The sequence below is a fragment of the Hyaena hyaena genome, unplaced genomic scaffold (assembly GCF_003009895.1).
Source record: "Hyaena hyaena isolate Hyena2069 unplaced genomic scaffold, ASM300989v1 scaffold_180, whole genome shotgun sequence".
Taxonomy (NCBI): domain Eukaryota; kingdom Metazoa; phylum Chordata; class Mammalia; order Carnivora; family Hyaenidae; genus Hyaena; species Hyaena hyaena.
In genome coordinates, this window is record NW_024080811.1 from 1684425 (window position 1) to 1945913 (window position 261489).

General features: G+C 48.1%; 2 protein-coding genes across 3 annotated transcripts in view; one reads left to right on the forward strand and one right to left on the reverse strand.

The window, feature by feature from the left end:
• Window positions 1–23455: 23455 nt before the first annotated feature.
• Window positions 23456–144544, reverse strand: SEMA5B (semaphorin 5B). 2 transcript variants are annotated; one of them, XM_039240663.1, is made up of 22 exons: window positions 144282–144544; window positions 64397–64597; window positions 58949–59048; window positions 53794–53839; window positions 42541–42603; window positions 42073–42171; window positions 41346–41559; window positions 40380–40665; window positions 37906–38041; window positions 36496–36703; window positions 36191–36398; window positions 29172–29289; window positions 28849–29030; window positions 27801–27944; window positions 27433–27580; window positions 27087–27312; window positions 26682–26900; window positions 26061–26231; window positions 25807–25956; window positions 25442–25486; window positions 24788–24993; window positions 23456–24583 (listed from the first exon to the last, which is right to left on the reverse strand). In XM_039240663.1, the coding sequence occupies exons 2-22, from the start codon at window positions 64548–64550 to the stop codon at window positions 24425–24427; spliced, it is 3282 nt and encodes a 1093-aa protein (XP_039096594.1). In that variant the 5' UTR covers window positions 64551–64597; window positions 144282–144544; the 3' UTR covers window positions 23456–24424. The 2 variants fall into 2 exon arrangements, with proteins under 2 accessions (XP_039096594.1, XP_039096596.1); XM_039240665.1 differs by lacking the exon at window positions 24788–24993 and having other exon boundaries at window positions 24466–24583; window positions 144282–144360.
• Window positions 144545–185478: 40934 nt separating this feature from the next.
• PDIA5 (protein disulfide isomerase family A member 5) overlaps window positions 185479–261489 on the forward strand; it is a 95104-nt gene continuing 19093 nt past the window's right edge. Inside the window, exons 1-11 of the mRNA XM_039240599.1 lie at window positions 185479–185638; window positions 206002–206128; window positions 209199–209286; window positions 219738–219821; window positions 220078–220123; window positions 224376–224468; window positions 228840–228900; window positions 237129–237196; window positions 244173–244264; window positions 244372–244443; window positions 250855–250991. Of these exons, the coding sequence (XP_039096530.1) occupies window positions 185591–185638; window positions 206002–206128; window positions 209199–209286; window positions 219738–219821; window positions 220078–220123; window positions 224376–224468; window positions 228840–228900; window positions 237129–237196; window positions 244173–244264; window positions 244372–244443; window positions 250855–250991 (916 nt within the window). The 5' untranslated portion in view covers window positions 185479–185590. The remainder of the gene's footprint in view (window positions 185639–206001; window positions 206129–209198; window positions 209287–219737; window positions 219822–220077; window positions 220124–224375; window positions 224469–228839; window positions 228901–237128; window positions 237197–244172; window positions 244265–244371; window positions 244444–250854; window positions 250992–261489) is intronic.

A 261489-nucleotide genomic window follows, 5' to 3' on the forward strand; every position in this document is an offset into this window, starting at 1 on the left:
AAAAAAAAAAAAAAGTTAAAAAAAAAATCCATGCATGTCCCTAATCAACATATGGCTCTGTATAACCTTAGTATAAAATACTCCTGGATAGCTTTTGAAGGGAAAGGCAGAGAAACTGTTTTGATGACTTGAAAAAGGGGAAAGGTTTTAGGGAAAGCTTCCAAAGATTTCTGATATGTTAGTGCTTATTTAGACATGGGATTAGGCAGAGAGACGAGCCTTCTAGCAAGGAGGAGACAAGGCCGTGTAAGGAGGCCCGGGAGACCTCTGTGGAAGAGTTAGTGAGACATAAGCCAGGCCTATAGGCATTTGTTAACATATCTGCCGAGCAAAAGTGGAGAAGGAGGTTTGGAGGCAGAACTATAGTAGAAGTAGATTCTGGAAAATAGTCCCGAATCTGGCTTCTCACTGAGTCATCTGGCCCAGCCTCCTGCCTCCAAGTACATCCTGCCTGCAGCATGTCTGGCCAACTGCCTTCTCAGCTCAAGAGGGATGGAGATTCTACAACCTCCCTGTCATCTGTACCAGAGCCACTCCCCATTTGCACTGAGAAGTTCTTGCTTTCAGAGGATGGAGGCCAGAGAGGAGCAGTCAAGAAATAGAGTAGCAGAGGGGAGATCGCAGAACAAATCAAGGCAGAGGACCCCCAAGTGAGGAGGAATTGCAGCGGTGGGCAAAGAGCTCCCACATTTCCCACTTCATGCTCTCAAGCCTGGGGGAGCGCTAGAAGGTAGCGGCAGCCATCTGGGAGCCCCGCCCTTACAGATGCCCTGTCTGGCAGAGTGGGGTTTCCTGTTCTGTTCTGAGAAAGCAGTGACAATGTAGACATCCACTGCCTCCCAAGAGGAACTGTGTTTTACTCCAAAGTCTGTAACTTTAACAACCTCCCCTCCCTTCCAAACTCCAGGGAATGTTCTGTAATTGAAGGCATACTTTCAATACCCTATTGTGTTTCATGCACTCTGCCAGTGTAGTTACTTCTTATGCCAATTGTTGGGTGCACAGAAATCTTGAGTAGTCCAAGTGAACTCAGATCCAAGTCAAGTTCCCATCCCTTACTCCATTCAGATTTTTCCATCTACCTCCACCCTCTCAGTCACACTCCTGGAAGCAAGCGAGAAAGCCTGTCCAACCAGAATCGCTATCCCAAAGCCAAACCACTTTGTTGTTCTCCTTCTGTTCCTAAGCCATGTATTTGGTCTAATTTTATACTGTTCGTAGTTCTCTGGCATACATGCCTCTGCACTCCCCGGCAGGGTAGGAAGGCCAGCAGAGAGAGGCCCAGGCAGCAGGTGGTAGGTAGGATGCCTGCAGGGCCTCATGTAGGAGGCTGCCTCAGCCCAAGGCCACCACCATCCATGCTGGGGACACCAGGGGGGGAAGGGGGGGGGCTAGCATGCCAGTCAGGCTCCTCCACTCCCATTCCCGGGTTTCCTGTAGGTGACCCTGCCTTCAGCCTTGAGCCTGGCTCTTGGCCTTGAATCTCATTCCTGTTCATGCCTCCCACCCTCTCCTGTCAGTCTCAGGCTGCAGTGAAGCCCCTGACTCCTTTCATTCAGTCTATGGAAAAACAAAGTCCTTTCCTGCTGGGATCCAGGTGCACCCTGGGAATGGTTTTTGGCTGAAACTGCTGCAGTTAAACCCAAGAAGCTCTGGTTGCCAGAGTGAAATAGTGTCCAGCAGGCTGCAGCAGACTCCCTGCTTCTGAAGCTCTAAGAGGATGGGTCAGGGCTATGCCAGGGGACTGAGGATGGACCAGATGATCTCTTGAGGTTCCTCCCAGCTCCAGGACCTGACTTTTAAAATGGCAACACTAAGATCTAGGCAACATAAAGATGCAGACTCTGACAGCAGGTGCCCTGCTTCCTATGACACCCCATGTGACCAGCAAACTTTCTTTTCCCAGCACAAGACATGGTGTAAATGGGAACAGGTGCGGGGGGACAGGGAGAGCTTAAAATCTGGCTCCCCTGAGACTTGACACTGAGGGTGTTGTGTGCGTATCTACTGGCCTGGCTCTGTGATGCCGTGGGTCTGTGCAACTGTCAAAACATAAGTGCGTGTGATAAATTCCCCTCTGACACTCGTCACAATTTAGGAAGCGTTCAGTGCGTTTTTAAACAGTTCTTACCATGTAAAGATTGTATTACATTTTAATAAAAAAATTTTTTTTGCGTTTTACTTTTTTAATATTTGGGGATTTATAGACTTTTATTTTATGGCCAAGTATACTTTTGTAAGGAAATGTTGAAGTCTTGAGTATTTTTATTCCTTTAAAACTATAGTTAATGTCAACTGTAAACACTGACAAATTGTATTCATGTGCAATTTTCCCTCCTTTTCATCGGGTCTTTTTAAGAAACTATGTTTTGGCAAAGTATTTTATTTAAAACTCTGCTTCATTTTACACATTGTGAATACTGAAGATTTTGAAAAATAAAGATGCATTTAAAATCTCTGTGCTGTTATACTGTGGAAATGGTAATGTGCATTGCTTTGCCAAAGTGGTAATTAAATGTTTAATGGTTTAGAACTCCTAGTTGAGAATTGGGTGTTCTAGTCATTACTCACAGTGCGGGAGCTTCCACATAATAAGCCTCCTCTTCTTTGGAGAATGCGCACTCAAATGGCGATCTCCTGTTCAGTTAGGAAATATGGTCATGTTAATGTTATAGTTACTGTGCTGTGGTTTTGCAATAAATGTGTATTGAAAGCACTTGTGATAAAGTGGTCCGCGTTTTGTTTTTAATCAAACTCCAACTGGCAGTAGAAGTGGAGCCAAAGCTCCCTGAGCATTTGGGGAGCAAGATTTAGTGGGAAAACAGGAGCTCGGGATCAGGACAGCCTGCTCCTCCACCAACAAGCCCCGAGACTTGGGAATTCCTTCATCTCTTTGGGTGATCCTGTTCCCTCAGCCATTAAAAAAACATAATTAAAATGGAAGGGGGGATAATTATACTTACCTCCCATGGATCTGGTGATGATGGAATAGAGCAATCAACGTAAAGCACCTGGCACATCTTGGTTGCCTGATAAGTGTTATTTGCCTTCTTCCGTTCCTTCCCTCTTGTAGCACTCCCAAAGTCTTCATTTTCATTTAATTTTTTAGAACAGTCACGTTAAAATTTATTGACCCTCTGAGTAAGGCGAGAGTTATTAAATCCTTACATATTTAATACTGCCTCTAATTTATCATAGTTGTTCATTCCCAGAAAGGTTGATCACAGCTGCATCGAAAGAGTATTTGGGAAATGTGACAATGTTGTTTGTATAATTCGGCTCCAAAAGGATTTGCCTCTGTGGAATTGGAAACAAAAGAACAAGCAGCTGAGTGCCTGGGTGGCTCTGTTGGTTAAGCCTCAGACTCTCAATTTCCGCTCAGGTCAGGATCTCACCGTCATGCTTTGGGCTTGTACTGAGCGAGGAACCTGCTTAAGATTCTCTCTCCCTCTCCCTCTGCCCGTTCCCCACTCGTGCGTGTGCATACGTGCGCACGCGCTCCTTCTCTCTCTGTTAAAACAAAACAAAACAAAAGAATAATAACAACAAAAAAATAAGAACAAACAACAAAAGCTATTGAGGTAAGTCCAGATCCATCACAAAAACATGGAAGCATCTCCTTGTTTCGTTTCAAAGCAAGCACACCCATGGGTAAGTGGAGGGGAGCCCAGTCTTGGGAAAACTTAGAATCATCAATGTCCTTTAAGAGGGAAGTGTTTCTTTCAGGATTAGTTTCCAAACAGTGCTGTTATCCTCTTGAAGGTTCCAAAGTCTTCATTTTTAAAAATACAGAAAAGCAGAATGCTTCCTTTACTTCTTCCTGATGCAGTTTTGGAGCGGTGGTGGTGAGGAGGTCCAGAGCTGACGGCCAAGAAAGGATTCTTGAGGCTTGACATGTCTTTGGTGCAAAGAAGGTGATTTTATTAAAGCACAGCGACAGGACCCGAGGACCGAAGTTGCTGCACTGGGTTGTGAAGAGAGACTAATTATATACCATGGAGTTGGGGGAGGTAAAGGCAAAAAAGAGGTTTCCAAAAGGACTTTCATATATTAAAGAGGACTCATAAGATACAGAGGCCTAGCTATTGTCAAGCTAAGATAGTCTTTTCCTCTAGTAAGGCATTAACATTAAGATAGTAGGCAGTTCCTGGAGAAGTGTTATACTCTGTATTTGCCTCAAGTATTTGTCAACGGGCTGCGAGCTGTAAAGAAGTTTAATTGTACCTACCATTTCCTTTTTGCCTCTGTTCTCCACCTCACCATGGAGGGGAGTGTGATGTTAGGGCTCCGGGAAACTGAGTCTATAGGTTTCTGGATAGGCTATTGATAAGATTGCCTGTTTCTTGTAATTTACTAAGACATTTGTAAACTGATGGAGACTCATGCCCTGCATGACTGTGACCTCTATGGGTGAACCATTGGTTTTTCCCTTTCTTTTGTTCTGGAGAAGCCAGGAGTGTCTGAGGAATGTCACACATACCCCAGCTGGAAACAGGAGCGGGGGACGGGGCGGAGAGGTGGTAGTATCAGCTTGCCTTATGCTCCCTCATCACTTACTGTAAATTATTTTAATATAGAACAGGTCTTATCTGTATTTTTATTTTCTGTCCTTAACATTAATTATATCATGAATTAATTATATTATGAACATTCCCCCATGACCATGGAAACTTTTATAATTTAAAGTATCTAATTTTATTGTTGGCATTAAGACTGTTTCTGGGGAGATTTATTCTGGGGAATATAAGTGTATATTTATCCTCGACCTAGTTTCTGATTCTTTTCTTAGAAAAGATACCTAGAAGGAGAATTACTTGGTTCAGGTATGAAAACTTTTAGCTCCTGACAAATGTCCCCATATTAATTTAATTATTTATCCAGCCTAAATGGAAAAAAGTGTTACTTCTCCATGCTCACTCCTGACACCTAATGTGTAGGTTTTTTCACACCAAGCAATTCTCTGGATTTGTATCAGACACCAACAGTTTAACTCAGTCATGACACTAACTGCCTGGAGTTAGGGAAGACCCCACTAAGGAAGGACTCAGTCTCAGGGACTGCTCCCCTACCCCCGACATTGGACATGGATTGCAAGTCCAAACTGTCTGTTACCTGTGCTTCTGACCAATAAAATGCTATAAATCAGGGGTTCCCATGCCCTTGTCCTCAGGTTTGAAAATTTGCTAGGAGGACTCACAGTACTCAGGAAAAGAACAAAATTACCAATTTACTACAACAGGATACAACTCAAGAACAGCCAGATGGAAGAGATGACTAGGGCAGGGTGTGGGGGAAGGGGCGGGGGCATCCATGCCCTCTTCAGGCTTGGCACCACCTCCCAGTACCTCCACCTGATCATCAACCTGGAGCTCAGCTGACTGAATAAATCATTAGCCATTATTGGGGCACCTGGGTGGCTCAGTCCATTAAGCGTCTAACTCATGATTTCAGCTCAGGTCATGATCTCAGGTCTCACGGTTCTCACAGGTTGTGAGTTCGAGCCCTGACTCAAACTCTATGCTGATGGTGCAGAGCCTGCTTGGGATTCTCTCTCCCTCTCTCTGCTCTTCCCCCACTTGAACTGTCTCTCTCTTTCAAAAAAAGTAAATAAACTTTAAAAAAAAAAAGAGTCTCTTGGGTCGCCTGGGTAGCTCAGTTGGTTAACATCCAACTCTTGGCTTCGGCTAGGGTCATGATCTCATGGTTCGTGGGTTCGAGTCCCCCGACAGGCTCTGTGCTAATGATACAGAGCCTGCTTGGGGTTCTGTCTCCTTCTCTCTCTGTCCTTCCCCTGCTTTCTCTCTCTCTCTCTCTCTCTCTCCCCCCAAAAAATAAACATTTTTAAAAATCAAAAAAGAGCCTCTTAAAAAAGTAAATCTTCAGCCATTAGTGATTAGCTCAACCTCTAGTCCCTCCCAGGAGGTTGGGGGGAGGGGCTGAAGTTCTGACCCTCTAATCACGTGGTTGGTTCCCCTGGCAACCCCATTCTAGAGGCTATCCGGGAGCCCTCAGCCTCCAGTCACTCATTAGCATACAAAAGACATGGCACTTCAGAGATTCTAAGGGCTTTTTGAGCTGTGTGCCAGGGAGTGGGTGCAGAGACCAAAGGTTTATTTAACTGGAGTCCACCAGCAAAAGTTCCAGGGATTCTTCTGAGCTGGGAAAGTGACAGGAGGGGTGATCGGAGGGTAAGTCACACTGGCCTCTCCTTCCCCTTCCTGCTCTTTTCTTCACTTCTTCTAAACCACACTCCTATGTCTCAAATGGGCCCTGAGTCAACCATTTAGTCCTTTCTTACATTAAAATACCGGACCTGATCATCTTGAAGATTCTGTTCAATTCTAAATTCCAGCAAGAGGCAGAAAGGAGGCAGTGTAGGAAGGGATGGAGGGAAGGAGGGAAATTCTCCAGTGGATAAATGGAGGTGGGAAGGCCCTAAATGGGGGACAGAGTTTTTCACCAGTGGAATCTTACAGGAGCTGTTTCACACATAATTTCCCGGACTGGTGTCATTTGTTCCCCCACAGGAAGCTAGGTCATATTTTAGAATTTTGTCAATGAAGCAGTCTTTGTGAAGCTCAGGACCACATTCTCTATATTTACTTTGACATACCAAGGCCTTGGACTGCAGAAGCATCCCTTCACTCCCCATGCTCAGCTCAGTAACAATAGTCATAATTTGGGGTGCCTGCTATGTGCTTGATACTGTTCTAAGCACTTTCCATGCTTCAGCCCTCACAGCAATCCAGGATGGGTTCTATTATTAGCTCTATTTTGCATTAGAACAAATTGCCCAAGGTTAAATAACTGGTGAGCGGTGGGGGTGGTTTTGAGCCCAGGCTGTGTGATTGTAGGGCTTCAGGTTTCCGTTTGGAGGAAATAGGTCCTGGGAAATGTCTTCTCTCTCTCTTTTTTTCTCTCTTTTTCTCTTCCTCTTTCTGCCACTCACACGCACACACACACACACACACACGCACACACGACTCTTTCCAAGAGCAGTGTATTTGTATGGCCAGCCTTTGTTCAAGGTCGCATTCAATAATCAATTTGCTCTTCACAGAGTCCTGTAAGGTGGTGACACCACCTATCACACAGCTGGTCAATGGTGGTGGGTCCAGAATTCACAATCCAGGGTCATCCCTCTGTGCCAGGGACCTTCAGATCAGGGCACACGAGTGCAAGAGGTTCCCCACATGATGGATTTAAGGAAACCCAAATACTGTCCTTCCTAAAACCAGTCTGAGATCTGAGACCCTCCTGCTGATGGAGGTCAGGCCAGGGTTCTACTTTCCCACCTTCCTTTCGTGTTTGACTTTCTCCCACTCTACAGATGAAAGGCGGGTCTCTCTCATTTGCAATGTTACTGTGGAGGTCCCAGGGTGGAAAGACCTCACTGCCCCCGCAAAAAAATGGGAGGGGAGGAGGAGAACAATTAAAAATAGGAGTGTCCACAATGCCTCTTATAACAAGTTATCATGAACCCAGCGTTCTTCACCATCTCTCTCTTACACATATATGTCACAGACAATGTGGCCTTGTAAATGGGGAGCTTTGACTCATGTTGAGATGCTCAGCACTTAGATGCATTACAGAGTAGGGGAGCAGGAAAGATGATAATTGTTATTTAATAACCTTAGTGGGGCTTCTGGGTGGCTCTGTCAGTCAGTTAAGCTGATCTCCTGGTTTATGAGATGGAGCCCAACATCGGACTCACCACTGATAGCAGGGATTCTGCTTGGGATTCTTTCTCCCTCTCTGCCCTTCCTGCATGTTCACACATGTGCTCTCTCTCACTCTCTCTCTTGAAATCAAGTTAAAACATTTTTAAATTTAATAACCTTGGCCATCTAATCACCTTTCCCATTCCCCAACCATTGTCAAAGATTGCCAAGCTCCTGAAGGAGAACCCCAAAAAAGCAAAGCAAGGAGAGTATCAGACAAACAGGAAGGTGGCCTGACCTCATTTCTCCCGTGCAACACACACATGTCAAGGCCACACACCTTTTCTAACTGTATCTGTCAGAATAGTCACAATTGGTGTACAGCATGCTGCTTTTGAAGCTCGGCCTCTACACCTGTTCCCCATCCTCAGTCTTGAGAAGGAACTCTGAGGTGCTCTCCTTCCTGAGCTCGTCTGTGCCCCCAGGGACACACTTGGGCAGAGGATGTAGAAAGTTCTCCATTTACTTCAGATGGATGAATAGTACACCTCCAACTAAGAGAGACATGGTTAAGAGTAGATTTTCTTGGACATTTGTTCACACTTTTTAAACAGCTTTACTGAGCTATAATTGCCGTGCAATTCGCCTCACCTATTTAAAGTGTGCACTATGCATATACACCCATGAAACCATCACCACCATCAAGGCAGATCCCTCCCTACACCCCTACGGTCAACATACCCCATCCCTCGGCAACCACTATTCTGCCCTTCTGCCATTATAAATTAATTTTCACTTTCTAGGATTGTATATAAATGGAGCGAGACAGCATGCACTATATTTTTCCCTGGCTTCTTTGACTCATACTAATGATTCTGATATTCACTGAGGTTGCTGTGTGTTACCAGTAGCTCATTCCTTTTTATTGCTGTTTATTTCCATTGTATGGCTATGCTACAATGTGTTTATCCATGCACCTAATGATGGATATTTGGGTTGTGTCCAGTTTCGAGCTCTTACAAATAAAACTGCTGTGAACACTTGTATGTAAGTCTTTGTGTGGGCACATATACCCTTTTTCTCCTGGGTAAATAGCTAGGCATGGAATGACTGATCATATAGTAAATGTATGCTTAACTGTTTAAGAAACTGCCAAACTGGGGGTACCTGGGTGGCTCAGTCAGTTAAGTGGCTGACTCTTTTTTTTAAATGTTTATTTATTTTTGAGAGAGAGACAGAGTGTGAGCAGGAGAGGGGCAGAGAGAGGGAGATATAGAATTTGAAGCGGGCTCTGGGCTCTGAACTATCAGCACAGAGCCCCATGTAGGGCTCAAACTTATGAACCATGAGATCATGACCTGAGCCAAAGTCAGACGCTCAACCGACTGAGCCACCCAGGCTCCCCAAGCAGCTGACTCTCGATCTCTGCTCGGATCATGATCTCACAGTTCATTAGACTAAGCCCCACATTGGGCTCTGTGCTGACAGTGCGGAGCCTACTTGGGATTCTCTCTCTCCCTCTCTTTCTGCTCCTACCTTGCTCATGCACTCTCTCTCTCTCTCTCTTTCTCAAAATAAATAAACATAGAAAAAAAACCTGCCAAACTATTTTTCAATGTGGTTGTTGCATTTTGCGTCCTCACCAGCAGTGTAGGAGTGTTCTTACACTTGTGGAGTACCACTACACTTGGTATCATCAGCCTTTTTTATTTTAGTCATTTTAATAGTGTGTTGTGGTATCTTCTTGTGGCTTTATTTTGCATTTTCCTAACAACTAATCATGTTCATCATCTTTCCACATGTTTATTTGCCATCCATAAATCTCTGGTGAAGGGTCTCTTCAAACTTTTTATCTATTTGCTGTTGGGTTGTTTGCTTTCTTGTTACTGAACTTCAGTTCTCTGTATACACTAGATTTGCCAATAGTTTCCCCTAACCTGTGGTTTATCTCAGAGTTCTTGATCCTGATCAAGTTCTTAATCTTGATGGTCTAGTTTATTAATATTTTTGGGGCGCCTGAGTGGGTCAGTCGGTTAAGTGTCCGACTTTGGTTCAGGTCATGATCTCATGCCAGTCGGGCTCTGTGCTGACAGCTCAGAGCCCGGAGCCTGCTTCAGATTCTGTGTCTCCCTCTCTCTCTCTGCCCATCCCCAGCTTGTAGTCGGTCTCTCTGTCTCTCAAAAATAAATAAACATTAAAATATTTATATTAATAATAGATTGTGCTTTGTATGTCATATCAGATCCCTACCTACCCCAAGCTCATAAAGATTTTCTCCTAGGTTTTCTTCTAAAAGTTTTATCATTTTTATTAAATTTTGTCCAGAGAGTCCCAAATACTATAAGTTCATATTCATCTTTTACTTGGGTACAAGTTTCCTCCTCATCATTGCCAAATCTCTGTAGATTTCAATGTCTCTGCTCTAGCAGGAGTGCTTTGTGGATCCTTCTAGAAATAATGCACTTGACAACAAGCATAAAAGCATGTTTGGCAAGCCCTAATACTCTAATTCTCTCTCTCTCTCTCTCTGCTGTTAATATTTCTCATTCTAGTGATAAGTAATATCTATTCAACACCACTGCTCTCTAAAATTTTACTTGACATTTAATAACTGTCAAAATTCAAGGATCTCTGTAACATTTGATGCTAGTAATAATCATAGTATCTCAATCACAAATCATTTTTAGCTTAGATCTCATCTTCACAGGAAATTTTAAAAATTAACATTATAATTCATATATATTTTTTAGTTGCAGGAAAGTAGGATAGTGTGAACAATAAGAGACTTTCAAGCTTAAAAATACCTTACATTAGGATAAAGTCTGCGGGGGAAGTGGAAAGATATACACCTTCAAAGGGTAAAAGGAACAATGTAAATTTTCCTATTGTGAAAGTAGAGCCCTGCCTGGATTTTTAAAAATGCTGTGCCTTTTAGATTCTATTAGTTGCATTCAAAGAACCGTTTCATTTTTAAATGTCAGTATTTACAATATGCCAGCAATTACATTCTTTGGATCTTTAAACTTTGATGAAAAATCCTAGATGTCGACGGAAAAAATGTGAGTATGTAACTAAATTCTCCAAAATTCTTTCGGAAACTGTGTGGTTAAAAATACAAAGTAACAATTATTAGCCACTGCTCTACCTGACGGCATCTCATATGGAAGAATTAGCAGAGGCGCGCCTGGTGCTGGCTGAGTGCTGGGCACGCCCTTCAGAGGAAGGAGGTCAGATGGTCAGGGAACTAGGTTTACCTCAACATAGAAGACTATTTCTGCATGTGGCCCAGGAAGGCAAATGTGAATGTGTCAAACTCCCCTTTTCTCTGAAAGAGAATTCAAAGGTGGAGATCAGAAGCCAAGCCAATCTCCTACCCTGTGGATGGAGAATGTCCTTGGTGGGACATTTGGGTGGAAGGAGGAGGTAGAAGGGCACGTGGGCCAGGAAAGTGAGTTCTGAGGCACGCCGGGGACAGCCGCGAGCTCATGTCCTCCTGTGGTTACAAAGCCACTTACTTCAGCCTTCTTAGCAGGGTGGTATGACTGGGCACGTGGGCTGGAGCCTAGAGGGGGGCAGCCAACCCCCTCGTCCTCCAGCCTAGTCGCTGCATGGAATCCCTGTGTGTCTACTCCATTCTTGTATTGCTACCGGCCAATCTCATCTTCATTCTTCAGCTCAAATCCCACAGAAAGCCAGTCTGATTGGCCTAGGTGATCTCCCTCCGGGCTTTTGGGCAGAGTCCTTCATGCCAGGCCGCCTTGTGGCAGATAGAGCCAATCCTGGCCATCCTTATGCAAAGACCAGCCTAATGTTGCTTGCCTGCCCAGTGGGAGGAAGACTGGTGTGTGGGTGGGGGTTGTGTCAGAGATTTGGGAGCAGTAGGCTTGACGGTACTGTGATTGGCGCATCCACTGGAGTGTCGTTCTCTGGGGCCGAAGTGGGAGTCCAGTCTTGCCCATGTTCTTGTGCCAAGCCCTTCCCACTACTCAAGTTGAAGTTATGACCTTTATATCATTATTTAGGGACCGTGGTCTTATGTAGACCTTAAAATGAAGATCGAGAGAACACAAGGCTTTTAAATCCATGAAGATGCCCCAAGCAGCAGGAGGGAAACCGCTTCTTGCTCTGATGAAAGTACTAGAAACAAAGGGTCAGGAGGAGGGAGCCATGGCGTTATGCCAGAAACATCAGACCTTCTCCCAACTCCTGAAATAAGGAAAAGGGTGGGAGAAGGGAGGGTCGTAGTATCCCAGGCAGCTTTGCTGTAGAGGGCTCATCCACTGCCGTTTTAGAGAACAGGGACCCAGGAAGCCTAGAACATCAGACAGACAAGGTTTGATGGTTCAGGAAGAGTAGGTCCGATGGGGCCCTCAAGGGAGATTTGACCAGGGGACCAGGGGACCAGGGGACCAGGACTATGTAGGCAAGTAGAGGGCTCCTTGGAGATGGAGGAACATTGAAATCATCTTGACTGACTGCCTTTCCCCCAGAATGAGCCTTACCACTAAAACTGGAGGGTCACCTCTAAAAGAAAGAGACAGATAAAGCGAGAAAGTATGATATGACGTTACAGGGAGTCGGACAACGTATCAAACTTTTAAAGGTGTATACTCTTTGAGGAACTCTATTTTTAGGAATTCACTCTGCTTTATGGTTGTACACATACAATGATCGTCTTTGCAGCAATGTTTGTGACAAAAGACTGAAAACACCCTAAAAGTCCATTATTAGGGTTTGGTTAAATAAATGGTGTGCAGTTATCAGGATAAAAGACCGGCCTGGAACGCTCCACAGGAAGGGTGATAAATGGACGCACTGACGCTGAGCAGCGTGCAGGCAGGCTTGTGTGTTGCCTATAAAGCAGACCCCAGCTAATGCGACAGTCAGCAGAGGGTTAAAGTTGAGGCCAAAGCCAGTTATCACCATCTCAGAACAAAATTTATGGGATGCAAGAACTAATCTGAAATTTCATCACAAAGAACAAAATTATTCTTATGATTTCGCGATTAAAATTGCTAGTGACCAGAGGCACTTGGGTGGCTCAGTCAGTGGTTAAGCGTCTGACTTCGGCTCAGATCATGATCTCACGGTTCCTGAGTTTGAGCCTCGCATTGGGCTCTGTACTGACAGTTGCAAGCCTGGAGCCTGCTTGAGATTCTGTGTCTCCTTCTCTCTCTCTGCCCCTCCCCTGCCCATGCTCTATCTCTCTCTGTCTCTCAAAAACAAATAATAGTTAAAAAAATTTTTAACTTCCTAATGGCCACATTTTATGTTTACTGCAGAAGCAGTGCTCAGCATGGGCACCTCAAGTTTTGTGATACTTGGTAGATGCTCACATCACTGAGAACAGTGGAGAAGCCAGATATTTTTTGAAATATTACATTTTCCCAGACTTTTTTCCTCTTCTCTATTCCCTTTATGTTCTTTGTTCTGTCTTGATCAGAGGTGATTTATCATAGATATTGTAAATGACTTGGTAATTTTCTTCTGCTTATGAGATGTTGAAGTAGAAAAGCTGCCATTCTTTTTTTAAAATCTATTTTCATAACATGAAAATTTCCAAGTAGAATTTATTCTTGAAAGACTCATGACATAAATGGGATGAAATACCCTAAATTAAACATACTGCTTATAGTTTATTTTGTTTAACGTAATGAATGCTAGAGAGATGCCAACTCAGTTGACAAATATTAGAATTATTATTTAATCAAATCTCTATTATTCTGCCCTGTAATATTTTAAATTGCTTAACACTTTTGGTTCACAAAGCCTATAATGCTCTTCCTCAAGTTATCTAGCTAACATTCTGTCACAATATTCTTTTTAACTCTCCGTCTTCTTATTTCTTTGCTATTTTAAAGTGCTTAAGTGGGTGGCTCGGTCAGTTAAGCATCCGACTCTTGATTTCAGCTCAGGTCATGATCTCGTGGTTTGTGAGTTCAAGCCCCACATCAGGCTCTGGATTGACAACTTGGAGCCTTCCTGGGATTCTCTCTCTCCCTCTCTCTCTGCCCCTCCCCCCTCCAAATAAACAAATAAACTTTAACAACAGCAACAAATAAAGTACTTACGTGTGTTTGAACACAAAATTAGCAGTTTTGCAACCATTAATTATTGTGATATTTTATTTTCACAATATTAAACATACATATATAGTTCCACTGACAGAATTGTAACACAGATCTTCACTTCAAGATTTATCCAGACACTTACAGTATCGTTTATCAACAGTGAACCTGAGAGGCATGCCCTGTGCCTACCAGGAGAGTCTGTGCGGATTTAATACAGTGGTAACACGTGTAGCCAACTGCGACTGTAGACCAGGCACACACTCGGGTACTATAAATGGTGAAAGTACACATTCAGCTATGTAGATTTCCAAAAGCTGAGGCTGAAGACCAATTTTTGGCTGAATATCAAGGTAAAACCAGACTTTGGTGCCTCTTATGTGCACACATGTAAGTGTACATACATGCATGTGTATGGCTGCCTGCCTCTGTCCCCCTCGGGGAAGAGGAACTTGGGGCCCAGGAATCAAGAATGGGAGATCCACTTTTCACTGGGTATCTTTTTGTACTGTTTTCTGCTTTGTTTTGCCTTGATCCTTTTGCATGTATTCCCTTTAAATACCCACTATCGTCATTAAAGAAATGAATAAAAATACATGCTGAAGGACAGTTGTGAGTTTACCTTCAAGCGAAGACACCCTGTTGGTCAAGGCTGCAAATGGTCAAGCAGGAATTTGGTGCTGTCTGGTTACCCATCCAGGAGAGCTGCATGACCCAAGCTAGTTGGGGCCCGCTCCTCTGCGAAATCAGGGAGATCTACTGGGGGGTGGGGCGGTGAGTAGAGCCTTGTGTTTGCCAGTGCTCAATGCTGAGCAGAGTGATTAGGAACGTCCTGAGAGGGAGTGTGTAGGTAGCCCCTGGACACTGGGCTAGGGAAAGCTATCTCTTTTAGAGGGTTTGGAAGGACCTCATGGATAAGGATGGATTTTCCAATGGCTTCAGAGTTCTGCCCGAAGACCCTGAGGCCTGAACTCCCCTGCAGTCATGAGCACTGTCAGCACAGCCTCAGAATTAGAACCCCAGCTCCTTCAGCACCATTTGCTGGCAGCTCAGGGTGAAGAGAGACGCTTTGCCTGACTCTGTGTTGGTCTGGCCTGCAAAGGATTCTCCAGTAGAGCACTTGGGGTGGCCTAGTAGTGACACAGGATGATCTGAGAAGAGGGCCAGGCTGGGACCAAAGTAGCTGGGCCCTGGGAGGAGGCCCTGGGCCACAGAGACCACCATTTATTTATTTATTTATTTATTTTGGTTTTAGAACTCTTTTTTTTTTTTTTACAAATAGTTTATTGTCAAATTGGTTTCCATAAAACACCCAGTGCTCATCCCCACAAGTGCCCTCCTCCATGCCCATCCTCCCCCTCCCCCCATATCCATCAGTCCTCAGTTTTTGTCAGCATTCAAGAGTCTCTCATGGTTTGCCTCTCTCCCTCTCCCCCATCATTTCCCCCCTTCTTCTCCCCCATGGTCCTGCGTTAAGTTCCTCCTAATCCTCCTATATGTGCAAACATATGATATTTGTCCTTCTCTGCCTGACTTATTTCGCTCAGCATAACACCCTTAAGGTCCATCCATGTTGCTACACATGGCCAGATTTCATCGTTTCTCATTGCCANTCTGCCTGACTTATTTCGCTCAGCATAACACCCTTAAGGTCCATCCATGTTGCTACACATGGCCAGATTTCATTCTTTCTCATTGCCATGTAGTATTCCATGGTATAGATAAACCACATCTTCTTGATCCATTCATCTGTTGATGGACACTTAGGCTCTTTCCATGCTTTAACTATTGTGGAGAGTGCTGCTATGAACATTGGGGTACACGTGCTCCTATGCATCAGCATTTCTGTATCCCTTGGGTAAATTCCTAGCAGTGCTATTGCTGGGTCATAGGGGAGTTCTATTGTTAGTTTCCTGAGGAATCCCCACAGCGTTTTCCAGAGGGGCTGTACCAGTTTACATTCCCACCAACAGTGTAGGAGGGTGCCCGTTTCTCCACATCCTCGCCAGCATCTAGAGTCAGAGAACACCATTTAAAAGACCCTCTTCAGGGACTGCATCAGGCCTTAGGCACTCAAGGGGCTCCAGACCAAGGCAAGTACCTATTGCTTGGTATTAATAGCAGGGTGTCTCTTCTCTAACAGAAGCTCCCCTTTTAGAATGTTGCCATTGCAGGAAACAACATTCATCTAGTTGTCTCCCCGAGAAAGACATTTTCCCTTGTTCCTGTGTGAGGACAGTGAGTTCAGGGAGCCTGATTTCCCCAGATAATGACCTGGCACAGCAGACTCTGAGACAAGTTATAAGGTGGCAGAAAAAGATCCAGGGCTGGGGCAACACCAGAGCACTTTGCTAGAAAAGAAAAGATGAAAAAATACCATGTGCAACCTCTGGGAATCATAGGCTTTGGCAGGGGATTCTAGGCCCAGCCCTGCCATTACGTAGGCTGGAACACCGTAACCCAGAATGTTGATGAGATTTGCTGAGGTCACACAGCTGGTGAGTGGTGAAGCGAGAAGCTCAGAGCCCTTGGCAGTCTGTCCAGCATCGTTCTCCCACACAACCGATACTCAGAATGGGTACTATGGGAACAGGTGCTTGTCCGTTGCCCGCTGCCAAAGCAAATTTGGGTCGATAAACTCTGTCCCCAGATGACACGTACCAAGTAAGACTACATTTTCATTTGGAATATAGAGGCTTGGATTGTGCTGTATGACTCTGGAATCAGGACGTGGAAGCCAGCTCCCACCAGTCAAATCCCAAACAGATAGTTCCCCATCCTGGACCCCATCTTTATTTGTTTGGGTAACTGCCACCATGCAAGGTGTGTAGGAAAGAAGTGTGTCCCCCAAACTCTACAACCTTGAGATTCATGGTGGTGACAATGAGAAGACTCATCACTTCAGGGTTATTCATGTAAAATCAGTGTGATTTCCATTGAAAAAAAATCTGTAGTTCTGACTATGTAAAAAATTCAAACAACTGTGTTTCACAACAGGCACACATATGATCTGTTAGAGAAATATTTCAATATTTTTGACCAAAGGATTAATATATTTATACACAAGAGCTCCTTTGTATATTTTATGCACAGAGCAGTAGGGAAACGATCATCTAAGAGAATACTTCCCTTAAAAAGTAGAAGTGCAAATGACCAATATGTGCATGAGGGAAATGGTCACTCACTACATATGTTCAAATGAAAATGTATACAATTGTACTTTAAAAAAATTTGATGACAAGCACATGGACTTCCTGGGTTGAAATTCTGGGTCCATCAACTGACTAGCTATGTGAATATGAGCAAGTTACTTAGCTTCAGTAAATTTCCATTTCCTTATCTGTGAGTTGGCATAATAGTACCTTTGTCTTAGAATTGCTGTGAGAACTGAATAAGGTATCAATGCACGGTACTTGGTCCAGTGTTTGGAGGGGATAGCACTTCTCAGTGCGGGCTATAGGGTTACTAATAAAATGAGAATACACTGCTGGTGGGAGAGTATTCTCATCAGCAAGAGACCTGGCCAGAGAAGTTAAGAGCCTTTCCTCCTAGGAGTTTATCCTAAGGATATATAGTCAGAGATATGAATAAGAAGGTCCATAAACGAATTTTTTTTTGGTAAAAAAAAATTGAAACAAAGGAGAGTTGTTTAAATAAAGTATGATAAAATGTATGTAACAGTTATACATCTATATAATAGAGTAGAATGAGTGTATGTAATAGAATAGATAAATCTATGTAACAGAAATAGAATTTATATAACGGAATGTTTTAGACCAGTATTTTTCAAGCATTATGCAAACTTTTCCAAAGTAAATCTTCCTCAGTGGTGTAAACAAATGAAATATATAAAAATTGAACTTTCTCTCTTTCTAAAAGTTTTTTTTTTTTAATATTTTTATTTATTTCTAGGAGAGAGAGAGAGAGACAGCGTGAGTAGGGGAGAGTCAGAGAGAGAGGGAGTCACAGACTGAAACAGGCTCCAGGCTCTGAGCTGGCAGTCAGCACAGAGCCCGACGCGGGACTCGAACCCACGAGCCATGAGATCATGACCTAAGCGAAAGTCGGACGCTTAACCGACTAAGCCACCCAGGCGCCCCGACTTTCTCTCTTTCAAGAGGTAAGACTGTAGATACACTGCTACCCGTGGAGCTTGCAGACAAGCCCCTCTCTCCATTCCCTGACCCATTCCTAGAGCAGCTGCAGAGAGAGGTCTTGAGGCTCACAGAGTTTTTCAACAATGTGAGGAAAGTGGTATAATGTTACATGTTAAAATCAGAATAAAAACTAGGGAACCTGGGTGGCTCAGTTGGTTAAGCATCTGACTTCAGCTCAGGTCATGATCTCATGGCTCATGAATTCAAGCCACAAGCTGGGCTCTGTGCTGACAGCTCAGAGCCTGGAGCCTGTTTTGGATTCCGTGTCCCTCTCTCTCTCTGCCCCTCCCCTGGTCTCTCACTCTTTGTCTCAAATATAAATATTAAAAAAATATTTTTTAATCAGAATAAGGGGTGCCTGGGTGGATCAGTTGGTTAAGCCTCTGCCTTCTGCTCAGGTCATGATTTCACAGTTCATGAGTTTGAGCCCCATGTCAGTCTCTGTGCTGACAGCTCAGAGCCTGGAGCCAGCTTTGGATTCTGTGTCTGCTCTCTCTGCCCCTTCCTTGCTTGCGCTCTGTCTCTCAAAAATAAATAAACATTAAATAAATAAATAAATATCAGAATAAAAACCATGTACATAGTATATCTTTATTTTATAAAACATTCTCAAACTCATACACAGCTATAAAAAAAATGCCTGAAAGAGAACATAATAAAATACCAATGGTTAACTCTTGGTTGGATTTTAGGGCATTGGTATTTTCTTTTTATGTTTTTGGGTTTGCCCCCAAATTTCTTTAATGAACATATACCATAGTTATAGTGAGGAAAAAAATTATGTAAGATGTTTTATTCCTTTCTTTCCTAATATTTACCCAAAATTCAACTGGTACCAAAAGTTAAGGCTTGTCCCTCTGGTGATGTCTCCCCTGATAACAACAAAAAAGTATAAATATCTGTATTATAAGTTATGCTTAAGTCCATATAAGTGTTTTATTTATTTATGTATTTATGTATTTGTTTATTTAAGTTTTTATTTTGAGATAGAAAGAGAGAGAAAGTGCAAGTCAGGGAGGGTCAGAGAGAGAGAGGGAGAGAGAATCCCAAACAGACTCTACCCTGTCAGCATAGAGCCAACACGGGGCTCAGACCCATGAACCGTGAGATCATGATCTGAGCCAAAGTTGGATACTTAACTGATTGAGCCGCCCAGGTGCCCGCATATACAGTGTTTTAATTAGGGCAATTATTTAAATATCATGGTTGCACCAAGTGGTAAACAATGATTATGTTTCCTTTTCTGTATGTTCTTTTGTTTTTCTTGGTGTTAATAATTATCTCCTATTTGGAAGGAGGGGGCTGTGACAAGGATGGGACAGAAGAAAGGGACCTGGAGTATCTGTGGAAGTTCTGTCTCTTGACCTGGATGGTCATTACAAAGATATTTACCCAATATGCACTAAGCTGTACTTTTGTTCTGTGTGGTTTTTCTGTACCTGCCTTTTAATTTAAAAAATCTTTTTAATAAATCATGCAAAAACAAAAAAAAAATGCCTTTGCCCTCCTTAGTATTAAAAATATTCTTTGAGCCCAAATTTAAATCTTCCCATACTCCCCTAACGGTTTTAGAAAATAAGTCTTCATATAGTTTTCCATACAAACCTGCCAGATAATCTGCATGCTCGTGTTTCCTGGCTCTCTGGATACACGCTGTCCTCCTATACTAATCTGCATCGTGGCTCTCTGGGCCCACTGCATGGCTGTCAGTCTGGTACATCTCCGCACCGCCTTCCTGTCTTAGATTCCTTTCCCTTGGATCCACATTTTCTTTGTTTACTCTTGTTTTACAAGAGCACATGCAAAACTATCAAGTCTCCGAATGTCTGAAAATGTCTTTATTCTACTCTAATATGACTCATAGGTTGGCTGGGTATAAAATTCACAACCAAATATTTTATTTTTATCTCAGAATTTTGTGGATAATTTCCACTGTATTCTAACTTTAAATCTTGTTAGTAAGAGGTTTATACAATCCTATTCCTAATCTCTTCTGTCTGTTGGAATCTTCTCTTCAAGGTTGATGTTTTGAAACGTCACATTTAAGTGTCTCGTGCTGCTAGGTACTGGGTGGACCTTTGATCTGAAGACCTCATCCTTTGGTTCTGGAAATTTTTCCTGTATTTTTTCTTTGATAATTTCCTTCTCTGAGTTTTTCAATGGGCTGTTAGACCTCCTGGATTGGTCCTCTAATTTTTTTCAGATTTTATCTTTTAAATAGTCTCTGTGCCCAATGTGGGGCCCAAACTTACAACCCCAAGATCGAGTGTCTCACAAAACTGACTGAGCCAGCCAGTTGCCACAGTCCTCTAATTTCCTTCTTTTTCTCTCCTATTTTCTATTTCTTTGTCCTTTTGTTCAACTTTTTGGGAAACTTCCTTTATCTTTAAATGCTTTTATTACTTTTTTTCTGCTGTCGTATTTTAACTTCTGAGAGGTTTAATCTGTCCTTTTTTATTTTATCTTGTTCTTATTTCGTGAATGCAATATCTTCACTTATTTGGAAGAATTATGGTGTCTTTAAAATGTTCTGTGTATGTACCATCTCTGTTTTCATTGAGTTCCTCTTTATCTGCTTACTTGTTTTGGTCTTTCTTTCACAGTGACACTTTTTTCTCTGATGTCTGTGATCCTTCTTTGCATATTCCTCTTTATGAGTGAGGCGCTGAAAATTGACTACAAGTTCTGTGTACCAGCTGGCTTAGTTTTTTTCAGAATCTGTAGACTTAGTTTGTTTCTTCAAAGAATCATCTTCCAATCTCCTGTCTGAAGGAGGGAAGGGGGAAGAAGCTTGGTGCCAGAGTCCTGGAGTTAGCTGGAAAAGGCAACTGCTGAATCCCACTGGTAAGCATAGTCTGTTTCTTAACCCTCTGGTTGTCTAAACAGACCCTCACTATACACCCACCTCTGTGCCTGGTATCCTCATGTCTAGGGTCTCTCTGGTTCACTGTCTCAAGGGAACAAAACTTTTTTTTTTGAGAGAGAGAGAGAGAGAGCATGTGAGCAGAGGGAGAGAGAGGGAATCCCAATCCACCCTGACAGTGTGGAGCCCAATATGGGGCTCGATCCCAAGACCCTGGGACCATGACCTCAGCTGAAATCAAGAGTCACATGCCCAACCTACTGAGCCACCCAGGTGTCCCACAAAGGAACATATTTACTGCCCTTTGTGGAGACAAAAAGGTAGTGACTTAGGTGTAAGACTAGAGAGTAAAGACAACTTGTGGGGCTAGCTGAAGCTTACACAGATTTTCAACCAACACCTCATTTTTAGGCTCCCACCTGAATCCCACCTTCTCTGATACCAGGTTCCTCCAATTTCTGATTCTTTTCGAAACTGCATGGGTGCTTAGGTTTTTTGTTTTTGTTTTTTAAATTTATTTCTAGGAGAGAGAGAGAGACAGCATGAGCAGGGGAGGGTCAGAGAGACACAGAATCTGAAACAGGCTCCAGGCTCTGAGCTGCCAGTCAGCACAGAGCCCGACGCGGGGCCCGAAACCACGAACCGCGAGATCATGACCTAAGTGAAAGTCGGACGCCTAACCTACTAAGCCACCCAGGCGCCCCATGGGTGCTTAGGTTTGACCCACACCCACTTTTCTGGATGATTGCTGTTCCTTGGCTTTCTGTATTCATTATTATGACTTGGGAGTATAAATACATCCTAGTTTTATTGAAAATAGTGACAGTTAGGGTGCCTGGGTGGCTCAGTCGGTCAAGTGTCCGACTTCGGCTCAGGTCGATCTCACGGTTTAAGGGTTCGAGCCCTGCGTCGGGCTCTGTGCTGACAGCTAGATCAGAGCCTGGAGCCTGCTTCAGATTCTGTGTCTCCCTCTCTCTCTGACCCTCCCCTGCTCATGTTGTCTCTCCCCTCTTACACACAAATAAAGAAAAACATCAAAAAAAAAAAAAAAAAAGACAATACTGACAGTGTTTGTTTTTTGCCCTCTTTGCTTTTGGAGTGATATTGAGAGAAGGGGAGAAGAAACGTCTCCATGCCACCATTTAAATCCCCAAGTCTCTGCCTTTGTTTTTACCATAACTGTGGTTATATTTTTGGTTTCCTGTATTCTCTAAATTTTCTGTAATACATATGTATTACTTTAATATAACACACACACACACACACACACACACACACACACACAGTTATTTGAAGTCAAGAAAGCCCAAGAGGCCTAGAGCACCCAACCCTGCATTTCCCTTCCTCTTTTGCTGAGTGAGCTGGGCCTAAGAAGCCCCTGACTTTCACACTTCAGCTTCCTGACACCAAGCCGCCATCCGTGTGACCTCAAGCACCTGCCAGAGAGCAGCACAGCCTCCCAGGAGTACATTCCTGGTTCCCTCTTCTGTGGGCCAGGGCTGGCCACGGAGCAGCCTTTGCCAATTATGCAAGTTGATTTGCATACAGTGTGGGTCCCTTAATGCATTCTGAATGGTCATGCCTCCAGAGCCACAACAGTTTCTATAAAAAGAGAATTCAGTGTGTGTGTGTGTGTGTGTGTGTGTGTGTGTGTGTGTGTGTGGTATTTTGCCATGGCATCCACAGCTTTTCATTCCCACTGATGCCATTCTAGTCAATACAGGGTGAGCATTAGCTGGGTATTTCTCCATTAGTAGTTCCAATAGACCTGTCTAGTCCCTCTACTTGGACATGAGTTGCCCTTGTGAAGCAGGCACCCTGGGGCCTTGAACACTCTTGATCTTCACTGCCTGTACCAGGTCCAAGAGAATCAGAGACCCCAATATCTAACACACCCCATAGGCTCCCACAAGCTCCGGACTCATGATGTTAACAGGAACTCAAGAAGAAATTCCAAAGCAGAGAGCTCCTATGTCCCCTGAGCTCTCTCTGATTGGACTCTACCCAGGCCTGAGGACACTGCTACTTCATTTGCCCCAGGAAGCAAGCACAAGGGATTCCAGGACCAGGGGCCCAGTAATGCTCTTTTCCTCCTCCTTACCACTAGGATTACAGGCTTTACAGGCTGACCTACAAGTAGAATTCACTGGGAGACCTAGGAGAACTGACCCAGCCAACTAAGTTGGGAAACTGCTCTCTGAATTTGCATGTCCATCAACTCATCTCTCTCTCCCTCTCTGACTTGGTGGGCTGAGGCTTCAAGGTTTTTCCTTATTCCAGCAAAACCTATACTGGGCTTCTCCCACATCACAGGCTTATTCATTTCTCAGTCAAGTTGGGTTTTATTAAACTCAGCTTTTTAAATACCTCATAACACAACCCTCATTAGTACTTCCCTGCTGGATGCATGCATTTCCACTCTGGAGCTATTGCCTGGAAGAGCTGCTAAGGGAAAGGACAGAAAAATCTCCTGCTGTATTGCCTTTGGTGTATCTTGTTTCCCTACTTACGGTTTTGTTTGTCCCTAATTTTTTTTCCAAAAAGTATGTACATATATTCACAAGTGGAAAGATTCCCTCTATGAAAGTCAGACTCTATGTGAGTCATTTTCTCTACCCTGAGAAGACCATTTATTACCCCAGTGCATTGCTCTGACTGACTACCCCATGCCAAGAGGAGCCCACACACATATGCACAAAGACAGAATTACATTTGGAGACTGGATATCATCTTTAATTAATAATGCCACAGTCCAACATCCTTCTTGTTACTGTAGCATGTTGTGTGTGTGTGTGTGTGCGTGTGCGTGTGCATGTGCATATGTGTGTGTGTGTGTGTGTATTTTCCTGAACAGACGAAGGGCCAGCAGAGACTCCCAAGCAGATCTCAGCCAACAGCTCTACTGAGCAGCAACTGGAAGACAGTCTCCACAGTGGCACGGAGGCTGGACTCCTGCCCGCCTTTCTTCTGGGGCACCTTCTGTGCATTCTGATGATAAAGCTGAGGGCTGTGCCAGCCCGGGTTAAAGGGCTTCTTGGCGAAGTTCAGTCTTCAGTCCCCAGCGCTTACTGCCTCTGACCAGAGGGATGTCCCTGGGGAAAGTACAGCCTGCTAGGCAAAGGTGGACAACCTGGGCCAGCCTTGGTCCCCAGGTCACACTGGGGCAGCACCACAGCAGCCCAGCCCTGGGCGGAGAATCCAGAGCTCTGGGGCCATTTGATCAGTTCCTCTCAGAGATAATCAGGATGCAGCCTAGGCCCTTCCTGGGGCCAGCCAGAGAGGGACAGCCTCGGCCGGTTCTGGCTGCATGAGCATCACTTCCAACTCAAACCTAAGAGCCAGCTGTGCTGCCATCTCCACTCTCCAGTTCTTCGCACGCCCAGTAGGTCCACAGCCCAGACAAGGCAGGAGATATCAGCACGGTAGTGAATCGCAAGGAGGCCATGAGAGACCTGGGCTGAGCGGAACGGCAGCCATGTGCCAGCCTGAAGCCAGCCCTCTCCCCCATGGTCACCGCCAGCCAGAGCTTTTTGAAGTCGGCCGGGACCCCCACAGGCAAGGCAGCAAGTTCTTGGCCTGGTGCAGAAGGAGAAAACCAAACTGGCTCCACCGTCCCATTTCCACCTGCTCTGTGCCTTAAAAAGGCAAGGAGCTCAAGTCCCCAGGACAGTGTTATCAGCTGTTGGGGAAGCACCGTTGTCCAGGTGAGGCCTCGGGCCGGAAGCTGTGTTTGTTCAGTGGGCTGGGATAGTAGGTGGTTGTGTACACGTTGGTCTGCTGCAGTGGGTAGAAATTGGCTCTGTCATCAGGGATCAGGTTATTCTTGTTCAGGGTCTGTGGAAGAAGGTAGGAACCAGAGAGAAAGGGGTGAGGGAGAGATGGGGAAAGGGGACAGGCCAGGGCAGGGAGATCAGGGACCGGTCAGTGAAAAAACATTCAGGCTGCTCACGAAACCCTGGACCTTCCCGAGGGCCCAGCCCAGGGCCAGAATCACTGTACCCTTTACCCTGCACTCTGCTTCTACATGTAGGCTCCCACCTTGAACTCCATGGGTGTGTACTTCTCGTTCTTGGGGGTGCCTCCACCCTTGTAGTGCAGGTGGTTGGGGGTAGCAGGGTGGACGAGTGTGGACTCCTGGGACTGGCGCTGGCAGTGCTGGCAGGACAGGTACACTGCCAAGGTCAGCAGCCCCGAGCCCAGGAAGCAGGAGACACCTGTGGCTACCAGGTGGATGAGACTGAACCCTGGGAGAGGCAGAGGCAAGTAGTAAGGAAAGGGCTACTGCGAAGAGAAGAGACTCCTGCCTGCCTCCCAGCAGGAGGTTCTGAGGTATAAAGAAGGGGCTTTGAGGCCAGAGCCAATGAAAACGGGAAGGTTGGGCAGCTTGCCACCAGGGGCCTCTCTGACAGGACTCCCTCTGGTTTAGGTCAGAGGAGGCAACCAGAAGGTGTGGAGTTGGGTGACTCTTCTTGGATACAGACTTGGTGACTGCCTCCTAGTTGGGGGGCATGGATGGAACCTCCCAGACCCCCCTATGCATGGTCTAAAGCAGCCAGGACCTCCACAAGGTTTGTCTCTCTGGAGCGAGAAGTTGAGAAACTCCAGATTTCAGGGTAGGGCTGGTCTCTTCCTTGGGCGGGGGGCGGGGGGGTGAGGTAGAAAGCACCATGAGGTGGGGCAGGTTCCTTTTACCTCCACAGCCGGTGGCCTCCTCCATGCCAGAGGCAGGCAGGATCACTGCAGGAAGACAAACAGAGAGGGTGTTGAGGCAGGGAGGAGAGTAGGGACCCTCTGGGAATAGGGATATCTCTATCTTTAGGAAGACCCGTGGGTCAGCACTGGGACAGGGCCTGGGGGCCTTCGTTCCACCCTGGCCCCACTCAGAGCCTCAGAGGGGTCAGCCCATTCAGTAGATGAGAAGGGGCAAAAGCTTGAAGTGTGTGCCCCTCCCACTCTGGTGTTCCATCCTGGACCCACCAAGGTGCTTGAGAAGAGGAAGGAAGTTGGGGACACAGGGTGAGAAGGGTGGCTGTGAAGGTGCTGGCTTGAGGACCTACCAGGAATCTCACTGTAGGGGCAGGGGCGGCTCTGGCTGCTGTTTCCAGCACAGGTGCTGGGCCCCGGGACCAGCTCTTCACAGTGCCGGCCGCGGCTCTGGGTTCCGTCCTCAGTGCATGCACTCCACTCAGACCACGGTGACCAGCCTTCTGTGGGTTGTGGGCTGGGATGAAGTTAACGGCTCTGGGACCCCCCTAGTGGGCATCAGAGGGATCCACGGTGCTCCCCAGCCCCGGCCAGATGTGCTCAATACCTGGGCAAGCCTGTGTAGCACACAGCGCCTCCTCTGTGTGCAGACCAAGACAGATGTCCTCGCCTGGGGAGGGCGCAGGGCTGGTGCAGGAACGTGTGCGTTGATAATGGCCTCCACCACAGGACGCTGAGCATGGGGACCATGAAGTCCAGCAAGACCAGGCACCCCGCACTGCAAGTGGACAGGGTGTGTGATGGGGGCTGCAGCTGCAGGCACAGCCCAAGACAGCCTTTTACCGTATTCCAAGCTAGGCCGCCCTGCCCTGGGCCACCCTGGCCTCATCATCTGCAGCCCCCTCCCCGACCCCCACAGCCCACTGTTAAGGACTGCCCCTACCCCCTCAGGGGTGCAGTGGTAAATGAAGCTGCAGAGGAGACATCAAAAACCAACTCCACCTCAAGTCAAGCTCCTTATCTGGCTAATCTACTAGGGCGAGAGAAGAAAGTGACATGGAGGATGAGAAAAGGCCCTGCTCTGGGACAAGCCACTGTGTCCATGTTGAGGGCACAAACTTGCTCTAGGGCCCACTGTACAGAGTGGGGGGGGGGGAGATGAGGTCACCTGGGCATGAGATATGGCTTAGGGGTTCTACTAGATGGGGGATCCTAAGCAGAGGGTCACCTGGACAAGCCTGGGGGTTGCAGTCCTGGTACTCGGCGGCGTCGCCCACGCATGGCAAGCCTCCGTTGCGGGGCTCGGGGTTCGTGCACGTTCTCTTGCGAACACGGAAGCCCAGCTCGCAGTCCCTGGAGCAGGACGACCACGGGCCCCACGTGTCCCAGTCCCCGCTCACAGAGTGCGGGTTGGTGCTCCCGCTGCGCAGGAGATCCTCCACCAGGGCTGGGTGGGCACAGGTGGGGAGACTGGCCTCAGCGACAGGACACCCAGCAGCCCCACTCCCGCCCCACAGGCCTTCGGGCTTCTTCAAACCTCGCGATTCACCGCCCCGAGCGCTATCCGACCCGGTCTCCCCCGGCCCCGCGCCAGCACTCTGAGCCTGGGAGGGAAGGGGCCGCGGCGCTGTACCGTCGGTGTCGCAGGCTCCCGAGCCATCCGCCGGGCAGGTTCTGGTCTCCATCCTCCTCCGGCCAAACTGCAGGCCGTGGGGATCCGGCAGAGGCGCGCGGCACGTGAAGCGGAAGCGTTGCTCCTGCCGCGCCCCGCCCTGAGTCACGTTCACGGGCAGCCACGGCGTCCAAGGCGTGTTGCGCCGCACTTCTGGGCAGGCCTCCGGGTTGCACGTCTTGAACTCCTTCGGGACGGGAGCGTGTGCTGTCTCACGGACCTGCAGCCCCAGGCCCGCCCGCCCCCCCCCCCCCCCCCCCCCCCCCCCCCCCCCCCCCCCCGGCCGGCCCCTTCATCCAGCCCTCACCAAGCCGCAGCCTGGGCAAGAGTTGCCGTTCTCACAGGACCGCCGCCTCGACTGCACGCCGCCCCCACAGTTGCTGCTGCACTTGCTCCAAGAACCCCAGGACGCCCAGAAGATGGGCACCGGGCAAGGCGTGTTTTCGTTACAGAACCTGAGGGGAAGGTTGTGTGTTGGGGGGAGAGGGGCGGGTGGAAGAGCAGTCATGACAATAGAGAGCAGGCAGCCCCTTCCCTAACAAGGGGTCACTGGGAGTGCAAGGCCGGGAAGGTCAAGAACACTCGGAGAATCCAGGCCACCTTCTGGGAGGCCGGGAAGGTCTGGAATCTCCGGGCTGGCTTGTCAGAGGAGCCTCTGGCCACGCCGTCGCTTACCGCTCCTCCCGGCTCTTGCCCACGCAGATTCGGCCCCCGTGGCGGGGGGCAGGGTTGCTGCAACTTCGCTGGCGGACCTGGAATCCGATCCCACAGGACGTGCTGCACAGGGCCCACGAGGACCAGGGCGTCCACGCCCCATTCCTGGTGGGGGGGTCAGAGGGGCGGGGACAGATGACCCTCTGAGTCCTGGCTACCCAGATCTAGTCTGTATCTGGGCGGGTAGATTTTATGTTGTCAGACAGTGACACAGGAAATAACAGCTCTTAACCAGGCCGTCTCTGGCAGACTTATTTATGCGATCATTTGTTCCTTCATTCCCCAAACATGTGTTGAGAGCCTTCTTCCATGTTCAGGCTGTGCTCAGAGCTAAGGGCACAGAGATAGGGCCTCCGGCATGGAGATACAGGGCGAAAGGATACATTCTCTAGAGAAGGCCCCAGTTGCCTTTGGAAGATGCAACCTTTGTTTCAGCCTTCTTGGTTGTCCAAGCCTTGCACTCAAACCCATGCTCTCTCCCCTGTTCTACATCAACCCGTGCTTTGTTCCACCCCAGACACCATTCATTCACTGTTGTCTACTTTGACTACTTTATCTTTAAAATAAGGATAATGATTGTATTCCTACCCCCATGAGGTTGTTTTGACAGTCAAATCAATAAACATATATAGAATTGAGTTATTTTAAGAGAGCCCAAGGTCACACCTACAGTGGCAATTCAGGACTGGCACCAGGTCTGCCTGCTTTACTAACATCCCCTGCTGTCCCTTATATTTGGAACAGCAAGGCTTACTGAGGCTATCGTCTGTGACTCCTGTGTCTGTGCAGCCTTCCTCTTTGTTTCAAGAGCACCCACAGGGCAAAGACTTCTCTCCCGCTAGAGTGGAAACTTCCCCAAGGCTCCTGTTTTAACTACCTCTCCAGTCCCCTGCACAGCTCTGAAGTGGTTTCTCTTTGTGAGAACACCTGCCTGAGGATGCCCGGTTTCCTCTATTCCACACCCTCCAGTCTAAGGAGGCCCCCATCCAGGTTCTGTATCCTCATATACCTGGAACAGTTGGCGATGTGGATGGCTGGCCCCAGGCAGTCTTGGCCCCCACAGCGGGGTCGGGGGGAGTCACAGGCTCGGGCCCGACAAAGGCAAGAGCCTGAATTGTCCCCATCTAAGTGCTCACATGGTTGCCATGGTGACCACTGGCCGAAGCCCCCATCCCGAGTCACATTCCGCACCTGCAGATACATATTAAAGAGGTCACACAAGTCACTGATAGAGAAGGCACCAGGTCCCAGGGGACATGGGGATTCTGATGGACAGTCACAGCCTGAATTAGGGGGAGAGGTCCCAGGTGGAGAGCATGAAAGGGTTCTCACAGGACACGCTGTTATGTTCTGCGTCCAGAGGCTCATGTTGGAGCTGTCCTCAAGCGTGCTGCACCGTTGCTGCTTCCCGTCCCAGCCGCAGTATGGGTCCCGTGCCCCCAGGCATGCCCTGCCAGACAGAGGTCCTGAGACTCAAGCCTGCTGGCCTCTCAGCCTCACCTGTATCCAGTGAACACATCTAGGTACTCTCCTCTGGGTGCCCTTATCCATCCAATTGCCCTTCATGGCAATAACTAAGCTCACTGAACACTTACTGTGTGTCGGGAATCATTTAAAACACTTTACAAGCATGAATTAATTTAATACATCAACCCAGTGAGGAAGGTACTGTTATTATCCCCATGATATATGGAGGAAACCCAAAGAGCGGGAGACGGATTGAAACCCTTGCCTTGCAGAGCCCACATGGTTAACCTTGTTTCCCCAAGCCTGGATTTCCCATACTCTTCATCTAGGTCCATGGGAGAAGATGTGATAAACAGAAATCCAAAGAAGTAGTGCCTCTCTGTCAGACACTATGGTAATAGAGTCCTAAAACATTACTGATGAAAGCATCTTAAAGACGGTCTGGCCCAGTGGTTCTCAATCCTGGCTGCACATTAGAATCACTAAAGAAGCTTTTACAAAATATTGATACCTCCTCCCCTGTCCCAACAAAAATCTCTGGGGATAGGGAGGTTTTTAAAAGTTCCTAGGTGATTCTAATGGAAGCCAAGTTGAGAGTTACTGGGATCCAGAGTACAACCTTTTTGTTGTACAAAGGAAGAAACGCTCGGAGAGAAGGAAGAAGAGTTTCCCCAAGATCACACAAATTGCACATGGTAGACCTGGGGCTAGAACCTAGACTTCCCGACCATGCTTTTCCCACCAGGCTCCTCCCCAGCTGGAGGCTGTGTCTGACTTCACACGCTGAGTGAACATGGGCCCATGCCTTCAAACACAGGCCCAGGGTCAGGGGACACCTAGGCATAGTCCAGGGTTGCCTGGGACATCCACATACTTGTGCTGCTCAGGAGCAGGAACCAGAGTTCAGTGTGTTAGCATCATGAGAATGAGCTCAGGCTGCCAGGAGAGGGGTCACACATCCCAGGTCCCCCTTCTTGGTCCCTCAGGGCTAGCCTATCTGCAGTGACCCAGAAAAGGTAATGGTTCACACACCAGTGAATGCCCCAAGGGCCTCCACTTCTCATATTCTAGGCCTCCTCTCTTCCCTTTTTCCTTCAGCCTTATTTATTGTATTCCTTACAGTTTTTAAACAACAACAAGTTAAATCTCAGGGTGCCTGGCTGGCTCAGTCAGAAGAGCAACACTTGATCTTGGGGTGATGAGTTCGAGCCCCCATGTTGGGTATAGAGATCACTAAAAACAAACAGACAGACAAATATGTAAAAATAATCAAATCTCTACTAGTAAGACGTCAAGGAGGAAAAAAAGAGTATGGAAAAAAATTTTAAGGTTATTTATTTTGAGAGAGGCAGAGAGCACAAGTGGGGGAGAAGCAGAGAGAGAGAGGGAGACAGAATCCCAAGCAGGCTCTGTGCTGTGAGCATGGAGGGAAATTATAGAATCAGGATCTGCTGTTCATTGCTAAGCAAAGAGAGTATCAGACTCTGGAGCCTGAAGGAAGTTCCCTCCAATACCTAGAGAGCCCACTGCCAACCCCAGGGGATACCCTGGATCCTTTCTGCCTCCTTTTCCCAGCCTCCACCCTTTTCCCTAGGCCTGGCTGTTCCACCGCAGTGGGCCTGCAAGAGCGGGTCTAGAGAGAGCAGTGGGACTGGGGGCAGAAACTTGAAGTTTGGAAGCAGAAAAGGTTTCGGATAAAGGAGGTTCTGGACTGCAAGGAGGGTGGAGGAGTCCACACCATGACGTGACTCTACAGAGTGATTTTTGATTGGCCAAAGGGGCCAAGGATGCCAAGGGTTAAAGGAATATATGAAAGAGCCACAGGGTTGCTCTTTTTGGTGTTTCCAGGATAGAATCTCTCTTTCCACTTGAAGCTTCAGGGAAAGTCTCCTGTCAGGGGAGTTCTTTATTTTCAGTGGTTTAACAGACCATGTCAGGTTCCAGAGGCAAAAGAGCTTATATGAGAGACCTTGTTGCCAGAGAAGGTTGCAGAAGACAATTATGCCCCTTGCTCAGGCAGTCCCTGGCCTCATGTAAGGGAGGTGATGCCTGGGGCTTCAATGGGTGAGGGCTTTGATAGGTCCCAGTAAGCATACTCTGGCCACCCGGGAGTCCAGAACGCTCATCTGTTACTCAAGAATCTGTTTCCATTTTATTATTTTATTTTATTTTTTAAAAATTTTAAGAAATGTTTTATATCTGAGAGAGAGAGAGAGACAGAGAGAGAGAGAGAGAGCGTGAGTAGGAGAGAGAGAGAGAGAGAGAGCGTGAGTAGGGGAGGGTCAGAGAGAGAGAGGGAGACACAGAATCCAAAACAGGCTCCAGGCTCTGAGCTAGCTGTCAGCACAGAGCCCGATGTGGGGCTTGAACCCATGAACCGTAAGATCATAATCTGAGCCGAAGTTGGACGCCCAACTGACTGAGCCACCCAGGTGCGCCACCCCCCCCCCCGCTCTTTTTTAAAATTTTAAAGCCATTTTATTCACTCAAGGACAATTTATATAAATTGTACAATGTAAGTGTGTCATATTTTTATCAGGGATCAATGGTTTGATTTGGGGGTGTTTCACCAGCCAAATGCATCAAACTGGACATCATGGGACTAAATACAGTACATATGCAAAGTCCCAGCAGCATGTGGTTTTGAGATTCTGTTCTCTGGCTGACATTTGAGCCAAATTTGCTGCTAGCAAAGTTGACCAATCAGAACTCAATAAAGCCCACTCCTGAGGGTATTTCCCTCAGCTCTCAGAAGGCAGTATCAAACTCTAGAAGTAGCTGATATGGTACTTTATAAGCAACATAAATTAAGTGGAAAAAAAAGAGAGCCATGACTAATGATTAATAATGATAATAAATAAGATTCTATCCACCAAAAAGAAGTGTCTGCCAGTAGAGAATATGGATAAAAGCACAAAATCTGAATCGGTTTATACAAGATAAAAGCAGACGATCCTGGAGGATTGCAATTTGCCTCATGCTACTTTTTTCATCTAGGGTCTAACCAGTGCTAGAACAATTGTTCCCAGTTTTGACTGCAAATTAGAATCTCCTGGTGATCTTTTTAAAAAGCTTCAGCAAACAAAATAAAAAACCCATCTATATCTGGGCCTTCTGGACCAGAGTAGGCCCAGGCGCTGGAATCTTTTAAACACTCCCCGGGTGATTCTAAAGAATAGCATGGTTGATCACTGCTTTTCTAAGGCTACATTGGTCAGGGTTCGTAAGCCAAGAGATGAAATGTCTTGTCTTTCCAATGCATGACAGAATAAGAAAGGAGAGAAGAAAAACACAGATTGGATGCTGGCCCCAGCCCCCTACCCCCCACCTCTGCCCCACTTAGGCTCCCTCACCCTCTCAGCCTGCTTTCAGTTCTCCCAGAGAGGAGACTAGATTCTCCCTAGATATGCCTGCCCTGCCCTGCCATGCCCCTGTGCCTGCCCCACCCCTGCGCCTGCCCCACCCCTGGCCTTGGCCCTGGCCCTGGCTGCCTGAGGGAGCTTGCATGACTCCCTTGGAGCCAGTGCTTGAGCTCTCTTCTTGTCCACATTTGTCGCTTTGGGCCAAAGGCCACTCCAACGCTTACAGAGCAGGGAATGTTCTTAAGAAAATTAAAGCTCCAAGGAGAGAATTAAAGTGTGTCTGACTGTAAGAATGGGTAGCAATTGAGAGTTCCTTTCATAAAAGCAGCCATTAGACCAATAATATATCACCATGTCTTTTTTACTGCAGTGTCTTAAGCAGCCATTATGAAAGGGAACAGGTTCATTCCATGGGCTGGAAGGCAGGACAGAGATGGTTGGTGGAAGTTGAAAGCGGGGCAGATTCCAGCACCCTGCAGCTATGGTCCCACAATGGGAGCTGTCCAAGGTGGAGCTTGAGAGCAAGTGGCCATTACTTAAGATGGCAGTGGAGGAAAACCCAGATTTCCTGCCTGGGGGAGAGGTGGAAAGGAGATACTCTGAGCCATGTTCCTGAGTGAGCTGGGGTAGGTGCCCCCACGCCTCCTCCATCATGAAAGGCATGATGGAAGGAGAAAGGACGCTGTTCATGCATAAAATATCTGCTTTTTAGAGCCACAGCAACTCATTCCCTCTGCCCAATCTGTTGTGAGCCCTGGTCTCTCTCTGGTCAGGCCAGGATCCTTCCCTATGGGGCTGAGGTCTGCCTGAGTGATCAGGCTGAGACAAGCCCCTGGATTCTGGGCAGCAGAGGGGGCCTAAAAAGGCCTCTGCTTATCCACCCTCACCTCCTGCCGGTTTTGTTACAAATGAGGAAAAAGGCATGAAATGTCTATCCCAGGACACAGTAAAACTGTATGACAACCTGCCCCACAAAAGCACAGATTCTCATATAGTGTGATAGTTGGCTTCCAGGCTCTGGAGTGCATAGATTGGTGGCTACACAGCCTCACTCTGGTCATTTTATTAACTTTGCAATAATGAGACCTTACATTTTCAGATCCACCTTGAGCTTTATGGCAGGATCTCACTTCACACATCAAGGGCTCAGAACCCAAATCCAGGAATTCAAATGTGGTGAAAGTATCAGAGTCCAAACTGACTTCTTTCTACCTTGCTGTTCCACCTGGCCACACCCTGCACCCTCCCGGTCTCCTCTCTGCAGCACCATGTGAGTGCTAAAATGTTCCAGCATCTTCCTTCCTCTGGTTTCACTGCAGACCCCATTACTTGACCCACACTAGCTCATGCTGGCTGACCATCTGCCCCTCAGCAATGCTGCTCACCACTGTCTGCTTGATGGTTGTCAAACACCTATTCACACTGCCTGTCACTCCACTCCCCCCACTTCAGTGCCTAGAGCCACAGATTGGGATCAAATCCTCCCTCAGGAATCTCAGCTGGCCTCAGTACTATTCCTCACTCCTTTCCTGCACCAAACTCCTCTCAGGCCAAATAATCAATCTGTTGAAGGATCAGTCATATGAGGAAGTCCATTTTGTGCCTTGGGCTGGGCGTGGTCCCCTGGTGAAGTAGAAAAAGTACTGGGACACTGGGTTTGCCTTTAAGGATTTATAACCTCTAAAGAACAAGGCACATGTGAGGGGTGCCTGAGTGGCTCAGTCAGTTAACCATATGACCTCGGCTCAGGCCATGATCTCACAGTTCATGGGTTCGAGCCCCACCTTGGGCTCTCTGCTGACAGCTCAGAGCCTGGAACCTGCTTCGGATTCTGTGTCTCCCTCTCTCTCTGCCCTTCCCATGCTCATTCTCTGTCTCTCTCTCTCTCAAAAACAAATATATAAAAGACCCTAAACACTTAAAGAATAAGACACATGTGAAAAGTTTATAACAACACAAGGATTAAAGAAGAATGCAAGATATGGGAGAAACACACATGATTCATGTCACGCAGTGCTGCCTGTACTCAATGCTGAGACTCCAGAGAGCCCAGAAGGTTGCAGGGCCCCTAAATGCATTTGTGGAGATGAGAAAGGAATAAGGACACGAGCACCACTTATGACTTGTTGGGCTAGGCACTTCATGAATGTAATTCCCAATCCTTACAACAACTCTGCCAAATTAACTGTCATTTACTCCATCACAATGCCCCAGTTTTCCCCTGATGAGAAAGCTCAAAAGGTAAAGTAACTTGCTCACGATGACACAGCTAGTAGATGATGGAGCTGAGGGAGAATCCTAGGTGTGTCCAATTCTGCCACTTGAGCCCCGCCGAACTACACCCCACACATCCAATCCAGGCTGAGGTTTCTCTCCCCAGCCACACATCTACAGCTCTGAGGGAAATGAGAGTGTTTTTGGCCCATTTCTTGCCTCTCTCCTCTCACATGGACAGCTCTGCAAAGTGCCCTGAGCGTGGCAGGGCTTAGTAAGTGTTTGGTGTTCTGCTGGTGGAGCCACGTTCTGGGACTGAGGGGAGCCTGAGTGCTCACTGCTCTCCCTTTCTTCCTCCCTGGCTGCCACACCATGACGATCCAGTCTCCTTCCCCGCCCTCCAGACCCCTGCTCAGCTCCCAGCACACCCCAAAGGGGCTGGAGAACGACCCTTGGCAGCAGGGATATCATTTGTCTCTCAAATCTCAAGGACAGATGGGCACAGCCAGGAGGTTTCTGTGTTGCAAAGGCCACAGGACCCCACGTGGCTACGGCTATGCCAGCTAAGGCAGCTTTTGATTATCTCAAAACTGATGGGGCACAGCTCAGGGGAGCTTCACATGATAGGAATCTGAAATGCATTTCTGTTTGGCTTCGGAAGAGGTTTTGTTTTCCCCCTTAAATGCCAGTGCCGTTATTGCCAAATTTGTGAATCCATTCAAAGCTAAGGTCTCAGAAGCAGTTGGGAAGCAAACACAACCAACAACTCCACATGGCTCCTCACCTCCACCCCACCCAAGCCAGGCCTCTTTGCCTCTAAGTCCGGAAGGAAGAAAAGCAAAAATCTGGTGTTGACTCAAAAGCATCATCTTCCATCTCCCGCCCCACACCTAGGTAGTAAATACTGTGGTTTCAAAGAGAAAGACCTTTCTCTGAATTAAAGGGGCTGAGAATAAATCAAGCAAGCTAGAGCTGGCTGGGAGGCCCTAACTTTGAGGTTGACAACAGGGATAACAGCAGCCACCATTTGCTAAGCCCACACTTCCCCAGGCAGTGATAAGTGGTTTATGCAGACTATCCCAATTAACCTTTACAAAACCCCTGCAGATATTTTATGAGAAGGAAACCAACGTTCAGAGAGGTTAAGTGACTTGTCCAAAGGCAAATAAGGAGACTGGGCCAGGATGCCACCCTAGGTGGCTGCAAAGCTCTGCCTCTTAAGCGCCACCTCCGAGGTGGTGCGATTGGCGGGCAGAAGCCTCGGAGGCCGGGAGCCCGCCCAGCCGCCCTCCCGCGGTCCCCGCTTACCCCTGGCTGCGGTAGGCGGCGCACCTCTCCAGCGGGACCCGCAGCACGCCGTCGCTCAGCCCCACGAAAAGCGCGCGGGCGCTGTGCAGGATGCGGAGGCTGCGCAGGGGCTCGCGGCGCCCGGGGGGCAGGACGTGCAGCTCCTCTAGATAGCAGCCGCGGAGGCTGCGGCTCGTCGTGGACAGCGCCTTCAGGATGGTGCCCGACTCTGCAGGGGCCAGATGCAGGTGGCCTTGAAGGCCCAGCCCAGCCCCCGCCCCTTGAGCTCTTCCCACCGGGAACCGGGCTGGGCGGGGAGGGCTCACCCGTGCCGATGTAGAGCACGTGGTAGAGCGTGTCCTTGGCCTGCACAAGGTCTACTACCAGGTGGGAGAAGCGCACGCTGTCCTGGGTGACACAGGGCTCGGGCGTGACCGGCTGCACAGCGTCGCTCATCAGGAACAGGCGCTGTGCGTCCTGCAGGCTTCGCTCTGTCAGGTTCTCATTGGGGCCCACCTCTGGCAGGGTGCCGCACTGCCGCGGGGAGGGGTGGGGTCACACGTGCCCAGCCAACAGGCTGCCGCAGTCCCCTATCCCTCTCCTTCCTCAGCGTAACCCAGGTGGCCACTGACAGCTTCTGATTCTCCAATCCCAGCTCCCCACCCCCAACATCCCTGGGCGGGGGGAGGGGGGGGGAAGGGTGGTGGTGGCTGCAACCCCTTACAGGGAGTGATGCCTCTTTCTTGAGAACTAAGAGAACATGAGGCTGGGGAGATGGGAAGGAGGAATGTTCTGGGGATGGTGAAGAGGAGGGGGAGATGAAATGCGGGCTGGGATTATTTAAAAATGAATCATCTGAGTGCCAATAACAAGTGTCCTGTGATTTTATGCTGTTGCTGTAGGTGCTTCTCCCCCAAGCTAGGCCACAATCTGCCTTTCCTCTCCTGGGTTCCTACCAGCTTGGAGTTCTTGTACCTTTTAAACACAAGCTGGAAGGCAACTACCATTTATTGAGCACTTCTACAGTCCTGGCACTGTCAGGTACATATTAACCCTTGCCTTTGTCTTTGAGGTTGAGAGTATTATCCCTATGTACCAGAAAAGGGTAAAGAGGCTCAAGGAGGTTGGGTGACTTGGCCAAGGTCAAGGTCACACAGAGGGAGGGCTAGATCTGGGTCAGGATAATCCCACTGCAAATCGAGAGTTCTTCCCCTGCTTCTTACTGCCCTGTGGGCAGGAAGTTGGATGGATTTGAAAGTCAATCACCAGTAGGTTCCTTTGCCTCATGGCTCTTTCCTCTTCTCTACCACAGCACTAGGGATGCTCCATCACCCATTGGCTCAGCCCTGACCACTCCTGTACTCAGACCCTCCAGGAATGAGTACCCAGGGTGGGTAGCCTACAAGCAAACTCCAGCTAAAGTCCCCAAATTCTGGCCAAACAGCTTGTGGGTGCTCTCCCATTCCCCTACATTGAGTCCCCCCAGAGGCGAGACGTCACATTTAGAGATGGCTCAGAGCATACTCCCTTGCTCTGCATCTTACCCCCTCTCCCTGTCTCACTCCACAGTCTTAGATGTTACCACCCTCTCAGGGAACTATCTCAGACCCCACAGATGGGTGCAGACAACAGGGACAGGTGTGGTGTTTGTGCTGAGCAGCTGAGAGTCAGCTGGTGGCTGCTAGGCGAGGGAAAGGTGGTCTGTGAGGAGAGGGAGAGGAGAGGAAATGTTGTACCTGGAAGTTGGGGATGGGGTTAGCAATTGGGAGCCAGGCAGCCCTGGGGTTCTCCTGGTAGCGAAATGGGCCATTAAAGGCCTGGGAGATGGCACTGAGGTTGAAGGCGCAGACGGCAGAAGCGGCGATGCTGTTTCTGAAAGGCAAGAGATGGTGGGACGCTGCCCTCCCCGCAGGCCTCGAAGCCCGTAAATCCCACGGGCAACTGTCAAGTCGTGACATGGCGCAGCTCCAAGGCTTACTGAGGACCTAGGGTGGGCCTTCTGCTTTCCATACCATGGGGCTGTCACAGAAGGAGGAGATATGGCCCTCACACTCTGGAAACTCGGGGAAAGGCCCTCTGATGAGAAGCACTGGGGGATCATTCTGTCCTACTTCCTCATCCCTTTCCCTTCTCCAGTGGGAGGGTCGAAAAAGTTAGTGTTTTTCAAACATTCAGTCCACAGCTCACTGTAAGAGGCACATTTCATATAACAACTCAGAATAGCACACACATGAGCACACATCTGTAAAGAATCTTCATGAAACAATACGGACCCTTACTAAATACATTATTGCACTCTGATATTTTTATTCCATTCTATTCTGCTTTCTTCATTTTATTTCATTTTAGAAGCTGGTTATCAAACCACTGATTCATGCTGCATCCCACACCCTGAGCCAGATGACTTCTGAAGACCCTTACAGTCCCAGAGTCAGGTGTTTCTATGAGTTTGATGTGAACAGGTCACAGAGGCCACACTGCTCCCCCAGATGTTTCCAGTTCTGTTCTCTGCATTTAGTCCCTCTCCCAAATGTGTCCACTTCCCACCACCCCCCCGGGGTCAGCCCCCCTCATCTCCTGCTGGATGCTGTGCTGTCCTCTTGGCTGGCCTCCCTGTAGCCTGTCCAATCTCCTAGAATCCATTCTCCACACAACAGCCACAGCAAACATTTCAAAATGCACATCCAAGCTAGTCTCTGGCCAGCTTCAAGCCCTTCAATAATTTCTCCTTGCTCTTAGAATAAAGATCAAAACACTTAAGCAGTCTGTAAGGCCTTTGGGACATAATTCTTCTGGTCCCAGCCTCTCAGCCTCCTCTGCTGTTTTATTCCTCACCCTCGCCCTCCAGGCTCCTGTCATGCTGGTCTCCACTAAGTTCCTCAACCATTTCTTTCTTCCTGCCCCTGAGCTCTGTGTGTGTTGTTCTTTTGGGCTGGAACGCTCCCCTTTCCTAGTTAACTCCCACTCATCCTGTAGACATCACTCCTACAGAAAGGCTTCCCTGATCACCACCCCTCCATACTGGTAGAGGCTCTCAGCACACTGCCTTTGCCCTTTGTAGCATTTATCACAATTAAAACTGGGTGTTTAATAACCACCATTTCTAGAATGTAAGCTTCTTAAGGGCAGAGCCAGGTCCGCTTTTTCTTAATGGCCTCCCTGCTTCCTGCCCCTCCCCCCATGACACGCACCTGGCATGGAGAAGGCACACAATACATAAGCTTCTTACAGTCCATACCCATGTCATCACGCCTCCCTGATGCGTCTCCAGAAGCTCCTGCCCTTGCTCACAGCTGCCCACTTTCTGGTGCTGACTGCCAGGCTGGTCACTAAGTCCTGGCTATCAGCTCATGGCTCTCTGGGCTATGCTGCATGTCTGCCCCCTGCCTTGGATAGCCTCTCTGTTGCCATTTCCCAGCATCCCTCTCATCCCTGTCCATCCCCTCAGACTGTCCTTCCTATAGCTAGCCTGGCCCTCATCCAACCCCTGCTACCTGGGGCCCAGGGTAAGCCGACACCACTCCAGGGCGCATATGTTTTGGAGGTCCTTGGAAAGGAGCCCCAGCAGTATCCTGTAACAACAGATGTGCTCCTTGGCCTCTGCTGCCCATTCAGCATTCTGTTCATGAAATTCACCTGACCGGGTCAGCCTTGACACAGAAGGGGGCGGTGGGGGGAGGGTCTCATGATCTCCTCATACCCAGGCAACAAAAGGGGTTCTAATTCCCAGCCTGTGTTTCCTAGTGCCATCAGGACTGCCAAAGACTCTGCTGGTTAGGTTTAGCAGGTTCATGGAGTCCTGAGGTGGAAGGGACCAGAAAGACTTCCCTCTGAGCTTGCTTGTAAAAGGCTGCTCCCGGACCCTCCCGGGCTGCCATCATCACCTCATCCGAAGGCGGGCTATTTCCCTTTTACCACTAGCAATTTCTTCCGCCACGGAGCTGTCATCCAGCTCCATTTACTTTCTTCAGATCTGGCCTAGGCCTAGCAATCCAGAATGAGTGCTTACCATCCAGAGGCATCGAGCCACAAGCAAGTAAGGAGTGTGTTAATTGGGAGCAAGTTAACCCTTAGGAACCCTCAGACCACCCAGGGCGAAAGGCGCGCACTCCACATCTTACAGAAGGAGACACAAGGCCTCAAAGAGGGACCTGCCCACCCCCACCAGGCTGCGAGGCAGGGAAGGGACGGCAGAGGGCAAGGGACTCACACGTTGGTGGTGAAGACCCCGTAGATGAGGTCCTGCTCAGGCAGGTGGAAGGCACTCTGCAGCTCGTTGTAGTAGAAGGGGACCTCGCCGGGGCGGGAGCAGTTGAGCCGGGCCTTCATGAACGTGGTCCACGTGTCCTCCAGCAGGAAGCGGCCCCCCACGTCATTCTTGCATACGCGGGCCACGCGAGAATACACCGTGCGTCCGCAGTCATGCTCCACCGCGTTCTCCCGGAGGAAGAAGTACGCGAACAGCCCAATGTCATAGGCTGCCACAAAGTTTGGCTCTGGAGGGCAGAAGAGGAGAAAGAGTGGGTGGGGCCAGCAAGGAGGAAGGGGACAGAGTGTGGAGTACTTACTACTTCCATTTCCCCAGATGGGCATCCTGACATCCCTGGCCAGCTTGGTGACCTGGGTGCTCTAACTAACCCTGTGCCCACCTCCAATACAAAGTGCAGTTATAATAGTTAACATGTGCTTCTGAGCACTCACTGCACACCAGACAATATTATAAGCACCTTATAGGATCCTCTTAGCAATCTATGAGGTAAGTACTATGATTATCCCCATATTATGGATGAGAACATTGTGGCAGAGGGAGGTCAATTCTCACCGCCATACAGCCAGTCAGCAGAGAAGCTGGAATTCAACCCCAGGGGATAGAAAACTCATACCACCCTCTCCCAATCTATTCTTTCTCATAATCTTTTCTCCTAATTAATTCCTAACTCCTCATCTGCCTTCATGGCCTCCCCACCATGTGTTTTGGGTATTCAGGACATGGTGATTTCATCTGGAGTCCATCTCCGATGTGCTATGGTCCTTGGGGAAACATCTCCCTGACTCTGGGCCTTTTGATGAAGCAACTGTGAGGCCTTTCAGATGTTGGGCAGGAAGGAGGATTGACAGGGGTCAGGGTGGGCTGGCTGGCAGGCGAACCCCCTTCCCCGGGGCTGTGCCCCTTTACCATTGAGCCATTTGGAGTTATACTGGGCGGTGCGAAGAGGTGGCCCGCTGCCCAGGCTTCGGTAGATGGCGGGGTCCCGACCTGAGAAGTCGATGACGGTGGCCGCGTAGAGCTCCCCCTGAGAGGAGATGACAGCTGTGGAGTTGTGGCGTGGGTCGTAGGGGCAGCGGGCCACACCATTGATCTTCTCTATGGTCCGGCTGAGGTTCCCCACCTGGGGACGATGGGCAGATAGGGGCACTTTTCCCTGAGACCCAGGGGCTCCCTGTTCTCCCCCGCAACCCCAGAGTTTGCTTCCTCCTGGGTCCCTGGTCTCTCGGAGACTCTCTCTGTCTCCAGCCTCTTCCTTACTCCCTCCTCCCACCACAGCCCCTCTGACAGAGCAGCCATCATGGGGGGGTGGAGATTGTGCCACAGGAGCTCCATCTGCCTCTGTTCCCTGCCCCCCAGTCAGAACCCTCCAAGGTAAGGATCGCTGATAAAATACAGCAGGCCCAGTTAAATTTTTGATGAATAATGAATAATTGTTTAGTATAAGTGTGTCCCAAATCTCAAATGGAACATACTTATGCTAAAATATAATTTGATGTTTATCTGAAATCAAATTTAACTGCATTCTTTTTTTTTTTTTTGCCTGAATTTGGCCACCCACTCCAAAGCTGTGTAGTGCCTGGGAAAGACAAGCTCTTGTGCCCCTTCAGTTTGTCTTACCCTGAGGGGGCCCCACCTGTCTGCTGTAGCACACCGGGGAAAAGGCATTGGTCCCACACATGAACACTTTCCGGCCAGTGACAATCAGGACTCGCACGTAGTTCTGACACTCCTCCTAAAGCAAGAAGGGGAAGTAACAGAGGAACAAGCGAACCAGGTGTGGGCTGGCTGTCTTTCCCTCACACCACTGCCCCATAGACATTGGCGAGCACTCCCCTTGGCCCCAGATGCGCCCTGTTCTGAAGTTCAGGTTGCACCCATGGACATCCCCTCCCCTCACACCTCCCTCCCAGGCCAGGTGGCTGCATCGCTGCCCACTCAGATGACCAGGGCTGGAGCCTCACCTGCTGCTGCGCCCCCCTGCTCCTCCGGGCCGGGCCTCTCACACAGGCAGCCTCGTGCCCACCTGGTGACCCTCCATCCCCACAACCACACGACCCCTGCTAGCTCTAAACCAGGCCCCGGTGCCACCAGGGCCACATACCTCAGTCTTCCCTTTGCTTTGGCAGGAGCGACGCGTATCCTCACTGGAGGCCCACTCTGTGGCCTGTGGGGGGAGCACACAGACGTCACATGGCTGTGGCACTCATGGCCAGGGCAGGCAGCAGTCAGGGTCGGGAGTGGACCAGAAGCTGGGAAAGGGTCAATGACAGCCTGCAGGGTAAAGGTTCCCCTCACCACAGCCACTTGGACCCAGAGGGCTGCCAGAGACCTTTAAGGAGGATGTCCCCTCAGTCCAACACCCTCCCCACCTGCTTGGGTGAGGGAGGCCGAGAGTAACAACTTCCTCATCCTGAATTACCCCCATGCAGCTCTGTCCTAGGACTCCCCATCCCTCCTTCCTTAGATCAGCCAGGGAACTGGAAGCAGCCAAGGACGACCTTCAGAACCACCCCACACGCAGAGCAGGAGACAGAAAACGCAGCTCCCTGTGTGCCAGATGTCTCTCCAATGAGTGGGAAGAAAGGCTAGATTTTGCAAACCTTAGAGATAGATCTATTTAATTTTCCCACTATTTCCTGGAAAGTGTTTTCCCCCCCCTTAACAGATGAAGCGCTCAAATTCTGTGTAACTTGCTGCTGCTACGTGCTAGAGCAGGGACTGGAACCCGCATTCTTGATTCAAAGGCTCTGTGTGTGTGTTTTTTTTCTATATCCCAATGTATCAGGACCTTGGGGGCTTCCTATTTCTTTCTTTTTAAAAAAAATTTTTTAAAGTTTATTTATTTATCTTGAGAGAGAGGAAGCACATGCAAGTGGGGGAAGGGCAAAGAGAGAGGGAGAGAGAGAATCCAAAGAAAACTCTGCACTGTTAGTGCAGAGCCCAATGCAGGGCTTGAACTCACGAATGATGAGATCATGACAAGCTGAAGTCAGACACTTAACTGACTGAGCCACCCAGGTGTCCCTGGGCTTCCTATTTCTTGTTACCTCTCTCCCCGATTCTGTGCTGTCTGCTTCCCTTCTAGTTTCCTTCGTAGCATCACTCATGCTCTGTTATAGGGTGCGCCATGGGATGCTAGGGGACACAGTTCTCACTCAGGGCCTCATGTTTTCAAGTGTCCATGGCATTAGGAAAGGGCTGTTCCCTACCTAGGAATCCCCCTTCCTCTTCACCTATTCTGTCTCTACTCTCCGACATCCCTCCCAGCCTCTAAAGAGCATCTGAAGGGAAGACTGCTACTGCCTCCAGGTCCAGGCAATGTCAACAGCCCCGGTGTGTGGCTCATTATATATTTCTGGGTCACATGTATAAACATGAACTGCCTACCTGTCCTAGGAGAGGGAGCCTTGAGCAAGCAGGTCTTCCATCCAAACAGGGGGAACAACAACCACCTGCTTTTCATTTCTCACAGTGCTTCTCCTAGCCGTGAAGTCCCTGCCTGCAGAGCTCCAGGGCTGGGGTGTGGGTGGGGAGGGTGCCTGGAGAGCGAGCAGCAGGCTGCAGTCCACCCACAGCTCCGAGCTGGCTGCTTTGTGGGGCAGAGGGAGGGCTGGCTCCCGCAGACCCTGGATTCAGGAGCTGGGGGACAAGGTGGTCATGCTTCCATCAGGCCTTTGAGCAGGCTGGGCTCACCCTGCCATCCTGGGCCTGAAGTTCAGGCGGGCCTCTGCTCCCAGGCCTTGAAGGAGGGCACATGAGCCCTGGCATCTGGCCAGTCATGAGGTTTATCTGAGGAGGAACAATGAAGTCATTGTCATCCTCAGGGTCCCATCAGCTCCCTGACTGAGCCTGATGTGAGAAGAAAGAGGGACATAAACAAGCAACCTCAGGGCCTCTGAGGCCAGAAGTGACCCATAGACACCGTAGATGTCCAGGTCTAAGGCTCTGGATGGTGGATGGCTGATGGGGGGGCAGGTCGCTGCTGGTGGGTGAAGGGGCCTTGCTCATAAGGGGGTGAGAATTCCACTGGGTGGGTGGGTGGGTGGGGCAGTTGTGTACAAATGAAAAGCAGATACGTAGCCAGCTCTGCGCCAGGGACAGGACATACCTCTCTTGGATCCTCACTGCAGCCAGTACAACATTTAGACTTTTGCTATTTTACAGGTGAGGAAAATGAAGTTCAGAGAAGTTGAGCCACTTGCCCAAGGTCACAAAGCTAGTAAGCAGCAAACCCAAGATGCAAACCCAGACAGCTGACACCAGAGCTGAGCTCTCTCTGTTACATCCTGCAGCTTCTCACAGTGAATATCAAACCCAACGTTAGAACATATGGCCTGTAAAGAATATGTATATTTATAATGATAACAGCACAGAACAGGCTTGTTTGAGTCATTTTAAAAATTTTTATTTTATTTAAAAAATTATTTATATCAAAGTAATGATAAAAAAAAGTAATGATGCACAGAGTTGAAAAAGTTAGAGGATATGAAAAAATTATTTAAAAAAAAAAAACAACAACTCACTCCTCCTCCACCCCATTTCCATTTCCTAAGGACAACTTCTTTCAATGCTTTTAGCTGTTTCTCTCTGTGTGAGTCTTTTAATCCAATTTCTCAAAAGTATATATCAATCTCAGACTTTACTTTCTGACTTCCTGTTAATGGGGGGGGAGGGGTGAAGATTTTTCCCAGTCACCCATCCCATTCTCCCCCACCCTAAAGCACACATATACTTTCCTTCTCCTCATCCTCCCACTATAATTATTTAATATTAAACTAATTTAATATTTTAATATAATTATTTAATTTTAAATTAAAATCATTGGTATTTACATTATTATGAATTATCAAAATTGTTCACTACTACCAGTCAGTACCTCAAATTTCACTGAATGTAAGACACCATTGACTGTAATGTGAAACACCAAGAAAGAAAATATGCTGCCAATCAAATCCTTTATTGCTTAAATTTTTAATGTAAACTTATTGAAAGTGCTCTTACTGAGGCATACAATTTTTATCATCTATCAATCTTGTGAGTACAACAAAGAAAAATGTAAGCAAAATTAATTATTCCTTTTTTTAATGTTTTATTTATTTTTGAGAGAGAGAGAGAGACAGCATGAACAGGAAAGGGTCAGAGAGAGAGGGAGACACAGAATCTGAAGACAGGCTCCAGGCTCTGAGCTGGCTGTCAGCACAGAGCCCGATGCGGGGCTCAAACCCATAAACCGTGAGATCGTGACCTGAGCTGAAGTCGGATGCTTAACTGACTGAGCCACCCAGGCGCCCCCCAAATTAATTATTCCTAAACATTCTTTGAATTCAGAGTTCACCTCTTCTGAATCACTCTTCTCTTCGGATGTCAGTGTTCATTTTCTTTGTTTGCTTGCTTTAGAGTATCATTTTTTGAACCACCCAGGGTTTCAGTGATACTGCAATTCTTAAGGAATAGTCCACTCTGGTCTTGGGAGTTTCCTTCCAAACTATTGACCCTATTCTGCAAGTTTGGATGCTGGTACTTTCTTGATCTTACTAGAAAGTATCCACAGAGGGTTTTCTGAGGAAAACCAGGACTCAAGTTCCCTCCACATATGATCCTGAAATGTTAATGTGTGCTGTTATCGGAATACCAGGAATAATGACCAAGTTATTGGTCAATGTCCAACGGGTGCTACAAATCACTCTCACTATCATTTATTAAATGTAAACACAAATGGTTCTGATCATCTATTCACTCCCATCCTCTTAGCCTCCTGCCCCAGTGTGGACTGGTTGCTCCTGGGCCTCCTGCTTGTCTGTTATCCTGGGACGTACCTTCTCTCCTCTCCTTTTCACTGAATCCCATGTTTCCCAACTTTTTGATTTACTTGCTTATTTTGGTAAAACACGTCTCCAGTATCTTCCTAAGAAAATGAACATGGTAGTTCAATTTTAAAAAATCCCTTCATGTTGGGGCACGCGGGTGGCTCAGCAGGTTAAGCGTCCAACTCTTGATATAGGCTCAGGTCATGATCTCATGGTTCATGAGATGGAGCCCATGTCAGTCTCTGTGCTGACAGTGCAGAGTCTCCTTAGGATTCTCTCTCTCCTTCTCTCTCTGCTCCTCCCCCGCATGCAAGCGAGTGTGCATGCTCTCTTTCAAAATAAACATTAAAAATTTTTTAAAAGCATAAAAAATTGTGCATGTATGATTCTTTCTATCTTCATACTCGATTGTTAGCTTTGATACAGAATTCTAGGCTGAAAATAATTTTCACTCAGAATCTTAAAGACATTTATTCCTCCATTGTTTTCTAGATTCCAGTGTTGTGATTGAGAAGTCTGATGTAATTCTTACTCGCCAGCTTTTCCAATGACATTTTCTTTTTCTTTAGGCTCTAGAAACTTTCTGAATCTTCTCTTTCATAACAATATCCTGAAGTTCACACTGATGTGCCTTAATGCATGTTCTTTTTGGGAGCTCATTCAGTCCTTTCAGTGTGAAGCCACATCCTCCATGTAGGCAGATTTTTTTAATGTTATTTCATCCTTAATTTCTTCCTCACCTTTTCCTCTGTTCTCTTTTTTGTAACTCCTATTAATCCAATCAAGTGATGGCCCTGGTGCATCGAGCCTCTAATGTTCTGTTATTTCTGTCCTGTTCTTGATTTCTTATTTTTTGTTGTTCTAATTTCAGAGTGATTTTAATTCAACTTCATCTTTTAATCCTTCAATTCCATTTTTATTTCCCCAATCACATTTTAGTTTCCATATTTTAATATATTATTTTGTAAAAAAATACATTTTTATATCTCAGAAGATTCAATGAATTTTTTTCTAATTAATTTTTAAAATGTTTTCTTATATTTCTCTAATTGTCCCTGTTTCTTGCAGCTTTCTTCATTCCATTTGCTTGTTTGTTTTGATCTTTCTCTTTCACTTCAGAGGCTTTTCTCAAATGTCTGGTGATTTGGGGTTTATTTGTTTATATTTAAAATAAATCAACTAACCATTTCCCACTGAAAGGAACCAGCATCTTAGAATAATGGCTGATTCCAGGTCTGAGGTTAGGAAATGTACAAGGTGAGCCTGGAACATCTCCTCACACCAAACAGCAAGGATGCAACCAAAGGCACAAGGGCCATCGTTTCAAAAGACCCAGGAACCAACTTGAAGAGGTCCTGTACTAGAAGAGATGGCATAGCCATGAAAGATAACTGCAATGGACCGAAACACGTCAACAGTGTTTAAAGCCATTTTGAGTTTGTAATAATAAGGAGAAAAGAATAAAATTAATTGATCATCAATGACAGATTGATCATCGACAGACACTAGCCAAACAACTCATTCTTTGAAAAGTGGTAGATAAAGAAAGAGTATTGGGGCGCCTGGGTGGCTTAGTCGGTTAAGCGTCCGACTTTCGTTTCGGTTCGTGGGTTCGAGCCCCGCGTCGGGCTCTGTGCTGACTGCCAGCTCGGAGCCTGGAGCCTGTTTCAGAGTCTGTGTCTCCCTCTGTCTCTGACCCTCCCCTGCTCACACTGTCTCTCTCTCTCTCTCTCTCTCTCTCTCTCTCCTAGAAATAAATAAAAAAATATTAAAAAAAAAGAAAGAGTATTGAACACTTATTCTGCCTTTCCTATATGACTGTATCATTGGGTAACCACATAGGAGATGAGGAGAAGTTTCTCTTTGTAGAAGTCCAACTAATACAATGTAACACCTACAAAATTAATGGATCTGGGAAACAGTCATCAATGGCTGTTAACATTGAAGAAAACACAGAAAAAATCAGATACAACATACCTCCTTTAAACAAGTACACAAAACACTTATGAAGGAACCTTGTTGGAATCTAAACTGAATAAAGTCTTTAGATCTAGCATCAATTTACAGATGATATAGAGGATACAGAAACATGTTAAGTTGTACCACTTGGATTGCGATCAGCAAAATCCAGACTGTGGAAAACTCTATTGGACAAATGACCAGGTTTCTTCAATAAATAAATTACACACAGAGAGAAAGAAGAGAAACACTATTCTAGCACCATACCCCCATTAATGTCTGCCAGCTTTCTTGGACTCTCCAAACTTGGAGAGTCAGCAGTTGGCTCGAGAAAGAGTCTTCATCTCCCTTTGTTGGGGAAGAGGTGAAATAGATGAAGGGATTGCTGTGTAGGATGGGATAGGATCTCTGGATTACAATCTCTCAACTTAGGCAATTTCAACTATGACTCTCCCCCTTAACCTTATATCTCATCTTCCGATTCCACAAAACCCAACATCCCAATTTCTAAGCCCTTCTGGGGGCGGGGGTCAGCTTGCTTCTCTGCCATATTTTCCTCTGTAAACTTTCTGCTCTGCCTAGTCAGTTATGGTTGTCCATCCACTTTCCATCTCCCTAAAATATGTTTAATCTCTTCTCCATGGACGCCTCTTTTGTTCTCTCTGTCATTGTGGATCTGTACCTTTTTAAAATTCCTAACTGTCCTTATAGTGGGGTTTCGTGAAGGGGTAGAGATAGACAAGTATGATCAACCCATCTGCCATGCACAAAGCTTTAAGCTAGGGCTGTCCCCGAGATTCCAATACGGGAATCTCTACTAACGGAGGAACCATATGGTTTCCTGCTACGGGAGAGAGCAGGCAAGACAGTCAGGACCTGGGTAATCTCCTTGTAGACCCAGCAACTACCCTGGATGCCAGCGACAACGGCTCATCATGAAAACATCTTCTGAGCATTAGGCCCACCATTCAGCAGAGTCTAGATTTCAAATAACTTGAGAGCTGCCAGACCAGCTCGGAGAATGTAGAGATAACTAGAAGAGAGCTCAGAATCAGCTTCACTGTGTGCCAAGGCCCAACAAAGCCCCACATGCACATGTGCAGGAAGCAGTCTGCGTTTCTGCACTTCATGACATCTGGCAGCCCAAGATCATAAATCCTTTGCAATTAGCCCTCTGGTCACATCATTCCCTGGAACCCCTCCGGCAAAGGTCAGAAAATTGCCAAATCCAGGATCGCTTGTCACACAGCAGCCCCGACATTGCTGACCACTTGCCACCTTTTCTTTCTCCCAACCAGCTTAGGTTACACTGATAAATAACCATCACAGATGAGCTGATTTTATTTCCCCTCCCCGACCACAAGCATGAGTACACACACAAAGACACACACACACACACACACACACACACGCACACTCATGCACAGACACTGCCCTCTGTGTTGCTACCTGCACCTCCCCTCCCTCCCTTTAGTGCTTGGTGAATTGGGAAGGAGGCTGGGCATTTCGATTTTCCTAAAGGCATAATAGTTTGCATAAACTGTTTAATAGCGGTTAGGTACTTAGAAGTCCTATTAATGGACACTGGTTTGCATTAACTGTTTGTATTTAGATTTTTCTTTAAGGGATGTTAATTATTTAAACTATCAATAAAGCATTGTTAAATCCTTCCTTGGGATCAGTGGGAGGACCATTTGGCTGTAACTCTGAGTTACAGCCTTCCTTCCCCAGGCAGTATGGAGAGTAGAGGAAGCTGGCTTGGGGGGGCCTGGGCCCTACCTCCTCCTGATGCTAGTGGTCAGCTCTTGGTTAGCACTTGGTTGCTGTAAACCACTTGTGATAGCAGATGCTGAGCACTGAAAGCTTATAAGCAGAAACCCAAAGCCCCAAATAGGGCAATGGAAGGGCACTTGCTGAGGTCAGGCTTCTGTGGTCAAAAGTCAAGGCTTTCTCAGGGCACCTGGGTGGCTTAGTCGGTTAAGCGTCCGACTTTCGCTTAGGTCATGATCTCGCGGTTCGTGGGTTCGGGCCCCGCGTCGGGCTCTGTGCTCACTGCCAGCTCAGAGCCCGGAGCCTGTTTCGGAGTCTGTGTCTCCCTCTCTCTCTGACCCTCCCCTGCTCACACTGTCTCTTTCTCTCTCTCTCCTAGAAATAAATAAATTTAAAAAAAAAAACATTAAAAAAAAAAAAGTCAAGGCTTTCTCACCTGGCCCAATGACCAGGGGACCTGAGGGTGGGATCCACCTCCAGCCTGTCCAGAGAATGCTTGACAGCCCACTCCAACTTCTCTCCCTTTCTTTCCCCTTTGTACCAGATGGTAGTCCACTACGGTGGGGATATGGACATGAAATCCTCTTCTTAGTTCTGTTATGGAAAATCTAGCCTGGACTCCTGAGGTCTGCCCCGAAGAGACGCCCGGGGATTATGGTGAAACCAGTTTCTGGTGTACCTGTGGCTGGTTTGCGGCAACCTTCAGAGAAGCCCCTGCAGCTGAGCCCCCCACCCCGAGTATGAGTTACAAGCTAGCATGAGATATCTGCCCACAGCAGAGCCAGCCCAACACAGAGGGAGGAACCAAATGCCAGGCCTCATCATCAAGCCAGAGTCCTAACATCTGATAAGGCATGGCACCTGGGAGCTGCGGGCCAGCGGTCAGAAGCCAAGGCAGGCAGCACCTACAGAAGACGCACAGACATCCTAGAGCAGCGGTTCTTAAATGCGGCGGCACCCTATAAGCACCTGGGAGCTTGAAAGAATCCCAGCGCCGGGGCACCTGGGTGGCTCAGTAGGTTAAGCATCGGCTTTGGCTCAGTTCATGATCTCACGGTTTGTGAGTTCAAGTCTTGCATTGGACTCTGTGCTGACAGCTCAGAGCCTGGAGCTGCTTCAGATTCTGTGTCCCCCTCTCCCTCTGCTCCTCCCCCATTCGCATTCTATCTGTCTCTCAAAAATAAATAAATGTGAAAATTTTTTCAAAAAATTCCCAGTGCCCAGCTGCACCTCAGACCCATCAAATCAGAATCTCTTTTAAAAACACATCAGTGTAGGGGAGCCTGGGTGGCTTAGTCGATTAAGCGTCCGACTTTCACTCAGGTCATGATCTCGTGATTCGTGGGTTCGGGCCCCGCGTCAGGCTCTGTGCTGACTGCCAGCTCAGAGCCTGGAGCCTGTTTCAGTCTGTGACTCCCTCTCTCTCTGACCCTCCCCTGCTCACGCTGTCTCTGTCTCTCTCTCCTAGAAATAAATAAAACATTAAATAAAATAAAATAAAAAAATAAAAACACATCAGTGTTTTTAAAATCTCTCCTGGTGAGTCTACTGCGCAACCACGGCGGAACCACTGCCATGAGCCAAGCTAGCTTCTTTCCCAACCTGCTTTGCGCTACCCAGCTCTGTATGCCAGAGACCTGCATGGCACCACTGTGGGCCGAGCCTTTGGCCAAGCCTTCCAGGGCTGCTACCTTCCCCTCCAGGGTCACCTTCCTGCAGAAGACAGTGTGCCTGATGTGCCCTGTAGCTGTTCGATGCTGTGACCCTGTGTGTTTCTGTCCCCTGCAGATCTTCTCCTTTCTTCTTTCCATCCCCACTCCACTGCCTTAGTTCAGTCTCCCCTGTCACTCACCTGGACTCCTAACAGGCTCCCCCATGAATCCATTCTCTGCACCAGGACAGGTGCAATGTGGCCTCTCTTTACCCAGGCCTCATCTCCCACCCCTTTCCCCATTCACACCCCATGATCCTGCCCCTGGGACCCTCAATGCTCCATGCTATTTCACACCTCTGTGTAGCAGCCTAGCAAATCCCCACCCTTCAAGCTCCAGCCCAAGGGCAGCTTTCTGAGACAGCTTTGCAGACCACCTGAGCCTGACGGGTTTCTAGTGCCTCCAGGCCACCACTGAATCTAGCATTCACCCCTCCCTGCATGTTTTGCACAGCATTGCTCTTATTTCTGTGCATCTGTTTCTCCTTCTCTCTGGGACCACTTTACTGCTCCTAGAGTTCTTCATTTGCAGACCTTGGGAACCTAACAAAAAGCCAACTGCCTGAGCTCAGAGCAGGACCCCTGCCTGGATCTACTTCTCACCCACTTTGAACCACCTCTGTGTCAACTTCCCCCAGGCCCTGACCGGCTGTGCTTGGCATCTTTTCATTTTCTGTGGATGTCAGTTGGTAAGTAGGCTCTAGATGGACTGCTTGTGACCAGGCTGGCAGGTCACTGATGCTGTTCTAGCCCAGGCCCCAGGATCATGCCACAGAAATCCCATCCAGGATAGGGAATCGTTTGTGGTCTCATCTCATTTGTGATGTCTTATTCCTCGAGGCCAGTGACTAAGCCTCATTCACTTTGGATCTCAAATGCCTAGTACCATGCCTTGGATCAGACCCAGCCTTCAGTAGGTACTCAATACATGTTTATTGGGTGAGTAGTTGGATGAATGGATGGCAGCTTGGCTGGTAAGGGTAAGGGCTGAAGGATAGGTGGAGCCATAAATGAATGAATGGTGTTTCTTTTCTATTTTCCCTGGTTCCTCCAGGCCCCTCCCTTCTGACTGTCGGAACTTTGCTGCTCCCTTATACCTCCCCTCTGGCAGCCAGCTGCAATGGCCCATGGGGATACACACCCAGGCACAGCTAGAAGAGATCAGACCAGAGTGTCACAACAGCTCACCAAGGAGGTGTCCCCTTGCCCAAATGCCATTTTCAATGAAACTGTATACCAAACCATCCAGCACCTGACTGCCTCCTTTAACCGTTCTGTAATTAGGTTAGATGCATCACTCACCGTCTTTTCTTGGCTATACTGTTGAGCCCTAGAGGTCAGAGACTGCTTGTCTTACAACCCTTCCTTGCCCAACTCAGTTCTGATGCACAATACATGCTCAAGTCTCCTAGACACAAGAAGGGAGGCTTTTCCCTCATTGAGGAAGAGATGGACTTCTTTTCTCTAGAATGTTCAGCCTCTGCAGAGATAGTTTGACATCTGTTTCTCAATCTGGGATAAATGTTCTGGATCAAGGAGTCCCACTAAAATGCGTCCCAGAGCACTTAGGGAATTATGCCTGGGGAGTCCTTCTTGGCAGCAGGTAATAAATCAATCACAGCTCTGTGAAAATGCTGAGTTAGAATGGGATTACTCAGGCCAAGCTAAGAAAGGAACTGGGGATACCCTTTCTCTTGAGGCCCAAACTGCGTCCTTCCTGTAGGACTTGGAATGACCAATCACCCCAGTTTGCCCAATCCTGTCCCTGACTTAACACCTAAAGTCCCACATCCCGAGTCCCTTCAGTCACACAGGGCCAGTTGGTCACCCTCACTCGGGTGCTCCTCTCCCCTTGTCAGCGCTTCCTCTGCACAATGCAGGAGCCCCACGTGTGCCTCCACCTTTATGTGGGTGACCCTTGCTTCCAAATACCTTCCCAGCTGTTACCTGGAAGCCAGCGTGAGTCCAGGCCAGTGAAAAGAGCATGGGGCTCCTGCTTTCAACCACAGGGCCTGAATTCTGAAGCTTGCTCCCTGTGCTACCCCAGCCCCGCCTCCCAAATAGCAGAGAAATCACAAGGAAGGGAAGGGAAGGGAGGCAAATGTACCTGAAGGAGGGAAACATTGGCAAGGCTGAGTCTGAAGAGGTAGTTCCTGTGAAAACAGAGACAAGAATCATGAATCAAGCTGGTTATGCAGGCAGGTCTCCCGTTAGCAGCTTCCCAGCTCCAGCTTCATGAGGTACCAGGACAGGGTGCAGATTGCAGAGGGCCTATGGTGGGCCAACCCCTAGGGGGAGTTTTGTCTCCATTAGCTCTGTTAACCTTCACAGAAACTCCACGAGTAGAGACAGAAAACTGCATTTACAGATGAGGAAACATTGGATAAATGGCCAAGCCACAGACAGTAAGCGAAGGAGTTGGGATTCAAGCCCAGACTTGTCTACTCCTGACGCCCACGCCGTCCCTGGTCCCTGGCTGCCCTGACAGGCCCGGGGAGCAGCCCACCAACTTCCTCCAGCCAGGGAGCCCACTGCTGGTAAACGTGACGCCTCAGGGATCTCCTGCAGGAGCCTAACACGCCATCTCCTTCCTTCCACCCTGACCCAGTCCGCTCCTCAGACAGACCAGCCACCTCTCCTGCCCCACACCTGGGGCGCCCAGAGTCCTGTCTGCCTCCTCATCTCTGGCAGCCCCTTCCTGCGGTGACTCTGGAGCTGACTTTCCCATGACCACCTCCCTGGACCACCCTATCTGTTTTTGCCCCAATTGCCCCCTCAGCACCCCCACGATTCCTCTCCCATGCCCCCCAGCCCACACGGAGCTGCCGGCCTCAACTGCCTCAAATACTGTTTTCATCACATTAGCCTCCTGCTCAAAAACCTTAAATAAGGAAACGTGTCCACACAAAAACCTGCATATGGATGCTTATAGCAGCGCATTATTCACAATTACCCAAACTTGGAAGCAACCAAGAAGCCTTTCAGCAGGTGAATGGATAAATACACTGTGGTGTATCCAGATAATAGAATATTATTCAGAGCAAAAAGGAAGTGAGCTATCAAGTCATGAAAAGACATGGAGGAAACTTAGATGCATAATACTAAGTGAAAGAAGCCAATCTGAAAAGGCTACACACTGTATGATTCCAATTATATGACATTTTGGAAAAGGCAAAACTATGGAGACAGTAAGAGATCAGTGGTTAAGGGGAGAGGGGATGAGCAGGTGGAACACAGGATTTTTAGGGCAGTGAACCTCCTGTGTATGACGCTGTAACAGTGGATACATATCATTAAACCTTCGTCCAAACCCACAGAATGTACAACACTAAGAGACCATAACGTAAACTATAGACTTGGGGTGATAATGATGCATGCATCAATGTGGGTCTTCAGTGACAACACATGTACCCCTCTGGTGGTGGAGGCTCTGCACGTGTGGGGGCAGGGGGTATATGGGAAACATGTACCTTCCTATCAAGTTTGCTGTGAACCTAGGACTGCTCTAAAAATAATACAGTCTTAATTTTTTAAAAAACCCTTAAATAACAGTGATGCTGATCCTACTATTACAGTTAGCCACCCATCGAGTACTTACAGCATTGGGCACTAAGGAAATTGCTTGGCCTGGACTCTTGAGCCACAAGGTCACTATCGCTATGCACAGACTGGGAAGGGGACAGGGCCACCAGTCAGCATGCCACACAAAAGTGGCTGCAGGCTCGCAGAGCAGACCCTGCAGCAGAGGTAGGGAGAATCCCACCTTGGCTACTTTCTGGGGACCTTGTGGGAACCTCAGTGTCTGCATCTGTAAAATGGAGAAAATAACCCCTGTCTTTCTCATTTCACAGGACCGTGGAGACAGGGAATGGTGTGGTGCATGTTAAAAGGCTTATTAATATCAAACAGATGTAAAGTCTTGATTTTCCCTAAGAATTTCTTTTCTCTCTTTCTAATATTTTCTTTCAGCCATTCCTCTTCTGATTCCTGAGGGTTTTAGGAATAATTGCTTTAGAATGTTCTGGCCTACCTTAGCTGTACTGAGAAGAGAATTGAAGGGAAACATGGTACAGTGGGCCAGGAGGAGGTGGGGGTGGGGTGGGGCACTGTTGAATGAATCGAGGGGCCTGAAGGAGACACTTCAGCCTGGAGGCTTCTTGTCCCCAGCTCTGGCTCCAGGCCCAGCCACCACTTATCTTCTTTGCTGTCCTGCGGCTGGACAGGCCTCGCCATTGACCTTGGCTGCGGGCCTCTGCCCAGCCCCCTGCCCTGCAGAGCTTCCCCACCCCCTCCTTGTTGGACTAAGAACAGATGGACTCGGCTCTGCCCCAGTTGTCTGCTCAGGTAACACAGGCATCTGCTCACAGCTTTAAAAAATTCGGGGATTGGGGCGCCTGGGTGGCTCAGTCGGTTGAGCGTCCAACTTTGCCTCATGTCATGATCTCAGTTCGTGGGTTCGAGCTCCGCGTCGGGCTCCGTGCTGACAGCTAGCTCAGAGCCTGGAGCCTGATTCTGATTCTGTGTCTCCCTCTCTCTCTGACCCTCCCCGCTCACGTTGTCTCTCTCTCTCTCTCTCTCACAAATAAATAAAAACATTTTTAAAAAATTAGGGGAAACATTACATCACTTTATTAATTTTTATCCCGTCAAAAATCATTCATCATGGCATCGTAGTCTGCTCTTCTGGGAGAGGAGAACAAAGAGAAATCTCTTCAGCTTGACCTGCCCCTAAATCCCTAGTGGAACAAGGCAGGGTACAAATAAATAAAAAATATCCCCAGCCTGAATTCCAGAGACCTAGGGGGTCAGAGAAAAGGGGTGGGGAATGTCAGGCAGAAGAACGGGAGGAAGGAAACTGGCCTAGAGAAAAGGGGAGAGGAAACTGAGGACCCACTTCATTTGCTGTGAGGGGTGCAAGGGACTGGGTACTGCCTGGCTCTCCCCAGGTTCTGAGGGCACAACCAGGCTCAAAGCCTCAGGAAAAGGGACGCCTCTCCGTGTGGGGAAACCCCAGAGTGTATCGGAAACAACAGCATGAACACAGGCAGGCGGCCTCACCCCTTCTGAGCTTCAGTTTCCTAGTCTATACTGTGGGGATCATTACAGAACCCCCTGCCTGGGGTTAATGGGAAAATTTGGTGATTTATTACATGCATGCTTTAGAAGCTTTACTACATATATGGTACATAAAATAGTGCCTGGCCCATGGCCGGCACAGAAAGACTGGCAGCGATCAAAATGCTCCCACCAGGTTCAGAGCAGAGACACCAGCGGTGTCCTTTTGGGTTTAAAGAAGTACGGTTGTGAGACAGGTGGAATCTGAATAAGGGAGACGGATGGTCTCCATGTCAGCTTCCTAACTGTAATGCACTGTCATTATGCAAGATGTCACCACCAAGGGAAGCTGGGTGAAGGGTATGTGGACTGGCTTCTTACCACTGCATGGAAATCCATAATCATCTCAAAATAAAAAGTAAAACAATTACAGCTAACCCTTGAAGAACTCCAGTTTGAACTCCATGGATTTCTTCATACAGATTTCTTTTCACTACCGTACAGTACTGTGTGTTTTCTCTTTCTTATGATTCTCTTAATAACACTTTTTGCCTAGCTTACTTTGTTGTAAGAACACATTATATAATACATATAACATCCAAAATATGTGTTCTTCGACCATCTAGGTTATCAGTAAGGTTTTCAAGCAACAGTAGGCTATTAGTAGTTAGGTTTGGGGGAGCCAAAAGTTATAGGTAGATTTTCAACTGCAAGGAAGGGGGGAGGTCAGTTCCCTTAATCCCCCCTTGTTAAACGGTATTTTACGTGCTGGGAAAAATAAAGCCCATACCCTTGTATACTTGCATAAGCACAGATTACCTCTGGGAGGACACATATTCATCACAGGGTGGCCTCCAAGAAGGTGACCAGTTTGGGGGGTGTGTCTTTGTGCCGTTCATTGTATATTCTTTTGTACCTTTTGAATGTTTTACCATAACACATTTATATCACTGATGCAAAATAATTAGTTAATTAAAAAATGCTTTCAGCCCTGGCTTCACAATAGTCCTGAGAGGTTGGCAACACAGAGACTGGAACCCAGACTTTACAGATGAGGAAACTGAGGCTCAAAGGTCAATATCCTAAGAACAAGGCAGCTCCTCCTGTCTTAGTCCAGAGCTTTGCTCTGCTTGCTTCCTTTTCATATGGTAAATAGGGATGGGTCCACTCAGGAAAACCCAGAGGTCAAGGCTGGTCAGCCACTCAGTGTAGCCTGGGGTTGCTCAACCTAGCGGCTACCCTCCCCCACCTTCAGACCCGCTGAATCTGAACATCAGTGGCGGAGGGTTTCTGAAAAACACCAGTGCAGTCAAATGTGATAAAGGACTGGCAGAAAAAACTCTAGCCCAGGGTAAGGAGACAGGAGTTCTAGCCCCATATTCTGTTGTCATCTTGTTCAGTGTGATCTTGGGAAGGTCACTTCCTCTCTCCTGTCCCCTTCTTCTTTATGTTGAAATCGAGGGAGATTAGATTAGACTAGTGATTTTCAAACCGAAGAGTCCTCCAACTCACCTGGAGGGCTTGCTAAACCACATTGCTGGGCCCCACCCCCAGAGTTTCTGATTCAGCAGGCCTGGGGCGGACCCCAAGAATTTACATTTCTAACAAGTTCCTGGTGCTGTTGGTACTGCTGGTCCAGGGACCACTCTTTGACACCCACTGGAGTAAATCATCTCCAAGCTCCCTTCCCTACTAGCGCTAAGGGTCTATGATTTTGTAAGGTCTCCACAAGCCCTCCCTGGAGCCAGGACAGTGAGGCTAAACAAGATCAGGCAACAGGGAGGGAAGTGAGGTGCTTCATACAAGTCCCCGGCCTGAGTCCAGCATTCCAGGTGCAGGCAGCCAGCCAGCCAGCCAGCAGGGGGCTCCGGGGCACCTTCCTTGCATGGAGCTTCCAGGGAGGACACGGCCTGGGCAGTCCTGGAAACAGGGTAGGGATGCGGGACAGAAGGTGGCCAGCAGGTGTTCCTGCTCTTGAAAGCTATCATCCACGGACTCTGGGGGTCTAGAGGTCACCCTCCTCCCCACCCTTGCTCCAGCTAATGCTTCCTCTTGTGGGAGACAGACATTCAGATACAGAGAGGGCCTGGCCGAGAGAAACACGGGCCCAGGATGAGGATCTGTCCATAGTGGGCTCATCCCAAATAATATACCCTCCCCTAAGCACACTGCCACTCGTGGCACCAACCCTTGTTGCACCTCGTTACCTGGCTCCCACGATGAGCTGGTTCCTGGAGGGATCCAGAGCAAGCTGGGAGAAGTCTCGGGCTCCAGGGTAGGAGAAGTTAAAGACCCATGGCTTCAGATCTGGTGGAGGGAGAGACAACCATTCCGGTTACAGTCGAAGCACTGGACCCCATGTGGAAGGGCTAACATCAGGGAGCAGTGAGGCGGAAGCAGTCTCAGCGCCCCTGACACCTGGGTTCCACTTGCCTCCTCTGTGAGCAGCCAGCTGGGGGAGAGGGGGTAAGGATGTCGCCACACTGGTCCTGCTATGTTCCCTAGCTCAGAGAAGGGCTCCACCAGTCCAAAGGGAAAACTGTAATCATCCTTCACTCCCCTAAACCCTCACCAGCACTTGAAAACACTCGGAAATCCTGTCTGTTCCACCTCCAAGAAATCCATCCCTTTTGCCCTCTGCACCCCACGCTCATATAAGCTATAATCATCTCTTGCCTGGCCTGGTGCCAGGAGCATCCTATCTAGCCTGACCTCCACTCCTGTCCCTCTGGTCGGTCCATTTCCTACATAGCAACCAGAGCCATATTTCTACAGTGCAAATCTGGTTTTGTCACTCTCCAGCTTAGAACCCTTTAATAGCTCCCAGTTGACCCCAGGAGAAGTCACAATTCCTATGAAGGCCTTTGGGCTCTGGACTGTCTTCCCAGTTTGGATGCCTGGCACATTAATTATTTAATGTGACAGGAAGAATCATGCTTCATCTTTTACACTTCCCCTCAAACTACCACCCCAGCCCCACTAAACTAGAACACTGTGCAGATCTATCGCACCAGAGCCTGCAAACCTTTGCCCTTTTGTTCTCCCTCAGTGAAACAGTGCCTGTTCACCCCCATCCCCACCCTGCCTCCTCCAAGAAGCTTTCCCTGATTCCCCCAAGCCAGGGTGAGGCCTCTACTTTACTGCCATCAAAGCCCCCATCTTGCTGGGTATCTAGCCCCATTGTTTTCGCTGGGGGGAGGGGGGCAGGTAAGACCTTGCTTCTTAGATCTCTAGGCTGTGTCCAGCACCTGGAAGGAATCGAGTAAATGCATGAGCAATACACAACTCCCTTCTGTATAAGAAGAATCAAGTTTTCAGACAAGTCTCTGTGGTGGTGAAAGAAACAGAAGGTGGGTGGTCAGAGTCTATCCCAGTCTCCAAGGAAGGATCTTCCCAGCCAAGGCCAAAGTCGTACATGGGGATTGGTGGGCAGAGAGATCTCATAGCCCTCTGGATGGATGCAGCAGTGGTCTGTGGAAGGTACGCCTGGGGAACAGGCTGCTTTTCCCTCTTTCCTTCCCACTGGAGACCCACTTCTCCCATCCTGGTCCAGAACCCCTTAATAGTACTCCTCAGCCCCTGCTTCAGAGATGGGAGGGAACTGACCAATAATGAGAGCCGTGGGGCAGAGAACTTTCACGCCAATGGAGATAAAGATGAGGGGGAAATGTGAGGCCCTATGCTTTCTCCCCACAGTCTATTAGCGACTGGCTCACAGAAGGCCTAGAGAAGTGTGTGTGTGTGTGTGTGTGTGTGTGTGTGTGTGTGTAATCCAGGGGAAATAAATCATTGCTCATTATCCCTCCACTACAGAGTAAAAGCAGCCCTTCATTTCTGCACGACAAGCAAACACTTAATCGCTCCCTGGAGAACTCGAGGTTTTGTGAGTTGGATGTTTTTCAGAAAACTGTGATATGCACGATTAAAAAAAGAAGAAGAAGAAGAAAAGAAATTCTGCAGCAAAATGTAACAAACCCCTTGGGTCTGCTTGTGTCCTCAGCAGGGGATTATAGGTTAGCAAGAATGGCCATGAAGTTGCAACAGCATTTGGGCAATATCAGTATAAGAAGTGGATCAGGAGTCAGGTAAGCTGGGTTTTTAGCTGACCTCAGGGCCACACTCAGAAATCCTGGTAGAATAGTAAACTACTTTAGAGTCTAAGCCAAGGACTCTCCTCCAGGAAGGCTTCCTGGATCATAATCTCTCCACTCTGTCTATTCTACCTTGTCTGTTCTATTCATAGTGTATGTTTTTGTCACTCTGAATGTGCTCAAGCCTGTTTTCTGTGGTGGTGTGTTGGGGGGGAGATGGATATGAAGGGCTTGCCTGTCATCATCAGACTGAGTGCTCCCCAACAGTAGCAGCTGGGTCACCCTTTTCTTCCCTTTGTCCCCTCTGACAGGGATCTTCCAGATGTGGGCAGCTGAGCAGGGGGAAAGGTGGCTTGACTGGTGTGCAGCAAACCAGGAAAAACTCTGTCTGGAGACTTCTCAGCTCTGTCTTCACTCAGACTCTTTTGTGGGGCAGGGAGGGGAACGGAAGACGAAACAGGGCAAGACATGGGATGACAAGGAGAGGCAGGGGCAGAGGAAGGAGTGGAGGCTGGCAGCCCCTTCCAGTTTCTGTCTGTCTCCCCTAGTTCCCTTGTAACTGACAAGGGCAAGGGGAAAGGGGCGAGGGGGAGAGAGGCAGGCGGGGGCGGCACGCTGATCCTGGGGGAGCTGTCTCGGGAAAGGAGCCAGCTTCCTCTCATTAAACAGGCAAACAGGACCAGAGGGAAGCCTGTCTTTAAAACACCAAGCACGTTCTGAGCTCCATGTGCAGTGAAGGCTTTGGACGGCGACTTTAAGAGAAAAATGACATTCTCCATGACGCGCCTGTGATTTTAATTATAGTCAATTCAATTACCCACTTTGTGGATTAACCACTGTCAGTGTTAACTCCATCCTGGCTTCTCCCTGCCTCCTAGAAATTCTGTGCCGCGGCAGAAGGAAGAATGTGTAGGCCAAAGAGAAACACAGGTGGGCCTCCCTTAAAAGAAAGGAGAAAATTTAACCTTACAAAATGGAAAAACGCCTGCCAGACTCTGCAACTGGCAGGTCCTCTAGGGTATTTAGGGGTTATTCACAGATCAGCCAGGTGTCAGGGGAAATGGCAACTCACAGCTACAGGGTTGGAAGCCTGCTGATCAGTCAGAAATAAAAGGTAATATTGAGGGAATCCCCCTGGAGCTGGGGGTTGGCGCTGGGCTGGGTTATACAACTTCTCTGGAACGGCAGCATCACCCAGAACACAATCAGTCCCCAACATGAATTGAATCCCTGGGGTGTGCTCGCCAGTGCTAAAGTGTGTGGGGAAACAAGAGGACCAGTCCTGGTCCAGGACCAGCTGTAGTGTCCGAACGACGGGAGTGATGTTTAAGGAATGACAAGAGATACTCGAGTGCCCACAGGAAACTCTTACTCACCTCTGAAGTCCCCCAGCATCTAGCCCTATGCCTGGTGTCAAGTAGGGCCCCCAAAGATTTAGTGAATGGATAGGAAAACCCAAAGCTGTCAGAATGGGGAGCCGGGTGAGTCGAGGGGAGGCCAGGAGGGTGGGGGGAAGCAGAGATGACGGCACTCTCTAGGGCTGTCTGTCTAGGAGGGCGGGTCTAAGGGGATTTCTCAGTTACTTGGTGACAATCTGTTACCTCATTCCCCCATTCTGAAAGAGGGTGGGGTAGGAGGTTATTTCCTTCAAGTAATATACACCTGAAGATCAAAAATGGTGGGAGTGAAGCCAGGCATTCAAGAAACACATCTTCCGGGGCGCCCGGGTGGCTCAGTCAGTTAAGCATCCGACTTCAGCTCAGGTCATGATCTCACAGTTCGTGGGTTCGAGCTCCGCATCGGGCTCTGTGCTGACAGCTAGGTCAGAACCTGGAGCCTGTCCTCGGATTCTGTGTCTCCCTCTTTTGTCCCTCCCCCTGCTCACGCGCGTTCTCTCTCACACACGCTCTCTCTCTCTCTCTCAAAAATAAATAAAACATAAAAAAAAGAAACACATCTTCCACCTCTCCATTACCCCCACCCGCTGCCTAGTTTGCTCTAGTACAGACCAGCTTGGCTGGGGGACAGGAATTCTCTTGCTCTCCCTCTGTTGCACCTGCCCCTAGAATTCACCAGGCCAACAGTGCCCTCCAGCAAAGCCCCTCAGAGGAAATGGTTCGTTAGGAACTGCCATGGGGCCTCCAAGATGAGGCTACCCTCAGAGCTCGGCTCCTTCAGTCCCCTACTTGGTCCTTCCCTTCAGTGACAGCCACCAGCACGCTGGGAGCCATCAGAAGTCTGAGAGTGTGCGCGTGTTTTGTAGGCTTAAGGACATTGCTAATTTACTTTAATCCACTTAAGCCTTCAAAGCCTTGGATCCCAGCTCAAACAAGACAGCACTGAGAAGACAGCTGCAAATTCTCCTCCCTGAGACAGGAGCCAGCCCACAGCTGGGAATCCCACACTTCTCATCTGCCCTAGCCTCCCCACCTTGCCACCCCAAACTCCTGTCCATACCACTGCTCCCACCCCCAAATCCCATGCCAGCCTCGTCCTCGTGCATTTATTTGTCTGCTCTGGTTTCCATCTCTGCCCTCTCCATTAGCTGTGTGGAATCCCGAGGACGGCTTCTCACCCTCCTGCCTGGGGCACCTAGAAGGTGGAGCCCTGATCGCTCTGCCACAGGGAATAGAAAGACCACCGGGTGCCCAGTGTGAAGGCCCGCCTTTGACAAGTCTCTCTGACCCTCTACACCTCAGCCCACCCATTTGTAAAGGGAGGTGACAGTCCTTGCCCTGCATCCTTGCCAGGGTTCTTATGAGACCAAATAGGGCAGGTGTCTATCAGGCTTAAGAATCTGGGGACCCCTGAGGATCCCAGCATCAGCTGCCATGCAGGTGATGGATCCTGAAGGGCTGATGTGACCCTAGCACCACCCAGGAGCCCCAAACTGGCCGACAGGTCATGGGAGAACACCCCGTATGCTCTGGTATTTGTGTTTTGGTTTGGTTTTAGATTAACATCGACTATATATATTAATTTTAGAAACCCTTACTGAGAATTTATAGGCCCCTCAGAACATGCCCAGTGATTCACAAATCCCAGTTTGGGAAACACTTTAATAGGACACTCTCATGCCCTCCCTTGACCAACAAAGGGAGTTATTAGTCATCAAGGACCCCTTACTGTGTGGGTTCCCAGGGCCCTGAAGACAGGCATCTGCAACAGTCTTGGAGCAGAAGGAAGCCTTCCAGAGGTTTCCAGGCATCCCCTAAGGAGTGAGTCATCTTCATTCTGGCCCCCCAAGGATGCCAGGAAATACTCATGCTTCCAGAGCAGCTAGAGCTGAGATGGCCGATGAACCCAGAGTGCCCACAACCCCGCTTCCAGCAGAAATGCCAGAGCAAGGCGGCCTCCTCCCCCAGCAACATGGATGAAAGGCTTCAATAAACTGGAGACTAAAAATCAGACCCCTCCAGCCCACGGCTGCTCATCCTTCTAACATTTATCCCTAGGGGAACATCCCAGGACTTCCAACAGCAAAGAGACCCTTGCTGAGTTCAGACCTAAGTCCTTCAAGGCACAGGCACGGCAAAAAGGGACCGAGTGGGAAGTGGCTCTCACCTGCAAAGGCCACAATGGGGTGTTCCCTCAGGGTGCAGAGCTGCTGCTCACCGCTGGGCTCAGCGGTGACATCCTGGGAGCAGGACAGGTGGAACACCAGCAGTGTGAGGCTGGGCGGCAACAGGGTGACAGCCAGGGGTCCCAGGAACACCATGGTGGACCCCTCTGCAGTCCTAGCTCCGGAGGCAGGCGGGGTAAGGTCTGCAATACAAATACGGAGTCTCACCACGAGCTCCCTCAGCAAGGCCCACTTCTCCCAGTTTCCTTCAAGGTTGTTAGCAGGCCCACGGGCTGTGTGTGTGTGTGTTTAAATACATTTACATTTTACCTGTGTTACTTACAGTTGGCTCTAGTAACACAGAGTTATAGACCATATCTGGAGAGCTAATTTCCCTTGTAATAGTATTCTGGATAAAACTGACAAATTACAGAGCTTTTTCTATTATGATCCCAAATGGCTTACAATTAGTTTTAATGATAAAGGTGGTATCTAGGGATCTTAATAAGCGGAGCTAGGACATGTGGGTAGCCGTTTGTAAAAAGATGAGTTTGGATCCATAACCCACACCTTGTACTCGGAAAAATTCCAACTGGATGAAAGATTTAAGTGTTAAGAATAAAACCATAAAAATACTAGAAGAAAATGTGGGCAGAATTGTTGATAACTTTGGAATAAAGAACTATGACTCAAAACCCAGAAGCTATTAAAGAAAAGATTGACATTTTTAACTATACAAAACCCCAAACTTCTGCATTCCCCCTCTTCCTCCCAAAACAAACACCAAACAAAATCAAAAGGCAAATGACAAACTGGAAAAATATATTTGCAATATATATCACAGACAAGAGGCTAAGATTCCTAATGTATAAGTAATTCCTGGGAATCAAGAGGAAAAAGATCAACAACATAGTAGAAAAATGGGCAAAGAATATACACACAAACAGGGCTTAAAAAGTATAAATGACACTGGGGTGCCTGGATGGCTCAGTTGATTACGCATTCAACTTTTTTATTTTTTTAGTTTTTCATTTTTGAGAGACAGAGGGTGAGTGGGGGAGGGGCAGAGAGAAGGAGACACAATCTGAAGCAGGCTCTAGGCTCTGAGGTGCCAGCACAGAGCCTGATGAGGGGCTTAAACCCACAAACCACGAAATCATGACCTGAGCCAAAGTCAGATGCTCAACCCACTGAGCTACCCAGGCACCCCAAGCATCTGACTCTCTATTTTGGTTCAGGTCATGATCTCAGAGTCCTGAGATCTAGCCTCGCAGCCAGCTGAGTGTGGAGTCTGCTTAAGATTCTCTCTCTCTACCCCACCCTCTCTGCCCCTCCAGTGTTTGTGCATGTGTGCATGTGTTCTCTCTCTCTCTCTCCAAATAACTACATACACACATACATACGTTAATTAATTATTAAAGACACTATTTTCACTCATAATAAGCAATGCAAATTAAAACCTAGACTGAGCTATCACTATTCACCTAACAGTTTAGCAAAAATCCAAGATAGGTGACACTCTTGGCAGAGCTGTGGGGAAAGGGGCACTCGCATATACCACCGCGCAAAATGCTTCAAGCCCTATGGAGAGGTACCCTTTGACCTAATTTCTGGAAGTCTTAACCAGTGCTACTCAAAGTGCGGCCCACAGATCAGTGTCAATCCACAAACTGTGACGACTTCATGGTAAGATAAACGCAGAAACTTGAGAGTTTTAAAAATCTTTATAGTAATGTGACAGAGTAATTTTTATGTCTATTGGATCTAATAAAATTTGGAGGCTTGTATTTTTCATAGTTTTTTTGTCAATTTACTTCTCCAGTAATTCACTTTTATTGAATTTTATGTAAGTATCCATCTGCGACAGATTGTAAATTGAAATGTAAAACCTGCTCCTTCACCGGAGATAGTTGTGAAGCAAAAATAGACTAAACAGGCACCTGCACATATGCCAAGTGATTTACGCACAAGATTATTCCTTGGGGGCATTCTTTGAAGTAACAGAAGACAGGAAACAACCAAACATCTAGCAACTGGAGACTGCTTAAATAAGCTGTGGTGTATTTGTGTGATGGAATACTACACAGCCCTAGAAAAGAATGGGGACTTCCGTCTAGATTTTGATATGGAGAAATCTCCAGGTGTATTAGCTGGAAAAAAAAAAAAAACTGATGCAGAACAGTGTATTAGCTTGCTATCTTTTGTGTAAAAAAGAAGGTAGAAATAAGAATATATATTTATAATTGCTTGTATGCGCATTAACATACACTAGAAAAAAAACCCAGACTAATTTTAAATCAGGCTACCTATAAATAGCAAAGTCATGATAGACGCTTCTTAATACATACAATATATACCTTTTTATATTATTTTCACTTTTCACTATTAAATGTTTAATATTATCCATTCAATAAAAAACTTCAAAAACTTTTATTTTTTAAAGTTTATTTATTTTGAGAGAGAGGAAGAGACTCGGGGAGGGGGAGGGAGAGAGAGAGACAGAGAATCCCAAGCAAGCTCTGCTGTCAGCTCAGAGCCCGATGCGGGGCTCAAACTCACAAACCAAGACTAGTTTTGGTTCCCTAAAACTTCTAATATGGGGCAGCACAACACTTCCTTTGGAGCTTGACTTAGACCCTCTGAATTAGCTCCTATCTCCCTCCTTTCCTGGCCTATCCAATGTGTCACCAAGCCTTGATGACATCATATCCCTCACAGGTAGCCCTAACCCACTGACAGAACTCCTTGGTGACACTTTCCTCATCTGTGAAACAAAAGGTTGAACTAGATCAGGGATTCCCTGATAGAGCTGGGAACAAATCAGAATCCCTTCCACCGGCGGGGGGGGGGGGGGGGGGGGGGGGTGTCCTGGGGCCAGCAGGGAGTGATCCCAAGGGTGATTGTGACAAACCTCTACAGGGACGAGTGGCCCCTGGGATTCCTTTCCTCTCTAACACCCTTTGCTTCTAACCCCTCCTCTCTTCCTTTCCTATTGCCACTACCCTACTCAGGTCTGGAATATGAGAGCAGGATGATTTGCTTCCTGCCCGTTTCCTCACACATGTGTGAGATGGGGTAACACCTGTCACTGTGTCACTGCCAGGCTTCGAGGAAATACCCCAGTGACTATGGGGACTGTGCGCCCGGCGGAGCCCCTTCTCCCTTACCTGGCCCCCTCCTGCATCCCACAGGGCATTAGCATCTGGAGCACCTCTTGGTCCCCTCGGCCTCAGGTTCAAATGTGGAATTCTCTGTCCCTCCCGGGAGAGGTTGGACACCCCTCCTTGCGGAAACCCTCTGGGAGGGAGGTTTGGCCCAGACATACCTCCTGGAGTGGTTTTCACATGGCCACTCACAGGGCATTATTCCTGAGAGCTAAAGTGGGTGTTTCCTGCTGCCTGGGGCTTGGCACGGCGATGGACTTTCCTCTTGCCCTTTGACACTTGCGCTAGATGCTTTCTATTTGTCCCTTGACTCTGACCCTCCCTGCTCAGTGCCTAGGCTGCAACAGAGGACTCTTTCCTTCCCACTGTTTGGCCAGTAGGGACACTGGCTGGAGAGGGGAGGAACGGGGGAGAAAGGAGGCAGCTGGGTCAGCAGCCGTGTCCCCCCACAGAAGGTCAGAGTTAAGCTCCCGATTTCAGCAATCGCTGGCTGCCCCCTCCTCCTCCCTTTGCCTCGGGGTGGTGCCAGTCCCTCATTATCAGCGGCAGGCAGAGCCCAGTGAGCAGTCCCATATGGTCCCCAAACCCTTTCCCACACCTTCGTAAATAGTTCTTTTATTAAACTGCCCTCCCATTTCCCAATTTGAGTGTGCCATCTGTTTCCTGGGGGGACCCTGACTGATATAACATCTCATTCGTGATATTCGATGCCTATGCAAATATCATCTTTTAGCTGGGGCTTTTCCTCCATGGGCCATCAGTCCCTCATGTAAGGTGTGTGACAGCCGCCTTCCCCTCATTATTCCCAACCCTCCCCTGGCCCCTGCCTCCCCCAGGAGCCAGACCTAAAGTACCTAATTTCCACGCAGAAGTTCCACTTACATTATGGTTTTTATGTAAATATGTCCTCCAAGTCCCTCCTGAATCAATAATTACTAGATTAATATCACCTGGTCCACCTGGGCCCCAGCACAGCATGTCTGCTGTTAAAGGAGAAGGGAAGGGAATGCAGCACATGGATGCGGGCAGGGAAGGCTGGGGGCAGGACCTGGATTCCAGATTGGCTGTACTCAGGTGAGGGAGAAGACAGGAATGCAGAGCCAGAGCAGCGGGTGGACGGACGTGTACACAGCACACAGACCAGAGGGAGGCAGACTGAATGCTAAGCAGGGAGGAGACAGGAACAGCCTTTATTCAGATGAGCATCCCGACTCTTAGGAATGCAAGTGTGGGCCAAGGTGCTGACTTCAGGGATCCCATGGGGACACATGCACAGGCTTATTTTGCAATCACTCTCAAGGACATTCTCTATCCTTAGTAAGGAAGCCAGTAGACCCTAAGAGGGGTGCAAGAGAAGGAGAGACCGAAGAAGCAGGGCACCGAGAGTGGGGCTGGAGTGTGGGGTGCTGGCGGTCAAGGCAGAGCTCGATGAGCCAGGGCTTGCGGCTTTGAAAAATGTCAGCATAGGTCAAGGGTGCCATACAGAAAAAAGAAGAGTGGTCAATCCCCACATCACCGAGTGTTACAGGATTGGTCTTTGTGAGCAGAGTTCTAACTACTTGGTGAGGGGTGGGTTTCTAGATCCTGAGAATCCCCCTTCTTTGGAAATTATCTCCCCTCCATCCACAGGTCAAAGGGGTAAGCCCCCGCAGCCTTACCTATGCCTGTCCCCACCCTACCATAGCTGCGTGCACCAAGGATAGTCATATGGTCAAAACAGACCAATGAGACGTTCTGCCATGCAATTTGGGGGTCCCCCCAATGGTCCCGCCATCCAACCCCCAGGGTGAGGTCAGTCTTTGTAGAGGAACCTGGAACAAGTAACATGGGCCCTGTGGGGTGGCCGTCTTCTACCTATCACGTGGGCTAAGGAGGGGAGCAGAGGCAGTCTGAAGACAGAGAGCCAAGACAGGAGCTAGCAGAGCCTCTCTGGGATGCTAACAGACCTCTGGTTCTCAATTCTAGCTCTTTCCTGAGGCCTGATTACTTTCTACTTCCACAAGCTATCCGTCTACTTCCTGGATCCTGGTAATAAAATCTTCTGTTTTCACTTAAGCCAGCCAGAGTTGTGTCAGACCAGGAGTTGCCTGCACAACATTGCCTCCTTGGTGCCCATTCTCACTCCTCCTTCCTAAAGGAGCCTCTGCATTGGTGGGGGTTATGGGGCAAGGTGCTCTGCTCAAACCCAGCCCGACAAGGGTGGCAGTGAGATGTCTGAAGAAGTCGTCGGTGGGGCTCGTGGGGAAGCTCTCTAAGGGGGCGCTCCTGTTCCGGAGTGGCCGGCAGCTAGGATGGATGATGCTACCTTCCTTAGCCCCCCTCAGCCACGTGATACAGACCATGGTGCAGAAAGATAGGTGGGACCTGGGAGGCTGACGACGGAATCAGTCAGCCCTGGTCTGCCCTCCTCCAGGCTGCCTTCTGTGATGTCTGCTCATCACACTTCTGTGCCTGTGTCCTTGTCTGTAAAACGGGGAGAATAACACCTACCGCAGAGGGGTGTTGTGACGATTGAATGAGTTATTTTGTCTAACAGGCTGAGAATGGCACCTACCCCAAAGTCCACAGCATAGGGGTTGGCTATTATTATTGTTGTTGTTGTTGTTGAACAATTCACTCCCATTTCCTTGTTTTCCAGGTCTCTGTTATCCTCACCCAAGCACCGCTCCTATATCCCATACAGTTTGGGTTTTCATTCTCATAACCAAATACACCTATGACAAACAGGGATTTCTATTTCTAGTTACATTTGTCTCACTTGACACTAAAATAATCTGGGAGTTTCTCCACGGGCCGTGTGTAGCAGATGCCTCCCGACCTTCCTGAGGGCTGTAGTTACCACAGCAAGTCTCTATAGATCTTAAGTTTCATCACCTGTAAAATAGGGCAAATAGTTCCCTGCCTTAGAACTAAGTCTGGCACAAAGTAGGCCCTTTATGAAATTCATCTGTATAAACGTACTCGTGTACGAAAAAAGTGACTAGTTACTGAAATGTCTTCCCAGATTCATTCATTCTTTTGTTTATACAATACTTCACTGAGCATTTGCTGAACACCTACTATGTGCTAGTTCTTGTACAGATAGGGGAAGTGAGGGATGGGGGAAACATTCCTTGAAAAAGTATGGTCCCTGCCTCCAGGGAACTTACAGTTTAATAGAAGAGGGGAGACACTTCTCCAAGGAACAATAAATCACCTGGTAGGTGCTGTGAGCTGGGGTCTGGACAGTTAAGGGGGCGCAGAAAGCCTGTGCTTTGCCCTGTCTTGGAGCCACTTGGCACTGACACTGTGGAAGGGTGCTCCAGGAGTAGGGAAAGGGAGATGTGGCACCGGATGATTCCTGCTATTTTGGGAAAGCTTCAGCGATAGGAAAGCATTTTCCCAAATCATTGCATTCTGTCTCGCTGCTGCCCCAATTCCCTGCGGTCCTCCATATGCAGTCACTCCCATGATGCTGGAGGCATGTGATGCATGTGCTTGTGTGTGAGAGAGGATGCACACCCACACACGCACCCCCCTGAGGACTCCTCGCCTTCCATGGGACTCCTCCAGGGCTCATTTTCCCAGCACAGACAGCGGGAGGAGGATTAGCTGCAACTGGGGGAGGGGATGAAATTGCTGAGTGCAAGGGAAGGAAAGTGAGAGAGGGCCAGGGCCAGGGCTGCTGGAAGGCCCAGGTACTCAAGGACATTTGCCCATCTCTCTGGGGCAAAGGAAGAGGGACCCAGGGGTGGAGTGTGTGTGTGCATGTATGTGTGGTATGAGAGTGAGAGAGAGAGAGAGAAACAGAGAGACAGAGAGGGCCAAATCCCCCCCCAGAGCCCAAAGCGGCCCCCGCTGCTTGCTGCCAGGGCTGGAGGTCTAAGATGCCTCCTGTAGAAAGGAGCTCAAATAGGGCTTTGAAGGAAAGACGATGGGAGCTTCCCCGGCCGTCATGGGCGAAGAGCATTCCAGGATGACAGAATGGCAAACAGCACGGACAATGACTCGGTCCTGGACCATCCTCACATAACCTAGCAAGGCTGGAGAGTGGGGCACAGGGAGCTGAGTCTGGAGAGGAAGACCAAGGCCAAATCATGGTGAGACCTTGGCAGTAACCTAAGGCATCGCGAGACTTCCTTCTGCTGAACCCGAGGACTAGCTGGTGGTTGGGACCGTGGAAGGATGTGGTCAGATCTGTGCTTTGGGAAATTGGGTGGCAGCGGGCAGTGACAGCAGTAGGTTAAAGCAGCCACTAGTCTGCAGGGCAACTCAGAGAATGGAAGTGGGTGTGCCTCTAGCTCCAAGAGACTCCAGCCCCACACCCGCAGATCTCAGCTCCGCTCCCCGCAGGGAACACATCAGCTCAAATGCAGGCAGTGGCCCTGGATAGAAGCAGGGGAGGCTGGAGGGCCAGGTGGGAGAGGGTGTGTCCTAGGGATGAATCAAGGCGGCGGGAGAGACCACTCAAATTGCTGCCAGGGGGTCCTCTCCAGAGAGACCAGGGCCCTCTTTTCTTTTGATTGATAAAAAGAGTAATCGGAAAGGAAAAGACAACCTATGACCCTCAAGACAAGGGCTTAAACAAACATGGCTGCTGTGTATGGAGAAGTGTCAGGTACTGTGCTATGCTCTTTCCCTGCAAGACCTCACAGCAATTTAGCAAGAGAGCTGAGAGAGGCCCTTGTGATAGTCATTCAAAGTTCATCATTCACAGTTGATAGGAAGAAACAGGTTAGCAAGGCTGAGGACCATGCCCCAGGTAACTCGTGCCAGTTAATAAAAGAGAGGGACTTAAACCCGAGACTGTCTGCTGCAGACACTGGGCCACTGCACACACTGTCTGGGCCACTACACGCAGTGTCCTCCCTGGAGGAGAATTGGCCTCAGCCCTCCTGCCACCTTCCAGAGCCCTAACTCCATGCACTCTCCAAGAAGCCTTCAGAATTTAATTTGGTTTCCTGAGTTGGCTTCCCAACCAGGGAGAGCACTTTCTGGCTATAAATTATTAAACTGACTTCCTGCTGCAAATCAGTCTCCTGTGAGTTTGGGTTGTGGGAGCCAGTTTTCCAGGTCTTGAGCGGCTCTGGAGAAGAAAATTCCAGAGGTTGCCTACAGACGGGGCAGAGTCCAGACTCCAGCCAGAGCGCTGACAGCCACAGCCCACCCGTCAGCACAGGCTGTACAGTCAAGGGCCAGGATGGATGGGAGAGAACGAGGCGCTTCTGTTTGTCCCCTCCTCAAGCTCAGCCCAGGAGCCCTTGAGGACCTTCCAGGAAGGGTGCACCCCTGGTCCTCCTTCCCGGCCCCTCCCTTCTTGCTGCCATTCAAAGTCTCCACTTGGCTGCCTGCCTGGGAAAGAGGGAGAAAAAGAGAAGGAAAAGAAAAGAAGAGGAAACAGAGGGAAACCAAGAGCAGGAAAGAATGCATTCTGTCTGCGGTTTGGTAAGGAGGGGAAGGCATGGGGGCGCCCCTCACTCCCCCACGGGGGGGGGGTGGCACCAATGCCATCTTCCCACCCACCCATCACTTACCACTTGGGGGGCAAAGCTTAGCCAAGCTCAGCACAAAGATAAAATTGAGATGCAGATTCCTTCCCAATGCTCTGAATAGAGCAGATTGGATACGGATTTTCCTCTTTTCTTCCCATTTAGACCATCTGGGCGAATGGGGCCCAGAGGGAAGGTTGGGACCAGGTGGGGGAGGGACAGAGGCTTCCCAGCACTTTTCAGCTCTGGAACCTGGTTGTGGGGAGGCTCCCCCTGTCCCATGGGTCAAGTTCATTCCGTGCCTTTGCACCATGCTCTCTGCGCTATGGCCAGGCCAGGCCCTGGTTGGGTTCTCCTCTCCTTTTTCTGTTCCTAGTAAACTCCAGGCTGTGTATTTGCCCTATCGGCGTTGGGCAATCCTTGGCATCCTGCCCACATCCCCTTAATTGCTGTTAAACCCAAGGGGAAGATAAAAGGAAAACGGCGATCATAAAAGTTAAACAGGAAGGACTCTCAAAGGTCATTTAGTTCAACCCCATATTTTACAGATGAGGAAACTGAGCCTTGGGGGAGAGTATCTAGCTCAAAATTGGGTAGGGAGGTGGTAGGAGATCCAAAACCACATAAATAGCAACAATAAAGACCACATTGTCATACATCAGGTGATATTCTTTTATTTATTTATTTTTTTTTTGAAAGAGACAAGAGTGCAAGCAGGGGAGGGGCAGAGAGAGAGACACACACAGAATCCGAAGTAGCTCCAGGCTCTGAGCTGTCAGCACAGGGCCTGATGGGAGGCTCCAGGCCACAAACGTGAGATCATGACCTGAGCTGAAGTAGGACGCTCAACTGACTGAGCCACCTGGGAGCCCCTCAGGTGGCATTCTATGTTCGTTATGCCATTTAATCCATGCAATAACCCTGTGAGGCACATACTATTATCATACTCATTTCATGGATGGGGAAACTGAGGCATCGACCAGTTAAGTAGCTTGCATATGGTCAAACTGGTAGCCAGATCCAAACCCCGGCAGTCGGGCTCCAGAGCCTGTCTCTTACGTGGTCTCAGTGCACCAAGCAGAAAAATGGCATTATTTGACATAGCCTCAGGAGCAGCTCACCAGGGCTCAGGCTGCTCCAGTGGCCATTTGCAGATGGGAACTCTCTAACGCGTTCAGTCATTTTGTATTTGTAATCATGGAGCCTGGACTTGCTCCTGTGAACAAAGGATGTCCACACAAGGTAGGAACTGAAAACAGGAATACAAAGGAATGTTCACATTACTTGGGAAAGCAAGCAAGCATGAACCTCATGGCGGCCACTTTGTAGGAGACAACACGTGTGTGGAGGAAGCTGGACCAAACACATGAGGAGAGAGTGGGTGCAGGAGGGAGAAGCCATGGGTTAGACCCAGGACACTGCCTCACAGTTGCCGTGCGGCTTAAGTGAAGTAGGGTGAGTAAATGTTTGGTTTGTGCCTTGCCCAGATAACTGTCCTGGATGCTGGCAGTGGTCCCACAAAGGTAGTATGACAATGAGTAGGGATTCTTCCCCAAACATTCTGAAATATTTTATTGTTTTTGCAAGGAAAAGGAAAACAAAGGAGACTTGCCTACTTTAATTGCTAGAATTAAATGCTAAGGATGTTGCCAAACACAAATCAAGCTTATCTATTCATTAGAGCAGCCTCCTTTTTCTCCTCCCCATGGGCAAGCTCTCCCTGTGGAAACATTTTGCTATCAGATATTCAGTTGCTGCATAAAAGGAAAACTGCATTTGAAAATATGCCTACAGCTCGAAAATAGAAGGCAAATCCAGCTGAAGGGCCTGGGCTTCCACGACAGATTCACTTGCTCAACATAAACCTTTGCAAAGAGGGCCTATTTCCACTCACTCTCCTGAGCACGGCTCTCACCACCCAGAGAGCCAGAGAGAGGGTGGTGCTGATGGTTACACAGCAGCATGAATGTGCTTAAGGCCCCCGACCTGGACACTTAAAAATGGCTACAGTGGGTTGATGGGAATGTAAAACGGTACAGAGGCTATGTAAAACAACATGGTGGTTCCTCAGTAAGGTAAGAGTAGAAATGGGGGACCTGGGTGGCTCAGTCGGTTAAGCTTCCAACCGCTGCTCAGGTCATGATCTCTCAATTTCTGAGTTTGAGCCCCACATTGGGCTCTGTGCTGACAGCTCAGAGCCTGGAGCCTTCTTCAGATTCTGTGCCCCAGTCTCTCTCCTCCTCCCCTCCTCATGCTCAGTCTCTGTCTCTCAAAAGTAAAATAAACATTTAAAAAAGTAGAATCACCATCTGATCCAGCATACACACCCCAAAGAATTGAAAGCAGGGACCCAAAAAAGGTATTTGTACACCTGTGTTCCCAGCAGCAGTATTCACAACAGCCCAAAGGGGGAAGCCACCTAAGTGTCCACTGGCAGATAAATGCATAAACAAGATGTGGTACATACACACAATGGAATATTATTCAGCCTAAAAAGGAAGGAAATTCTGACACGTGCTACAACATGGATGAACTTGGAGGACCTTATGCTGAATAAAATAAGCCAGACACGTAAGGGCAAATATGATTCTACTTAGATGAGGTACCTAGAATGGGCAAATTCATATAGACAAGAAGTACAGTGGTAGTTGCCAGCAGCCAGGGAGAGGGGCAGATGGGGAGTCATTATTTAATGGGTGCAGAGTTTCAGTTTGCAAGAGGAAAGAATCTGGAGACGGATGGTGGTAATAGTTGAACAATAATGTGAATGTACCAATACTACTGAGCTGTAGATTTCAAAGTGGCTAAGATGGTCAATCTTATCTTCTGTGTATGTTGATACAATTAAAAAGGAAAAGAAAGAACTCCTAAAATCCACTGGGCTAAGGAGGACCAGGAGATCCCAGGAGGTGAGCTACTGGCACACCTTACCCCTGACCTGAGTGAAAAGAGCCCCCTCCTGTCCATCCACACCTTGGCTGTGTGGCTGGTGGACATCGGGTGGCTCGGGGATGACATGGAGGGCAGCCATAGGGCACCCAAGAGACACAGGCCCCAGAACTACCTGAGATTATTCTGCGAAAGGGGAAAATTTTAGGGCAACTGCATAAGCACGAGGTGAACGAGGCAAAAGAGACAAGGTAGATGTGAGGCCAGACGGGGTGGCTGCCACGGCACTTGTTTCCTGTTGCTGCTGTAACCAGTTACCACAGACCTCGTGGCCTCAGGCGATACATTTATTCTCTCAACTCAGTGGCTTACAAGTCTGACTTGGGTTCTACTGGGCTAAAATCATGGTGTCGGTAGGGCTGCCTTCCCTTCCAGAGGCTCTAGGGGAGAACCCATTTCCTTGCTTTTTCTAGCTTCTAGAGGCCTCCCATATTCCACATTCAGAGCCAGCAACACTGGCTTCCTTTCTCCCTGTATCACAGCTGGGAAAGAATCTCTGCCTTTTTTTTTTTTTTTTTTTAAGTTTTATTCATTTTTGAGAGAGAGAGAGAGAGAGAGAGAGAGATAGTGAGCGAGCATGAACAGGGGAGGGGCAGAGAGAAAGGGAGACACAGAATCCTTATCAGGCTTCTGGCTCTGAGCTGTCAGTACAGAGCCCAGCATAGGGCTTGAACCCACACATTGTGAGATCATGACCTGAGCCAAAGTCAGAAGCCCAACCAACTGAGCCACCCAGGTGCCCCCTTTAAATTTTTTTTTATGGTTTATTCATTTTTGAGAGTGAGAGAGAGAGAGAGAGTGCACAAGCAGGGGAGGGGCAGAGAGAGAGGGAGACACAGAAGCAGGCTCCAAAGCAGGCTCCCAGCTCCCAGCTATGAGCACAGAGTCTGACTCGGGGCTCGAACTCATGACCTGTGAAATTATGACCTGAGCAGAAGCTGGACACTTAACCGACAGAGCCACCAGATGTCCCAAGAGTCTCTGCTTTTAAGGCCCCCTGTGATTACAGTGGGCTCACCTGGATAACCCGGGATGCTCGCCCCATCTCAGCGTCCTCAGCTGAATCACATCTGCATAAAGGAACATTCTCACAGGTTCCAGGGATAAGGACAAGGGTATCTTTAGTGGCTTACCACACCCGCCATACATATCCCCACCCAACCACTCACACGTGGCAAACATTTCTGATGTCCAGAGTCTGATCTGTGCCTGAATTTTGGAAGAAGGAAGAGCAGCAGCCAGTAAAGAGTCACGGGCAAGTCAGGGCCACACAGCCAGGGGGTGTGATAGGAGAACCCGAGGAGGGGGCGGGGAGAGGGGGGCTACACTTTGGGGGGGACAGCACGCACAGAGAAGGGAACAGTGTGTCCTGTGGGAAAGAAGACGGTCACAAGATGCGAAGAGGAGATCACGGGAAAGACTTTACAGGTGGACTGCACTTGAGACAAAATTCGTGAATACTGGCACAAAAGTTTTACCAAAGGGTGATTATTCTTCACTTCCCAAAAGGATTTTCCAAAGCGTTCTTTAAGTAATGAGTTCCACCGTGTTCTTAAAATAGGATTTACACCCAATTTTTCAGTAACACATAAAGGGATGCTTGTAAATCTATTGAAATGAAGTGAGACCAGTAACATCTGCTGCCTTCTGTGCTGCCGGTGTCAGGGGGAGCGGGAAGGAGCCTCTGTTGGGGGTGACGGGACCAGACTCCAGCCTGGATGCCCACCCCCCCCACCCCGTGAAAGCCAGCCACTTAGTCCTCATGGCAACATTCCCTTGTTCTGCAGGTGAGAGAAAGGACAGCACAGGATAGGGACTGGCCCCAGGCCTCTCTGACTCCACAGCCTTCTTCCTTCTGCCTTTCCGAGACAGGAGAGATTTGGGAGGTGGCAAGGAGTTCTGTGCATCTGTGCAGGTTACAGAACCTGCATCCTTCCTACACTCAGGGCTGCTGCTTACCTAGCGGGTCATTTCTGGGATGATACTGCAACTCTCCAGCAGGGACAAAGCCTTTCATTCTAAAGTTACTAAAGAAAAGACTCTGGGTGGCCTGAAAAGGGTAGAACTGCCATGATGCAAATGCTGATTTCACGTGTTTTTGGGGACCCAATAAACACAGGGCACCAGAAGGAACAAGGGCTTTAGCCCCATTTCCCTCCCTTGGGCCATAGAGCTTGCTGAAAGTACCCCTTGGGCTTCAAAGCAAGTAATTCAGAGGAAGGCGCCATAAAAATCTTGGACACGATACCTGCTTCCTTGTCATTTCACTGTCCACGTTCTTCTCAATCTCTCAGTTGGCCCTAACGCTCATTTCTAGCTCTTTCTCCCAGACACGTGGTTTCCAGGTTTCTATTCTCAATTCCCTCTTCCCTCACTGACTGCTCCCCACTCCCCCTGCCCAATGTTCCCACCTGCAGCCCAGCTCCATCAGCTGCCAGGTCTCCAGCCCTCTCTTCGAACTCCAGACCACACGGCCATCTCCACCTCAGGTCACACAGACATGTCCACTGCAGCCTGCCCCAAATTAAGTTGTCACTTTTCTCCCTTAACCTGCCCCTCTCACGTCCCCCATTTCTGTCAGTGGAATTACAACCCTCCTCCCCCTCAGAGTCTCCTGACTCACATCTCGGCATTCCCAGACTACCCCCTTCCTCATCAGCCATATCCAACCCCTTGTCAAGTCTTGGGGTTTGTGTCTCTGCAGTGGACCCCAATCCCAGAAGTCCGCAGGGGCAGCAGGGACACATGAGCCAGGTGGATAGGGAGGGGGCAGTGGAGGATGGGAAGATGCATACTCCATCCGGACAGGACAGCTGTGTCTCAGCTCCCTCTTCTCCAGCTGACTGTTCCCTTCTCAGGACACAGGCCCTGATCTGTCCAGTAAAAAAATATATTGATTTATTTTTGAGAGAGTACAAGTCGGGGAGGGACAGAGAGAGAGGGACAGAGGATCCGAAGCAGGCTTGGCACTGACAGGCTGACAGCAGCAAGCCCCATATGGGGCTCAGATTAAAAAACCGCAAGACTATGACCTGAACTGAAGTCAGATGCTCAAATGACTGAGCCACCCAGGTGTCCGAGATCTGTCTTTTTTAAAGTAAGTCTACACAGGGGCGCCTGGGTGGCTTAGTCGGTTAAGTGTCCGACTTTCGCTTAGGTCATGATCTCGCGGTTAGTGGGTTCGAGCCCCGCATCGGGCCCTGGAGCCTATTTCAGAGTCTGTATCTACCTCTCTCTCTCTGACCCTCCCCTGCTCACACTGTCTCTCTCTCTCTCTCCTAGAAATAAATAAAAAATATTAAAAAGAAAAAAGTCTACACATTCATCTGGATTTATGTGAAATTCCTTTATGTTTATTTATTTTGAGAGAGAGAGGGAGAGAAAGAGAGAAAAAGAGAGAGAGAGCACGCACAGCAGGGGAAGGGTAGAGAGAAGGAGAGACAGAATCCCAAGCAGGCTCTGCACCATCAGCACAGAGCCTGATGCAGGGCTTGAACTCATGAACCAAGAGATCAAGATCATGACCTGAGCCAAGATCAAGGATCGGACGCTTAACCAACTGAGCCATTCAGGTGTCTTGAAATTCCTTTATTTTTAAATGCTGGCAATTACTTGCATTTTTGAAATCCCTATGTGCACCAGACAAAACATGTCTGTTTGTGACCTCAGGGCTTCACCCCTCTCTCACTATGACTTTCCTCTGTTCCCGACGCGAGTATGCTAGCATGTCCATGCTCCTCTCCTGGACGAGGGAACCCCCTCCTGGGCCACTTTCTCCATCTTGCCTCCGCTGGTCTCAGGCCCCCTGAACCACCACTGGGCTCTTCAGGTTTACTGAGAGCAGCGAGGGTGAAGGAGACAGATAAGAGAAGGTTGATGCCACTCAAGGTAACAGAGCCATTAATTAACAGAGTTAAACATCTGGTGTTTAATTAACACTTTCCCTCTTCTTTTATCCTCCCTACTATTTTCCTTTCCCAAAAGGGGCTCCATGGTGGGTAAAAGTAAAGTGAAAACCAGGAGGGCAGAAGGCAGATGTGGGGGATGGGGAGGTTGTGGCTGGCAGTGGGGCGGGGGACAGGAGGGGCAGAGAAGGTCTCCATGTGAGGAAGGGGAAGAGGACAGGCTAGGAAGAGACGGGTTTGTGATTGAGCAGGTGGGACTCGATCAGTACAAGTTTCTTGGGCAGGAGCTAGGGACAGAAGCTCACTGCCCAGGTTTGTCCAAGGAAGTCCACAGCTCTTCTTCCCCCATCATCTTCAATAACACCCCCATGTGCAGAGTGGCAACGCTGCCAGCCCCAGCTGAGATGCCTTCCCAGCCTGCCTGCGGTGAGGGGTGGCCCTGTGCATAACTCCAGCCAATCAGAAATAAGCAGAAGTCAGCTACAGATTCTGGGACAGTGCTGCTTTCCTTATAAGAGAATGGAATGAACTGGGACCAACTCCTTCCCTCCCACCACCTTCCTGCCTTGCAGAGGAATGTGATATCCTGAGCTATGGCAGCCATTTTGGCACTATGAGAAACAGGCCGAGAGGATCACAGAATACCTTGGTGCTGTTGAGCCAGTGAGCAAAGACCAGCACTGCTGTCACTTCTGACCACCTTTGAGTGGTTAAATATGTCCTCGTGTTTAAAGTTAGTCTGGTGGTGTTTTCTGTTACTTACAACCAAGTAACAGACTCCCTCCTCTAAAACCTCTTCTCCCTTGGGAGGTAACACACCCCTTCCTCTAAAACCTCTTTTCTCTTGGGAGGTAACACACTGACCACTTGCTTATTTAGAGCTGAGTGAAGTCAAGGGCAGACACCACTGCTCAGAGCATTTCGCCTGAACTGCTCCGGCTCCAGGATTAGGGACTGGAAAGATGACAGCAGTGTGGGCCATGCCTGCATTAAATGGTGAGTTTCAGGGCAGCCCCCTTCTCACTGTCTCGCCAGAACCAAGCACAGAGCCTGCCGTGTAACGGGGGTCAGCTGACACATGTTGCGTGAATGAATGGATGTGCCACTGCTTGGCACAGGTCTCCCAGTGACAACCAGCCGGCAGGAAGGGATTAGTTAGCAGCTAGCTTGAATCTAGCTGATTTAAGACCCACCCTTCTCCAAGACCAGCCTGGAACACCTCTCAGAAGACCCCCCACATCTAGTTCCTAGGATGCCCACCTAATCCTCTCAGTTGGCACTTCAACCTCCCTGTTTGTTATATATCTGGCTCCCTGGTTAGACTGAAAGCCCCTCAGGCAGATGCCACAATATTTTTAAAGTCCCCAGAAACTAGCGGTGTCTTGAACACTGAAGTCAGTTGAAAGAACTTTTCATCTGAGATCGATGCTTTGGAGAGGTGCTAAGAGGTTGATGATTTAAAGAGCCCTTTTTAGGGAAGAGCTCCCCTAAAAAGCATAGTCCCTAGATGTCTGTAGTACCACCTGAAATTTTACTGTTAGAAATGGACCACTTTGACTAGCTGAGTCACCTATGTAAAACACTTGAACATTCTGAGCAACGGTTTGTATAACGGGAATAATAATAAAAGCTGTTTTGCAGTGCCCTTTTGGGAATCGAGTCAGCATGAAATTTCATTGTAAGATGTTTATTAAAATAAGCCTTTATGTGTGATTACTCCTGGAAGAATTATCCCAATAATTATTCATTTTTGAGTGTAATCTTGTAGACTTTAGGCTAGAGAAGACCTTTAGACTTCCCTCTTACAACCACCCCACAAACGACCTCTATATGGTCTTCAGAAGTACATGAGGAACTTCTTAAGTTTAGTTAATGCAGCTTTTCACAGGAGAGAAAGAGGAGAGGACTGATGTGGTGTTGGAATAGCTGTGTAGCAGGTGCTGTTGGCGCCTTGCCCAGACCCCCATTCCCGGGCCAGGGTACCCATCCCCCATGCCCCAGCAACCTTCTCGAGAGGCTGGCCCCGAGCCCAGGGCAGCCTCGTCATGGAGATACGTCTGGGAGACTAATGCGCAATCACAACCGACACAGAAGTACAAAAGCCCAGCTCCCTGTCTTGGGTGTCCCAACTTCTTTTGCATAATTCACACCCCAGAGCTCCCAGTGGGATCAGGCAGGCTTCCCCCAATAGCGCACCTTCGCCTGGCTCTGCCCTCCGCTCCGTCCTGCTTTCCTCTCAGTGCTGCACAAGGACTCTCCCAGTTAGTCACTTGCACAAGAATCCCAGCTCAGGCTCTGCTTCTAGGGAATCTGCCCTAAGAAAATTCCTTAAGAGGCTTTGCAGAGGGCTGATGAGGAGCTAGGGGAAGGAGTGAGCTGGGGTCAGGACCAAACTGAGCACCTGTTTGGCCTGAGCTCTTCCCCCCTCTCCCCCCACCCCCTTCCGTGCCCTGTATGCAAGACAAAGTGTGTGGGCCCTCCAGGGCTGGAACCTTCACCGGAGGTGATGTCTGCATCTCCCTCCTCCAAGGAAATGTGTGCATCCTCTCCAAGGCCCCACAGTGTTTTCCTGGAAAGCTGTAAATCCAGAAATCAAATGGTCTCCATGTCACCTGATTATCAGAGTTGGCCCCCAGGAACATTTAGGCTCTTAGACTCACATGGTATTTGTGCAGAAAAAGCCTTGGGGGATAGTGTGACTCCCCTCTGCAGTTTAATTTGGATTATACGTCTGCACTCTTGCTCTCCCTGCTCATTATAATTGTGATAATTACAGGTGGCTTTAGTCTTCACTAAGCCACTTACACAGCTGGACAGAATCAGAAATGCATGGATGCTAATCTTCCACCCCAGGCCCTTTTTTTCAGGGCTAGTCTCCCCAGAAGCAATGAACGTGAGTCAGAAGGAACAGTGGTCCTGGGGGTGATCTAGCAGTGGGGGGGGGGGGCTGAGAGGGTTGGAGGGGTCCTGCCTCCAGGAACTGTCCTTTTTAGATGGGAAAACAGGGCAGCTTTTGGCATCCCAAACCCCACACCAACACAATTGGAAATATCATTTCTTTGTGAGAAAGGGCAGGGGGAAATCAGGTAAAAATCTGGATCTTCCTGAGGTTAATAATATTTTGTGTGGACATCTGAGGGAATTCTGTTCATTCTTCCCAGGCTCTAAGCGAAACAGCTCCCCCCCACTCCATGGCAGCTGAATTTGAGGAGGGGAGGGGTCACTTCACATTAACCACATAACTTAGTGACCTCATCAGTGTTGGTACCCATCACTAACAGGAAGGACATTCTTGCATCTCTTCTGCTGCATGAACCAACACTTATCGAGGACCCTAATAAATGCCACGGGCCCCAAGTATTGGGGAAGGACACTGTCTCTTTCTTTGGAAGACCCCTCTTTTGAGAATTACGTGATCTTCTGCTCACTTATTAAAGCTTACATCTAAATTACATCCATTTTCCTCACCAATGACCCCAGCTTGCCAAATTCAATACCAGGTCTTCCGGCGAAAATACATAGCTTCTGCTCTCTGATAATTATAATTATATGTAAGCTTTTTGTGTTCTTTATTCTATCACAGTGTGCTAATTGTTTTACAAATGGTATCTCATTTTATCTTCACCATATGCCTATAAAGGAGGCTTTACTGACTTTTGACAGGTGAGAAAACAGAGAGGTTGGGCGGCTTGTCCAGAGTCATATAGGGAGTGACTGAGCTGGGATCTGACCTCAGATCCGTTTGATGCCAAAGCCAGTGCTCTCAACCAGCCTGCTTCCTGTCTCCAGACGGGACTCCTGGAGAGGGGTGTTCCCTCTGCAAGTCCGCAAGGCAGGCAGCAGGCAGGCGTTGGCGTGGCATGGGGAGGTGCAGAACAGGGAAGCTTCCTGAGTCTCCTCCGCCCCCCTGTATCCAAGGCTGAGTCCAGCTCAGTTCCTGTCCCACTTCATGCAGAGCTTCCTCCCCATATCCCATTCCGTCCCATTTCATGCAGGGTTCTGGGTCCATTTTCAGCCATGATTCTCTGTTCCTGCCTCAGCAACGAGAGCTGCCAGCTCCACCTCCACCCTGCTCCATCCCCCCGGGCGTCACAGCCCCTGCTCCTCCCAGCCTTCCCGGAGCCCACCTGTATTGAAACTTCTGGGGCAGGCAAAGTCCCCCACCTATCTGAGCTGCTCACTGCTGGGGAGCGAGAGCCCTGGCCCTTCCACTCCTCCATGTTAGCCATCCCTTTCCAGTCACTGCTCATCAGCTGGGCCAGTAGCGGGGGTGGCACAGAGCAGCCAGGCAGATAATCCAAGGTAGTGGGAAATGTAAAAATCATCTCTATTTGGCTGTGGAAGGTATTTTTGGACCTACAGTCGAATGTGGGTGTGTGTGATGTGCTGGGAATTCACAACACTTCAAACCAAATCCTGAAGTGAAATCAGCAGGACCTGACTGCTGGTTTGGGGAGTGAGAAAACCAGCTCCCCTGTTCCTATTTCCTGCTGGGCAGGGTGGCTCAGCATCTCTGGACATTCTCCTGACCTCCTGACATTCAGGACCAGCTGAAGCAGAGCTGCTGCCTCTCCATGAGTCAGACCTACACCGTCCCCTGACCTAGAACCCCGGCTGCAAGCTCAGATGCCCGCTGACAGGGGCTGGGCAGCCAAGTAAGTGGGGCCAGCTGGTGAAATGCAGAAGGGAATGGCAGAGCGAAGACTGTAACCCCTTCAGAAGGACACAGCCACTCTGCAGGGGCAGCTGCTACTCAGCTCCAGCTGATGACAGAAGCCAAACAAAACACATCTGTGGAAGAATTTGGCCCCCTGACAGCCGCTTTGTAGTCTCTGACCCAGAGGCTCTCATATCTGAGCATGCATCAGAATCGCCCAGAGGGCTTCTTAAAATACATTGCTGGGCCCCTTCCCCAGAATTTCCGATGTAGTGGTTCTGAGGCGGGGCCTATGAATATGCATTTCTAGCAAGTTCCCAGGTGCTGCTGAGTCCAGGGCATTTCAGGAACCACTGCTCTAGCCTAATGTTCCTACGATAGGGGGCCTGATACTCTTTACCTTCTAATACTTGCTAGCCTTTTCTCAGTAAGTGTCAACTCCAGAGGTAATCATGTCCTTAAGAAGTTGAAAGTCATTTGTACACTGAAGGAAGGGTGGCCACACCTCTAATAAATGGCAAACATGCATCAGAAGCTTTTGTGAATAGTATCTCATTTAATGACTGTGGCAGTCCCAGAAGGTAGGGATTATTGCCCCACTACTGCTGAGGAGCTAAGGCGCAGAGATGTTCGCAACTTGCTTCAGCCCCACAGCTAGGAAGGGACAGTTCTGGGCCTGGAATCCACATCAGCCTAACTCCAGTGTCCCCTTTGCCAAGCCAACAAACTCCCCAGAGAAACAAGGCCCCTCTTCTGTCCTCTTTCTGGGAGCTGAACAGAATGGCCTCTTCTTTTCAGAGGCTCCTCTAAGCTCTGTCCATTGGGGCAACTCTCCCAAGAAGGGCTGGATCAAAAGCCAGGAGACCTAGAGAGTTACAGGTGTCCTTTGCCTCCTTCCAAAGGGAAGGATCAACCCACACCTGGTCCTTGGGCACTGCCCAGTGGCTCATCATTCCCAGACAGGATGGGCTGACCCTGGGGCAGCATAGGGCCCTAGGAATGCCATGCCTGCAGGAGACACTTCTGAACAAAGCACCTTAGTCCTTGGGGATACATCAGAGCAGGATGGGGGAATTGTCTGGTTCATGTCTATAAACTCCTAAGGGCAGGAATCATGTCTTTTTTGCTCAGCGCTGTATCCCCAGCTCCTAACACAGTATCTAATGTGTAGACCCTGAATTATTTGTTGAAGGAGAGAATGACTGAATGGTGGAACAAAAGGTAGGGAATCTTTGGTCTTAGCCAAAGGGACTTTAGATAACGTGCCCACTCATGGTTGAAAGTTTAGATGCTCATAAAGCAGCCAACTTTGAGAAGGAGAACGTGGCAGGTGATAATTCTGCTCAAGGTAATTGATCGGAAATGTTTTCTGAATCCAGCGTGGGCTGAGAAGCAAAGATATTAACAGGTCTGCTAAAAGCTGACAAGAATAATGTCATATTCATCTCTGGATCCCCAGCCCCGATGTCTGTTGAATGAATGCGAGTCTCCTATCCTGAATGCCCAATGAGGAAGGTGTTCACACACTGCTGCGTGGGTGGTGGTGTGCCTCTGCAGAGGAAGCCTTCCCCAAGGCTTTTGGGAAAGCGGGTGGGGGTGGGGGTGACAATAGCATGGCCTTTGCATGCAAAACCCTGGCTCTCTCCCTGAACTAGTCAACAGGCACGATCCCAGGTGAGACAGGGTTAGGCACTGTGCCCCGAATCCTTCGACCCCGCTGCTCAACAACAGCAATCACTACAACTCCCTCATAGACTTGGCATGAAGATGAAATGCTTGTGGACGTGGTAGTGCCATGAATAGAGTTGGTGCTCAACGAATGCCTATCAACCAAATGACTTCATTAAGAGACCACTGTGGCTGGGTCACTTCTCTAGTCTAGACGGTTGGAGAAGAGTCCTTCATCTCTCCAGACAGAAAGTTCTTCCAGTGTCTGATTTGTCTTCCTCCTACAGCAACAAGAAGCTTCTTACTCTGCTGTCCATGGTGACAGGGAATAGGGCAGCAGTTGGTGGGACCTTTCTATAGTACTCGTTCTCCAGTATTTCCAGGAAACTAGCAGTAACATGTTTTGGAGCCGTGCATTGATGTTGTGAAAAGTGTGCTCTGACTTAAATGGATGATACGCCCAAATCAACACAACTCTAAACCACAAGGTAACATGTAGGGTGCTGCTGCCCCACGGGAAGTGTGTTGGCTGTTTTCCCTGCCACCCAGCCCAGTCTGGACCTCTTCGTTCATCCAGTTGTGTATGTGCAACACTCAGCCTGGACCAGCCATCCTCAGAACTTGAATCAAATAAAAGTTGTTCAAGGGTTGCACACTGTTTTACATTATCTATGCTATGGGCTATGATTCAACTCTCTTCATCTCTTTGTTTAACCCACTAGCTCCAGATGATCCCACTCATGCCCTTGGGCTGACAGGTCCAGCACTGGGGAGAGAAGTCCCTACGAGTTGGTAACTGTGGTTAGGATGCTGGCTTGGGTACAGGTGAAATGACTCAGCGGAAAGGCTGGTGTCAAGGATCACCCCTTCCCTTTGATGGGCTCATGCTGCTCTTTATAGCCCTCACTGCATCGGATCCCCTGTGAAGTCTGCAGGCAGGTTGCCATTCCTTCCACTTAGCCAATGAGAAGTCAGAGGCCTTGAGAGTGGCCACAGATCCAGATGCTCAGAGTGTGAAGTTAACCCAGATCGGCCCTCCCCTGCTACATCCTCTCCAGACCTTTGATGCAACATTCTCCCCAAGTCAAGCCTTGATGGTTCACACTGGATAAGGCTCTGAGCAACTTCGGCTGAGGCTGAAACTGAGAGAGCCCCTACTCTGGATGACGGGAATTTCAGAGTGTCCACATACCTTGATTCGGAAATCTGGGAGCTAGAAATGACTGAATCCCAACGTCTCCGGAAAAACCATTCTAAACACCCTCTTTGGGAAGTGAACAGTCCTGAGACCAGGGCAGGAAAGAGACACGATGGCTAATTCATCCAGCCTGGATCCCTGACGCTAGCCTGTGTTCCTTACATTTCTGTCCTCTCTCTGCCGACCCCCAGGCCCCCAGTCAGATCTGTCAAGTGGGCCCAGGTCCCCAGACCCCCGAGGGAAGCCAGCCAATGAGCTGCCCAGCCCAGGGTGCCCGAGCTGGTCCAGCTCAGCTTCTGAGATGCAGCCAGCCAAGGATGGCGCCCACCCCTCTATGCTGCAGGTGTGTCTTCTCCCCTACCTCAAGGTGAGCAGGGCAGAGAAGGTGCTGGAGTCTGTCCCCTTTCCTCTTATAGAAGGGAAGGAAGGAAAGGAGTGGGGAGGGGTGGAGGAGGAAGGTGCGAGGGATGTAATATGGACAGGGACCATAAGAGAACAAAGAAAATGGAACAGCTTATCTGTTAAGGTAATGAAACAGAGGGATATTTTTTTCTTTGGTTTATGTTATTGCTGTTATGGTGGTGTTTGTGCAATACACAAAACAGCGAAGGGATAAGAGGCTAGAGTCTGTCCTCATGCAGAGTTGGCACCCCTGCAGGTTCCCAGGGAGGACAGACAGTGTGGGGCCCAGGTTGGGGGAGGGGGAGGCAAGGAGCACCTCCACGAGGGTTTCCTCCTGGAGGGCTCAGAGTTTTCTTTACCAGGCTTAGTTCTTGGTGATCGGGATCCTGCCAGCTCAGATTCCCGAACTTCCAGAACATAATCGTGTCCCAGCTCATTGGGGCAAGGCCATGGGCTGCCTGGGAGCTGGCTGCCATTCCCCGTGCACACCCCATCAGTACCCAGATCCATCTGGCAGCAAAGGGTTGGCTCCGGGAAGCTGGGAGGAAGAGCCCAGGCACACCATCCCCCATCTGCTCCCCACACATGCTACACACTTCAGCCCAGGGAGGAAGAAGGCTCACAGGTGGTTGGCTGATGGGGAGGGGAGGCTGGGACACAACAGGGCATGCATAGCCCCACTGTCTAGCCCTAGCAAAAAGCCTTTCCAGAAAATGCTTCCATCACCCTCCCTTGTCAGGTGAGCCCCATCTCTCTTGCACAAACAGATGAAAAATGGGTCTGAACGAAGACCAGGTCTGGGATTGCACCACCACCACTGCCCCAAATGCACACCTTCAACATGTGAATATGCACATACATGCACACTCAACTGTGCACACACACACATGCACATGCTCAGATGCCTACAAGGCTTCTGTAGGTTCAGTAAGAGGCTCACTGCTGCCCCAGCCCCAGGCATCTATGAGGCAGGTCCTTCTCATTTCAGTGTGGGGAGCAGGACAGGGCATGTGCTCAAAGACCTCTCAGGTGGACAGTGTCCAAGAGGTGAGCAAGCCTTGGGACTTGGTAGAGAGCAGAACAGAGAGCCTCAGCCCTGGGCCAGGGGATTGGAGGAGAGGAGGGGGTCTTTAAGAGAAGGACAGTGAGTTCTTTCTGACCTGGTATAAAAGCAGCCCTTCTTAGAGACAGAAAGATGACCAAGGTCTAACAAAGCCCTTCCAGTGCTTAATGAATGTCTCTCTTTAAACCTGGTCATTGGTGCCAAAGTTCCTAAGCTCTGCATTCATGGAGCCCAGTTATAATAAGAATAACAGCTAACAGGCTTACTATTTGCAGGCATTTTTCTTCTATAAGGACTTTCTTAGTCACCCCACAGGTCCCGCCCCCACCCCATCTCCTTTTCAGTAATGGAACTGCCTGGGTATAGAGTGGCCATGGTACGGGCCTGTTGGAGGAACATCTGAAATGCAAGAATTTGGGGGAGGTGCCTACAAGTGTCTGCTGCTCAGGCTGAAAGACAGCAGGGACATAGAAGGGAGTAGGGAGCAATGTCCTTTTCCTTCTAGAAGCTTTAGGTAAGTGACTAAGGGTGTGGTCTGCAGGCAGCTGTGGGGAGCACAGGATGCGACGAGGGACAGAGAGTGGGCGCTGGGCCCAGGGTGCAGGGTGGAGGGAGGCACAGCCAAGCCTCTGCTTGCCCGGAAAGCAGTGCTGCTGGCTGGTGGGGAGAACAGTGATGGCTGCTCCCCCGCCCTCGCCCCCCACAACCAGCTGCCCCTCTCCTGTCTGGGGCCTCAGCCTTGATAGGGAAGTGTGTAAGCCCCCAGCCAGGGAACACTGATGACTATCTGGGGAAGTGAAGACCAAGGTAGGGACCTGCTGGCCTCCTCCTCCTCCCCACCCCCTTCCTTGCCTTTGTGTGAACACTCACACAAAACACATGGCCCTGGGTTCAAATCCCAACCTGGGCACTCCTTAATCTCTCTGGGTCAGTTTCCTCATCTGTAAGACCAAGCGGAGCAGTTGTGAAGATTAAAATAGAATGTTTGTAAAAAGCACATAGCACTGGCTGGCACCTAGAAAGCACTCCATAAATGTCAGCCATTATTTTATCATCATTATTAGTGTCGTGATTATGCGGACCCTCCACATCGCTCACTGCAGACACTCACAATAGCCTCCTAAGAACGCTGCCTATCTTTCATCTCTCCTCTCCAATCTGTCCTACACAGGGCTGCCAGAACAATAGTCTATGGCGATGGTTCAGTCACATCATTTTCCTGCTAATAAACCTTTGCTGGCTTCCCGCTGCCTACATGATCAAATCCAAACACTTTCCATCTGGCACAGCTACCCTTCCTGCCTCCTCTCTGGCCACTCCCTCTCCATCCCCACCTCCCTCAGCTCATCCCAAATCCAGCTACCCACCAAGCACTTGCCCTCCTTTACTGTTCCCTCCAGGCAGAATGCACTCATCTCCAACGAAAACCTCCCCATCTTTCGAGGCTCACACAAATGCTGGCTCTTTTGCAAAACCTGTTCTGACCCCCATGCAGCTAATGGCTTCCTCTGCAGACAGATGCGGTGTGTGGTTTATACTAGCACTTATTCACCTTGCGTTTGGCTGTGTATGGGTGGGCAGTGCTTCTCAAAGTGTGGTCCCTGCACCAGCAGCATCAGTATCCCCTGGGAACTTGTAAGAAATGCAGATTCTCAGCCCCCACCCCAGAGCTGCTAGATTAGAAAGTCTGAGAATGAGGCCCAGTAATTTGCTTTAAGTAGTCCTTCATACTCGGATGCACTCTCAGCCGGGGAACCATCGATGCAGGGTACCTGTACCCTGCAGGTGATGCCCAGTGCGCAGTGAAAAGTGATGGGTTGGATCAGATCACCTGGGTAGGTTTGAAAATATCCTGCTCCCTGGGCCTCACCTGCGAAGATTCTGATTTAATTGCTCTGGGATGGGACCTACGCATCCAGGGTTTTTTTTTCCCTCCCAAACTTTTATAAATACTTTCAAGCATATACAGCCATTAGAAGATTGTACAGTGAACACCTGTATACCCATCACCTAGATGCTATCATCAATGTTTTGCTATATTTGCTTTATCACATATCTATCCATCATCCTTCTACCCATGCATTCATCCATTTTATTTTTTGATGCATTTCAAAGTAAATTGCAGACATCATACACATCACCCAAACACAGGGGAGTGATTTAAAATCCCTCCAGGTGGTTCCACTGTGTAGCCAGGGCTGCTTTGATATCAGTTGGGAACCTCTGAGCCCCCTAGCCTCAGTTCCCACTGTGAAATGGGGATGATGGCAATGATGCTCTCTCTACCCCCCTATCATTGCGAGGATGGAATGAGATCACAACGGAGAAAGCCCTTTGTAAAGGGAATACAATTAACAAGAACCAATCGCTGACTCCAGGCTCCAGAGAAGAGTGTGCAGAGCTGTTGCAGGGTTGCCAGATGAAATGCCGGATGCCCGGTGAGATTTGAATTGCAGATAAATAGCAGATAATTCTTTCAGTATAAGTATGTCCCAAATATTGCATGAGTCATGCTTACACTAAACTGTTTCATTGCTTATCTGAAATTCAAATTTCATTGGGTATCCTATATTTTTATTTGCTAAAGCTGGCAATAAGATCTAAGCCCTGTCCTGTAGAGGGCAGCGGGGTCAGGACTCTCCACCCAGAGAAGAGTCAGGGCTGGGCCACAGCAACTACTGCCCTGCCCAGTCAGTCTCTCTGGTGCTTTAGAGCATGTGCCTACAAAGCCAGAGCTGGTGGGCAGAGCCAGGGAAAGGATCTGCTTTAAGCAGACATCTGCCCAAGTGTGGCTCTGATGGCAGCACCTTGCACATAGCAAGCCAGTGTATTAGTCAAGGTTCTTTGGGCAAACAGAATAGGATGTGTGTGTGTGTGTGGGGGGTGTTTATTTTAAGGAATTTGTTCATGTGATTATAGAGGCTGACAAGTCCCAAATCTGCAGGGTGGGCTGGCAGATTCCCTCCCACTGAGAAGAGATCTGTCTTTGTTTTATTCAGGCCTTCAACTGATTGGATGAGGCCCACCTACATTATAGAGAGCAATCTATGTCAACAATTTAAATGTTAATTTCATCCGAAAACATCCTCACAGAAACAACCAGAATAATTTTTAAACAAATATCTGGGCACTGTGGCCCAGCCACTCTGAGACAAAATTAACCATTACAGCCAGTAAGTCTCAAACATTAGGGCACAAAAGTATCACTTGGGGGAACTGATTAACATGCAGGTCCCCAGGCTCCACCCAGAGATTCTGATGCATTAGGTCTGGCACAGTGCCCGGGAGCTGGCATTTTAACATCATTCCAGATGGTTCCAATCCCAAAGCTCCATGGGCCTGCTTTGGGAAGTACTACAGTCTGAGGCTCAATAAATATTTGCCAACTAAAGGAACGCTGAAGGCAACAGTGTGGGCAGGAAGATGTCCAAGCCAGGGCAGAACCACCTGTAAGACTGTGTGCTGGGTGCTCTGGTGTGGGGCAGTGATGGCGGATGGGAAGCCTGCCAGCTCGTCCTGCCCCAGGTGGGCATCCACAGCAGCGTGCGCAGAGAGAAATGGGAGACAGAGGGCAAGACCGTGTCTCCACAAGCCCTGGAACTAATCTAAGGAGAGAAGCCCTGAACCTCCCCTAACCCCACTTGGACCCTAGAATGCCCCTCTCTCTCCAGTGTGAGTCTACGTGCTCAGCCTCTCATGAGCCGATGAGATCATGGTTCAGGAATCTGTGCAGTCGGTTGCCCCTGAAAAGAACCACTCACTCAGCTGGGGAAGTGAGCAGCTGAATGCTTGCAGGCCAGCGGGGGAGGCAGGCTGCGGGCTGCGGGATGGGATCGCAGCCTCCCGAACACCAGCCAGCCAGCATTCTTCCCTTCCTGCAGAAAGGAGGAAAATCGATCCAAGACAGCAGAAGCCTATTATAACACAGTTTGTTTTTTAATGGACTCCCATAAACCATGGATCAAAGTTATGTCCCTGAAAACCTAACAGCTAAATAGGTAACAGCCTGGGAGTGGAGAGAGTTAGGCAGGCAGAGAAACTCGGTGGTTGATTAGCCTGTCTCCCAGTACCAGCTTCTCAGAGTAACATGAGTTAGGGGAATGGAGGCCTCAGCCATGAGGCCCAGAGTAAGGCTCTGCAGAGTTGCAGAGGAAGGACAGAGGCTCCATTCCAGGAGACTCATTTGCCCCCAGCTCTCCACGGAGCATGTAGCTACTCCATAAACGCATGATCAGCTTAACTGGGCAAAGCATGAGAGAAAGCACAGGGCAGGAGAGGAAGCTGATGACTGTTCCTTTTTCCAGGCCCATCCGGCACCTGTTACCATGTCCTGCAGCTCTGGGCTGCTTTGTCTCTGCCCCTTTCTCGTGATCTCGAGGCCACCATGTTCCCTCACCCCTCGTCATCCTGCCCAGGTGCTTCTGACTTTTTCAGCTAGTCCTGAGAGTGCATCATGGCTGGGAGTGGGGGTTCAAAGGGAGATGTGGGGTGTCAGGAACACCTCGAAAAGAAAGGATAAAGGGCGAACTCTATGGACTGGAAAAGGAACAAAATATCAGTGGAATAGGAGGTGGGGGGGGCAATCAAAATCTTCAAGCCTCTGAAGGACTATCACCTAGAGGGGATGACCAGAGACAGCCACTGCTCCAAGGACAAAACAAGGCAAAGAGAGCATGGGAAAAATCAGAACCGAAGCCAGGGGGCAGACTTAGCTCTCAGAGCCCTTGGAAATGCCACACTGCTTGACACAGACCACAGAAGCTGGCCCCGCAGCCCGGCTTCCCTGAACACCCATTATGGCTTGTCATCCACGAACATTTCCGTGCTCTCCCTGAGTCTATTCCTATATTTAGCTTATGCCACCTCTGGGGGTTACACTTACTACCTGCCATGCAAATAGTACTCACGTACTCACGTTTGTGCTAGAGCTGCCTTTTCCCAGATCCTTGTTCTGATTTCAGGGATCTGGAGATCAAGTCCAAATGTCACCTCAACCACAGCGTTAATAGGGAGATGGCATTCACTGTGGGGATGGCCCCCAACTCACGATTTCGTTCCTGTCCTGGAGTCCTGGTAGACTCAGTCTCACCTCAAAAAGACAATCTTGTCACGAAAGATCAACCGGCTACAGGTCCGGTTTTGCCGAGGTCAGAAGCCAGGGCCGTGCTCCTTCGGTCACTGTAACCCCTGGCTATCTGGCTGGTCTTTTTGTCCAGACCAGCACAGAAGGCCAAAGCCTTTAGGGAAGTACTTCCAACGGCTTCTGAGATTGGCTCAGAAGCCGTGTCAGATCAATGGCAACTCCCAACTTGTGGACATGACCTTACTTATTTTCCCTAAACAGCCTCATACATCTGAGGTAAAGTGGAGCGGACTCTGTTTGGGGTCACACACCCCAGCTGACCCATTTCCTCACTTGGAAGCTTTTGATGTCATCTACATTTTCTATGAGACTGCCTTTGGCTTCTCCCATGTGAAAAAGCATCATTTCCTCCTGTTTTGTGAGGCCAGTCTCATGACACAAACCCCTCTGGTCACAGGACGACCTACTGTGGTGTTGATCTGAAGGACACAAGGAAGGTCTTCCTGGCTCCAGGGGTGTGGGATGCTGGGCAGGGCAGTGGTAAATGCAATTCCACGTTCTCTGGAGAGCTTCAAGGCCAGGGCAAGGCTGATCATTCTAGCCAGAATGGCTCTTCCCAGAGGCAGGGCAATGGCTCAAATTATTATAAATTTTTTTGTGGTGAAAAATATGTAAACATAAATTTACCATTTTAACCATTTTAACTGTATAGTGGCATTAAGTACATTCACATTGCTATCATCATCATCATCCATCTCTAGAACTTTCTTCATCTTCTCTAAGTGAAACTCCGTACCCACTAAACACTGACTCCTCATTCTCTCTTCTAACACAGCCCCTAGTAACCATTCTTATACTTTCTGTCTCCATGAATTTAACTACTCTAAGTACTTCTCATGTTAGTGGAATCATACAGTATCTGTCCTTTTGTTACTGGCTTATTTCACTTAGCATAATGTCTTCAAGATTCATCCATACTGTAGCATGTATCACCAAAGTGTTTTTTTAATATTTATTTATTTTTGAGAGACAGAGAGAACCAGAGCACGAGTGGGGGATGGGAGAGAGAGAGGGAGACATAGAATCTGAGGCAGGCTCCAGGCTCTGAGCTGTCAGCACAGAGCCTGACATAGGGCTCAAACACATGAACCATGAGATCATGACCTGAGCCAAAACTGGATGCATAACCAACTGCATCACCTATGCGCCCCCAAAATATATTTTTTTAAGTAAGCCTTATGCCCAGTGTGGGGCTTGAACTCATGACCTAAGATTAAGAGTCCCATGCTCTGGAAAGAGCCTAAGTGTCCATCAATGGGCAAATGGATCAAGAAGATGTGGTTTATCTATACCATGGAATACTACATGGCAATGAGAAAGAATGAAATCTGGCCATGTGTAGCAACATGCTGAGGGTGTCATGCTGAGCGAAATAAGTCAGGCAGAGAAGGACAAATACCATATGTTTGCACGTATAGGAGGATTAGGAGGAAATTAACGGAGGACCAAGGGGGAGAAGCAGGGGGGAAATAGTGGGGGACAGGGAGAGAGGCAAACCATGAGAGACTCTTGAATGCTAAGAACAAACTGAGGACTGATGGGTGTGGGAGGGAGGGGAGAGATGGGCATGGAGGAGGGCACTTGTGGAGATGAGCACTGGGTATTATATGGAAACCAACTTGACAATAAACTATTTGTAAAAAAAAAAAAAAAAAAGAGTCCCATGCTCTACTGACTGGGCCAGCCAGGTGCCCCCTCACCAAATTAAAAAAAAAATTTTGGAGGGGCGCCTGGGTGGCTTAGTCGGTTAAGCGTCCGACTTTCGCTTAGGTCATGATCTCGCGGTTCGTGGGTTCGAGCCCCGCGTCGGGCTCTGTGCTGACTGCCAGCTCAGAGCCTGGAGCCTGTTTCAGTCTGTGACTCCCTCTCTCTCTGACCCTCCCCTGCTCTCGCTGTCTCTCTCTCTCCTAGAAATAAAAAAAAATAAAAAATAAATAAATAAATAAAAATTTTTTTGTATGTTTTATTTATTTCTGAGAGAGACAGAGAGAGCAGGGGAGAGTCAGAGAGAGAGGGAGATACAGAATTTGAAGCAGGCTCCAGGCTCTGAGCTAGCTGTCAGCACAGAGCCCAACGCGGGGCTCGAACCCACAAACTGTGAGATCATGACCTGAGCCAAAGTCGGACACTCAACCAACTGAGCCACCCAGGCACCCCACCAAATATTTTTTAAGACATGTCAGCAGGTGGCACTGTGAAGGCATGGTGAACTAAGAATGGGCCCAGTTACTGGAGTGGCACCCACAAACATGGACATGTGCATGCACTTGGCTCCTGCCAAGTCCATGGGTATCAATGCACATGTGCTGCACACTCTCCTCCATGTGACCTCCACGAATCCCAGAGGGCCACCCTTCTGTCCTCTAGGAGCATTATCTCCCGGTAATGCACAGACCTCCTTGTGCATTAAAGGCACAGGAAGGGCTCATCACAATGCCAGTCCCAGGCGCCCAGAGATTCCTATGGGCAGAGTACAGCAGGTGATGCTGAGGCAGGGGGACTGGGCGCCACGCAGTCAAGGGAGTTGCTCTATGTGCAACAAAAGGAGGACTTGACCCCAGCCTGAGCTCATGTGTGGACAGTTTGCATTGGATGGCTTCTTGTGAAAACCGATAGGCAAGGGCTCTGTTGGGAAATCTCTGTCAGCAGGGTTTTGGAGAGCTGGCCTGGCCTACGACAGTCAGCTCTAACTTGCTACCTCCATTCCAGGGGGTGTGCCCATTCTCTCTACTCAAGTGACCCCTGGACAGCACATGCCAATGGCAAGACACTGGTCTGCAGGTTCCACAGGGAAGGCAGACTAAGCAAGAAGTTCCAGGGTATCTGGGTAGAATGAGACAAGAACACCACGGCTGTTACAGACATAAAGCTTGACACCAGCACAAGAGAGGCATATCAGCCGCTGGTTTTTCTGAGCAGGGAGAGAGAGAGGGAGAGAGAGAGCGCTTTCAGAGCAGGGACAGCTCTTCAGAGGAGGTGGCACTTGAGATCAACGGAATCCTGACAGCAGAATCAGGAGATGAGGCAGGAACGAGGTGTAGCTTTGGGAGTCAGCCAGGATTCAATGCGATAGGCATGGATGGAAAGTCTTTAAGTCAGAATTCTGGGTCCAACTCCAAGTGCTTTGCATTTAGCCACGTGACTGGGGCAAGTCACCAGGCCCTGTAGGCCATTGTTCCTATCAGGAGCATGGCTGGAGTGACGGGAGAGAAGGCTGAGACCACGCTGTGGAGAGCCTGGCAGGTACTTAATTCAGGGAGAAGCTGGGAGCCATTCAGTGTTGTAGAGCAGAGACTCACACTCCTCTTTTTTAAGCCACAGGCTTGGTGGGGGATGTGGGAGTCTCTCTTGACCAGTGCCCTCCCATGAGATGGCCCGGGTTAGCCTAACACTTCAATCGCTTCTTCATTTCCCACTTCGGGGATTCCCTCCAGTGAGTGCATAATCCCTGGAAGAGGGTTTCCTCTGGCTTCTGGGAGGATTTACAGCCCCCTCCCAGCACCCGTTCACAAAATCACGATATGTGAACTCTAAATAATTTATAAACATGTTAAATAAGATTGGGTCTAGCCTTGATCCCCGGGGAGCTCGCTGTTAATACTTCCCTCATTTAACATCAGCCTGAGCCAGACATCATTAGGAAGGGAAATCTCCTTCTCTCTCTTTTAAAAATCATGTAGCTTAAATGGTTTGGGATTATTTGCTGCTTTGAATCATTCTTGCCACTGCTCCCTCCCATTACGGGGATAATTAAGAATTGACTATGGTTGGCAAAAAGCATTCGACAGCCAACTTTTCATTTGGTTTTTCAAGTGCCCCCGCCCTCTCTGCCCACCCCCCAGTCTTCCCTTTCTTGTCCCTGCAGCCTTGCAGCCCGGTCCCCAGGACTTCCCCCACTCAGGTCTGCTGCCTATAAACACACTTGGGGCCCCATGGAAACCACACACTGAATGGAGGGAAAGCAGGGAGGCCATTCACTCTCCTCTTATTCCACTGCCCCATTTCCTCCAGGCACCTTGCCTGGTGTCCCTTGGGCCCGAGGCCAAAGTGTGTTTGTTCGGCTGCCCTGGTCACCCGGGAATGGGGTGGGCTCAGATCCCAGGCCTGTCCCCCAGCTGGTCATTCTTTCTTTCGAGAGTCACTCTCCCTGACGGGCTATGGCAGGATTAGAGGCTTCAGGAGGAAGAGCTTGTCTCTGAAGAGCATGACGAGAAGAAGGGGTCATGACACGGGGTGACGTCCAGGGCCAGCCAGTCAGGGCACTATGGGATGAGGTGCCACCTGTCTCCATCTCCCCCCAACCCCACACACAGACCCTCCTCAATCTCCTGCTCATCAGAAAAGGCAAGGGACACTCAGCCAGCCTAATTCTTTGAGGGCAGCTCCCGGACTGGGGTGACCTCTATTTCCCTGCTCCCAACCAGAACCACATCTCAATCATTGCACAGATTTTCTTCCTCTATCTCCACATCACTGATTTCTAGATTTCTAAATTCTTTTTGTAGTCTAACTTCAATCTTTTCTGCTGCAGGTCCAATGAATTATGGGCTGTTCTGGGTTCAGGAAGCAGAAGCCTTGCCTCTTTCCTCTAATAAATCATCATGGAAACAAAAATCAACCATAATGACACACAGGTAGTTGAGCTATCTTTTCGGGAGGATTGGGATCAGAATGCAGAGAAGCTTCTAGAGTGGTTGCAAAAGTTTTTCTCCACCTGGGTGGTGGAGTAAGGCACTGACCTCAGTATAACCCATTACTAAAACGTCTATGTTGTGTTTTCTATATTTGTTTTTAATATCTCAACTGAAGTTAAATGGAAAAAATAAATCATTATAGTGTTAAAAACAATCAATCACTTGAGTCATCATTCTGGCCCCCTCCCTATGAGCTCTTCTTTGGGAGTGAAAAACCCCAACTTCTTTAGCATCCCCTCCAAGGTTCAGGACTCCTGTACCAGAAGGTTGGCTAGGTCCTGTGACATTTGTCTCAAGGGACCATTTCAGGCCAGGTGCTGCTGGCCCACTTAAAAAGGCAGAGTTAGCACTTTCCTGAGCCTACAGAATAGACTGCATGACTGTTTTGTGCTCGGTTACTAATAAATATCTATACAGAGAGAATTTGGCCTGAGACTGCCTCTCACGGCAACCTGGTAGCCAGATGGGAAGGGGCCCATAGCCCCCACTTACCCCTAAAGGTTGAAAGCACTCAAGTTTACCAAAAAGAACAAAGACTCAGGCAGTTCATCTCAGCCAAGCACCTAGTAACTGCTCAATAAATGGCAGCTATCATGACTCCCTCCATTACCATCACTATGAAGTGGGGGGAGGGGGGCAGGAATGTGGTATATAGAGGAAAAGAGGAAGGGGGAGAGAGAAACAAGGGCAGGTCACCCTCAGGGTTTGGCCCTAGAAAGATATTAATTGATCAGCCTCATAATGTCCTGCTGTGAAGAGGGGTAAATAAATACACAGGGGCCAGGGCTGATAGGAGCCACCCTTACCATCCTATGGGTTGGCAAACCAGGGGGTTTGCCCATAATTCTCCAACTAACCTTCCCCCCTCCCTTCTCATTGGCTCCCTGCATGGCCCCCACAGGCTCATTCACGTAGAGTCGTCCTCTAGGTATTGAAAGCTGCTAATGTCGGCCCAAAGGCCCAGAGTGGGCCCTCCTCTTGGGTCTGCCTGCACCCCCCCCACACACACCCACAGCTCATGAAGATCTCTGGCAAAGTGCTTGGAGATCCTCTACCTACCCCCATCACAGGGGGGGCATGGGCTTGCTGTTAGGAGGGTGTCTGGGGTTACCTCTATAAAGTCCTCTTTCTTTGACACTTGTCAGTTGGGGGCTGCCAGTGTGTCAGTGTCTCTGTATCTGTCTGTGGTCTTCATCTCTTTGCTATCTCCCTCTCCAACACTCTTGGGCTCCTCTGCTCCAACCAAAAGCCACGATAGAATTCTGGGTGCACCATACATGTTTTTCTTTAAGAATAATGACAAAGGACAACACAGAGGAGGAAAGAGGAAGGTAGATTTCATTCTAAATTTGCTGAACACAGGAGAGTTCCTCAGAGACAAGAGCGAAAATGTGAAGTCCTGGAAGAAACACGTAAGGCGAAAAAAACAATTCCCCCTTCTGTTTTGTCCTAAGGACTTCTTCGAAGCTGATTATTTCAAATATATTTCTGCCTCCTAAAACTTTTTCAGAACGAATAAAGTGTGGAGGATGGAGTGTTTTTACGTTTCCAAACCATTTCTAAGAATTACACAATAAGATTTTATGTTAAACGAACTATATCAATCTTTTCATCCGCATATAATGATGTGCCTTGTTTGACATTCCTTTCTAAATGACCTCCTCCAGAAAAATCAATTGTTCCTGGGAATCCAGGTACATTTCCACTTATAAGTATAGAGGAAAGTAAAATAAATTACTTTAATCAAGTATGGGAAAAATTTTGTCCTCAGCAACTCAAATGGCTGTGGAAGCCCTGAGTCCAGGATTCAGAAGCAGATTTGCGGGCAGGCGGGAGGGGAAGGGCCACAGCACTTAACAGAGCCACTAAAATAAACCCAGAGCATGCCCCAGCTGCTCAGGGCTGCAGACAGTGGGCATCACTGGAGGCCTGAGTCTAGGGAAAGCAGGGGAGGTGTCCCAAGCAAATCCCTCCAACATGGTGGCCTCACTCGCCATTCTATGGCTCCAATCTGCACCCCAAAATCTCTTACTGCATGTGACAGACATGGAGCCATACTTGGAAAAACATGGTGCAAATCAAGTGACGAATTAACATGTGAAAAAGGAGAGAAGTTTGTCTCCAACTAGGCAAATCTTCAGTTTTCAGGACTCTGGGAAGACCATAAAAATGCAGAGTTGGAAGAATCCAGAATGACTCAAGGTGAGGGCTCAGGCCGCTTAGAGAAAAGTTCTGTGGAGCAAACTGCATCCAGTGAGATTGGAAGGTCTCTCTCTTCTTTCTTTCCACAATTCCCTTTCTGAAAATAAGTGCTTTTCTGTTTCTCCCAGCACCAAGTCCAGAAAACATAATACTGTCTTTTGTCTTGTTCTAAGTGTATTTATTGCAGACGGAGTCTTCTGTTCAAGGTTTTACTACTTCTAAAAACGATCAGAGAGAAGGGATGCCAGGCTTCTGAAAGGGTGGGCACTTCACAATGGGAAACTTGGAATTATTAGCAGAATAAACTGCAGCAATTTCACACACCCAGCAAGCTAATTTTATTTTTTAAAAATCAATTCTATACAACCACTTTGATGTTTCAAAACAAAAGGAAATCACCAAAAGAAAGTTTTAGATGTATGTTTTCTTTCTAATATTTGAAAAAAACATTGCTTTTACTTTCTAATATTTGAAAAAAAAATTGCTTTTACTCATGCCTCCCAAATCTCTGAGAATGTTTAAATCCAAAATACGACACTCCAGGTACTCCCCAGGAAGCAGGAAAGGCAGAAGGGGGCACTGCGAGGGGAGGCCCACTCCAGACACATGTGTGCACCTTGTCTGCGTGTGCGTTCGTGTGTTACCCTCCCCACCCCGCCCCTCCTGTGCATATGGTGGACAGAAAGAAAAAAGGGTCACACACACACACACACACACACACACACACACACACACACACACACACACACGGAAGGGCATCCACTCAGCCAGGAAAAAACTCTCAGCTGAGGTTAACCCCATAACCCTGCATTCGCTCTGCCCTCTTCAAAAGAGATTTGGAATTCTTTCCCCAACTTTGCTGCACTTTCCATGAGAATGGGGATGTTCCTGCATAAAACATGAGTTTGGGAGCAGGAGCTACAGGCTTGGGGGAGCCTTGGGGAGTTCGGGGGAGTGGGCAGGGAGAACAGAGCAGTGGGGGAAGGGAAGGGAGGCTGTTTTCTCAGGCTGCATTTCTTGCAGGCTCCTTGGAGACCAGAGAAAGGCCGGGAAAGGTCTCAGCTGGGGCCCGGCGCTCACAGAACCAGTGCAAAGCTGGATGCTGAGCGTGACCTGATGGGGCCTGACCAGCAGGGGTTTGAGGACCTCCAGGAAACTGATGCCAGCTGTCTGCACCAAGGAAGGAGAGAGGCTTTGAGCAAAGGGAAAGGCCTGCAGGAGGAGGGAGGAAGCCCATATTAAAAGTGGTGGACTGTGGCACTGGCCTCCCTTCAGACCGTGGGTTCACGGGGGGAGGGGAGGGGAGGCAGGGACAAAGGTTCTATTTCTTTCTGTATCATCACAGAATCCAGCCTAGCGCCAGATCTTTTACATGTTGTTTTGTGAATGACTGCAGGTGGCCAGACAGGATTCCTAGCCTGTTATCAGCACCCCAGCGAGTAGGATTTAAGGGTCTGCAAGAGGTCTTCTCACCGGCAAACCGGTTATTAGTATTGCTTGAATTAACTCAGCAATGGGCTAAATGCCAGCAGCGGGAGAGGGATGTTAGGGCATTCTGCTCCTCTGGGGAGAGAGGCATTATTAAAGTCACTGGGGCAGGCCCCTGTATGCTGCCGTGGGGGGCGTGCAGGGAGGGTCAGAGTAGGGCATCCCGCGAGGCGAGCAGCCAGCGGTGGTTCTCAGGTCTGCAGTGTGCACTGCGGATGCCCTGTTATCGTTCACTAGATTGTGGCTCACCTCTGCGGGCTCCTCCCTACAGAGACTGGGATGGAAAGCAAGTTAAGTCCTTTCTGAAAAAAGGCAGGGTATAAAGAGTGGGCTTTGTTTTGATTTGATTTGGGGCTTTGTTGTTGTTGTTTGTTGTTGTTATGTTGAGAATTTCATGATGCCCTCAAGATAACTGGCCATGTTCCAGAATGTGGCTACTGGAGTTTTGCATGTCACTGTATTGCCAGGTGGGAAACGATGAGCTCAGCCACAGAAATGTGGTTGGAGAGGGGCCCAAAGTGTTCTAGAGTCGTGGTCCTCAAAACTGAGCTGCACCAGCATTGCCTGGAGGACGCGCTACACACAGCTTGCTGTGCCCCAACCCCAGGTTTCTGATTCTGTGGTCTGTGGGGGGACGCCTGAGAATCTGCATTCCTAACAAGAACTCAGGTGATGCTGATGCTGCTGGTCTGAGGAGCTCACAATGAGGACCCCTGTTCCAGAACAACCCTTCATCTTATATATGAGGGACAAGCATTGACGCTTTAATGGTAGAGCCGGGTACTAACAGCCCCTTTCTCTGAGCCCTGAGCCCAGTGAACAGGAGTGTGCGGAGGTGAGCTGAAGGAGAGGAAAAATATCAGGCAGTTAAAATCTAACATACCCTCTCCTCTATCCTCACGTGCTCATGTAGAGTCTCCAGGAACACCAGCCACGTGGGCCCCACTGGAGGGTCTGAACGGGCAACCGGGGAGGAAGTGACGGCCCCAAAGCTGGACAGGCAGATAGCAGCATGAGGAGAAAAGGCAGGGTGGGGAGCGAACAGATTGTGGAAAGCAATTAACTGAGAGCAGAGCATAGAGGGGCACCGAGGAGCCTCCTGCCAGCCCTGGGGGGCAGAGATTAACAAGCCCCATTAGGATCTGGCAGCTTGGGAACAGCTCTACCGCTTCCAGCTGTGACTTGACCCCACAACTCTGTTATCTCCCCGAAGCCTTGGGGTGGGGCCTGGAAAGCTCTGCTGGGAGAAAAGCCAAAAACCCAATTAATCTGGACCTCAAATGGGCTCGCACAGCTGTGTGAGGGCCACCATGCCTCAATCAGCCCTCACCTCCCCCACGCTGTGAGCTCCGTGAAGCTGGAGAGGGCATCACCTGGCACCGGGCTGGCCAGTAAAGAAATGGATGTCGTAATGAACATAGCCTCCTCCTCCCACAGAAGTGGGCTCTGCCCTCAGTGTACGTCCTCAAGAGGGATCTCATCTGCGTAAGCTTTTGGAGTGACCCCCAGTCGGGGATGGCCAGCAGGGCTCCTGATGCTAACTGGCATAGTATGGGCAGAGGTCCCCTTCAAAATGCCCTCTCCCCACCTCTCTCCCTCCCTGCTCTGCTATGGGGAAAAAGTGTTTTGCGTCTGACCAGCACATGTTCTGACAGAGTCTGACCCCTATTCAGGGAACTGGGCTGCGAATCTCATGGCTACTCATCCAGATCCCAGACTCAGGCCCTGCTGTTTCCCAGCAGCCACCCGGAGGCAGCTGGTGGGCCCGAGGGGGCTGTGTTAGGGTCGCCGCAGCTCGCGGGTACAGAGAAAGGTCCCACGTGCAGGGCTGTGCCATGACTCTCCCCTGGAAGCTGACCCTGAAACGGCCCACCAAGACCCCAGATGGGGCTTCCTGACTGGTGCCTAGTCTCACATACATATGCATGTGCCCTCTGTGGGAGCACCGAGGGCTTCTGTCCTTCCCAGTGACCTCTCTGCCTCTGTTCCCCAGTGGAGGAGTCTCATGTAAGTCCTGGAAGTTACATAAACCCAGGCCTGGCCCTGCCCATGGAGGCATTGTATTCCTATATGACCAGCCAGCCCAGAACAAAACAAAACAGAAAAGTCGGTGTGAACCCAGCTCCCTCTTGGGACCACGAAACTGCAAACCTCAAGCATTATCACAACACTATAGGTTCAAAAGCTGCAGATCACAGGGCTGTTTATTGCCCCAATACTCCCCATATAATGAGATTTCTCTCCCCTTCTCCAATGCCCATCGGGCTTTTCAGAAAATACCTGGCTTGCTGAGGGAGACGGGGCCAGGAAAAGGGAAGGTCAAAGGCTCCCCAAGAGTTGCTGGGGAAAACAGTGTGTGTGCTTAGGTGGAGATCATGGAGACTCAGGCCTAAGGACAATGTGCTGCGGCTTATCTGGGGTGACAAGAAAGGCCAGGCAGCACTGTGCGGCCACCTCCCCATCCCTGCAGTTCAGATGCTGTTTGTTTGTGGACTGTAAACTCACCCACCAGAATCAACCATCATTAGGAGATGTAATCTGCTGAAAAGGATCACAGGAGGCATTTTAAAGCCCAGCAGGCTGATTAGATGATGATTTGCTGGTTTAGGTCACCTGAAGCACCTCTCTGCTCTATTCAACAAATCAGAATTTGGCCATAATTTCTCTGCAACATGGGGCTTTCTGTAAGTCCCTCCTCTGTGCTGGGGGTGGGAGGGTCTGCCTTCTGGCTCTGAAGACAAGTTTCAGCAGAATAGATGGGAGGCATGGAGAAAAAGGGCCAGCACCTGCTTACTCAAGGAGGGACGAAGGACATGCCGTAGCCAGCTTTCCAGGCCTGCTCTCCAGAGTCACTGCCAGATAAAAGATCCAAGGTCTTCACACACACACACACACACACACACACACACACACACACACACACACACCATGCTGCCTCCGCCCACATTATAGATTCTGAAATATCTCCTCCTTTATGAAGTCCTCCTGGATTGATGACCACCATGATCCCACAGAGATTCTGATAAACAAGAAACTCAAGAGCTTTTTTCTTCCCTTGTTTGTTCTTTCTCATAAATAATTTGCGTAGAAGGATGAAAATCCAAACAAGGCACAAAATCCTTTCGTTTGGTTTATCCCTTTATTACATAATAGGATGTCCAACTCATTCTGCAAGTTGTCCGAGGTAGGGCTGGCCTCCACATCATTCATTCAGTACAGGATCCAGAAAGCTGCAACCAAGTACGTGTGCATAGACATGTGCACGTGTGCACATTCACACTTGCCCAGTGGACTGAGCCTAGCCTGGCTCTCATGCCACTTTTGGCTTTTGGGGAAATGTCAGGAAGAAATGGTGGTGCCCTGCAGTGGGATTTCCTTTCCCAGACTTCACTCCCATAGAAGGGAGGCCCTACACAGCCTCACCGAGCCTCATCACTGTTTCTACTAGGAAGATCTGGAAGGTGGTGGAGACAGGGGAAGGCTAGAAGTGATTCTCCACCTAGACTGGGTGGAAATGTAAGTGAGATCACTCAAGCCCAGGGCCCAGGTGCCTGTATTCCTAGGCCAGAGATGCTACACTTCACTTGGCCACACTGGACCCAGTCCCATGAGGCCAAAGGAGAGATTATAGTAGGAGTGGCATTAACCTGAACCAGCAGTTCTCAACTGCTATAATTTTGTCCCTGGGCAATACTTGGTAATGTCTGGAGATACTTTTCATTATCACAAATAAGGTGCTATTGGTGGTGGAGTCCAGGGATACTGCTAAACATCCTACAGGGCACGGGACAGTCCCCTCACCCCACCAATAATCATCCAGCCCTGAATGTCAGTGGTGCCACTGGTGAGAAAACCTGCCCTAAACACACACTGCTTCGCCAGCCCCAAGTCATCCTTTTGGAATCATAAGGTTAGAATTCTCAAATGAGTCAGAATCACAGTTCTCTAGCCATGCCTTGGATTTCAGACAGACCTCAAAGGATCGAGGTATGATGGGACATGGGAGTACAGAGTTGTTCCCCAATGATCCTCCAGAAAGATGTTCTCCAAAGGGACCTCAGAAGTCATCATGTCCAAACACATTCACTCTATGAAACTTATGCAGATATAGGCAAAGACTGTGCAATCACAAGGGAACAGAAAACATGACCACAGACATGTTTGGGAAGCTAGAAAGTGTGCACTTGACTGTGGAGTCAAAAGAGACCATCAAGGGCCCATAAAGGAATATAGGAAGTGTGACTTCATCCAGCACATGGCAGCCTCCCAGACCTCCTTATTCCCAGAGGCAGCCCACACTGAGAACATAACCATAACCGCCAAGGACAGGGCTCTTTTAGAGGGGTCAGCAGGGACTGGGGCTTTAACAGAGAGCCCCGGGGTCCCAAGGCCGCATCTCCCCAGCCTCACTTGGTCTCATTCTGCACATGTGAGGGGGAGACCTGCCGCTGTCCCATGCCCTGCGTTGGGAGCGTTGATAGCCATCTGGCCCTCAGGAGCCCAGCAGCCCATGGATCCGAGGGAGCAAGGAAAAGAACTCAAGGGCCCTCTTCAACAGCCCCAGGATGGTGATGTAAGGGTAGAAAGAGGCAACAAGCCACATGGCCAGATAGGAAAAGGGGAACCTCACTCAGCCCTTCAACCAGCAGGGGTTGGGCCTCAAGAGTGCAGCTGGCCCCAAAGCCTGAAACACCTATGAGGGGTGGGCATTTGGGGGCAGCCATTCCTCTACATGCTCTTAGGCACATCTCTACCCAACCAGGAGAGGGAGCCGGTGAGAGAAGCTTCTCCTTCCAGGGCCCCCCTAAGTTCTAAGAAAAACACTTCCAGCCGCAGCTGCATGAGGCTCACCTCCTGCCCCCGCAGGTTGGCCCTGCTCCCTAGATTTTCCACCCCACCCAGCTGGCATGAGGTGGGCAAATTAATGTCTATTCTCTCTGAAAATAAAGCTGCAGAGCCAGCCATGTGACTCACGTGAGGCATGGCCAATGAACATGAAAAGGGACATCTGTCCAAGTACTCACCACTAGCAGCTCAGCCGTGGACACTCAACACCCAAACGTGGTCTAGGCAGGAGAAGCAATCCTGGGGAAGCCAGCACCACGGGCCCAGCTGTCTGTCAGAGCCCAGGCGAGGAGCCACACTCTCATGCTCCTCACCCCCAGTGCTAGCACTCAGGACCCCAGCCCCAGCCTGGGGGCAGAGCTGAGGCCACAGGTATGCCCAGATCCCAGGTCTCTGAAAGGGGCTGGAAGGCTTCCTTGGACTGATGAGGGGCCAGGACTTAAGTCCCTGCTAGTGTTTCTCAGTCCAGGGGACCAAGGTTGTGGCCACTGCTTTCAGAAAGAAACACTTGCTGATAAAACTGACCCGGGCCTCTGCGCTCAGGTTAGCAAGAAAACAACTCCGTCCTGCCCGGTGGCTCTGGCAGCTCGGTCTGGCCACAGGGAAAGCAGGACATGATGCAGCAGCCTGCCCGGGCAGCTCCGATTGTCCCTCACACTGCCGAGCCTTGCTCCCAGCATCAGACAAAAGCATTGGAAACAGCTTGCAGCCCCAGCGTGACACACCAATCACCAGCTCCCAGGCTGTCCTCCGGGCCACCCCACAGAGGGCTGGCTCTGTCTCCCGAGTTTCCTCAAAGGCGCCTGAGGATGGTTTAGGATGATTTATCCTCATGGAGTGGACTGCTCATCCCAGAAATACTCCAACTTTGGCTGGACCAGAGAGCAGTGGCGTGATGCTTACGGAGACAGAGAAAGAGAGACCTGTGAGAGTTTGTGTGTGTGTGTGTGTGTGTGTGCGCGCCCGCGTGCGTGCGTGTGAGTGTGCACGCGCGCGCATGTGAGCAGGAGTGTGAGAAGCAGGGTGTGTGCATCTTGCTGGGGTGTCTGTCCCCCTCTCTCCTCCTGGGTTTGGAGCCCGAGGGTGTGTAGGGGGATGGGTGGTGAGAGACACAGATTCCAGAACAGGCAGGAGACACCATCTCCCCCCTCCCGCCCGGAGGGTGATAATGCCACCCCTCTAGCTCCTGCCGCCTCCACAGCTGCTGCTGTCAGCAGTCAGCTTCCTCTGCCGCACACTCTCGGGTAACAACTTTGGAGGAAGCAGTGCGTGTTTCACAAAAGATTCAGCAGCGCAATCTCTCTTTTTTTCTAACCCAAGTCCTTTTCTGTCCCCATTTTGGTCATGGTCCTCTCTGCTCCCATCCCAATGGCAGCTCACCAGAAGATGGGGAGCCCAGAGACCCTCCCAATCTTCTCCCATCACAGAGCCATATCCCTCTTCTCCACCCTCCCGGAGGTCCTGGACTAGGGAAGGAGAAGCCAGCCATGGTGGACCTTCCCACCAGGGGAAACAGGGAAGACAGCAAGCAGGGTGAAGGCTCTGGAATAGGATGAGGGCTTTGGAGAAAAACCACCAGGTGTGCCACCCTAGGCCTACAGGTCCTGGGCTTGACCATGCAAGGTGACCACCTGGGCAGCAAGGTCTTGTGGGTAACTGCCTTCACTCAGAAGTTAGGCACAAGAAGGAATTTGAAACTTACCGTGTGATCTTGAGCAAAATGCTAACTCTCTACATTCAGTGCCCTCCATGAAAATTGGGTATATTAAAATCTACTTTATGGGACTGTCGTGAGGACTCAATGAGATACGGACATATATGGTGCCCTCCACATGCGTGGCCTGTATCAGACCCCCAGGTTTTCTTCATATGTGGAATCCTGAGATGGCTGTGCTTCCTACGATGGGAAGGTGTCCAGGTGGACTGACTGGAGAAGAAGGTTCGGCTCTCAAACACTGAGAAGGCGCATAGCCGGTGTGTAGATCCGGAGAGAAGGGGCTTAAGGGAGGCGTGCTGGAAAAGCGTGTCTGGCAGAAAAGGCAGAACATAAAACAGAGCAACCGCACTGGAGAACAGGACCCACCGGAATTGTGGGAGAGAACTGGCCATCGTTGGTGGTGGCAGTAGAGAGAGCCGCCTACCTGGAACGAATGTTATTCCGAGGTTTTCTGGAAAAGAATCCAGAGACTGAGGCAGAGAGTGGCTGGATAGGCACCAGCAATCAGAAGCCAAAATGGACGGGGCACCTGGCTGGCTTGGTTGGTGGAGTATGTGACTCTTGAACTCAGGGTTGGTTGTGAGTTGGAGCCACATGTTGGGGACAGAGATTACTCAGATAAATAAACAAACAAATAAATAAATCTTCTTTAACAAAAGAAGACAAGCCAAAATGAACAAATTGAGGCCTAAACAGAAGAGAGCCAACTCTACTGGACTCTACCAGAAAACCCTCAATAATCACCAATGCCACAGGGATGGATGATGTGGGGCACAACCCAAGGATCTGGGCCTGGAGACAGCTCCAGGGCTGAAGAGGCTGTAATCAGGGGTTGACCACGGAGGTCTTGCTTCACACCTGAAATGGGCTTGCCTAGGTCACACATGATTTACATCCTGAAGCCCCTTTTGGCAGAGGAAAAGCATGGCACCCAAGCTCAAGAGGTGGGCCTGATTGTTGAACAGAGAGGAGGAAACGGGAGCATTGCTAGGGTACAAGGGGTTGGCCACGAATGCTCAGACCAGCACCTCCAAAGAGGCAGCCCAGTATCATGAAGTAATGGGGCACCAGGAGGTTTGGGCTCCAGTGTCTATTCTCCCAGCAACTGGGCCAGGCTACTGGCCTTCTCTGGCCCTCTGTATCTTCCTCTTTGAAATGAGACCAGATCTATGGCCTTCAAACTTTATTTTCAGCAGCAGAATCCATTCTTCCAAAGGAAATCTTATCTAGAACATCCATATCTAGATCAGATAGAAGTAGAGTTACACTGGTGGGCAGGGGGCTAGGCCCTGGGTGCTCAGCCTCTCTCAGCAACTCTCAAGGTAGCTCAGAGGAAGCCCAGAGTTCCCCAAACACGGCATGAAGCTACAGTACTAGCTGTCTCTGGGGTCCTTGCACCTCTCTGAAACCAAGGCTTTTTATTCTCAGGGGAAGTCAAGCAGACACCAGCAAGGATGGGTACCAGCGAGAGGCCCCAGTAGGAGAGGGTCCCAAGAGAGGGAGCAGGCTGCCTGTCCTCCTCCCCCGGCAAGGAGCAGCCATTGGGGCTGCAGGCCCTGCAGGAGAGGTTACTGAAGGTGGGGGCTGTACAGATGGCAGAAGGGAGGCAAGCCCGGTCCCAGGCTCGAGGGTGACAAATGTACTACACGGAGAGGCCAGATGGATGCCCCTGCCTTTGGCAATGCGGCTCCTCTAGGAAACACTGGGCTGCTTTTCAGACCCTGGATCATTGCAGGCTCCCTCTCTCCCCGACTCAGCCAAATCATAAATCTAGCCTGGCAGGGGAGCTGGCTGCCCTGACCCCGGCCCTGTGCTTCCCCTGTCTTGGCCTCGCCTCCTGCCAAGATGGAGATCCAGACACGAGCAGCAGAAGGAGGGACCGTGGGTGGAGCTGGGCCACGCGGACTGAGGCTCCTGTCTTGGTTTGGCTTTCCAGAATGCCTTCATCCAGATTTTCCTCTTTTTGCCTTCCACATCCTTTCCTCCTCCTGTCTGGGATTTTGCCTCGGGCTTTTACCACGCTCCCCTCACACCAGCCTCCTCAGTGAAGAGTTTCAAGTGTGACAGAAATTGGGGAGTTCCAAGACACCCCGAAGCCCCAGTCGGCCTTCTCCCTTCCCTGGGCGTCCGGGAAGGAAGGGCAGGAGGAAGCTATCCCGCCTGGGCTGTTCTCACCCAGGCCGAGTCCCCTCTGCTGCAGACGCAGACACAGCCCACCACTGGCCGCCACCCAGATTCTCTGTCTCCCACAGGGCATACAAACAGCATCAGCAAGGTGGGGGTATTTCTTCCTTGGTCCACCTTTGGTTATTTCTTTCCCACTCCCCACCCCTCTCCTCTAGCTACATCCTCAGGAAAGAAAAGGTTCATTAAAGGATCTCCCCTGGCTCCCTGCCCCCAGCCTTCCCTGCCTCTCTTCTCAGTGCTTTTTATTGCAAATTCAGCATGTTAATTTGTGTGGTACTTTATGGTTTGTAACCTGCTTTTTTTTTTTTTTTACCCTTGTATTCCTGGTGCCACGTTTCAGGTGTGGAAGCCAAGGTTCAGAGAGGCTGACTCACTAGTGGCGAGGTGGAGACTCAGCCTCTGAGCTCTGTGTGTTTCTCACTTTATCACGGCTTTCTTCTCCCCGTGTCTATTCTACCCTCCTCTCTTCTCCCCCTTTCTTTCTGGTGTCTCTTCTTAGTCTTTCCTCTGCCCCCTCCAAAAGACCTCCTCTAGAGCCCCTGAGGTCAGAGCAGGTAAGGATCTCAGGACCATCTCCCCCCATCCTCTGGTTTACAGATGAGGAGACTGAGGCCACATTACCAGGCTGGGTCCCCAGGCCTCTTCTCCGTCTCCACCAGAGCACTTAGGTGTCTGTGGGAGGCCGAGAGGGGTAATGGATTTCTGAAGTCATCCTGATTTCATTACTTGAAGCATTTCTAGGGCAGGACGCAGACAAATGCTTGCTGGCGTGCTCCCTCCCTTCCTCCCTCTGCAGCAAAGACTGCATCTTGGCATAATGCTTGCACCCTATTTCACTCAGAAGGGAAAGGTCAAGGTCTGGTGTCTCTGCAGTCAAAGGCATCAGCAGGAGACTTTGAGGAGTTTATCTGCTTGCTGCCTGCCTCTACTCCCAGTGAAGGAGACCCTGCCCCTCCCCACACCACACAGAGGGGTTTCTCTCCTTGCTGGGTCTCCTTATTGTTTGTCTCCCTGGGACAGAGATCCTCTCCACCTCTATGGACCACCTTTCTCATTCTCACTCCCCTGCTTTAGGGCATTTCCCACTTAGATACAACCTCAGGGGGTCTGCAAACAGTGCCTGAGCACTGCCATGCTGGGGACTGCGGTGCCACGTATGGTGGCATGCGTGGCTGTGCCCAGCTCTCAGCAACAGGGCCACGATTTGTCGAGGACTGTGGAGCCTCCCCCAGAGCCCTCTTACTGCAGATTGGACACCATCATCCCCGATGCCAACCTGATCTTTCCCACCCCCACAGCCAGCCCACAAAGCCATGTCCCAGATGGCTTTGCAGCCCCTCAGAGTGCTCTCAGTAGGGAGGCCAGCACAGGTGGCTGCCAGGCAGGGCAAGCTAACCAGGTAGGGCAGAAAGGTTCTGGGCTTTGGAACCAAGAAGCTTGAGCTGAATCCTGATGATCACTTATTAGCAACTTAACCTTGCCTTGAGTGAGTCACTCCTCTGAGCCTCCATTTTTCATCCATTAAATGGGGGAGATAAAGGTTCCAAGTTTATCTATTTCACCAGGTGTAAGAGGATTAAACAGGACGATGCAGGTGAACTTGTTTTGGAAATGGATGTAAGGCACTAGCACAATTCCCCAGATCTGCAGGCAGAGCTGCCAGCATTCTGCTTTATCCATGTGGCTCCAAGACTACCCCGAGAGGTGACTCATTTTTGTTTTAGGACAGTGCCACCTAGCTTCCTCTGTGTGTGGCTTTGTTCCTGACTCCTGGCCTCCTTGAGCCCCCAGGTAGGAGCCTGTGGCTCTACGCTCCCTCTTCCCAAGGGCTCCATTAAGTGAAAACACAATCCAAATCTCATCCACTCAACGCATTACAAGAAGTGGAGAGATTTACTTCAGAGGCCTTCATTATCACCTAATTGTGTTCCCACTAAAAACTCATTAATTAGCCATTCTAAAGCTGTCGGCACATTTAAATAGACTTGCAGACTTACAAATTTTTAGAGTTGGCAAGTTCAATCTGTTCAACCTCCTTATGTCAGAAATGAAGAGGGTGAGGCCCAGAGAGGTCAAGTGACTCAACTAAGGTCACACAGCAGGCTAGTGATGGAATCAGGGCTAGAAATCCAAGCTGTTGAGTTCTAGCTCAGAGACCCTCCTTCCCACTCCACTACTTTTCTAAAGGAAAGCAATGTCATGCCTCACCTTCTCTCATCTACCCTTTTCCAAAAGGAGTGATTCTAGATTGAGGCATGACCCCAGCTGGAAGGAGATGTAAATGCGGAATTTTAAGTAGATATTTTTAAATGATGATAGATGTACCTGAGCTGTAACATGCTAACGGGCCTCATGCTTCCTGGGGGTGGGCAGAGCGGCCCTTCCCTTCCTGGACAAGAGCAGACACAGAGACTGGACCTACGGAGCTAGAGGCTGGTGCTATGGAAGCCACCAGTGGCAAGTTCAGTGCAGATCTGGGTCCCCAGCTAGATATCCGGACTCAAAATCTCTGGACTGGGGCCCAAGAATCTGCATTTTGAGTACCACCACCTAATAGAGGTTCTAAAAAAAGAAACAGTAACGAACATATATAACAACTATGGAGACAGAAAAGAGAAATACCATAGAAGTAGACTTCTAACAAAAGGAACAAAGGAACAGCCCTCTAGAATGACCGAATGGAGCGAGGGCAGGACCAGGAACAGAGTCAAGGAAGCGCAGGTTCCCAAAGGTGGCTCGAGTCCAGGACCCTGGGTAACTGCCTATACCTGGAGCCAAGGTTCTCAGTCCTGGTGGCCACCGGCCCAGCTGTTTCGGAAGCAAGTGTCTGCCAGGAGCACAGTTTGGACCTGAGGCCAAGGGGGTAGCCTGGGAGTCCAGGCAGGAATAGCGAACGCCTCTGCGGCACTCAGTGTGCACGAGCTGTCCTGAGTCTTTGTGTGTATCTACACATCGAATTCGACTTAAACTCTGTGAAGTGGGGGTCCTGCTAGCACTCCACACTACCATGAGGAGCCAGGTAGGAACCTAATCACAGGACCGGCAAGTGGCAGAACAGAGACTTGGACCTGACTCTGCTGCACTGCCCCCTGCCTCTGGAGCAGATCAGAAGCTCATCATTCAGCCTGGAGTGCACAGTGTTTCTAAATGGGGGAGCCTAAGGCATGTTCTAGAACTATGCCTTCGCTGTGCCTTGCACAGACTTAAATACCTGGCTTCTTCTACCACCAAATGATAATAGAGTCCCTAAGTCACCCTAACAACAAAAACAGCCCCACACTTCTGGACACCTGTGTGGGCGGTGGGTACCACTCCTGAGGTGGGAATGAAGGATGGAGTGAGGAGATGCATTGGCTCCAAGGGCTCAGCTCTCCCTGTTGGGGGGCTGTGGTGACAAAGGAGCTGGCCGAGCCATGCAGCTACGCGAGGGGTCCCTGGGAGGAGCAGGGGGACTTTGTATCCAAGATCCCCTCAATGCTCAGGGTACTGGGCTGCTGCAGGGGGTGTAGGCAAGGGTGATTCTGGAAGAAAGAGGGAGTGAGTGAGAAGAAGCCATAAACTCAGACACCGAGGCTTGAAAAGGAAACCCCAGGGTGAATCTGAGTGTGGGATTTCCTCAGTTGCCTTCCGTTGACCTCAGCATCTCCTCATACTCTCACATGGTGGCACAGAACAGCCCCAGCTCTCAGAAACTCATAGGGCAGCCATTTCTCGAGAGGTCCAGGTAGCAGCAGGAGTGTTATAGAGAAAAAGAGAAACAAGTCTGAGAACCCAAGCCACTGACTTTAGAGAAGAAACTATCCCTCCGCCACCATTTTTTAAAGCTTGGTTGGTGGCAGGAGAAAATTCACAAAGAGCTCTCGCAGCCCTGAATGGGCCGGGAGAGCCCTGTGTCCATGTTTGTAGGGAACCCCTCCATCTCATCATCAGATGTGGCATCAGAGCAGAACGTAAATCTTCAATCCTTTCTCTGGTAGCATTCAAGATTCCAAACCCTCAGCATGCAACTCTGTGCTTCCCACCGCTCTTCCGGAGACCAAACACCCAGAATGAATTTGTAATGTACTGAGGAATGCATTCAGACATCATAAACTATGTTCACACCCACTCACCCCCTTAAAAACCCAGGCTTCGTGACTCCCAAATTCAGTCTCACAGTGAATGGCCAGGCAAGGTACTCAGGGGCAGAGGGAGTGAGCATGGATAATCCATAAAGTAGAACTCTAAGAAGGGATGACATTTCTCATGTATTTATTGAGTAACACAGCCCTTTGAAAACTCTAAAATTCTATAGGATAAGGTAAATGCTAGATGCTGTGCATCATACGAGAGCAATGTAAAACATAATCCTTGCCCTTCAGGAAACAAGGCATACACACAATGTCATTTTCAAAATAATGTCAAAATAAGTGTTCTACACAATAATTTCTATTGATGCTTGGAAGTGAAGCAGAAATTGTTTCGCCATAACCGACAGCATAAGCGTCAGAACAGGCTGTGCGCCCCAGCATGCCAAGCATCGTTAGTGAGGCCCTGGCAGGAGAAGAGTTCAAGTGCAGGAAAACAAAAAGAGGTTAGGTCCATGAGGCAATGGGGAGTAAGAAGGGAAGAGGTGGTGTGAGAGCATCATCTGGGGGGCTCTGTGCTAGGTATGGGCAGACAGGCATCATGGAAAGAGGGAGGCGGTAGAGATAACTTTTTAAGAAAATTTTTATGTTTATTTTTGAGAGACAGAGAGAGACAGAGCATGAGTCGGGGAGGGGCAGAGAGAGAATCCGAAGCAGGCTCCAGGCTCTGAGCTGATTGCACAGAGCCCGACACGGGGCTCAGACTCACAAACCGTGAGATCATGACCTGAGTCGAAGTCAGACGCTTGACCCACTGAGCCACCTGGGCACCCCAATAGAGATAACTTTTAATGAACCTCATGTACTGTATACTGAAGAATACACACAGCTTCACAGCATTGATGCACACAGGGGAATGCCTTCCCTCGGCAGCAGACCCACTTCAGAGTTCCCAGATGCCTTTGTGTGGACGCCCACTGTGACGTGTGTCCGAAGCAGGAAACCTTCAAGTTTCACAGTTCATTTTTAGTGGCAAAACTCAGGAGAGCAGAGGGAGGTGAACTCCAGTTCCTCCTTCACTGGGGAGGGCAACCTAGTTCGAAGAGTGAGCGCCAATTAGCTAGGTGAGAAGCTCAAGCTGTGAATCTTGAAGAGCTTTAAGCCAATGGCAAATTGCACTCTTAGGGTGGCAGTGGGAGGTGAGGCCAGTGCCATCCTGAAGACCTGACCCGCAGATGCTGATCGTTACATTATTTATGTCTCTTAGCGACCACAGAAGCACCCGTCAAGAAGTCTTGTAAGAAAGGCTCCTTTTGGAGCACAGGGGTTACTTGTTCTAAAAGGAAGTGCTTTGGATGCCGCTTCAAAATTAAATTTGTTAAGAACTAATGATAAAATTAAGCTTTGTATAAATCCACTGAACTTTGGCTTTCTTCTCTGTAAAATGGGGACGATCCTGGCCCTACCTGTTTGCAGGTGGGGTTTTGTAAGCTGGAAAGCACTACAGAAAAATTACTTGTGTTAAGAGTTTGTGGTGTCTTTAACATTCTAAAAAAACTTGATAGATAAAGAGCAAGAAGCTTATATGATTGTCAACAGGAAGGAGAACGCACCCTGCAGATACGTGCGGACTGCTGAGTTTAAGTCAATTTAACAATTTTTTGAATGTCCAGTAAGTGCAGGGCACTGTGAAAAGTACTGGGGATATAAAGGTGAACAGGAAGCAGTCATTAACCACCTGGAAAATTTCAGGAAGAAACAAGCCCTTCAAAATCAAAACACAAAACCACACTTCTGAGAAACCAAAACAGAGTATTGAAGTGCACATACAAAAGTCTCCAGGCTTCGCCCAGAACCCACTCACTTTTATTTCATATATTTGATTTTAATCCATTGGTATGCTTTTAGTTATAAGTAACCCAAACCCTACTCAATTCAAAGGGGCTTAAACCAAAGCAAATATAATAATTCACATGAGAGGAGGTTTAGACATTCAACCCCCAACAGCTCATGGTGCTTTCCGATTTCTCCACGATGCCAGCTTTTGTAATTCCACGTCCCTCTCTGCCATCCCTAGTAGACTTTCCTCAAAGAAAGCAACTGGAGCTGTGTGTCTTCTCGTTTATACCTACTTGGAGAGTGACTTTCTACGGTCTCCTATTGCTAGTGAGGAAGAACTTTCTCAGAAATCAGTGAGAACTTCTCTTCAAAGCTCATTAGTCAAAGTTGCATCATGACCCAACCACTAACAAAGGAAAACAGTGTCCCCTTAAACCAATCAGGTCACCTCCTTAGGCTTGAGGTCAATCCCAAATGTCGTTGCTGCCACTCGAGGAGAGGATGTGGAATGAATAATGGCAAGTTAACCACAGATTCCCTACCCAATTACAAGCACTTTAGTTATCCATTTCCCAAACCCATATAATAAATGCAAATTGAAAGTGAGAAGACATTTGCTTTAGGCAGGAACATTGTGTCTAGCAAGAAGGGACATCAGTCAGCAAGAAGTACAGCTGGAAAAACTAAAAAGCAGACACAAAAACTCAAAAGCTCAGGGGGCCATTTGGTATAAGCAAATCGTCCCATAAGCCCCACTGAATTATAGCTCGATGCATTAATTAAGGTTACTAGCATACCCGTGGGACATCAAGAAAAGGTTACATTTATGCTTGTGTGACTGTTTAAAATGGCAGGGACGCATGTAATACATTTTATACAGGATCATAAACACAGTGGCTGACAATTTTTTTTAAGTACTGTTGCTTAAAAGGACAGATCTTAAGCTGGTTAGAAAACTTTGAAATTTGGAATGACCCAGCCCAACTTCCCCGGAGAGCTGGGCTTTAGCGTGCAGACTGTCAGATTGAAAATGGGGTGCCCGGCAGGCGGCCAGATGTCACGGCTCGCCTCCTCCCAGACTCCTTCGCGCTGATGGAAATTGATTGCCCCTCATCTCCTGACTAGGTGGCTGATTACCAATGCCAAACAAATAGTAGGTATTCGTATAATGGTGTTGCTCTTCTAGAACAAATATTCAGACTCTCAGACCCACCTAGATCTATCAAATCAATCTCACGGGTGTGAGGCACGGGTGTGGCCTTAAAGTTCCCCTAGAAAATCTGATAAGCAGCCAGACCAAACCTCACACTAGCTCTCTGAGAATCCAGAACGCTCTGCAAAGGGCAAACGCCCTATGGATGAGAGAATCAGGTCTCATGGACTCTAGGAGGTCACTTCTTTTGTACTTTCTTGTAACAGGAAGGCCAGCATGAAGCGTCAGAAAACAGTGAATACTCTGGGCACTTACCCCTTACAGCTCAGCTTCCCACACGCAACAGGAATGTCCCAATACGACCTGACACACATCACCATCAGGTAACTTTCTTGCTCAAGAACCACAGCCAATCCACCTCCGAGACCCTGCTGCTCCCCTCCTCCACCACTTTCTGCCCACAGCCTTCCCCTGCCAGGCCCCGACCCCAAAGCTCCACAGCTGGTCCCTCCCCAGCCAGGAAGGACATTCTTTGTCTTCCATTAAATGACACCAGCACTCCACAGGTTCCCTTTGTAACTAACTCTCCTCCCCCACTCCATCTTGTCCCATTCTTGAAGATCTTACTCATGTCCAGCTCCAGTCCCTCTCACTGCAACTGGCTGAGCATGGGGGTGAAATAGGGACTCAGGACTACATGGTCACCAGAATGTGACTCTCAGACACCAAAGGTAGTTGGCCTGAAAGAGTGGTATGTGCTCTTTACCTTTTTCTAGGCAAGGGAGAGCACAATGTCCTGACCTCTAACACTCCAGCCAGGGAGACATGCGTCCCAAGCCAGACAGAAAGGACTGCAGACCAAAAACTAAAAATAGAACTACCCTACGATCCAGTAATTGGACCCTATTTACCCAAAGGGTACAAAAATTACAGATTTGAAAGGGTACATGCACCCCAGTGTTTATAGGAGCATTATAAACAAGAGCCAAATTATCAAAAGAGCCCAAATGTCCATCGACTAATAGATGGATAAAGAAGATGTAGTATACATGCACACACACACACACACGCACACACACACACACAGAAGAATATTACTCAGCCATCAAAAAGAATAAAATTATCTCTCCCTCTAAAACAAAGCGGGGGTGGCGCCCAGGGTTATGGGATCAAGCCCCATGTCAGGCTCTGCTCTGAGCATGAAGCCTGCTTTAAGCTTCTCTCTATCTCTCTCTCTGCCCCTCTCCCTGCTCTCTCTCTCTCTTAAAAAAATAAAGAATGAGGGGCGCCTGGGTGGCTTAGTCGGTTAAGCGTCCGACTTTCGCTTAGGTCATGATCTCGCTGTTCGTGGGTTCGAGCCCCGCGTCGGGCTCTGTGCTGACTGCCAGCTCAGAGCCTGGAGCCTGTTTCAGATTCTGTATCTCCCTCTCTCTCTGACCCTCCCCTGCTCACGCTGTCTCTCTCTCTCTCTCTCTCTCTCTCTCCTAGAAATAAATAAAAATATTTAAAAAAAAAAAGAATGAAATCTTGCCATTTGCAACAACATGGCTGGAGCTAGAATGTATTATGCGAAGCGAAATAAGTCAATCAGAGAAAGACAAATACCATATGATTTCACTCATATGTGGAATTTAAGTAACAAAACAGATGAACATATGGGAAGGGGAAAAAAAGAGGAGAGAGGGAAGCAAACATAAGAGGCTCTTAACTAAAGAAAACAGACTGAGGGTTGCTGGAGGGAAGGTGGGTGGGGGATGGGCTAGATGGGCGATGGGCATAAAGGAGGGCACTTGTGACGAGCACTGGGAGTTGTATGTAAGTGATGAATCACTAAATTCTACTCCTGAAACCAATATTGCACTGTATGTTAGCTAAAATTTAAATTAAACATTTTTTAAAACATTGAAATATTACTTAGCAATAAATAATAATTTACCAATACATTAAACAAAAGTGACTGCAGACAAAAGTCACCATGTCCTGTAGGCCAGCACTCAGCTTCTTTGACACTCTGCCGCCACCTTCCCAACTCCTGTAACCTTTAGTTACCAGCCTCTGTGCAGTCAGAGATTACGGGGTTGACCATTACCTGAAGGCTCTTCCAGTCCCGGCCCCACCTTGCACCACCTGTGTGACCTTGGAGATGGCCTACAACCTCGCTGAGCCTCAGTTTCCTCTTCTGGGATGGATAATGCCTGTCTTGGCTCATCTCCCCAGCTCTCATGAGGCTTAAAACACACAAGTGTGAATGTGCTCTGCCAACCAGAAAGCACTGTTCACTCATGCAGGATCACTGTCCACCAGGCTCAGAGCATCTCCAGCTGGGAAAAATGTCTCATTCATCTTTGTGTCTCCAGTGTCTGGAGCTGGCAAATGTCTCCTGAGGAGTGGCTGGGGGTGATACATGAATGGAATGAGGAGAGGGCAATAAAGGAGCATGGCAGTGCTTGACAAGCCAGGATGGTGAAAACGAAGAAAGCCAGGGAGAGAAGAAATGCCCCCTCTTTCCTATCACCCTCCAGTCTCCAGGACCAACGATGTCCCCCAAATGGTGCTCCCCCATCATTGAATAGGCAGGTTTCAAAAATTACCCTAGTTCCAAATAGGAATATAAAGATGTTATTGAAGCTTTTCCATGCTAGTTGAAATAAAATGTTGAACACATCCAACCTTTAAAGCGAACGGAAAATCCCTTTTTGTTAATAACTCTCCAAGGTGTTGTTTGTCTTGGATGGTGCCACACTGAACACTGAGACTGGGAACTGGGGGACCTGGAAGCTTGGGGTGGGTCCCTGGAGGACAAAGTCTACCCTTAACTCCATGTTGCTTTGGTTTTCTGGAGGAAAAGACACTCCAGAGGCTGAGGGAGCCAGGATGACAATTGGATAAATTTAAGTAAAGGGAAGAATTGTTTCTGCACACTGAGCAGCTCCAGTCCTGGGAACCCACAGAACAATTCTTACCCCACCCCATCAGCTCCGCTCCACACACACACACCCTAACACCACCACCCCCTTTCTTGGAACAGAAACACAACCCCTTAGAAGATAAAAAGCACAGCTGCTTTTCACAACACAATCCCTCCCACCACAATCTCCACCACATTGTCAATATTCTTGCCTCCCTTTGCATCCCCAAGCCTCAACTGAATGGAATAATGGGGATAAGCTGTAAAGGAGAAGCCCTCCCCAATCCAGAAAAGCATGAGGAATCAGAAGGTGGTAATTTGGGGACATAAAAGAATGCTCCCACAATGTTACCCTTGCCTCTGAGCATGGGGGCACCCTGGCAAACCAGCATACCCTCGTGGGCACATCCCTGCCACACATACATGCACACCTGCACATACACGTGTCTTGTTCTTGCCCCCTCCCATCCTCCCCACTCCGCGTTAGAGCCTGAGAGAGCCTTGCTCCCTGGAGCAGAGGGTGGGCAAGGGCTCTCTAGCCCCACAGCCACAGAACCTGACCTTCCTCTCGCTCTCCGGGGAGCACAGGGAGCAAGAGCCAGGGGACCTGCTTTAGCCACTCTACCCTCCCTCCAGAGCTCTATGACATCTGCTAAACACTTCTCAACTTGAAACCTTGATTTCTTCCTGTTATAATAGGATACCGAGTCAAGTCAAATACAATTCCACAAACATCTAGTCCATACCAAGCAGCGGACTAGACTAAGGAAAGAGGAAGAAAATGAATCAGTCACTGTCAAAGTGTGGTTTTCCAAATGCTCTCATATAAATGTAATTTAAATTTAACTCGTTAATGAGGGAGGCAAAGTTAGCTCCAAAGAGAATTTGAGAGCAAGGGTTTGTGTAGTAAGTCAGGAAAGGAATGCAGAAAGGCGTTTGTGAAGCAGAGACAAAACTGGTTAATGTCCTACAGAGCAAAATATCCCATAACTTTGGAGTTATCTCTTCTACTGAACAGAATCATTTGTAAAGGGTACAGAGCTATGTTATCTTATCAACCTATATGGTAACACTTAACTTCATGAAGTCTGCCTTCCAATCAATAATACATTGAAAGTCAAGCAAAAGTAAATCCCCAGGAGAAATAAATAACCTTTGGGTGGATCTGTTGGGCTCCAGTATGAGGTTGCCCGGACAGGCAATCATACTTTTGCCTTGTTTCCAAGCTTTGGATGTTTTACCACCATGCTCCTTGCCCTCAAGGACTTCCGACACGTGACGAGGCAAGACTGTCAGACACGGCAGAGCTAAACAGTCCCAGAAGAACTACTGCTGCTTTTGTTAGCTGTACAATGGCACAGTGTTCCTGTGCAATGTCAATATATCCTAACCAGTTGAGATGGACACTGATGTATCTATAGATAAAATTTCACAATACCTGGTAAAAAAAAAAAAAAAAACAAAAGGGGCGCCTGGGTGGCTTAGTCGGCTAAGCGTCCGACTTTCGCTTAGGTCATGATCTCACGGTTCGTGGGTTTGAGCCCCGCGTCGGGCTCTGTGCTGACTCCCAGCTCAGAGCCTGGAGCCTATTTCAGAGTCTGTATCTCCCTCTCTCTCTGACCCTCCCCTGCTCACTCTGTCTCTCTCTCTCCTAGAAATAAATAAAAATATAAAAAAAAAAATTTCACAATACCTGGGGTTCAGTTTAAAATATGCTAGGATAGGGGTGCCTGGGTGGCTCAGTCGGTTAACATCTAACCTCAGCTCAGGTCACGATTTCGCAGTTCATGATTTCGAGCCCTGAGTTGGGCTCTGTGCTGACAGCTCAGAGCCTGAAGCCAGCTTCGGATTCTGTGTCTCCCTCTCCCTCTGCCCCCAACCCCCTCTCAAAAATAAATTAAAAAACATTAAGAATTTTTAAATATGCTAGGATAAATAAAAGTTTGGTGGGGGTGGAGTAGATGAAACAAGATGGGCAAAAAATACTGGCAACTGTTGAAGCAAAATAAGGGATACATGGGAATGCATGTATTGCTTGGGGATATATTCAGGTTGTTGTCCTGCTAATAGTTAAGACCACATCCTATCACATTTTTATTTTTATTATCATTTCTGATGCACTACATGATTTACTGTGTTTTCTCTGTCTTACTTCCTTAGAGTAGAAAGTCCGTGGGGGCAGGACTTCTGTTCAGAGCTCTGGCTCGTAAGGACTAGAAGGGCAATGTGCACCTGCGAGCACACAGTAGGTGTCTGTGACAGGATTATTTGAGATGCTCCACCTCTCAGGGCCCGGGAGAAGAGGCCACCTGCATCAGGTGGGCTAGTCCTGGCCCTAATGCATGAGTGGGATCAGAATGGGAGGAGAGGAGAGCTGTCAGCAGAGCAGAAGGAGGAGGTGTGCAGGCCGGCCAGGAGGAAGCCCGGGAAGGGCAGGATTTTGAAAAGAGGTTGTTGAGAGTGTTCAAGGTGGGGCATCCCCAGGGACCAAGCACTGAGAAATGGCCACTGGGCTAAATCACTAGAGCCCCAGCCAAGAAAGTCACTCAGGGAGAAAGTGACAGTGGCAACCGGAGTATAAGAGAGTAAGGTGGGAACAGGGGAAGAGATTGCACAGATGTCACAGGCAGAGACTGCCCATTGGAAAAGTCGACAGAAGAGACAAAGCAGAGGCAATCCAGTGAGCGGGGAAGCAGAGCGCAGGTCTGTGGAGAAGGGTCTGTTTGGAGACAGGATGAGGGAGGCGTCCAAGAGCAGGTAAGATGTGGACCTACTGGACAGAGGTCTCCCCTGGGCCCTGGGTTCAGGGGCAGTGGCAGGAGGCGGAGCCTCCAGCTGAAGGGGGAGGGCCACAGCTGCCCAGGGCTGGGGGGGGGGCTCCCTGCCCCCACTGCAGGTGCACCTTTGATGTGGCTCAGGCTGTGGGGCAGAGGAAACCCGAGCTTCCCAATGTGGCTCCCGGCATCAATGCCACCCAGTCTTCAGTGAGGCTGCAGAAGGTGTGGGCCCGTGGGCCCGTGTCGGGGCTGGCAGGAAATCAAGGCACAGCATTTCAGCAGGAGATGAAAGGGAGTTTGTATCCAGACTCCTACCAATGCACCCATACTCCATTCTGTCCTCTCTGGGAGGGGTTCTCAGTGTGGGGAGCAGGCTCAGAGACTTCTACTTTCTCTTCCATTTCCTCACTTGGCTGAGAGGAAGATCCCACAGTGGGGTGTCTGTAAGGGGAGAGGCTGTGGGCTAAAGGAGGGGTTTTCCTTATCTCTGCAGGTTTCAATTACCCAGGCCTCCCCTGCGGGATGAGGGACGGACCTGCGTGTACATCAGGTAGAAATACAGAGAAACCACACTTGTTCCCTCAGCCCTTGTGCGTCAGTCCCCACCCGACCCGTGTTTTGAGATCTACCAGCTCCATTCACAATTACATCCATGTATGAGACAGACAGACAGACAGACAGAGAGAAAATAAGCGAGAGTGCAGCTGCATACCTGCTCCACAAAGGACCCCGCCCATGTCCCCTGCTCTATTTCCAGCTACACAGACTCACCAGCGACCCTGAAATCTGCAGGGGTTCAGCACCCTACTCCTCACTCCACACTGGAGATACAAAAATCAAAGATCCTGTTTTTGAGAACATGCCCCATCCAGGCTTTGAAAGAGAGAGAAAGGGAAGGGCAAACCAGGATGTTCTCTGACCAGCCCTCATTAACAACTCAACACACACTGACTGAGGCGTTGGTGGCAGGCATTAGGCTGGGCAAAGGGACACAAAGACAAATGGGGTTCTCTCCCTGCCCTGGAAAATGGAGCTCACATCAGGGAGATGGTCTCTCTTCCTGACTATCCCTGAGATTCACCTGGGGTGCCCTAAAAATATACCAATGCCCCAGCTCCACCTGGACAGATGGAATCCCTCTTTGATAGTGGGGCCTGGGCTTCCGTGGTTTTAAACCACCCCCCACACTCCACCCCCCACCACCCTGGTGACTGTACTGTGCTGCTTAGGAAGAAAACTGCTAAACCATACATCCCTTTTCAAGACGGACCTGACAAAGGAAAACAGGGGTCAGGGCCCCGGGGAAGTGCTACCAGCTCAGATTTGTGTTTCTCCACCAATGCATGGCATGGCAAGTGAACAGTAATGGTCCCCCCTCCTCAAATGGCCACCCTGACCGGTACCAGAACAACGCAGAGCAAGAGGGAGTGGTTTGGACGCTTCCCCCCGCAACCCAACCTCCAATTTGACCTCAAACGTGGAGAAGGCCAAGAGGTTTTGGTGACCTGGAGCCCAGAGGCATCCTGCCCCTTTCCTTCTGAAACTCCTTCTGAGTTTTATCGTTGCCTTTTTTAGAGCACTCCAGAGTGCTGCTGGAATGACAAGGGGCAGCACCTGTGCTGAGTGTCCCAGATGCCCAGGGAAGGGGGAGGTACTGCTGATAACTATGGGCACTCTGGGTGGGCAGCTTCAAGTCCAGCTCCAAACAGATCTAGAAAGGAGTGGGCAGGGCTCACACTTAAGGAATGGGGCAAGCGGCCAACATGGCAAGTCTGCTACGGAGCCCTCAGCAAGTCCAGGACACCAGAGCCTGGAACCAGAGTGCCCGAGGACACTCACACTGACAGCAGGTACTATGTGCTGTGACGGGACATAGCACGGAGTGTGGAATTGGAAACAAGGATTTGAAACTGCCGCTTAGGTTGATGCATGACTGCAACATATTCTTTCCGGAGAATTTCTTCATTTCTAAAATGAGTACGACAGGACCAAACTCAGAGTGCTTTGCTATTGGTATAAGAATTAAATGAGATCATGTACAAAGCAATTAGAACAGTGTCCGGCATAGAGTTCAGTAAAGGGAAGTTGCAGTTTCTGGGAGAAGAAGGATGTGAATGCTCTTTGATAAGAGTAAATCATGGAAAGAGCCCAAGTGTCCATCAACGGACGAATGGATCAAGAAGATGTGGTCTAATATACCATATGTTTGCACGTATAGGTGGATTAGGAGGAACTTAACGGAGGACCATGGGGGAGGAGAAGGGGGAAAATGGTGGGGGAGAGAGAGGGAAGACCATGAGAGACTCTTGAATGCTGAGAACAAAACTGTGGGCTGATGGGGGTGGAGGAGAGGGGAAGGGGGGTGACGGGCATGGAGGAGGGCACTTGTGGGGATGAGCACTGAGTGTCATATGGAAACCAAATTGACAATAAACTATTAAAAAAATAATTAATTAATTAATTTTTAAAAAAGAAGATGTGGTCTATCTATACAATGGAATACTACATGGCAATGAGAAAGAATGAAATCTGGCCATGTGTAGCAACATGGTTGGAACTCGAGGGTGTTGTGCTAAGTAAAATAAGTCAGGCAGAGAAAGATACCATATGTTTTCACTCATATGTGGAACAGGAGAAACTTAACAGAGGACCATAGGGAAAGGGAGGAGGGGAAAATAGTTAAGGAGAGGGAGGGAGACAAACCGTAAGAGACTTAAATACTAAGAACACACTGAGGGTTGATGGGGGTGGGGGAGAGGGGAAAATGGGTGATGGGCAGGAGAAGGGCACTGGGTGTTATATGGAAACCAACTTGACAATAAACTATATTTAAAAAAGAACAACAACAAAAATAAATACTTATTTTCCTCAAAAAAATTTTTTTTAAACCATGAGTTTTATCAATATCCTCCTCATTGTTTTGCCCAGAGGAGGGGAAGGTGAATTACCTGAGACTGTATGGAGCCAGTGAGTGGCCCAGTCAGTTTCCAAGGATTTAGCCCTGCAGACAGAGCAGCCATGGGTGTGGGCAAGGCCAGCAGACTGCAGGGGGCCTAATAGGCTTCTTGCCTCTCCCTGGAACTGTTACCTCCTGGAAGGAAAGAGCTGTGTCTTATTCACCCTTATCTCTCCAGCATCCATCACAGTCCTGGTGCATGATGGGTGCTCAAGTCAATATTCGTCATTATTGGACAGTGAGTTCAAGGTAGAACTGGAGAGGCTGATGGGTCAGGCCAAGGGGTTGAGTCTGTGAACTCAAAGAAGGTCCCTGTGCTGTGCTGCGGTGAGAGCTGCCACAGCCCAGAGGACCAAGTGGGCAATGCCAAGGCTGGCTCGATCCCGGGCACCGCTGCCAGCCTCCACCCCCTCTTTCCCAGTCTGGCTCTTCTCTGCTACATGTGGGCCCACATATGGGGGCATCGAGGCTGCAGGAATCCTGACACATAGATGCTGCCATTTCCCCCCATCTCAACATCCCCACCTGATGGAAGACAGGTATCCTTGGTTTCTCACCTCTCGCTTTGAGATGTAAATCTTATCACCAGATTATGAGAACTCTAGTACGTTGTCTCTTCAACTCCCTGAGAACAACTGTGACCTCCCCATACCCAGAGGAGTCCATTTTCCATTTATGTCCATTGTCACTCAGTGAAAAGAATGGCTCAGCTCTGGAGCCAGATTCACAGACAGGCATGGTCAAAACTCCAGAACACTACAACCTCCACATCCCAGCTCCTGCTGCTCACACTAGATGCTATCCCATATCCTTCCAAGCTCTGTGCTCTCCAGTTCACTGTAAGCATTTTTACCCACAGTATAAACACTATGCAAGGTTTTGAGTTTAGAACCAGGAAGAATTTTGGCCCAGTCTCATCAGAGCAAACCCACTAGGAGAAACATCATCTTCCTTAGTGTCTCGAAGGATGGATCATCCTTGTACACAGGGCACTTAGCGTCTGAAGCCCAGCCTCCCTCCCACTGACCTTCACTCCCTCATAAAGGGCACTTAACATAGAACGATCATCCGAGGGGCGCCTGGGTGGCTCAGTCAGTTAAGTGTCCGACTTTGGCTCAGGTTATGATTTCACGGTTTGTGGTTTGGAGCCCCGCGTCGGGCTCTGTACTGACAGCTCAGAGCCTGGAGCCTGTTTCAGATTCTGTCTCTCCCTCTCTCTCTGACCCTCCCCTGCTCATGCTGTCTCTCTCTCTCTCTCTCAGAAATAAAGAAAATATTTTAAAAATTAAAAAAAAAAGAAAGATAATCTGAGACCTGCAGTGAGTGGTCTGATTTCTATCAGTGCTTCTGAGATGTGAGCCTCTCCAAACCTCCCGCCAGCCTCACCACCCCAAATCTCCATGATAGATGTGGGGGATGACTGGGGCTGAGCATCTGGGTGCAAAGCTGTGGTGCTCTGTCCTGGGAGCCCACCCTCCAGTGGGTAGGCCCAAAAGCCATTGTTGAATGTGCTGAAAGAGGAGTGGGTAGTAAGCCTCTCTCATGGAGCTGCTGAGCCCCTCTCTCTTGCAAGCCCTCCTCTGTCAGGGCTGCAAGGGAACAGGGAGAGCCAGTGAGATAGAGAGTGTGACCTAGGGCCAGTTAGCTAACTACCAGAGCCTCAGTTTTCCCATTTGTAAGATGGGGGAATAACTCTTAGGATGGTCACCTGGTAATTGAGAGAGCAGAATGCCAGGACATTGAGCATGCAGGACATGTTCCCCTGATCTAGCCTCCATATCACACATGAGCAAGCTCAGGGTTATGCAGGTCCAACATAGAGCACTATGGGATATCTGGGACAACAGTGGACGGAGTCTATAGTTCTGCCCAGGAACAATGGGAATATGAATTCTGACCACAATAGAAGATGAGGATTCCATAGAGCAGCAGACTCTACCTCAGATCCCTCCCCCCGCCCCCCCCTCCCCCAACCAAGCAGATACACACACACAGCTGTGACTCAGGGCCAAGGCGTCCATCCTGGAGGTTCGAAAGGTGCCTGAGACATTGGCTCTCGGCATTGGCTCTCGGCAGAGGTACAGGCCTGGGAGTGCTCACTAGAGGGCTTAGGATGGCACTGAGGTAGCCACCCCAGGGAGGTCACAGGAGAGGGACGACCTGGGAACCAGGACAAGTCTTGGGGGTGGGGATGGGGGAGGAAGAGAAAGAGGGAGAGTGTCAGGGGGAGGGAGACCATGGCTATGCTATGGGAGAGTAGGATGGCTTCCCATGAGGCTTCCCCATCACCTCCTCAGGACACAGAATGACCCAGAGAATCCCAGAGCCCCGGGCTTCCCAGCAGCAACAGCACTTGTGAACAACGTTAACACACTGCATACCCCAATTTCTGGATCCTGCATCTCCGGATCTACATGGGAGTCTGCTACTGGGAGAGACGACCAGCAACTGGGAGAAGCCCATTGTCAGGTGGAAAGTGCACTTGTTCTGGGTTCACCATGGCCTGGGTTCAAATCCTTCCTCCACTTCACCTCCATATGCAATGTTAGATAAGTTTCTTAGCCTTGCTGAGGTCTTTCCTTCCTGTGTAAACTAGGGGCCAAATCCCTCTATTATAGCCCTCCATGAGGACTTAGATGAGAGACTGGCCCATAGTAGGTTCCCACATGTAGTGATTATTGGAGAATACAAAGCAGATCCCACCAGAACTAATCCCTGGGGCTAGAGGCATTCAATCACCCCTAGGGCTACTTGTGCCTTCTCCTCGTGGTGCTTTCTGCCCGGCCCCCCGTTTCCTGCTATCAGAGCCCCTGGAGGAAGCCATGGCACCAAACCACCAGCAGAAGCCTGACTCAGTCAGGAAGGTTTCCCCAGACAGATGACCAGGGCGGGACAGGGCAGGAGACAGTCACAGGCACGCTCCCCATGCCTATCCCCCCAGGCCCAGGCCCAAGCAAAGCCCTGCCCTGTGGTCCCACCTTCATAAGGAAAGGAGTTTGTGAAGTGGAGACTGCTTCAGACATTTAGCTCAGTGCCACAATCTCAGAGCAATCCTCCCTCTCAGCAGGACCAGGCTGTGAAGTGTAATTAAAGTCATGGGTTAATTAGGAGTGGCAGCCATCTTGCCAAGAGGAGCCCCTCACTGACACTCCTCCTGCATCCAGAGCCAGCATCTCAGAGGTCCAGGATGCAGGAGCCATACTATTTCTCCTCATTGTCTTCCTCTTTCACCTGTCCACCTTAGCCCTAAGGATCTCTAGCTAAGTCATGCTGTTTTAATTTCCCTTGCAATTCATACTTGGGAGGCTCTCCCTGAAGTTTAACTTAAATCCATCCTTCTACAGATCAACAGTGAGAGAGGAGAACTGACGTGGATAGGAGTTAGGGCTTCCTGGAAAGTGCCTGGAAAACTGTCCTTAGAGAAAGGCAGGTCCTTGCCCCCCCACCCCACAACCATGAAGAGGAGATGGTGTGAGGATCCTATAGGATCCAGCCAGGGATGGAGGTAATGTGATGGATGAATGGGAATGGGAAATGGAGAAACATATTGGTGGGAAGGAGGTGAGAGCGAGCTGGGAGGCAGAAGGCTAACCCGGGTTGGAAGCCTGGATTGGCTTAATAGTTATGTAATATTTCCGTGTCTTAGTCACCCCATCTATAAAATGGGGTTAATAAAGCCATATCTACTACCCTTAAGACTTTCGTGAGTTGAAATACATAAAGCAGCTTTTTAAATGGCCTGTACAACATAAACTCTCAGTAAACTCTAGGAAATCTTTTTTTTTTTTTTTAAATTTTTAATGTTTATTTATTTTTGAAAGAGAGAGTGTGCGTGAGCAGGGGAGGGTCAGAGAAAAAGGGAGACACAGAATCCGAAGACAGGTTCCAGGCTCTGAGCTGTCAACACAGAGCCCGATGCAGGGCTCGAACCCACAAACATGAGATCATGACCCGAGCCGAAATCGGACGCTCAACCGACTGAGCCATCCAGGCGCCTCAACTCTAGGAAATCTTAACAACCCCATCCTCCTCCACAAATTGCTCAGAATCCTCGGGCTTCTTCTTTCCCCTTTTCCCTCAGACTAACTCCTTCTTCTCCATTCTCATGGCCTCACTGCTGTCATGACCCTGTGATCTCATCTCTCCCCACCCTCATCACAGGCCTCCCTCTCCCCTACCTCACCCATCTCCAGCTCGGCAGTCCACTCTGCACAAGGTGGCGGGGCGGGGGGGAGTGGTCAGTACGCTCAGCTCCCAGGTATTTTCCCACATGTCCTGCTTTACTAAGAGGAGCTCATTTAGTTCAGTTCCCACAACTGCCCTCTGAAGCAGGTATTATGGCCATTTTACAGATGAGGAAACTGAGCCTCTGAGAGGAGAAATCATCTGCCCACAGTCACTCTACAAGTATACGGTAGAGCCAGAATTCAGGCCCCACTGTGTGTCTCCAGGCTGCCTTCCACACTAGACTCCTCAGCAAAGCACCTGAGGCCTTCAGCATGTGGCTGCCCTCTCCCTCCCCAATGCAGCCAGATGCTTGCCCATGACCAGATAGGCCAGCCCCTTGACGCAGCCCTCTCACCTTTACTTACGTCTTACCCTCAAGGAGTCAAAGAGCAAAAAGAGGGAAAAGAAAAGGAGAAGCTGTAGGAATGAGAGGAATTTGGGAAAGAGGAGAGCTAGAAAGGGAAAGCCTGCTGAAAGGGAACTAATGTGGTATCCATAGGTTTGGGGGTTTCTCTGGTGGGCCTTCAGCTCTGCCTCTAGCTTAGATTCTGTCTTCTCCATCAGGGCATGGGATTCCACAGAAAGGAAAGAGGGAAAGGAGCCTCGGGCACAGGAGGCCCAAGCTGGAGGCCAGCGCAATGACCATAAAAAACTCCAGCTGCTCCAAATGCATTCAAGCCACTTGGCCCAGCCGCACACCCAGAATGCGTGCAGATGAGGCTCAGAACAGCTGTGGGGATCTCCCAGGAATCCTGACAGGATCCTGGCAAGCATGAGGGGCTGGGAGGCCTCAGGCAGGCCACACAGCCCTCACTTCCAGAGACGGATCTGGGCTGGATTCTGCAAACCACACAGGGGGAAACTCAATGTGCTGTCCGAGACAAATTCCTGAAAAGACTGCAAACAAAGGGTGGTGGGCACTTTACGAAAGGCGGCTGAGATCACAGGCAGGCAGTGTGTGTTCAGTAATAAAGTCCTGTCAGGCAAAGCTCATCTTCTCTGTTGACAGGGTCACCAGGCTGGTAGACAAGGGAGATGGGGTTAGCCAGTGTAGCTGATCTCGAAGTCATCTGACAAGCTCTTCATGAAACTGTTGCATATAAGCTAGAGAAAGGAAACTAAAAGGTGAAGAATGAGTAGCATACAGAGCCGGCTGTACAATCTTACCAAGGGTGTCTACCGGTGGATTGGGTGAGCTCTCCCACTGCATTCAATATCTTATCAATTCCTTGGGTCAATAGACAGGAAGCATTTGAAGGTGGGAGTTATTAGCAGATACATGGATATCAGAAACAAAATCTTGGATTTTTTTTAAAATTTTATTTTTAACCAATCTTTACGCCCAACATGGAGCTCAAACTCACAACCCCGAGATCAAGAGTCATGTGCTCCACCGACTGACCCAGCCAGGTGCCCCCAGAATCTGAAATATTTTAATCAGTTAGAGAGATGTGCTGAACTTAGACAAGATGAAATGAACTAGGGAAAAATGTAGAGTCTCAAACATAAGACCAGAAAGACTCCAGCATTGTTATGGGTTGAACTGTGTCCCTCTAAAAGTCACATGTTTTAAGTTTCAATCCTCAGAACCCGGGGATGTGACCTTATTTGGAAATAGGGTTGTTGCAAATGTAACTAGTTAAGATGAGGTCATACTGGAGTGGGGTGGGCCCCTCATCACATATGAATGGTGTCCTTACAAAAGGGGAAATTTGGAGACAGGCAGGTGCACAGGGAGAATGCCATGCAAAGAGAAAGGCAGAGGTTATGGGGATGCTTCTATAAACCAAGGAATGGCAAGCATTGTCAGGTTACCACCAGAAGCTAGGGGAAAGTTCTCTCTCCCAGCCCTCAGAAGGAACCAAACCTGCCAACATCTTGATCTTGGGCTTCTAGTCTCCAGGACTATGAGACAATACACTTCTGTTGTTTAAGCCACCCAGTCTGGGGTACTTTGTCAAGGCATCCCTAGCAAACTAATGCAGCACAAAGGCACACTCAGAAGATGGGGCTGAGTTACAGATTATGATAAAAGGGAGACCTAACGGGAATGGCTGGCTGCAAGCTCCGTAAAGGTCCACAGGGCCACATGGCTGCCAAAAATAGCCAGGGCAGAATTGAGGCTGCACTAACAGAAGCTGTGGTACCTGGACAGATGAGAATGTGCTGGCCGGGCCTCACCTGGAAGACCAGATTTGGTCCTGTGACTGCAATTTAAAACAAATGGGAGGATGTTCAGAGTTCTGTGCCCAGAGATGAAGGGACAAGTCAGAGAAGCACTCATGGAAATGCGGAAGAGGTGAAGGCAACTGGTCTCCCATGCCAGATAAGTGGTGGAAGTGACTAGCTTTGCCTGGAACAGCCACATGGGAAGAGATAGGGCCCATAGGGAGAGACACAGACTTCAGAGAAATGTTAAGAATGTAAGAACTTTCTATTAGACGTTGTTGACCAAAAATTGAATGGGTACCTTGCGGGATGATGAACTCTCTGTCTCTGAGAAAGACTCCACCAGCTGACCACTCCGTAGGGACTTGTAGAGGTGACCCTGGCCCCTTCCAGCTCCAGGAAGGGCCCACTCCTATTCCCCTGCCTGGCTGACACCAGCAGCTCAGGCCCCTTGCCCATGTAAAGTTAGAGGCTCCTGCGGGTTGTTTGGGCCCAAGACCCTTCACTGATGGCTTTGGCAGGTAACACTGCATGCTGAGAGCAAGGAGTCTAGAATCACACACCTCAGAAGATCAGGTTCAGCAAAACACAGGCCCACTGGAAGGATGAACTTGCTCATGCTCACAAGGATGGGCATTAATAATGGTGGGAAGGAAAGCAGCCATGGCTCTCCATTGCCCATGGAACAAGGAACTGGCAGCCCTAGGTTTCACCAACTCATACCAGGAGGGAGGGCCCTGCTGGTGGGTGCTGGAGGAATACAGAAGAGGCTGCACCAGAACTTCCTTTTGACCAATTCCTATTCTATTGAGGCCATTCCCAGAATGACCTGATACTAGCAATGAGCATCTATCTACAAGAGTCACACTACTTCATTTGATCCTCCCTTAAACTAGTCCTCCCTCATTTTACAGTAAAGGAGGCTCAGACAAGGAATGGAACTCATATAAAACCCACAAACAAAAACTGGGTTTGAACTCAAGTCTGTCTCATCGCAAAGCCCATCTTCCTTCCAAGTTTCCACACTAAAGTGGAATGGGATGTAGAAGTGTCACAAGCAACCAGTAACAGAAAGAACAGCCTAGAGTAGTCTAAAGTAGTGTCTCAAACTTCAGCAGGCATGAAAATGGCCAGGAGGGCTTGTTTCAGTGCAGGTCGCTGGGCCCCAGCCTGGGAATCATTGAGTTAGTAGGTCTGAGATTCAGCCCAAGAACTGTTGCATTCCTAACAGGTTCCAGGCGATGCTGATGCTGCTGGCCAGGGGCCTCACTCTGTGAACAACTGCTCTGGAGTAATCAGGAAAGGAAGCAGGTGTCTCCCAGACTCAGAGCCACAGAGAGATAGAGGTTCACTGCTGAGTTGATCATCTGTCTCCAGCACAGGGGTCCCCCAGCTACATCCTGGGCAGCAAGACTGACAGCTGGTGCTGCTTCACCAGAGCCCATCTGGTCGGGAAGATGCCCATTCTGAAAAAAAAATCCAGTTTCCTGTAATTTCTACTCTGGAGACCTCTGCTCTTCCTGGGCTGGTGAGTTGTGTTCTCTCCTATAGGAAGTCCTGCCCCTTCTGCAGTCAGCCAGTATGACCCCCATGGTTTTCTCCCTCTCTAAATGGACAAGTTCCCTTCAGTGGGACTTTTGTGGCTGGGTTTCCCAAACCATCCTGTTGCTGGCTGCCCTCGATGGAGCACATTTGAGTTGGTCAGGGTCCCCTCTACAATCCATGTCCAGAAATGAAGACATAATTACCAGGGAGAACCGAATCTGGTTCCTGTACTTCTCTTAGTCCCATTTAAGATGGTATTGTTTTGAGTAAGCCCATCACCCTGTCAGTTCCTACAAAGCCTGTGCACAATTAAACCCCTCAAATCTTTTTTTTCCCCCAGGATCTGAAGCCGAATCAAGTCTTTTCCCAGTCCCATCCCCCTCATGAACTTGAGTAATTAATTTGTGCAATCTAAATGTGACTTTCCATCTGCCCCTGTTAAATTTCATCTTGTTGGTTTAAACCCAGCATTCCAGTCTGTTGAGATCATTTTGAATATTTATTCTGTCTTTTATAGGAGCTGCCCATCACAGTCTTGTCATCAACAAATTTGATAAGCTCGCTTACTCCAGTTTCATGCAACTCATGGATAAAAATGGGAAGCTTCATTTTTCAGAAGCTCACCTGCCACACACCATCTTCCCTTTAGGAACCCCTAATCATAAGACCAGACTTCCTAAAATCAGACTTCCTACAGTCTAGGGAAGGTCCACGGGCATGTCATTTCTTTCCTTGGCTGTTATTAACACCAGGCTAATGAGGTGTCTTTCATCTGAGCACCATCACATCACCACCTAGTTCTTGGTCATGATCAGAATGAAATCACAAGGATAGTTTCGGTTGCTATTTCTCTGTCTTTTGGGCAACGGCCATGTGAAAGAGGCAAGAATGAAAAAATGTATCCCAGCCTCCACTTTAAACAGTATTTGACATCCAGCAGAAGTCAAGCTGCCTATCCCCCCAGCCCCCATCACTACCATAGCATGCCTCCCTGACAGCTTTATAAGCCATACTGGGCAAGAAGCATCCAAATTCTTCCAACTGGGTGGGGAAACTGCAATAGGGATATGTCAAACTTGGACCTGCTAAGCTGCAAGGCATGCTGGGATCTTGGCAGCTGGTCAGTGAGGAGGCAAGAAATGTTTTCTGGCACGGGATACCTGGAGGAAGGGGTGAGGGCAGAATTAAGGAAGTAAAAAGGAAAATGGGGTCTTGACAAATAGCCACTCTCCTGCCACTTATATGTGAGAAGTGCTCTTCTACTGGAGAAAGGCACAGACTATGACCTGAAGGGATGCTGAAGGAGCATTTCTGAATAACACGTTGATACCTTCGGCCAAGGATGGAAAAAAGTATATATACAGTGGAGAGCAAAGGCTCTGAATTCGATGGTCTGAGTTTAAATCCCAGCTCTACTACTTTTTAACCACCTGACCTTGGGCAAATTGTTTTCTCTCTCTTTCAGTTTCCTCTCAAGGTTTCCTTGCGTGGCAAGTGGAGATAAAAATAATCCATGCACATAAGGCACATGAGGATTAAAAGAGACAAAGGGGATACAAAGTTTAGCAGACTGTCTGGCACACAGTAACAGCTCAATAAATAATAGCTGTTATTATGGAACAGTAGCTTGAAGGAACTGAATGCTGATAGTTCCTGGACTGGAGACTTGAAGAAGGGAAAGCTAAGCAAGTGAAAGAAGCAACTAAAGACACTGGGTTAGGAGAAGGAGAGACCTGGAGGTGGAGCTGAGGCACCTGCCTGGGCAGATTCTGGCCCTCAGGTCAAGTAGGGGGATATAGCCAGCTTGAAGCCTCAAAGGAGTCCAGTGAAAATGGGTTATTTTTTCAGTTCTGAATATGAAATTTTTTTACTGCTACAGGAAGTCCGTCAAAAACTGTCCATGTTAAAAAGAAGCATAAATATTCCACTTCTAGCAATCTGTTCTGAAATAATCACCTCTAGGCACAAAGATTTGTATACAAGGATGTTCACCGCAGCATTATTTATAATAGTAAAATGTGGTTGGACAGCCTAGATGTCCAATCCCCAGAGGATTTGTTAAATAAATCATGGCACATCCATATGATGGAGTACTGGTGGCCATTAAAAAGCCCATTTGAGAAGAATACTTCAGACCTAGGAAAATTATCACAATATGTTTTTAAATGAAAAAGGCTGCTTACAAACAATACAAGCAATACAATCACAATTTTGTTACATATGTATCTAGAAGGAAAAAAGCAACAATAAATGCTTTTTAAGAAGAAATGACCACAAAGAAGTTACACTAGATGTGTGCTCCCACAATCAGCTTATAATAGAAAGGCATTACATTCAGAACACAGGAACACAAACAGTAGCTATGATCTGAATGCCAGTAGCTGTAGCTGGTAACTACTAGAAAGGACCTGGCTGTTTTGAAGGGCTGAGGGCAAAGAGATTCGGCATGCCATGCCATTGGCGTGAGGCCAGGGGGAGCAGAAGAAAGATTTAGGTCAGCGGCTCTCAACTATAGCTGCATATTAGAAGCACAAAAAAAAAAAAAAAATCCGTTGCTCAGGCTCCACACTCAGGAACTTAGACTTAATTAAAGGAGCTGGTCATCTATAGTTTGTTAAAGCTCTCCAGGTGAGTCTAACAGAAATCAGTGAATTCGTGTTGAACTGGGCCAAGCTACTGTTACCTGAATACAGAGGTCACTGGAGCCTTGCTCTCCGGACTGGGCCCCGTATGTCAAGAGAGACAAACTCTGCAAGCTGGAGAGATGCTGAAAGAGGGCAAGGCCACCTGCTTGGCCTGGTTTATGCAGGAAAACGACCCTCAGCCTTGAGGGGCTTTCACAGAAGTGCTCCTTGGAGCTGGGCTATTTGGGAGTTTTTGCCACAAGAGTACTGCTCTCCACTGAGGCTCCAGATGGGGCCCAGGTTACCAGCTGACTCCATAAACTTCAAGTACAGGTGGCTTTACAAACAGGAGAGGGGAAGGAAACCAAGATCCTGGGAAAGCTATAGGGACCTGACTCTGCAGAAGCCAGAGCTGGTCTAGTGGTATTTTCCTCTTCTGTCCTGCTTTCAGGCAGAAACACACCCTGGTCAAGAGAGCAATGTGTAGACCTTAAAGGCAGTCTGTTCTAGGTGGATGAGGCCTCTCAGAGGGCTCCTGGTTTCCTCCAGGCACCTTAAGGGAAGAGGAGCAGAGGGAACAAGCTGCTAGAAACAAAAGTTTGTATTAAATGATAAGATCTCCCCCAGCTTCTTGATACAGGTATAGAGTTACCCAAGGCACCAAAACAAGGGAAAGAACAGGCTTGGGTCGGGTGCTTTACACACTGGATCCATCCATCCCTGAATAATTAAGAGCCAACTGCAGCTCTTTTGTGCTCCTTGAAGGGGAGTTTTGGGGGCCCCCAGGACAATGACTAGGACAGTATGGAGGGAGTTTTATCTCAGGTGGAACAGTGGGGTTGACAGATAGGGACAGATCTAAATTGCCACCCCACCAGCCATTTCCCTGAAATTGTCTCCCTAGGGACAGAATTACATCAACTCCGGCAGAAGAACAGAGCTGCAGATAATCCAAAATGTTGGATGATCAAACCCTAACGGAGCTTTGCAATGCATTGCATCTGTTTGTAAGTAGATGGATGGATGTGAGCATATTCACACACACACACACACACACACACACACACACACACACACACACATCTACTATGTAGCAGATTGACCTTCCAGATGATGTTTGGCTCAGGCAGAGGCTAGAAGGAGAATGAATGCACTCTCTGAAGCTACGGGCAGTCAGGTGGCTTACCAGAAGTGGGGCTGGAGAGAACTAGAAACTGGTCTTAGACTAAACATTCTCCACAATTGATCCACAAAAAAGGAGATTTTCCTGGAAAATCAAGAAGTGACTGTAATCTCCATCCAAGAGTGCCAACCTCAAGGGCCAGAAATCGTCTTAGGGTTCATCTAACTACCTCATTTTCACAGATGGGGAATCTAGGTCTGGCAGAAACTCTCAAGTGGGGCAGACTCCCTCATTTCTAACCCAGCCTCCTCATTGGGGAATTTAAAACCTATCTGCTTCAATTTGATCCTCGGGGGGCTGACAGAGCAGATGGTCACCAGTCTTCTCCAGTACCAACCCTTCCTATTGTAGAAGGGGCCAGCCAGAGACAGTCTTGGTTCAAACGCAAAGATATTCTGATAATATCGACAAGGCTTCAAATTCAAACGAATTCCAGGTGCAAGTCTGATTAAGTCATCCTTATTAAGGCAAATCAATGAGGGCAGTGTCATGGCGCAGCTCGGCACACACACCATTGCCTATGAAGCTTTCATTTGCTCAGGAACAGCCCCACGGAATCGTCCTTCTGTTTCAAGTCAGATTGGAGGAGGAGGAACAGCCCAACTGTTGGGAAGTGTGTTCAAGGTCAAACTCTCCAGAGCCTGGTCTTCCACACAAGGGCCCCTCCTCCTGCTTTCCCCATTGTGCCCAGCAGCAAATTGGAAAGGAAACCACTTTCTTTTTTTCCATTCTAAAGCTACCAAGTGTAGTCATTTCTCATTGGTGAGCCCTTGACTAATGTCAGGATTAAAGAGTGCAATCTGCAAGGCTTGGTTTTCATCTCTCATGCTCACTAAAGCAAAACACTAGAGCAGAAGGGAGGGAAAGTGGTGTGGCAGAGCCAAGGAACATTCAGCACCCTGCTTCCCTTTTAGAACCTTACTCCCGGCTGGAATTCGCCCTTCTACTTTCTAGCATTCAAACCTGTTATTAGGGACATTTTTTCAGAAAGAAAACCTTGGGGGAGAATGCTCCATCTGAGACAAAGAAAGGCATACGCAAAGATCCCCTTCCAGATTACCCATCATTGAGCCGTCTCTTCAGCTAAAGCACATGTTATCAAACCAAAAGTCAGAGAGAAGGGGGTTCACAACAGTATAGCACTGTGCACTCCAGGTGTGGTCCACACAAACTGTAAGAAGGGCTCAATTTGGTCAATTCGATGAAACTCCATTAGTCAAGCCACTTGCTTTGGCTTCTTTTCATACATTTAAGACCAAGTTAGTTAAGCTTTGTCATAGATTTAGACCAACTTAATGGGGTCTGAACTCAAATGCAAAGATCTGAATGTGAAGAAAATTCATTTATTAGAGGTGACTATCTCCAACACACACACATACACACACACACCAATCAGTGAAGACAGGCTAGTGATCTAGGTGACTGGATGAGGCAAAGGATGGTCCCAGAACCCACTGGGGTTCAGACCCTGAAGAATAAATAACCAGCACTTCCTCCCTATAGTTCTCATCTCCAGATCTTCAGATGCCTGGCTTTGCCTCTGTGCACACCACAGGCACAAGGTAGTTGTTCAGCCCCACTCAATGAGTGGGCAATCTGAAGAAACTAGGGAAGATCTGAGGGGGCGAAATCCTAGCCTTCTCAGCCGTCCCCACAAACCCAGGACTCTAAGTCCTTCAGACAAGTCCACATTAGCTGTCAGATCCCCCAGACAAACCCCAAGGGAAAAGAAAATCTTCACAGGAAATTCCACCACTGAAGTTAAGGTAATGCTAGTAATTGTGTTCTCCCTGTCATACCAGTCAGAGACATGTCTTGTTTATTGCTATGTCCATAGCTTCCAGCACAGTGCCTGGCACACAGTAGGTGCTTAGTAATAAATGGTGAACACAAGAGTTCACTACCGTTGTTGGTCTCATCTACCGTGTACCTAGGCAAAGACAAAGCGAACACTTGCGGATCTTGGGGAACACCTTGCAGCCTGGGATGTGGGTCTCAGCCCTGTAACATTTCAGGCTTCCATGGTAGCACTTTTAATTAAGTATCTGTCCTTTGCCCTCTGTGCCCATTCTATCACCTCAGTCCTCAATGAAAGTAGTAAATTGGTTGATTATGTGGTAGTGATCTGAGTTGCTACCTTGTTGACTTTCCCTGTGGGATATAAGAGGGTTACCAAGATTAAGAACAAGAGTGTCTGGGCACCTGGGTGCCTCAGTCGGTTGAGCATACAACTCCTGATTTTGGCTTAGGTCATGATCCCAGGTTGTGAGATCAAGCCCTGTCTTGGGTTCCACACTGAGCATGGAGACTGCTTAAGATTCTTTCTCTCTCTCTCTCTCTTTTCTCTTTCACTCTGCCTCTCTCCCTCACTCATGTGCATGCTCTCTTTAAAAAAAAGAGTGTCATGATCAATGCTCAAAATAATTGGACCCAACAGCATCGTCTTCCCAAATGTACACACTCTACCTACTCGTCTTCAGCCTTGTCAGGCTAATCCTCCATAAATGTCTGCCATCCCTCTCCCCCTTGCTGGGGCTCTCCTTCCCCTTTTTAGATCCACACTCAGAGCTCAGGGCTTTCTGGGTAATCCTTGAGATCCCTGAACATCCTATGTGAGCTTCTAGTCTTTTCTCATCTAACGGCTGTAAAGGGTTTTACCACATTAGAGGAAGCAAAATGTCATGGTTGGATTTTCTCCTTTTTTTTTTTTTTTCAGAGAACAAAGTTGGCTTACACTCACTGAGTTCCTGGGCCACTGGGGAGGGAGAGGGAAGGGACCTGAGTTCCAGTCCTGGCTCTACATCTAGAACCTTGAATCAGCAGATGTGAAAGGCTCAGATGTATGTAAGACAGATAACTCCGTGACCTCAAGGAATTCATCATCTGAAGAACTCACCATAGCATCCCAAGGTTCTGGGAGACATGATAACACCTACACACAGAGAGATAATGTTTCTTAGGATCTTAAGTTCTTTATCTGTAAATATAGGGGGTCAGGCTGCTCAAAGGCAGCACTTTGGTTTGGCTTGGATCATTTCATCTGGCCAGATTGACTTTGAACATCCAGTTGTCCAGCCATTCTAACTAACTGCCTGTTCAACACCTTGTTACCTGCTTGCCCTCTGCAGGCATTGGAGTCTGTGACTTCCCTAACAGGGACAATCTCTAAGCCATCTTCCAGTTTGGAGCCTCAATAAGAAGTAACGAACTGAGTGGTTTTCAAATAAGCCAGGAAGGGTACACCCAGACAGAAAAACCTATGCAATTCCACCAGTCCCAAACGGGACGTGGCAATCCACAGAGCAAGGCTGCACCTCTCGGCTTCTTTGCCTTCCTGGTCTGGCTCTAGGAGAAGTGGAAAGGGAGCCCCTTCCTGGCCTTCCCTTCTCTCTCCAATCCTCCTTTACAGACAGCTGGCGGGCAGCGGCGCAAGTCAACAAGCCCAGCTCTCAGTCCCACCTGAGTCACAGAGGTCTCTTCAAACCGTCCTCTCCCAAGCCCCAGGTCACCATGGGGCACCAAGCTCTTGCTATTTTGTACTGCCTCTGCATTTCCCCATTCATGTTCTCCCTTCCAAACACACACACAAGTGTCTTCTTTAGATCAAATTGGTGAATTTAGCCGCCTCTCTGGTCACGGGCTCAGCCCTGTATGCCTTTGTATCTACCCGCATCTAGCCGGGTGCATTGAACATAGTAGGCACTTAAAAAGTGTTTGATGTCCAAGTGACAATAATGCTGGCTATGGTCGGGTCTGGAGGACAAAGGCTCTGGCACGACTCCCTGGAAAGAGAAAAGAGGTGAAGGTCTGCCCCTCCCTCCACACGAACTGGTGCTGGCAGCTGCTGAAATCAGGAGAGGAGCTGCCCTCCCACCTACACACACTTGCCTAACCTGGCACTGCAGGAGGCAGCCCCCATTGCTGAGCAGGTCTCCCAAAAACAATCCTCACTGTCCTCTGGGTGACCAAGTGGCAAACTCCTTCTCTCTTTGACATTTTATGGCCCTTCCTCCACGGTTGGGAGTCTACATTTGGGGCAGGGTACTGGTGGATTTTCTCCAACTGCCTCTTAAATCAGTCTCCCACCCCACCCCTTCCCAGATGTGAGGTCCAGTTCTCGGCTCAAGTCCCCCCCACCCCGCCCCTTTCTCAAGGTCACCTGTCTAGGCTCAGAAAAGGTAAGAGGTCACTTTTAAACGTCAAGAAGAAATGGGGGGGCGGGGGAGGGGTAAGTGAGGGGAAAGAATGGGAAAGGAGAGGCTATATATAAGACAAGGGAGAGTGGGGGTGGGGAGGACCGAGGGGCAGGCGTGGAGGGCGCTTGAGAGAGGCGCCGAGGCTTTCAGAGAGAGCAGAGTGAGGCCAAACTGGGAGGGTGGGGAGAATAGGAAGCGGGGTGACTGAGAAATGTGGAAGGAGATTCGAATCGCTCGGGGACGAAGGAAAAAGATGAGGGTTGGGGCAGAGAAGGTAGGATCGCGGTGGGGTCTAGACACAGGCAGCCTCCAAGCCTCCAACCCCAGTTGCGTTTGCTCAGGCACAGGACCAGGAAGGAGCGCGTCCCGAGGGCGGGCAGCCCTTTCCCAGCTCCTGCTCTCATCCCCGCCGCGGAAAGCCTGGAGGGCGTCGCGGGGGTGGCGGCAGAGACCGGCGGCTACCCGTCCCCATCCGGCTCGGGGCCCACTCCAGCCCGACACGGCGGGGCTTGCGAGATGACCTGAAGACTGGGCACAGGGGGAGGCAAGAAGGGCGCTTCAGGTGGCTCCTCCTCGTTGTTTAAAGTTTGCGGCAGGCGGAGGAGCCAGCTCCGTCTTCCCCTGGCCGCCGGCTCGCGGCTCTGCACCGCGGGGTCGCCTCCTCCCTCGGCGTGTCCTCCCGCCACTTCCCTGCCGGCTCCCGCCCGCGCGGGTCCCAGATCCCCTCTCCTGTCTCCATCCCTCCCTGTGCCCGAGCGCCCCCCGCTCCCTCCCTCCGCGCTGGATCTCCCGCACGACGTGAGCGGAAAGTGAATGCGCGGCCCCAACCACAAAGACGAATTACCATGAGAAAAATAAATCAGGGAATCGCCGTCCGCGTCCCCGGTTCCCGCCGCCGCACCCTTCTCGGCCCTCCGAGGCGGGAGCGCCGGACCCCCGGGCCGCCGCGTCTGGGGCCTGGCGGCGCACGGTCCCGGCTCCGCGGGGCCCTGCGCGGGCAGGGGGTCCGGGAGGGGCGGGTGGGGGCCGGGCAGGCGGGAATCCCGCGAGCGCGAGATTTCACACTCCGCGCGGGCCACGCGCTCCCACGCGCCTCGCCGCCCGCACTCTCCTTCCAGCCGGTTTACTCGTCGGCCCTCCGTGAGCCTCCGGCGCGGCGCCGGTCTCAGCCGCTCTGTCCCGCGCTCTCTCAGCCTTTCATTCGTCCGTCCCCTCCTCCAGGCCCGGGCCGCGGGGCCCCATCCGCGCTGCTGCCCAGACGCACCGGCCGCGCGGCCCGGCCAGGGCCCCGCACCGCCGGGACCCGGAGCGGGCGGGCGGCGGGAAAGCGGCAGCGCGGAGGGCGAGGAAGCCCGGGGACCCCCTTCTCCCCCACCTGGTTCCAGCTTGCTAGCGGTTCCGGGCCCCTACCCCTCCGCCCAGCGAGTTGCTGAAGTTTGCAACTTGCAGCCCAAGCCGGCGCGGGGGAAACGCCCGGGGCTGCCGGGACTCACCTCCGGGCTGCGGGCACAGGTGCCCGGCTCGCGGCGGCTCCCGGCTCGCGGCGGCACGGAGCCGCGGAAGCGAACCAAGAAGGCTGGCGGCCGGTCTGGGAATGGGGCGGCCGCTCAGGAACGGCCCCCCGCCCTGGGCTCGGCGCTCCGGTGCAGTCCCGACCCGGGGCCCGCGCCCGCTGCGCTCAGGCTCCCCCAGCAGCCGCGGGACGCGCGGCCGACCCGCCCGGCTCCGTGGAGCTGGGCTCTGGCGGCAGTCCCCGCGCTCCAACTAGCTCCCGACCCGGAGCGCGGGTGAGAACGGGGAGGAGACGGAGGGAGCCGGAGGAGGGAGGGAGAGGCGGTGGGGGAGGAGTTGGGAGAGAGCGGAGAGAAGGAGGGAGCGGGAGCGAAAAGGAGGAGGGGGTTGGAGAGGACCTGCCGCGGCCGGCGCTTCACCCGCCAGCCCCGAGGCGCGCAGAAAAGCGCGAGGGGGCGCCCTGCATCTCAATGTCCCCGGGCTCGGCCCGACTCCCGCCCCAGGCCTGCCTCGTGTGTGTCACCCAGTGGGTCGACACCAGTCCCGCTCCGCAGCCGGCATTCGAAGGACGAGACCCAGGTCCTCCTGAGCACTTGCTACCTTTTGCCACCTCCTTCCTTACTGACCTCGGTGACCCCGTCTCGAACCTGACTTCCTCCCCGGGCGTCAGCCCACCAGAAGCCTACCCACCCCACCAACCGTTGGCCCCTAAGAAAAGTCTCCCTGCCCCCCCGCCCCGCCCCCCGCTCCCAAATTCTCCAGCCCTATTAGCTAGGGACGATCTTCCTGCCTGTGGATTTAACGGGGGAAACAATCGCGTACAAAATAAGGGAAATTTGGTATAAACTGCAGTCGAAGACGAGGCTGCTGGGCTGGACTGGAAAGCCAGAACTGGCTGGATCGGGGTTAACTTAACCAGCTGCACGACCTTGAAGGAAGCTCTCCATGCCTTCGTTTCCCCAGCTGTAAACTAGGGCTGGCAACACCTATCGTACAGAACGGTTTGAGGCACAAGTGGGGACCATAGTGAGTAAAAATAACCTCAAGGAACATTGGGAGGACATCCAGGAGATTAGCGATCCCGGGAAGTAGAGGAGTGCCCTCGGCTAACAGCGAAGCAGCACGGCGATCTCACCGATCAAGGCTGAATTGTTTACAAGTTTAAGCATCTAGTGTTTCTGAAGGCAAGAAAGGGGGAGGGAGAGACGGGGGGACTTCGAATTCGATCTGCCCGGGCTCCAAGAGGGATGGGAAGGGAGCCCTCTGCTGAACAAAAAAAGGTATTTTAAAATTAAAAAGGTGACCTAAGAAAGGAAAACGAAAGAATGAAGGATAAAGACAAAAGACTGGAAAAATTAAACCGTGAGAAAAGTAATTTTAAGAGATAACCAGAGAGAACTGCGAAATAAAAATGGATAAGTCAGAAAAAGGACAACGTTAAAAGACCTTCTAGAGTAGCCAGAAATGGAAGAAAGAGAGTGAATCATTTTATATAACTAAATTCTGGGGAAAGGAAATCCCAGATAAAGCAGAGGAATGGAGACAATAAAAGAACTCCAGAGCTGTGCTTCCCTACACACACACACACACACACACACACACACACACATCCCTGAAATGACATGAGAAGCAATTTCGTGAGGACGATGGGAAAGAAAGAAAGAATCCAAGAAGGGAGTTTGTGGGACGCTGTAGGAGAGGGAAACAGTGCACAATCTCAAAAATAAAGACTTTCTAGGGCAACAGAAATGCCAGAACTCATAAGGTGCAGAGTGGAGAGGAACTTGCAAAAGTAAGACACACTCTCAACAAGAGTAGAGATACAGAGAAGAGGAAAAAAGGGAGGAAATGTGTGTGTCGGCGCATACCAGTCCAGTAGCCCATCCATTTAATTAGAGGTAGAAATCAAGCTGAAAGAGGTAATGCAGGGCACTGATCCTGACCCTCTGTCTGAGACCCTTCCACTGGCCTGAGAGCTGCTTCCCCCCCCCCACCCCAGCTCCATTCTCATTCCTGACAGAAGCATGGAGACAGGTTCTTGTCATTGCAAAAATATAAATGTATGCAATATGTAGACACCTTTTAATTAATACAAAAACGGGAAAATATTCCATATACTATAGGGAAAGGGGGCGAGCAGGTGAGTTTGTCTGTTGGGAGAATAGACAAAACGCCTTCTGAGCAGTTCTGTCTGCAGCAGCTCTCTCTTGAAAGATAAAAACAATCGTCTCCATCCTTCACCATATCCTCTCACCCTCCCTCTTTTTCTCCACCACATTTTGATTGCTTTATCTTTCTGCCTTTCCCACTGTCACTTCATGCCCCTTCTTGGCTCTCCCTCTCCCCGTTATGAAAGGGTGAATGAATGACACACGGCTTGGTGCAGTAACGGAAGAAAGGAGATCAGAGCCTGGAGACACAGGCCAGGGACCCTTCCTTTCCAGGGGAAGCAGGAGCCAAGAGGGGAGACACCCAAGGAGACACAGAGGAGCATAGCTGCTGGGGATGCTGGGCTAATTAATCTTAATTGTGTCCTACAGTATTGTATTGATTAACAGTGATTACTCAAGAGCTCTCAATAAAAGAGAGCTTCAGAAGTCCAAGCCTCAGGAACGCACGGTTTCTTCATTAGCCTGGCTCACCACATGCATCAGGCATCTCCGGAGTTGGACAAATGCAACCTAGTTAGAATCTCTGACTCATTTGCTAGGAACAAAACCTGGAGCATTGACCCCATCGCTAGAATGTCACTATCACCTTGTGTCATCTTCCTTAAAATTCTGTAATAACCTGTACAATAACTGCTTCTATTAGAAGCAATTCTCTACCTACCGCAACAGTGTTAATTAAGTAGAATGTAAATACAGTAATTAATACAGAATAATCCAAAACAAACACGCTAAAAGAGCAGTGAACATGGGCAGGAAGAGTGGAAAGGAGTTCTTAGATTTCGCTCTTTACCTAGAAATTCCAAGCTTACCTTGAACTAAGTTGCCAAGAGGTTAAGAAGTAAGTCCAAATTTTCCTGCTCAAAGATGACAAGCCTGAGCACAACACTGCCTCCTGCCTCCCACGTGAGGGCATTTTTCTGGGAGATCTGAGCACCTCCGAGAAATGAGAGTGCAGCCTCTCCCAGGAAGGCATGTAGCTGTGTGTATATGTATGCATACATGCCTGTGCATGGCCCAGGCACAAACACAAATCTGGCCTTGTAGCAAAAGGCAAACAAACCACAGCCACACATATATTGACAGCAAAGAGAGAATTGAAAAGAAGGTGCCACTTATAATACCTGAACAGTTTCCTGGTCCCAGAATCACCTGTTTATTGTAAGTAGGGAGAGAAAAGAAAAAAGAAAATTCCCACCCCAGAAGTCATTGTCTAATTGTGAACCAGAAGCACACTTAGGTCAGAGGAACTGAAGTGTCACTAAATGGCAGCTTTGCCATTGTCCTGAGCTAATGTGAGAGAAAAGACCTTCCTTCCTTCCCTCCTCTCCATCTAAGTGCCATTCACCGTGATAGGTGGAGAGGTCATAGGAAGAAGAGAAAGTCAGGGTCTCATAGGCACACGGGAGAGGCAGACAGAATCCCAGCAAACCCGAGGACTCTTTTGCAGGACCGAAGTGCTGCGGGCACGTGGAGGGCCAGTGACCGGCTCCGCTCGGCAGGGCAAGGAAGGGCAAAGGGCCCTTCTAGCTGGGAATGGAGATAGGGCAGGAATTTGCCAGACAGAGAAGCAGGAGGAGGCAGAGTATGCCAGGCAGAGGAAATAGCATGTATGAAAGCACCAGGCGATATAATTAGATTTCTGTTTTGGAAGAATTACTTGGCCCTGGTTAACAGATTCAGAGAGAGCTGAAGCAGTAAATGTGAGCAGGTGCATCGTGTGTTGGAAGAGAGCACTAAACCAGCAGTTAGGGCTTCTCGATTCTAGGACCAGCTCAGCGGATGATGGCCTGGCTGTCCTTGGCCAGCCTCTTAACCTCTCTGACCTCAGTTCCTCATGGGTAAGATGAGAGGGGGCCTCTTAACCTCTCTGACCTCAGTTCCTCATGGGTAAGATGAGAGGGGTTGATCAACTGCTTTCTAAGGTCCCCTTTGTACACACATTCTATGATTCTAACTTTTCCAGCAGATGCTCCTTAAAATTATGTTCTTCACCATAGTTATGCACTTTGTCCCTTCCATGTGTGTAGCACTTTCAGCTCGCAAAAGTGCTTTCCATTCAGTATCTTTTGACCTTCATACTCCTGTGAAGGACATAGTACTACAAACGATCCAGCTCCATGCTGGTAAACACCGTCTCTGTGCTGGTGACGTCCAAGTTTGTTTGTGTCCGTGGCTCTTACCTCTCTCTTGAGACCCAGAGATAAAGACCCAACTATTTGCTCCTTTCTTCCACGTGAACATCTAGCAGGTGTCTCAAGCTTAACATTCCCCAAATCCATCTTCCAATTTTCTTTTCCAAAACCAGCCCTTCCTTGCGACTTCCCTAATCTAGTAAATAGAAACTCTGTTCTTTGAATTTCTCAAGGCCAAAATCTTAAAGTCATCTCACGCTCCACATCCAAGCCATCATAAATTCCATGGTCTTGACCTTTGAAATATTTTCAGAATCCAACTACGGCTCACCCCCTCCTCCACTAGCACCCCAATTCAAACCACTATCTTCTCTCACCTGGATATTTGCTCTGCCTGCGTTTAATTTTGCACCTATAGTCTGCTCACACAGAAGCCATTCTAAGTCAGATCTTGTCACTCCTCTGCTCAAACTGTCCATATCCCTGCAGCACACCAGAGGAAATGCCACCTCCTTAACAAGCCCATGAGACTTTCCGACACCATCTCCAACCATTCTCCCCTTCTTTCCTTCTCTTCAGCCTTACCATCCTCTCCACTGTTTCTCAAACACCCAAAGCTGCCATATCAGGGCCTTTGCATTTGATGTTCCCCCTGCCTGGAAAGCTCTTTGGACAGATGTTCACATGGGTTGTTCCCTCAGTTTCTTCAGTCTGTGCTCAAATATCAGTTCGTTGGAGATACATTACTTATCTTTTCAAAAATAAGAAACCCCTAGGGGCATGTGGGTAGCTCAGTTGGCTGAATGTCTGACTCTTGATTTCAGCTCAGGTCATGATCCCTGGGTCATGGGATTGAGCCCCACGTTGGGCTCTGTGTTGGGGATGGAGCCTACTTAAGATCCTCTCTCTCTCTCTCTCTCTCCCCCTCTGCCCCTCTTCCCCACTCTCCCTTTCTCTCTAAAATAAATAATTAAAAAAAAAAAAACAGAAACAAAAATAATGAATCCCTTTCACCTTCTAACCTCACTCTACATTTTATGTACCTACTTATTGTCTATCTTGCCTGACCAGAATATGAATTCCACGAAAGTGGAGACATTGTCTGCTCTATTCATTACTATCATCCCAAACCACAGAATGGTGCTTGGTAGAGAGAAGTGCATACTGACAATTTAATGATTGAATTAGTATTATCCCCATTTTACAGACAGGGGAACTGAGGCCCAATAACACAACTGGGCATTTTCAGAGCTGAGATTGGAACTTAGGGTTTTCCATATCAAACTGTTCTCTCCAACTGATTATTTGTTAGCATCTATATGTGCACTTAAAACTTTTTAATAGAAAAAGCATAGTAGACGAAAACATACTAATTGTTTTCCCCTCAACCAGACACATGGGCTCACTGGCCCACCCAGTCAAGACAGAGTAGAGTTAGACTTGAAAACCCAGAACCTCTAAAGAGTCACTCATTCCACACGCACATTCTCATCCTCATCGTTTTTCTTTCTTGTGTTATAGTTCAGCTTTTTCTTCTCAACTCCTGAAAAAATAAATCCCCTTCCAGGTGCTCGTATATTTACCCTCCCATATTCTCTTCGGCAATATGTGTGAACAAGTGTGTACATTCATGTGTGCACACACAGCATACACACGACACACACACCCCATTTTCATGTCTCCTAAATCAGGGGTGTGCTGAGAGAGAAGGAAGGCTGATTTTGCAGCTTGCCCCTGGACGAGCATACAGGGGCAATCACATGTCTCACCCCAGGCACTCAGGAGCACCTTTCCGCCATCCTCTCTCCTGCTGTCCCAGCAAACACCATCAGCTCTAGGCAGCAGATGAGTCTGGAAGAAGTGAGGGATGGGAGGGGGGTGAAGACAGAGGCACGGCTGACCCAAACAGATGACACCAGGCTTCCTGGTAGATGAGCTACAAAGGGACAAGTCAAGTACTCAGCTAGAAGCCAGCAGGCAGGGGTCACTCTCAGGACACCTGGACTCAAGGAAGAACACACAGTGTGGTCACTCTTCTTAAAGACATTTGAAAACGTGAGTTCTGTGTCTGTGATCTTCTCCCAAGGCCAGGGTGAAGCTACAGAGGTCCCAAATTGATCAGGACACAGGATGGGCATTGGCCAAGGAAAGATGAGGCAGTGTTCCCATAGCGGGATCTGAATCCTGCCAAAGAGAATCCCAAGTTGTGACCAAGAAGAGACCGAGGCCTGGCCCTGGGAGGACCTGAGCAGGGGCCAGGCCTCCGGACAGGAGGTGAGGAGGAATCTGAAGAAGGTGCTGCCTAAGTGGGCATGGAAAACCAGCAGCATGGTTGAGAGGTTATACAAAGATTCCTTTGTTGGATGCCTGGCTGGCTCAGTCGGTTAAGTGGTTAAGTGCCTGAGTCTGGATTTCAGCTCAGGTCATGATCTTCGAGCCCTGCATCAGGCTCTGCACAGAAAACACAGAAGCTGATTGGGATTTTCTCTCTCCCCTTTTCCCCTGTTCAAGCTCATATGCTCTTTCTCAAAATAGGTAAATAAACTTAAAAAGGCAAAGGTTCCTTTGCCCTGACCAAAATGTCTCTCCTCTGGTGCTCAGTGACCTCAGAAATCCTCCCTGTTGGGTAATAATAGGTTGGCCTGATGCCTCATCTAGGTAAGGCAACCCATAAATTAACAGCACTTTTGCAAAGATAAACAGTCATTCCCTTTATATTATCCCCTGAGCACACCACCATGCTGGGACGGTATGATGCCCCCAGAATCCTAGCCTGAGGAGAACCACTCCATACACTGTTTCTCATTGAGCGTATGGTGGGGATGTAGTAGGGGGAGATGCCCAAGCTATAAACAGGGCCAGATTAGAGAGGCCTTGAATGCCATGGAAGGGAATTGGATTTAATTCTACAGGCCAGGTGAGGAGAATCATCCAAGGTTTGGAGCAGAAGCCTGATGGTGTGGGATGGGTGACAGTGTGTGGACTTGAGAGAAGGAGACGAGTTTAGGAGACTGTTATGACAGCCCCTGCAACCCACTGAGACCTTGACCAGGGCAGAGATGATGAAAAGCATGAAAACCCATGTCTACCTTTGCTGTATGAGGAAAGGGCCTAAGGGATAGGAATCCAGAATTGGGAGCTGAGACAGACAGGGGCGAAATAAGAGCAAGAATATGGGTGCCCAGGGACATCGGGAGTGAGAGCCAAGTGAATAATAAGGGAAGTTCTGATGAAGAGAACTTTGCGACCCCGCCCCCTTCAGTATGGCTGGGCATTGGAGTCCGAGTCTGGGAAACGCATGGTGGATGCGCCCTTAACACATCCTGGCAATGCTGCAGGCAGCTCAGATCTCAGACATTGGCTGAGAGGCACCACTCTCAGGGAGAGGCAGCAAACTCCTTCATTTCAATTAAATAAGAATCCCCCGCCCCCTCTGTTATTTGCTCAGTTCTGCATTGAGGCTGGAGAAGACGCAGCTAGAGGATGAGCAATACTTAGGGGATGATCATGTTATTGGGAGTGTGAGGTGCAGGCGAGAAGTAAATAGCAGGTAAATGCCAGGGAGGCTGCTGCAGGCAGTAAACACCAGGCAAGCTCAAGAGAGAAGGAGCGCATGGAGCCGTGTCCCGGAAGGCTTCTTGGAGGACAGGGAAGTCGCCCTGGACCACACAGAAAATGTAGGAGTGGACAGACACAGAGGGGGGAAGAGACACACTTAGTGGAGTTCTTTGAGGCAGTAAAAAAGTAACTGTAAAGGAGAAATAACTTGAATCTACTTAGACTTTTTAAAAACTTTTGACAGTTGTCCAAGAAAGGCTCTTTTAAAAGGTTAAGTCATCATGTGGCTGCAGGAAGGAATGAGGTCTCTTTTCTTGAGATTAGCGAATAGCTTAGGTTCAGAAAGCAAAATTAGGAGGAAAATTTGGTTTCTCTAGATGGTGCACTGTTCAAACTCCTTCCTCTTGTACTGATTCACTGAATGGATGAAGAAAACGTAGTATAGACATGCAGTGGGATAATATTCAGCTTTAAAAGGGAGGGATATTTTGACACATGCTAAAACACGAGTGAAACTTGGAGACATTACGTTGAATGAAATAAGCCGGACACAGAAGGACGAATATCGTATGATTCCAATCATATGAGATACCTAGAATACTAGAGTAGAACAGTGGTTGCCAGGGACTAGGGTGGTGGGGAAATGGGGAGTTCGTATGTAATGGGAACAGAGTTTCAGTTTGGGATGATGAAAAAGTTCTAGAGGTGGATGGTGGTGACGGCTGCACAACACTGTGGATGTACTTAATGTACAGTGAATGTACTTCACTGGCCACTTAAAACAATAGAACTCCCCTATGACCTAGCAATAGCACTGCTAGGAATTTACCCAAGTGATACAGAAATGCTGAGGCATAGGAGCACATGTACCCCAATGTTCATAGCAGCACTCTCCACAATAGCTAAAACATGGAAAGAGTCTAAGTGTCCATCAACGGACAAATGGATCAAGAAGATGTGGTTTATCTATACCATGGAATACTACATGGCAATGAGAAAGAATGAAATCTGGCCATGTGTAGCAACATGGATGGACCTTGAGGGTGTTATGCTGAGCGAAATAAGTCAGGCAGAGAAGGACAAATATCACGTTTGCATGTATAGGAGGATTAGGAGGAACTTAACAGAGGACCAAGGGGGAGAAGAAGGGCGGAAATGGTGGGGGAAAGGGAGAGAGGCAAACCATGAGAGACTCTTGAATGCTGACAAACTGAGGACTGATGGATGTGGGGGGGAAGGGGGATGGGCATGGAGGAGGGCACTTGTGGGGATGAGCACTGAGTGTTATGTGGAAACTAATTTGACAATAAACTATTTGTAAAAAAAAAAAAATCATGAAGATGGTAAATTCTATGTTATGTGAATGTCACCACAATTTAAAAAAGGGTAAGGGGTGCCTGTGGCTCAGTCGGTTAAGCGTCCAACTGTTGTTTTCGGCTCAGGTCATGCTTTCAGGGTTTGTGACTTTGAGCCCCAAGTCGGGCTTTGTGCTGCCAGGATGAAGCCTGCTTGGGATTCTCTCTCTCCCCCTTTCTCTGTCCCTCCCCCACTCATTCTCTCTCTCTCTCAAAGTAAATAAATTTAAAAGAGAGGAGCCAATATATATAGACTGATCCAGTTTATGTATTAAAGAGGAAATGTTTTTAAGATTTTAGTTTTTATCATTTTATTATATTTTTAAATTTTTTAATGTTTATTTTTGAGAGACAGAGAGCAAGACAGGGCGTGAGCAGGGGAAGAGCAGAGAGAGAGGGAGACACAGTATCTGAAGCAGGCTCCAGGCTCCGAGCTGTCAAGCACAGAGCCCGACGTGAGGGACGTGAGGGACATGAGGCTCGAACTCATGAACTGTGAGAGCATAACTCAACCGAAGTCACTTAACCAACTGAGCTGCCCAGACACCTTGTTAAGATTTTATTTTTAAGTAAACTCTACACTCAGCATGGGGCTCGAAACCACAACCCTGAGATCAAGAGTAGCACATTCCATCGACTTAGCTGGCCAGGTGCCCTTAAAAAGGAAATATTTTTAGAGAAATAGTTAACATGCTAAATGTTGTATTATATATACTTTACTACCAACATCACCACCACAACAAAAGAATCTATGCCAAGACTGAGCAGGTTTAGTATCTTTATAAATGTTCTGGAGCGAGGGAAAGTTATAAGATGTACCTGCACGTAGCAGATGAACTAGATGTATTCTTCTGGGTACAGTAGAAAAAAAAAACTAACAGGCTTTGACAGTAGGAGGCACCAGAGCAATGGCCCTCAATCCTGGATTGATGATGGATCTGCCTGGGGAAACTTTTAAGGATATCTGTGTCTGGACCCCAGCTCCTCCCCTCCCCAGAATCTGACTTTGTTACCCTGGGGCGGGGCCTGGGGATGTGGTGTTTTTTCTAAAAGCTCCCTGGTGATTCTCATCTACAGCCAGGGTGAACTGCATACAAGTTTCAGGCTGAAAAATCTCAGCCTCCCTGGGATTGAGTGTAGGCTCTGCCATTTGCCAGATGTGCAATGATCAAGTTACTTTTTCTCAATATTTCTTAATATTTTATTTCTCAATACGCTCCGTATCTTGATCCTCAACATTCTCATCTTCAAAATTGGGTGATAATAATCCCTACCTCAGAGGGTTGCAGAGAAGATTAAGAAAGATACTACACATTTAGCACAGTTCTGGGGGCATTTTCTGATCTTACTAAATGTTAATTATTATTGCTATCGACTGACTTTGTATACATTGGCAGAAAAGGGGCAGATGAATTTAACATGGCATGTGCAAATATGTTTTACAAATAAACAAATCCAAACTTTGTGACTAACATCTCTGTCAAAAGCCAGGAAAGAACCCGTGTCTTTGGAATACATGCATCTGAAGTGCTTGCTTTGCTCCAAAGGCCAAGAAAACACACATCAGAAATTGGCAAGGTAGGGGGAGACTGAGTATAACTGAGCTCACACCTTTGTGTTTCTCTAAACGCCATACATCCTCCCTTCATTGATTTGTGGTGAGTTCTAATCAGCAAACCTCTGAAGGGATGTTCTGACCCTGGAGAAGGAAAGGAGATAGAACAATTGAGGGCTGCAGAAAAGACAGGCCATAAAGGTTAGAATTCGCCAGACAGGAAAAGGACTCAATGGAAATCACTAAACTCATCAATAACCAGGAGAAGGTGAACAAGGACTTACTCAACCCAAGCACTTGCTGGAGGCAAAGATGAGCTAGGAACAGTTAGAACAAATAAAGAGAATGGGTAATAAACTTGCAAAACCTATTACTCCAAGATGTAGCACATGAGAGAAATATAAATGAATTCACAAAGGATCTGGACAAATTAATGTCAGATGTAAATGGATGCCCAGGGGAGCTGACATATGCCCACCTTGAAGGTTGACGCGGGGGAAGGCAACGAGCTTGTCCTTTCCAACAATGGCTGGAGAGACCGTGGTCTGACCAGGACATATTTTCCAATTTTCTTAGTCTCCCTATGGAGGGATTTGGGAAAGGATCAAGAATGAATATGAATGTGCTCTGTTCAGGGACAGTGATAAAACTGGTTTGGCTAGAGTAAAGGGGCCATGTTACTTTGCTTCCGCAAAGGGGGGGTGGGGTTTGTCTGGATATGCAAGACTGGGTTAGATTATGAAGGGTGCCCAGAGTGGAGCTGAGGGGCTAACATTAGTCCAAGGACCACAGAATTTTGTAGCTCTTCTAGTTTATCCCCTTCCTTTAGAGGATGAAAAACTTGAGCTCAAAGAGGTAAATTTACTTGCCCAAGGCCCCACAATGTAGTAATAGCAGAGATGAGAATCCTGGGGCTTTTCCACCATACCACATTGTGGGCTGGGTCCTTGGAAGGACTTTGGAGAAAGATCACTACTAAATCAATAACCTTTAGCAAGCATCTTATCTCCTCTGAGCCTCTGTGAAATAACATAACCCTCCCCAGACCACACTATCCTGGGGGTAAACGCGGAGACTTGGCAGAAGTCAGAAAGCTATATTTCTCAGCCTCCAGCCCCATCGGCTTGTGGGAATTGGGGAATTCCCCACATTCTTCCCAGTTCGTTCTTGCACACTCCAGCAAAGAGCTCAGTCAAGTCCTGAGCTCAAGACATATTAGCTGCTCTTGCTTTATCCCTCCTCCTTGTTTTTGTTGTTTGGGTTAATGTGCCATCAGAGAGCCTTCCTGATGTCCAACAGTATCTCCAAGTCCTGTCCTGATGTTTGTGTACAGGACATTGTCACACAGAGTGCAGGAAGCACTGGTTTTCCTTTCACTGTCCTTTTTTTTTTTTTTTTTTTTATTGTTTCTCAAAAACAGAACCAAAGTAATTTCTGGTGTTTGATCACTTTGTAGTGTAGCTGTCATTCCTTAGGATTCGGGTCTGGGTAACAGGACAGTCTGAGTGGTTCACTCCCTGCTGTGCTCAGAATTCACCCTCCCCTCCAAAACTGGCTCATCGCCCTTCAATTTCTCACAATTGTGTCCCCGGTGCCCAGCACACTGTAGGGGCTCAACAAATATTTGTTGAATGAATTAGTGTGCAAATTTCTCTTCCAGTGGATTCTCTCTTCAAACTTAGAAAATTAATGTTTTTCCCAGGAGGTTCAAACCAGCCCCTGCATACTTGCTCACCTCATTTCTCTCTTCAGACTCCAGATGGGCTTGTCTGAACCTCAGAGTAAATAAAGCTTAGGCTTCAGCTAGGACCCTATAAATCTAGGGTGCATGCAATGAGATAATGTAGATAAACGTGTCCTGCATAGAGCCTGGGATATCATAGATAACTCAACATTGTTATTCCTTTTCTTTCTTTTGCCTAACTAGGATCACTGACTCATAAGGGGGAAAACATCAAAGGCTTCACACAAAGAAATTGATTCAAAATGAAAGCAATTTGGAGTCAGGAAAATTATGGTACATCCACATATGGCATAATGTGGGTAGTTCTACTCACCGAAACTTAAAAGAGCTACATGGATTTTATTTATTACAATTTTACTTTAGACCTTCATCTATTTCCAAAGGAGAGTGAAGGCAAGTGAAACAGTTGGAAAACAAACACTTCTGTATAAGAAAAGGAGGAAAAGAAGTATGAATGTATTGACCAGTTGCATAAATTTATGTGATAAGAGAATGGAGAGAGGGAAAAGTGAAGCTGTGGACAGAGTGATACGTGCCAGTTGCAGGGCCTGATGGCTGGCGGGGGGGGGGTAGAGATTATTGTCAGTGGATGAACACATCACAGGGGAGTGTGTTTGGGGGCCAACACTGCAGAGGTACCTCTGTGGGAGCTCCTGGGCGAAGGGGAAGTGCTCAGTGTTTCTTCAGTCAATCTAAGAATAAAATGTAAAACTAGTTAAAAGGCAACAAAAGAGGTACGTTGGTAGATTTTTTAAAATTTTTAGTGTTTACTTATTTAAAAAATTTTTTAAATTTCTTTAACTTTTTTTAAAATTTATTTTTGAGAGACAGAGAAAGACAGAACATTAATGTGGGAGGAGCAGAGAGAGAGGGAGAGATAGAACCTGAAGCAGGCTCAAGGTTCTGAGCTGTCAGCACAGAGCCCAATGTGGGGCTTGAACTGTTTATTTATTTTTGAGACTGAGAGAGAGAGAGGCTGAGAGAGAGTGAGACAGAGGATCCAAAGCGGGCTCCGCACTGACAGGCTGACAGCAGAGAGCCTGAGGCGGGGCTGAAGTTCACAAACCGTGAGATCATGACCTGAGCTGAAGTTGAATGCTTAACTGACTGAGCTGAGCACACAGGTGCCCTGATTGTGGGTAGATTTGAACTTAGAGATGAAAAATAGTATTGCTTTGAGGGAGACAATTTGTCCCAATGCAACAGAATGATATTTGAGATGTTAGCCACTGTGTTCTCTTTTTCCTCTTTTTAAAAACTTATTTATTTATACTGAAAGAGAGAGAGAAAGAGAGCAGGGAGGAGCAGAGAGAGAGAGGGAGAGAAAAAATCCCAAGCAGGCTCTGCACTGTCAGCTCAGAGCCCGACGTGGGGCTCAAACTCATGTGAGATCATGACCTGAGTGGGAACCAAGAGTTGGAGGCTTAGCCAACTGAGTCACCCAGGTGTCCTTCTTTCCTCTTCTCCATCTCATTCTGGCCTCGAGGCAAGACAAAGTCCCCTGGATTTTCTAGACCTTGAGTGGCATGAGAGGGCACATCTAGTTCCTGTGAGTGGGGCAAAAGAGTTCATTGAGGGAGCGCCAGAGATCACTGCAGGGAAAGCTGGAGCCCTAGGGGTGTAGGGGGAGTCTCAGGATGAGGAGACAGGCATCAGAGGGATGTGGTCTGGACAGTCCCCACAGTGAAGCTGATGAGAATGTGACCACAAATCAGGGATCTGCAGCACTAGGACAGTGCAATCTCCCTTCAAAGGAGGACCAAATATTATCCCAGCCAAGCCTGACTATCAGGGCTTTGGGGGGCTGAAGACTGATGCCACTATCTGCCTCACAACCCCACTGCAAAATCCATCTTCTTCCAGGAACTCAATACCATCCCCAAGGGGAGAGGGGAAATCATCTTGAACTGGCTAAGTTTTAAATAAATAATGGCTAAGAAATACTAAATTGTATTGAGTTTACTTGAAAGTGACTAGAATACATTTCTTGCATCAAGCAGAATGGGAGCTCGAGGTCAGAAATTAACCTGAGTTATAAGAAAACGAAGTTACACATTTGCACACCCTAACCTATGGATGTGAAATTTGTACCTGCTCTTCTGGTTTTTATTGTCACTGTTGCTATAGTAACGCTTCAATTAACCAGAGAGCAGCCTTTCAGGCTTTAAACTTCAGGCATAGCCCCAAAGTGGAGATTAAAGCTATTCTAATGACAAATGTCCCTGGATGTGGAGTGACAACAAAATGATAAAAGTAGGAAAGGTGTAAAGAGCTCAGACGAAGATGGCTGATTTGTACGCCAGAAGCCTTCATAGTCTTGTCTCTCTTCCACTACTTCTTAGTCGTGTGACCTTGGACAAGTCATCTAACCTTTCTGAGACCGAGAACTGCAGTGGGAGAATTGTGAACGCACTTGGGAAATTGCCACGAGCTATACATGTGCAGTGTGTACTCTCCCTATTAAATGATGACCTCGGCTCATACTGGCTTGCAGTTGCCTGTATCAGCCCCTGATACAGTGCTCAGGATGGCTAAGGGCTCACTGTATGTGGGTTGGAACTGAACTGAACAGGGTAACCACAGCTCGTAAGGTCAGAATGTTCCTTGGGAAAATGAAGAATGCATGAAGAGGGATAAGGAGAGGAAGGAGAAGACAAAGAGGAAGGAGAGGAAGAAGCAGAGCAGAACGAATGGAGCAAGAAATAGTGGAAAAGTCAGGCAAGAGCACTCAAGAGCAGGACCCACTAGCTGTGTGACCTTGACCAAGTTAATTCATCATTCTGGACCTCATCTGCCAAATGGGAATGATAATAGGTCCAAGTGAGGATTACATGAGTTAGCATAAGCAAAGTAGCTGGCGTATAGTAAGAGCTCTGTTAATTATTTTGATTGTTAGATACATCCACAGGGTGTATGAAAAATGGGTCCTCAATAACCAAAGAAATACAAATGAAAACAAAATACCATTGTCATCTGTTGGCAAAGATTATTTTAAAAAATCATAATTCTTGAACCATTCACATTCTATGAACATATAAATGAAGTACAGGGGATGGCAATTGGGAGGAAAGAATTATTTTAAGAGGATCTCTTGGAGAGTGTCGTGCTGAGAAACACACACACACACGCACGCACACACACACACCCCCCCCAAGAGTGGGGTGCCAACGCCTATCCATCAACTCAAGCCTAGTGAAGGGGATCCAACAGGACCACTCAGAAAACTAGATATGTGACGCCTACAGTTGGAAGAGGGGAGTGCAGGAGCCCAGTGTCCGTTCCCATGAACCTAAATGGCAAGAGAGGTGGATGGACTGCTCAGAGGCTGAGAGCAAGAGAGTTGCAGTCAAAGACACACAGCAGGGAAGCCTCAAAAAAACACATGAAAGTGCCCATCAGAGAGTCCGTGTTAAATATTCACTGTGCTATGAGGCACACAAGGCCATTTTATGATAGTCCCAGTTCAACAGAAACTTTCTTTTCCTCCTTTCCACTCCTTCTTCCCCTGCTGTGGCCACGGAGGGATGCAAAACAGCAGGTAGTGAGAAGAAGAGAAAATAGGCTGACCACTCTCATTGCCAAAGGCAGACAGTTTGCCTGCAACTGATCCCAGTTGGAGAATGGGGGTGAAGCCTTATCTCTGAATGAAGATTAAAGCGCTAATGGCATTAACATTCAATTACTGAATTTAAGACTGTGTTTGCATCTTCGAGTGATCACAGGCTGTTTCACTATTTCAAAATGAGTAAAGTTTAGACATTCCGGGACAGAAAGTCGATTTCCTTCACTAAGCAGGATTAAAGAGACGTGGGAAGCAGAAAAAAAAGTTGTTTTATTATTACATCCTATGAATCCTGTTTACTGATGGTGTATCTGCAGCCATTGCTTTGCTGTTGCTGCGGATGGCTGTGTTTGTCTGCCAGCATCCACCTCCCTCCCCCAACAGCTCCCTGATTTCCCTGTGGGGAATGACTTCTTCCAGGCAGTGGTTTTGGTAGACATGTTAATCAAGGTGCCCCCCTCACTTCGGCTAAGAGAAGGGCACGTACCCCAGCTAAGCCAATTGGACTTTCTCTCCAGACTCTTGGACCTTGAAGGCAGGCCTGGCATGTTGGAATTACTTCTTCACCACCACTGATTAGTTCCTCTACCCAGATCTCTGGAAATTTCCCTCACGCTATGGGCCAAACTGGAGAGACACTATATGTGGTTTCAGAACATAACTGGTGATGTGACAAGTGTCTTCTGATGAGGGGGATTTCCAAGTTCCTCTAATGAAAATGTCACAGAGCACATGTCAGCTTTGGTGGACTATGGACAGTTATAAAAGGTGGCAGGCAGGTGGGTAGGTAGATAGCCAGACATACAGATAGATGTGGATCGAGTTTTTATTTCACATATCATATGGCCATCCCTCTAGCCTAGTGCTAATGGAAATAACATATGGATTTGAATGAGCAAGTATGGTTGATGGAGTCACGTATTTTCTGAAGGGCTGCTTTGGAATTTCAAAATGAGACACAAAATTAGAAGGTTATACCAAGTTAGTGAAAAGTAATCACTTCATCATGAAGCTATAGACCAATTTTGTGGCTTTTTCAAGAAACTGTTTTCAGAATACTGTCTCTCTTGAACAGTTTTATAGTGTTTCTGAAGTTGGTTTGTTTTTATGTGAGGTTTAATGATCTCTATCCCAGTAGGTGTCAGTGAATCAAATGTCCTGAGGTTTAAGCAGAATAAAATAGATTAAAATCAAGAAATGTGTGTTGAGCCCTATAGCAGACATTGTGGGTGCCCTGCCTGATAGCTGTCCCCCCTGCCGCCGCTTCTTCGCTAATAGAATAATATGTGCAATGTTCAGATGCCAGGCAGCATGTATTTCAGGGATATGTCACCCCGTCCCAGTCCAACAGGTAGTCTTAGTCGTTCAAAATAATTCTATTTATTTTGCTAGTGATTGCCGTAAAAAGGACAATTCTGTTCTTTGGCTGAATTCTGTTCAGTAGGATTTTAGTATCCATTTGCTGGGTAGAACATTTCAAGAGAGATTGCTTAGTCTTAAATAAAGGCACCAACAAGAGATTGCCCCTCTCCTGCCTCCGGGTGGTGGTGTGTGAGGATGTGATGCCTAGAGATGGTACAGCTCTCTGGTGCCTATGAGGAAAGCTAACTAATATACTTGGACAACAGAAAAGGTAGATAAAACTTAGATCACTGATAATGTTAAGTGAATTAATTCACCTGCTCTAAAACTGTCTCACCTTTAGACTTCTGTTTTTAAAAATGTTTATTTAGGGGCACCTGGGTGGCTTAGTCGGTTAAGCGTCCGACTTTCACTTAGGTCATGATCTCGCGGTTCGTGGGTTCGAGCCCCGCATCGGGCTCTGAGCTGACTGCCAGCTCAGAGCCTGGAGCTTGTTTCAGTCTGTGACTCCCTCTCTCTCTGACCCTCCCCTGCTCGCGCTGTCTCTCTCTGTCTCTCTCTCCTAGAAATAAATAAAAAAACATTAAAAAAATTTTTAAAAAAAATGTTTATTTAGTTTTGAGAGAAAGAGAGAGCCTAAGTGGGGGAGGGACAGAAAGAAAGGAGGGCAGAGGATCTAAAGCGGGCTCCACGCTGACAACACAGAGCCCGACACAGTGCTCTAACTCACGAACCGTCAGATCATGTCCTGAGCCGAAGTTGGATGCCCAACGGACTGAGCCACCCTGGTGCCCAACCTTTAGACGTCTTATTATGTGAATTAATGGTAGATCTTTTTATTTTTTTCAGTCATTTGGATTTGTTTTCTGTATTTGAAAGCCTTTTTCCTTGAACATTTTATAATCTCTTTTAAAATTTTTGCAGTTCCTGTCAGGCAAAGATATTTTTCTTAACTGGTACTAACATCCTTTTGAATCTTATATGAAAGATTACTTGAGAACCACAGAACTCCCTAGGTAAGCAAAGCTATCCTATTACTAGATTATTATAAAATGCTCCCTGAGGTTATGGTCTGATAATATTTTTACCAGCTTCCTTCTCTCCCCCGTCACCCTCCCCACTCCATGTTACTTCCCTGATCTGGTCCGTGGACCAGGGGATATGCTGAATATGAAATATTATTTCAAAACAAATGTCATGAGCAAGCTGCTTTATCATGTAGACACCATAGAGGATTTCTTCCATCTTGTGACAATATTAAAGATATGGCTTTCATATTGCTTGTGCCTGAGAGTCTGTCAAAAGTCAAACATTAAAAAGAACTTGAGGAAATCATGATCAGTGGCATATTTGGAGAAAAGTGTCACCTGATGAGAAAGAGGATGATAATATCAATGATATTTTGAATAAATTGGTGTCAAAGCACTCTTGCACAACTTCTTGGCAATGGCAAATATAATCTTCCTACACATTCAAACATAAACCTCCTACATGTGAAGGCGTTGTGGGTCCTAGTGTAGTTCACAGGGTAGGGAACAATTGATATGGTTTTCATGGCTGCCAGAGGGTTAAAAGATGTGGATGGCCACGGTGAAGGGAAAGAAGCTATCACTCCCCAAGCAATCACTGGGGAGAAAGCTGTCCTGGCCTTTGATTCGCTAATTAATTTTGCAGAAAGGCAACTTTGCAGTACATTGCCCCCAGAAGCAAGCAGGATACAACCTTCACCTAGCTTTATGAGAGAAAAGCAAATAGCCAAAAGCAAGCTGACTTCAGGGTTTTCCAAGAGAGCAATTTGCAGGGTTTTCTGGGGTCAGTGATCATTTAGCCCTATGGCCACCCTGTCTGCCACAATTACCACAGTGCAAAGTGATGGCCAGTGTTTGGGAGGCTGACGGGAGACTGCATGGCATGGGAGGAACACCCCAGGCTTGGATGCCACCTACCTGCTACCACTCCTGCCTCCAGTCTCCCCATCCCCAGCTGTATCGTCTCAGGCAAACTCTTTCTTCTTTCTCAATCTTATTTTTCCTCTTGTAAAGAACAGACAACAGGCTCACCTGTCTGAGAAGTTTATTATAAAGATTCAAGGAGATAATATGAATGTAGTGGATGCTATTGTTTTGAGGATCCATACCCACACCCTCCTCCACCTACAAGGTTTCCAGAGCGTTCATCTTATTGGTACCAGGACCACCCCCCAACCCATGCCACAGTTGACTGGTCCAAGATACACATGAACCCAACTGAAGTTTAGGAACTGAAACAACCCAGAAAGAAAGGCTAATCTCATTCTAAAACTGAGAACCAATAAACTGAAAAGAAGGTAGCATTATTCTGTAGAACAGAAAAACATGGTCAGCAATGAGAGAGAATAAGGAAGGATAAGCCCAAAGACAAGCAGAGATGAGAAAAAGGAATTTCCCCTGGGTCCCCTCTCACCCCCTATTCCCCGGGCAGGGCTCCAGCCTGGTCCCGGTCAATTCCTGCTGCTCAGATTGCAATTAGAGACCCCATAAATCCTCCAGATCATCTCCATTTTTGCCTAGCTTAGCAACAGCCATTTTCTGATAGTAGCAATGAGTCCTTCATAATACAGCATATTATACAACAGTGGGGTCTTGCTCCTTCAACAAATATGTCTCTGTGCCCACTCTGTGCCAGGCATGTCTTTAGGAGCAGAATATAGAGTTCTGGACTTCACGGAACTCACAGTTGAGTAGGGAAAGGACAACCACTCAAATAGACACATGATATACTCTTGGATCTTTTCCCTTGTGTTCTGAGGAAAAGGCTAAATTATAATACAGAAATTCATAAGATGGAGAAACTTCTTAATGGGGTTAAAGGTCAAGTCCTGGCACCTCAACAGTTAAACATCAGTCATGTGGAAAATGTACTAATCCTAACCGGTTTATCCCCTCCTGTCAGATGAGTGAGGCCTTCCGTTTCCCATCATCACCTTTATTGCTCTCTTTAAATCCTGGGGTTTCAATTTCCCTTCCCATCAGAAAGATTCTGCTTTTAACAACCCCAGACCTTTCTCCCTGTTATTCTGTAGCCCCAGGCTGGTGCATCCACATTGCATAAGAGAACCATCTCTCCCGAGCAGAGGGCTGCACAGACCCCAAGGAGCTGTGTTGTCACTGATTTATGACTCCCTGTCCTCTGCCTATTGAGGGAAATCACTTTATCAAGATGAAAAGTCAGGAGTGGGGGTGGAGCATGGTTTCCTGTTTGGCTCCATGCGCTCTCCTGCATATTCCAGAAGCACTTATATTTACAAGTCATCAGGACTGCATGTGAGTGATGTGGAGAGAAATTACCAAATATTGAACAGAGGTGTGTGATTTGCCTTACATTTATTCAGTTACGCTTTTAAGCATTTCAATACAGGATGGGGAGGGAGAGCGATTATGAATATAGAAATAAGGAGCAAAGGCATCTGGTCTGCAGACATTTTCGGGGGGACACTTTTCTGCCTCTTAGTCTCCCATTCAAGGAATCTGAACGCACTTGTGGCTCATGAGCACCATCCACACTGTCACCTCGCAGCACTGGACCGGTCTTGGGCATTCTCCAAGGTAAACCCATTGTTTCACAGATGCGAAAACTGAGGTTCTGAAGGGAGGAACGACTTGCTCAAGGTCATACGATAAAATGGGGGCAGGGACCAAAATCCAGATCCTTTGACTTCTGACCCATTGTTATTAGGACTTATGCTCTGGGTGAAGTGCTGGGTGAGGCCTGAGGTACTGGGTGTTGTTTAGTGGGTTCAGCATGGTGTGTAGTGACTTCATCATCAGGGTGTTGCCAGTCTCATACAGACATGAGAATACGCACAAGGCAGAATTTTCTTACTACTTATTTCCATCTATTTTTTATTTATTAAAAATTTTTTTTAATTTATTTTTGAGAGACAGAGAAAGACAGAGTGAGTGGGGGAGGAGCAGAGAGAGAGAGAGACACGGAATCCGAAGCAGGCTCCAGGCTCTGAGCTGTCAGCACAGAGCCCGATGTGGGACTCAGACCCATGAACCACGAGATTATGACCTGAGCCAAAGTCCTATGCTCAACGAACTGAGCCACCCAGGCTCCCCATTCACCAAAGAAGTAATGCAATCATATTATAAAATCGTGGGGAGTAGGGAAGAGAACAAATTAGTCCCATCATCCTAACATAATCTATGTTAGCATTTTTGTTCTTTTCCTTTCTGATTTTTTTCCTTCACACTTAGTTTTCCCTGCATGCAGTAGTGATTATGTTGTGCCCGAATCGCGAGTCCCCTGAGACCTCCAAGGAGCTGACACCGATGCAAATACATAAGGGTCTTTATTACAAGCTCGAGCAGGGGCTCACCCATCAACCGGCGCAGCAGCAGCAGGGTGAAGCCCCGAACAATAGCGAGCAGGGTTTTTATGGGGTAAGGGACAGGGTTATTACAGTGCACACGTTGTACATATAGCATCATCACATAAGTACCAATCATAATTGTACAGCACCCATAGTAACAGTTTTGACCATTCAGTATCTGTGAGGTGTTCGTTACTATTGGCAGGACCCAATCATGACCTTTGAGAATGCTTTGAAAATGACCAATTAAGAGGTGAGTTCAAAGGGCCCACGTGGGGTTTAGGCAAGTGGTGAGTGATTGGCTAGTTTGTACAAAGTAACTATCTATAGCCCCCAGTTCCTGACTCAGACCACAGGAATGTTACACATATATTTCTAACCTTTTTTGATTGGCTGATCTGAGGGTGGTCCCAGGGTGGCTTCAGCCTTGAGCAATCTGAGACTTTTCCTGGAACTGGGGCTACGTGCAGCCTGAGGTTGCTCTTAATGGAGGCCTTAATTTCAAAGTGGCATTACTTAGGCTCCTCGATTATAGTGTGTCTGCACAATCTTGTATCTTGTGTTTTCACTTAACTTTATGGCATAAGCATTTTCCATGTTATTGCTTTGTCTTCATAACCATTTAATGATTTTAATGATTACTTAATATTTTACCAAATAGATGTGCCACAGTTTACTTGCCCATTCCTATAACATGGACATTTCGGTTTCGCCAGTTTTCCATTAATATAAGTAATGTTGCAATGAGCATTTGTGCATATAGCATTCCACCCACCCCCATATTTATGTTATTTCTCTAGGACAGGTTCCAAAAGTGGAAATGTTAGGCCAATGATTCTAAACTCTTACTGACTTTTATGGCTCTTGATACATATTGCCAAATTGCCTGCTAAAAGTGTCTTACCAATTTACATAAACAATTTTGAAGAAGAGTCAAAAAGGTGACCAAATAAAAACCTAGCAAGGAATTCAATAAAAACCACCTCATGCATACAGCATGTATGCACGCTGGGTAAATGCATTCTGAGTTGTATGCTGTGGGATAATCCTCTCTCTCAGAGAGTTGAAAGAGAGAAGAAAGTAAAGGCCTTCTGGCTCATCATGCCGTTATTATCTGCAGGCTTCTGGACTATAGTTCTTGTGGGTTGTACAATAGACAATCACCTAAAATCTTACCAAACTGCTACTAATGGCCTGGGCTGGTCCTCAGAGATTCTGGTTCGACTGGTTAGGGGAGCTGTCAGCTCTGAGATTGTAGAAGTTGCCCAGGTGACTATAGTGAGCCAGCAGGCTCCCTGATGGACTCAGAGGCAGGCAGGGAGGCAGCACATGTCAACAGAAGCAAAGACTCTGAGTGACGTCGCAGACCTACTTCCTTCTCTGCTTCCTGTGCCCTAGGGAGGCCTCAACCCATGGGTGCCAAAAAGTCTCCCACTGCTCCTCCCATCCTGAGGCCGGATGTGTCTGCTGCATCCGGCTCCCACACCCTGATTTTAGAGGTCCAGTGATTCCAGCGATCAAGAAATACAGAAAAGCATAATGTCAGGGACAATTGTGGAGTCTCCAAACTTCCAGCCTGAGGGGCCTTAAAAGAATGGGAATGTCCAGCTTTGAGTAATTGGTAAGCATATCATAGTACATTCTCATTGTGGAGCGTCATACAGCCAATACAGAGTTTATTTGTGCTCAAACAAAAGGTTCTTCAAACTACTGAATGAAAAACGCCAGATGCAGAAGGGACGTACAGCGTGTCCTGATTTGGAGATAAAAAGAACCCACTGAATGTATAGTCATTTGTACGTGCATAGAATGTGTCTAAAGAGCTTCATGAGAAATGGACAGGAGCTGTCATCTTAGGAGGCATAGGAGGAAGAGGAGGGGAGTGGTGGCATAGGAAGAAGGAAGGGGTTTGAGCTATTCCTCCCAGGCCCTTCTCTCCTGCTTGTACTGTGTCTGAAGCATGTGTGCTTTTAATTGTATTTTTAAGAACCTACAGGCGCCCCAGAGTGCCTCAGTCCATTAAGTGTCCGACTTTGGCTCAGGTCATGATCTCACGGTTTGTTGGTTCGAGTCCCTCATTGGGCTCCGTGCTGACAGCTGGGAGCCTACTTCGGATTCTGTGTCTCCCTCTTTCTTTGTATCTCGCCCACTCACACTGTCTCTCTCTCTCTGAAAAATAAATAAAACACTTAAAAAATTAAAAAAAAAGAAACTAGAATAAGGTTTTCCAATATCAGAGGGGCAGGAAAGGGAGACAACAATAGTAATAATAGTCTTATACATTCTTCATAGCACATTACAGTTCTAAAAGTGTGACCGCTATCTCTTTTGAGATGAGTCGGGTCAGTATTTTTCCTGTTTTATAGACAAAGAAACAGAAACTCAAAGAAGTAAAGAAATAGCGAAAGAATCGGGACCAGTAAGAAGTAGGCTAGCGTTCAAGGCTCCAGACATCTAGCTTCTGACCCCAGCATTCTTTTTTCAATTCCTTACTTCAGAGCAAATTCCAGAGCGGCAGGATTCTGACGTCCCAGGAAATACTAATTTTCCTTTGCCACAGCTTTTCCTGTCCCCACCCCATACACACGGTGGAGCCCTGGGTGGCATCAAAGGGTGCCAAGGAGGTGGCTCCCAGACGAGATGGGAAGTGAAGAGCTAGGTAGCTCACCTGCCTGGACGTCAATGGCAGAGAAGAGGTCTCAGAGGCAAGCAGGACCCTCCCCTGCAGAGTCTGCTGTAATCACTCCTCTGCCTCCCAGCGTGTGGGTTGAGCTGAGGAGAGAGGCAGGAGGAGGGTGAACTGGCTGGAACTGTGTTGGGGGAGAGGAGGAAATGCCATCATCGACTATTGACAATGCAATGCCGCAGCCTGAAGCTCACTGGTAGCCCTTGCGGCAGCCAAGACCCATCAGACTTGGCAGGAAATGGTTAACTGTCAATCATCACCTGAGTGTGGGCCTGAATTCCCCCAGACCTGGGGCAGAGCCCTTCAGAGTAGGAGACAGAGAGAGAGACAGAGAGACAGAAAGAGGAGAGAGAAAGAGAGGGAGAGAGAGACAGAAAATAGCACAAACTCTGTCGGAGCCCCATAAAACACCACACCCGCAGAGAGAATCTTTTAAAGGTCATTTGTGTGCTTGGCTTCCATGCTGCATGCACCCTTTTCACCTCTACCCACTAAATCTGGAGTCCTGGGGGATGGGGAGGGGGGAATGCCTGAGGCCACGGTTCGGGGAGGGGTGGGGAGGCTTGGAATAGTTTCTCTCTCACAGCCCTCAGAAGAACCACCCTGCCCACCTCTTCACTTCAGCTTTCCACGCTCCAGAGCTGAGACAACACATTTCCGTTCTGAGCCACCCAGTTTGTGATACTCTGTTACGGCAGCCAGCCATACAAAAGTCATACACACTCCTTTTGGTGACCTGCTCCTTCCCTCTCAAGCATATGGTTCACGGAAAGTTTACTCTCTCCTGCTTCCTCCTTGTGGCTGTCACTGTAATCTGTCACTGTCACTGGTAATACTTACGGAGCCTTTCTTTGTGGTGGGCACTCTAAATGTAATCTTAATAGCAATCTGTGAGGTGGGTCCTGTTGTTATCCTATTTTACAGATAAGGAAACAGAGGAATACAGAGCTTAAGTCTCAGGCATCACACATTTTTAAATTTTTAAAAAATGATGTTTATTTATCTTTGAGAGAGAGAGAGACAGAGTGTGAGTGGGGAAGGGGCATAGAGAGGGAGACAGAACCCAAAGCAGGCTCCAGGCCCTGAGCTGTCAGCACAGAGCCCGATGTGGGGCTCAAATTCAGGAACCGTGAGATCATAATCTGAGCTGAAGTCAGAGGCTTAACCAACTGAGCCACCCAGCTGCCCCGTCACGCTGCTAATTAATAGCAGAGCCAGGTTTTAACCCAGGCAGTCTGACTCCAGAGTCTGTATTCTATCCTCTACTCGTGTCAGGCACCCCTCCCACCTGGCTCCGGAGTGACAAGACATGCCCCAAACTGGATTAATTAGAGTACACTCTAAGGATTTTCTTAAATTGGATTTTGTGGAGAAGAGCCAACCTTCTCGGGAGCCAAGATTTATCAGGTGCCATTAGTGTCCTTTAACATGTGGAAGGAGTAAGCTTACATTAGGGAAAGGAGACTCCTGGGCAGAGGTGAGAAGTGGAGAGAGGAATGACATCCAGTCCCGGTTACCCTCTGTCCAGGAGGCCTAGCCTCAGCCCTGCCCTTCCTGAAACCTGTTCATCAGAGCCACAAATTATGCTTTTGTCCACGCTAGTTATGTTGCGTGTCCATCACCTGCAAGCAGAGGATTCCTGACTCACGCACCTGCAAATTGGAAACGGGGACTGAGAGACTCCGTTCCCATTGGGGAGTGGTCTCTTGAGTGGTGGGGATAAAAATAAACCTTGTTTCCTATGAGGCACCATCCTTCTGCAAGGGGCTGAGGACCAAAAGAGCTCAGTCTGTGGGGGAGTCGAAGAAGCAGATGCCGAGAAAGGCAGAGAAGGGATGGAGAGAGAATCCTGTGGAGTCCCAAGAATTTTCCAGTTCTGAGGCTTGGCTGCATTCCTGCCCTTGGGTTCTAGGACGTCTCCCCTGTTTGGGAGTAATCAACTCCTGTTTTCAGTTTAAGCTGTCACACAATGGCTTTGCTAGGCTGCATGCAAACCGTCATAAATAATGCACGTGCAGTAGGAGCCCAATACTTCGATTATATTTGAAGCTCTTTAAGGGAGTAGGATGGGGTCTTTTCCTCAGGGATCTCTCACTTGGGGGAGAAAGGATGGAAGCAGGGAGAGCGGAGGAGAGGTGCCCGCGGAGCAGGAGTGCAGCACATGAGCTGGACCTGAGTGACTGGAGAGAGACGTGGGTGCCGAGGGAAAGGACGCGGTGGCACTCAGTAACTGAGAAGGAAAGTCAGAGAGGACAGGGAATTGGAGCCTGGTTTCCAGAAGGAAGGATGCTGCCATTAATAGAAAGAGGGAGGCAGGCGAGAAGATGAGCGGGCTTTCACATGCTGAGGAGCTCGGCTTCCAGAGACTGAGCTAACTGAAGCAACTGAACAGAAAGAAGTGTGTCCTGGCATTCGGGAGAGGGGTCGGCAGGAGAAGCAGCCCCCGGGGCACCCTCAGCTGAGAGCTGGAGCGCGGAGCAGGAGCACAGCACATGCAACGTGGGAGAAATAGAGGAAGGAGTTTCCAGGAGGCGATCTCAGTGAGCCGCATTCTAAGCTGCAGAGAGGCTGCAAAAGGACAGTTCCTAGGGGTGGGAGACCGGGCGATTTAACTCCTGAGGGGGAGGGCATGGGAACCCCCAGGGAGCAGTGAGGCAATGATGAGTGTGGAAGACAGACGGCAAGGAGTTGGGACGGGGCGGCCTGTAAGTAGTTTACCGCCACAGCAGTCTGCATGCAACTGCTTGTACCTTCACAGGGAGGAGCGGGGCTGATTTACAGCGGCGAAGACACCTGGACAGTCTGCTTGAGGGTGAAAGGTGAAGCCTTCAGGACATGACCCGGATCTGCCGGTGAGATCATGAGAGAGCTGAGCCTGAACTATCCTGCCTGATAAAGGGGCAAGGGCAAGAGGCTGGGGCCGTGGCTGGGCGTAGAGGGAGAAGAGTTGAGGAAGTGGTACCAGCCAGTGCTCTTGGTTGCAAACAACAGAAGTGAACCCCAGCTAAGTGACACAGAAAAAGAATTTACTGGAAGGTATTTTGGTGGCTCACAGAATCCGGAAGTGCACTAGCTATTTATGCTATGTAACAAAGTGATCCCAAAAGTTAGACGCTAAAAACAACGCACACTTATTATCTTGTAGTTTGTGGGGTCAGACACCCGGGAACAGCTTCGTTGGGTGGTTCAGGTTTAGGGTCCATTAGTACATTACATCAAGATGTCGGGGGCGAGGGGCTTCAGTCATCTAAGTTTGACTAGAGCTGAAGGAGCTGCTTCCAAATTGGCTCACTCGCTTGAATGTTGGCAGGAAACCTCAATACATCATTGGCTTTTAGCAGGAGGCTCTTTTCCCTTGCATAAGGGTCTCTCCATAATGCTGCCTGAGTGTCCCTAAGGTAGCTGGCCTCTTCAAGAACGAGTGATCTAAGAAAGAGTGTAAGGAGAAAGCTGCAATGCTTTTTATGACCTAGTCTTACAAGTCACACATTGTCACTTCCACCATATTCTATCCATGAGAAGGAAGTCATAAAATCTAGCCCAATCTCAGTGGGAGGAGGATTAAGCCCCAGCTCCTGAAGAGAGGGATACCAAAGAATTTGTCGACATATTTTTAAGTGAAAACCATTCCAGGAAAGTTGGAGAACTGGAAAAACAGGCTGGAAGCTGGTATCCAGTAGCTCAGCCAGGGCGACACTAAGCAACAGCTTGTTAGCTCGTTAGCAATAGACACTGTGAGTCCTGCTGCCCAGGCACGGGTGCTCCTCTTGTAAACATTCCCTGCTTTTTTGGTAGCACTTGCTCTAAAGATAAAATCACTGGCCTAAAGAGCTGATTGGCTGAGTTGGACCATGGTACCCACACCCTGCCTGCAATATGGCCCCAGGGACTTCTGTTACATGAAGCAGGATCTTGACTCCTCTAAGATCTACATTGTGCGGATCCCCCCAAATCTCCATCCCCTTCCCCCACCAACAGAGCAATGCACATCACAGAAGGATTCGCATCACATGCACATAACAGAATCTTGTCTGATTCTTCCAAGGGCGTCCAATCGTTTAACTCTGACACTCCCGGAGTTAGCACAGACCTCATGTGTTAAGGGCCTATTCTTATAAGACTGCCCCCACTTCAGATGCAAGCCACAAATGGAGTCCCTAGATGACCCACACTTCTGCCCAGCTAAGAATAAATTTGGGGTTCCCACAATTTCTCTTGGATTTGATAACTTGCTAGAATGATACACAGAACACAGGAGAACACATCACTTGTGTTTACAGTCGTATTATAAGAGATATCACTCAGAAACGGCCAACTGAGCAAGGTACATCGTGGGGAAGTGGGGGCACACAGAGCTTCCATTCCCTCTCCAGGTGTACCACCTTCCGCACATCAACGGGTTCACCAACCCAGAGGCTTTCCAAATACTATTGTTGGAGAGTGTTTGTTATATCTCAGTCTCCAGCTCCCAATCCTTCCCTGAAAGTTAGGGTGGTGGCTGTAAATTCCCACATTCTAATCAGGTGTTGGGTCTTTTGGGTGACAGGTCCCAGCCAGAAGCTATCTAGGGGCTCCATCCTGAATCACTCTTTAGCATAAACTCAAGTATAGTCAAAAGAGGCTCTTTATGAATAACAAAATACAGTCCTGTCACCACTTGGGAAATCTCAAGGGTTTCAGAAGCTCTGTACCAGGAACCAGGAACAGAGAACAAATATATTTTGATTAAACCACAGATCCAGAGAGAGGTGAGGCAGCAACATAGTGATGGGGGTGGGGAGGAGGGCGCGGGAAGAGAAATCCCAGCCAGTGAGGAGTCCCTTGGGACAGAATGACACAGGCTTTTATTATTTATTCCATTTAGGTCATTTGCTATTTGTGGTATTCCCCATTAGCTGCATAATGCAACCCTCCTCTATAATCAGTAAAACCTTCAATAAAACTGCGGGATCCTTGTGTACGCTTGCCTCCAAGAGTCAAGGAAAAGGGGCTGCATCCTGTTTGTGTCTGTGTAGGCACAGGTAGGGAGAAACCAGCCAAAGAGATTCAAATGTGTCCCTGGAGACTGGATTTGAGTTCTTATCCCTGAGACTTCTCAGAATCCCACCCCTCCATTGTCCCCGAAACCTCAGAGGTATTTGTTAGGGAAGGTCTTGGGTTTCCCACCATAGGTGGGATGAGGTTTTGAGTCACTTAAACGTAACTATTAACAGAAGGGTGACCTCACAAGGTAGAGAATATGAGGGCATGCGGGCTTTTGACACTGGGCTTTAAATGTAAACTTGAAGTCTTCAATAATGCGAAGACCGTTGCTAAGGAAGAAAATGGTATCGTCTAAGGTCAATTCTGGATTTTAGTTTTAGCAAGCCACAGATTTTTTTTTTTTAAATGAGCTAGAGCCTGAGGCCCTGTAGTGAAGCCAGTTAGAGAGCTAAGTTCTGAAAGTAGAAAGTGAAAAACAGAGAGGTCAGGGACACAACCCTCTAGGATATTTGACCAGGACAAAGGAGTCGGGATGCAGTGTCAGGCTGCTATGGTCTCACCCAAGGTCCAGGCTTCTAAAAAGGCCTAAAAGCACAGGCTGGGAGGTGGGCGGAGGGAAGGTTGGCTGTTTCGACAAAGGCCAGCTCATCAGCCTGAGGGGCTGTGGGTTTAAGCAGCCCACAAGCTGCAGCCAGGACAGGCGGGTGGAAAGGAGGTAAGGCAGTGAGGAGAGAGGGATCAATCTCTGAGAAGACAAGCAGAAAAGTGCTCTTACCAACTTGAGGACCTGGGTTTTTTAGTGTGATATTTTCTTAATGAAATGTCAGAGGGAGAGACCCTGCAAATGAGTCTATGATGAATGTTCAGTCAACGTCCAATAATGAGTTACTAATTATTATCAATAGACAACCACACTTTTTCCAGGCCTGCCATGGAAACAAGGGGCTGACAGAGACCCTGAAGCCATCCCTCAATACCCCTGTTTTGGGAGGATACACTCTAATCCGCACCTGTGAGGATTCTTTTTTGCTCTTGACTGGTCTGTTCTCTTTGTCCAAATTAACGTTGAGAAGGTTTCCTTTCCTGTGTTGTCAAACCCTCTTGCTAATCTTCACTTTAAACATTTAATGAGCTCCTGTTCTATGCCAGACATTGGCCTGGCCATGGGGGACTAAGGTGAACATCTCTGGCCTCAAGAGATCACATCTAATGTGCATGTGTGTGCTGAGGTATGGGCGTTAGTATGGCTGACTGTAATACATTGTAAAGAAGGCTATCAAATAAGAGATAAATATGCATACAGTAGAAATGCTAGCTATATATTTTGCATATATAATCTCACTGAATCATCAGTATAGCCCTGTGAGGAAAGTACTATTATTCCCATTTTACAGAATGGGCATCTAAAATCACATGACTTCTCTAAGGTCACACAGCTCGTAAAGGACAAAGACAGGACGCAAACCCATGCCTTTCTAAGGTCACACTTCACATATATTTTTATTTTTAAATTTTTTTAATCTTTATTTTTTAGGGAGAAAGAGAGAGAGAGGTTGAGAGAGAGAGAAAGTACAAGCAGAGGAGGAACAGAGAGACAGGGAGACACAGAATCCAAAGCAGGCTCCAGGCTCCAAGCTGTCAGCACAGAGCCCAACGTGGGGCTCGAACTCATGAACTCTGAGATAATGACCTGAGCCAAAGTCAGACCCTTAACCAACTGAGCCACCCAGACACCCCCTCACATATATTTTTAAATTGTGGTAAAATATACACAACATAGAATTTACCATTTTAACCACCCTTTTAAAAAAACCTGAAAAGTCTTATTCTTTTATTTATTTTGAAAATTTCACATTTCATTTCTTTTATACTTTTGATTTAAAAACAATCATAGTAAAATATAAATATCACAAAATTTACCATCTTACCTATTTAACTATTTTTAAGTGTATGTTCTAGAGTGGTAAGTATGTTTACATTGTTGTGCAACTAACTGATCTCCAGAAAACTTCTCACCTTATAAAACTGAAACTCTTTACCTATTGAACTGCCCAGTTCCCCCTCCCCCCAACCCCCTGACAATTACCATTCTACTTTCTGTTTCTAAAAATTTGACTGCTCTGGGTACCTCATGTAAAGGGACTCACTGGTTTATTTCACTTAGCATAATGTCCTCAAGGTTCATCCACGTTGTTGCACATTTAATTTTCTTCCTTTTTAAAGGTTGAGTCATACTCCATTGTATGTACAGTTGAGTCTTGAACAACACAGGGGTTCAAGGCACTTCTGCATGGTCAAAAGTCCACATTTTATTACTAACTAACGACTGTTGACCGGAAGCCTTACTGGTAACATAGTCACTTAACACATTTCGTATATGTACTATACACTGTATTCTTACAATAAAGTAAGCTAGAGAAAAGAAAATGTTATTAAGAAAATCATAGGGAAAAGAAACACATTTTTAGTACTGTACTGTGAGTAGACCCTCGGAGTTCAAACCTGTGTTGTTCAAGGATCAACTCATTGGACCACATTTTGTTTATCCACTGATCTGTTGTGGACACTTGGATTGCTTCCACCTGGCTATTGTACTGCTATGACCAGGAATGTATCAGTATCTCTTTGAGACCCTACTTTCAATTCTTTGGGGTGTATACCCAGAAGTGGAGTTGCTGGATTATATAATTCTATTTTTAATTTTTGAGAAATCACCATACTATAATATAGCTGCTGCAACATTTTATATTCCCACCAAGAGTAGGATTCCAAATTCTCCACATCCTTGCCAACACCTATTATTTACTGTTGTTTTTTTTAATCATAGCCATCCTAATGGGTGGGAGGAGGTAGCTCACTGTGATTTTGATTTGCCTTTCCCTAATGATTAGTAATGTTGAGCATGTTTTCATGTGCTTGTTGGCCATTTGTATATCTTTTTTTTTGGAGAACTGTCTATTCAAGTTCTTGGCTTATTTAAGGAATTTTTTTAATGTTTATTTATTTTTGACCCCCCCCCCTCCCACACACACACCACGAGCAAGGGAGGGGTGGGGAGAGAGGGAGACACAGAATCTGAAGCAGGCTCCAGGCTCTGAGCTGTCAGCACAGAGCCAGAAGTGGGGTTCAGATCGTGAGACCATGATCTGAGCCAAAGTTGGCTGCCCAATCAAATGAGCCACCCAGACGCCCCTCTTTGCTTAGTTTTGAATTGTTTTCTTTGTTGTTGTTGTTACTGAGTTGTAGGAGTTCTTTAAATATCCTGGATATTTACTCCTCTCAAAAGAAACATCCAGAAAGCTTTACTTGGTATGAATATTTCATTGAACAAGAAAAAAACTGCTCAAAAACAGGGAGGCTTCAAGCCCAAAGTGGTTAGAAGCTTGTTTTCAGCATTCACAGCTTGGTTCATAAAGCATGAATGAGGGAACACCTTATTTTCTATCCTGACTGATTACTAGAATCTTACATTTCTTTTCATTGCATAAGCTTGCTTGTTTGTGGGTTTCTGGCTGGCTCAGTCTGGAGAGCATGAGACTCTTGACCTTGGAATTATGGGTTTGAGCCCCCAAGTTGGGTATAGAGATTACTTAAAAATAAAATTGTAAAGTAAATAAATAAATAAAAAGTTTGCTTGTTTGTATCTGATTGGCCAGGAAGCTATAAGATCATATGATCTGAAGAAAGCTTAAGTTTTAAGGTTGGAGTCAGTATTATGGGAAAATCAGGCAGTGTTAATTAAGTTTTGGTTTATGTGACTCTGTTGGGTCTAGGGGTATATTCAAACTGTGGCCTCTGTTTTGGTTTTCCTTTAATGCCTCTTATCGAATACATGATTTGTGGGCATTTTCTCCCATTCTGTAGCTGCCTTTTCACTCTGTGAATTATGTCCTTTGATGCAGAATTAAAGTTTTAAATTTTGATGTAGTCCAATTTATCTATTTTTACTTTCGTTGCTTGTGCTTTTGGTTTCATATTTAAGAAATCATTGCCAAATCCAATGTCATGAAGTTTTCCCCATATGTTTTCTTCTAAGCGTTTTATAGTTTTAGTTATTACATGTAGGTCCCTGATCCATTTTGAGTTAATTTTCGTATATGGTGTGAGTGAGGCTCCAGCTTTGTACTTTTGCATATGGACATCCAGTTTTCTCAATACCATTTGTTGAAAAGACTATCCTCCATTTTTAACTGTTTTTAAGTGTTCAGTTCAGCCATATTAAGCACATTCGCACTACAGGGCAAACATTATCACTCTCTGTCTCCAGGACTTGTTCATCATCCAACTGAAATTCTGTACCCATTAAACAAAAACTCCTCATTCCCCTCTCCCCTCAGCCCCTGGAAATTACAGTTCTACTGTTTTTGTCTATGAATCTGTCATAGTCCATGCTCTTAAGGACCCCATTTCACATGGGAAACTATAGGATCACAGAGAAGGGACATTTAGGCCCAGACTTGGTGAGGGTGGGGGGAGATTGGTGGGAGACTGTTGAGTTTCTTCAGAGCAGGGGATGCCCAACCTGGGTGGTACCAGCTGAGTAGGGGAGTGTGGGTAGAGCGACATACCAGCAAGTGTGATGAGCAGAGGCAAAGGCTCGTGAACAGCACCCGGGAAACCAGGTCAATAAGAATCTTCATGTTCAATCTCTCTTTGGTGGGAATAGCTGCTTACCCAGATGTAGGGATCACTGAATGGTTTCCCAGCTATGTCTTCTTCAGAATCTCTCCCCCGCTTTTCACCTTCCCTTCTCAGAGCTGACTTTTCTTTCCCTCCATCTTGTTTGTCCTCTTTTTAAATTGTAGACTTAATGAAATCTAACATATGTACAGCGTAATCCATGAAAGTGTGTGATGAATTTCCACAGGGTCAGCATACTCAGGTGCCCTGTACTCGGTCGCAGAACCCAGCACTCCAAGAGATTCCTTCCAGGGATTCCCCACATCCTTCCCTGCCCTTTCTGTACCTTATATGAGTGACATTATACAGAATATACTGTTTGTGTCTGGCTTTTTGGGCCCAACATTCCTCCTATTTTGTTCTGCCATGCTCATCCTCACTTGAGTGTCATTGTGCTAGCCCTCATCCCAGTCAAGATGATGGAGAAGAACTGGCTACACAAATATAAGGTGGTGTCACCATTCACAATAAACCGCAGGACAAGAAGTTTCTCCAGCCTGGTCCCGCGGGGCTGCTGCTGGAAAACGGATGGTTCCCATTGAGGGCTGTAATGCAGGAGGGACAGCGCTAGCCCTGTGCTGGTCTCCTAATATTTCAAGGAGAGCAGAGCTTAGAACTGTTAAACATTCCCAGAAGGGCCATAAATCTCACTTTAGTTAGTTTCAATTGCAGAATTAAATGGCTTGTTTTCTTGGCAATTTTTATTTTTCCCTCTCAGTCCCTTGCCTCTGGTTCTCTGGCTCACAGCCTCATGACTTCCTTCCTTCCTTCCTTCCTCTCCTGGGCTCTTTCCCTTTTTGGCAGTTACATTGCTGCAGAGTTCGGCCCTCCTCCCAATCCAGGAGCTTTTAGACAGCCTTGGACTCTGGAGGTATAAGACTTATAATGGATAATGAAGATTAGCAGATTCACCCCACCCTTCATTTTTTTTTTTGACTTTCAAAAAATTGAGCCTGATTTAAATAAAGTGTACAAATCTTAGAATATAGCTCCAATAATTCAGCTCAATTAGTAAGTTAGTTTTTATATATGTCGACTATTATGTAACTATAATCAAGATACAGAACATTTCTAGCACCTAGAAAGTTTGCTTATGGTTTTTCCCAGTTGATCTCTCCCCCTCCCCCTCCCCCTCTGCCCACACTCCACATTGATAATTCCTATTTTTCTTTTATCATGACAGATCACACTTGCCCATTCTTGAACTTCTAATAAACAGAATCATATAGTATGTCCTTTTTGTCTGGCTACTTTCACTCAACATCATGGTTTTGAGATTCATCCATGTTGTATATCCATAGCTTGTTCTTTTTTATTGCAGAATATGCTATCATTTAAGTATCTATTTTTCAAGGAAATTTGGACTGTTTCCTGTTTGAGCTCCTGTATTAGTTTGTTAGAGTTGCATAACAAAGTATCACAGACAGGATGGCTTAAACAACAAATTTTCATTCTCACAATTCTGGAGGCTAGAAGTAGAGGATTGAGGTGTTAGCTGGGCAGGCTTCTTTGTTGGAGTGGGAGAAGAATATTCATTTATTTTTTTAAAAAATTTTAAGAGAGGGAGAGCATGAGTGAGAGAGAGAAGCAGATGGAGAGGAAGAGAGGTAGAGAGAGAGAGAGAGAGCGAGAGAGAGCGAGAGAGGGAACGAGCTGTAAGCAGATTCCATGCTCAGCCTGGAGCCTGATGCAGGGCTCAATCCCATGACCCTGGGGTGATGACCTGAGTTGAATTCAAGAGTTGGATGTTCAACTGACTGACCCACCCAGGCACCCCCGTGTGTGTGTGTGTGTGTGTGTGTGTGTGTGTGTGTGTGTGTATTAGAGACACAAGAGTAGGGTAGAGGGGCAGAGGGAAAGAGACAATCCTAAGAAGGATCCATGCTCAGTGTGAAGCCCAATGTGGAGCTTGATCTGGACACTCAACCGCCCTTATTTATGATTTTATTGAAGTATAGTTGACATACGTTATGTTAGTTTCCAGTGATTCTATACTAAACATTATGCACTGCTCACCATGATAAGTGTAGTTACCATCTGTCACCATATAAAGTCATCACAATATTATTGACTATATTTCCTGTGCTGTACTGTTCATCATCAAGTCTTATTTTATAGCTGAAAGTTTGTGTATCTTAATCCCTTTCACCTATTTTGCCTGTATTTACTATGCTGTACTTTTTTCCCCTGTGACTTATCTGTTTTATAACTGGAAGTTTGTACTTCTGAATCCCCTTCATCTATTTTACCTCCTCTTCCCTCTGGCAACCACTGGTTTGTTCTCGGTATTTATGTTCTATGTATTTATGTTTTTGTTTGTTTTGTTTTCAAATTCCACATATAAGTGAAATCACGCGGTATTTGTCTTTTTTGTCTGACTTATTTCATTTAACGTAATACTCTCTAATTCCATTCATGTTGCCACAAATGGCAAAATCTTATTCTTTTCTATGGCTGAGTAATATTCCATTAGATACTTTGTGTGTGTGTGTGTGTACACATTTTCTTTATCTATTCATCTATCAATGGGCATTTAGATTGCTTCCATACCTTGGCTATTGTAAATAATTCTGCACTAAACATAGGGGCACATATATCTTCTCAAATTAGTGACTGTTTTCTTTGGGTAAATACGTAGGAACAGAAATACTAGATTGTGTGGTAGTTCTATTTTTAATTTTTTGAGGACCCTCCATACTGTTTTCCACAGTGGATGCACCAATTTATATTCCCACCAACAATGCATGAGTGTTCCCTTTTCTCCACAGGGCTAGTTTCTCCTGAGGATTTCTCTCCTTGGTTTGTAGACGGCTGTCTATCTCTGTGTCTTCATATCTTCATATAGACTTCCCTTCTGTGTGTAGCTTTTTTTTTTTTAGGTTTTTAATGTTTATTTTATTTTGGGGAGAGAGAAAGAAAGAGAGAGAGACCTCGCACAGGCAGAGGAGGGACAGAGAGAGAGGGAGACACAGGATTCAAAGCAGGCTCCAGGATCTGAGCTGTCAGAACAGAGCCCGATGTGGGGCTTGAACTGACTGTGAGATCATGACCTGAGCTGAAGTGGGTACTTAACCAACTGAGCCACCCAGGCTCCCTGTGTGTAGGTCTTAATGTCCCTTTTTTATAAGGGTACCAGTCATAGTGGATAAGGGACAACTCAATGACCTCATTTAACCTTAATTACTTCTTTAAAGTCCTTCCCTCCAAATAGTCACATTCTAAGGTACTGGGGGTTAAGACTCTCAATATATGAACTTTGGGGGACACAATTTAGCTCACAACAGGTACTATGAATAAAATCATTATGAGGCGCCTGGGTGGCTCAGTCGGTAAAATGTCCGACTTCAGCTCAGATCATGATCTCCCAGTTCATGGGTTTGGGCCCACGTCAGGCTCTGTGCTGACCACTCAGAGCCTGGAGTCTGCTTCAGATTCTGTGTCTCCCTCTCTCTCTGCCCCTCCCCTGCTTTCGCTCTGTCTCTCTCTCTCAAAAATAAATAAACATAAAATTTAAAAAAACCTTATGAACATCTTTCTACATACTTTGTACATGTACTGTTTCCCAAAGTAGAACCAGTGTTCACTCCCATCAGCAATGTATGAGAGTACAGTTGTTCTAACATCCTCACCAGCTGCTTCATCTTACAGATGAGAACTAGAGACCTATGGAGCTGAAAGGCCCACTTTCCCACATACAGATCACGAGCTTAACGTTGCAGAGCAGATCATGCAGAGGATGCCCTGTCCCCAACCTGCCTCAGGAACTTCTGAAAGTCCCCAACATATCACTTCATTTAATCATTAAGTCTTTCATCAAGAAGAACTCCAAGAACTACCAGAGGCTCAGGTCCTGTGTTAGGTTTGAACTTAGCTGGCAAACAAGAGGGATGTGAAACTTAGATCTCAGTTGTAGCAACAGACAAGGAACACACAAACTAAGTTAAGTACTTGCAGATTGTGGTGAGTGCCTGCCAGCAAAGAACAAACAGAAGCTGAGCTAGAGAATAAGGGGCTTGGGAGTGGGGAGGGTAAAATCTCCTATAAATGGGGAGACCCACGAAGGATTGGAAGGAGACAATCAGACCAAGGACCGGGGAAAGTGTTGAGGCAGAGGGAATAAGAAGAGTATGGGCCCTGAAGTGGGAATAGCTCTCAAGGGTTGGAGAAGGAAAATGATGATCTGTGTAACTGGTGCCAAGTGGACAAGGGAGGAGATGAGGTCTAGAGGGCTGGGACCAGACCACACTGGGTTTATGGGTCCTGAGGAGTCTGAATTTCATTCGAAGGGCAATGAGAAGCTACTAGAGGGTCAGGCAAGTGACAGGCAAGATCCAACTGACATTAACAAATGCATTGTAGAGGGTATGAAGGAAAATGCATCAGGAGATTTTACCCTTGCTTAGGTGAGACTTGTGAGGGTCTCAGTGACTTAGACTCAGAAGGTGGCAGAAGAGATAGATTGTGAGTTCTACAGAACATTTGTCCAACCTCACCGCTGTATATCTTGAACCTCAGGATGTAGTAGGTGTTCAATAAACATTAAACATTTTTTTAAATTTTAAAATGTTAATGTTTATTTATATTTGAGGGAGAAAGAGAAAGAGAGACACAGACAGACAAAACACAAGTGGGGAAGGGGCAGAGAGAGGCGGAGACAGAAACCGAAGCAGGCTCCAGGCTGAGCTGTCAGCACAGAGCCCAACATGGGGCTCAAACTCATGAGATGTGAGATCATGACCTGAGCTGGAGCTGGACACCCAACTGACTGAATCACCTAGGCGCCCCTAAATACTTTTGAATGAATAACTGCATGCAAGAATGTTTTAGCACATGAAATGAGTTCGATAAAGTTTCTTAAACATTTTTTATTGAGGTAAAATTCACATTACCATAAAAGCAACTATTTTAAAATGGGCAATTCAGTGGCATTTAGTACGTTCATAATGTGCAGCCATTACCTCCTTCCAAAATATTTTCATCACCCCCAAAGGAGATCCTATACCCACTGACCATTCATTCCACAAACCCTCTTGCCCACTAGTCCCAGACAACCAGTAATATACTTTCTGTTCCTATGGAGTTACCTATTTCTGGATATTTCATATATATGTAATAATACAATATGCAATCATTTGAGTCTGGCTTCTTTATTTGCATAATATTTCCATAGATATTTTCCAGGTGCATCTGCATTATAGCATGTATCAGTACTTCCTCCCTTTCTATGGCTGCATAATATTCCACTGTATGGATGTACTATATATATATTTTTAAAATAATGTATTAGCTAACATACAGTGTATACAGTGTAGTCTTCGCTTTGGGGGTAGATTCACATGATTCACCACTTATATACAACACCTGGTGCTCATCCCAACAGGTGTGCTCCTCAATGTCCATCTCCCATTTTCCCCGCCACCCCAAGCCCCTACCCTCATCAATTCTCAGTTTGTTTTCTGTATTTAGGTTTCTTATGGTTTGCCTCCCTCTCTGTTTTTACTTATTTTTCCTTCCCTTCCCCTATGGTCTTCTGTTAAGTTTCTCAAATTCCACATATGAGTGAAAACATGTAATATCTGTCTTTTTCTGACTGACTTATTTCACTTTGTGTGATACCCTCCAGTTCCAGCTTGCAAATGGCCAAATTTTTATTCTTTTTCTTTGCTGAGTAGTATTCCATTCTCTCTCAGTCTCTCTCTCTACATATATGTGTATACACACACACACACACACACACACACACACACATATACCACATATTCTTTACCCATTTATCAGTTGATGGACATTTGGGCTCTTTGCATAATTTGGCTATTGTTGATAGTGCTGCTATAAACATTGGGGTTCATGGGGGCCCTGAGAATCAGCACTCCTGTATCTTCTGGATAAATTCCTAGTAGTGCTATCCCTGGGTCATGGGGTAATTCTATTTTTAATTTTTTGAGGAACCTCCTCATTGTTTTTCAGAGTGGCTGCACCAGTTTGCATTCCCAACAACAGTATAAGAAGGTTCCTCTTTCTCCACATCCTGGCCCACATCTGTTGTTTCCTGAGTTGTTAATTTCAGCCACTCTGACTGATATGAGGTGGTATCTCAATGTAGTTTTGATATATATTTTCTTGATGACTAGCAATGTTGAGCATTTTTTTCATGTGTCTGTTAGCCATCTGGATGTCTTCTTTGGAAAAGTGTCTATTCACGTCTTCTGCCCATTTCTTCTTGTACTGTATTTTTTTAACCGTTAATCCCTCAGGGGAGACTTGCATTGTTCCCAACTTTTGCTATTGTGAATAAAAGTGCTAGGTCCATTTGTGTACAAATGTGTTTTAGTACATATTTTCAACTCTTTTAGGTATATGCCTAGAAGTGGAATTGCTAATTCATATAGTAATCTATGTTTAACTTTTTTTTAAAGTTTATTTATTTTGAGAAAGAAAGACAGAGAGTGCAGGAGGAGCAGAGAGAGAGAGAGAGAGAGAGAGAGAGAATCCAAACAGGATCCATACTGTCAGCATAGAGTCCAATGTGGGGCTCTAATCCACAAACCTTGAGATCATGACCAGAGCGGAAAACAAGAGTCAGATGTAACTTCTCCAATAGATCAATAAAGTTTTTCCGAATGCACAAAAGACAATGTAGGTGGGAGCCTGGGAGGTAGGGAATGAGGGCTTTTCCTACCCTTCACAAACAGTGCTGGCCTTTTGCAAACTGTGGTCTGGGTCAAATCACTTAAATTCTCTGGGTTGTCTCTTCATTCTCAAAGTAGGGAAAATAAAACTTATCTCTGTAAGCTGAATGAGATCTTGTATCTGAAACTCCAGGCACAGAGCAAGCTCTGCAAATTAACTGTCTTCCCTTACTGGCTGACCTCGCCATTTCGCACTCCACTCATGCGCCTCTGTGTCCCTAGGGCCAAATCCACGCCTGGATGCCCCCAGCCCAGCCTGGCGGCAAACTACGACTCCCAGCAAGCACCTCTTCCCGGCCGCCTCTTCCAGTCTGGTGCGCATGCATTGGCAGACGTGGCACCGGGAACTCGGAGGCGGGGAGCGGCTGGGAAGTGGCCGAGGCTGATGGACCCGGCGGAGCTGCGGGCGCGGGAGCTTGAGTGGAGAGCGGAGCCAGCCGGAGGCAGCGGCGGCGGGGGATGGCGCGAGTCGGGCCGGCATGGCTGCTGCTGCTGCTGGCAGTCTGGGTGAGGCTGTGGCGCTGGGGTCAGGGAAGGGGCGGCATGTGCTCCCCACGCTGGGGTCCGCGCTCCCTGCTCCCGGCCCTCGCGGGACGTGCGGGGAGCTGCTTCCAAGCCCCGGGGTGGGGGCATGCGTGCGGGGCAGGCGGGGACCCGGTGGCCGCCGGGGAGGCAGCGGGGAGGTCCGCATGCCCTCCCCGCGGAGCCCTCCAGGGCGCAGGAGTCCGAGGGGGCCACTCAGTGTGTGCGCCGCGGGCACAACTTTGTGGGGGTGCAAGGGGCAGCCGGCGGCGAGGGCGGGACACAGGCGGTTTGGAGGGTGCGCCGCGCCCATACTCTGGGCCCTGCACCTGTGTGAGTGCGGGATGGGAAAAGGGTGTTTTATACCTGTATTGCCGGAAGCTTTGCATTAGGGCACCTTGTTCTTGGTTTCCACCCTGAGCAGCAGAGAAAGTCCCGGTCACCACCTGGGCCCCTGCCTGCAGGCAGGGCTGGGTGGGGTCCGCGGAGGAGTACTGCTTCTACAACCAAGTGCCCTGTTTTGAACCTCAGCCACTTTCTAGCTTGTGACTTAGTCTCCTCATCCACGAAATGGGGACGGTAAAGACACCCCCTCCCCCCAAAGCCATCAGAGGGTGTCGGATGGAGGAAGTTATGTGAACTGCAAAAATCATACAGGAGTGGAGGAGGGGTGAGCCAGCATGCTGGGAGTGGTGGGCTCGCTGAGGGGAGTTTGCTACACTTGGCTGGGGCAGGGGTGGGGCGGGGGTGGCTCCAGGGCATCCCTAGAAGAGGCCAGAGCGTATGTATTTGTCCACAGTGCCCAGGGCTCTCCGGGTTTGGCCTTGGTGTTGTGGTGGGTGTGTGATGGGATAATGTGGCCTCTTTCCACATCTCTCCATAACTTCTGGTCCATCTCCCTTGTTTTGGGACAACCCTGGCTCCTGTTTTCCCCTGAAGTTCCAGGAAACTTTCTGCTGCGGGTACCCTCTCCAACCCAGATTTTTCAGTTTTTTTCTTTTGGGTGTGGCAAGGATGCTGGGCAGCAGGAGGAGAAAAACTGGGGTGTGGACTTAGTTGCTTTAAACACTTCCATCTCCCCAATATCCTGCCTTTTGGGGATCATCAGGGAGGAGTGCCCCTGTATTTTCTGGTTGTCTGGAAGTGGGTGGGAAAGGAAGCTCTCTGTTCCCCAGATCTGACCATTCTCCCTCTGGGAGAGAGGACTAGTCTGGAATGGGGCAGTGTCCCTTCACCCTGTGTCTTCTCATGGATGATCTGTTTGCATCCTGTTTTCTGAAGCCAGCTGGCCTGGGCAGGTCTCTGGGCCAGGTGGTACTGCAGGGCCGTGCAGAGGGGCCAGCTCCAGTGGGGGCCCCTATCAGCTCTTTGCATTTGAGCTGTTTTAGGGGGTCCTGCTTTCCTTTCTTCTTTTTTTTGTCTCTCAAAAAACTGAGGGCTTGGGAATCTGACTAGAAAGAAGTTTCTTTCAGCAACCATTTATTTATCAATGACATTGTTTGGCACTGGATTGGATTTTGGATGGAGAGCAAAGCACAGATTGTCCCTGCCCTCAGGTGCTGCCCAGGTTTTGGCAACGGAGCCAGTCCTCTGAGCAAATAAGACAGGGCAGTGAGCACTAATACCTGAGGTGCTGGCTGCCACCTCATTAATCTGGTGGGAAGTTCAGAGGTCGGCGTGGCTTTCCTGAGGCAGTGGGTTGTGCAGTCTGGAGGGAGTGGCGGAGGGGAGTCAGTGAGGCAGTTAAGGTCTTCTGGTGCCCTCCACCTCCAGGTGCGGAAGGGTGGGTAGGTTTGCCAGAGCACTAGAACCTGGGAATCTGCAGCGTGAAATTCACATTCTCCTTTCCCCACCCCTAGCTTGGCTCAGCAGGTGTCTGGTGCATGGCCAGTGCTGAGTGGCTGGTGGACACCAGGGTGGGCCTCTGTAAATTTAAACTGTTGGTCCATCCAATAAGGGCTTCCCAGGTCTTGGGAGTGTGTTCGGTTTCCTTGTTTGCTCAATATTTACTGAGAGCTGATATGTGCAGAGCACTGGACTGTGACCCAAGGGACATGAAACAGTGTAAAGGGATCCATAGAAATTCAGGGACTGTAATGTATACCTACAAATTTTTCATAATAGTAAAAATATAGAAATGGCTTAAATGCTCAACAATAACGGCATGGTTAAATGACTTTGGGTCCTGTCCATGCCATAGAAACTGAGGTTTATAAAGCATATTTATATTTATTAGAATGCCATGTTAACTACCAAAATATTTTATGATGCTTATGAAGAATATCTAGGGACATGGAAAAGTGCTTGATAATTAGGGGTAAATCAAGGTACAGAATGAATCCCAGAGTGGCTGAAGATAGCTTCATAAGTGGTTGAGGAATTAGCGGTGCATCAGAATGTTAACAGCGATTGTTCGGGAAGGCACGGCTGTGGGTGACTTTTGTTTATTTCTGTGTTTATGCCTTTTTCTGTTTCCCCAAGTTTTCTATACGGATGTGTATTTGTTTTTTGATAAGAAAAATTTAAGGAAAAAAGGTTCCTTTTTCCGGTCTTGCGCAAGAATACTGGGATGAGGAGTCATAGTCAACACTTGGGACAGGTTGGTTCCAGCCCCTCCCTCCCGGCTAGGTGTCTCAGCCCTTGGGCCTGGGGAGGCTGTGCTGTCCTGTCCCCACCCCTGCAGCTGATAGCCCCTTCCCCGATGCGCTTCTCAGCTCCTCCCTGCAGCTGCCCCTTCCTCAGGCCATCCGTGCTGATTTTGATGTAGTCTACATCCAGTCCTCAGAGACGTGTTGGAGCTGGAGAGGATATGAAGTCACCCAGCTTAAGTGGTTCCAATCAAGCCAAGGATTGGAGCTGGGCTGTGACAGTTTTCACAGGTCCATAGACACAGTGGAAAAGTAACAATGGTGAATCGTTTCTCCATGAATCCAGATACTTTAGTTTAAAAACTTGTCCATTTTTCTGATGTGATGTCCATATTGGAGGCAAGGGGTGGTTTTCAGTGTCCTTTAGAAAAAATTGAAGTAGTGATAGTGTATCGTGATTTTTTTTTTAAAAGAAAGTCTTTTCTAGATGAAATTTATTTATTTATTTTTAAAAAATTTTTAAATGTTTTATTTACTTCTGAGAGAGAGAGAGAGAGAGAGAGACAGAGTGAGCAGGGGAGGGGAAGAGAGAGAGGGAGACACAGAATCGGAAGCAGGCTCCAGGCTCTGAGCTGTGAGCACAGAGCCTGACGCGGGGCTCGAACCCACAAACTGTGAGATCATGACCTGAGCCGAAGTCGGACGCTTAATCGACCGAACCACCCAGACGCCCCGATGAAATTTATTTTTAAATATATATGTTATATAGTGTATTTAAAACGTCACATATTTTAAAATGTTTTAAAAGTATGTAAAATACATTTTGAGAAGTATATTTTGCCAACCTCTGAGATTCAGAAGTCTGAGAACTCCTGATATAACTCAGCTCTTTCATTTCAGAGAAGCGGGGCTTTGAGAGGGAAGGGTCTCAAGGCCACTGGGTTTGTAAAGACAGAGCTGGGATTGGTGCCAGGCTCCTGAATTATAAATCAGGTTTCTTCCTGCTCCGTCTCTGTCATCCCAGCCCCCCATCTTCCACCTGCTTCCTTCCTCCCAAGCCACCGCTAGGGCCTCTGCCCTTGACGGTGGCTTGATGCTGGCTTGACGCTCAGAACCTGGTGGGACAGTGGGCGGAGGTGCAGGAAGCAGGAGATGTTTGTCCCTGGTCTTTCCCGCAGAGCTTTTAATGTATACGTATTTAGGTTCTACACCATTATATATTTAATAGGCTTTTGTGGGCTGGCCTGGGGGCCTAATTGCCATTTATAATGCCGTTTGGAACCCAGAGTGCACTTTCCCCACAGAAATAAACACATTATAGAGGAAATTTTAAAACAGGACTGGCACTTCCATGGGAGGAATAGCCGAGTACTGTGTGGGTGGCAAACGCTGAGGGCTGTGCATTTGGGCAGGGGTGAGGCGGAGGGCCCTGAGTCACTCGAGAAGGGTCCTTATGAAGGCCGACTCCGAGCTCTGTGACAGTGGGGATCCTCCCTGTTCTGCCTCTGGTGTCCTCAGCACCTAGCCCGGGACCTGGCATTGTGGTCCTCCCCAGTCCATAGTTGGCCGGAGGAACTAGTGTTGGAAACAAAGAAAGGAAACCATCCGGGAGCGAAATACGAGCAATGAGGAATTATGGGTCAGTCTGGGGAGAGGGAATCACATTGGAAAAGTGGATTGTAAAGAATCTTAAATGCCTGGCAAAGCTTTTGGGACTTGTTTCTGTAGGTAATGGAGAGACATGATGAAAGGAACACTTTTAATAAGAAGATCATCCAGTCCACAGTGTAGGGTTGGGTTGAGATGGAAGAGATTGGATTAGTTTTCCCGAAACAACACTTTCTTCCTCTCACTTTCTTCTCTTGTATCTATAAGATAAAGTCAAGTGTGATGTAATGGACAGAACATGGGTTTTTAGCCAGCTGGACTCTCAGGAGCTGTGTGACCTTGGGCCCTGCCTCAGCTTTCTTGTTTGTCACTGGTGGTAATAATATCCATTTGCAAAGTTGAAAGCATCAGAAATAATACAGGATGTGCCCAACACAGTGCTTGGTATATGGGAGGGCTCAATAAATGGGAGCCAGGGAAGGTATCTCAAATTGGGAAGGAGAGGTGCTGGGGAAGCTCGTTAGGAGGTGAGAGGGGGTGTGAGCAGAGGCCGCAGGCTGTGAGTTGGGGGGCTTCCTGCTGAGATTCTCCCCATCACAGTTCCTCTGAGCCAGGCTCTTGACTCACTCCTTGCCTCTCCCCAGGGGGCCCTTGCAGAGCCTCTGGAGGAAGTAGAGGGGGCTGCACAGGGTCTAAAGATTTATGTTTCTCTCCCCTTTCTTCTGAAAGTGGATACTCTCTTGAGAATTATACCAACCACACTGCCTCCCTGACGGGTTTGCTCCAGCTTTGTGGTTTTGTTCTGTGGGGCTCTCGTGTCTCATTTGGTGGTGGTGGCTAAGTGACAGTGGGTCAGAGAGTGATGCATGGAGTGTAAGGAGCCTACGTTCTCATGTTACCAGGACGTCCACAGTTTCTTTGACCCCCCAGTCTCCCCTTCCTCCTTTTTTTTCACACCTAGCATCTTAGATCCCTGTGGGAGAGGGGAGAAGCAGGGGTGCCCACCCATTGCTGGGCTGCCCAGCCCACCCTGCAGTACTGGCTGGAGCCTCTGGCTACCCAGGTGATCTGTTGATGAGAGTTATCAAACACTTGGCACATTTGTAGAGGGCTTTGGAGTTTGCAAAGCATTCCCACATATTTCATTTTGGTGAAACTACTTCTAAATAATAAGCTTTGCAATCATGCGGTGGGGGGTTAAACACACTCACATGGACTGTGGGGTTAGAATAACCTTTTGGTGCCTTCTTATTCTCCAAGGTCATCGTGAGTCCCCAGTTTGATGTGTACCCAGTTCCCAGATGGCCTGATGATGACCCTATGCCTCGCTTCATTGCACTTCGCTGGGGTTGGAGTAGAGTGTCCATCTCCCGACCCCCCAAAGAATCCTACTATTTCCCTAACCCTTTGGCACGAGCAGATGTCTTTGACTCATGAGCAGATGCTTTAATCCTTGCTTTGGAAGGTATTAATGGAGATCTAGGTTGAGAGCCTTATGCTGGGGCTGAAACATAGAGGCGATCTAGTATCTGAGCTGAGAAGTGGGGTTGGCTGGAAAGTTCTGTTGTTGGGCCAAGTAGGACTGGCTAGCAAAGAACAGTGGGTTTGCTTTTGTCCAGGGGTCTGACTTTGCTAGGTCCTGGGCACAGTGTGGTACATGCTCCTATTTCTAAGGAATGTAGACCAGCATCTACATGCTACATGTGTCACAGATGTTCATTCATCCCACAGGCTTTTTAAATTTATTTTATTTAAATTTTAATTGTTTTATTTTAGAGAGCATGAGCAGGGGAGGGGCAAAGGGAGAGAGGGAGAATCTTAAGCAGGCTTCATGCTCAGCAGGGAGCCTGATGCAAGGCTCAATCTCATGACTCTAGGGTCATGACCTGAGTTGAAATCAAGAGTCAGATGCTCAACCAACTGAGCCACCCAAGTGCCCCAGTTTTCCTTTCTTTCTTTCTTTCTTTCTTTCTTTCTTTCTTTCTTTCTTTCTTTCTTTCTTTCTTTCTTTCTTTCTTTCTTTCTTTTTCTTTCTTTCTTTCTTTCTTTCTTTCTTTCTTTCTTTCTTTCCTTTCTTCAGATACTTCTTGACGGTCTTTTATGAGTCAGACATACCATGGTAAGGCACTGAGGACATAATGATAAATAAGATGGACACCATCCCCTCCTCCAGGAACTTATTATTTAATTCAGGTAGTAAAGTGCCAGGAAGAGGAACTATAAGGTGACAAGAGAATGTGTAACATGGGTCCCTAACCTAATGCAGGGAGTCAGGGAAGGCTTTTCAGGACTTTCGTAGAATAATGTTAAAGTGTATGAAACAATGCATAATATAACAAAAGAAACCAATGATATTGAAATACAGTTACCAAATCCTATACCAAATACATGACAAAATATTTATTTTTATTAATGTATCAGTTAGGAAGATCTAGTGGGTTTGATATTTTTGGTAATATTTAGTGATGAGCATAAACAGGTTTTCAAGATGTCTGCACTTACTGTAATATGAGAAAAATGTGGTTTCTGGGGGATAAGGGCTAAAAGTATGTATGATTTCTATTGGTGGCAAAGTCACAGACACTTTGTTACCTATATTCATGATAAATGTAAGGCTAAATTTCAGTTAGAGGTTAGTGAAAATAAAGATAGTATTTTTTCTCACTCAAGTTCAGAGACCCCGTGTAAAGAAGAATTATCCAGGGGCACTTGGGTGGCAAAGTCGATTAAGCGTCTGACTTTTGATTTTGGTTCAGGTCATGATCTGGCGGTCCGTGAGGTGGAGCACCATGTAGGGCTCTGTGCTGACGGCCTGGAGCCCGCTTGGGATTCTCTCCCATTCTCCCTTCCTCCTCCTGGCCCCCCCACATGTGCTCTTTCTCGTTCTCTCTCTCAAAATAAATAAGTAAATATTAATCCAGAAACGTAGAAATAAAAGATGCTTTAGTGTCTCTTTAATGTCCTATTAGAGCATTGTCTAAGAGGGCCACCTAAGGGCCATCCAGTGCTCCAGGGAATAGAACTTTGTTTATTATTCTTTAGGACCCATATTCTAAAGGTAGATAAGATGCAAATGATTTCTGCTTGGTAGAGAAGAGAGACTCAGAGGTGATTGCCATGTAGGACACTAACCAGTTTGTGATCTAATTTAGCAGTCTTACAGCAGCATTCTTTTTTTCATGAACCATACACATATTAGTTTCTTATAGCTTCTTTTTTTTTAAACCTTTTTTCCCTTATAGCCTTTTTTGATGTAGCTATTTTAGTGGGTCACTTATTAAGTGTTCAGTAACCCTGGGGCATCTGGGTGGCTCAATTGGTTGAGCATCATGATCTCATGGTTCATGAGTTCGAGCCCCGCATCAAGCTCTGTGCTATCAGCACAGTGCCTGCTTGGGATTCTCTCTCTCTTCCTCTCTCTCTGTCCCTCTCTTGCTCTTTTTCTCTCTCAAAATGAACTTAAAACAAAACAGAGTTGAGTAACCTTTCAAAATACGCTATTTGTATGAGATTTAGGTTTTTAACCTTTGAGAATTTTATGTGACCCCTGTTTAGGAACAGAGTGAGCAGGATGCGAGGGTGTAGCGCTGAGGAGAGAGGTCTGGGCTGGACATGTTAATTTAGGGGTGCTGCTCAGGAGGTGGGTGAGATCCCTGTGGAGAGTGTAGAGAGGGAAGAGAAGGTGCAACAAGGGAGCCCCGAGGAACCTCAACATGTGGAGGTTGGGGGGACAAGGGAATACAAAGAGGATAGGAAGGGTGGCTGGAGAGGTAGACGGGAGGCCAAGAGCATCCTGCTGGGGGTCAAGAGGTTGAGGCAAAGGAGAACTGGAGGCACCTGTAACGCCTCCATGTGGAAGTCATTGCGAGTCCTCACAGAGAGCCTCTGGTGGTGGGGGGTGGGGGGCAGATATGAGAGGGAAGTGACTTGGGGTCCAAAGATGGGACGGTGGCAGAGGCTTTCCTACCAGGCTGTGGATCCACCTTAAGAGGCCATGCGTACAGTTGGATTCCTGGCCTCCCCAGATCTGTGAAATGCTGTTCTTCAAGGGTAAGGCCTAGGAATCTAATTCTGAAAAGCCTATACTTAGAGCTGGTGTGCATGCTAACCAGGCAGATTTACAAGTTAACAACATTAATTCTGTGTGGTGGATAGTATTTTGCCAGCCAGGGCTGCTGCTGCTCTGGGCTGAGTGGTGGGGCCCAAGTTGTGCCCAGGTCATGATCCGTGTACCCCAGGCACAGTGTGAGGGGGCACTTGGCTCTAGTGCGCACTGCTTTGCTGTTACTGAAGGTGTGCGGGGAACTGCAGGCAAGCCGGGAGCCAGGAAAGATGGATCAGGTTGTCACTGTGGCCCTTTTCAGTTGGCTGTGCTTAATGGCTGTGTTGGAAGGGAAGGCAGACTTGCCGACCTCTCCTGTCTTGTTTTGGGTGGGGAGGGCTTGAGGGGTACCACTGGGGAGCCTTCACGGTGACTCACTGTGCTCAGAAGACCTGGGCCAAGTCCTGGCTTTGCCATCTTGGGCTTTACTCGAGAGGCGTTTGTTCACTTCTGGGAGCCTCAGTGGTCATATCTCTAAAGTGGGATAAAGTGGGATAGTACGATCTCCCACACAGATTGTTTGTGACAGTTTTTCAAATATTTTTACTGCGACTCCTGCAAGCACAATTGTTCATTTTACATTATAGCCAAGTAGATATAACAGATATAAATGTTTTACTGAATGCTCAGTCTTGCTATTAGTGGTATATACTGATGTTTTCTATTTAATGTCACTTAAAAAATGTTGGTGGCAATCCACTGAATTGATTTTGTGACTCAGCTCTTGGGTTGAGTCCTAAAGGGTGGAAAACACTGGTTTAAACTTTCAGCTTTAGAGGATTGAGAGAGATAATGTGTGTAAAAGCACGGATGTACACCATGGGTCATGAGCACTTGAATTGTTATTTTCTTATCAATTAGCTGAGCTTTGAGTCAGAGTTGGATTTCCAGAGTGGGAATTTACCTGCCCTTCCTCCTTTCTGCTGCCTAATTCACTGTTCCCTCCACCAGCTCTTCCTCGTTAGCAGGCCTGACACACCAGGCTGGCAGGGGCCCAAAGCCCTCTTGGCGTTAGGAGAGGTTTTTCAAAACATTAAAAGCTTTAGGGACTTAAGTCCTGGTTAAATGCACTGCAGTTGCAATTTCAGGATAAGAAAACCTGTTTTTATAAGCTCTGGAATCAGTTGTCCTGCCCCTGAATTGCCCCTTGTTGACAGCCACATGTTGCAGGGAATATAGGGGAGGAAAACTGTACTGTGTAGACACAGGTAAGGCACAGTTTTTAACGGAAGCAAAATACAAGAAACGCAGCCAGCTTTGTATTCGGAAGAACAAATGATGAGATGTGTGTGGCTCCGGGAATCTGTGGTCTTCGTGCTCTTGCTGAGGCGCCTGTGAGACGGGGGTCTGAGTCACGGCTCTCTCACCTTCCTGCTGTGTGATGCTGAGCAAGTTTCTTAGCTCCTCTTAGTTTCAGTTTCCTTACCTATAAAATAGATGTACTACAAGTACCTGCTGCAGTCTCTTGCAAGATGATTAAATTAGGTAGGCATACGAGTTGCTCAGGTGCACACAGTAAACACTTTGTCCATGGAGCTATTATCATTATCGTGGGCTGATCCCTAGGCCCCGAATTTGGGAACTGAAGAATTCTCTCTTGGGTTCTATTCTTTGCCAAGTGCATTCCCATGTCTATCTCTTAATAATAAGCACATTTAGCTCCTTGGCTGCAGCTAGTCTGGGGTCCACATCTCAGCCAGGCCCTGTCTGTCTTACACACACACACACACACACACACACACACACACCCCTTTCAGGGATTTCTGGTGCTTGTTTTTATTTCAAAGGCTGTAGGATAGACATTGCATGTTGGGAAGTACCAGTGGTGAAATTCCCAAACTTGGTTTGAAGTTAGGTCTTCATTCCTGGTGAAGAGTGCTGTTTTGCCGTGGTGGTTGGTGACAGATGCTCAAAATTTGCCTTATTAAGGGGCATAAATTACCCATAGTTTAAAAATTAACGTTCTTTTGTATTTTTCTCTGTCTCTTGTCAAAGACCTTCTAGGTATGTGTTGCGTGTAAAGTGCTTTGCAGATTTCATATAATAGTTCCTATAAAAAACTACGCAGTGTCAGGTGAGCAAAGGAGCAGGCAGTTAGCTGGAACAGTTAGCTGGAAGTGAGGAATGGCAGATGAGCTCTTCTCTCTCCTCTTCCATGGGAAAGTACTGTGTGTGCTGGCCGGCCGGCGGAGGGTTTCAGAAGGCCTATGGAAGGGGGAGGGGGTAGACAGTATTTGGTTGTGTTCTCAGCATCTATTTTTTTTTCCTGTCTTTTTTTAGGTAAGATTTTTTTTTCTAACTAATTTCAGACTTACAGAGGAGTTGCAAGAAGAATACAAAGGATTCCCATCTGTTCTTTACCCAGATTCCACACATATTAACATTTTATCACATTCTCCCTCAATGTTTATAAAGTTCAGAGACATGATGCACCTTTGCCCCCTAAATATTTCATAAAAGGCAAGGATATTCCCTTACATAACCAGAGTACAATGATCAAAATCAGGAATGTGGCATTTGGCTCAGATCCCAGTTCAGAATGACACGTTGAATTTAATTGGCATACCTCTTCAGTCTCCTTTAATCTGGTACAGCTTCCTAGTCTTTGTCTTTTGTGACCTTGATAATTTTGAAGAATGTCCTTCAACTGGGCTTTTGATGATATTTCTGTTCAGTGCGTTATATCTGGAGGCATACGGTGTCAATTTTACCCATTCATTATTGGTGGTGCTAACTCTGGTCCCTTAGTTAAGGAGGTCTCTGCCAGGCTTCTCCTCTGTGAAGTTATATTTGCTTGTGGGGTGATGCTTTGAGATTGTGAATTATTTCCATGATGGTGGCCAAGTGGGGATAATTTTTTTTCTTTAAAGATTTAAATTGGACATACCTGTTATGGTGACTGAGAAAAACAGACAAAGGGGAAGAATGAAATCTATCTAAGGATGAAGTTTTACTTTGGTGCATTTTTTCTTCTAGTCTTTTTTTGAGCATAATTTTGTGCATAGTTGTAATCATACCATGTACATATGAACTCTGTTTTTTGAAACTTAACATTAAAACAAATATTTCTTCATTGCACAATCTTTGAAAACGTCATATAAATGGCTGTATTATTCTGTTGAATGGTTTCCTCTAAATGACCATTCCCCTGCTCTTGAATATTTAGGTTGTTTACAATTTTTGGCTCTTACGAGCAGAACCGTGTGAGTCGTCTGTCAGACCTCCTGCTAATTTCCTCAGGACAGATTCCCAAAAGTGGAATTTCCAAGTCAAGGAGCATAAACACTTTTGAGACACTTGATAAACTGTGCCAAATAGCTTTCCAAAAGAATTGTACTTTTGCCAGCACTTTGTGACATTTGGGCGCCATATTTTAAGAGATTCATTAATGATGTTCCTCAGGTTTTTTTTTTTTTTTAACTGTGACCCACCAGTCAAGATTTGTGTTGGGATTAATTTCCTCTATTTTGAATTATGAAAGCATAGATAATTATCTCCCCAAATTTTAGTAATATAGCACATCTTTTCTTTTTCAGCTCGAACACTCTGCTGCCAGCATTGGGAAAGCTCTGAGAATCATGAGCATGTCTGTGTCTAAGGTCTATCATTCAGGACAGTGAGGGATGTGAGGGCACATGTGAGGTTCACCTCCAGGGTCCTAGGAAGGAATGTGTTTACCCTCTTCAGAGTGTAGTAGGCTGATAGAGAGGCATGGGAGAAGGAGGAATTTGAGCTTTCTGATGACTGAAGCTGTAAGAGGAAATGGCAGGGCAGAGGACATGGACTTGGAAATATTTAGTTCTCTTAGCCTTGTAGGCCCACTATGTGGAGCAGCCGCAGGAGTTTTGAGTCCTTGGCTCTGGAGGGCTACCTGGAGGCCTGAGATGGCACGTGAGGAATGCTGTTTTGGGAAAACCAGCCACAGCTCAAGCCTCCTGGTCTCCTGCAGGGGTCCTCTTAGTCGTAAAGGCCTGAGGTTGCAGGGAGACTGGACAGCTGCTAACTGATTTTCCTTTCATTTGTGGGTAGTCGTCACCATGTGAGCAAGACACCTGATGAGAACAGGCATAGTGAAACTTGGGTAACTAGGAGGAGCACAGTAAACCAAATCTTTGATAGTCCCTCTGTCTCCTCCCTTACAACAATTTACCTGAAGTATAATACATGATTTAGTGCCTTAGACACTTTGAAATATCAAAGCTGGAGCAAATGTTAACATTTCTTTCTAATTTAAGCTCTTGTTCCGGTAGGGACTCAAGATGCATTTGTATATCTGCCAGAAAGCCCTGAATGATAGTACCTTACAGAGATCATGTTGTAATTCACTCATGGTGAAGCCTAGGAAGGGGTGTTCTAGGGCCAGCACATACTCCTGTGGGTCAGGGACCCAGGTACCTTTGATCTTACTACTACAGCTCTTCAACAAATCCTTTCTCCTCATTGTCTCAAGGTGGCTGCTTGAGTTCCAGCCATCTGTCTAAATTCCATCTGGCAGGAGGAGGAGGGGACTAAGAAGACCCAGATGTCTATTAGGGACAGTTCCTAACACTTCTGCTGATATTTGAGGGGCCAGAGTTTAGTTGCTCAGCCACACTTGCTGTAAGGGATATAGAGGAGTGGCTTTTAATGTGGGTGGCCACACATCCAGAGAAACTCAGCAGTTTCTGTCACAAGGTCTAATTACCTTGCAGTACTTCTCTCATGTCATGAGGATACATTTATCAAAATGTCACAATTGTGAAGGACTTCGGAAATCATTTTAAGTCCCTTCATTTTACAGAGACTTAGAGAAGAGAGAAGACTTGTCCAAGGTCACAAAACCAATAGATAAAGTCAGTATAAAACTTGGGTTTCTGGCTCTTTCCACCGAAACCTCCAGCTCTAAATTCTCAGTCAGCTTGAATTCTCTGACCTTGGGTTCAGGTCATCTGTTTTTAACATTTTTCCTGGATCCCTTTACCACCAGCTTCTTAAGAGTCTAGACTTTTAGATTCTGACATTTAAAAACTATTTTGAGCAAAATGTGGGTTACACTAAATTAAAACCGGTTTCTTCACAGCTCCCAACATAGGAAGGGTATCTGTTTTCAGGTGACAGAGCAAAAAAGGTCAAGTCCCACCTCCACCCCTTTTCCTAAATGCTAAAACTTCTGTCTTCAAATCGTTCTTAAGCAAGCTGTCTTTACATAATGGAATACCTCTGGCTTCATGATCCGCATTGAATAGTGAATCTGTAATGACAGCCAGCCTCCCCAGCTACAGAAAACAGAGAACATGAGGGTGCTGGCACGGACCCCAGAGATCTGGAGCTTTTTAAAGCAGAGGGTATAATATGGCAAGGAGTGTTACCCCTATTATTTTCCAGAAATGTACCTCTCTTTATCTCTTTAGTCTGGTGGGGCTGGTGGGTGAGGTTAAGTGAAGAGAGGAGTTTAAGTGTGCTGTGTGTTAGAGAGGGAGACAGTGAGCTGGAAAGGGGCTCAGACTCCTATACACAACTTCTGGTTAACAGCACATCTGGGCTGATTGCTCCAGGGTCCTGAGAACAGGGCACTGTAGAGGGTTATAAATCCTTTCTTGCTGTGGGATTTTGGAAGCTTGGATTTTTCCTGGCTGCTCTGAAGGGCCCTGCCTGGGAAGGAGGTGCTCTTTTTCTGCTTGGGTCCAGGGAGCTTGTGGGGTTGAGAGAAATAGACCACCTCCGTCCAAGAGCTGGGAGACCCGAGGTCCAGTCCTAGCTCTGCTGCTTACCTCCTGTGTGACCTTGGTAAGCGATTTAACCTCATTGAGCCTCAGTTTCCTCATCTGGGAGATGAGGCCAGCACCCACTTGTTAGGTTTCGTGAGGAGCAAATGGGCACAGAATCTGGAAGGAGCATTCTCCAGTACTGCGTGACCTCTCGGTCTGGGGTGCCATGCAGATGGGTGATTATTGCGGGTTTCAGATCATATCCTGAATGTTGTGTACGTGCACGCTCCTTCCTGCCTGGACGTGCTGTTTTGCCTGATTGCAGCCAGGCCCCTGGAGAGGAAGAGGTGGTTCCCATTTCACTGTTGTTCTTGCTCTGTGATTTGTCTCACTAATAGTGCTAATAAAGATAATTATGATTATTATGTACTTCTGTGTGCCAAGCATTATGTTAGGTTCTCTGTGTGCTTTCTCTCCCCTCATTTAATCCTCAGCTGTGCCCGCAAAGGAGGTATCAGTGTTATCCTTTCCACTTTACAGGTGGGGAGATGACGCTCTGGGAGGTCATGTTGTGCTAGATGATGGTGCCCGGGTTTGACCCCAGGCCTCTTTGGCTCCAGAAGCAGTGTTCTTTCTGTGCTGTCTGAGGGGTGGGGATCCCCCAAAAGGGGCAGATGAGAGTGGGCCTGTAGGCCCGCCCTGACATGGGCAGGAAGCAGTCGGGCACCTGGAGGATGAGAAGACTCCAGCTGTGGTGGAGGTGGGGTGAGGTCTTCTGCGCCCAGCAGCCTGGGGTGTTGCTGGGCCCCTGAAGACAGGCTGTGCTCCAAGTGTGGGGGGTCGGAGGTTGGAGGCCGCTGTGACTGTGATGGACGGGCATGGTGTTTTAAGAGTGGGTACATACATGGACAGGGGATGCTGGTGGGGAAGATTCCCCAGCAGCAGAAACAGAGGCAGCTGGCCCTCTCCGCAGTGTTCTGCCCTGCATGGGGGGAACGTTTCCTGGGTCTCAGCCCAGGCCGTGGGGGAAGCTTAGCCCTGATGTGAATACTGTTAAAGCTGAGGGCTGGGGAGCAGAAAGATCCAAAGCCAGTGACTTAGAATGTAAAGAGCCTGCCACACCCAGGAACAGTTGGCTGGCTGGGAAGGTGGCTGGCTGCTTCCCACATGCTGCCCTCTCCCCCCTGAGGGCTTGACAAAGCAGAGGGTTTGTGCATCATTAATGTTGTTATTATTGTTGTTATTAGGGTTTGTGGGTTGTGACTTATGAAGTCTGCAGGAAGGCACTTGGCAAGGCGATTCAAGGCTCACTGGAGCTGCATCCTAAGGAAAAGAAGGAGCATGCACACTGCAGAGGTTAAAATAGATGGAAGCAGAGAAGACAGGAGAATGTTAAGTGGCTGGAGGAGAGGCCTCTTGGGGACGGAGGGAAGGGCAGTCCTGACTGCGACATGGTTGTGAGCTGAGGTGATGGTCCACCTGAGGCGAGGCACCCAGGGGCCTTTTATACCCCCACTCCCCAGAGATGCTAAGCCTGGCGTCTTAGCTCTAGCAGCCAAGGCTTCTGGTTCCCTCAGATCTGGGTATCCTGACTTTCTTCTCTCTTGCTCCCAAATCTCCAAATCCTGCCTCTGTAGGCTAGTCCTGTTCTCCTGTGCCCATACTTGTCCACACTGGAGACAACCCATCCTTCTATGGGTGGAGTAGGGATTGGGAGAGGTGGGGAGGAGACACCTCCATAGAGAGCTCTCAACCAGCCTGGTATAGGCAGTGCCCAGTTTAAGTCCTGGCATACTGGGTGACAGTGTTCACGCAATGTCAGCTTGCTCAGTGTATTTCTTATTGGGCTTAGGTTCTTTGCTGTGTGAGGGTGAACGTTGGGTCAGAGGCTTTGAGAGCTGGCTGGAAAGTGGTTTTACTTTGAGGGTGGCTATTGGTTAGATAATCTGGGGGTTCACTGGGTTTTTTTAGAAAGGAAGTTGTGGGCATGCCATAAGACTTGACTCTTGAGGTTTCTGCGGTAGACACTTTGCTGTCACTGTGGCCCAGCAGCATGCCACTGTGCTGCCTGGCCAAGTGGGCACTGGACCCATCCTCCCTCCTTTCCCCTTTCCTTCTCACCAGTTCCAGAAGTATAGGTGCCTGCCAGTCTCAGGAGGGTTGGTCTACAGATCAAAGTGCCGAGGCACTGGGCAAGGGCAGTTGTTTATCCTGACTGGTCATATTATCTGAGGATTAAACACAGAGCAGCATCAATGTGTTTTTCCAACAGATTCTATTCTTTTTTTTTTTTTTCCCCTTTAATTATGTGCATTGAGCTATGGATTTTTTATTCTGAAGTCCATTAGCTCCCTGGGAGCAGTAGAATAACATGTAATAATATAATGGAATGACCTTTTTGACGAGCTCTCAAGGTGGACTATGTAAGGCCAGTGGGCCCTCAGGCATTATACACGGCTCTGGCAGAGCAGAACCCAGGCATTATACACGGCTCTGGCAGGGCAGAATGAGGGTGAAATAATTCCTCAACTCTTCCTCCTGGATAGTTTTACCCTAGGGAGAAGGAACCTTTGAATGCCAATGGTAGATTGTATTTAGAAACATTAGAATATGGTCACATTTCTATCTTCTACTCTGCTGAGATGGAAATTTGTATTATATACTATGGTAGCTGATACTATTGGAGTGCTTTATGATTTATAAAGCATGTTCAATAAGTTACCCCATTTCATCCTCAAAGTAGTCCCACTGGGGAGGTATCATTATCTCCATGTCAGATGCAAGACACTAAGCCGTAGAAGGTCGAGTCATGTTGGCTAAGCATCTTAGCTACTGAGTGGTAGAGCTCAGAGGCAGCTCAAGACTTCGGGCTGCAAAGAGGCAGTGGATTGACAGGGCATCAGGTTAAATAGACTAGGTTCAGGTTCTGGTCTTGTTACTTATTAACTATGTAACCTTGGTCAGAACATTTAACTGATCAATATAATCAAGCATATCAGATAATCTACAACTGTCTCATTCATCCATAACCCTTTGTCTTTGCTCCATTATGGGCTGGTTGCTTTATAGACTACAGGGTATTTGTCCTGGACTCCTCTTCACCATCAACATAGTAATTCTCCTTGCCTCTGTCTGTGGGATCCTTTGTTTCCTAGGTTCCATGTCTTTTCTCATTTTTTATTCACTTGTTTTGGTAAGGCATGAGTTCTAGTAGCTTCCTGAGAAAAGGTATATTGGTGGCTCTTAAGTCTAAGTTAAGTCTGTACTCACAGTTGAGAGAGAGTTTGGCTGGGTATAAAGTTCCAGTTGATGATCATGTTGCATGAGAGTCATGAAGGCAAGGCTTCATTATCCTCTGGTGTGCTGATGAGCAGTCTTGTGCCAGTTCTGACTCCTGGTCTTTTGTATGTGCTGGGATTTTTTTTTTTCTTTGAAATTTTCAGAATCTCCTCTTTTTCAGCAGTTTTCTGGAAGTTTTCAATGATGTACTTTAATTAAAGGTGGTTTTTTTTTTTTTTTTTCCTTTTTTACTCATTGTGTGTGGCCCTTTCAACTGGAAACTTAACATTCTTCAATTCTGGGATATTTTCTTGAATGATTTTTTTTTTGATAATTTCTTTTCCTATATTTACTTCTTCTTCTGGAGTTACAGTAAAACCTTGGTTTGGTGAACATAATTCATTCTGGAAACATGCTTGTAATCCAGAGCACTTGTATATCAAAGCAGATTTCCCCATAAGAAATAATGGAGGCGCACCTGGGTGGCTCAGTCGGTTAAGCCTCGGACTTCAGCTCAGGTCATGACCTCACAGTTAGTGAGTTTGAGCCCCACATTGGGCTCTGTGCTCACAGCTCAGAGCCTGGAGCCTGCTTCAGATTCTGTGTCTTCCTCTCTCTCTGCCCCTCCCCCACTCACGCTCTGTCTCTCTGTGTCTCTCAAAAATAAATAAACATTAAAAAATAATTAAAAAGAAATAATGGAAACTCACAAGATTTATTCCACAACCATAAAATATTCATATAAAAATGATTATAATTCTATAATATAATACAAAATAATAAAGAAAATACAAAATATAAAGAAAAATAAACAAAGTAACCTGCACTTAAATTTTGAAAGCCTTTGTTACTGGTGTGAGGGAGACAAGAGAGAAGAGGGTTATTGTGTAGGATGACTTTCACTATCACTAACGGAATCACTGCTGTCTGTTGGCTCCATGGAATCTTTTTCTGCATGGGCGCCACTGAGTACACTCACACGGATGTTGACTATAGTATGGTATTAATAAGTTCTTGTCATATACTGTATTTAATGTAACTGGCAGTAAGGCAGCAGAGGAAAGGGGTTCATATCTGTAGGCAGCCTGACCTAGAATGAAACAAAGCATTCCTAGGTTTACTATGGAAAAGCAAAGGACTGTCCATAGTTGCTTTGAAGTGACAAAAAATAAACTAGTGCCAGTTGTGGGCACCTTTCAGTGTTCTGAAAAATCACTGATTTCTCCCAAACACTGCAGCCTGGGACCAAGCATCTAAGCATGGGAGCTGGTCACCCACAATCCTGCAGCAAGAGAGAGAGAGAGAGAGAGAGAGAGAGAAGAGAGAGAGAACAATTGGCTCAGTTGTGATCATGTGATGTTTGGCATCATGAACTACTTGTATTGTAAGACATCGCTCATTTATCAAGTTAAAATTTAGTAGAAATAGGGGCGCCTGGGTGGCTTAGTCGGTTAAGCGTCCGACTTTCGCTTAGGTCATGATCTCGCGGTTCGTGGGTTCGAGCCCAGCGTCGGGCTCTGTGCTGACTGCCAGCTCAGAGCCTGGAGCCTGCTTCAGTCTGTGACTCCCTCTCTCTCTGACCCTCCGCTGCTCACGCTGTCTCTCTCTCTCTCCTAGAAATAAATAAAAATATTTAAAAAAAAAATTTAGTAGAAATATTTGCTAGCCTTATGGAACACTTGCAGAACAAGTACTCACAATCCAAGGTGTTACTGTAGTTTAATCTGGTACTTGCACTTAATGGATCTATCTTACTTTTCTGATCTTTTCTCCTGATTTTCTTCATTCCTTTTTCATGCATTCAATTCTTGTTTTATGGATGCAACATTTCATTTCTGAGACTAATAATTACAGTTTTGCTGTTTTTTTCTGTTCTTTTTCTTTTCTTCTGAGTATCATCTTTATTTCAGTTTGTTTTCATCCCTGCCTTTTGTGTTGAGGGCTTTCCTCAAATATCTGGTGAACTTGGGTTATCTGTATTGAATAGCAAGGCACTGGTATAGGCATTGGAGACTCTGTGAGTGTGAGGAGGTGAGGACACTTGTTTACTGAGAGGGCCTCACAGTGGGTATTTCAGTGGGAACTTAGTTGCTTCATTGGAGGATCTCCAAATCGCAATCTTTAGGTTGTTTTTCTTGTATTTCTCAATTTCTTCAGAGAAACATTCTCTAATGTCCTGCCTAGGGGAATAAGACTGGCGGCATTCTGGAAAAGGGAAGGGAGATGTGGGGGGAGTAGGGGCTTGAAGATGGGTGATCTCAGGGTTCAGTGTATAGACTTTCTTTTAAATCCCCTTGTTTTCTCTCAGGGCCATACTTCTACCCACCTGCCTGGTATCTCCCAGCAGAACTTTACTTACTCAGTCTCTCCACATAGCAGCCCCGTGTTTTCTGCCAGGTAGGCAAGTGGCCAGCTGTGTAGGCCGGGTGAGGGGATCTGCTGTATGACTGTTCCTTATGCGAACTTTTAACACACCTCCTCCCCCAGCCTGCTTCCGGCCACCCCTCCTTGTGCCTGCAGAGGTGCCTGGTGCCTCCAGCGCTCAGGGTTCTCAGGATTCTCTGGGAAGAATTGGCTCGTTTCTTGTTGGCTGGCTTCCTGAGATCACTGGCTGAGTGGGAAAAGCTGAAAACCTTCCATTCCCATCCTAAATGTGAGAAGTGATGTTACTTCTCTGTGGATTTGTGCGTCCGTGCTTCTAGGTGGATGGCTTTTGAACACTGCCCTGGTGTATGGTGTTGGGGTGCAGTGGGCAGTCCAGACGTCCACCTCCCAGGGAGGTCCTGATGGAGTGGGGGGAACGTACATGTGTGCAGCATGCTTATGTAGTATGCAGCCCATACAGCTTGGCAAAAGTGCCTGAAGAGGAGACTGGGAATGGGCTGGGAAGTGCCTTGGGGGAGAGGTGTTGGTGACTTGGAGAAGGGACGAGGTGGAAAGGTTGACGTAGTGTCCTGAGAAGGGTCGGTGTGCCCTTATCCGTCTGAAGTAAAATGTATTCTAGGCAGCACTGTGCGGGCGCCCGTTCTTCCTTGGGCTTGGCGGGAAGCTGGGGCTCACGGTCCTTGGCTCTTTGATCCCCAGGTGGTCCTGCCGATGTGGCTGTCCTGCACAAAGGTCTCCTCACTCATCGACAGAATTTCTGACCCCAAGGACTTGAAAAAACTTCTCAGGACCCGGAATAATGTGCTGGTGCTTTACTCCAAATCTGGTGAGTGCCCAACCTGGCCTTGGGGGGTCCTCCATCAGGGGTGGGACGGTTTGGGTTCGGGGCACAGGGGAGAGGCAGAGACCTCAGAACTAGAAGCCACTCAGGGAGGGTCCGAGGGTCATCGGGCTTGTCCGCTTTCCCTAGAAGATGAGGCAGAGGCACAGAGGGGTGTTAATTCTGTCTCTTTGGGATCCTGAGAGGTTGTTTCAGTTCCCCATAATCGGTTTTTCTTGGGAAGAGCCTCTGGAGTCCTCACTCCTTCAGGAGGGAGAGGATGTATGTGAAGGGAGATGGAAGATGGTGGTCCGTGGGGCTGGATGTTCTGGCTTCCTGGACAGGCATGGGCTGGCTTTGCCAGAGCTGTTGATTAGCTGGTTGGGTCAGCCTGTCGCCAGCTGAACTGGTCCCAGGCTCAGGAGCACGCACCCAGGCTGGCAGCCCTGGCCCTGCCTGGCCCCCATCTGTCCCGCTTTGGGGTCAGAATATGAGACTGAGATTGCAGTGGGCTCCAGCAGAGCAGTTTCAGTGCAGGAGGCAGGGACAGGGGGACTGTGGCTTACCGCTTCTGACCTTGAGGCTGGCAAGGGCATAGTGGATGGAGAGAGGTTTGCTCAGCTCTTGGCTGCGACTTTGAACATCTGACTGTTGGTATTGTTCCAGCAGAGTTAAGTGTTTTCACCGCTCCTAAGGTTACCAAGTTTTCTGTGCCCTGGAGAAGCAACAGCCAGTGGCTGGGCTGGTTCTGGGCACAGTTCTCCCTGGCAGCTCATCCTCAACACTCATTGGCACTAGGGGCTGATGGATGTTTTGGACGTGTGTCTGTCCTGAAGCCTGCATCCTCTAAGCGCCCTGGCACATGCTATGGCTTGCCCTTTTGAGAGCCTGGCACACACTTCCTGAGGTTGTTGTCGGGAGCCCAGAATGTGTCTGGCATCTCTCTTGTCAGGAATAGGGGGGAAATCGAGGCAAGGGAGAAACAGAATTGTTCCTGAGGCCTGGGGTAGAGGGCCCTGAGCTCCTTGCCTTGGATGCTCGTGGAGCCGGGTGGCTGCCAGTTGAGGAACACACGCAGTTTCCTTCTCTGGGTAAGTTCCGTCACATAAGCTCAGCATCTGACAAGGACCGCGAGGACCTTCTGTGACACACTCCCGTTTGCTCCTTTGCCTCCATGAGGCAGGCGGTTCAGCTTGTCAGATAACATCCAGTGTACGAGTGAGGAAATTGAAGCAGAGGGAGAATAGCAGAGGGAGACTGAGGTCTAGATGGTGGAGCTGGTCCTCTGTGCCTCCTCTGCTGGAGGCTAGGAGGAAGCGTGTTAATCCTGCAGTGAGGAAGGGCTCCGAGATCACAAAATGGTTATGGTTAGTTAGCGAGTGGAAAGGTGGGGTCTCTTGATAGGGGCTTGTGGGGCGGGAGGCAGGGCCCAGACTGCTCTTATTTTCTCTACTGCCCTCAGCCAACCCTTGTCTCATTTGTGGACACTGGGGCTTCCAGTGCTTCCTGCTGACCAGGCCACACTCTGCCTCCGACTGCTGGGGCAGCAGGACCCAGGTGACTACTTTACCTTCCTGCCTCTGCCCCGGCCTGCTGTGACACACGTGACCCACAGTGGGTTTTTGGAGCAGTGCAGTAACTGGATTTTTTCCACTCCTGCCATCCCAAGAAGTGCATCCCTTTCCCCTGCCTTGCTGCTGAGCCCGGCCCAGATGAGCAGTGGGGCCATGGCCTTGTCCACCTCTGCCGTGCTCCCTCCTCCGCCAGTGCCTGTGGGGGCTCCTGGGAGTGCCTCCCTCAGGTGGCTCCCTGTGCCTCCCAGAAAGGTGCTTTTTTTAAAAAAAAACTTTTTTAAATGTTTTTTATTTATTTCTGAGAGAGAGAGACAGCCTGAGCAGGGGAGGGTCAGAGAGAGAGGGAGACACAGAATCTGAAGCAGGCTCCAGGCTCTGAGCTAGCTGTCAGCACAGAGCCCGATGCAGGGCTCAAACCCACAAACCGTGAGATCATGACCTGAGCCGAAGTCGGACGTCCAACCGACTGAGCCACCCAGGCGCCCCTAGGAAGATGCTTTTTGTTCACTTGCATGAAAGGCTCAGCACGCTTTGTATTCACAAACAGCCACCATCATCCACACTAGAAGAGGACATCTGTGGAGGCGAATAATCCAGATATCAGTTTTGCTTGGCTTTGGGATGTATCTTTTGGTTTTTGGTGAGGGAGGCAGCAGACCAGTGTCTGCGTGGTGGGCTCACAGGTATGATGGGAGAAGGGGACACACTGGCCACAGCCACTCTGCAGCACACCCTTGCAAGCTGGCAGCCTTGAAATCCTGACCACAGAGGCTCCATCCCCAAGCACCTGGCCTCCTATAGTACTTTCCAGTGCTTCGCCCAGGTACCTGGACAAACGAGAAATTTCCTTTCTTGTGTTCACCCTACCTTTCCCCAAGGTTTAGTCCATGTTTTTGCAGCTGACTCCTGAGGTCCTGCCAGGGCTGGCCCTTCTGTCGCTTCTGGGGAAATGGGCTGTGAAATGTGACTTGGGTACACTTGACATTGGTCCATCTGGGACCAGTGTCCCATATAAACCTCATTTAACCACGAGGTTGTACTGAGCCCATGCCAAGTAAAGATGAAGATGTGATACACAAGTGAAGGAAGGATCTGGTCGCTGCTCTTGTCAGCTGAATTGGCAACCTTGTTCCCTACATTGGTTATAAAGTTGTAATGGGTTGATTGTAGAATTTTCAGTTTGTCCCAGAAAAGCAATGAGTCAGAGATTTTACTGAGAGTTGAGGACCTGGCTGAGAGATTCTTGGGAGAGTGATACGTGAGATGTGGCGTATCAGAGGGGTGAGTTGAGGTCTCCGTGTCTGTGGGGAGGATTCCAGAGCAGGGGTTTCTGCGAAGAGTTCTACCTGAACTACTTACTGATCACAGGGTCCGTGTTTTAACTGGCACTCAGGACCTCCCCTCTAGGATGGCTCTCCATCCTTCCTTGCCCCTAAAGGACGATGGCAGGGGTGGCCCTTGTGCACTTGGGCGCAGATGTTTAATTTTTAATTTTTTTACAGAGGCTGCAGCGGAAAGTCATCTCAGGTTATTGTCCACTGTGGCCCAGGCAGTGAAAGGACAAGGCACCATCTGCTGGGTAGACTGTGGGTATGTCCTGGGGACATGGGGCGTGGTGACTGGAGGGCAGGGCATCCTTGGGGGATTTGGAGGGTGTGTATGGGGGAGCTGTCCGTGATTAACCTGTGGGGGAGAGGCTGTGCTAGAGAGATTGCTGCAGAAAAGCCTCCGTAACCCTGCTTCAGGGCCACTTGTGGACTGGAGAAGGGCAATTCTGGCTCTCCCACCTGCTCTTTCCAGCCCCAGAACTCTTCCTCCCTTTTTACTCTCTTGCCCTGTGTGACTTGACTGTTTTCTTCCCAGTGGGTGAGAGAGGGGGGCCTTGATGACCAGAGAGACAAGGTTCTTTTTGGAGGGACCCAGTGGGCTTGCTCGTGAGGGGCAGCAAGACTATGGGCATCATCCCCAGCCCAGGGCATTGATGGAGGTCTCCACTGCCCTCGGTGCAAAGGTGGTGGAGTCAGCTGCTTGCCTTCTGACGTGGCTCCGTTAGATGTGTCAGTCCTGGACAGAGGGCTTTGTCCTTCCAGGGCTCTCTTCTGACCTGTGCCTCCCTGCCTGCCGCTGCCTGTCCTGGTGCTGGCGCTCCCAGCTTCTCCTCTTTCCCCTCCTTCCTGACCTCCCTCCTCCCAAGACTTTCTTGTCAGTGTTAAGGTGGCAGGATCACACACCAGCCCACAGGAGGGAGTCTGTAGGAAGGGGGGGCTCCTTCCTAGTATGGGGAATTCCTGGATGAAATTCCTCTGATTCTTCCGAGTGTGGGAGTTTGAGGCCAGGGTGTACTCAGCTTCCCTTTCCTTTCAGTCATTAGGAATAATTTCCACATCTCTCTGTGGTCAGTGCATTGTGCATGCAATGCACACGCACACACCCACACACCCCCTTGTTACATAATTAGCTCCCAATTTGGCCTAGATTGGCATAAATGCATTAAAGGCACTTAGATAGGAAAGGTCACTAAGAGCAGGTTTGTCCTTTGCATGTTTGAACACCTAGTGTATGCGAAGCTCTGTGTTGCACTTGGCCCTGATACCAGCATTTACGTGGACAGGAAGAGTTTCCAGAGTCACTGTGTCCAGCCACTTCTCACCTGGACTTAGGTTTATCGGGAGTATGAGCCGGGGAAGAGGAGGGGAAAGGAGGATATTGCACTCTTGCAATTATGGGGAAGAGGTGGGGCTCTGCTGGGAAAAGAGGCAGTTCTTTTCCTGGATGGCTTACAGAAGGGGCTTTTTAACCTTCACATTTGCTGTGGCTGTTCTTGCCTGGGCCACAGCCTAGCTATCACCCTGTGGGTTAAATGAGCTTTAGGGCTGTGCTGCAGTATAGTCTTTTTCCTCTTCAATCTGAGTTCTAAATTTCTGTTTTTTTAGGGCGCCTGGGTGGCTCAGTCCATTAAGCATCTGACGTCGGCTCAGCTCATGATCTTGGGGTGTGTGAGTTCGAGCCCCATGTTGGGCTCTGTGCTGACAACTCAGAGCCTGGAGCCTGCTTCAGATTCTGTGTCTGCTTCTCTCTCTGCCTCTCTCCTGCTCATGCTCTCTCTCTCTCTCTCAAAAATAAATAAACATTAAAAAAAATAAATTTCTGAGTTTTTAAATTTGTTTTCTAAGGTTTATTTATTTTTAGAGAGAGAGACTGTGTGAGAGAGAATCCCAAGCAGACTCTGTGCTATCAGGACAGAGCCCCACGTGGGGCTTGATTTCACAAACCACAAGCCAAAACCAAGAGTTGGACACTTAACCAACTGAGCCAACCAGGTGCCCCTAAAGTTGTTTTGCAAATGAACTTCTGGGATACAACTGTTTCATACGTTGATGGCCTCAAGTTTACCTTGCTCATGACTGAAGAGAATTGAAGAGATTTATATTTTGGCAAAGCACTGAATGAGACCAGGAGAAGTCGTCTTAGCTGAGTGGTGTTTGCTGTAGTGGTGTTTGTGTGTGGCTTCAGGCTCCTAGTTGGCCTCACACCTCCTGATTTATCAGACATCAACTTACTGGAAGAGACTGGTCCCCAGACATTTGATAAGATCTTGGCCATTGGTTAATTCTATTTCATAGTTAGTCTAAAAGTGTTCTTTTTTTTTTTTTTAAATGTTTTTTAAATTTATTTTTGAGAGACAGAACAAGTGAGGGAGGGGCAGAGAGAGAGAGAGGGTGACACAGAATCCGAAGCAGGCTCCAGGCTCTGAGTTGTCAGTACAGTGCCAGACATGGGGCTCGAACTTGCAAACTGTGAGATCATGACCTCAGTCAAAGTTGGACACTTTAACTGACTGAGCCACCCAGGCGCCCCTAAAAGTGTTCTTGTCTTGTAGGTATGTCTCAGTCTCCCATGTTTTACCAAGAGTGTGCTATGTAACTGGTACTTAGCCTTCATCAGTATTAGAGGGGATAGGGTACTTTGGAATCTCCATATCTGAGGATAACACCTGTTCTGCCAAGCCGACGGAGCCTTATCATGGAAAGTTCTTGGGCTTGTACGTGGCAGAAATGGGCCGAAGAGCTTTGATTTAGTTGCTGCATTCACCTCTGACATTCCCGAGCACTTACTGTGTGCCTTGAGGTACACAGATGGACAGTAGTGTCCTCAGGAGCTCAGTGTGCGAGGAGGAAGCAGACATCGAACCAGGTGATTACAATCCGTGTGAGAAGTACAGTGAATGGAGGCTGTATATGAGAGGGGTTTCACTTTATTCTGCTGGTGAAGGTTGAGAAAGCTTCACAGAGAAGGGAGAGTTCCAAGTTGGGGTAAAGACTTTGAGTACCAGGTCTTTAAAGTGCCCTGGCTCTTGCTGCAGGCAGCTCCCTGTGTACGGCCTGGAGGACTGTCCGGAGGACTGCCTGGGGTCATCTGCTGATGGGTGTGGAGGCCACAGTCCTGCTCAGCTCCGTGCACAGGCAGGACTAAATGAGGCTAGGGTTAGCGTGTGAAGGCAGACTAAGAACATTAGAATTTAGGACTCGTTTGGAGACATGATGTCTGGAGTCAATAAAAGTGCCAATGGGAGAAATAATCCTGTGACTTTCGATGTGCTAAAATGAAAATCTAGGGAGGCATCGTAGAGCCTAAAGAGGTAACCTTAAGACAGAAGAATAGACTGTTCTGTGTAGTTGCCACTCAATTCATTCCTCTAAGAGGAAGTATAAACTTAAATGTTAAATAGCTTTTAAAATAGTTTAGATAAATAGATTATGGAGCTCTAATGGATTGTGTTGGAAGCAGGGGTATCTGGGTCCAAGTTTGAAATCACAGGTACGGTGTACCGAAATCTTCCCAGGACAGCCCAAGGGACAGAACTCGGGACTCTAGTCCATGGACACCACTGCGGTGGTGGGGGTAGCAGTTCTCACCGATCACCATTACATCAGAAGCTCCCCAAGGGTGATGGGTCTGCCCTTGTGCTCGGCCACACCTGCTCCTGACCTTCGGAACATGCCTCCTAAACCATTAGGGGAGCCCACCGCGTTAACCCCGGAGCCTGGTGATGAAAGCTGTCGCCGTGTCCTAAGTGTGTTCGGTCTGCATTTATGAGTCTGAATGAGATGTTCCGGGGATGGGCAGAGGCGGTCTTGGGAACACTTTTTCTTGCTGTCTGCAGTGGAGTGAGCAGGTGAAATGGAGCCAACGTCTGCTCGCTCTTTATACTAGCGGCTGTTAAATAGCAGCTGGTCAGCCAGAGTGCGCCTCCCCTCATGTAGGCCTTCCCGAGGGTCCCCATCTCTCATCCTTTCCAGCTGTGCTTCCTGCCCTGCCAGCAAAAGGTTGGAGGCTAGAATGAGGATGCCAGGGCTTGGGAGGAGGTGACAAGAAGGTGTTGAGTGAGCAGCCCCTGCTGCTTTTCTCCCTTATAGGGCCTGTGAGGTGGTCCTGAGTGGCTCAGTCAGTTAAACCTCAGACTTCAGCTCAGGTCATGATCTCATGGTTCATGGGTTCAAGTCCCACATCAGGCTCTGTGCTGACAGTGCAGAGCCTACCTGAGATTCTCTCTCTCCCTCTCTGCCCCTCCCCCGCTTCTCAAAATAAATATGAACTTAAAAAAAATAAAGGGCAGGTGAAGGGATCAGGGGACATTCTACGGCGAGGGAAGACAGTGCTCAGGTGTGAAGTGTCTTTGAAGGTGAGCCAAATAATGGCAGAAGCCTCGGTTGAAGGGTCTGTTCTGCTACTTACTAGCCCTGTGTCCTTGGACAGGTCTGTTTACTTGTCTATAAAATGGGACAATAGTATACATTCTGCCTTCTTTCCAGGTCCCAGTAAATTGAGTGTTTTCTAGGATATAAATGTGAGATCCCTCTTTACTGTTACTTTGCATCTGGGCAGGATTATTTGGAGCATTCTCAGAAGAAGCTGAGGGGGAGAAGTGGTACGAGCATTCTTCAGTGGCTCTTTCTTGGGTGAGGATCCCTAGGTTGTTGAGAGGATGCCCCTAAACCAAGTCCTGGGCAGCAGAGCCAGCCTCAGCACGCAGGATGATTTGCTCTGACCCTTAAGAGGTTTGGAGTGCAGTGGGACTTGTAGGACTACAGGTCATGGGGCTTGGCTTTGAGTCCAGACTCTGACAGCTCATAGCTGTGGAACCTTTGGCAAGTCACTGCCCACTCTGGGCTTCAGTTTATACTTGTGTGAACTGTGGAGTTGAATCTTCTAGTTTGCTCTCATCTCTAAATAGCCTGGTTCAGAAAACCCTAGAAGCTGCCAGCCTTGGTGTGTGGTGTGTATGCACCTAAGTGTCCTCCAGTCTTTTGGGGGGTCTTTCTGTGTCTTCCCCTATTCTGGACATCTGCTTCTTATGTCTCCTGTTTTTCCCTTTGAGCCTCTGTCTTCTCTCCTGCTTTGTTCCCTCTTCCTTACTAGTTTCTGTCTCCTCTTCTCATCTTTGGGTCCCTGCCTCCCCCCATTTGTTTGGTCTTTTTCCTCCTCTTGTCTCTATACAGATATTTCTTTTCCCCTTGTTCTCAATTTCCTTGCTCTCCGCACCCTCCCCTTGCCTGTGTGGCTGCAGACCCCCCTCTCCTCCAACTATGCTGGTCCCAGGTCCCGGGCCCGGTAGCTTGTGGCTGTGAGGTGTCTGTAGGGTGTCTGGATTCTGTCCCTGGATTTGTCAGCTCTCCCTTCTCCTCCCTCCGCCTCCTGGCTCAGACCTCAGCAGCCACGCTCGGGTTGGCCGGTGGTGGTTGTCCGGCTGTTAAGCGGGTTGTGTGTGAGGGAGTTGGTATTCCCCTCGTGCCCTGCAGCTTGGCATCGGGCTCGGCCTTGGCGCCGAGTGCTGCTGTCAGGGCAGCGAGCCCAAGCCAGCAGGCGGGAGCTGTGCCTGGTATGTTAATTCCTGGGGCCCATTCTCGCTGGGCAGAGGCCACATAGCATATCGGGAGCTCACTGCTTTCTTTTCCTGGGGGTTTAAGGTCATTACCCAGCCACAGTTTCCTTCTTTCCCACTCTCTTTCTCCCATCTGCTTTAGTTTGCCCAGAGCAGTGCTGGCTTCCCACATCCAAGGCTTGGAGCCTTCCAGGGCAGGCATAACATATTTTGAAGTCTTCTGTTTTCTTCTAAGAATTACTTGAATTTAGCATTTGCTTCTTCATGTGTAAGCATGTTGAACATCACTTACCAGGGGATAAAGTGGACTCCCAGGAGAAGTGCTGTGTTTATGTTGTGGCTTCAGATGCCTCCTGACACATTGCCCTTTACTCATTCGAGTGCTCCCTACCGAGGAGCACAGCCTGAGACTCTCCAGGTGGGGGCACAGGAGGGGGGCGGAAAGGGCACACCCTTCTTTCTTACTCCCACCCCTTTTATTAACTGTGCTATGTAAGTCTTCCTTCATTCTGTGCCTTCTGGAGGTAGGGACACTAGGGACAGCCAAACCTGGGAGCATCCCTGGTGTTGCAAGTCCCTCATTAGGCGATGCTATGTGACCATCAAGGCTGGTCCAGGTTTAAGGCCCAGCTGTGCCAGGCTGTCTCCTGCCTCAAGATCCCCAGCTCTGTTCGTTCAGATTGTCCTGGATATGTGTCACCTAGCAGTTACTCTGACAGTATTTCTTGCCCACTCGCTCCTACTCCTCCCATTTTTTTTTTAATATCTTGTGGTGAGGCCCTTTCTACACTTTCTGTCTTCCCACTCTTGGAGGTCAGATTCCACCTGCTCAGAATCCCACCATGTTAGACCCTGCAGATGGGACAAAGAGGTTTACTGCTGCTTTGATGGGGCAAAGGAATCCAGAAAGGCTGGGTTAGCCAGGAGAGCACACCTTGGCCAAGACAGTGTGGTCTGCCTTCTGCCCTGCAGCAGGAGGCTGCCCACGGCTTGCGTGGATAGAAGGATGCCGGCTAGCTGAGTGAGGACCTGGTTGGGGGTGCTGGAGAGAATGCTCGAGGTTCAGCTCTTTCAGAGTCGCCATCTTCTGTCCTGGTTCTGGCTCCTGGTTCGTCCATCAGGGTATAGGCAACCCACTTTATGTTTTAGTAATACAGGACCCTGTAGAGGAATTGAAAGCTCTGTTCACCTTGTGTGGACAACTGCTGCATTTTGCAGCTCGGGAAACCAAGGGCCCCACCAGAAGTCACAGGCTGGCTGATGGCAGAGCCAGATCTAGATGTCATCAGTCACCCCAGCTGGCAGCTGGGCCTTCCTCCAGAGAGGGTCTGATACCTAGGCTGCAGTTTGTGAAAGTCACAGCTCCCTTTCCTGAGCCTCCAGCATCTCATTTCTTCTTTTCCTTCCTGCTGTCACCCCCAGCCTTTCATCCCTGGGTCTGACTTCTTGAGTGGGGTTGCCAGCCTCTTGGATGACCATGACCGCACATGAAGATCTAGAAAACACAGTACCATGCACCTGCAGCAGCCACCCCACAACAAATACAAATGAAAATGTGCATGTGCATTTGTCTCCCTGGGCTGGGGGTGGGGAGGGAAGTGTGTCCAGGCCGCTGTAATCTTTCCTCCACATTCTGTGTAAGGAAAGCCAAGGGGGCAGGGTGGGATGGGATGTAGCAGGTGCGGGTGAGTAAACAGGCAGAGGAGGGTGGGGCTGCAGCCTCCCTAGCAGATGGAGGAGAGTCGGGGTGTGCAAGTGAGGGCCTTTGCATGACAGTCCACACTCTGCTCCGTGGTGGGTTTTTCCCTCCATCTGCATTCCAATGAAGCCTCTCGTTTCCCTGATCACTGCCTTTGTCTCCCTGCCTTTTTCCCCCTAGAGCCTCAGTCACTGGCTGGGAAAGGGAGGTAGAGAGGGAGGTAACCAGTACATCAATTAATTGTGCTTAATCTATCAACCCAGATCCTTTTAAGGTCCTGAGCTTGGGTAATTTCTCTTCCCTTCTTGAACTCTGAAGACTTTTATTGTCTGTACAGAACAGTTAGCACACGTGTGTATGTGTGTGCATGCACGCACATGTGCACTCACACACACTTACATAGTCTGAGAAACAGGAGGAAGGGGAGCCAATCTGAGGAAATACTGTTAGGAATTGTCACCTGGCAGGATTCCTGGAGCTCAGTGGACAGAACCCAGAGAGCCGGAAGTGCAAGCCTCATCCCGGCAGCCACAGGACAGCATCATTCATTCATTCAGTCCTTCACTCCAGCTATTTAGAGAGTGCCTGCTAGGTGCCAGCTGCTGTTGTAACCCTGGGGACGCAGCTAGGAACAAGACAAAGCCCTCACCTTCATGGAGCAAACATTTCTGATGGAGGTGACGGTGGACACGGTCAGATGTGGAGCCGGGTGCTATGGAGAGAAAGACAGCGGGGAAGGGAGTATGGGAATGCGGGAGGTGCTTAGCTGTGGCTCTGGGGTCTGTGCCAGAGGCTCTCAAATAGGCCAGGAAGCTACCTCCCCAGTGACCCCTCTGAAAACTGTGCACTGTTGTGAGCGTGCATGTTGCACACATTTGTGTGTGTGTGTGTCTGTAGGGAGCAGGAGAGGAGAGAGAATCCTGGGGGAGTGTCATAACCGAAAGAGAGAAGTGGGGGTTGCACCAGGTCTGCAACAAGGAATCCTCTGGCAGAGACAGCTGTGACTCACTTAACCGGAGTGGGGGCTGCAGGCCAAAGGCAGGGCTGGACCCGCAGCCAGGGGTCCACGCTGAGGAACAGGTGGGAGAACCTGTGTTCCCTTCCAGCCCCACTCAGCCTTGTTGGCTGCTTTGGAGCGTTGCCCCTAAGCCTGGCCTGAGCTCCCCGGGGACCCTACCGCTGCAGGAGCGAGGCTTTTCCTTGGAGTGGGTTCTGGCAGAGCAGCAGGAATTGGGGTTAGAAGGATTCTGAGCCGTGTCCCTCCTCTCTCTGCTTTGTGAAAGTCACAGTAAGAGGCTGCCAGCCAGGCTCGAGGGAAGAGTGCCAGCATGGGGTGGTGCTTCTCCCTTCCGGGTGGCTGCCTCGCAAAGTCTGAGCATCCAGGTGTGGCAGCGTGGGCAGGTCTGTTGGGTGCCGCTGCTGGATGCCAGGATGGGGCTGAGGGAGGCCTGAGGTGCTTGAGATTGTTGTTGCAGTTGCGTGAACGGCAGGTGGTCACCCAGAAACAGTTGAGTTCGGCAGAACAAAGCTGGACAAGGCAAGTGCTAAGTGAATGGTTGTAAACATCCCAAGTGGAGTCCTCCCTCCTGGGGAATTAACCCAGGCAGGGAAAGGAGACCTTAGATGCAGCCGTTTGCAAACACATCGACCACCTGTCAGCCTGGCTTCACCACAGAGCCCCTGTGGGCTGGGGAAACCCAAACTATAATAGCCCTTGTCATTGGAGGCGGGTATGGCGTTCCCCACGGGGCTCTAGGGGACGAGTTTCCAGCAATGATTCCATGGTCAGCCCTTTCAGGAGCTTTCCGATGTATACCCTTGGCCCATCTTGATCTCCTGCTCACCTCTGCTTATCCACTTCTCTCTGGATTCCGTCTCTAAATGGCCTTGCCACCTTGGGGGAGCAGCCGCTGTAATGTCCTTAGCCTTTCCTTTTGGAATTCATCATGCATTTCTTTTGAGTTTGCAGAGTTTGCCAGGCCAGTGGCTGTAGTGTTGGCTACCACAGGCAGGACTAAATAGGGAGGGAAAAGCCTGGGCCTGAGTTGGGGTGGGGGCAGGAGTGTGGCCCCTTCTCTGACCTACACACATCTCTCTAGTAAGACAGGCTTTTTGAATTGCGAAGTGTGTATTTACACTTAAAATGAGGTCCCACAGTTTTGCTTGTCCATTGATGAGTGTTGCTTTTAGAATTGAGCCAAATGGTTGAATTAGCCTATCTGTACTGGGGCTGGTGCACAGCTGTATGCAGCTGATGGCTGTAGAAGGTAGTGAGATATGTAAACAGGTGGGAGATGAAGGGACTTCATACCTGGCAGAACCAAGTTTCTCATGTGGTGTGGTTAGCGGGAACCATTAGAGTTGGGTGGCCAAGATACCCTCTCTAAGCCCATGCAGATCTGGGGAGAGGGCCCTGCATGGGTAGGGTAGCTGGCTGCCTATGGCTGGTCATCGGGCAGACTTGGCTGAGTGTGGTGAGGTTATGGGGAAAGCTATGAGACAGGTGGGGTCTCTGAGGGGCTGGTGGAGGCCAGAGGGGAAGCCAGATTTCAGAGAGGTGAGGGAAAGGAAGATGAGCCAGGTGAGGACAGTGGCATGTATCAGGATTACCCGGAAGGCTCCTGAAGACATAGTTGCTTAAGTACCCACGGAGTTTTGATTCAGCAGGTTTGGGATGGGGCCAAGAATTTGCATTTCTAACAGGTTCCTGGGTGGTTCTGGTGCTGCTTGTGTAGGGACCACATTTTGAGGTGCATTGATCTAATAAGAAGGAAACCAAGTGGGATGAGATCAGGCGTGGGCACTCTGTAAACCATGAGTGGCACTAGACGGACGTTTCTTAGAAGAATTGTGAGAGTGTGATAGTGCAGGTCTGCACCTCGCAGAAGTGGCCTCCTCTCTCCCCGTAGCTTTTCCAGTGCCTGCTCAGACTTCATAACTTCTTCAGCCTTGTGGGACATTTTCCTCTTAATCCTGGTCAGCTGGCATACAGCAGGTGGCATATGGTCCACATTTGAGCTTTAAAAACAAAAACTTGCTTGGGCCTTAGGCAAAGAGTCTGAAGTAATGATCTGGGAAGAGCCAGGTTAATCCATATTTTTTTAAACTTCCCAGATGGTGATGATGAGCAGCCAGGACTGGGAACCACGAATCTATAGTGTAGTTTGTTTTTCTTCTTAGAATGGGCTGTCCACCCCCTATACTCGTTGGGACTTGCTTTGTCCAGAGCAGTCCGTGTTGCCCCTCTGCTTGTCTCTGTCTTTCTTGATCAGCCCATATCTTTATGGTGACTCTCCTTCTTCCAGTTCTCTGAGAGCCCATCTATAGTCAGGGCCTTCCCTGCTATTGAGAATTCCCAAGGTCCCAGGCGTTTCTTAGGCCATGAGCAGATTTTACTCTGTCAACACCTTTGTGAGGACCTCAGGTAACAAATGGTTCCCGACATTTGTGTCTTTTCAGTGATGCTGAGAGTAGAAAATTGTGCAAGAAGATGAAAGTTGACCTGAGCCCAAAGGACAAAAAGGTTGAATTATTCCATTACCAGTAAGTACACGTGGGCATTTCCAATTTCCAAGTAAGTGCTAGAAAGCTTTCATTGGTATGCCCAGTGAATGGTGGTTTTCAGTTAGGTTAATTTTATTTCAGAATGATTTTTTCTTCTGTATTTACAGTTCTTTTCTTGAAAAAAAATCTTGAACTGTGTTCAGTAGCTGAATGTTGTAAGATACTGCAGGAAACCAAAGGTATGTATCTTCATAACCATCCTTAAAGTTAACACCTCTTTCTCCTCATTTGACAGGGATGGTGCATTTCATACTGAATATAACCGAGCTATGACATTTAAGGTAAATTTACCTCCCTCATTCTCAGCAGAAGTAGAGTCTGAACAGACGCCAAAAGCCTGGCAGGTTTTCTCGGAGAGAAGGAAGGGCAGATTGCACAGATAGCTCTTTCAAATGACCTGAGGGATGCTTATCTCTAGAGCACATGTCAGCAGAATATCTGGAAAAGTTTGTAACTGTTAGGACAATGGGGATGGCCAGCCTGGCAGATAAGTGTGTGAATCTATCAGCAGTCCTCCGGTGAGGCATGTGATGTTACGCCTCTTTCCTCCAGCGGCCTGGGTCTCCCTTTGCTGTGGCTTGAAGCCCTCTCTTATCTCCGAGGTAGGGGGGGGGGGGGGGGGGGGGGGGCCGGGGGGGGGGGGGCGGTACTTGCTGTTCCCAGGTTAACACAGGGTGCAGGACACAGGCAGGTTGGCACCTGTTGGCTGATGTCCTTCGTTTCAGATGACATGCCGATGTCACCGAGTCATTCCCCCGCTCCAAGTCCAATTTAGAAGTAGATGGAAAAGCATCAATGAAAATAGGTGTGGAGGGCCTTTGACCTGCAGGTGCTGTCACCACAAAGCAGCTGCCCCCACCCTGAGTCCTTCTCTTGCCCTTGGATTCTCTTCCTTCAGATACCCATTCTCGTCCTCAGACCAGTCTTCTCTATCTCTGGTCCAGGCGGTGTGCCTCTGCCCTGGCTGGGGCCATGTGTATCTTCTGTTCTCAACATAGACTGAACTTACTTTTTCAGAATCTCCTGCTTAGTGCTTCTCTCTCTGTCTCCCTTTCTCCAACTCCTTCCATTCTTTCCTGTCCATCCATCTGTGCAGCTGTCAGTGCCCCTCTGTGCCATTCTCCCTCAGCTCCCTGGTCATTTCTTGTTTATCTGCCAGTGCTCATTCTTTTTTAAGTTGCTACAGCTTTACAGCTTATACAGAATCAGCCTGATTACTCATCTTAACACCCACTTAGATAGACACTTAGAGAAAATTCTACCAACTAAAGTTGCTTAAGCCTCTTGTTCTGTGTTAGGACGTCAGCTGAAGCCCTCGGAGAGAACACGCACTCCCCAGGAACAACGCGTAGCTGGGCAGGGCAGGGGAAGTGCTCTGCAGTGATGGAAGGGGGTGCTGGGAGCTTTCTGTTTTGTCTTTGGAGGCTGTGTTCAGTTTACATTTAGCGGCTCCCTCTGAGCAGTTTGTCCTGGGATCATGGAGCAGGAAATAGCAGAACTGTGGTAGCTGGGAAGGAGCAAGGACCCCAAGTGGTCTGAGCTTGCCTAGGTAGGGGAGGCCAAGTCCTGGCCTCTGTCTACCCACTTACAAAGACTGGGTGTGTGGCACCTGCTCACTCTTCATCCTTCCTGTAATTTCTGCATCAATAAGCTGGTGAAGCAGGCTGAATGTTGGACAGGGTCAGAATCTTTAGTGAAGAGAGGGCATCCTTAGTCCAAGGGTTCCCCCAAAGCCCCCAGGGCCATGAGGGACTAGGGTGGGGTCCCTGGAGTTCTCAGGGCAAGGGTAAGCAGCATAGTGTTTCCCATAACTGCCCTTCTGCTTGCCATTCAGCAGGAGCAGCTGAGACAGTGCCCTCCCCTGGTCACAGGTTGGTTTTCCTCTCAAGGTTCCCCCTGGGCCTCCATTTCCAAGAGATGGAGGAGTCCCTGCCAGGGTCAGGTCCCTGGTTGCAGGCTCATGCTTTGATTCTTGTTGCTGTTATCCTGTATGAGTCTGCAGGAGCCCGGTCACAGGCACCATCCTGTGGCTCCTAACAAAGCCAGAGACCAGATAAGTGAGGGCAAAGGGCAGGAAGCTCAAAGAGGGGAACTTCCTGGATGAGTGGCCTTTTGCTCGTCAGCAGTCTATCTAGCAAAATCCTTATTACATATCAACGGTGAGGACTGGAGATACCTGGAAGCCACGACTCAGATGACCCTCTGATGACCTTCTCCCAAGATCATGTAGCTATGATTGTGATTTCCCAGACACATAGATGTCCTGAAAACCAAGCTGTGGGTGTGGGGCCATTTCCCTGGGATTCCAGGGATAGGATGGCCAGGGGAGTGGGGTATTCCCAGTGCTGCTCCCTGACGAAATCTCATCGCTTACATTGACTTAAGAGAACCTATGGATGGAATCACCAGCTTCAGTTAAACAAGAATAATCTCTACCTGAAAAGCAAAAGATTGCAGTATGATTATTTCAGTTGTTCCGTTAGAAGAGGTCACCCCTTTCCTCTTTGCATCCACATTTGTCTTTTCTCCTTGCTGCTGAGCCAGGGGTGGGGGTGGGGGAATGGGAGACGGTGCTAGCCCTTTAACTCTCCTTGTGCTGGACAGGAGCCCCCCAAGAGCAGTAGTTCCTAACTGATTTTGAGTTCCGAGTCTCACTGAGAATCAACTGAAAGTCCTGAATCTTCTTCCTAGAAACAGTGTGTTTGCATAAAGTACATGTAAAATGTTGCTGTGTGAGTAAATGTAAATGTTGAGTAAAGTTACACATAAAGTAGTGCTTTCAGGGCGCCTGGTGGCTCAGTCGGTTAAGCGTCCGACTTTGCCTCAGGTCATGATCTCACGGTTCGTGGGTTCGAGCCCTGCGTCGGGCTCTGTGCTGACAGCTCAGAGCCTGGAGTCTGTTTCAGATTCTGTATCTCCCTCTCTCTCTGACCCTCCCCTGCTCATGCTGTCTCTCTCTCAGAAACAAATGGAACATTTAAAAAACTTTTTTTTAAAAAGTAGTGCTTTCATGTGAGTCTGGGGTTTCATAGACCCCTGAAGGGTGCCGTGTACCCTAGATCGAGAACCCCTGCACCAGGTATTTTCTGAAACAGGTGGGCACCTATAAGCATCTTTCTCACATGGCCCAAGTGGGCAGGCGCCTGTGCAGCTGTAGGTGAGTATGGGTTTCAGGAGGCTCCGTCAGTTCCATTTTGGCTTATACTGTCACAGGGAAGCTGTGACACGGACAGAAGAGGCAGACCTGCCTTTGCCATGTGGAAATGGCCCTTTTCTTCTTGCCAGAAGGCGTTTCACAGCCCCATTTGGAACGGCAGAGAGCATTACCTGACTAAAATTCTACGAAATCTTAGTTGTCTCCCATTTTTCCATAGTAGCTCTTCCCAAATAAGAAGCTCACAGAGGTCCTGTGTGTGTGTGTGACCAGTGGTTGGGCTGCGTGCACAGCCTTCCTAAGAAAGTGTTTCCTTTTCTCACCTCAGCCCTCCTCCCTCCCACCGCGTGGTGGACACATTCAGGTTGTCATCTGTTCTTTGGTACGTGATTGAAATGGACAGAAATCATAAAATCTTACGTCAAAATGGGGACACTGAAGGCTCAGTCTGTTGACATGGAGGCCAGCCACTCCCCTCCAGGGTTGGAGGGATGGAGGTTGGCTGGTTTCTGGTACTTGTTCTTGGCTCTCATAGACTTTGAGCACCATTTCTCAGAGTGGCTGTCTGAGGGAAGGCCACTTCTGTTCTGGACCAGTGAAATGTGGTAGGGATAGAGGGCAGTGGAGGGGCATGGCTGCCACATGGGACGATTGTGTCTTCCCCAGAGGGAGTGAGATTTGAGTCACTGTCCACATGACTAAGGCTAGGTAAGCCCTTTATCCTGAAGGTCCTTGTTATATCTTCATCCTGGGTGTCTGGAAGGGGGCTGTTCAGGGAGAGAAGTACACAACTAGAAGTACCATGGAGATGAGCACCCTGTCCCCAGGAACTTCCTGCCTTGAGCCCGACAGAGGATGATCACGATTTAATGCATTCCCAAACCAGTTTAGATCACAAAATATTGAGCAGATGACAAGTAGATGTGCTTACCTGCTTGTGCGATTGACAGTTTGGAGGCTGCATGAATGTGGAATCCTTGGGCAGCACTGAAGACCTTTATTCAAGTTGGTCAGAAAGGCTTCCTGGAGGAGATGAGACTTAGTAGAAGCATGAGTGTGTCTCTGGTTTGAATAAGCCAATGAATTGTCTCAAATCTCCTCTTTTCTGTCCACGAAGCGACACAGTAGTTATGGATCAGCTGACCAGAGTAAGGTGTCACGTGGCTGAAAAATTTTGGTGGAGGTGGTGGGGGTGCAATTTTAGGGCCCTCAGCAGTGATGTCAGTGGGCAATAGAATGACACTCCTGCCCCCACGCCGTTGCCCCTGTGCCACGTGCAGACCTTCTCCAGGCACGGGGGTCTCTGGGCAGGGAGGTGGGGCAGGTTCCTGGTTTCCCCTGGCTAAAACGACTTTTCCCTTCTTTGTTCTTTTCCTCAGTCCATAGTGGCCTTTCTGAAGGATCCAAAAGGGCCCCCACTGTGGGAGGAAGATCCTGGAGCCAAAGATGTTGTCCACATTGACAGTGAAAAGGTAACTTATTCCCCACCAATTCTGGTGGACACTGGAAGCTTCCCCCAACCAGGGTCTCCCTAGGAGAAATGCCCAAAGAAATGAGAAATGGGACTTTTCAGACACCAGTTGTGCTTTCTCCAAGGGAGCTGGGCCACCAGGCCCCTAATATTTGTTCTCCTTCCCACCTCCACAACGGGCCCCACAGGAGATCAGACTGGCTGCCTGAGACCTTCCATTCTTCACCATCTTATTTAATGTATTTCAGTGTGTTTAGACTTTTCTCATAGAAATATCCATTTAATGGCCTTTCCTTATTATGTAAGCCAGTCATTGCTGGGATTGTCTGTGTGTGTGTGTGTGTGTGTGTGTGTGTGTGTGTGTGTTTAAAAGTGAGTTTTGTTTTTTTGTTTTCCTTAAAAATTATCTCAGAAGTTGGGTTGGATTTCCAGAGACTTGGGTCAGATCTCTACAATTCTAAGTCATGTAAATTTGAGCAAATTATTTACCCTCTTAAGCTTTAATTTCTGGATTTGGCTGGGCTAGGGAGTTGGGGGGTAGAACAGTGGTTCTGATTTATAGTCTCCGTACAACCTATCCCTCCTTTCTAAGCCTGCCCCACCCAACCTGAATGTACATCTTTATCCTTGTATTGTGACATGTGCATGCCTCATTTGTTTGGCTGTGTCTTCACCTAGGGACGGGCAAGAACATCTTTGTTATATTCCAGATGGTCTGTGAGGCAAGCGGTGCTATTTTGTAGATGGAAGGAGAATGTCCTTTTTTTAATCTATGAAATACTGTTGACATACAGTGCTATATTAGTTTCAGATATATAACATAGCGATTCGGCACTTCTACATATTACCCAGTGCTCACCATGAGAAGTGTGGTTACCATCTGTCACCATACAAAGTTACTGCAGTATTATTGATGCTATTCCCTTATGTTGTACTTTTCATCCCTGTGACTTATTTATTTTATTTATTTATTTATTTATACCTCGTTTAAAAAAAAAATTTTGGGGGGGTGCCTGGGTGGCTCAGTCAGTTAAGCATCCGAGTTTGGCTCAGGTCATGATCTCACGGTTCGTGGGTTCGAGCCCCGCATCGGGCTCTGTGCTGACAGTTAGCTCAGAGCCTGGAGCCTGCTTTGGATTCTGTGTCTCCCTCTCTCTCTGATCCTCCCCTGCTCACGCTGTCTCTCTCTCTCTCTCTCAAAAATAAAACAATTAAAAAAATTTTTTTAATTTAATTTTTAATTAAATTTAATTTAATTTTAATTAAAAAATTTTTAAATGTTTTATTTTTGAGAGAGAGAGAGAGAGACAATGCAAGCAAGGGAGGGGCAGAGAGAGTGAGACACGGAATCCAAAGCAGGCTCCAGGGTCTGAGCTGTCAGGTCTGAGCTGTCAGCACAGAGCCTGATGCAGGACTTGAACCCACAGACCGCGAGATCATGAAAAAAAAAAGTTGGACGCTCAACCGACTGGGCCACCCAGGTGCCCCTAGACCTTTATACCTCTTAATCCCCTTTACCTGTTTCATCTATGCCCCCACTCTCTTCCCTCTGGCAACCACCAGTTTGTTTTCTGATTTTATCAGTCTGTTTCTGTTTGGTTGGTTTTGTTCATTTGTTTTGTTTCTTAGATTCCACATATAAGTGAAATCTTATGGTATTTGTCTTTCTCTGTGTGACTTATTTCACTTCTAGATCCATCCATGTTGCTGCAGATGGTAAGAACTCACTTTTTTATGGCCGAGTAATATTCCACTGTGTGTGTGTGTTTGTGTGTGTGTGTGTGTGTATACACACACCACATCTTTATTTATTTATCAGTCAATGAACACTTGGGTTGCTTCTATATCTATATCTTGGCTGTTGTAAATAATGCTGCAGTAAATATAGGGACATGTATATCTTTTCAAGTTAGTGTTTTCATTTTCTTTGGGTAAATACCCACTAGTGGGAATTACTGGATCATATGGAATTCCTACCCTCAATTTTTGGATGAACCTCAATACTCTTTGCATTGTGACCGCACCAATTTATATTTCCACCAAGAGTGCACAAGCATTCCTTTTTCTCTGCATCCTTGCCAACACTTGTGATTTGTTTCTGTGATAGGAGCTAGAGAATGTTTGTTATCTTGATAACATGATATGTACTTTTTATCTTCCTCTGCCTCCCCTCCCTTTTCATTTAAAATTATTGACCCTTAATGCTTATTAACCCAAAAGAAAAGGAGGCCATTTATGCTTTCTGGAGGAAGGATCATGTGTGATAATTATGGGCTGGACGATTTGAATCAAGGGGCTGGGCATCAACATTTCTCTGGGATAGAAGATGCCAGTATCATCAGAAGGTAAAAAGTATGTCGTGGGCAAGGGAAGAGGGGCAAATGTTAGGAGGTGGTAGCATTTGTGCCGGTAGTCATGTAAAAACAAGCAGCCTAAACTCACTGTTGCTCATGGGTAGATTTTGTGATAATGCGTGTTTCTAGCCTTTTTGGACAGTGATTGCCTGCCGCCTCCTTCCCCTGAGATGATCATGTCCTGAAACTTATAAGATCGTTCTGTAACTGGAAATATTAAGCAGAAAAAATTTTTTTCACACCTGTAGGCAATCCTCTTGTTATACTTGGTGCTATTTTCTCTTCTGTAGAAGTTTAGGTATAGCTGCCTTTCTCCAGGTAGAATTTCCACATAAAGCAACTAAAAGTTCCAAATTCAGGTTAATTGCCAAATGTATTTGTGAGCTCAGTATTCTGCACTGTTGAGGTAATTAAGTATCTTTGAATGTAATGTAATAGTTGTTACTACCCAAGGTATGAAATCGGATTGCTACAGGCTCAGAAAACCCTTTTCCTCTCAGATCTCCAGGGTTTTTTTCCTCCAGGGATCTCGGAAGATCATTTTCAAAGCATTTGCATTTTCTACCCATAGTCAGGGTCAAAGATCTTAGTAGCTAATTCTGTCTTACAGTAAGTAGAATTATGTAATTCTAGATATGTAAACAAGAGTGAACATTTTCGGAATTTATTATAAATGTTTTAAATCCCTACAAAACATTTGTAATTTTTTTATCTAGCTGAAAAATTATAAGTAATCCATATTCATTGTTGAAAATTTAGAAAATACAGCTGAAGTTTAAAAGAAAAAAGTTACTTTATCCCTTCCTATCGAGAGAGACCCACTCCTGGTATTTTCTGTAGCCTTTCAGGCTTTCAACATAATGCATACATAAATATTTTTACTCACAAAAGTGTCATTACATTTTATATGCTGCTTTCCAACTTGCTTTCCCCCCGCCACTTAATGTAACACGCATATCTTATTGTGACATTAAATATTCCTCTTCATCGTTTTTAATGATGCAGTAGTATTCCATAGAGCTGATGGAGCCTCATCTATTTACCTACTGCCTTGTTGCTGCCAGAAAGCTGCATTTTGCAATCTCCTTTTATTTTCCTTATTATTCAAAAGAGGAAAACCTCTAATTTTCTTCTATGGAAACTGGTTAGAGAAGCAAATTATTTTAATCAAAACATGCTCTGTCATTGCGTTTTTCTGCAGTCCTTGATAGATTTTCTTTTTCCGGAACATTGTTGACTTTCGTTGGAAGAAAGGTCTCTAACCCTGCTTTACACTGAAGTCTCTCCATTAGCGCTGTTGTGAAATGTAGAAATGTCTTTTTTTTGCATTTATTGTGTTTATTTAACAAATAATTATGGTTGCGTAATAATGTGACAGGCACGGTTCTGAGCGTTCTACAAATACAGATGGTCTGTTTGGCTTGTAACCTCGTGGGGGTAGGGGGCACGCCTCATCCGTGTGCTTCTGGGCACATGCTGGGCTCCTGGGCACATGGGCTACGACCACAGGGCTGGGGAAGGGGAGAGTGGGTGTGGGTTAGCTCTGTGTCACCTTACCCGCAGATCCCCATCTAGCCAAGTTGGGCCACCCGAAAACAACCACCCCCTTACAATAAAACCACTCCATAAATCACATGAGGGGGCAGCCTTGTTGAGCCTCAGGGGACACAAATAGCTAACAGGTTTTTAATCGTTCAGGCGGAGCTTCAAGGAAAGTTAGTAGTTTGTCCTGACCACTTCATCGCACCAGGTGGCCTTGGGAAAGCCGTGTGTCCCCTCAGGGCCTCAGTTTCCTCGTGTAATATGCAAGGGTAGTACAGATTGTCCTGACAGGCTGAAACTCTGGTTGCATGCCCCAAACCCCAAGTCAGAGCGTGGGACGTCTGAAGTGCCGGCGCACTCTTCCAGCCACGGTGGCGCCTCCCACCCCCAATGCGGGGTGGGGGGTGGGGGGGGGCATGTTGCCTCCCTGTTGAGTTATTGTGTGTGACCTGCGATGTTCTCTCTTTGTGCCTCAGGACTTCAGACGGCTCCTGAAGAAGGAAGAAAAGCCCCTCCTGATGATGTTTTATGCCCCCTGTGAGTGACCTTTCTCCTTTGGGCCAGAGTTCATTGTTCAGCCTCTTGGAACAGGCAGCTGGGGGTTGGAAGGCGGGGGAATGGGAATTAGCCCCAGGCCTCTTAGAATGTGAAGTGCGTCCCTCACCCCACCTCTCCATCTCTGCCTCTTTGCCGTTTCTTCTGGCTCTTCCCCTCATGCTGCCCACATCAGGTTTTCTGTCGCTGGAATCAGCAGCTTTCTGCCCTCTTTGCCCAGAGCTCCACCTAGCAAGAGCACAGGTCTCCTCTCCAGGAATTCTGTTGCCACCAGCTGTGTGCCTGGTTGGGCCACAGCAGTGCAGCCATGCCTCGGGCCCAGCCCACTCGCTAGGTCCACTGCTGCTCACCAGCCAGAGCCTGGCCAGCCCCTGGGGCAGCCATTCACCCAGCTCTGGCTCCTGCACACCTCTGCTGGTGCCACCTGGGAGGTGTGGGGGGATCAGGATCAGAGAGAAAAGGGCCTCATATTTTGGTTCATTCTCTCAATGAGGCATGAAGCCGTGGGAACAGCAGAAAGATCATTGAGATGACAATCAGAAGACCCAGATTCTAATTCCAGCTATGCCAACGTTGAGTTGGGTGACCTTGGTCAAATCCTTCTCCTTCAAATCCTTCACCTCCCTGCCCCTCAGTTTCCATTTCATTTTTTTTTTTTAATTTTAAAAAAATGTTTATTTTTGAGAAGGAGAGAGAGAGTGAGGAGATGAGGGGCAGTGAGAGGGAGACACGGAATCTGAAGCAGGAGCAGGTTCCAGGCTCTGAGCTGTCAGCACAGAGCCCATCATGGGGCTCGAACTCAGAAGCTGTGAGATCATGACCTGAGCCAAAATCGAATGCTTAACCAACTGAGTCACGCAGGCATCCCCTGCCCCAGCCTCAGTTTCCATTTGTATAAGAGAAGGTGTTGGATCAGAGCAGTGGCTTTCAGACTTTTTGACTGTATTTCCTAGTATTAATGTAAAAATATTTTTCATTGCAACCTAGTGCTGTAAGTATACATGTCACTTATGTATACTTATAGTAGATAAGTTGAATAAGTAAATAAGCTGAAACAACAGTTTTACAAAAACCATACTTAGCCTTACTACTTGCTATCCACTCTGCCAGATGTAGTATGCATGATTTCTCTTTTCTATTTTATGTATGTGTGTATGTATGTATGTGTGTATGTATGTATGTATGTTTATTTATATTTGAGAGAGAGACAGAGTGCAAGCTGGGGAGGGACAGAGAGAGGGGGAGACACAGGATCCAAAGCAGGCTCCAGGCTCTGAGCTATCAGCACAGAGCCCGATGCGGGGCCCAAACTCACAAGCTGTGAGATCATGACCTGAGCTGAAGTCGGATGCTTAACTGACTGAGCCACCCAGGCATCCCAGTCTATTTTGTTTTATTCAGAAGTTTTTGGTTTTTCCTACTATTTCATAACCCTCTAATAACGGATCTGCAAACTATGGCCCATGGGCTGTCCGTCTTATTTGGTAAATTAACTTTTGTTGGAACATAAACATGTTCCTTTGTTTACACATTGTGGCTGCTCTCAAAAGCTAAGCAGAATTGAGTAGTTGACAGTATATTGTGCAAAGCCTCAAATATGCTGCCTGGGCCACCCTATAGTCTAACAGGTCCCAGCCCACAGATTGAAAAACCCTGGAATAGAGCCTGTATGAGGCCCCCAGAGCTATGGCTCTGTGATCTACCTATGCCCTTCAGAAAACCAAAGACTGGAGAGAGAGGGGCTCTGCGTGGTGGGATGTGCATGTGCCCTGGCCTGTCCCTGGCTTGGAGGAGTATCAGCGGCTATCATCCATCACCCTGCAGTGGCCCTCCTTCACACACCCCAGGTCCTGTTCCCCTGTGGTAACCACTGACCTGTTCTCTGTATCTATGAGTTTCTTTTTGTTTTGTTTTGTTTTAGTTTTTAGATTCCACATGGAAGTAAAATGATATGGTTTTTGTCCTTTCTCCTTCTGACTTATTTCACTTCGCATAATTCCCCTCAGGGTCCATCCATGTTGTTGCAGGTGGCAAGAGTTCATGCTTTTTTATGGCTGAGTAGTATTCTGGTGTGTGTGTGTGTGTGTGTGTGTGTGTGTGTGTGTGTGTGTGTGTGTGTGTACATCACAGCTCTTTATCCATTTATCTATTGATGGACATATAGGTTGTTTCCATATATTGGCTATTGTAAATAATCCTGCAATAAACATAGGAGTGCATATATCTTTTCAAATTAATGTTCTTATATTCTTCAGATGAATACCCAGTAGTCAAACAGCTGGGTCATATGGTAGTTCTATTCTTAATTTTTTGAGGAATCCCCATACTGTGTTTCACAGTGGCTGTACCAATTTACCTTCCTACCAACAGTGCACAAGGTTCCTTTTTCTCCACATCCTTGCCAATACTTGTTATTTCTTTTTGATAAAAGCCATTCTGACAGGTGTGGCATGATATATCAGTGTGGTTTTGATTTGCATTTCCCTGATAATGAGTAATGTTGAGCATCTTTTCATGTGTCTGTTGGTATCTGTAGGTCTTCTTTGAAGAAATGTCTATTCAGATTCTCTACTCATTTTTTAATCGGGTTGTTTGGTTTGTTGTTGAGCTGTATGTATTCTTTATGTATTTTAGATATTAACCTCTTATCAGATATATGATCCGCACATATCTTCTCCCATTCAGTTGGTTGCTTTTTCATTTTGATGATAGCTTCTTTCACTGCGCAGAAGCTTTTTAGTTTGAAGTAGTCCCATTTGTCTATTTTTGCTTTGGTTTTTCTTGCCTTTGGAGTCTGAGCCACAAAAACATAGCTAAGACTGATGTTAAGGAGCTTATTGCCTACATTTTCTTCTAAGAATTTTATGGTTTCAGGTCTTATATTCAAGTCTCTGACCTATTTTGAGTTAATTTTTGCATATGGGGTAAGATAGTGGTCTAGTTTCATTCTTTTGCATGTGGCTGACCAGTTTTCTCAGTACTGTTTATTGAAGGGCCTGTTCTTTCTCTGTTGTATGTTCTTGACTTCTTTGTTATAAATTGATTAGCTATGTATATGTTTAATTCTGAGCTCTCAGTTCTTTTCCATTAATCTGGGTGTCTGGTTTTTTTTTTTTTTTTTTTTTTTTTTTTTTTTTTTTTTTTTTTTTTTTTTTTTTTTTTTTTTTTTTTTTTTTTTTTTTTTTTGCCAGCACTATATTGTTTTGATTATTATAGCTTTGCAGTATAGTTTGAAATCAAGGAGCATGATACTTCCAGCTTTGTTCTTTCTCATGATTGCTTTGACTCTTTGGGATCTTTTGTGGTACATACAAATTAGAGAATTATTTGTTTTAATTCTGTGAAATATGCCATTGGAGTTTTGATAAGGATTGCTTTGAATCTGTAGTTTGCTTTGAGTAGTATGGACATTTTAATAATTTTAATTCTTCTAATTCATGAGTATGGAATATTTTTTCAGTTGTGTTATCTTCAGTTTCTCTTATCAGTGTCTTATAGTTTTCAGTATACAAATCTTTCACCTCCTTGGTTAAATTTATTCCTAGATATATTATTCTTTCTGATGTAATGTTAATGGGATTGTTTTCTTTATTGTTCTTTCTGCTAGTTTGTTATTAGTGTGTAGAAATGCCACAGGTTTCTGTATATTCATTTTGTATCCTGTGATTTTACTGAATTCATTTATTAGTTCTAACAGTTTTTTGGTGGAATTGTTAAGGTTTTCTATATATAGTATCATGTCATCTCCAAATAGTAATTGTTTTACTTCTTCCTTTCTTATTTGCATGCTTTTCATTTCTTTTTCTCTCTTAATTGATGTGGCTAGGAATACTGTGTTGAATAAAAGTGGCAGAAGTGGACATCCTTGTCTTATTCCTGATCTTAGAAGAAAAAAGCTTTTAGCTTTTTCCTGTTGACTATGATGTTAGGTGTGGGTTTGTCATATATGACCTTTATTATGTTGAGATATGCCCTCTCTCTACCCACTTTGTTGAGAGTTTTTATCATAAATAGAGGTTGAATTTTATTGAGTTTTTATTCCGCATCTATTGAGATGAACTTAGGATTTTTATCCTTCATTTTGCTGACGTGGTGTCTAATGTTGATTGATGTGCAGGTATTGAACTATCCTTGCATCCCTCACTTGATTGTGTTAATGATCCTTTCAATGTCTTGTTGAATTTGGTTTGTTAATATTTTGTTGAGGATATTTGTAGCTATGTTCATCAAGGATGTTGACTTATAATTCTCTCTTTTTGTGGTATTCTTGTCTGGTTTTGGTATCAGGGTACCTGGCCTTATAAGATGTATTGGAAGTATTCCCCTCCTTTTCAATGTTTTGAAAGAGTTAGAGGAGAATATATATTGAATCTTTGAATGTTTGGAAGAATTCATCAGTGAAGCCATCTGGTCCTGGACTTTTGTTTGTTGGCAGGTTTTTGATGACTGATTCAATCTCCTTGCTAGTAATTGGTCTGTTCAGGTTTTCTGTTTCTTACTGATTTAGTCCTAGAAGATTGTATGTTTCTAGGAATTTGCATATTTCTTCTAAATTATCCAACTTTTTGGTGACTAATTGTCCATACTAATCTTTTATGATCCTTTATATTTCTGTGATATGAGTTGTAACTTCTCATTTCATTTCTGTTTACTCTTTTAAGCCTGGCTTGAATCCCCCTTCTTGAGAAGTTCTTTGAACAAAGCCCCCTCCCATTTCCACCTGAATGATCATACCTTCTTGGATAGCTGCCCTTTTATGAGGTTCTGGTGGTTCTGCCTGACTTAGGTAGGCCTGTAGTTTGTTCACCATGACAATAGCCTCTCCCCAGCCCCTGTTGATTGCTGGGTGTCCCCCTAACCCAGCCTCCTCTCAGACACCTCGCTGGCCTTGGGGGTGTGCCTGCCTATAGAAAGGAGGCCCTGGTGTCCTACTTCTTGTTAGATTAGGCTTTGCTCAGAATAGTCACTTTGGTCAGAATGCACTTTAACCTTGGGTCATTATCTTCATTAATGTTCACTAGTTGGTTTCACCCTTTTTGTTTCTCCTTGGAGGGCTCTTATTAACTGCTCAGCTGTGAGTTGCTTCAGGAATTGTCCTGCCTACCCAGCCCCTTGAGGAGGGGGCCCCCGTTGGTTCATCTCAGAACCCTTCAGGATTCAGAGTATTGGTTAGATGAGATGAAAACCAAGTATATGTCTGTATATAGTTCATGACACAAGGCAGGATCATGGTATAGCCGTGTGGGTTTCATTATAATGACACTAGTCCATCACTTACAAAGAGTGGTTCCCTAGCAGTTTGCACTAGAATGTGTGTGCCTTCTCCTCCTACCCCTTTCCCAGGCTGTCTGGGAGGGTGTCCTTCCTCCTCATCATAGCAGGCAGAGAGGCAAGCATAGTTATTACCTTTATATAATGGAGAGCTGGGATAGAAGTTAGGTCTGTTGTTGATGTCACAGAGCAATTAATAGTCGAGAAGGGAGGGAGAAAACTCAGAGATATTAAGTTTAAATTTGTGGAGGGGTCAGATTGGATGGCCTCCTGGGTCCCAGGTAACCCCAGGACTCTTGTTGTTTTTTTATTGAAACAAACTTGTGCTTTTATTATATACTAGTCCACTCAAGCCTTCATGGCCTCATAATTCAGCTTATTCCTGGAAACACACCAGTTCCATAATTGGCAAGTCTTTTAGGACTCTGATCCTTTGATCATGTTTGGGGTGAATGAACCCAAAGGCAGTGGGAGGCTTTACTTGTGACAAGGAATCTGGGTCCCTAGGACCTATTGTTTATTCAGTAAATGTTGACAGAATTAATGAGAAAATGAAAGGGTGACTGCTGTAACTTTAGGGGTTTGAGAGTAACAATTAGTCTTCTCTCTTCCTGTGCCTCCCAGGTGAATCCGTTGAAAGATGGATTCAGATAGGGATCACAGTACCAGCTCTATTTTTGGTCAAGTTAAATTGGAAACTGGTTTGGCCTGTAGCTTCCTATTACTCTTCCATCACCTCTTCACCTCACTAACTTCTTCTCCCAGAGCTGCTGGGCTCTACCCATGGGGGTCTGGGGGGACATGAGGGTAATGTTGCTGCAGGCTGCAGACAGGCACAGCTGAAAGAGAGACATTACCTTTGTGGGGACAGTTCATAAATTAAGCCCCTGACTGATGACTATGGCCCAGTGGGTGTCAGACTCCATGCCCCATCTCATCAAGCCACTGAGTAAAGAGTGGATGAACTCCAAGTGTACTCCCCCTCCCCACTTATTTTCCTTCCTGGGAGTGACATCCTCTGTTGCCTGTGGAGTATCGTTCCCCCCATCCCTGCCCCCGCAGACCTAGTAGGAGCAGACACTCAGGTCTTATACTGATGGTGCCTCCCCTGCTGAGTGTCCGGTTCTGTCCTCCCAAGTGTTGGCTCTGCCCCTCAGCAGGGCAGACACTGTGTCCAGTCCACAGATGGGAAAACTGAGGCTCACACCACTTGCTCAGGCTTAACACAGGCAGCAGCCAGTCAAAGGGAGACCTGGGTCTCATACTTCCCAGAGCTGAGAGTCTTGTCTGCTGTGTGCACCACCCCCCACCCTGTTGTCCCTACTGTGTGGCATCCACCGTGGAGCATGGGGGCCTGGCCAGGTTGGCCTTGTTGTACCTGTTTACCTCCTCTGCAAGTGCCCCACAGTAGGAAGTGTCCCCCAACAAATGTCCTGTTCTTTTCTTCATGACACCTGTGGGGATGGGGCTGCATGTGGCAGCTGCCGGAGAGAGGTACGTCTTGTCTTCTGCGGGCAGATGCCGTGGGCTGACCATGCAACCGCCCTCACTGTCCCGAGTCTCCCTGAGGCTGAGCCTGAACTAATGGCACAGACCCAAGCCCAGGCCGGCGTGTATACAGTGTGTGTCCCTCTGTCTGCTGGGCAGGAATGTCACAGAGGGACCATGGAGCTGGGGAGGTACCAGTGGAACCCTGGTCCTGCTCACGGTTCTCCAGCGTGTGTATCTGCCCCGTGGATGAGAGCACCCCTCCGATCTGTATTACTCTGCCCACAGTCTGCCAGGGTGTTAGCTAGACATGGGTTAGCACTTGTCCGCCTGCTGCTGCGTGGCCCTGCCCCCCGTCACATTGGGATGAGATCCAGCCTGACACGGAAGTCCAGTCAGCTTTGGTGTCTACAGTCTTCAGGTGCATCTCAAAGCCTTTTTGCAGCAGAGTGGCTGTCAGAAAGAATAACAACCTGACATGTCCGAATTCCTTGTGTCTGAAGAAACTGGTGCACATGTCCTGTGGGGTCACTGCCGAAATGTGGCCTGCTCTGATTGATGCAGGGGCAGGGTGGGGGAGCAGAGGTTTTAAATCAAGGTCACTCTGAAGTAATAGTGGGTGTTTGGGGCCTGGCTGTGTCAGCCCTGTGTCCCCCAAGGCTTGGGGGGCCTTCATCCTCCCAGGAGAAGAGTGACCACAGAATCCCACAGAGGGTTGAGCCAGAGACATCACAGAATCCTTGATGTCAGAGCTGGAGGGGGCCTGAGGTGATCTGCTCCAACACTCCACATTTGCCAGAAGGAGCTCTCGCCCAGAGAGAAGAGGTGACCCGTCCAGGGCCATGCAGCGCCTCCAGAGAGGACAGGCACTCAGATGTGCCGACCCTGGCCTGGTGTGCTCCTCCCGCGAGGCCAGAGCCAGTATTTCACACTCAACCCGTCTCCACTCACTGCCCACTTATTCTTGTTGATGTAAGAAAAGGGGCTTTGAAATCCCAAAACTCATTGTTCCTGTGGTTGTACATTTTTCTTCCTAATGGCATCTGATTCAAGTTCATTTGTAGTTCCTGACTGTGCTTCCCTGTCACCTATTTGGGTTCCCTGAATTCCTGTTGAACTCATTATCAGCCCTCAACTATTCCACGCTTTTGCCCACGCTTTTGCCCTTCTCCAGCTATGTCACATTTGCTTAGTCAGCCCCACGTTTATCGAGGGACTGCTGGGCTGTGTCCTGATCTACGCCATCAAGATTGTACGCTCTTTGGAGGGCGGGGCCTCCTGTTCCTTCCGTGTCCCCAGGGCCAGCGTGTCCCCAGGGCCAGCGGCAGTTCTGCCCTCTGCAGGCTGGGTAAATGTTTGCTGGTAAATGTTAGCCTGAGGGGAGGGAAGCCAGGGCGCAAGGGCCGGGCACCCACTCTAACCAAGTTTGTTCCTCTCCTATCTGTGACCAGGGTGCAGCGTGTGCAAGAGGATAATGCCACATTTCCAGAAGGCCGCGACCCAGCTGCGAGGCCACATTGTGAGTGAGGCCCCCGGGCCTGGCAGGGCTGGCTGGGTCCCAGACTTCTCCCTCTCACCTGGAGAGGCAGTGGGAGGAAGGGGCCCAGGGTGCGGGGAGAGGGCAGCTCTGAAAATCTCGAGGAGTCACCCTCCCACTACTGACCTGAGCCCTGGGCATGTGATTCACACCTGTTCTTGGTGGATGGTAAGAACTCCAGACAGTTGCTGGGACCAGGAGAGTTCAGTGCTTGTCCAAGTGAGGCCAGTGATGAAATAGCCAGGAAACAAGTGAGAAGCAAAGGTGGTCTTGCTGGGCGGCCAGGGTCTGTGAACAGACCATCAGGGCCAGTCTCCAGATTGGGCCTAAGCTCCTGGTGCTGGGCAACCCGGTGGCAGCAAAAGGGGCCTGGTGACTGGTGGTGGGCCCAGAGCACAAGCAGATTTACAAGGCAGTTTCCTGCCAGGTTTGCCATGGATCTGGTTCCTCTGGGGCCAGAGGAGCCATGGAAACGACAGCAGAAAGAGGCAGTCCAGGTGGGGCGCAGGAGACTGAGCTCGCAGGTACTCTCTGAAGGAGAGTGTGCAGTGTGTCGGGGCAGGAAGCAGACAGGAGGCAGGGTTGTCTCGGGGATGCCCATCTCTCAGGGACAGGAGGGGGAAAAGGAGCCCCTGAGGAAATGGGCCTCAGGAAAGAACAACAACCAGGATTGTGCAGCAAGGGCAGGGAAGACGGGACTCAGGGCCACACACTGATGGTCCAGGTCATCTCTGTGCAGCCTCCACCTGCCAGCCTCGTCTCTTCTGTGCTGTGTGTCTATCCAGTTTTGCATGTACCCTGAGCCACACAGATATTGAGGGTTTTTTGTTTTGTTTTTGTTGCTGGTGACAGAAAAATAGCTGTTGGCTCCTCTAGGGAGCATGGAAAAATCCATACACTCTTTATGAAAGGTGGTGGGGAGGAGGGCTGTCACCATTCGGGGCTGGTCAAAGTCCCACTAAGGGAGTTCTGAGGTCTTAAAACTGAATCATGAGGGGCGCCTTGGTGGCTCAGTTGGTTAAGCGTCCGACTTCGGCTCAGGTCACGATCACACAGTTTGTGAGTTCGAGCCCTGCATTGGGCTCTGTGCTGACAGCTCAGAGCCTGGAGCTTGCTTTGGATTTTGTGTCTCCCTCTTTCTCTCTGCCCCTCCTCTGCTCGTGCTCTGTCTCTCTCAGTCTCTCAGAAATAAGTAAATGTTAAAAAAAATAAAAATGAAAAAAAAAACTTAATCATGATCTTTACAGATCAAATGAAGTTGGTGATTAATTCAGTCAATTTAAAAAGTTTCCATGGCAGCACCTGGGCATGGTGACAGCCCTGCTAGCCTAGCTGGCTACAAGACTGGGTTGCAAAGAACCAGTGCTTTCTCTTTTGACCTCATTCTGGGGCAGTACCAAGGTCCTGCTTGTTTCTCACTAATGAATTTTTAGCAACTCGCCTGGAGATGTTTGGCCTTGGGGCACACATACATCACTCGGGGGAAGTTTCACTTTGCACTTTGGGGCCTCAATAGATAGCATATATCATGATTATTTTGCCTGGAGAAAAGACTTAATTACCCAGTGTTCTCCCTACCCATACTCGCATACCCTTAGAAAACTCCCAACTCAACTTCCTAACTCTGCGGTGCATTGGAAGTTAAATAGCTCCAGCCCCAGTCAGATCACAAATACCTGGCCAGCTCCACCAAAGCAGAGGAGGCCTTGGTGCTGGTCTTGTGCACCTTCTGGAAGATTCTCAGCCAATGGTGCATCAGTGTTCCAGTCCCTTCCATGCTCCCATAGTTTGTCCTTGCTGTGCATGGCCAGGTCTGCCATCTTTGCTTTCATTCCAGATCATTTTCTTCACTAATTGATACTTATTATAGTATGATTTTCTCACTGTAGTGTGAGCTTCCTGGGCGCTGGGGCACTGTTTGGTTCACATCTATTTCTTCACCACAGAGCACAGGGCCACGCTTGTGGTACCCCATACATACTGATAAGTGAATGAATGAACATGTGGCTTATCACTCCCAAGCATGTCTAATTTAGGCTCTGTATTTACATTAAAAATGTTCCTCTTTTTAAAGGAATTCAGAGCATTAGTTATGAAAGGACAGAAATAAAGCGAGAAGGATGCTTGTGAGTTGAGGGCTTGCCCTTTGCCCTGGGCTCATACTAGGCTCTTTCTCAAGATTATCCTTGAAGATTATTTGTTTTAAGGGTTACTTACTTCCAAAAAAGGAAACAACAACAACAGTGCCTGCTTTTCCTGCCTGCACCCAAGTGAAGACATGTACAAAATGACTGTCCCAGTTCCCTAGACAACGTTACAGAAAACTCAGTGGGATTGTCTGGGTACCTGGAGAGCTTGGCTGGTCAAGCCCAGCTTTGCCTGGGTATTAGTTCCTTTGGCCTAAGGCATCTGTGTTGTGTGAATGCATTCATTTCCTTCTGCACTGGGGAAGGAACATGCGTGGGGTACGTTTTGTCTTTCTTAGGAAAACACCTTTTGAAAGTTCTCACCCTTTCCCAGCTCCATAAATAGGGAAAGGTCCGGCCACATGGGCACCAGCTGCTGTGGGAGGCCTCTGGAGGCCACGGCTCCTGGTACAGCCGCAGCTCCCCGGAGAGGAGGACACCAGAAGCGTGCTTCTTTTCCGTCCTCCCACGCAGGGCAGAGATGTGCTTCGAGTCCCCAGAAATCAGAAGCCTACCTCCTCACCACTGCTGAGACCCAGCCGGACTGGCACCTCCAGTCTCCTTGTCGTCTCTGTCATCCGCGAGCCCTTTTTGGCTTGTCCATGTCTGTGGCAAGGGTCAGAAACCTCCCTTCTCTACAGATTTCTTGGGAGGTGTCCAAATTGATGATGTTAAGATGGGAGCCAGGCCAGATCAGGGGTGCTCAGCCTTTGCCATTTTCCAAACTCAGTTCTGCCTCTCTTTGCTGTCATTGATGTCTGGTGAATCATTGGTGTCTGTCCCATCTATTCTTGCTAATTGCCATCTTCGTCAGCAGCCGTTGCTGCTCCCTGTTTCAGAGCAGCCATCAGAGCGAACCTGTCCCTATCTGCCTCCTCTTCCCAGCTTTGCTAGTTACCAAGGTCCACACCGAGGCTTTTGTTAATCTTGGCCATGATGGGCCATCTAGGTGTAAACGCCATGACATGGGCTGGTCATGGTGACAGACTTGTGCAGACCAGACCCTGGACCTGGCTCTTAACTAACCAGCAAGGAGATCTTGGGCAAATAGCCTCGGAGTCTCTGTTTCCCTGTCTGTAAAATGGGATGATAATGCAAACCCTGCCCACCTCACTAGGTTGCTGTGAAGAGCAAGTGCCTGGCATGTGGAAACAGTCCTGTGAGCTGCAGACACTTCATAGACACACATGATTGACCCCCCTCTACTGCTCTGTACTTCCTGTTCCTCCCATTCACTAAATGAGGGTGCTCCCAAGATTCTTCTTTTCAGCCTCTTTTCTTATTAGCACAGTAGAGTAACGGCTTGACACTGCTTTTCTTGTTGTCTCTTCCTCAGTGATTTTATCTACGTCCATAGTTTCAACAAAATGTAGCTCCATGGGGCCTCAACAAAATGTAGCTCCATGGGGCCTGAGTCCTTGAGCTCCAGTACCATGTATCAGATTCCCTGCTTGACATCTTGGTCTGGAGTTTTCTCCCTGTGTCTCAAATGCAGTGTCTAAAATAAAATTCAGTACCTTTCCATCTAGCAAACTGCCAGCTTTCTTTCATGACTCTTCCCAAGTACCCCAGGCTCCTCTCACAGCATGCCTTTTTCCTAGGGCGTCCTCACACATGTCTCTTCCTCATGCCCTCTGCCCTCTCCCTGCCTGCCATCCTGGGTCAGGCCCTGGTTAGCCCACACAGGGTGGTTGCCGAATACTGCTTACTTCTCTCCCTGACCCACGACTTGCCCCTTACAGCCTGACTTGTTTATATTTAAAGAGAGAAAGGAAAGGAAAAGAAGAGAAAAGAAAAGAAACGAATGCAGCAGGAAAACCCTCCATCACCTCTTCACTAAAGTCCTGGTTTCTTAGGCATTAACAGCTTTTCCAGAGTGAGCTCATGAACCTGTCCAGCCTTCTCTTCCTGCCCCCTTCTGTGTCCTACAGTCTAGTTAAACTAGCATATTCCTGTGTCTTGGGTTGCATCTTGTCTTGCCTTGCTTCCACATTTTCTTTCTGGAATGTCTGTGGAAGTCTTCCTCTCCCTCGAGCACCAGTACACGTGTTGTCTGCTCTGCTAGGCATCCAGGATTGTTCCTTCAGGACACGGGCTGAACATGAGGCGGAGAGGGTCCCACTAACTGGACGGCACTGGCACGTGTGGCTCCGGGTCAGGCATTGTGGCCTTAACTTTTAGGCTGAGGCCACTTTTGCCTCATTTGGCTTTCCAGACTCCAAAGAGTATACATCGTTGTTCAAAAAATATTTATCACATTAATAAATGCCTCCAAGTGGTACAAGAGTGCTCCAGAAACTCAGAGAGTTGAAAGCTCATCACAAGGAAAGGTGGCTTGGAAAGGCTGTCCGGGAAGGTGGGATTTGATTTGCCTTCAAGGATGAATAAGCTTTTGGTAGTGACTGAGAGACGGGAAGTGGGCATCCTAAGCAGAGGGACGAGAAGCATGTGCTCTGGAAATTTGGGTAGAGTTCAGAGCTGCTTCGTAGTATTGGTGAAAACAGCTAGCATATTCTGAAGTGCTGTAGATCCTTCACCTATACTATCTCATTCAGTCTTCACAGCAGTCACAAAAGGTGGCTGTTCATGAGGAAATAGGCACAGAGGCACCTGACTTATTCAAAGAAATGTGTCTACTAAGTGGGGAGTTAGGACTTGAACCCAGCATCCTGATGCCTGAGACTGGGCTCCTGGCCACTGTGGTACATTACCCATCTGCAAGGTGCCTTAGACAGCAAGCAGTCCAACTTCCTCCCTGTGCAGAAGTCTCAGGCTATTCAATTCCTGGGAGAATCAAAAACCTAGACTCTGGCAGGTATACAATTAAGGGTTTTGTAAGAAAGAAGAATTCAGAAATGAGATAGGGACAGTATGATCTTTGAGCGTGGAGTTAGATTCTAGCCCATATTTAGTGGAATTGAAAGGTTTTGTGCAGGGAAGTGATGTAATGAAAGAGGAGGATGTGGAAGATTAATCTCATGGTGGATGTGCACTGACACTAGGGAGATCAATTAGAATAAAAAAAAGAACTTTAAAGTAGGCAATTATTACTGGAACAGACTGCTGAATCAGTCTGGGAAATGAACAGAATGGCTTTTAGAGGGTTCCAGGGCTTCTAGTAAGTTCTATTTCAGGCCAATTCTCCCTGTATTCCTTGCAGCATCCCACAAATGATGGGGGATGGGGGGGCGTGGAAATCAGTGATTTAGTAAACATTTATTGTGTGTCTAAGGCATTGTGCTAGGTACATAAAACAATTTAATGTTTAATGTTTTTTACTTATTGAGAGAGTGCAAGCACACTTATACGTACACACAGAGGGAGAGGGAGAGAGAATCCCAAGCAGGCCCCATGCTCAGTGCAGAGCCCGACTCAGGGCTTGATCCCACAACCACGAGATCATGACCTGAGCTGAAATCAAGAGTTGGACACTCAACCAACTGAGTCACCCAGGTGCCCCAGAAAGACCTGTTTAGATGCCTCTTGGGGATGGTGCTGCCAGAGGCTTTCATCACCAGGAGGATTTGGTAGGAAATCAAGAACTTGATGATTACTGAACATCAGTTCTGTGCTGGTTCAGTTCTCTTAAGAGCCCTATGATATTCTCAACACCCCACGTCTTCCACACAGGGAGCCTCAGTGAAGGTAAGTGACTTGCTCAGAGTCCCACGATTCCTCAGTGGATGCAGTCTTCTGAATCAAGTTTGTTGTCCACTGAAGCTGTTATCCTTTTCCTCTTCCTATGTTTCCTTCTATGTTGTTCAGCAAAATGAGCTTCCCGGGTTTCTTCTCTCTGCTTCTATAACTGCTCCTGGGTTTTTGAAGTTCCTTTCCCCTCTCCTCCATGCTGCCCTGCTTTGTGGAACAGCCTTCCTATATCTGGCCACTCTATCTTCATTCTCTTGTAGGAACAGATTCAAAGTCCTCTTTCCGGGCACCTGATCCTGCCCTAGAAAAGACTGCTGCTTCAGGGAAGGAGTTTTAGAGGACTCTGCGTTGTTCTTAGTATTTAGCCCTGTTGTCAGTCACACAGCTACTAAAATTCTCCTTTCCCAGTTAGGGGTGTTGGATATGGGAACCCCTGAAGTCAGAACATTTTCAGACTTCGGAGATGGTGCAGTCAGGCTGTAGGTGATGGTTACAAACAGGAGGAGAGGGGTGGGGGATCTGGGAGTCTGGAGGGAGGAGAGTCCAGCATATGGACCGTCACAAGAGCCACACTCTTCCCTGGCCACGTGCAAGCTGGGAGGTTCAAGAACACTGCACACAAAACCTGGGTGGACAGACTGAGGACAGGCCATGAGGACGTTGTGGGGAGGCTGAGCAGTGGTTGTAACTTAAGAGAGGAATGCAACTTTAGTTGACAGGGGCAGGGAGGAGGCATAAAATATATTTGGATGGCAGCGGCCCCACTCTAGGACCTGCTTGAACTTGGTGGCAAAGCCAAGTGCCTTCTTCAGCCCTCAGAACTTTGGTTTCACTCTGGGATAGCACCCCTGCAGGCAAGTAAAAGGAATGCCTGTACAGAGGGTAACACCTGGCCCGGACCCTGCGTCTTCCAGAGCTCTCAGCCCTCATTCCCGGCTGGGTTAGCTTGCCGTGCTCCCCCCACTGCCCAGGGCTGCACGTCAGTTTGTGAGGCTCTGTCCCCTTCATCTATTTCTGGTGGGATAGACGGATAGGCTGTGCATGGACAAGGCGGGGTGGGAGGGGGCGAGGATTGTCGTCTGTGGGGCAGTGGACCCATAGGCCTGTTCTCCCTTTGCTCCTAGGTGCTGGCTGGGATGAACGTCTACCCCTCAGAATTTGAAAACATCAAGGAGGAGTATAACGTGCGAGGCTACCCCACCATCTGCTATTTCGAGTAAGTCTGCTTCTCTTCGGACGCTCGCTTCCCCCTCCCCTGCCCCCCGCCCTGGGATGGCATTTGCACCCCTGGCTGAGCCCATGTTGTCTGTCCACATTTCACAGGAAAGGACGGTTTCTGTTCCAGTATGACAACTATGGGTCCACAGCAGAGGACATTGTGCAGTGGCTGAAAAAGTAAGTGGGGTGGTTGCCTCAGGTGTGCCTGGAGGGAGGGTGCCGCAGGTATACCCCAGGGCGGTCCCTGGTCACAGGGCTGCGGCTGGACCTGGAGAAGAGAAGCAGGAAGGCAAAGGGCCCATTGTGCTGCCCGTGCAGTGGTTTCTGGGTTGCTTCTAGGGGGAGGATGGGGTCTTTGCAGGGTTAGGGTATGGGAGCCGGGAGGATTTGGTGTGACTGGCCACGGTGACAGTGTTTCAAACAGCGTTTTCCCCTTACTATCTGCCGGCCAAGGGTGTTTCTCGCCTCGGATGTCAGTTTTGAGAGAGCCACTGCAGGTCTCTCTGAAAATTGAATTGTCAACTGAACACTTATTTCAAACATAATTCTGTGTTAGGTGCTGTGAAGCACCTGGGAAATACTCTCGTACCTTCGATTTGCAGAGTGTTTGCCATTCATGTGCACTCCCCACAGACGCTGCTTCATGGCCACCTTGTGATTCCTGTTTGTAACGGGATAGATCCTTGTGACCCAGAGTACCCCTCACCTGGACCCTCACCATGCTAGGCGTGTGGCTTTGGCACGACCTTGACTGGTGTGTTGAAGGAGGAGTCTGTCCCCCCTCCCACCCCTTCCCATCACAGGAGCAAGGGAGAGGCCACCTCTTCTGGCAGCGTCCTCAGGCCATCCCCAGCTGAACACTTAACCCTGCTTGCTCTGGCTCTACCTGTCATCGGTTTGGGGCTTACTAGTCACTGCGGGTGCATGGCAGTTTGTGCATAATTATTGGAATAATAATCAGCTAACATTTCTGGGGACTCTGCTTTGTGACTGACCCTGTTCTAAAGACTCTCTGTGGATTCTCATGTAATCCTCAGAACAGCCTTGTAAGGACGACGTTGTCGTTAGCCTTATTTAATGAAAAAGGTAGCAGAGCACAGCGATAAGGAGCTTGTCCAGGCCCCTGCAGGTGACAGGGAGCAGGGCCAGGTTTGCCCCTGGGCAGCGGCAGCTCCCCTGAGTTCTGGCCGGAGCCCCTACCCCTTCTTTATTGACACCATTCCCCGAGGGCAGAAGGTTAAAAGATCAGTTATCCAAAGATATGGAGGTGGAAAATGTGCATTTTCAGAATGGGAAAGGAGGGTGAATTTTGTACCCTTCCCCCCCAAAACAACAACAAACTGTCAGATTCTAACGGTTGAATCTCAGTCTTCTGTTGTGTCAGTCCCCAGGAGATAAAACACAGCGGCAGCACTGTGTTTGCATAGCATCTTTTGTTTCTTGGAAGCATTCCCACATGTCTGTCCCCATCTATCACTCATTTCCAGTCTCTGCGCGGGAAGGTGCCCCCCCCCGCCCCCCATCTTGTGTATTCATTGTCTTAACCTGGGGCTTCACCCCCCTGGTATCCTTTCTCATTTGATAATAAGCATGTCCTCTCCTCCAGCCAGACACAGCTCACTCTGCTTTGGGAGAAGGTTTCAACAAATAGCCATCTCTTTTGTCACCAGAGCACAAAATCTGTCTGCTTCCTTTCCCCTTCTGTAACCTTTTCTGGTTTCAAAATACACTCCTATCTTCTTGGAAGGATAAGGTTTAGTTTTCTTTTAAGAAGTGTTCAGACCTGGCTTGCTAACCCTGCACAAGGGGGCACCTCAGTGGAGTTTCTGAGACAGGTGATCAGCTCCCCACTGGAGCCTGGCACTCTGTTCCCCACCCCACACCCTCTGCCCGCTGCCACCCCACCTCCTCCACCACACTCTGCTCTGGACTGAGACCCTGAGGCAGCCCTGGGCTAGCGCCTCCCCACTTCCCACCCCCTCCTTCCGCCCTCTCCTCACCCTGTGTCAGAATGTGGGAAGAAAATCTTGTTGGCAGCTCCTGGTTCAGCGCTGGTCTCCAGGCTGAGAAGGTTGGTGGGGTGACTCCAGGGTAGGGGGGTGCAGCATCGGGGTCTCCCTGAGCAGCCCTGCCCAGTTGCCCAACTACTCCTGATCACTGAGTCAGGGGCACTCGTGGGGGCAGCTCCTCCAAAGGCATGGCTGCAGCTCACCCCCACCAGCACAGCTAGAGTAGGTCCTGAAGGACCCCCAGTGAGCTGCCTCCTCTCATACCCCAGCGCGAGCTAGCGATGTCACTGTGCTGCCAGCTGCCTTAATTTTTTAAAAATCTTTCCTCATTTCAACACTCTCCAAGTGAGATAGGTTATTACAGAAAAACTTAAAAATATATTTAAGCAAAAGGAAAAGTCCTTTCTTCCCCCACTGTCAGATACTGTGGTGATGTTTTTGTGAATTTCTTCTCAGATTTCCCCCTACAGGTACCCAGCTCTGTGTGTGATTTTTCCCTGTGCCGAGTGATTTTTTAAAAAATTTTTAATGTTTTATTTATTTTTGAAAGAGAGAGGGATACAGAGTGTGAGTAGAGAAGGGGCAGAGAGAGAGAGGGAGACACAGAATAGGAAGCAGTCTTCAGGCTCTAAGCTGTCAGCACAGAGCCCCATGTGGGGCTTAACCTCACAGACTACAAGATCATGATCTGAGCTGAAGTCGGATGCGTAACTGATTGAGTCACCCAGGCGTGCCCCTCTTCCCCCACCATGCCAGGTGTTTTATGTCTTTACCGGTTTTGTCCCACATCTTAGTGGGTAGCAGTGTTCTCACCTTTCCTGCTTCCTTGCCCTTCTTCCCTGGGCCTCCCTCTTGGCTGCTCAGGGCTTATGTGTGGCCAAGTAGAGAAGGATGAGAATGGATCTGGCCTTGCTAATTCTCTGGATGACTTTCAGAAGTCCAGGAGAGAGGAATCCATATCTCCTTTCCCCACTGCCCCCAAGGAGTGGCTGGCCACTGGGCACTGAGTGAGACCAGGTGAAGACCTTGGGGTCTGAGTGTGCAAGGGCCCTGGGGTAGGTGTGTTGATCATGGCAGGTATTCCCCCTTGGGCTCCCACTGGCTATGTTTCTCATTCTCCTCTCTGTAGGTTTCATGCTGCTGAGTGGGTTTGGCACATACAGGGTATATATGTGGCAGTCCATTTTGACTTAGCCACCCGTTTCTGCCTGTGTATTTTTATTCCAACCAGCAGTGAACCGCAAGCATTCACAAAGTTTTATTGACTTCTCATGCTTATTGCACCTTCTCATCTGTGGCATAGGCACCTGCCTCAGATAGGGATCTGATCTGTGTGAACTTCCCAGTCTGGAGAGCACAGGAAATCAGAGTCGCAGTATTGGAAGGGAATGGAAACATCAGTGAATCTGCCCCTAGAGTTTCCCTTATAATGTGTGCATTACCTCTAGAACAGGTATGGTTACCTACCTCAGTCCCACTCAAACACCTTAGAAAACTGGGCCTTGCCTCATGTTGAGGTCACCCACTCATGTTTTAATGATTTCTGTGATTTCAGTTATGAATGATATCTAGGAACATTCAGGTAGTACTTTATAAATTTGTAAAATGTCTCACTCTGGAGCATTATCTGTCTAGGTGTACCTAGGAAGTAAGGAAAGGTCTCCAAATTATCCATCTTGTAGATGTCTGAGGTCAGGCTGGTGGCCTAAGCCGCAGACCTGGTAAATGGAGGAAATAGGACTCAAACCAGCTCTTGTGACTCCCAGTATGGCTCTCTCCCTCTCATCTCTTGAAGGTAGAAGCTTCTACTTCTATTGACTGAAGGTTCTTTCTTTGGAGCTTCCACTTGCTGGTTCTCCCCTTCAGAGCCATAGACAATAAATGTTATTTCCTCTTCCTGATGCAATCTGAAACATTTGAGGATAGCTACTGTGTCCCCCACGTCTTCTCCAGATTAACACTCCAGTTCCTTCAGCCATTCTTCTGCTCTCATTCCATCATTTATTCAGAAAGCATCTCCTGGGCGTGTGTGTGGTAGGTGTGGGAGGTACAGCGGTAAGTGGGAGCCCAGTCTTCAGGGAGACAGACGGTAAAGGGCATTATTTAGTGATTGTGTCAGACGGTAAAGGGCATTATTTAGTGATTGTTTTTGGCCTCAGACTTCTCCTCAGCCCTTCTCTGTCCGGGGAGTGCTCTTGCCACTGTGCCCAGCCCTGGCAATGTCTCCAGAGAGTCCGCTATTGTCTACCGGGTGGGAGAGGGGTGTTCACCTGGCTGCTAGCGTGGGCACCGGGGTCTGAGGGCCTGGCCACTCCGGCTTCCCGTGTGCCCTTGTTTACAGCCCCCACCACAGCCCTACTTTCAGGGCTGATGCCTCTGGGTCCATCAGAGCCTTCACTATGGGTGTGGTTGTCTGGCCCCCGCCCCCTGTCCACACCCAGCACCTCAGGCCTCTGCCTTCTGTTTTGCTAGGTCGGTTTCCTAGCTTCTAAAATCACATCTCTTTTTCTGTCTTCGCCATTGTGTTCTTTCCTGTTCTTTTTCCTTCTGTGTGTTCTTACTTTCTTCTTTTTAAGTCTTGTACTGTTATTTTGGTGGTTTTAGAGTGTGTTCTCTGTGCTTAACTAGAAGTTTCTCAGGCACTTTCGTACATTTGTACAGCAGCTAAGCCGCGGCTTCTCCATTCCGTGCTGTCACAGGATATTTAAAAGTTATTTTAATTTTTGAATAGATTCCATTTACGTAATAAAAATGATTCTTTAGAAAGATACTTAAAAATCCTACATTGATAAGTCTTGCTTCCATGTGTTTCCTTCTTCCTGCTCCCCCCCCAGCCCCCTAGAGGCAACAACTTTGATTAGTTTCTTTAAGCAGATACAAGCAAATGCAGACTACTAATTTCTTTTATCTCTCCCTTTTTTTTGTAAAAATTAGTACATTATGGCCTGTTCAGTATGTCCCGTGGTCTATCCATGTCCATGCATAAAGAGCTTTTTTGTTCTTCATTATGCTGAACCTCCATAGTGTGGATGGACTGCAGTTCATGTAACCATTTCCTACCAACCAACACAGGTTGTTTCTAGTCTTTGCCATGACAGATCACTCTACAGTGAATACCTCACACATACATGGCTTTGCATGTGTGCAGGTATACTGGAAAGATACATTCCCTGAAGTGGAATTGGTGGTATTTGAAGCCCCCAAGTATGGGAGCCTAGGTCTCCTGGTGTCGGTCTGGGACCGCTGTCTGGCTAGTGACTCATTCTAAAGCTCGATTTTATCCCCAGCCCCATCTGACGTTGCCGTGCATGGGCTGGAAGTGGTTTGCCCTCTCACTACTGTTTCCCATTGCTTGGGTCCAGGGTGGCTGAGGCCACCAGGAGGGAGCGCTTCTGAAGATGACATCAAACCCAGGCCCTCTGTGGGGCGGGAGGGGCAGGTTCCGCTCTGCTAGTGCAGGGCGTGCTCGGCAGATTCCATTGTGTCGGCCACATTCTCTCTCGTCATTTCTAGCTCTGGCTGCTGGAACTGTACACTCTTTTCCTTCTGTAGTCTCTCAAAGGCAGGAAACAATGGTTGTCTTTTCACATTTGTCATCCTAAAGGGTTTTTTTAGAGGGGCAATTAGGGCGCTCTGGCAAAGGTGCGTGTGGCAGCAAAGCAGCCAGAGCTCTGTGTCACCAGCAGTCTTGTCCTCATCTCTGGAGCAGTAGGGGGCCCCTGCGAGCCTGTCCCCAGAACAACTGGTGACGCAGATACTGGCATGCCGTCATCTCAGGTGGAAGCAGGCTCCTGGGGGCTTCGACAGCTTCCCTGGGTTTTCAGCCAGCAGGTGGGGAACAGGGATCTGGACTGACCTGCAAGCCTGGCTCCCTGTCACAGCTCTCTGCTTCCGAGAGAACTGGCTAACTTCCTTCCAGTTATCCAGTTGTCTCTAGGAAGGATTAGTGACATAGTGTAGACGCCATCAAGGTTAGGGTGCCCCCGACCTTGCTTCCCTTGGCCGTACTCTTCCTCATCATGACCTTCCTCCCACACTGGTCATTGAACACCTCCTCTTCCTGGCCCTTTCCCCGGCCCAGACTTGGTCTTTCTCAGACACTCGGCCTCTTTCCTTCCTCCATATGACTGCACATACCCCCACCGCCCCAGTCTTTCCTCTCCCCGCTCTCTGCCCTTGCCTGTGGGGAGCTACCAAGCACAACAAAGAGCTTTTCCAAAGGTCACTTTTTATTGTTGCTATTTATTCTTGCCAGTTTGCTGAAAATTTGGAAGAGCTTGAGATGCTATAGAACCTTGAGATTCCTGGGAGGAAGTGGGGTTTCTTGAGCTGACTAGAGAGCTCTAGCTGAAAGCACCGTTTATAAGAAGACATCAGCTCAGCACCTCTGGGGCTCTGAGGGGACGGCAGGGCGGGCAGGGCCAGGTCGCTCACCCCTGCTTTTCCACTGAGGGGTTTCTGGTGAGCCCCTGCAGCAGGCCACGCCAGGCGGTGGGGGCTTTCGCCTGGGGGCTGGATTTCGTAAGGGCTGCTCAGGCCCCGGGCTTGCTCTGAGCTCTGCCTGTTTTTGGTCTTCCAGTCCGCAGCCGCCACAGCCCCAGGTCCCCGAGACTCCCTGGGCAGATGAGGGCGGCTCCGTTTATCACCTGACCGACGAAGACTTTGACCAGTTTGTGAAGGAACACTCCTCTGTTCTCGCCATGTTCCACGCCCCATGTGAGTGGAACCTTGCTCCTGCCACAGCCTTTACTCTCTCAGCATAGGACAGGCACTGCTCTGGGACGCGAGTCCAGTGAGCACTGGCCTGTCAGATGCCTCCTCTATGCCAGGACGCGTTGGCGCCAGGCGAGGCTCCCCACCCCCACGGCGCACGCAGCCCACTCTGCATCACCATTGGAACAGCACCCAGGTCCTCATCGGGCTCTGGTGTTTCTCAGCTCAACCTAGTGGCCCTGAGTACCTTCCTCTAAGTCAGCATAAATGGGGAAATGCAAACAAATTTCCCAGAATTGGAGGAATTAGGACTGGAGGGGTCCTGAAATACCACCTGGAATAGTAATCGCCTCTAATCTAGGTGGGGGGAATTGAGGCCCCAACAGAGCTTGTATCTTGCCCAGGAGCCGGGAGGGCCCAGGGAGGCCAGGTCTGGAGCCTCAGATCCCCTAGAATCTAAAATGCCTTCCTCCTGCTTCACCTGAAAGTTTCATGGCCCTGAAGTGGCCACAGCAGATCAAGGAAGGGAAATGTGTGAGTGCTGTAAAAGGTGTTTGCGATAATGGCTGGGAGACCTGTAGCTCAGGAGTTTTCTACACCAGGATCCTCCCCATTCTCATGGAGAATGGAAAATTGGTTGTAATTTGTTTCCAAGAGGGAGAAGGTTGCTCCTGGAGAGGTGAGCAAGGGGATGACAGCCCTGGGACTCAGAGTTCTTAGGAAAGGCGGGCCCACCGCTGTGAGTGAACAAGGTGGGTCCTCAGCACCCTGGGGCAGGTGGGAGTTGAGGGTGTGTGCTCTTGCTTCTTGCCAGATCTTTGGTCCAGTGATGGCAGGGAAGAAATTGTGAAGAAAAACAAGTAAGGAATAACTACTTTGGGTTTATTTTTTAAAGTTTATTTATTTATTTTGAGAGAGAGGAGACAGAGATTCCCAAGCAAGCTCTGCACTATCAGCATGCAGCCTGACACAGGCTCGAATCCACAAAACCCTGAGGTCATGACCTAAGCCGAAACCAAGAGTTGGATGTTTCACTGACTGAGCCACCCAGGTGCCCCTGGAAATAACTACTTTATAGATCAGTGTCATAAGCGTCCTGTCCGTGGAGACATAACCAGTGAGGAGAATGCAGTACTAATCGTCGAAAGTGTAGGGATCTTTATGCCAACAGCTCTGTATCCTCCTATGGTGATAAAGTGGCTCCCCCCAGGGTCATCTTTCACCTTCCCCACAGCGCCAAAAGGCGCGTATGATTAGCCCCACTTTACAGAGAAGGAGACTGTCTCACAGAGAAATGGCACAAATTGTTCATTGCTCTGTAAGTCCCGTACTGCTGAGCCCTGGACTCCCTGCCCTCCCCTTCCTCTGCTGTATCACTTGGGTTTGGTTAGTTGGGAGCTGTTTATAAGCAGATCACTACTGGGATTTCCCCAGCTCCCTTCTTTCTAATAAGTGTCAAATTTTTAAGAGAATCCAAATGAAAATATTTCTACACCACTTTTTCTGAATTTCTAGAAAACTGACAAAACACCCAAAAAATTCAGTTTCATAGAGCTTCCTGCTTAAGGGTGATGATGGAGCCTTGGGGGCACTTCACCCCCAGCCCTGCCAGGGCCTTAGTGAGCGTGTCCCTGTGGTTGGCGGGAACTGAAAGGCTACCCGCCATCGAGCCCTGCAGCGCCTTCCTGGCTGAGATGTGCTCTCCTGGCCCCTGTCTGAGCTGCTGATGGAAGCAAGTCTGGCAGGAAGTTACATTGCCTCTAGAGTTGGGATCACCCCGCCTGCATCCCTGTCCCAGCAGTACTGGCTGACTGTGTTTAGTTCCCCCCTGGGAACTTCACCCCTGCATGTTGGTCCTTGCAGCCTGCATCAAGAGAGCCTACCCAGCTCCTGACACAGTACAGAGTGGTATGAGCTGTGGTTTGTGGTATATGGGTGTCAGCCTGAAGAGTGTGGATCCCCTTTGGTGAATCCTGTATATTATGCCAAAACAATTTGTACCAGATACAATGGAGTTGTTTTTTGGGAGGGGGGGGGTATAAGTGAGCGAGGGGCAGAAAGAGAGAGAGAGAGAAAGAGGTGGGGCTCACCTGAAGCGGGGCTTGAGCTCACAAACCACAAGATCATGACCTGAGCCGAAGTCAGATGCTTAATTGACTGAGCCATCCAGACGCCCCATATTGGAATTGTTTAATAATTGTTTATTAAGCCCTTTCTTTTTAAGAACCCGAGCTGCACACTGGTAATTTTTGTCTGTGTTCTTTCTTGTAGTCTTCAGTTGTGAGCAATCCATTGTAGTAGCTGGTGCTTACAGGGTCTGGGGCCTGAAGCCTGTCTGTCTGTCCGTTACTCTCATAACCCATCCTCTTCCCTCCCAGAACCAAAAGGGTCTTGTTCATTACTTCAGCCCTCCCCCACCCAAGGTCATCTGTGGGCATAGAGTAAGGGCTTAAGAAATGAGAAAACAAACCAATAAAGTTGTAAAGCTAATTTAGAAAAAGAGAACTAGAAACCAGATGGCTCTTGTTTTCCCCATTAGTCATTGTTATTAATAAATATTTTGAAAGCCACCCCACTCTGTGTAGAGCCCTGTTGAAGGAGCTTTGATTTCAAACTTATCAAACAGGAGACATCTGTGGCTTCTGCTGGTAGGTGTCTGCCTGTGAGGGTCCCTGCATTCTCAGACGAGGTACTGATAGGCCCCTGGCTGTGCATGTGTGTGCGTGTGTGGGTTTACTTCTGCTGGACTGGGAGTGATAGGGATCAGGGCAGTAGCATGAGGGGAAACTTCCTGATGAGCTGCCTGTTCAAGTTCCCATCAGAGGGAATGGCTCTCCATTGAATAATCTCTCTGCACAGTACTATCCTATCCAGGAGCATGGTCTGTCACTAGGGGAGGGAGAGAAGGCACGCAGTTTGGAGAGAATTCAGAACCCAGGAGGGGAGAGCTGCAGGCACAGAGCCCTTGGCTGCCAGGCTATGCGTCTGATGCTGGAGTGCCCCACAGAACCCACAGTGCTTGGGAAACCTCTTTTGTGGCGTCTGACCCGGAGAAAAGGACAAATGCCAGGAGGCCAGAGACTGGCAGTGCTGTCCTAGGTTTCCCAAGCGCATACAAGGTGAATTCTGGAAATCAGTAGTATTACAGGTTTCTATCCCAGAGCAAACAGGAAGTGGTTTAGAAGTAGACCATTTTGGAGGCTTAGAAGAACAAGTTGGGATCTTTCAACACATGAGACCATAGCTTCTACTAAGGATTGCTGGATGTGCTTCATCTGTTTCTTGGGACACGATTACTGGGTTCACGAATTAGCATGTCTTTCTTTTATCAAAAGCAAATCTCTGTTTTCCTGACTGCATGGATAAGAGGGGCGGGATGGGGCTGCCCTGACGGGAGCACCTCCTTGGGGCTGAATGACTGTGAGTCCAGCGTGTTCCTCTCTAGAGGGTGGTACTTGTTTTTTATTCAGCAGTTTTGTTAACACTCTAAAAACAAAGCATACTTCTAAATCTGCAAGGGTTAGAGCAGGAAGAAGGATAGCTAGCTAAAATATCAGACAATTGCATTTAAGGTTTTTAAGGATGCCAACCGACTGAAATAGGGCTCAAACTAAAAAGCCAAATTTATTTTTATGACTTTCTGGTAATTAAAAAGGAGCACACATATATTTTATAAAAGGATAATATGAGAAGATATAGAGAAGAAAATTAACTTTCTTGATACTGATTCCCAGAAAGAGCCATGGCCCCTCTTTGCAGTGTTCTTTCTATGCAAAGAGCATGTGCTCAGTGTCCGATGCTTCCCGGATTCCACTCTGAAAGGCCAGGAAGGGAAAGGGTCTTTGGCTTTCCACCTGACTGGTGCCTGCCCCAGGTGGGTGCACCTGTAAGTTCCAGAGGCGAATCACTTGGTTCTGTGCCTGGAACTTCCACAGGGTGCCTATGGAGCTGCCCCCCTGGGTTCCTGGCAGGAAGGGCATCTGTTGTCGCTATTATCAAACCTCCAGCGGCTTCCTGTTTCTTTACTCTCTTTTCCAACTTTGCTGCCACTTACTTCCCGCCTCAGCAGCTCCTCTTGCTCACCATCTTTCCCTTCCTCTTCCCTGCTGGCTGGAGTGGGATAGAAACCTCACACAGATCCTTCTGCAGCCTCTACATCTGATGCCTAAGTTGTCAGAGCAAATAAGCACAGGCTCAGCCCGGTGCAGGGTCCTCCACATACGTTAGCTCCAGTCCTGGCCCGCGTCACACCACAGTGACAGGAGCTGAGATTTACAAGCAGCTTTGCCCCATGAACCTTGCCTTCCAGTTTGGGCTGAGCCTCCTGGGGATGACCATCTGAGTGTGAGCAGTGCGCTATGAGAGGAGGGTGTGCACTGCGCAGGGCAGGGATAGAGTGGGGGCCTCATTCGTGGCCCTGGGGCAGCCCTCCATGGCTCAGCACTTCCCCCTTGCATCCGTCTGGCCTTCGGTGTGAGGCCTGGCATGGTTGGGGGAGGCTGCAGCGCCAGGCCCAGCTCTCTGACCCCACAGAGGACAGTGTCCAAAAGGGGTGTGGTGGCAGGACACTGACTACTGCCGCTCCTGGAGCCTTTTGTTTCTTTCTGCAACGTCCTGAAGGAGAAAAGTCACAATGAGTTGTCCTCACCTTGTCACTGTGTGTTTGGCTGCAGTAACACCCACCAGCTCCCCGCTCTCCGTGTGTCCACAGCCCTGCATTGGGCCACAGAAGGACACTGCCTGAGTGGGCGTCACCCTCGTGGGGATGGGAGAAGGAGCAAAGGGGGCTCCCAGGGAGAGTGTCCCCGGGGAGTAGCTTGTCTCTCCCGTGCACCCCTGCCGCATCCACCTGCTTTCCCTGACAGCAGGTCCGGGGGTTTTCTTAGAAGTGTGTGCTGGAGGCCACTGGGCCTGGCCTGCCTTCCAGGAGCTGGGCTGTCTCCCTGGGCTGGGTAGCAGAGCCCTGTCAGGCCCCAGATTTTCTATTTCTTACTTTCTGTCTTATTGATATTTGTAGAAAATCTAGAAGGGACAGAGAAGTATAAATGATCAAGGGGAAAAAACTACCTACAATCCCATTAATCCAGAAGCAACCACTTTTCACTTTTTGTCGTCATTCTTTCCAGTTTCTTTTTCCCCCTTGTTTTTAGTTTTTTAAAATTTTTTAAATTAACATATAGGTAAATAGAGTGTTTTCTGACTTGTGGATTTATGTAACTATCATGCTGTAAAACTCCTTCATGCTATCACTTTTATTTTTTAATTGCACAAATAACGTAAGAACAATATCAACAATGTTTTTATTATTGGCAGTGCAAGGTTTAAGGGATACACAAGAATCTAGTGGGAACAGCGAAAGTCCCCGCTCCCTACCCTGGCCCCCTCCCAGGGTTGACCACTGCTACCAGTTGGAACATCTTTCTCCTTCTTTTGTGCTTCTTCCTTTGACCTGTGTTTTGAGTTTGGGTTTTTTATGTAAATAGGATCGTTTCCTGTCTGTTTTTCTGTGGCTTGCTTTTTTTTTTCACTTACCAGTGGGTCTTGAAGCTGTTTTTGTGTACATGTAAATGTTGGCATATAAATGTACATCAATCTTCGCAACCACTGAATAGTATTTAATAATTGAGGTATAGATTTTAAACCGTTCCCTAGTGATAGATGTTGGTCACCAGTCTTTGATTAGTCAGACAGTGCGGTGAACATCTGTAAACATAGGTACTTGGGAACATGTCTAAATATTCATGACTCACTCCTGAAACTGAAGTTCTGGACCGCATGATGAGTGTGCTTGGGCTTCGACAGATACTGCCAGCTTCCTTCCAGAAAGGCTTCACCACACCTGGCAGTGTGTGACAGTCTGCGTCCTCGCAAGCCATGGATACTGTCAGCCTTTTCTGTTCCTGCCGCACTGGGCAAAAGGGCAACTTGTCCACAGCTCCTTGGCCTCTGGAGAAATTGAGCATCCTTTCATGTGCTAGTCAGCCTTCCATAGGTCTTCTGTGAACCACCTATTCGTATCTTTTGCCCATTTTTCTGCTTGGATTTTTTCTTCTCGACCTGGAACTCTGTACTTACAGATAGTGTTCTTGATATGTTTTCTGTGTGCCACATGTTCTCTTTGTAGTCTGTTACTAGCTCTAACTTTCTTTATGGTGCCTTTCATTGTATAAGAGCTTCCTTTTTTTAATCAAATAGTGAGTAGAATATTTATGGAGCACTTACTATGGATCAGGAACTTCGCATCTACTAACTCATTTGATATTTACAACAGATCTTAAGAGGTAGTAGCTATCATGATTATCCCTAATTTACAGGTTAGGACAGAAAGGCACCAGAAGGTTGAGAAACGGGCCAAAGGTCACTTAGCCAGAAAGGTAGAGCCAGGATTTAAACCTGCACCCCTGAGCCTTCTGCAAGCCTGCCTTTCCCCATCCTGACCTCTGGGATTCATGGATCGTTTGGGAATTCCACCACTAGGGTAAAAAACCAGTGCCCTGCATTTTGTTCTAATAGTTTTGGGTTTTTTTCATCTTCTTCTTTAATTCACCTGTATTCTTAATCTTGTTGTGCCAGATGGGAAGGATTTAATTTTATTTCCTTAAGTCCTTTTTTCCATGCATGGTTTTCCTTTAAATTTTTCTTAAAATTATCTTGTATTTTCTTATGTTATTAAAAATGCTTTTCTGTACATGCTTTTTGTGGTCACATAATATTCCATTGTATAATGGCACCATAAATTACTTAGCCGGCACCATAATGTTGAAGGTTCGAGTTGTTTACCGTATTTCCCCATGATAAATCACACTGCAGAGAACAGTTTCATGCATAAATATTTGTCCACATGTCAGATTATTTCCTTAGGATAGAAGCCTGGAAGAAAAAATTTTAAAAACTTGTTATCTACATTTTCCAGTAATGTAAAGGAAGAGAAAAAAAAAACTCCACTCTCTTTTTCCACAAGAAGAGGGCTGTGTGATGGATAGAGACATCCATCAGTGTGTGAGCTGCCCCAGAGTATCTGTGAGTATCTACGAGTCAGCTCTGTTGTGTATACAGCTAGAAGCTTTGAAAGAGCCCTGAGGTCTCTGGGGGGGGGGGGGGGGCTCATCACAGTGTTAAAACGTGAGTGTTTCTGCTGGCATCTGTAGGTGCCCCACTTCCCTGACATGCCCTCAGCCAAGTTCCAGGCAAGGCAGCAGGAATGTGGATAGGAAAACTCAGGCTCCTATAGAGTCCCAGTTACATGAGACCTTTGCAGATTTATCTGGTCCCCTGGAAAATCCTGGTCCCAGGATCGAGGAAAGTCTCCATAGCTGGTCTGTAATAAAATCATAGGTATAATTAAAGTTAATATAATCCAGAGGAATTGGAAAGCTTGGGGTTGACGGGAGGCTAACATTCCCTGAAGCCAGAAAAGAATGTGCTTGAGGAGTCAACACACAGCCCCTGTGCCAGGTCATGAAAATCAGTGTAAGCGCACTTATACAGATGATAAAAACCCAACAAGGAAGTTTGGCAATAAAGCTTAATGGCCTGTCAAATCACAATCAGGACACTAAAACGCAGTGGGCTGGAGCCCTGCTCCCACTCTATAACCTCCTCCTCTGGCTCTCACGCAGCCCCCATGGCCAGGACATCCTGAAGGCCAGGCTGGGGTCAAGGCAGGCACTGCCCATGACCCACAGGGCTCCAGAACAGGTGGGTGCCAGCAAGCGAGATGTTCGCTTGGCCAGACCTTTCTCCTCTGTGGGGCCTGGTCAGTCTCCTTGTCATAAACTCTCTTTACAGAAGTTTATTGCCTAGCCTTAGTATCTTATTCAGGGAGCAGGGGGAATTAATGCTACAAGCAAAGGGAAGAGTACTCTAGGGTATGAATGAGAAGCTGTAGAACAAAATCCATAGATGTTGGAGATTTCCAGAGATGTTTTCCAGACCTTGTAAGGAGCAGAAGTGAATAAATGGTGGTGGGGAAGGGAGAGTATGTGCACAGTAACTGGCTTGGCTGCTGGTTATACTAAATAGTCAAACTAGCAGCTATTCGGGTACAAGCATGACTCTTGCCCCAAAAGAATTTAGTCCAGTTAAACCTTGTGTGCACAGGTGTAAACCTGAACAGTGTGGGCATGAGGTTAGCTCATCCAGAAAGTGTGTGGACTGGATGAAAGTGTGTGGACGATAGTCAGTACCAGGGATGTGCTGGTGAGCTAGACACACAGCCAAGTCTGTACAGAGCTTGCATTCCAGTTGGAATGGACAGGTTCCAAAAAGAAGATGACTCCAGTTGTTGTCGTTTTTTTTAAGTTTATTGATTTATTTTGAGAGAGACAGAACACAACCTGGGGAGGGGCAGAGAGACAGGAAGACAGAGAATCCCAAGGAGGTTTCACACTCTCAGTGCAAAGCCTGAAGCCGGGCTTTAACTCACGAACCGCAAGATCATGACCCGAGCCGAAATCAAGAGTCGGACGCTTAACTGACTGAGCCACCCAGATGCCTCCCGATTACTGCATTTTTTTTTTTTTTTAGTACAGTTAAGAAAGTAAACAGGATACTGGAAGAGAACATGATGGTGTGAGGCTACTCTGGGTTAGATGGTCAGGGAATTTTCTCTGTGGAAGTGACATTTGAGCTAATACCTGAATGATGTGAAGTGGTTAGCCATGCATGCATATGGGGGAAAGATGATGTTCCAGATGAGAGAACATAAAGAGCCATGTGGTAGAGGTGAGCTTGGTGTGATAGAACAGAAAGAAGGCCACAGGCTGCAGAGCAGAGGACAGGAGAGAGGTGACTGGAGCTGAGGTTGGTGGGTAGGAGAGTCAGATGGTGTGTAGCTTATGGCCATGGTAGAGTTTGGATTTTGATCTATCCGTGATGGGCAGCCATTGCAAAGTTATAACCAAGGGAGTTTGATCTGATTTATGTCTTGAAAAGATGTTCTGGCGGCTCCTAAATATCAGAAGACAGAGATATAACAGTCACAAGGCAGTACAAAATTAAATGCCATGGAAATATATGAATAAGTACTTTGTGAGTAGAAGAGAAATGGTTGGTTTGGTGGGAGTGGAATGAACTAAGGACTCAAGGTAGGGGCCAGAGCCTGGTAGGCACTGTGTAAAGATGCCTGGTCTACCAGGGCAGGGGCTGTGATGATGAGGAGTGGGTGCTGGTGGACAGAAGAACTTTGGGGGGAAGGTGGGCTCATGTGGACACAGTGATGGGAACTCCAACCAGAAGATCCACCTCAGTCCCATGTTGGGGCCCATCTCTGACTCTAATGAGCTTATGTCTCATTGGGCATTCCGCATATCTCATTGGGCTGGCAAAGCCCAGTACAGTGAGCAAGTACTTTTATTATTGTAAGGAGAGTCCTGGGAGACAGGGCTGGAAGTTCAGGAGAGAGGCATGAGTGCAAGCTAAAGAGGCTGGACATTTCCTGGCATATCTTCCACGTGTCCCTCCCGTGTCTGTGATAGACCCTTCCTCCCAGTGAGCCAGTTCGCAGGCTCAGAGTCCATCCCTGGCCCACCACTGATAGAAGCTGGCTGGTGATAATGGAAGTCTGTTTGCTGCCCCAGCAGGGCAGTGGCATCAAAGGGCTGGAACTTGATAAAGGTATGAAGGTGAATCCTCTCATCTTCAGGGCTCCTGCCACATTGACTAGGACATTTTGGAAAGAAACAGTGGTTTTCTGTTGGTGGCAGTGGCTGGCTTTTCTTTGTCTTCCCTCCCCCAATCCCCACTCCATCCCACTGCCAACCTTGGCCATGTGCCCTGCTGGCACTGGCCTGAAGATACCACTCATATCCTGTTTACGGGAGAGGGTGGTCGGGTGAGTCTCCCTGCCTCTTCTGCCTTTTTTAGAGGCCAGTTGGCGTCTTGAGCGCAGGTATTTGTAGGCCTGCCCTGGTGTCTCCCTTGTGCCTCCTGGACTGAGTGGGTGGCCCTGTCCACTCATTCCCTTGTTTCCAAGGCAGGCTGAATTCTTGGGTGACAGATCAGCATTAGGAGTTCATCTGAGCTTCCTTTTCTCGACTTCTCTTCATGCAAGGTGAGCCTCCATCACCCCAGTCCGGGAGGGTCTGGGAACAGGAAAATGGGGCGGTCCCTTGGGGCAGGCTGCCAGGAGCTGTCAGCCTGGAGGCAGGCCGGTGGAGTGGGGGTCCACTTTAAGAGTTCTAGAACCCCTTCATCTTGACCATAAGCTCCAGAGAATGGCTTACTATGAGAACAATAACAAAGAGTTCATTTTAATATATTCCATATTAAGCACCCTCCTACACTGTTGGTGGGACTGTAAACTGGTACAGCCCCTCTGGAAAACAGTGTGGAGGTTCCTCAGGCAACTAACAATAGAACTCCCCTATGACCCAGCAATAGCACTGCTAGGAATTTACCCAAGGGATACAGAAATGCTGAGGCATAGGAGCACATGTACCCCAATGTTCATAGCAGCACTCTCCACAATAGCTAAAACATGGAAAGAGCCTAAGTGTCCATC

What these genes read in the sequence shown, in the direction of transcription:
- SEMA5B (XM_039240663.1), bottom strand. Translation starts at nt 64,550, where the DNA reads ATGGTGTTCCTGGGACCCCTGGCTGTCACCCTGTTGCCGCCCAGCCTC. An exon ending in TAACTCCAAATGGCTCAATG is followed by an intron (nt 40,666 to 41,345) that starts GTAAAGGGGCAC and finishes TCTGCCCTCCAG; the next exon opens with AGCCAAACTTTGTGGCAGCC. An exon ending in CACATCGCCAACTGTTCCAG is followed by an intron (nt 27,945 to 28,848) that starts GTATATGAGGAT and finishes CCCCCCCACCAG; the next exon opens with GAATGGGGCGTGGACGCCCT.